Genomic DNA, 285,863 nt, shown 5'->3' on the forward strand with positions numbered 1-285,863 from the left:
GCTGAAGTCGGACGCTCAACCGACTGCGCCACCCAGGCGCCCCCATATTTACTTCTTTTTATGCTTCTATAAAAGAATAGATAGAAAACTGCCCCTCCACATCCCAAATGAGGTAAGAGCCATGATTGGATGTCACTATAAGCTCCCAACTCTGCCCTGAAAACATAAACACACACACACACACACACACACACACACACACACACACACACACAGGATCAGAACACCCACAGCTCCCCACCCTCCCAGACCCGACACTTCGCAGTCTCTGATGGTTCTCCAAGGAAGTAGATGTGCCTCTTCCACCTTGTCAGTCAATGAGTGGCCTGGCTCTGGGTCCAGGAGTGTCCAGACAACTGAATGACCCACCTTCAGACTCAGGACGACAAACACTACTAGTAATTCTGAAGCAGCAGCAGTTGGCATTGCACTTCATGGGGAATAAGTGGCGAGTAGCTGTTATAGATACAAGTGTCCCTCCAAAATTCACAGGTTGAAACCCTAACCCTCAATATTACTATAATTATTTAGGGAGAGCCTTTCAGGGGGGAATTCAGGTTAAGTGAGGCCATAAGGGCAAGCCCCTAACTGCATAGGATTGGTGCCCTTACAAGAAGAGGAAGAGACACCTGAGTGCTCTCTCTCACCAGTCATGTGCAGAGGAAAGGCCATGTGAAGACACAGCAAGAAGGTGGCCGTGTGCAAGCCAGGAAGAGAGACCTCACCAGAAACCAACCCTGACCGCACCTGGATCATGGATTTCCAGCCTCCAGAACTGTGAGAAAATACATTTCTGTTGTTTAAGCCACCCAGTGAGTGGTATTTTGTTATGGCTGCCTTAGCAAACTAACCTAGTGGGTGAGACTGGAACTGGGTCCTGTCTCCTGGTATCCTGCAACACCCATTTCACTATGAGTAAAAATAATAACAATAACACATTTAAAATAACAACAATAATAATAAATATATCACCTCATGCAGGGATCATAGGCAGCCTTGTTTTTTTTTAATGTTTCTTTATTTTGAGAGACAGAGAGAGAGAGAGAGAGAGAGAGCAAGCAGGGGAAGGGCAGAGAGAGAATCCCAAGTAGGCTCCACACGGTCAGTGCAGTACCTGATGCGGGACTTGAACTCATGAACTGTGACATCATGACCTGAGCTGAAACCAAGAGTTGGACGTTGAACCCACTGAGCCACCCAGGTGCCCCTTAAGAGCCTTAATTTTGACAACCCTAACACGACTGCCAAGTTTCCATGCTCTGATATGTGCTTCAGCCTTCCTCAGGCCTCCACCAACTTCCTCCTCACACGGGCAAACAAGGCTCTCTCTCTCATACAGTTCCTAACACCTTTTACTTTGTCTCCATAGCAGTTGGTTGTCAGTCATGACGATGTAGCCCAAGTGCCCAGTGCCATGCCTGGAACAAAGGATGTCCTCAGTACCTATTAGTCAAACATGTGAAGACACTGGATGCTGCTTCCCAAATGCGGCCAGTCCTCATGATTCAAATACAGAAACTACACATAAGACAAGGAAGTCTTCCATGAAGAATCCAGACACTTAGTGCAATGCAGTGATGTGCAGGTAAACTAGCTAAGTCCTTCAAAGACAGGGGCAGTGTGTATGTGTGTCTTTCCTTGGTCCTCCCCTCGCCCAGAGCATTTATTATATGTTCTGTGCCAGTAAGTGCTACCCAAACACTAGTGACTAGAACCATGAGTAGTTGCCTTGGTCAGATTCTCAAGCGTGGGTCCCTCGGTGCTGAGGATTCCACAGATGTACCCATAAAGGTCCTACAAATTTCATTGGGATTGTCTTCACCAGCATACAAAAGTCATTTCCATGCTTCCACTATGATCTTCTTGCTGCCTTCTACTATAGCATCTGGAGAGGCAGGCACTGTATTTCCCAATCTCTCTGGTAGTTAGAGGCCATGTGACCAAGTTTGGACTATGGAAATGGTGAACTGCTAGAAGGCTCTTAGACAAACTAACTTTCTTAATCAGAGATAGGTGAGTCTGGAGCTGCCTCTTCCTTCTCGTTTTTGATGTGAATGACCACACAATGCCTGGAGCCACAGTAGCAGTTTTATGACTCTTAGGCCATACACATCAAGCTTAAAAAAAAGCTAACACTCCTGGATGGTTGATAAAGATAGAAGAACCTGGATCCTCGATGCCATTTTGGCATTGCAGACCAATCTGAAGTCTGTCTACCTCAGGACTTCTTAGTAAGTAAACAACAAATATCTAAAGTTTAAGCCACTCTTGGGGCACCTGGGTGGCTCAGTCCATTAAGGATCCAACTCGTGACTTTGGCTCAGGTCATGATCTCACAGTTCATGAGTTCGAGCCCTGAGCTGGGCTCTGTGCTGACAGTGGGGAGTCTGCTTGGGATTCTGTCTCCCTCTCTCTCTGTCCCTCCCCCAACTTGCTCCCTATCTCTCTCTCAAAATAAATTATTTAAAAAAAAACCCTTAAACTTTAAGCCACTCTTGGATGGGTTTTCAACTACCTGCAGCTGAAGCATTTCTGACAGATACAACTTCTTAAATTTGTGCTTTAACTTCAATGATTATCTAAAAATTAATGTAAGCATATCCTGAATCATCTGGAAGCCCCCCTGCCTTACATAACTGAATACTATCTTGATATTTCAGTAGTCATGTTGACATAAGTCAACAACTGTTTTTATGGCAAAGAGTACTGCAAGTATCCTTCACTATCTAAATATTTGCTATCTGAACTCAGGAACTAAATAAAATCCATATTTAAAAAAATAGGGCTAATACGCCTTGCTCTCTAAACTCTCAGGATTTGTTACCAAAACTGGGGAACAAAATTGCTTTGGATAATTTGGCATGCCTTGCCATGTGAAATCTCACCATATTGATTTTGCAACTGAATAGATTTAAATAGCAAGGAATACCTGCATTTTGTCTTCAAGGAAAAAAGAATCGTGACTACTTTAATACATAAATGATAGATTCATCAAAGCAAAGAACAAATTATGTTAGATCACTGTGCCCAAATGAACACAGGCTTTATAGGAACTGGAACAGAATACGGAGGGGACGACGGAGTTACTTAGTACAGCACACAGAAAAACAGGCACAGGGAATTCAGAAGAAGCTGCAAAGCAATGGTGCGCTGGAAGCAGCGTGTTCTGGCTCACAAGAGTGAAGGGTCAGATTTTCAGGCATTGTGAGAGCCTGTTGTTAAAACGCAGCGAGTTTGATGGGAGCCATGGTAAGAGTATTTACACCATGGAAATCAGCAAACACTATGACACAGGCTTTCTTTTTTCTGGAAAGGCAATTTACCAGCACATCACTCTCAGTAACAGCCAACACCATATTTGCCTCTGAGAGGCCATTTACTTTCAGCAAACATCATCATCTGGTCCACAACATTAATGTGGAATTTTATTAGTTTTATCTCATTTTGTATTTAATTGGTAAATTAGGTTTGATTTTATGATTCATATAAGAGATATAAGCATAAGGAGTTTTATATCTGTATATATTGAGGTATTATTATATTAACAATATATCTGTATATATTTAGGTATTATATCTATATATATTGAGGTATTCTTATATTGATAATAATTTTAAGTCAAAACTGGTGTTAACAAGAAATATTTTATTTACTCAAGTTGGAGAAACATTGATCAAAGTCCATCAAAGTTAATAACCCCAGCCTGGCACATCAGGTTTTCTAGGATCTGATTCCAGCCTGACTTTCCCCACCCAGTGAACTATCTGCTACAGCCAAAGTGGTCTGTCCCTGTGGCTTCAACACATTCCTCGGGGATTTAAACGAGATAACAGAAATGGAAGCACAGTGTAGACACTCTACCCCGCCACCCCCAACACTAAGTTCATTCATCCTTGGAGGCCTGACCCAGAATCTTCCTCCCCGATGGAGATTCTCCTCATGACACCAGCGGGAGGCGGTCCTTCTCTTCTTTGCACACCGCCCCCCGCCCCACCCTGGGGTGTTGGATTTTATCAACTGATGCCACTCACCTCCTTGACTAGAGGGGAAGCACTTGCAGGCAGGAAAGTTCTAAGTGTCCTTACAGATCCTTCTGTCAACTTGTCTCCACCTCCCAATTCACTCATTTGTTCATACCGCTTTCCCTTCTGTACCACGAGGAAGGACTTTGCCTGTTTCCTCCCAAGTCAGCTCCTCCACCAGCAGTCTTGCACACAATCATTGCCATCCAACTGCCTCCCCCATCAACCCCCTTCTCCTCTGTTTTGTGTCTTTAATTTCTTTCTCATCTCTGAACTTTCTCCTTTGACCCTGAGTACCCTCCATCCTGAAAATAAAATAAAATCCACGGATATTCATCAATGGTGCTTTCAGCTGCACTTAACAGAAAACTCAACTAACATGGTTTAAACAATCATAAAATGTATTATTTCATGTTAAGGAGAAACCTGGGTGTAGGGCAGTCTCCAGACACCATTCAGATCAAGGTCCAGCTCTCTGTCCTCAGACTGGCTTCTCTCCTGGTGGTTATCTAGTGGCCAGTAGCAGCCATGGGCACACTTGATCAGTCTGATTGGACCACCAGGTCAAGTGCCCATCCCTGGAGAATAAATAACAGTTGCCAGAGGAATGCTCTGCACCGATGGACTTAACGCTCATGTTCTTGAGTCCATCAATGGCAAAGAGAAACGGGATTACCATGACTGACTGAGATTAATCGGTATCCATCCATGTGACTCTGAGTCAAAAGGGTTTCATCAGGGTAGGGTGGAGGTGTTAACAAAATTGGGATTCTGTTAGGAAGCAAGAAGTGGGGGACAGAGCTTGGAAGATAACCAGCAGGTTCACTTGACCACCTTCCCCTCTCCCATCTACCATTTTCTCTCCTTTTCTTAGCCCCTAATCTCCTCTAAGTGGACACTACATTTATTTGCTGCCTTCGTTCAATGTGCTGCAATTCGGTTTCCCACCCTGTCACTCTAAACAAACCGTCTTGCTAAAGTCACTGGAGTCCTCCTTTGGCTTCTCTTCAGGCTTTGACACCTCCACGAACTCCCTTCTTTAACCTCATCCACCCATCACCCGATTCATAACCCTCAGGTAATCAATCCATCCTCTCCCAAACACGCTCCTCATCACTCAGCAATGTGTATTCCACAAACATTTTTTGAGCACCTACCATATGCCAATTCAGTATATCCAACACATAACACTTTGCAAATTATCCCTGAATGCATGGTTTAGTCTCATCATTTCTCACCTCCACCACTGCAATAACTTCCCAACTGGTCCCTGTGCCACCAGTCTCTACCCATCAGCAATCTGTCTTTCTCGCTCACAAATGTGATCTTACCAAATGCAAGTCTAATCATTACATTCCCCTGCCTCCATCTCTCCTGCAGGAGAAAGCCCGAAATCCCCAACATGGCATGCAGGGCCATGGCAACCAGACCCCACTGACCTCTCCTAGTCTGGAGCCCATTCCTCTCCCTCTTCTATTTTAAGCTCTGGGCATAATGAACTACTATTTCACAAACACATCATGAGCTTTCTTACTTTGGAGTTTTGCTCATATTCTTTTTTTTTTTTTAACTAAAATGCCCTTTCCTGTTTTTTCTGCTAAAAAAAAAAGCCCTAGTCATTTTTCAGAACGTAGGCTCCATGTCACCTACTCAGTGGAGTCTTCTCTGGGGCCAAATCAAGCACACCCTCTGTGGTCCCAGAGCACTTTGTGCATAGTAGTAATGAGCCATTCTCAGAGTGTATTACAGTTAGGTTTATGCTCACAAATTCTTGCAGGGGGAGGACTGCATTTAAATCATCCTTCTGTACCAAGCACAAACACCTGGCAATGCATGCTCAATATATCTTTGAAGAATTAAATTGAACTCATTATTTTATCCTCCTCATTTAACAGATGGGGAAACTGAGGGCTAGAGAGAAAGTCACTGACAATGGTCATTCTATGTATTTAATCAGCGTTCTTTCGCTGCATGCAGGAAGAAAAAAGGATTTGTTTATTTATTTATTTATTTATTTATTTATTTATTTATTTATCTATTTATTTATTTTTAGCTCACCAAATTGAAAACTCTCTCTTCAAGCACATGTTTTGTCAAGGATCCAAAAAGTATCATCAAGAGTTGATTTTTTAACTCTGCTTCCCTCTCTGTTGGCTTCATTCTCTGGTCCTATGTCAGAACAAAATGGCTGCCAACAGCCACATGTTGCTACATGTTGCTGCTATAAGCCAAGGAATGCCAGGAGCCACCAGAAGCTGGAAGCAGCAAGGAAAGAGTCTCTCCTAGAGGCTTCAGAGAACTGGATCCTGCTGACACCTTGATTTCAGACTTCTGGCCTCCAAAACTATGAGAGTAAATTCTGTTGTTTTAAGCCACCAAGTGTGTAATTTGTTCCAGCAGCCCCCGGGGACTAATGCAACAAGGGATCCATGTGGTGCTGGAATGCCTCTCTATCTGACTGTCAAGGTCAATACCCTGGTTGTGATATTGTACTGTCATTTTTCAAGATGTTACTGTTGGGGGACACTTGGGGAAAGGTGCATGGCATCCCTCTATATCATTTCCTACAACTGTATATGAGTTCACAGTTATCTCAAAGTAAAGTTTAATTATGAAAATGTCCCTCTGAATGATGTGGTAAACAGATTGGAGGGTGGCTAGAGAGGAGGCTGGGAGATTTGTTGGGTGCTGTTGAAGCTGTTCAGCAGAGAGGTGATGGCATATAGACCAAGTGGTGGCCAGGGAGATGGAGAGAAGGGGATGGGTGGGGGAGAAAATTGGGAGGTAAACACGACAGCAGTCGGGGATTTATTGTGGATAGGAGTTGAGGAGTAGTGGTGTCCACGATGACTCTGGTTTGTTTGACTAAGAGAATGGACACGGCTTTACCAGGGGCCTCTTGGGAAAAGAGCAGATCTGGAGAAAAAAGAATGGAGAGCATAGCATGCTTGGGACAGAACAACTCAAGGACAAGGTTGCCAGCTCTTTCTCATAAGTGACAACTCATCACTTCCTAACCCCGCCTCTGTCTGCATTTCGCACCCTTACTCCCCAAGAGAGATTTGGACCGGATCAGTTTGTTGCAGTCCAACACAAAGCATCCCTACTGGGCAGTCATGTACCAAGCTCCTCATGGGCCTTCCCTGTAATCACTGTACACTGAGCATCTCCCTCGGGCACTGCTTCCTGCTCACAAGGCACAAGACAGGGCCACTTTGTTCAGACAGATTGGGACCGTGGTACAGCAAGAACTTAGGGTTTGGGGTGTCTCCAGGACAGCCACTGGAGCTAAGCAGAGATGGCTAAGAATGAGAGAGTCTCTGCTTTCAGAGATTCAAGTCATTGATCAGGCAAAGAATGAGAAGCAGAACCCTCCACAGCCACTCCAGCATTGTTTCCAGATGAGAAGGAAAGAAAGTCCTGCAGAAGAACAAAGGTGGAGGACTACATCTAATTTCAAGGCTCACCATAAACTACAGTAATCAAAACAGTGTGATATTGGCATCAATATGGACAAACAGATCAATGAAACAGAACAGAGAATCCATAAATAGATCCACACCCATGAATACCTGATGTTTGAAAAGGGTATAAATACAATCAGTGGTGAGAACATAGTCTTTCCCACAAATGGCACTAGAACAATTGAATATTCATATGGACAACAATTGAACTTCAATCCATACCTCACATCATATACAAAAATTAACTCAAAATAGATCATAGACCTAAACATAAAACCTAAATCTATAAAACTTCTAAAGGAAAATGTAGATGAAATAGGTTTAGGATCTTGGCTTTGCAAAGATTTTTTAGAAAGATGCCAAAAGCATGATCCATCAAAACAACAGTAAGTTGGACTCTGTCAAAATTAAAAGTGCCAGTTTTTGAAAGATGCTATTTTTAAAATTTTTAAATGTTTATTAATTTTTGAAAGAGAGAGAGAGAGAGAGAGAGAGAGAGAGAGAGACAGAGCACAGGCAGGGGAGGGGCAGAGAGAGGGGGAGACACAGAATCTGAAGCAGGTTCCAGGTTCTAAGCTGTCAGCACAGAGCCTGATGCAGGGCTCAAACCCACAAGCTGTGAGATTATGACCTGAAGTCGGATAATTAGCCAACTGAGCCATGCAGGCGCCCCTGAAAGACGCTGTTAAGAGGGGAAAAAAAGCAAGCCACAGACTGGGAGGAATTATTTGTAATCGTATATCCAATAAAGGGCATGTATGCAGGATAAAGACCTTTCAAAACAATGAGAAAATGAGCAAAAGATTTGAACAGACACTTCAGCAAAGAAGATATACAGATGGCAAGTAAGCACATGAAAAGCTGTTCAATTATCTTTAGTTGGAAACTAAACTATCATTACTCATTAATGGTAATTAATGAAGCCTAAGCTCTCATTAGTCATTAGGAAAATGTAAGTTAAAACCACACACCTATTAGAATATCTAAATTTAAAGGAACAGCTGTATCAAATGTTGGGGAAAATGTGGAGCAAATGGCATTTTCAACTAGTTCGGGAAACAGTTTGGCAGTTAGTAAAATAAAAAAACAAACAAAAAACCAAAAAGCCATATACCTAGTATATAATCCAGCCATTCTCCTCCTAGATATTTATACAAGAGAAATGAAAACATATGTTCTTACAAAGGCTTATACATGAATGTTCCTAGAAGCTTTATTTATAGTACCCCCAAACTGGAAACAAACCAAATGTCAACAAGTGCATGAATAAATGAATTGGTATATCAACACGATGGAATACTACTTGGTAATGAAAAGGAATGGACTTTTCATGCACAGTACAATAAATTATAAAATAATTATGTTGAGTAAAGGAATCAGACAGATTTGTAGAAAATGCAAACTAATCTATAGTGACAAAAGGGGATCAGCGGTTGCCTGGATATAGCGTGAGGCAGAGAAGGGCAGACAGTGGGTAGTTAGAAAGGGCATAAGGAAACTTTGGTGGAGGGGACAATTGATACGTTAATTATCTTGATTGTGGCGGTGGTTTCATTGTTGTATAAATATGTCAGAACATCTAATTGTACACTTTAAGTATGCACCATTTAGTATGTCAATTCTACCTTAATAAAATTTTTTAAAAGAAGAATCTAGGAAATATAACAAAACAGCACTTTTCTCCCCTGTGTGCTTGCTGTCACTCCCCTCATCCATCATAGAGCTTATTTGTTACTGAAAAGTGGGGGCCATGTTTTCTTCCCCCACAAGCCAGGCATTTATAATTAAAGAGCAGTCTTGTGGGGGTTAAGCCTGGGTGCAGGAGAAAGAAGACAGGCAAACGATTCTTTATCAAAGTCAAGGCAATTCCTTAGCAAAGTCCCTGGAACCAAACAGATCTGGGTATAAACTATGACTCCATGACTTACCAGTTTTTTAATTCCTAAGCTCTCTAAATCTCTGTTTCTCTACCTGCAAAATGGGATCAAAATGCCACACAAAGGATGCCGGGAAGATTAAGTGAGATTCTATTTACAAAGAGACCTACATCAGGCCTGACACAGAGTAAATGCTTCCTCCATCCAGAGCGGCAGCATCTAGAACGGGGACAGACCCAGAGTTCGAAACTGAAAAATTTGGGTTCTAGTTCTAACTCTGCTGCCAACCCCTTACATGACCTTGCTGCTGGTTTCTGAAGCCTTCCACAGTGGACGAAACATAACAGATCTCGACTCTGGTAAGTTCTCGAAACTATAGCCCTTGGGCCAAATCCAGCCCACGACTGTTTTTATGTAGCCTACAAGCTAAAGATGCTTTTAATATTTTAAGTGATTGAAAAGAATTTTTAGACAATAATATTTTGTAACACGTGAAAATATACAAAATTTAAAATTTCACTGTCCATGAATAAAGTTTATTGAAATGTCACCACTCCCGTTTCACATGTCTGTCACTACTTCAAGATACAAAGTCAGAATAGTAGTTGCAGCTGAGACCATATGGCCCGCAAAGCCTAACTCTTCGCTATGGATCCCTTTAACAGAATAAGTTTGCAAACTCCTGAGTCAGAGCTTCAGAAACAGCATGTTTGTCTTGCTACTGGCTCACCTCCCCAAAGAAAAGCATTCAATGTGTTGAGACTTAATGTTATGCCCTTAATTTTTATAGGGTTCATAAGAAACATCCATTTGAATGGAACTTCTGGTCTTTTGCAATAAATACTTCCTTGAATTTTACGCCAAGAAAGAAGTTTGTCTTCAATTGACCTTACATATGTCATTGTATTACCCTAGTGTAGCTGGTGCATTTTAAGTGGCAGACAGAATAACCAGATTATTTTAAATTATATTAGCAGACAATTCCTTATTTTAATGATTATGCATTTATGTATGTGTTTATCCTCTATTTGTGGTAAGTGATGGTGGTCTTCAAGCTATGAAAATATCAAGTTTTCTTTTCTTTTTTTTTTTTAATTTTTTTTCAACATTTATTTATTTTTGGGACAGAGAGAGACAGAGCATGAACGGGGGAGGGGCAGAGAGAGAGGGAGACACAGAATCGGAAACAGGCTCCAGGCTCTGAGCCATCAGCCCAGAGCCTGACGCGGGGCTTGAACTCACGGACCGCGAGATCGTGACCTGGCTGAAGTCGGACGCTCAACCGACTGCGCCACCCAGGCGCCCCTCAAGTTTTCTTTTCAATTTAATTAAGTGAAATAATTGTATTGATTTAAAAAAAAAAAAGCAAGTGCGTAAAAATTTGGGTAGATCCACAGGAAAGGCAAAAAACACGCAACGGCTGTTGAAGAATGATGGAAGTTTGGGAATACCATATTGGACAACAGGAACATGTTTTCCTTTTTACCAAGGTTTCCAGGAAGCTCAGGATTAAAGATAGTGCTCATTTGCAGAAATAACCAGAGTTGTGTAATCTATCTCATTCTACTTCTTTCCATCTGACTTTATTAGAGCATTGACCACAACATACAGCTTTTGTTGGCTCAGCATGTCTGTCTTCCAAGCAGAATGGGAGCTTGGTATCCTACCACGTCCATACACTCAATTCTAGAACATATTAAACAGAAAGAGGTGTAAGGTTAATAAAGGAACAAAGAGATGAAAGAATGCATGAATGGTAATGTTTATTTCCCTATTCTTTTCAACAACTAACTGGGAAGGATTCCAGACAGCAGGATTCCAGAAAGGGTGAAATATTCAGCCAGCCCTGGGGAGAGGAGCATTGTGGTGTTCCGGCTGCTTGTTTTCCTCTGAACTCTCATGAGTGGGTCCTCCAAATGTCTGAAAGGGGGGGGGGGATGTGGGTGTGGCTGGTGGCTAACGAGTGCCTTCCTGTGCCTTCTACTGTGCCTTCCCGCAGGACCTCAATCTACACAACAATTCTGTGCAAGTACCCAATGTTATTATCCCCATTTGGTGTCACAATCCAGCCTAGAAACTTGGATTTCATGGCTCAATAAGATACCCCCCAAATCAGGCAGGGACCCATATGGATGTTACAAACATCCATTTTCTTAAGTAAGGTCAGTAGAAAAAACTTACCATCTACCCTTACCCTTATTTCATAAAAGAATGCACATCTTAACGATTAAATGAAGGGAGAGAGGAAATGACCTCAAAGAAAGAACAATTCGTTATATTAAAAAGAAAAGTTAGCTTTAAAAGAAACCATCACATTGTCCTTAATGTCCTCATTTCCCCAGCGATCAAAGAAAATGTTGACATGAGACAGGGTAGGATGAGTTTAGTGAGCGCCCGTGGAGACTACAGTAAGATGAACTCAGGCGTGCGAGGCAGAGCCTCAGGGTGGGGCAGAGGCTGGTGTGCCCACTTTGGGGGGGGTGCCCTCGGTACACACCTCAGCAGGCACTCAGGACACAGCCTGGGCACAACCCTAAACAAAACATTGGAGTGGAAGATGCTTGTGTCCACGCAAGGCATCTGCCCCAGCATCCCACAGAAATAGGAGCTCAAACCTGGAATACACCTGTGAGTCCATCCCGTCCAAGCCCTGACATTGCAGAGAGGGAAATTCAGTCTCAGAGAGGTTAAAGTGCCTCACAGAACCACCAGGCTGTCAGGCACAGAGCCAGAATTCCCAGTCTCCGTCATTTCCCACCATGCCACTGGTACCAGCCAGAGCACAGAAACTCTGCAGAAAGGATGCTAACTATGAGGGCATCTACTTCTAGGGGTAGGCTATGGTTGTTTGCCATCTCCAAGGTACAGGAAGGACACACTTCCTGGGAAAGGATGCCCCTCTCCTCCCCCGTCTTCCACACATGTACCAACAATCACTGGATCTTGAAAATGCTGAGGACCCACATGGTGAGAAGAACACCCACCACACACACACCAAGAAGCCCCCAGGTGAGTTGACCCAGCACTGGGAGTAGTCTGTGGGGTCGGGGCCCTAGGCTGGGAGAGACTGTGCATTCCCCAAGCTCTGCCTCTGAGAAGAGCACTCACTGGGCTTGCTGGCCAGAGCGTGGGGACAGTGAGCCGACCTGTTCCATTTCCTGACTCCCATTCCTGTCAAATCCATTGACATCTGATGCCCACTGCTTTCCTAAATCTACTCCCACAAAGGTCATTAATTACCTCCGAATGGCCAAATGCAAAGATGTCCCTTTCAGTCCTCAACCCATGGGACCTCTGCTCAACACGGCACTATGTTCACACACGTTCTTACGTATCATAAGCTAATGACATCCCCGTCCACCCAAGAGCACGAGCCAACGGTTCAGTTATTCTTGGCTCCTTGTTCGGCCCCACCTTCCTGTCCAAGCTCTTGTCCAGTCTGTCCTTTATTCCACCTCTTAACATTCTAGCCCCCACCCCCTGGAAGCTCTACAAGCCCTAACTCAGACATTCTCCTCACTCCCCCGGATATGGTATTGGCTTTGCTCTCCTCACTTCTGCCCGTCCCAGTTCTTCTCCACTCAGCTGATGGGTAACTGTCTAAAACAGGAGCCGGCAGGCTATGCTCAGACTACGGTAGGTCAAGTCCACTCACCACCTGTTTTTGTATTTTTATTTTTTTAAGTTTATTTATTTTTGGGCGGGGGGTAGGGGCAGAGAGAAAGGGAGAGAGAATCCCAAGTAGGCTCCATGCTGTCAGCACAGAGCCTGATACAGGGCTCAATCTCACAAACCATGAGACCATGACCTGAGCTGAAATCAAGAGTTGGACACTTGGGGGCCTGGGTGGCTCCATTGGCTAAGCGTCTGACTTCGGCTCAGGTCGTGATCTCGTGGTCTGTGAGTTCAAGCCCCGCGTCGGGCTCTGTGCTGACAGCTCAGAGCCTGGAGCCTGTTTCAGATTCTGTGTCTCCCTCTCTCTGACCCTCCCCCGTTCATGCTCTGTCTCTCTGTCTCAAAAATAAAGGTTAAAAAAATTAAAAAAAAAAAAAAAGAGTTGGACACTTAACCAACTGAGCCACCCAGTTGCCCCTAGTTTTTAAATGGTTATCAGTACCTACATAGTGTCCTCAATTTTCCTCTTAGCCCACAAAGCCTGAAATATTTACTCTCCCTTTCCAGAAGAAGTTTGCCGACCTCTGTTATAAGCCCAGAACTGGTCCCTGCTCTGCTTCTCCTCACCTGTCCCAAACTTCAGTACAGATCAGAGTGTCCTGAGGCACTGGCTGAAATGCAGATTTCCAGGCCCCAATTCCTAAAGATTCTGGTTCAGTGGGACTGGCATGGAGCCTGGAATCTGCATTCTAACAAACTGGCTGCACACACCCCAGGTGGTTCTCATGTAGGTTCTAATTATAGAAACAAGATCACACTCGTGAACTTCTACTCCACCTATAGAGACAACCCAAAGTTCCTAAGGCACTCCGGGCATCTTCGAGCCATCTCTCACAGTTCTGTCTGCCTGGAAAGCTTGGCAAACATCTTTCTCTTTCAGGGCTCCACACAAAGGCCACATCTTCCCAGACCCTCACCCCTGCCCCCTACAGTCACTGTCACCTGCACCTCTGCCTTGCTCCATAAAGCACCTGACCCTCTGCAACCCAGATGATGTGCTTATGTGTCTGTCACAGTTACCACGTGTGAGCCCTTCATGTGAGACATCACTTCACCGGGCCCCCAGCCCTTGAAGAGGAGGCACTTGATCAATATTCAAGGAATCAATGAATGAGTAAATGGACTTGGTCCAAATTGCCACAGGACGCAGTGCAAAGTCAGGACTGGAGTCTGAACAACACCCCCCCCCTCCCCACTTGGGTGACCTTCATGCCCGTCCATCAGCTGCTAGAGCAGACGGTTCAGAGCATGGGCTGGCCTGGGTGTGAATCCAGCTCCCTACCTTGCTAGCTCTGTGACCTTGGGCAACTTGTGCAAGCTCACTGAGCCTCATTACATCATCCCTAAAAGGAGAAAGATGATACTAATAGCACTTACCTCATAGAGTTGCTCTGAGGTTTCAGTGAAATAATCCACAGAAAGCTCTTCAGCGTGTGCAAAGCATTCAGTGGCCATTCATCATGGTTGTTATTTCATCATCTTCCTTTGTCCATGCCAGGCATTTGCCCAAGGGGAGCCCAACAGGAAGCCTTGGCTTTCTCTAGGGAGGGAACAGCAGGGACCATTCAGGCGGGTCCCAGGGTCAGCCAACCCCATCCCTCTTGTTACTGAAATCATCATTCAGGGGAAGCCTGGTCAAAGTGACCCAGAACCCTAGGAATATGCAGACCCCAGAGCTCCTAAAGCTCATGAACCTCAGCCCCCAGGCCATCTCGAGAAATGCACCCTACAAATACCCTATTCCCTGGAGGGTTAAGGCAGAGTCATTTCCGGAGACACAAGACACTCAGCAGGCCAGAGGAAGCGGCAAGGGCAGGGATACGCAGACGATGCTGGCAGCGTGCCCGCCCGGGGCAGCAGTCCGCAACATCAAGTTTGTTGAGCTCCATCAGTGAGCACACACGGGGACAGATGACGCCAACCCCAGGGAGAGGGCTTGATGGCAATGCCACAGGAGCCCCAGCTACCCACAGCGCGGGCCCGCCATGCACAGAGAGCAACGTGGCGCATCCTGTGTGGCGAATCCAGGAGAGGGACTTCCCACGGCAGGGTGGTCTCTGGGATGCAGAGACCAGATTACAGGCCCACCTGCAGCCACGGCCACTGCCACAGGGCCCACACGGCTGCAGAATCAGAAAGACTTGTGTCACGTTTGGCCTAGTACACTCTTGATCAACCATTCTTCAGTTGCACAAACCAGAAATCTACGAGTTGACCTTGACGCTTCTCTCTCCCTTAACCTCTCAGCCTCCATCACAGAAGGCTGTCATTTTTTAAAAATGTTTATTTATTTTGAGAGAGAGAGAAAGAAAGAGCACACGTGTGCACATGAAGGGGGAGGGGCAGAGAGAGAGGGAGAGGGAGAATCCCAAGCAGGCTCCAGCCTATCAGCACAGAGCCTGAAGACGAGTGGGGCTCAATCCCATGAACTGGGAGGTCATGACCTAAGCCAAAATCGAGAGTCAAATGCTTGACTGACTGAGCCACCCAGGAGCCCCATAATGCTGTCATTTTTACCTCCTAAGGATCTCTGCCATCAACTACCTCCATTCCCAACTCACTTACTCTGTTCAACTTATTTTTCTTTTTCCTTTGCACATAATGCTTCCCAACATCTCAGCTCCCTCACTTATTATGTTTACTATTCATCTCCCCCCTCACTAAAACATCAGCTCTATGAGGATAGGGTTCTTTGCCTATTTGGTTCACTGAAAAGCACTTGGCATATAGTAGGTGTTCAAAAAATATTTATGGACCGATCCTCCATGACCATCTCCTATCTGAACCACTACTCTAACCTCCGGTGTGGCCCACGGCCGCCCTCTCTGGTCCATTTCCAAGCCACTCCCCACTGTAGCATCTTGTCCAAATGCAGAGCCATTGCATGCTGCTCTGTGCTGCTCACACCCTCACTCAAAGACTCAGACACATCTATGGTTTCCCATGGCTCTCAGGATAAAGCCCAGCCCCCACACCATGGGCCCCTGGGTGGCCTGTTCCTGGCCTCTGCACTCCCCAACCTCCCTGCTCCAGCCCCACTGGCCCCCCTTCATCTCTACCTGTTTACCACAGGGCCGGAGTCCCAGAAGATTCCGTGCTTGGAAAAATCCTCCCTCCCTTCTTCACCCCTGTTCATTCTTCAGCTTCCAACTCTGGGTGGTCTTCTCTACACAGTATGCAACCCTGCACTAGGTTAGACCCTCCATCATCAGGATCTCATACCCCATCAGGGACATCCCCTCCATGACAGCACTTGTCATGGTCACATTTCAATACGTCTCCATGCACTGTTTGGTAACATCCTTATTCTTGACTATACTGTAAGCTCCAGGAGGGCAGGACTGCCTTCATTGCTCACCATTCTACCGCCGGTGCCTAGCAGTGAGCCAGGCACCTAGTAGGCACTCAATAAACATCTGCCAAATGAATGAATGAAGTAAGGAAACCAAGGCCCAAAGAATAGACGTGACTTGCTCGCACTGAAACAGCCTGAAGATGACTATACCAGGCTGGGAACACAGATGTCACGACTCTGTCCAGAAGTCATTCCATGTCTCTTCGGCAGTGACAAGGGGCCCCCAGCCAGTAGGGAACACAGCTGGCCAGCACAACCAGACAGGGGAATGGAGCTCAGGCCTGCCTGAAGCCCTTTCTGGAACAACAGCTCCAGGCAGCCAAGACAGAAGGTCAACGTTTTGGAGAACAGTCCACAGCAAATTCTCCTCTTGGAGATTACAATTCACATTTGCATATTGCAAACTCTGAAAAATCTACAGATCCAAAAGCAAAGGTTTACAATAAGCAGAGGGTTTTCTTTGTGCAAAGCAAACATTTCTGCACACAACCAGTCAACAGGTCCTGGAAGCAGGTCCCCGAGAAGGTCAGCTCCAGGCACAACCAAGTGAACCTTCATTGTTTCAAAGAAAATTTATCCAAGCCCTACCGGTTTCAGGCTCCAGGAAAACAAACAAGACCCCTAACCTCCAGGAGCTTACATTCTAGGAGGGAAAATGCCGAACACAAAACCAATGAAATGATGAAAGAAACCGACTGGCCACGGACAGAAATCACAGCAAGTGATGAAGAAACAGGACAGGCCGCGGCTGACTGTCAGGCAGAGCCCCGAGGAGGGGACCACACAGCTGACAGCTTGGGCCACTGGGCCAGTTTGACAGGAAGGCCAGGCCCAGACACTCCAAGCTCCTTAGGAATCCCATCCTCCTGCTGCAAATTGGCTTGAGACAAATTCTAGTGCCCTGAGACGTACTTCCATATGCCTCCCCACCACCACCCAAGCGAGAAACCACAGGTCTCTCCAGGTTAGGACTTTGGGAGAGTGACGTGGGGGCTCTGTGTTGTCACATTTCAAACTCATCACTCCTGAGTGAAAAACCACAGACAGAAAGGAATGTGCCTCTTCCTAGGCATAATCTTGAAAACCAAGCAAGATTAACGTATGATATCCCACCGAATGCACTAAAACGCTTCTGGCGAGCAAAGGAATTGCTTAAATGGAAAATAATTGTTGAGGAGCCATTATTACTAATTCAAGATGTGTCAAATGACATTGAGGTGTTCTACTTAATGTACTGTCATTACTACCATCTTTTAGAGAATATAAAAATAAGCGTTCGCTTGATGTCCTGAATGCCCATACCTATTTTCCTCATAATATCTTATGACCATCCACCCGGAATTCTCCAACCTTGGGAGTTGTCAAGAACATAGCCTTCACCGCGGAGGAGGGGAATGCCAGCAACATCCGGGTCCTAGATGGGCCCGAGGCTATTGGAATGTTAGGTACCTTTCCCAGTGGCTTGGCAGAGACAGCTGTACAAACAGACGTGCTCGCCTAGCATGCAATCCTTCTGTTTTGCAGGAGGTAGCAAGGAGGGAAATTGGCTCCCGGGTCTGGGATCCCAGCCCCACAGCCTGCCCTGGTTGACCCTCACAGCGGAGCGCCCAAGTGGTTTCCCCCTGACATTGAAAGGACTCCTGGGTGCTGCAGGGAACTAGCAGCGGAAAAATAAGGCTTGCCTGACCCCTTGTGGTGTGTGGCTCGCAAAGTCCACTGTTGGCTGTCCAGAGAGGACGGGCAGAGACTGGGTTCAGTCTGAATGTGTGCCTGCAGTGGATTGAATATGGACCCCAGAAAGGTATTTACGAGAAAGGTTCTCCCAACGTGACCCTATTTGGATAAATGGTCTTTTCAGATGAATTAGATGATGGTTTTAAAAAATGAAATCATTTTGGATTCCTCGAGTGCCCTTAGGACACATAGACACACAGAGAAGGGCATGCGGAGATGGAGGCAGAAATCGGAATTCTATGGCTCTAAGCCAGTGAATGCCAAGGATTGCATCCTGCAGCCAGAAGCTAGGAGAGAGGCATGGGATGGATTGTGCCCCCGAGCCTCCAGAAAGAACCAGCCTTGCTGAGAACACGTTGATTTTGGACTTCTAGCTTCCAGAACTGTGAGAGATTAAATTTCTGTTGTTTGTGGCCACCCAATTTGGGGTGATTTGTCAAGGCGTTCCTGGGAAACACATCCAGCGCCCTGTAAATTCAAGATGGGGTTAAGGGACAGGAAGACTCAAAGCCAGTGTTTTTCAAATGCTGGTCTGTGGAGGCAGTGCATCAGGACCCCTTAGGGCACTTGTTAAAACAGAGTCCTGATTCTGGATCAGATTCCAGGGATAGGGGCTCTGAAATCTGTACGTTGAACAAGGCTGTCCTCAATCAGTTCTCCCACACAACCAGTTCTGGGAGCTGCTGCCCCGAATAACTCAGGGATAAGCTTTGTGGTCATTATTAAGTGCTCGTCACTGAATTATTATTCAGTGCTCGTCACTGAATATTTATAGCTCCTCACCTTGCAAGCACAGGATACGATTGCACTTTGGGCCCCCACGCCCCATGCTCGGGTGGCATCTGGTGACTAGCTTGGACCAAATGAATTGTGAGTCAAAGTGTGGCATGTCGCTTCCGGTGCAAGGCCTTCCGGAGCTCTTTCGCTGCAATGTTTGGGGTGTAGTGGCCCCAGCAGCCCAGACTCCTGAGTGACAGAGCAGAGCCCCCCACCCACCTGCGACGGCCCTGTACCTCTGGGGTTTTACAGCCATTCAAATGTCAGGTTGTCTACCGCAGCATAACTTAGCCTATCCTAACTGATTTAAATACAGGATGTTTTATTTTACCTTCAAGTCGAGTTCCCTAAGGCATAACTTGGATACAGATACATTTTTTTTTTTTGAGCTTTCCAAACAATTTGCTTAACATGCCTCAGGCTCATCATCGGGGACACTTCTATTATGGGGGACAATGAACCGAACTCAGTATTAACTCCCAAACAAATTCCACAACTTGTTTTTCTTGCTATTTTCTTAACTCATTAAAACTCTTCTGTTTCTAGCCAGTGTCAGACCTTACTAGGTCTTGTCAAAATACTATTAAAATAGCCAAAATAGGGGCGCCTGGGTGGCTCAGTCGGTTAAGCGTCCAACTTTGGCTCAGGTCATGATCTCACCGTCCGTGAGTTCGAGCCCCGCATCGGGCTCTGTGCTGACAGCTCAGAGCCTGGAGCCTGCTTCGGGTTCTATGTCTCCCTCTCTCTGACCCTCCCCTGTTCATGCTCTGTCTCTCCCGGTCTCAAAAATAAATAAAAACGTTAAAAAATTTTTTTTAAAAATAAAAATAAAAAAAATTTAAAAAAATAGCCAAAATAGTATTAAAGGTCAGTAGTCTACGAGGAGTTCCACTCTGTAGTCCCAACAAACTCTCGGGTGATGCCAGTTCATCCGTGGACCGTGCTCTGATAGCAAGTCTTCAGGTAACGCTTTCACACAAAATTAATTACTGAATTAACAGTTACATTAATTTCATAACATCCATAATTATAATAGTGAATCGCTGTAACGCTATCACACGTGTCCAGTTTTAGCCTCATCGTGGCCCCATCAGTGAGAGAGACCAGGCAGATATTTTTTTTTTTCAACGTTTATTTATTTTGGGGACAGAGAGAGACAGAGCATGAACGGGGGAGGGGCAGAGAGAGAGGGAGACACAGAATCGGAAACAGGCTCCAGGCTCTGAGCCATCAGCCCAGAGCCCGACGCAGGGCTCAAACTCCCGGACCGCGAGATCATGACCTGGCTGAAGTCGGACGCTTAACCGACTGTGCCACCCAGGCACCCCGTAGATATTCTTACACAGAGGGAGATAAAGAGACTTCCTCAGGATCATCTAGCTAGGAAATGCCAAATGCCAGACTCGGGCACAAGCCATGTTTCTTCTCTAGCAATGCCTGAGTAACAGTCCCCAAGATTTCATCAGTGTCTGAGAGCCGAACAAGATTCTAAACGCGGCATGTGTGTATGTGACTGGGAACCTCTTCAGATTCAAGTTCTTTGGTCACTTCAAGCTTGCTTCTCAGTTCTCTTCCGCGGGGAGAGCACTGCCCTCTGGCGGACTTCCAGAGCATTAACTTTAGGACACAGTCTGGGTCACATTCTTCCAACTTGGGCTACGTGGCTCCAGCTCTTTGAATCAACCCAAGTGCTAGACGCTGAGTAAGAGATCCAGACACGGCACAAGTCATGGTCCTTAACCTTGTAGGGGCTCTTGAGGCAGGTGCAGCAACATAGCATTTTTCATGAAACGATCTGTTCTTAGCACAAAGCTTGTGATCAGAAGACACGCATACATTTTAACCTTTATTGGCTGTGTGGCCTCGAGCAAGGCATTTGACCTCTCTGATCCTCAGTTTCCTCACCTATAAAAAGAGGGTAAGAATAGGCTTGCCTAGCTGGGTCACTGGAATGAAGATGAGAGATGTGTCTTAAAAACCAGCAGGACTTGGGGCGCCTGGGGGGGGCTCAATCAGTTAAGTGTCTGACTTCAGCTCATGTCATGATCTCATGATTCATAAGTTCGAGTTCCATGTTGGGCTCTGTGCTGACAGTTCAGAGCCAGGAGCCTGCTTCAGACTGTCTCCCTCTCTCTCTGTCCCTCTGCTGCTTGTTCTCTCTCTCTCTCTCTCTCTCTCAAAAATAAATAAAACATTAAAAAAAAAAAAGCGGGACTTGAGAAAAGAAGATGTTGTAGGGAATGGAGGAAAAGGTCATGACTCCACGGCGACACAAACACGTCGAGCCTGGTTCACAGGGGAGATCAGTGGATGGCCAGTTTGTGTGGGGAGAGGAGATGACATTTGCCTGCATATCTGGAAAGACACCAGGACTCTGTGTGGCAATATCCAAGACCGTGGGAAAGAGATGTGGGGTGAAGGTGCAGATTGGAAAAGGCAGGGGAATGCAGGGGCAGGTGCACAGGTCTGGAGCCCGGCGCCTGGCCTTAACTCTCAACTCCCACTACTCCCTAGCCGGGACCTCAGCAAGTTTTCTAGCCTCTCAGTGTCTCAGACCGTGCCCGGAGACACTGAAAGTAGCAGTGGTTGGTGTGAAAATAAAATGCATCAGTGCAGGCACATGGGTTGTAACACCTATTGAGCGATTTCTGTTCACTGGAATATTACCTCCATCAGGGCAGGAGGGTTTTGATTGTTTGTTTCTCTGTCTCCTGGTATAGAGTATAGAGTATTCAAGAAATAGTCATTGAGCAAACGAGTGAATGAATGGAGGAGGTCACAGGACTGATGAACTGAGAAGCTTTTGTGGGAAGAGGCTAAAAGGGAAGCCAGGAGACTGAGGCTCGGATGTTGCCAGGGTTTGGGGCCGAGGGTCGCCCTCCGACCATGCTCTTTGTAGAAGCATGAGATGGAGGTTCTTCCCATGGAAAGGAAATGTCAACTGGGGCTACATCTGGAGGGGAGACACTTTTGGGTTTTGCAGTTAGAAGATGCTACTGGCAACTAGTGGGGAGAAGTCAGGGATGCTGCTCGAAATCCTACTATGCACGGGACAGTCCCCATGATGAAGAATCATCTTTTCCCAAATGGCAACAGTCCGAGGCTGAGATACCCTAGACGAGACTCAGCTGCCCAAAGGATCCTAATCCCCACTGTGTTTCTCACTAGCTCTGTGGCCTCAGCGGTCAAATCCTTGCTCTGAGTTTGCCTCTTTATGCGTAAGATGGGAATATTAATACCGATGAGGATTGTGGGGAGGCACCGAACAGCGTGTTCGCAGCATCTGCAACGTGGTGGACTCGTGTTAAGTCCTCTCATTACTCCCAGTTATTACTCTGATGCGAAGGGATGCATCATACAGATGAAGCCTCATCTCCTGCGCAAATGCCTGAGTCTGAATCCTGCTTACGGAGCTTGATACGCATCATCTGAAGAGGTCAAATTCACTCCCTCTCAGCTGCCACCGTCCCACACACAAATGCCATCAGACTAATATTGGTCTGGGTCCTCCCTTTATCCTGGCTGAGGATGTGGAAGGTGGTGCAAAGCCTGGAATGACTCTGGACTGGCCACCAGAGCAAACACGGGCTGAGGTTCCTCTGCTTAGAGTCAGCTCACAATGCCTCATAACCTTGACCCAAGCAAAAGTGAGCTGGCCTGAGTCCCCCCCCCTTTGAAGCCGTCCCGGCCGCTGGAGCATGCCTTGAATATCACAGAAGTTATAAAACTCCACTAAAAGCTTATGAAAGACCTGCCTCCACAGCAAAGAAAAAAAAAGACATCCGGGTAAATTCTGGTGAGGGTGACGTTTACTTACACATTAGTGTTAATGAGTGTGCAGCTGGATGCCCCGGTGTGCACGTTACGTACGCTGAGCTCCCGGCTTGCTGGACACACACACATAACCCTCCCTAACACTGGGGGGCCAGACCCTGGCTGGTCTTTCTCTGGCCTCTCCAGCTGCGGCTACAGATGACTCTGGCCTGACTGATGGCACCTTTATTTCGTGAGGACAGAGACTCAAACATCAGTTCTTTCCTCTGCCCTGAATGTCTCCTGGAGAACGGACAGGGGGCTGGTGGCAGGGGTGGGGGGAGGGAGGGCAGGAAATGGAAAAAGAGAGAGGGGGCAAGAAATAAGGAATAGGGAAGAAATAGATTCCTGAGCCCCTCAAGGGGTAATAATGGCTAACAGTTTCTGAGCACTGACTTTCGATCAGACGCTGTGCTACCTTCGTGTTCAGTATTCAATTCTTCAACACAACTGTGAGCTCAGTTTAAGGACGTCCATTTTACAGAGGTCAAGTAAAGTGTGCTCCAAGAATGATGTTGCCTCAGCTCGGCTCATTCTTAGTCGAATCAATAATCATGACCCTGGGGTAGAATGCAAAGTGGTCTAAAAGGAAGACCTTCACAGCAGCACTTGTGTGAGTGTGGGGGGGGGGGTGGGAGTGGGGGGCAAGGAGGGCATTCTTTCCCCATTCAGATAGCCAGTTAGTCACTATGCCTAGGGGAGAGGGGAACACCACTGGTATTTAGTTGGGGAAGACGGAAGAGATGGAAACACCTTAGGTTGTAAAGAATAATACTCTGGTTGGGAAACACTGCATCCTCTGACCCTCAGCCCCCCCCCCCCCCCACCTATGTAGTGTGGACCACACCACCGGCATTATCAGGTTATAATGAATGACATGTCGTCTGGAAGGCATCAGCTCCCATGGTGCAGCAGACCTTGTCAGAGCCCCAGCTGTACCCTTGGGCTGTGTACCATTTCTGAGCAGGCTGAACCTGCTCAGGACGAACCTCCAGTGTCCTTGGGTGGTAACCAGCTTCCTTCCCTTCTCTGTGTCACTGCCCCCCTCCTTCTTATGCTGCCTGGGATCCCCTTCCAACTAAACCATTTGCTTCCAGACCTTGTCTCGGGGTTGCTTCTTGGGAGACCCCATTTGAGACACACACTAAACAGTTAAGCGTTGATCCTCTTTCCTCCGTGCCCTTGTTGGTTTATATGTTTTTTCAACCTAAAGCTCCTATCATGAAAGCCTGTGTGTCTTCACACAGGGGTCCTGCAACTTTTACTAACTGTGAACGGTGAATTCGTTAGTTCCTCTCTCTGGCGCATTAGCAACATTATTAAAATTGGGTGGGGAGGGCAGTCCATTAAGCCTCATAAACTGAAAATAACTTCTTCCTGGACAATGTGCACACTACCATTTCCCCTTTAGGACTGGGAACCCCCACCACCCACCCCCCGAGCCAAGGAGGAGAGGGGGCCTTGTGGGGCAACCGTGAGAGATGCGTCAGGCCCCAGGCAGCTGAGGGGCTGTGTTGGGGAGAGGTCCAGTGCGCGCATATGAACTGCAGAGCTGTACTGGCCAAATCGCGCCTCGTGAGCACAGCAGTGCTAGAGGCTGGCCGAGGCGAAGCTTCAGGGAGGCGAGCAGCCCTGCCCTCGAGAAAAGAGCCAAAGCTCTGGCTAAAGGGACAGCCAAACAACGATGCCATCCGGAGCCCAGCAGATCTCCGTGAGCTCCAAGCAGGCGGCCTCATTATGGAAGGGCTGGTTTTTGTTTTTTTTAATTTTTTTTTTTCAACGTTTATTTATTTTTGGGTCAGAGAGAGACAGAGCATGAACGGGGGAGGGGCAGAGAGAGAGGGAGACACAGAGTCGGAAACAGGCTCCAGGCTCTGAGCCATCAGCCCAGAGCCCGACGCGGGGCTCGAACTCACAGACCGCGAGATCGTGACCTGGCTGAAGTCGGACACTTAACCGACTGCGCCACCCAGGCGTGGAAGGGCTGGTTTTGAAGCTGGTCCCCTGCCCCTTGAATCAGCTTGAATTCACTTTCATTCCCTCCTCAGGACGATTCTATTCCTTCCAAGTTTATGTCCCTTTCAGGGAAGCGAAGTCATGCCCAAACGGCTTGGGAAATGTCCTGAAGACATACACGTTGGCCACCTCATCTGCTTTTCTCAAATGCTGATGGCAAGGCCACTGTCACGCCAAAGCCCTCCCTGGGGACCTCTCAGCCCTGGTTGCCTGTGATGTGTGATGCACCACCCAGGGCGACGGCTGAGGGACAGACCTGGTTGTCCCACATCGATGTGTCTTGCTACGTAACCATCAGGAGCTTTGGTCTCGCCCAGCACTCGCCCACTAGGCCTCCCTGAGCAAGGCCTTCACCCATTTGTCCCAGATTCCACAACTACAAAGGTGATGTGTAAAAACAAGCGTTTAAGAGTTTTGAGAATTACGTGAGATGGTGCACATCAGGAGCCCACGAGAGTTTCCGATGTGGAATACCCAATTCGTAAACTTTAGCTAGGAGTAAGAAATAGTGATAGCAGCAGCAGAATGGGCAGAGGGGTGGAGGGCTCAGGGTGGACTTGTTTCTCGTGTCCTCACTAGCAGTGGCACAAAACACTGCCCATAGACCACGCCTGATAAATACTGGCATGGAAGAATGAGCAAACCATGCCAGGCTGAAGACACTGTTTAAAGTGGCAATTTAAGGGGCGCCTGGGTGGCTCAGTCGGTTAAGCGGCCGACTTCGGCTCAGGTCACGATCTCGCGGTCCGTGAGTTCGAGCCCCGCGTCGGGCTCTGTGCTGACAGCTCAGAGCCTGGAGCCCGTTTCAGATTCTGTGTCTCCCTCTCTCTCTGACCCTCCCCAGTTCATGCTCTGTCTCTCTCTGTCTCAAAAATAAGTAAACATTAAAAAAAATAAATAAATAAAATAAAATAAAGTGGCAATTTACTGCGCGTTTACCAGATCCCGGTTCCTGTGCCAACCATGTCACATAGATCTCCTGATTTTGTGTTTAGATCATTCCCTACTGTTGAGGTTTCTTCCACAGGGAGTGAGGTCTACCCGCTGAAACACCCCTGGGTCTCTCTCTCTCTCTCTCTCTCTCCTTTAGGGAGTGACTCATCTGATTGGTGAGTTGGGAGGAAGAACTGAGTATGTGCAGCAGAACCTCTGCCTACCAGCCTCTTTGGGGGAACTAACCCTTGGGCTCCCCGTCCCCGTGAGTGTTCCTGGGGTGCAGGTTCAGGGCTGCTGGGGGACAGGTAGGTCTGTCAGTTCTGGGGCTCAGTATCAGGAAATCCTGTCAATATGAGTCACATGTTATGACCTTTATCAATAATAATGGTGATGTGGGGCCTCCATATGAGGACTCCTATTTATTTCAGGAATTGGTTCAGGCCCTGGTGGGAAAGGGCAGTATTATTTTTTTTTTACTCTCTACTTAACATTAACATAATCTCTGCACCAACCCCATGATGTAGATGTCAGTAGCATCCTTTTTTTTTTTTTTTTTAAGCATAGAGACATTAAGGGACTTGCCCAAGGTCACACAGGTGAGCTAGGATTCAGACTTGGGTGTTTTTGACTCCAAAGAACGGTTCTTACCTATGCTCTACGCCTCATGGAAAGTTTCTGTCCCCACCATGCACTAGAGAGCATTTCAGTTTTAGGAGAAGACACCTTCAGGATCACCTGCTCAGGGACACCGGCCTGGGCCTGCCTCACATACCTCCCAGGGAAAAACCCTGGCAATCATCATCTTGGGGCCCCTTCCACCAGCCGGGCCTTCCCTGGAGCCTTCGTCTCTCAGAAGAGCCCCTCTACCTGCACGTTTTCTTCTCTCTACTCTTCACCACTTGGCAAAAATATCCCAAGCCCTGAGTTTGGGATATCCCAAACTCCAGCATATCCCTCCGTGAGCACGTTCAAGTTTCTCCCTGTTGGCTCTTCTTATAATTTCTTTTATTTATTCCTGGAGGCTCTCAGAACAACCCCACTAGTTTCTCAAATGACTTGTTGGTGCTGTCGTGTGGCACCGTGGTCAGGGACAGAGCACACCCTCCCTCACGTCTTTCCTATGCGATCTCGCCATCAGGGCATTGGCAACACTCTTTGTGTGCTCCCGTTCTGCTGGCTGTTTACAGAGGCAAAGAACGTAGAGTCTGGAAGGGACTCTGCCTCCTCCTCATTTTCCTCTCCCTTCTCTTCTTCCTCCTTCACTTCTTTCTCAAATAACAACCTAGCTTTCTGCATCTGAAATATATTGACTTGTTGTAAACTCCAAGGATATGGAGCTGAAGGGGCCTCTACTTTTTTAATGTTATAGGTGAAGAATGAAGGCACAGAGAGGTTAAGGGATCTGCCTGAGGTCCCACAGCAAATGAGTTGCTGAGCAGACTAACTTGCAATCTCTTGACTCTCAGTCCAGTGCTCAATCCTAGAATGCTGTGTGGTGAAACTGGTTCACTGGGTTTATAGTCTTGACTTAAGGAGTGCATAATTGAGTGAGGCAATCACATTCCATTCCTCACGCTACAGAAGTCAAGTTCTGTTGGATCTGTTCCGTCAGGGGGAGACCCTATCTCCTCCCGTCCTGCCCCTTGCTCACTGTTCTCACTGTTGTGCAAAGTCAGTTCCTGTCCCAGGGCCTTGACATTGGCTGTCCCCTCAGACCAAACTTCCTTCTCGGGTCTTTCAGTAGCTCCCTCATTGTTCAGATCTCTGCCCAGATGTCCCCATCTTCCTGGTATTGTCTCTTCTTTCCTGTCACTTTCTATGGCTCCCACCGTGCTTTATGTTTTAGAGCACCAAATACCTCTCTGAAACATCATTCGTACTTGTTCTCTTATTTTTGTCTGCCTCTGGGTAGAAATGTGAACCCCATGAAGGCAGGGACTTTGCCCTGCTCTCCCCTGTGCCCTGCTGTCCCCAGTGCCTAGCGCTCAGTAGATGATCAGTAAATGATGAATTTGTCTACTCTGAATATGCTATTGATCAGTAGTTGTTAGGACTGAAGTAGTTTATAGCACCGAGCATAGGGCAGCAGGCTCTCCAGATGGCCACCTTGAGACCCACAAGGAATTAAACACCCGGGGTCCAGCCATGGCGAGCTGTCCTCATAAGTGTAACTGGATTCAAAAACTCTTTGGAGCACAGCACATCTGACTCATGTAGGAGAAAGAGCCTCCACAGGACAATGGGGACACATTGCCTCAAATACTGGGTTGACAGACAAAAACACAGGAACCTGGACGGACCTTCGAGCAGCCCAGGCAGGATCAAGGCATTCTCTCCAGCACCCTGTTCTTACCAGATAACAGACTGTCTCCATGATGAGATGCCTCCTGCCCAGGGCTCCACTTCCTCGCTGGAGCCCCACACTCCATCAGACAACCTTAGGAATGCATGTTGTTGGTGGTCACTCCATCTCCCACCTGCAAAGATAAGGAAGTGGATATTAAGATAAGAACGCAGGCTGGCTGAGCCAGAAGTCAGCAATGAATGATCTGCTTTCTGATCATGGAATTTGGGATATCAGTGGTGAGTGGGAGTCAGGGGGGTGTATTTTCAGGTCCAGTGGTCCCCCTTCTGTGGCCTCTAGCATCAAAAATCACCGGGAGCCCAGAAACCCTTCTCCTGCCCCATGAACCCCTCAGTCAAGGGAGGACAGAGTCACCACACCAAGACAGCCTCGTGTTCATCTCTCCTACACTGGTGCTGAGATGTTCAGATGGCAACCTGGTTCCATTTCCTGCCTTCAGCCCAAGCCAGGAACAGCTCTATCTGTGAAGACAGGAGAAGCCAGCCATGTACTGGGGTTGCACTGCCTTTATTCTATAGGGAAACATGAGAACGCTAAAATCCCCTTAAGGCTGCCCAGTGCTGCCCATCCCTAAAGATGGCTTCGGTATGCATGCTTCATTATACATTACTTATTGTTTTATTATTATTATTATTTGAATAAATGTCCAGAATTAATAATATTATGTGCTAAGCACTGTTCTAAATATATTCCTTGTATAAATGAATTCTCATAATAGGACCTTATGAGATAAGTACTGTTATTACATCCATTTTCAGATGTGGAAAACTGAGGCACGAAGTAGTAACTTTGAACAAGATTATGAAGCTAGTGGATGGTAGAAAAGGGATTTTAACCAGGCTATTTGTACTGTATGTTGTTGAAGCTATGAATTTTCCTCTTAGTGTAGCTTTAGCTATAGCCTTGAGTTTGCTGTTTGTATGGTTTTCATTGTAATGACTGTGTAAATATTCTAAAGCTTCAGTATTTATTTCACTATTGAAGCAAGAGTTGTTTAGAAGAGTGTTGAAATTTTCAAGTGGTTTGAAGTGTGTTCTTTTTGTTCATTTGCTTGTTTGTTTTTATGAGTTAGAACTCTCTGATTATAAGGAAAATATCTCCATCTGACTTAAGTAAAAGAGGAGATAAGGATATAAGAGCTTTGTGAACTTCAAGGGCAAGAGTGAAGGGGAGACTCTTACACAGTCACATATCAGTGACTGGGAAGTCATCAGAAGCTTCCCTCAGGATCTAATCTCTGTTCCCTCCTATGTATATATATCATTCTCTCTCTCTCTCTCTCTCTCTCTCTCTCTCTCTCTCTCTCTCTTCCCCAACATATTTCTTCTATCTTCATTTCATATGGCAGATGGTGATCACTGATGGTTCTCAATTTTGTGTACTGAACATCCATCCATCTGAGAGAAGATATTCCTCTCTCTGTGTCTTGATTCCAAATTCCCAGGGAAGGAATTCTGGCCCATCTGGCTCAAGTGTCCAATCATCAATCAATCAGTCAAAGCCAGGGAGGTGGCGTCAAATTGTACTATATGGCTTCTGGAATCCCAAAGCAGGGAGACATAGTTATGCATAGTTATGTGACTCAACTGGGCACACAAAAAATAATGCTGCTTATTGTTTTATTATGTTATTTATCTGTCAGTTTACTACATTATGAACACAAAGTGTACTCTGTTTTGTTTTTGCCTTTAGGAACTTATAGAGAGTTCCTCAATTAGGTGTTTTTTTTTTTTCTCATTTGCTTTCATACAAAGAAAGATGTGGTAAAGTCTCCTGCCTCTACAGTTTCTGTCCATTTTTTACTATATTTTCATGCTATCTTGTTTGGCACATAAAATTTCAAGTATATTGCATTCAGTTTAAAAATTATATTCTTGTTCTCTGGGATGTTTGGTAAAATCATAGAGTCTCGAGGCTGGAGGAGATCTTAAAGTCATTTAGTTCAACCCCTTCAGAAACTTGACTGCCTTCTCCAACATTCCCCAAGTGGTCATTCAGCCATGTTTGTACTCTTCCAGTGATGGTGAACATATGTCTTTCCTCCTATCTGGGAAGCCTGCTCCATTATTGGACTGCTATGACAACCAGAAAGTTCATTCTCAATGAACTGGATGGGCTCTGCCTTCCTGTCATTTCTTCATCTTGGTTCTCACATTGAGCACCTTCTCTCCTTCACATTTTTCAGATCAGTTCCTAGAAACTGATCTGAAACACAAAACCAGAGCCCCTCTTTCTGGACCCCTTTTCTAGTGGCTTCTGATGTAACAAATGTATCACAAACTCTGAAATGCCAGTTGGGAAAGAGCTACTTTAATCCAAAAGTCTTCTTGTTTCTGCCCCTCAATTTATGAGGGATTCTTTTATTTTTTTAAAAAGTTTACCTATTTATTTTGAGAGAGAGTGTGAGTGTGTGAGAGGGGCAGAGAGAGAGAGAGAGAGAGAGAGAGAGAGAGAGAGGGAGAGGGAGAATCCCAAGCAGGGGCTTGGTGCAGAGCTCAAACCCATGAACCATGAAATCATGACCTGAGCCAAAATCAAGATCTGACACTTAACTGACTGAGCTACCCAGGTTCTCTTAGAACGGATTCTTTTAAAAGTTAAGGCTGTGTTTTCTTTGCCTCCATTTCCCCTAATTTCATCACAGGTCCTAGGAACAAGTTTACAAATAGCAATTCTTCATGGGGCAGGGTAAGAGACAGAGAAGCAAGAAAGACAAAGCAAGAGAGAAAAAGAGAGAAGAGTGCAGTGTTTATGTCCTGGAGGATGCCTTCAGAGCCCTGGTGGGCAGGCAGTGTTTTGGAAAACAGAGCCACTTTGAGAGATTGATGACCATGGGTGGAAAATTGCTTACAGCTTGTCAGTGAATAAAGCTTTTGGAGTGAGAAGTAGATGTCACAGGGAGCCCTGCCACTGTCCAGGTTGCTCATCTGAGCATCGCCATTGGAGGTGGGCATTCATTTTGTTTGTGTGTGTATGTCTCCTCCAACTAGGATGTAAGCTCCATGTAACCAGGGATTCCCCCCCTCCATATTATTCACTGCTGCACCCTCAGCGCCTAGAACAGCACTTGGCACATAGGAGGCACTCAATAAATACCTGTTGAATAAATGAATGAATCTACACAGCTCAGCTTTCTTAAATATTGTGCTCCCTCCTCCCCACCAAGTCATCTGTTCTTTCCTTCCCTTAGATGCAACCCATTCCTCCTGGATTCACCACCCATTCCTCCTGGATTCTTCTCTTGGCCACACCATCAGGCTTTGTCAGTGGCTTTACAGAGGGAGAGCACTATTTACAGAGAAATAATGGAAACAGAATTGGAGAATATTGAGCTTCCTTGGTTCCACCCTTTAAAAAAATGTAACTTTCTGATCCCTAAAATTCCCACGTCACTAACATCTTTGGCTAAAACCATTTGTATTAGTTTCCTATGGCTGATGTAACAAATCATCACAAACTTGGTGGCTTAAAAGAACAGAAATTAATTTTTCTCACAGTTCTGGAGACCAGAAGTCCAAAATCAAGGCATTGGTGGGCTCATGCTCTCTCCAGGGACTCTATGAGAGAATCCAGATTCTGACGGCTGCCAGCATCGCTTAGCTGGTGGGCACATCATGCCAGCACTTAAAGGACAGCATCTTGAAATTTCTCTTTGCTGTCTTCACATAGCCTTTTCCTCTGTATAGTCAGTTTTCCCTCTTTTCCTCTTGTAAGGATACACTTGAGTGAGTGCCTTTAGGGCCGACTAGATAATTCAGGATAATCTCCCCATTTCAAGATCTTTAACTTAATCATGTCTGCAAAGACTGTTTTCTTTTATGAGGCAACACCTACAGGCTCTAGGGATTAGGACTTGACATCTTTGGGGGCCATTATTCAGCCTCCTAGGACACCGAAGGCCACTACTTAAATATGCGTTCAATTGACAAACATTCTTTCGGTATCTACCCTATGCCGGACTCTGGGGCGGACACTAGCAAACAAGGCTGATGTGAGTGCTCCTCAAACCCACACTCTGGTGAAAGATACAGCACAATAAGCAAGCCCATAGGCCCTGAGTGCTAATCAGCTAGTCAGTCACCTAGCAAGGTCTTGCCTCTGTAGATTCCAGGACAAGTATGTTTTGACAGGTCAAGAGGACCGATGTGTTAGGGAATTTTGAAGGAAGGGGAGGAGGGGATGCCTCAATCATAATTACCATCTACTTAGGACTTACTATGCCTTAGGCCCTAAGCCAAAATATGTAACACATTTCTAATCCAGTCCTTATAGTAAGCCCAGGATATAGGTCTGATTATCCCCAGTTTACAGATTGGGAAACTGGGGCTTGGAGTTGAAATGGTTTGTCTAGGGTCTCACAACCAGTAAATGACCAAGCTGAAGTTTGAACACAGGTCTGTCACACTTCAGGGTTGTTAAGCAGTCATGATTCTACCTAAGTCATCTGACGAGACAGGGCACCAGTTAGGTTGTGGGTACTGAGACAGGAGGGGCGGCAGTATTGGGTGGTGGAAAGAGCTGCATTCTGGTCCTAATTGCTCAGTCATCAGTTTGCGTGTCCTTGAGTAAGTCACTTTACCACTCCAGCCTCAGCTTCCCCATGTGTCACATGAAGGAATGGGGCTAGATGAACTCAAAGGCCCCATTTAACTCACATTCTCTGCATCCAGCATGGAGGGCCAATATAAAAACTCCGGTATCCTCACTCTTTGGCCTTGGACAGGAGCTCACATCAAGCACCCAGGATCCCCCAAAGCTGAACACAGTAGAAGACAGTGGGCCATAGAGCCACTAGAGTAGAATTACATCATGATTTAGCCATCACACAAAACCAATGGCCCAGGGAACTCCAGTGGGGGATTTGGAACTGACTCTGCAGGCCATTCACTTGAGCCCAGCCTAGGTTCTGAGCACACAGAAACCCTATGGCTTCTCTACCCACCTCTCAGGGGAGGAGGGCGGGGGTTGGTGAGCATCCTCAAGGGGAGAATTCCATAAGATATTCCAGAACCCAAGGGAGACCCAGAATCTTAGCTCTAGAATCTCCACTGATTGCAGGGTGTGGACTAGTGGTCTGACCCTTACAGAGGGTCATTGATCTCTTCGACAATTTGATTAAAACTTAGAATGCTCTCCCCAGAAATATTCTCACAAGTATGTATACAAGTATGTATTCTGTAAAGCCCATTCATGGTCACCAGGTGGAGAATCCTTGGTGTAGAGGATGAACCCTCTGATTGGACTTGTTCCAGGAATAAATGGAGGGCTGAGGAAAGGGTCAAGGCCACTCAGAAGTGACTTTATTTTCAGAGCATCTCATGTGATTCAAAAGCTAATATCTTTGTTAGGAAGGAAGGACTCTGAGAGAAAGAGAGCAGAGTGACATTTATAGCAAATCTGTAGGGCGCCTGGGTGGCTCAGTTGGTTAAGCATCCGACTTCAGCTCAGGTCATGATCTTGCGGTTCCTGAGTTCAAGCCCCACACTGGGCTCTGTGCTGACAGCTCTGAGCCTGGAGCTTGCTTCAGATTCTGTGTCTCCCTCTCTCTCTACCCCTGTCCCTCTCCCGCTCACGTTCTGTCTCTCTCTTTCTCTCTCAAAAATAAATAAACATTAAAAACAATTTTTTTAAATCCACTGCTAAAAAAAACATATCTCATACAATTCTGAACCGGCTGCTTTATTTTCTTTACATCTGTCTTGGGATTTGGAAAATCCAACTGTATTTCTATTTCCTTGGTGATCTGGAATTTCATCCAGAAAAACAGATCCTAGGAATGATACTAGTCGGCAAGTAGCTAGGACAGTCCCTCTCTCCTATGATGGTTTTTCCTTGCCTTTCAGCAATCCTGGGTTGTCCCTTCCTCCATCCTATAACACACTTTCTGACCCACATAAACTGAGGTAAACTATCTATCTGGAATCAGAGCCAGCCAGAGTTTTGAAAGTCTCTGGGCAAGGTACCCTACCCAGCACTGCAGTGCTAAGTTTGGGTATCACAGGATGCATCTCGGAGAAATCTGAAATTTTTTTCCCGATCTTTTGGGGGTCACTAATGCTTCTAAGAATCTGATAAAGCTACACACCCCTCATTAAAAAATGTGCTCTGAAACAGACCTTTACAACCACAAGGTTCACAACCTCCCTAAAGCTTACCCATGAAGGCTCTAGAGCTGTTCCATCCAAGATGGTATATAACCACAAACCACATGTGGACCCCTTGAAATGCAGCCAGTCACAACTGAGATATGCTGTAAGTATAAAATACACACTGATCTTCAAAGATTTAGTATGAGAAAGAGAATGTAAACTATCTCATTAAGAATCATTCTGTGATTACAAGTTGAAATGACAATATTTGGCTATATTGAATTAAATAAAGTACAATATTAAAATTAATTTCACTTATTTCATAAACCTTAGGAAACCCTGGATTTGCAAATTACAAGTGTGTGCTTTAGATCCAACTTCCCACTGGCTACTTCCTGATGCAGTCAAGGTGGCAGTGCTAGGGAGCACTCCCCACGATATACCTCTCTGCCTTCTCTTCCCTGGCAACCACTCGGGGCTGAAAAGAGGATTGGGACCAGGGAGACACCTGCCTAAGGAGACACCTGCCTAAGCACCCTAGTCAGGTGCTAGGAAGATGTGACAGCCCCTTAGCAGAGACAGAGCACAGAGCCTTCAGATGTGGTCAGGGAGCCCTCAGCATGAGAATGCCCCAGGGTGAGTTTCTGCACTTCCCGCTGGTCCACCAGCCTCACGCAGAGATCTCCAGGCCCAAGGTCTGGGGTCTGCAGCTCCTAAGGACCTGGCCTCAGCTGGCCACACAAAGAGGGATGCTCCCATGTGCCCAAGGAAACATGAAGACCACATGGTGGTTTCCACCATTGTTCCCCCAGATATATTCTAGTTCCAGGCAACAACAGCTAAAAGGACCCAGAAATGACATCGAGTCTAACCCCTCATCTTAAAGATGGAGGAACTGAGATTCAGATGGGTCAAGTGACTTGCCAGGCCACACAACTGCTTAGTAATATCACCAGGGTCTGGCACAAAGCCTGGGGCTCAGTAAACACATGCAGCATTAATGAGAAAACAGTTGACCCAAGGAAGGAATGCAGATCTCTCCTGGCAAAGACCAGTGCCCCTCTTGCTATGCTCACGGACATCCTATCCTCACTCCTCTTTCAGAAAGTGGGGATTTTTACTCTATTGATGACTACAGGGAAGGATGTTAGAGAAAAACAAGGAGCAGCACAGGATCTGAAAGGAGAGATTTGACTTGAGAACCATCATTAACTGTCACCATCCCTCCTTCCCCCATGGGGATTTTAGGATCTCCACAAACCCCAGGTCCTCTCACTTCTGGAGACCCCATCACACTGCTTATCTAACCCTACAGCCTACATTAAATAGAATTTATCCCTATTTGAGAGTTGATTTGAAATTAGCTGCTAACATGTTTGGATTTACAGATACAGTAAAACCTTGGTTTGCGAGCATAATTCATTCTGGAAACATACTTGTAATCCAAAGAATTTGTCTGTCAAAGCAAATTTCAAGAACCATTGACTCGGTTGTGATCACGTGACATTCGGCATCCTGTACTACTCATATTACAAGACATCGCTCCTTTATCAAGTTGCAATTTACTAGAAATGTTTGTTCGTCTTGCAGAACACTCACAGAACAAGGTACTCGCAATCCGAGGTTTTGCTGTATTTAATTAAAACATTAACTTTAATATTTGTCTTTTTCGTCATTGTTAAGCCTCAGGCATTGTCACAGGACTTTGCAAACTCGGAACCCAAAGACAGGGCAGATACTCAGCTGGTGCGCTCCAGTACGGCTGAGTACTGTTTGCTTCTCCTGCCCACTCCATTGGACAATGCCCATGCCCTCCAGATGTGAAGCCATTGAACATTACCCCTGCCCGTGGGATACGATGGCCCTGTCTTCCGTAGGCTTGCTTTGTCATGGATGAGCAACAACCTTAATTAACACTCTCCATTTCTTCTCTTGCAGAAGGAAGGAACAAGTTATAGGGGGTAAAAATCAGAGGTCCACTCGGGCCCCATCCTCACAGGGGATGGCTCACATGGCAGGAGCAGGGTCCCACAGCCACTGACCACACAGATGTTGACACTGCTCACTACAAATGATACCCAGGGGACGCACACACAGCACTGGAGAGCACGTTCACACTCGTGCTTCCTAACAGGGGAATGGAGAACGTGAGGGTGCATCTGCTGTCACCTGCCTCTCCAGAAACCTGAGTCCTGGGGTAAACATCTGGGCCCCTCATCAGGTGCAGGGAAGACCACATAATCCCTCCCCTATGAGGTGCACACATCTGGCTCGTGGGATGCAAGGGGCTGTGGAAGAGAGGTGTGCCCTGAGACCCCATGGAGGCCCCACCCCCATCAGAACGTCACGCTGCTGGGCGTGTCCAGCTGGTACCGTAAAGTCCTCCAGGGGCTTGGGGAGGAGCATGGGCTGTGGAGTCAGACGCTCCGGAGTTCGAGCCTTGGCTCGGTCACTTGCTAACTGTGGGAAAGGCTACCAGATCTCTCTTCCTTCTCTTTAACTCTAAAACGGGGGGACACCTTGTACCCTTAAAGGGTTGTTGTGAGGATGAAGGGGGGTGTTGCTTATAAAGCACCAATCCCATGAAGCCAATCAAATCACCTGCTTTCCTTTTCCAGGTCACATGCTCCTTTGAATACTCCCAGTCCAGCCCAGGGGGGAAGTTACACAGCCAAGGGGTTCAGACCCTGGAGTCAGGGGGCCTGGATCTGAATCCGTGCCCTGCCACTTACTACCTGTGTGACTTTAGGCCACTAACTTCAACACTCTAGGCCTCCTCATGGGTAAAAAGAAATAAAAATATCACATACATCTAAGCGTTGTTGGGAAGATTAAATGAATTAATAGACTAAAGTGTTTGAAACAGCACCAGGACCATAGGAAACCCTCACTACCTCCCAACTGTTGTTGCTATTATAGCAGGTTCTCAGTAAAAGCTAACCAAATTCAAGTTTATCTACAAGACGTCCTGGGGAAGAGATGAAACCTCCTTTCTACTTTCCCAAGTACCCATGCTTCCCTACTAGAAAACCCACGTGGGTGCCACAGCCCTGCCTGGCTTGTGCTGAGCTGGACACTTTGGAGGTGCTTTTCTCATTTTTATTTCTTTTCTTTTCTCCAGTGTCCCTGAAAGGAACGTGAAAGGTGGTGTGGCAGAGGAGAAACTGACATCAAAACAAGAAGCAAAGGGCGCCTAGGTGGCTCAGTCGCTTGAGTGTCCAACTTTGGCTCAGGTCATGATCTCGTGGTTGGTGAGTTCGAGCCCCACATCGGGCTCTGTGCTGACAGCTCAGAGCCTGGAACCTGCTTCAGATTGTGTCTCCCTCTCTCTCTCTGCCCCACCCCGTTCACACTCTGTCTCTCTCTCTCCCCAAAATAAATAAAAAATTAAAAAAATTTTGTTTTTAATTAAAAAAAAACAACAACAAGAAGCAATCCTCTTTACCTTTCATACGTCTTGTCCACTCAGCTTTCATCCACATCGTACTCAGGAAGAAGCACCCACACAGGATAAAGGGAGAGGCCTGGAGGGCCCTGGAGGAGTGTGACCACATCAGGGCATCTCGGTCTAGAAGAGGTTCACTGTTCAAAGGGTGGGCCGTGGGCCAGCAAGCAGCATGAGCACCAGAGAGAGCTCATCAGAAATGCAGAATCCCAGCCCCACCCCCACGAAGATGTAGTGAATCAGAACCTGCACTTTAACCAGTTGCCCAGGTGATTCATTTACATTGTAAAGTTTTGAGAAGCATCTTCACCTGAACCCCTAAGAGCAAGTATAATGCCCCTCTCGATCTGTTAGGAGGATTACTGGAGCATGTGTATGGAATTGCTTTTGTGGAGGAGCCAAGAGGGCTCCAGTCTATTCCCTTTTTACTGGGAGGGTAGGAGAGTACATCCCAACGCGAGCCCGCTCACACTGAAATGATGGTGGCCGCCCCAAAGCTGTCCTGCTTGGACAAGGTCCCTGTCGCTTTTCCCCAGCGCTCCTCTGTGACTACCTAAGACCCGAAAGCCTCGGTGTGAAGGGAGTCCTAGCCGCCTGCATGATTTCTAGGAGACCTGCCAGACTAACATTTATTAAGCCATAAAGAGGGCCACCCTGGAATAGTGCAAAGAACATGGCTTCAGAGACGAACAGGGCTTTAAATCCTGGCTCTTCCCCCTCTTAGCTGTGATTTTGAACAAGTCAGCTCAGCTTTTCTGAGCCTCAATTTCTGCATCTGCACAATGGAGATACTCACACAGACTTTTTCAGACCTCTGTGAGATGAGGTATGTAAAGTATCTAATGCAGCACCTGGCTCACAGGTGCTCAGTAGATGATGCTAATGGCATTAGTTACTGTTATAACCAGTAAGAATTATTACAATGTCCATGATAGATGTCTGGTTTCCCAGTGAGCATGAGGAGCCTGAGCTAGGCAAAAATTTTGGACCTACAATAGCTCAAGGGAAATAACTGGCCATTGACTCATTATTCAAGCACTTATTAATCTCCAACTGTATGCAAGGGAACTTTGTGTAGCAGAAAGAGCAGAGACTCTGCTGTCAGAAGAGCCAGGTTTGGGGTGCCTGGGTGGCTCAGTCAATTAATCGTCTGACTCTTGATTTCAGCTCAGGTCATGACTTCACAGTTTGTGAGATCGAGCCCTACATTGGGATCCACAATGACAGTATGGAGCCTGCTTCGGATTCTCTCTCTCCCTCTCTCCCTCCCCTGCACATGCATGTGCTCTCTCTCTCTCTCTCTCTTTCAAAATAAATAAATAAACTTAAAAAAAAAAAAGAGCTAGCTTTGAATCTCCAAGGCTCTTCCTTGATCTAGGATTCCAGAGTGTGTTGGCTTTCAGTGGAGTGAGGGAGACAAAAGTACCCTAGAGCAGGATCAAGTCTGAGTGTCACCAAATCAGGGAGGATTGTTTCTTTGCCGAGGGAAAAGGATATGACTGGGGACAAAAGGGATGAAACTAGAGAGTGCAGCATGGAATCCCTCCCCGCCCCGCCCCCATCACAGGGAGTCAGGGACAATCTCGCCTTCAAACCAGACTAACGTTTGATTTTCTATTCCTTGAGGAAGTTACGATACTCCTTTAGAGCCACAATCCTCAAACCCCCATGTGCATCAGTGTCACCCAGAGAGCTTGTTAACTCTGCAGATTACTGAGCTCCAGCACCTAGAACCAAATTCAGTAGGTCTTAGAATGCACATATTGAACAGATGTTTCTGGTACGGGGAAGAGGCATTCTGCCTTAGGAACAGAAACCCACTTCTGACTCCAAACTCTGTTCTTTCTCTATCACACTAAGGTCTCCTGGAAGGATGGATGGACACATGGAGGTGGGTAGATGATGGGATAAATGGATGGGTGGATGGTCAGACAAAATGAATGACGGCTTCCCTCACCTGTGTCCCTAAGGCTGTGAACAGGTAATAGAAGCTGGGGCCCTGTTCTAGTTTGCCTCTGCTGTCTCCTTACCACCGTTCCTGGGAAGGAGTTGAGCTCTGGAGTGCTGGCCCGATGATTCTGGGACACTGATCAATGCCCGCTTAGGAGGGTGGAAAGGGTATGAGCCCTGGAATTAGAATATATGTGTTCAAGTCTAAGCTCTGGTACTCCCCGGTTATATAATCACATGGAATTCACACCTTTGTTGAGCCTTGAGTTTCTCATTTGTAGAAAGAGGACACAAACACCCAACCCACAAGATTGCTGACGACTAAAGTGTAATGAGTGCTAGCTCATTTCCCCAGATAAGAACACAATCGCCAGCCAGCCCGCATTGCCTTTTCTCTCCTGATCTGAAATCCTTAAGGACGATCGAGTAACGTCTCACATTTGCACACACCTCGCTTTCAGGGACATAGGTCCCGTCTGAGTCTCACAACAGTGTGTTGCCTCTGGTGACGCAGGTGTGGGTTACGATTCCCAGTTGACAGGTTGCTGAGGGGGTGAGAAAGCAGCAAAGTAAAGCCACTTATCCCAGATCACCCTGACAGTGGAGGAGCTACAGATCTCAAGGGCATCTTTGATTCTAAGTCTGGGTGGGGGGGGCCTCTTAACTGCTCCCCATTGCCCCTTCCTGAAGAGGGCGATCTCACATTAAACCCTAAAATCGTCTTTGCCGTAGCTTGGGAGGGGGGAGGATCACAGCTAAAATTAAACTGGTCCCTTAAATGTCACGAGATTGCAATTGGAAGCGTTGGAATGTTCAACTCCTACGCATCCACATCTTGCTGTTTAAGACTGGTCTCGCTGAAGGCACTCCTGGAAACTCTTGGAATCGTTTCTTCAAGTCTGTTTCGTGGACTCTTTACCCCTCTGGCCTTCAGAAGGCATTTGCGTCCTGGTTTCTGATAGAGGAGGCTCTGTGAGCGGACAGAGTCTATTTATTCTAACTTGCTCTGTCGCCTCTAATGTACTGTCACACAAGTGACTTGCTGTGCGATGCTAGAAAGGAAACAATAAAATGCACGATTAAGAGTGTGGCTAATGCCTCCCAGGGAATCGGGTTCTCTGGAGGTCACATTTCCCCGTGAATTCATTGCCTGTGGAAGGCTTTCCCATGGCCTTCACGGGAGGCTCTCTTGTTGGTCTCTGTGGAGATCTGTGTTGCCCTTTTCCACATGTAGTTGAGGATTAGGTGGGAAGCGGGAAGTGGAGAATAGACAAGGCAGGCAGGGCCAACTTCCCCCACTGACCCTCCCAGGTGAGAAGGGACCCGCCTTCTGTGGGAGTTGTCTCTCTTCACCCCTGAGTCCAACCCTTGCTTGAAAGAGCCTGTCCAGCTCTGGCTTTTATGACTCAACTGACCTAGAACAAACAGATCCCACTGTGCTATTATTTCTCTGATTTTTTTAAGTAAGTCTAAGTCTTCCCAGTTCTCTCCTTTTGGAAGAGACTAAAGGCTTACGGTCTTCCTTGGATTCTTTTAACAAAGACAGTTGATAAGAAAGACACCTCCCTCCAGCCACATGGCACAGTTACTGGGGCAATACTACCTCCATATTTTCAGTAGATGGAAGTTGCAGGGATCTAAGAAAAAGCTACAAGAAGGGAACCAATATGAATGACATATAATCATGTGCTGGGCCTTTATGTGGCCACCTCCAACCTCACACGGCCAGGCGTAGTAGATCTCTGGTCTGGCTGACTCTAAGGCAATATTCTTCCTTGGATGATCCTACATGTGGCATTCTCTCAGGAGACCCATGAGGTAAGAGAGAGTCTAAAAGCATCATTGACAACAAGAGTATGTGACACAGCCCTGCTGGGGACTGTAGCAGGGAAATTAGATCTCACTCAAGAAGCTGCATCCAAGTACCTGCCCAGTGGTCCTTGACCCCACTCTTGGGGGAAACCATACACAGAAGGCCACAATAAGGGCACACTAGGAAGAAGAAGGCACTGGGTAAATTGTGAAGTAGAAAACTTGGGTTTTAGTTCTTTTGTTCTCTCAAGCCTGGGAGTCTCATGCTCCCTCCTGCCCAGCTTGCACCCTGTTAACATGCCTGTCCTTTTCTTCAAGATACCAGGATAGGTGTCACCTGATAGGACCAGGTGTCACATGGTCCATCTGATAAATTCATCTGAGTTCCTGGAGGTCAGCAAGGGAGCCAGGGAAGCAGCAGTATCTGCAGCCTTCTGACGCCAGAATCAGCACCTGGCATGCAACCCTCTGGTGGAACCCTAGGTGGAAGCGACTTCCACCTAGAAACTTCACGCCAACAGGGATGACGACCAGCCTGTAGGGAGAAGGGGCCATTTGACATCCTTCGAATCACATCCTGGTAGGATGGGGAACGACACCTCAGGCTCCTGTGACTCCAACCTGCTGGCCTATGTCCTAACAGAACCCCCTTACCATCTCTCGCTCTCCGACACAGGCTCCTTGGAGCTTTAACAGAGGTCTGATGTCTGTATGTTCTCCATGCATTTCAGGGCAAGATGCCGGGAAAACTGCCTCCAAGACTTTGCCTCTTCTCTGCAGCCTCCCCTTCTGTCTTATCCCCAGCCGTTGCTACTACCACCATATCCAGCCCTGGGGGTCGGGGGATGAAAATTCAGCCCCCCTCCTGCCCTCCCAGCCAAGGAAGATCTCCAGGAGCTAGCTGGCACCTATCCTTCAATGCCACATTATAAAGGGGATCCATTCCAGGGTGAGGGGGGCGGTTGCTGATGAGTGGAGCTTGTGGGACAGAAGAGGCTGGGGTCTCAGGGTAAAAAGAGTTCCAGCAGAGCAGCTGCTCAGCCTCGAGCTAGAGAAGTGACTGGAAGGAGAGCCAGGGTTTCAGAAGAGGGGCATAATCTGCATGGACATCGCAGGTATCCCTTGCTTTAAGAGAGAGAGAGAGCAATTAGGGGCTGTCTTATGCATAACGCAAGGAACGTGTACTTGATTTAAAAAATAGTAAGAGTGACCACAGGGTTCTCTGCCTAGTGACCATGCCCACCCTTGCCGGACCCCCACCCACTGAAAGCATACTCGAGTTTGGGGTCACCTCTGCGGGTATCAGTGCACCCATACTGCACTGTCCCAGGAATCCGAGGACACCAAGAAGGCTTCAGAGCGGTCCAGGCTGGGTGGATCTCAAGACACGGGCTCTGCTAAACAAACCCGAAGGCTCTTTCCGGAAGTGACAGCCAAAGTGCCACGATGCAAATGGTGACAAATCAGAGCAGCTAGCGTAGGACTGGGCAGAGCACATTGTCCTTCTCTTTGTGTGTTTAATTTGGGGGCATCTCAGGCAGCCCAGGATGGGTTGGAGCTGCCAGTGGGGTAGGGGAGACCCACCGCGCGCTCCCAGCAGAAGGCAGAATGGCCAGTGAAAGGAGCTGGAGGAGAGGCAGCTGGAGGAGAGGGGAGGACAAAAACCAGGGGCTCCGTGGGACACGCCGCTCCAGAGCTGAAACTTACAGATTCGCCAAAGCTGACTTTAAGCCGACCTTCAGCAGCGCTTCTTAGCAATGTACACCGGGCAATCGCTGGTAAATCTTTATTAATTTTAATTGGCGGCACCCATTTATAAGAACCATTAAAAAGGATAAATTGAGCCCATCCGGCGTAATGTCTTTTGTTAATTAGTTTGTCAGCACTGTTTTAATATCCCCTAATGACTTCATATTTCAGACCTGACATCAAAGGAGACGCTGTGAGAAAGGAAATGGTCTTATCACAGTGTACGGTAACGTTTTTCTTTTTTGAACAAAAAGTGTCCTTCCAAACGCTGACCAAGGTTAGATGTCATTTAATTCTCAAAGGTGGGCGCCCGAGGACTTCTGAGACCCCCTTTTCTGTACCCAAGTCCTGTCACCCCCATCATTTCTCAACTTGCCTTTCTTCCAACCATCTTGGGCATCCCCCAAACACTCATTCATTTCTTCCCTCCTTCCTTCCTTCATTTATTCCACAAACACTGAGCTCCTCAGAATCAGGGAAGTGGGTTGGGATGAAGTCAAGCAAGATACAGACACTTTCTAGAAAAAAAGACCTAAAAGCTTCTCATTCGTTGGCCCACAGAAGGGCTTTGCTCACAAATTCAAGGCCATCGGTCTTGTCTGGGCAGGACACAAAATACGGAAGGGAAGAGAAGGAAAGACAAACAGTTAAGATGGGTCTTGACTACTGATCCCAACCAGTTATGTCCTAAAATCAAGGGAAGAGCGAAACTGGCACCGAGGTGGTCTCCCATGGAAAGAGCACAGGTTTTGGAGAGAGACCGACAGACAGAGAAGCACATTTGGATCTCAGCACTCTGCTTAACCAACCTCTGCCTCATGGGGCTCAGAGGAGAGGGGACAAGATGAAGCACTGGGATTCTGGAAGCTTTTAGAACTATTTACGTAAGCACTTCTAAAATCTCAACAAAAGAAGGAAATTAAGCTTTCCACTGTGTGATGAAAGGTTTTGCGCCCTCCCCCTGCCCTGGCCTGTGTGTCCGGGGAGGGGAGGGGCACTGTGAGGGGTGAGGGAGGAAAGTCAGCAGTGGGAGGTTAGCTCTCTGCCTATTGTCCACCATAGCTTACCTTTGCCTCATGCAGTGAACTCACAGGTAATATCACTGGGGTTGAACTGAATTACTCTCACAAGAGCACAATTAGAAATTGTAGCTTAAACCACAAGCCGACATGAAAAATGACAGCTGAAACTTCTCCCAATCCTGGTACAAGCTCTTTGTCAACCATATGATGAGGTAAAAATAATGTTGATCTAATCATATCTGACAAGCAATTGGCCAAAAAAAAAAAAAGTATGAAAAATTATCAAGAAGACTATATGAAATGTGGATTTACATCCACTATTATTCACAGTAAACTGCTCTAGGCATATTCTGTGCCTAGAGATATTAACTAATGAGCATGGGACTAATTTATGCTTTATGGATAAATAAACGAACATAACGGAGATGCATGCGTGTTCCAAAACCTTCTTACTGCTCGGCTTTGCGGCCATAAAAGTCTGGAGACCACCCAAGTGTGGGACTCTTGGCAAGTAATTAGCCCCCCGGATCCTCAGTTTTCTCATCTGTAAAATGGCAGTAATTCTTGGTAGGCTTGTTCTAATGACTGGAAATGAAGCGTTTAAAGCCTCCATCACAGAGCCTGACGCTGGATGTAGGCACATCGCAGGAGAAGCTGTTACCCTCCTCGTCAACATCCTCAACCTCACACCAGTGAGCAATACTTTCTACACGGTCTACAGCAGCAACTGAATCACTGGAGACTTTGAAAAAGCAAAGAAAACCCAAGTCCCGTTGAAAGAGGCAATAAGAGTTTCTTACAGGGCTTGATTCTCTGGAGGCACTGTCTCAGAACTTTCTGCTCTCCTACATTTTATGGATGCCCAGAGAGGGCTCCGGCAACCCCAACAGACAGATCATGCATATGAATGAAAGGAGCTTCGCGTGGGCCACTGTCTAAAGGGCTGAATGCTGTGGGGGCGCCTGGGTGGCTCAGTCAGTTAAGCACCCAACTCCGGCTCAGGTCACGATCTCGCGGTTCGTGGGTTCGAGCCCCGTGTTGGGCTCTGTGCTGACAGCTCGAAGCCTGGAGCCTGCTTCAGATTCTGTGTCTCCCTCTCTCTCTGTCCCTCCCTTGCTCATGTCCTGTCTCTCTCTGTCTCTCAAAAAAATAAGTAAACACTAAAAAAATTAAAAATAATAAAACAAACCAATAAATAAATAACTGGTCCTCTGGGATGACTGACATACACGTGTGCTGCTCCCCACCCAATACATACACACACTCAGGTAGCACACAATATACCACTTACTACTGAATAACAGAGCTTCTGCTATAAATGATAGCTGTTCTTGGGGTAAACAGGGCTTGGAAAGTGGGACAAGGATATGTGACCTAACGTGGGGAACCCTGAAGATGCAGAGAAGTGGGAACCATTGAGATTCGGCCCTGGTGACAACACCCAGTTTCTAGGGACACCAGGTGACTACGCCTGCAGCCCCATGACCATGTCTGATGGTGAGGCCAGGCAAACAGGGTGTTGGGTGTTTAACAGAAGTGGTGACAGCTGTGTCATCATCAGGCTCATCTGGGGTGCCATCTCTGCACTCCTGGGTGCCTCATGTCTGTATCTGCCCAAACCGATTCCCCAGCCTTCTCCGAGAGGTGGGGGCTTCTCAATATTCTTTCCAAAGAGCTACTTCACGTAGCTTGGAACTAAAATCTCAGGTGACAATACATTCCTTCCCTAAATCGGGCCAACAAAACTGTGATGTAAATCTGAGGCTGAGTGAGTGAATTTGAGGGAACCAAAAACCCTTAAAGTAACTGTCATCACCACCAATTAACGGTTGTTTTCCATGAGCCGTGCGTTGTTGTAAGCAATGCATTGCACCAGAAAGAATTATTTTTTTAAAAGTGTAACTTGGTTTTTCAGAAGAAAAGAAAAAGGTACAAGAGTGAAGGCTTAGGGAGACAAAAGCCAGGAGACCAAAGCAAAAACTGATATGTAATTTATGAACTGAGTACATAAAGGCACAGAAAAACAGTCTTCAAAGATACTGCAAAAAAAACAAAAAAGAATAAAGGGAAATGTTTCTCCTTTATTAGATGGGAACAGAGAGGAATGAGTAGCAGATGATAGAAAAAATACTAAATAACATTTTGAGCTGGTTTGATCTTGATCAATATAAAAAAAATGATAAGGTGCAGAAAAGTCTAGTTAACACATGGAGAAAGGAAGGACAAAGCTGCAGACAGCTTGAATCCAGGTTAGAAGCAAAGAAAATTCATTTGAATGAGTTGAGGTCCTGGAGATATGGATCTTAGGAAACTGAGAGGAGTCGCCACCGGCAGCTGCACACTCAGCAAACACGTGTGAGACAGTATTGTGTTCACGGTGCTGGTGATTTCAGATATCCCGCTTTCTCTGCACAACTGTGCTTTCCAGGAGGAATTCTTATCCTTATTCTGTAAGTAAAGAGGCTGGGTCCAAAAGTCATGTAATAGGAGTGGCAGAGTTGGGGCTGAAACGTCCAGCCTGAGTGCCTCCTTCCCATGGCTACCTTCCTAGATGGGGAGATGGAGAGATGGGGAAAGAGAGCAAGGTCCCAGGACCAAATTCAGGGTAGCAGGTGCTGGATGGTAACTAGTGTGCTAATTGCTGGCAGAGACAGAGAAGCCAAAAAGTACACTGGGCCACAGATCAGAACTAGGTCCTGCCCCAACTCTGCAGCCTACTAGCTGTGTGACCTTGGGAAAGTTAGTTTCCTGCTCTGGACCTCAGTTTCCTAGTAAAATGAGAGTGGTCCAGATGACTTTTGCTATTGCTTCAAATTCTAAGCCTATGATCCTGGGTATGATTTGAAAATTCACAGAGGGACTCTGAGAAAACTCATGAAATCTGAGAAAGACTATAGTTTTCCATTCACAGAGCAAATATATATTTATCTGGATTTCTGTTTTCTGCTTTGCCCAACATCCCTTTCATCATCTTTCTGAGGATAGCACCTTATACCCATCTCCTGGTTTTTCCTTTGATGCATTATCCTTCCTACATTCTTCTTCTTTTTTTTTTTAATGTTTATTTTGGAGAGAGAAGAGAGAGAGGGAACAGGGGAGGGGAAGAGAGAAAAGGAGACACAGAATCCGAAGCAGGCTCCAGGCTCTGAGCTTGTCAGCACAGAGCACAACGCACGGCTCAAACTCACGAACCTTGAGATTATGACCTGAGCAGAAGTCAAATGCTTAACCCACTGAGCCACCCAGGTGCCCCTATCCTTCCCTGATTCTATGGGATTCTGGTGAGGCTGCCAATCACAGTACAGAGCCCCACCCCCGGCCTCCACAACTGGCCCAAAGGTTGGGCACCCTAGCCCAAGAAGACCAATCAGAATCTTTCTCTGAATGTAATGTGGACTTAGGGAGAAAAGAAAAGTACTCACTCCTGGGGATGTAAGACTGATATAAACCTAGATATATCCTCTCCCCACCCTCATCCTGACCACCACCACCCTGCCATAAAGATATTGCCTCACTTTTCATCTCATAGACAAAGCTTATCTAGGGTAGAAAAGAGAGGCAGAGGCAGGGGATGCAGGGAAGAAGGCAGGACAGGCACTGTGGAACCATATTTCTTGAGCACCTCTGATGTCAGCTCCATTCACAGCTTCCCAGCATGTGAACCTGCAAAATCCACATATTGGGGGGGGGGGGGGGTATCAGTTTCCTGTGGCTGTTATGAGAAAGTACCAAAAACTTGATGGCTTAAAATAACAGAAATGTATTCTCTGGCATTTCTGGAGGCCAGAACTCTGGTGTCAGTATCCCGGGGCCAGGATAAAGGTGTCCACAGGGCAATGCTCCTCACTGAGGTTCATGGGAGACCCGTTCCTGGTTCTTCTAGTTTCTGGTGGCTGCCAGCATCCATGGGCTGGTGGTCACATCACTCTAGTCTGCCTCTGTGCTCTCATTGCCCCCTCTTCTGTCCACATTGAATCTCCCATCCCCCTCTTCGTAAGACACATGTGATGACATTTAGGACCCGCCTGGATACTCCAGGATAATCACCCCATCACACAAGAGCCTTAATGTAATCACACCTCCAAAGGCCCTTTTCCCAAATATATTCACAGGTTCCAGGGATTAGGGCCCTAGATCTTTGGATGGTCATGAGTCAATCCATCATGAGGTATAAACTACCTTGAGTTCCACTTCTATTATTTGCTACAGAATGAGTTGTAACACATTTATTGCTCAAAATTAGGGAAACACCAGATATAAAGAAGAAAACAAAATCCAACCGCACTCCACAATTCAACTAATGAATGTCTAATGTGGGACAGGGCCTCAACTTCCGCCTACTCCCTGGCCTCACAGTATGATGAAAGAAAGGAAAAACAAGTAAACAAGGAAATACAAATGACTCTCAATAATAATGTCTTCAGGCTTTCCATTCTTTTTCTCTGCATATTTTTCACCATTGACATATGTCCTGTTTTGTTCCACTTTCCTCACTGGATTTTATATAATTAGCATTTCTCATGTCATTAGACGTTCTGCAAAAGCAAGATTTTTATTTATTTTTAATTTTTTTTAATTTTTATTTTTTAAGTTTGTTTATTTATTTATTTATTTATTTATTTATTTATTTATTTAGAGAGAGGGAGAGTGCTCCAGGGAGGGGCAGAGAGAAAGGGAGAGAGAATCCTGAGCAGGTGCCACACTGGCAGCACAGAGTCTGATGTGGGGCTCAATCTCACAAACAGAGAGATCATGACCTGAGCTGAAAACAATAGTCAGACGCTTAACTGACTGAACCACTCAGGCATCCCAAAAGTGAGATTTTTATATTGCGAATATTCCTCTATATGGATGTGTTATGATATATTTAGTCATTCTCTGATATTGTTTTCTTTTTTTTTTAATGTTTATTTATTTCGAGAGGGAGGGGCAAAGAGAGACAGAGAGAATCCCAAGAAAGCTCTATGCTCAGCACAGAGCTTGACGTGGGGCTCGATCCCACAACTGTTGAGATCATGACCTGAGCCAAAATCAAGAGTTGGGCGCTTAACCGACCGAGCCACCCAGGCACCTCTCTGATAGTGTTTTCAATCTTTTTACCATCATAAACAATATGATGAACATCTTCACTTGACTGGCAAATCACTTCCTTAGGAAAGACTCCGAGGCATGAAGGGAGTTACTAGATCGGAAACCTTTTTAAAAAGGCTCTGGATGAATGTTACCAGGCGTCTTTCCAGAAAGAACACCAGTTCACATTCCTACAAAATCATCTCAGAGTGCCTCTCCCACTGCACACCTCATGTTTTATTTAAAACTTTTGAACATTTGATGAACAAAATCGTATCTTTCTTTTCCAATATGCATTTTTCCGATGATGAGGGCTGATTTTTTTATCTTAACAACCATCTTTATTTCTTCTATTTATTATTTTTTCATGTCCTTTGCTGTTTTTCTCATTAGATTTTAGTGTTTTTCTCATGGATTGGGAACCACACTGTCATGTTTGTGGCAAATGGTTTCCTGGTTTTGCTATTTGCCTTTTTATCCTGTTTAGGACACTGATTCCACACTTCCAGCATCCAGAAGTATGACAGGCTACCAAGTTCGTGGCAATTTGTTACAACAGTCATTGGACACAAATACTTCCCTATGGGACTCCCGAACGGGAACTCTTTAGCTTTGCCTCTGGATTTGCTTTAGAGCCTGAAGCAGCGATCTTATTGGGAGGAGAGGACTGGCCCTCCAGCGGTCCCGAATCAGCTTCACAAAACACAAAACAAATGTGATAATGCTCTTTTTGTAAAAAAAGTGAAAAAAGTTCTCTAACCTGGACTTCACCTCCATTTTATGATTTTTTTTTGTATATACATAAGGTTAATTCTCTAGATTTTCACGGTCTGAAAACCAGTGTTTAAGAAAACCAATTCCCAAATACAAATCCAACCATGATGAGATACCACCTCACCCCTGTCAGAATGGCTAAAATTAACAACACAAGAAACAACAGGTGTTGGTGAAGATGTAGAGAAAGGGGAACCCTCTTGTACCGTTGGTGGGAATGAAAACTGGTGCAGCCACTCTGGAAAACAGTATGGTGGTTCCTCACAAAGTTAAAAATAGAACTACCCTACAACCCAGCAATTGCATTACACGGTATTTACGCAAAGGATACAAAAATACAGATTCAGGGGCGCCTGGGTGGCGCAGTCGGTTAAGCGTCCGACTTCAACCAGGTCACGATCTCGCGGTCCGGGAGTTCGAGCCCTGCGTCAGGCTCTCGGCTGATGGCTCAGAGCCTGGAGCCTGTTTCCGATTCTGTGTCTCCCTCTCTCTCTGCCCCTCCCCCGTCATGCTCTGTCTCTCTCTGTCCTAAAAATAAACATTGAAAAAAAATACAGATTCAAAGGGGTACATGCACCCCGATGTTTATAGCAGTATTATCAACAATAGCCAAACTATGGAGAGAGCCCATATGTCCACTGACTAAAAAATGGATAAAGAATATGTGGTCTATATATACAATGGAATATTACTCAGCCATCAAAAAGAATGAAATCTTGCCATTTGCAACAACATGGATGGAGCTACAGCATATTATGCTAAGCAAAATAAGTCAACCAGAGAAAGACAAATACCATATGATTTCGCCCACATGTGGAATTTAAGAAACAAAACAGATGAACATATGGGAGGGGGAAACAAAAGAGAGAGAGGGAATCAAACCGTAAGAGACTCTTAGAGGTCAAACTGGGCGTTGATAGAGGGAAGTAGGTGAGGGATGGGCTAGATGGATGATGGGCATTAAGGAGAGCCCTTGTGACGAGCGCTGGGTGTCGTATGTAAGTGATGAATCACTGAATTCTACTCCTGAAACCAATATTGCACTGTTTGTGAACTAACTTGAATTTAAATAAAAATGTGAAGAAAAAAAAGAAAACCAATTCCCAGAAATATACGTAAATTCTCTAAATTGACACATGTCCAACAAACTTACCCCGTGTGGAAGGAAGGACTTGCAAGGCCCAGCTGGGAGCATGCAGAGATGTATGAGAATATGTCACCACTCCCCAGCCCCACCCCTGGAAGAGCCTGCAGGTTTTATTGTCACTACTGTTGTTCGTTGGGTTTTTTCTATGTTTTGGTAAATCATTTTATATGCCACGTGCCTGAGTATACAAAGATGGTCTCTAACTTCCATCCTAAAGTGCTGGGGCCAGCTAACGGTCTGGCTTCTGATTTAGCAGGCTGAGGACCAGAGTTCGACTGCTCAGGGGAAAGAGAAATATTTTAGAGACCATAAAGTCAGAAAGAAAAAAGACAGAGGAAACGGTTACCTGGTACCTGAAGGGAAAGTGAGGAAGGAATGGAGATGTTTAAAGGAGATTTTATGAGTTTTATCTCGAGGAAGGTGATGCAAACCTTCTTTCTAATCTCTTGATGAAAACTTGGGGGGGAATATACACGCCCCCACAGGTGCACTGGAATTGAGCCATCAGGTGAGATGAAATGGTGAGAACAGCCTCAAGCTGGATGCCGGGTGAGTACCAAGGTGAAGGGTAAAGGGCCAGCCAAGTCCGGATTACAGAGGCATGGGGCACTCACTGGCAGAGGGACGGTCGCTCCCTGTGATGTGGCCGAGGCGAAGGCAGCAGCACTCTGGTTCAGTGGCCCACAGTGGGCTGGCGGCCCAATGACACTCTGTCCCTCTTGTGGCTACACTGACCACAGTGAGCTCTTGCCTTCACTACTTCTCACCTAGAACATTCCAACAGCTTCTTGCTCGTCCTTCCCCCAGCCACCAGTGTGATCTAACTCACAAATCTGCAGCATTTCCCCTTGATTATAACCTTTGATGGCTCCCCCTCACCATCACCACTTTCTTGTGTGTGCGAGGGCTGGAGACACGGCCCCATGCAAGTCCCCATCCTTATCACTTCTTCCCTGCACGCAGAGCCACTCCTTCACCACACCGCTCTCTCTCTAGCTTCATGTAGAGAACAGCATGGGAACAGCATGTCATTTACCCTTGTAGCAGGCACCCAACAGTGGCCAGCCCGCTCATAGTAGGTGCTCAGGAAATGGACAGAAATGTGTCAGATGTCTAGAACTTATCAATGACTTTGAACAATTTTCTTCCGCTTCAGGCTCAGCTGGGAAATAGTTTTCAGGGGACGTCAGTGTTGGGGGCAGGTCAGAGAGAGTCACCCGGGCACAGCTGTCGCCTTGTTCCACACCCACACTGCCCCACTTTACCCCCCCCCAGACACCATTCTGAGTTGGGCAGAACCAGGTGGCTGGGGTCAACTAGTAGGGTAGCTCCCCAGGATACCTCTACGGGATTCCCGCATTTCCCAGCCATGCCTGAGCAATGCGGACCTCCCAAGAAGACTCCAAGAGTGAAGGCAGGGGCCTTGGCAAACACTGGTTCAATCCCCTGGGTTTCAGATGAGGGAGCAGAGTCCCATCCAAGTGGATTTGTGTACGTTCTAATAAAAGAAGGAAATTAGCTCTTTGGCCACCATATATTTGAAGTGTATTTCCTCAGCTTGTCCCTGGTCTTTGAATTATGTTTACAGTATTTTTTTCCCATGGTGATTTTTAAAAAAAAAATTCCCATGTAGTCATGTAGTATCAATCTCTTCCTTTATGGTTTTGGAAATGTATGCCCTACTGAGAATGGCTTCCCACTTCTCAATTTCTTCTAGAACTTATACAATTGTTTTGAGTGTGAAGAGTGTCTTAGGGATCCAACCTCTCTTTCCCCAGATTAGACCCAAACAGGAGAAATAACCCCTCCAAAGTCACAGAGTAAGTCTGGCGTCAGCTGGGATTAGAGGGTCTCATCTAGATAGAGCTCATGCTGTCACTACCTCCAACTTGTATAAAGATCTCTACTTTAACCAGCCTCCTTAGAAGGCCGCGAAAGAAAAACTCGTTTCCCCTACTTGTTTTCATTGCATTCTGTCCTGAATTATAGTCATTTGTGAGACTGGCTTTCCTCATATTCATTTTGTGACTACATTCTGTTCATCTTTGTGGCTCCCATCCACCCACAATACCTTGCCCAATCTTCTGCACACAGTAAATATTTGGGAATTAAACTGAGTAATATGTTCCAACTGGCTGTGCGAAGTGAAGACCCTTGGATTTCCTAAATGCAGAAATAAAGGGATTCGGTGGCCTAACTGACCTGAAGGCCTTTCTGCCCCCAAGACCTCATGACCATGGGAGTACTTGCCAAAGAGAGTATGCAAGTGTGACCTCTGTCTTGCCCTTTCATGTGCCTTGCTTGGGAGCCTTCAAGCCAGAGGGCTCTGGAGCAGTTGCTGGGTTCACGGCGTCAACGGGGTTGATCGATGGAGAAACACACAGAAGGGATTAGACAGGAGGGGAGATTGCAGCTCCTGTGACTGATCTCGTGTCGTCTCGCCACCCTACCTCTCTGACGTGAGTATTTCTTAGATCACAAGGACCAGAATGGCAGAAACTAAAGAATAAATGAAAGCTGATTAGAGAAGAGGACACTCTCCACTTCTTGAGGCTTCAGAAACAAGAACTTCCCAGTGTCCTCTGGGGTTACCATATCCCACCTATCAAGGCCAATACCCAATACTTTAGGATACTTGGGGAATGCAGTGTCCTGACCAATCGACAACCTTATGCACAGGGTCGCCACTATTAGTAAAGGTGCCTGGTTCCCTTATCCACTCAACAGCTACAGAATGCCTTCTGCCTGCCTGACTCCGTATGATATTCTAGGTGCCAAGAAAAAAACGAGTAAAATGGGAGAGAATTGCTGTTCTCGTGGAATTTACTTTCTGTCTGAGGAAGTCAGATAACAGAAAATTGACCCAGAATGCACAAAAAATCAGATATTGATAAAAGCTACTGAGAAAATACAAGCGATGTGTGCCAGGGAGTATGTCATAGTCAGGAAAGGAGGGGACATTTCCCCTGAGACCCGAGTGATGAGGAGGACGTACCTACCCCATGAAGACAGGGAGGAAGAGCATTTCAGGCAGGGGCACAGCTGGGGCAAAGATTCTGAGGCAGGACCAAGTGAACAGATAGGAGGCCAGCTGGAACGTAGGGAGAGGGAAGGAGAGGAGACAACATGTAAAGTATTAGAAAACAGTGCACTCACGACGGCTGAACTTGTCGAGAGTAATTGTGAAAGATGTTTGTGACCTATGCCCAGAGGGGCTTCTATATCATAGGTGAGAGGATCTCCAGCCACCCTCTGGTCCAGTGTGTCTCAAACTGAGGCACTCCCTCTGGCAGAGAAGAACAAAAGCATATCCCCAGAGTTTCTAGAAGTATCTACGAAATTGTTTTTTGAAGACTTGTGCTTCATTTTTAAAACAAAAGCAAATTTTGCATTCTATTCCCCAAGATAAACATATTTGCTTTTATATTAAGAATGATGTTCCAGGGGCACCTGGGTGGCCCAGTTGGTTAAGCATCTGATTCTTGATTTTGGTTCAGGTCATGATCTCAGGGTCCGTGAGATCCAGTCCTGAGTTGGACTCCCTGCTGACAGCACAGAGTCTGCTTGGGATTCTCTCTCTCTCTCTCTCTCTCTCTCTCTCTCTCTCTCTGCCTCTCCCCCACTCATGCTCTCTCTCTCTCTCTCTCTCTCTCTCTCAAAATAAGTAAATAAGCATTAAAAAAAGAATGATGTTCCAAATAATCAGAGGTTGGCCACATATGTGCTGTGGGCCTTGCCAATCCCTGGCATACCACCAGGCACCTCCAGTTACTTGCCAAATAAGGGGACAAAAGCCCAGAAAGATAGGATGGGGTGATTTTCCCAAGTCCATCCAAGTTGTTGTAGAAATACAATGTGCTAACAGTTGATACTTTCTGAGCATTAGGATTCTAAAGGACAGCTGTTTCCTGTGCATTTGGGTATATTTTGAGGGCATGTTTTGTACCTGCCTGACAGGCCTCTCCCTTCCTCAGACAGCCCTGCTGATTTCATCCTAATCACTGCACTGTTCTTTCAGGCTGTGGGAGATGAAGGGCCTGCCAACCCCATGAAGGGGGCGCCGGGGGACCGAGGACACGGTGCAGAGTCACCCCCCTGCCCCCAGGACCAGCTTTCCCCACAGACCAAGTGAAGCATCTGCAAAACTCTTCTGGGTCCCCTGCCCACAAGGTGAGAGAAGCCATCTCTCCAGCAAAGAGAACTACTTCCCATGGCTTTAAAATCCCTGCATCTGTACGCGAGCTCATTGGGCCAAGATTTAGAATGTGATTTATAAGGAAGTTGGGATGAAGGGGAGAAACTTACGTCCTAATGTCAGTTAGAGAAACAAGTGGCAAAATTTAACTTGCAGGGTGAGCTCAACTATATTAGTGGAGGGGGTGGAGGGAGAGAATGCATAAAGAAAGACTAGAAACAATGAGACTAAAAGGTTAATAGTAGTCCTAGGAAAGTGGAGCTGTGGGTTATATGGGGATGGAGAGGTTGAGGGTAACGTGGGGATCGGGGGTTGTTGGTAATGTGGGGATGAGAGATAGTGGGGAATGTAGGGATGTGGGGTGGTGGACTATTTTTGTTTTTTACATTTTCTAAATTTCCTGTGTGTGTGTGATCCAATGAGAGGCATGAAAGGGAAGGTGTCTTTTTCTCAAATTCCCAATTCAGGAAAACACCAGTATGAACATAGAATGTTTTTGAACTCCAAAGATGAGTATTTTATTTTATTTTATTTAACATTTATTCATTTTTAAGAGACAGACATAGAGCGCGAGCTGGGGAGGGGTGGAGAGAGAGGGAGACACAGAATCCGAAGCAGGCTCCAGGCTCTGAGCTGTCAGCACAGAGCCCCATGCGGGGCTCAACCCCAAGGACCACAAGATCATGACCTGAGCTGAAGTCAGATGCTTAACTGACTGAGCCACCCACGCACCCCATCGAAGATGAGTATTTAAGGTGTTTATAGAGAAAGCCGTGTGGAACTTACTAGGTCATTGTAGCTGCCAATTACTTAATAGTGATAAAAACAGATAAGAATAATTTATAATCAGCAAGTTGATTGTTTTCAAAATAGTGATTCTAAATTTTTTAAACTGCTTTCCAATGGACTAATAGTTCCCTGTTTATATTCCTTATCATTTTGGGGACACCTTTGTTTGTTTGTTTGTTTGTTTGTTTGTTTGTTTGAGAGAGAGAGAGAGTTCAAGCCAGGGAGGGTCAGAGAGAGAGAGAGCAAGAGAGAAAATACAAGCAGCCTCTTTGCTCTCAGTGCGGAGGCCAATGTGGGGCCCGAACTCAACAAACCATGAGATCGTGACCTGAGCCGAAACCAAGACTTGGATGCTTAACTGACTGAGCCACCCAGGGGCCCCACGCTCCTTTGACAGTTTGAAAGTCAGCTTGACCCTTACCTACGTTATCACAAATTCATTGAATCCATGTACTAGGATTCATTCCATCCTGCCTGCAACAGAGGGGAGACTGCCTGAAGGAAAGGGCCAGGAGGCGCTCATCCCAGCTGTTCCCCATCCCTGGAACCCTAGGTGGGTCAGTCCCTCTGTTCTCCCTCAGGACTCAGTTTTATGTCATATGGGGAGCATGCTCACACATACTGACAGTCTCTCCAAGTCATTCATCGACATTCACTTCTCTTTCTTGAGCACCCACAAGTGCACAGGCATGGCTGTAGGCACTGGGGACAGCACTGAATGAAACAAAACCCTGGTTTTCTTGGCATTTCATCTTCTTACCATGCCTATGAAGCTCTGAGCTTCTCTACCACCTGTTACAGAAAGGGCTCCTTTCTGTACTTATTCATACACTGCCTTGTAGCATGCAAGTTTAACCAACCTGCTAACTCAATTCTAAACATGAGGGAGCAGAGGCCAGGATTTCTTCTACTGTATTCCCAAAGCTCTTAACATAACCCTGGGCATCCTCATGTTTCAATTAGGAAAAGCACAGTATCTGCACATAGTAAAGACTTGATAAATGTTTGTTGGATGGGTACAGATCATACAATATGTTGGATATTTACAGACCTTTTCTCCAATAGTCCTCGTAAAAGCCCTAAGAGATAGCAATTTGTTGATGGAGCTTAGGTGTTTAAGTGACTTGCTTAAGACACTTAGTAAGGGTGATCTGGGGTGAAGGCTCTATATTCATGAAGTAAAATATAATGTGAAACAAGACTGTTTCTCAGCTATAGCACATGCATATTGGGGACAATAAGTTCTTTAGAGAAGGGAGGGATTTGTGCCGGCAGAGTAGGCAGGGAAGAAATTATAGCAGAAGCAGGGCTTCAGCTGGACTTTGGAGGATGGAGGAGGGGAAAAGGATAACAAAAATGACAACACATGAATCCATGAAGCTCAGTCCCCAAGCAGAGACTGGGATTGGGATCAGCAGACTCAGGGCACCTTAGCCAACCAATGAGTCTGATGCATGTTTCTCTAACAGCTGGAAAGCAATGGGAAAATAATTGTTCAATATGTGCAAAAGATCACTAGCCTAACTAAGCATGTGGATTAGCTTGAAATGAAGCCTGATGACCTCCCTGCTGTGAACTCCAGACAGCAGGGCAGAGCCCTTGGTGCAGGAGGGCCTGCCCCTGAGCAAAGCACCGGGGGATAGGGGAACAGGTGCTCCCATGGGTCTTCAGTGAGGTAAGGGGGACCCTTCGTGTACTGCTTCTGCAAAACCTTGACCCCTTCCCTATGCACTCTAACCTACTGGCCTCCCCAAAAATAGGTTATTTCACACCCACAGGACGTACCACAGACCTCCCAGGATGATACAGGGAAAGCGTCCTGGACTTTGATCCTGGTGACCAGGGTTCTAGACCCAGCTCTGCCACTAATGGATCTGTGACTTTGAACATGACACCACATGTGGTCTCTGCATGGTACTATAGAATGGTATAGTGCCTTCCTCAAGTAAGGCAGCATCCTCATATGAGTTGAGGTCAATTTAGTGCATCATGACCAGGACTTATTGGAAAGGCATGAAATGGAATAGCATGGAAATTGCATCACATGTGTGATGAAACTTATATTTTCGTCGTTTATGCATAATGAGTGATCATGTTGAAATGAATTCTCATTGTGCACCATACTCAGAAGAGTTTGAAAACCCCTGCCATAGTGTCCAAGGGTCAGAGGTGCAGAGTCAGACAGTCTGAGTTTGAACCCAGCTCAGGCACTCGTGAGCTGTGTAACTTTGGACAAACTGTTTCACCTCTTTGAGCCTTGGTTTTAATATTTATAAAATCAAGACAATAATATTTCTAACTCATAAGGTTGTTGAAAGAATTAAATCCTTCAGTCAACAAATTAATATAAGGTCCTTAGGACAGTGGTTGGCATTCAGTAAGGGAACATTAGCTGCTACTGTCTCTGTGTTTGTCATTGAGGCATCTGGACCAGAAAACAACTAAGATCCCTCGGCTCTAACCATAGGCCCTGCTTTTTGAGATGAGAAAGGCCCAAAGAGGTCCTGACACTGACCCAAAATCACTTGGCTATCACTCAGTCCCAAGAGCCTCATTTCACTTTGCTGAAGCCTCAGCCCTCGTCCAGGCAGGCCCAATGGGTAAAGTCATGTGGCACAACATTGAGATGGCTTAGGGTTCCTTTGCCCAGGCCCTGAGGTTTCCAGAGCTGCCCTTTACTCATTGAATTGAATAGCATTTAATTTTCCTTTTTTTTTTTTTTTTTTGAGAGAGAGAGAGAGAGAGAGAGAGAGAGAGAGAGAGAATGGGTAAGGGGCAGAAGGAAGGAGAAAGAGAATCCCAAGCAGGCTTCCACACCCAGCACTGAGCCCGATGTGGGCCTTGATCTCACAACCATGAGATCACGACCTGAGCCAAAATCAAGAGTTGAACACTTAACTCACTGAGCCACCCAGGTACCCCTAATTTTACCCTTTTATATTTGCAAATTTAATAAGCATGTAGGGATACCTATTCTAATTTACCTATCTTTTTTTTTCTAATTTATTTATTTTTAAATAAAGTATAATGAGGCAACCTTTTTTCCCCCAGGTATTTACTTCCTGCTATCCTTTTTTTCCCCAACATGCAACCCCTCCCAATCTTTCAGTAAGCAATGCTTACTGTGTAATCAATAAGGATTGAGTTTTATATTAGGTACTAGAAGAGGAATGTTTATCAATGTAATTACAGATACATTTCCTGTTCTAAGAAGCTTACAATCTAACAGAGTTAAACCCAACTGTTGTCTTTAAAAAAACTGAATATGGGGCACCTGGGTGGCTCAGTTAGTTAAGTGTCCAACTTCGGCTCAGGTCATGATCTCACGGTTCGTGGGCTCGAGCCCCACACTGGGCTCTGTGCTGACAGCTCAGTGCCTGGAGCCTGCTTCAGATTCTGTCTCCCTCTCTCTGCCCCTCCCCCACTCATGCTCTGTCTCTCTCTTTTTCAAAAAACAAATAAGCCCTTTAAAAAATTGTTTTAATTGAATATATCTGCATTGTGGGTAAAGTGAGCGAATCTTGAACTCCTAGAAAACAGTATCCCACAATGCTGGGAAATCTATGATCAGGATAGCTAGATGCCTTCTCATTATCATGTTAGTTCACCTGGCAGTGACACGTTCTGGATCTGTGGTAAGTCCAAGTCTAAACTCTAGAGAATATATGGCAAGGTCTGACTTGGATGGGGTAGGGACCCTCCTCAGAGGATTGTTCCCTACACCCCTCTCCCCACAGATCCTGCTCAACACATATTATCAGCAGGATTTTTCATGAACCCCAGAACCACAACTCAAGGCCATGAACACCCTAACCCAAGCAACCTAGAAACAGGAGTACCCGGGGACTCTGAGCTAATGCCGTGCCTTTTCTCTCCAGTGGTCATCCAGTCAGATCAGCTTGTCATCAGATGACTCCTATTAACTAGACTGTGTCCCCTCAAAATTCATATGTTGAAGCCCTAATCCCTAATACTTTACACTATGATTATATTTGGAAATAAGGCCCTTAAGAGGTAATTAATATTAAATGAGTTCCTATGGGTGGGACCCAAGCTAATATGACTGTTGTCCTTATAAGAAGAAGAGACACCAGGGATGCACACACACAGAGGAAAAGCTGTGTGAAGATAGCCAGAAAGCAGCCATCTGCAAGCCAAAGAGAGAGGCCTCAGAGAAATGAAACCTACTGACACCTTGATCTGGACTTCCAGTACCCAGAACTGCAAGAAAATAAATTTTTGTTGTTTAAGCTACTCAGTCTGTGGTATTTAGTTAGGTAGCCTAAGCAGACTAATACAATGACCCAACAAAAGCCCAGGGTTTGGGAACCCCAAAGAATGGGCACCCTTAAAATAAAACTTTGAGGTTTCCCCTCTCCAAGTTGTATCCATCCAAGATAGAGAGGTCACTGGTCAGCTTCCTTCCTTCCATCATTCCCTCCCCAACACCTGTAGAACATTTGCTTTGGGCCAGCACTGTCTCTGTAGCTATGCACAATGTCTACAAATCCTCAGGCTGTCCCTTTCACACCCCCGGGGTTCTGTGCCCAGGGAGGCATCACCAACCTCAGCCAGCCTTTTGTTCTCCATACCACCCCATCCAACAGTAGAAGCTGGGGAAGGACCTCTACCTGGAACTAGGCCAGAAGGCACTGGATTAGAGCATTATACCCTCTTCCCCCATCATCCTTAGCCAAAGGATGACCAAATTAAAACAGCTCGGGGCTGTCATTTCCACAGGCTTGTTAATTCAAGGAAATGGCTCTGAAACGGTCATGACAAGAACCAGCTTTACTATAATGTCAACTCCCACAACATGTGCCAGGCGAATGTCACTTCAAACAGGGTCCAAGCCAGCCTATTGCCAACAGAAACTCTTAACAATTATTTTGCCTTTAGTTCTTCCTTCTGTGAAGATTATCTCTCTGTCAATGAAGACATCGCTATCAATGACACAGGCCTCTGAGCCATTTGTGAAACTGAGGAATCCAGAGATAATATCGTCTTGGTCAAAATCAACAAGACCACCTTCCAACCATCCTTGTTCTGGGAAAACAGGCTGTTTTGCCCTACAGCCAGCAATGCCTTCATGGCATGTGGCGTGCTGTATGTAACCAAGATGGTGTCCACAAAACTGAAGAAATATTCTACGTGTATGACACCAAAACCCAAAAGGAACCCACCTGCACAACAGCCCAACTGCCCGAAAATTCTACATATACAATGATGGCTACTAAATCTACCACAATGTTTATTGTTATCATGATATGTGGGGAAGACAACCAAAGTCAGGCCATGCCACAGGATAAGATTCCTTGGAACTATTAATAGGAAAAGTAAACACACTTGTATTTGTTTGTTTGCTCTGTGTGTGTTTCTTGTGTCTTTGTTACACAGGAGGCTTTCCTCAGATGTTCGGAAACCTTGACTATCTGTTCGTATCTAGGAGTAAGACATCAGAAGTCAATTGGTACCCGGGGGCACCTGGATGGTTCACTCATTTGAGCACCAACTTCGGCTCAGGTCATGATCTCGTGGTTGGTGGGTTCCAGCTGTGCATTGCACTCTGTGCTGACAGCTCTGAGCCTGGAGTCTGCTTCGGACTCTGTGTCTCCCTCTTTCTCTCTGCTCCTCCCCTGCTCACGCTCTGTCTCTCTGTCTCTCTGTCTCTGTCTCTGTCTCTCTCTCTCAAAAATAAATAAGCATTAAAAAATTATTTAAAAAAATAAAATTAAATTAGGGGCATCTGGGTGGCTCAGTCTGTTGAGCATCCAACTTTGGCTCAGGTCATGATCTCACAATTTGTGAGTTCAAGCCCCACGTCAGGCTCAGTGCTGACAGCTCAGATCCTGGAGCCTGCTTCCGATTCTGTGTCTCCCACTCTCTCTCTCTACCCCTCCCCTGTTCATGCTCTGTCTCTCTCACTCTCAAAAATAAATAAACATCAAGAAAATTTTTTTAATAATAAAATTAAATTAAATTTTCAAAAAAGTTGATTGGTACCTGCAATCTAGAAATTCCACTTTTGGGTATATACTCGGCAGGCATGCATACAAATGCACACCAAAAGATACAGGGAAGAATATCATAGCAAATCTATTTGCAGTAACCCCAAACTCAAAACTACCTAGAAGTCCATCAATAGTTGAAAGGATGGATAAGTTGTGGTATATACCCATGCGATAAAACACCTCAATGAGAATAGGCAATCTACAATGCCATGCAACAAAATGGTTGAATCTAACAAACATTATACTAGAGCGAAGAAACCAGAACCAAAAGCACACATGCTATGTGACTCCATTAATTTAAGGACAAAATAGGCAAAATTATTCATCTATGGTATCACTCAGAGGGAAAGATAAGTGATTACCTTTGGATGGGAATGGTGAACCTCCATCTATAGAAAGCAGAAAAGCAAAGACAAATAGAAATGCACTACAGGGAGAGTTTAACACGCCATTCTCAGTACAAGACAGATCAAACGGAAAGAATATAAGCCAAGACAGAAATCTAAAAACCTCATCAACAAGGCAGGCCTTTAAGATAATTTAATCCTGATTTAGGTACGTACATGTGCACACAAACACACACCCTTGGGATTCTGACTAGAAGAGCATTAAATGTATACATTAACTTCAGAAGGATTTATATTTTTATAAGTTGTCTCATCCATGAATACGAAATGTCTATTTGTTAGTATAGAGAAAGGCTATTGATTTTTGTCTATTTATCTTGCATATAGCCACCTTTCAGAATTCCATTAATTTTAATAGCTATTAATTTTAATTACTTGTTATCAGGCTGGGTTTGCAAGCCAGCCTGAGAAAAAAGATAATTTTCCCTTCTTCAGTAATATTCATACAGACTATCTCATTTCTTTTCTTACTTCATTAGTGAGAACCTCCAAAATATGTTTGACGTTAGCAATAACAACAGACAGCCCTGTCTTATTGATATTAAATGGACAACTCTCTCAGGCATTGCTCAGAATCAAGAGGGTCCTGTGTCCCTTGGTCCCCATGCTCAGAAGTTACCACGGTCCTGACTATCATCGCCCTTCACTGCAAAAGCCTACGAATCCTGGACCTGTGGTCCCTGGGAAAGCCTGGCAACCCCAGTTCTCTCTCCACTCCTTTGTCTTCTCTCTCCTGAGCTCAGGCCGCCATCCCCTGGCTCTGGAGTTATTACAGCCGCCTCCCAGCGGGCTTTCTTTTGTCTCCTCCTGTTCCCTCCTGTCCCCTCCTGTGCTCTCATGCAATGTGGCCAGCACACTGCAGCCAGAGTGAGCTTTCAAAATGCAAATCTGATCACAACCCTCTTCCTTTTTCCATTCTGTGAGGATAAAGGTGGGACACAGCCATACGAGTTGGTCCCTGCCTGGCTCCCCAGCTCCCTCTCATCCACTCTTCCGCACTGTGAGGGAGAACCCACTGCCTTTCAGTTCTCTGGATGTACCTTGCCCCTTCTCGCCTCAGCATTTTTACACCTGCCTTTATGACTGCCCCGAACACCCCACACACATGCACATCTGTGTGTGTGCACTGTGTGTGTGCACACCCCCTACACACATGCACGTACATGCACCCTCACACACTCTCTCTCTGTCTCTCCCTAACTCCGAAGTATCACCAGAGTCATTGACTCCCCAAGTATATACTATATAACTATTTGTTCAGTGTTTCATCTCTAGACAGTACATCCCACCAGGGTAGGGACTATGCATTTCTGCCACCCTTAACCCCAGCACCCGGCACAGGGCCTGGCCCAATAATTATTTTAAATTAATAATTAGTAGGCCAGCAACTATCAGCCTTTTAGAGTTCACAACCCACCAACTTCTGTTTTATCCCTGTAAGAAGTAGGTGGACATGAAGGTGCCTTTTATTCTTATTTTTAAAAATGTTTTTAGCTGGCCGCATAGTATTACAGGTTGGTTTCTTTCTAGTTTCAAGGCTGGGCACCACTTGGTCACATATCATGCAGTTTCCTATCCTCTTTGCCAGCCAGGAATGGGATGTGTGTTGAGATTATTGTTGTTCCCTGATTCACCACAGCAGGCAAGGGGGGGGGGGCATGAAGGAGATAGAACTCTCAGGAACCCACAGAATGCCCGTGTTGCTTCTCCAGTCTGCACACACTTGGCCCAGCACCCAGCCTCTTCTTCCATTGAAACCCAGCCCTCAGTGCTGCTACCTAACTCTGACCCGCCCTTGCCCGGAGCCTCCGCTCAGGGTTTTGTTCTTTTTTGTGTCTCCTCTCATGAGTAAACACTCAAGGGTCAACTGGCTGGGGGGAGGCAAAAAAAAAAAAACAAAAAACACTCCTTTTAATGATAGGCTCTAAGAAAGAACTCTAGCTGGTGTCCCTCCCTGGACCCTGAAGAGACAGGATCTTATGGATACCTATCAATTTACCCTTCCTGTTAGCCTGTCCAAAGTGCATGTTGAGGACATGGCAAAGCCTGCAGGCAGAATTTCAGAGCAATTAACTACAAATCCAAGAGGCTTCCACTCTCAGGTGTCAGCCAAACCACAAGCGGATTCCCTTCACTTGTTATAATCTAGCTAAGACAGTTAATTATTGTAACTGTGGCACAACTAAACCCCCTGTAATTAAGGAAGATGCGGATAAGGAGAAAAGGCCTCTGGTTCTAGAAGCTCAGCCCCAAAGTTGAGCAAAAGAGCTATGTATATATTCACCACTAGATGGCAGGCTTCCTGCTTTATTCCCTAATCAGCTCAATTTTAAATTGACAGATTCCAAACCAGCAGCACTTCAACAATCCAATCCTCCAAAGTACCCAAACACACTCAGACTCATAGAATGATAGGGGTGGACAAAAATTTGGTTACATTGGGGTTTTTTTTTCAGCTAAACTTCCCATTTCCAGAAGAAAAGTGAGAGCCCAAGAGGTCACTAGATAGACCCCCGAGTTTACAATTCTTCCAGGCCAGCTTGCTTTTCTATTATTCTACCCTGCCTCTTGATAAAAGCCATCCAAAAATCATCCTAAGAAGAGATACAATGCAGGTGTGGTCAGTTTCTTTAGAGCAGTGTTATGTGCACTTTTCTGTGTATATGTCATACTGACAGAGAGCAAACAAGCCTTCCACAGAGTGGGATATTTTACTAGTTTGGGTCTTACAAATATTTGTGAACTTCACTAGTCCTTGACTAGTGAGGAACTTGAAGTCTGGGATCCCTTATGTAGCTCTGTGTTCCCACAAGCCTTATACAACACCTGTCAACAGGACAGGTGGCATCAGAGGTGGTTGGAGTAAATTAGAGTGGAGTCCCTGAAACCAGCTGGGTGACTTTATCTAAGGGACTAGCTTCTCAGGATCTTGACTTCAAAAAAGAGGATGTTAAATTTATGCTCATCGAAATCTCTAAGTGAAAAAATATGAGAAATGCTTAGTAGAGTGCCAAGAAGTTTGCAGGCAAATGGTTCTCAAAGTGTGGTCCAAGGACCCCTAAGGGTTCCCCTTCCCTTTTCTAAGCACATGTCTGTATGAGGGCAGGTTTTCTTTAGAAACTTCAGTCAAAGAATGAATCACAGGAGCACCTGGGTGGTTCAGTCAGTTAAGCATCTGACTCTTGATCTCAGCTCAGGTCTTGATCTTAGAGTCATGAGTTCAAGCCACATATTGAGCTCCATGCTGGGTGTGGAGCCTACTTAAAAAAAAAAAAAAAATATATATATATATATATATATATACACACACACACACACACACATATATATATATAAAGATTGAATACATATATATACATATATATGTACATATACATATGTTATATATATATATAAAAGATTGAATACACAAGTGAATGTGAGAATCTATAAAGTAAACATTAAAGGGACTTGTAAAAATGCCATTCTCATATATTTCTTTGTTTTGGAAAATATAGTTACTGTTTGTAAAAATAGTAATTCACATTAACATGTGCTGGGTTTTTATAGTTATTTTAAAATACATTAAAATTAAGTATTTTAAATTTCTCAGTTATAATTTCTAATATAGTAAGGCAAACATCTCATAGAAAGAAAAGCTCTTTCAGGCTCTCAAAAGAAATGTACGGGGTCCTGACCCAAAAAGTTTGAGAACACCTTTATTAGTTCTCTGTTATTTATCTTTCATTCTTCAAAAACAGAAAGCTCAATATCTAATGATGTTAATTTCAGGATTACCTACAATAATAAAAAAAGAAAAAAAGGGCCTAAATGTCTAATATCAGGGGAAAGGTTTAATAATAATAAATATGCTCCACTAACCCAGTGGAATTAAATATTATAGTATGGTATAATAATAAAATGATTACATGACATAACATTAAGAGTGAAAAGACATAATTCAGGATTGCCACTGATTATAAAAATGTGAGATTGGAATCTAATACATAAAAATGAAAACACTAAACACTTGTTACATTATGTTTGGATATGAGATTATAGATGCTTCTGTTTAATTAAACTAGTGACTATTACCATTTCACTATAGATTATTTCTTTTTTTTAATTCTTTTAAACATTTATTTCTTTATTTTGAGAAATAAAATACACACACACACACACACACACACACATGCACACACACACAAGCAGGGGAGGGGCTGAGAGAGAGGGAGAGAGAGACTCAAAAGCAGACTCTGTGCTTGATCTTGATGTCAAGAACTTCGAGACTATGACCTGAGCTGAAATCAAGAGTCTGACATTTAACCTTGACTGAACCACCCAGGCGCCCCCAAAACAGCATTTTTAAGTTAGCATTTTTAAGACCTGGCTCCCCCAGGTCTCTTACACTAGCAGCAAAGAGGCCATTGTCTTTTTCCATTTAACAAGACAAAAAGCTTCCCAATTTTGAAAGCCAAGTTCCTCCAGCAGACTCCAACAGATGTCATTGTCTGAACAATCCCTGACAAATGGCAAATCTGTACAAACACACAGCCGCCCCAGGCCGCAGGGACACCTAAGAGAGCAGGCACTGAATGGAAAGTGGTCAGTGTTTCCAGGCTGTCAGCAGTAGAACAAAACTGAATCTCCCCCTCACCGGGAGCTTCTCCTGCACCCCCTCCTCTCCTGCACTGCCACCCACCCCCGCCTACACACACACGCACAATGTGGATTTATGTTTTGCTTCCCAGAGTATTAATAAACTCCCTCTTAAGCGAACTGCTCCTGAAGTTTTGAAGTGAAACATTGCCAGGAGGAGCATGCATGCTTCGAGGAATCCTGCCTTTTACTCCATTAACTGGGTCCTGTTCACATCTTTCCCAAGACCATGTAGGATAATTCTCCTTTTCAACTCCAAATACGCATATGGCACTATTTCAGACTCCCAGACAGGCAGCCCAGTGTGAAAAAAATGCACCGGAGGAGACGACTTTATTCAAGCTATTGCAATAGGGAGGACATTCATGAACACAGAGGAACATCTCAGAGGAAAGGAAGGAGGGCCTGGGGCTTTACAGAGGCAAGAGAGTGGGGAGGAGAGTAGATGACAAGTCCTATAGGGGTGGGGGCAAGAGGGGGTGGGGAATGCTGAATCTATGAAGGCAGGAAGGTCCTCTGCAATTTGTTTCTCATCATAGCTCTCTGGGAGCCCAGGGCTCACATAAACTTCAGCATGGTCAACAGGTTACCAAAAGTCTGGCCTCTCTTGTAGCCTAGAGAGGAGGGAAAAAAACAGCGAGACTGCAGTCCCAGATGCCTCCTGGTGGTGAGGGGACCACAGGTGGAGAACAGCGAGTGGACATATCTTCAGAAATTTTGCTCCTTAAATTCAGAAATCTTCTCCCATCCTACGCCTCTCTCCTTCTTTCTTGGCAGGTGGATGTGGATATTGTTGAATGAAAACAGTTCAATCACTGTTAATTCCTCTAAACACACACACACACACACACACACACACACACACACACACACACAAAGGGGGTTCCGTTCCCACCTCCTGGAAGAAAGCTGGTCATCGCCGGAAGATTCCAGCCAAATATTTGGGGTTCCTGAACGATGTCTTTTGAAGAGAAAAAAAAAAGTTGAGATGGTTGAATCACTCCAGTCACCATCTGAAATTCTAATTTTCCTTGAGAGCAACAAAAGCCTTCTCCTTAACATCTTCTGTGGTAAAGGCAGGCCCTCCCCAGCTTCTCTGCCCCAACACCCCTCATTTCAACGAGTCCAGCCAGATGTGTTCATGTTTTCCATTCACACAGCACAGGGCTTAAGGATGGAAGAAAAGATGAGTTGTTCCCCCATTAGTGGATCTTTCCGCCCCTGCTGAGACAGTTTGTGCAGGGTCTGTGCTATTGGCTGCAGATAAAACAATGGGGGTGGGAGCTGCTTTGGAAATAGGGGGAGGGATGGAGATTTTTCCATCTGGAATCACACGGCTCTTGGTGGCAGGGCCAGATGGAGCCACAGTCTGTCTGTGGAGACAAAGCTTCTCTTTAAACTGGTCGTGCAAACAAGAATATGAGGCTTTTGACAACACAATGGCCGAGAGATAGAAAGCTGAGCGTGGTTATGCAATGCCAAGGGCAGATTGCTCCAACTTTGGTGGATTAAGCCCTGAATATCATTCAGCAAGGAGCTTCCTTGAACTGATGAACACGAGATTGTAAAGCTTTGCATTCAAACAGACGTTTAGAAAAACAACTCTCTGTCAGCCAGTCTCTTTTCTCTGAACTTAAGTCATCTTTCAGCTGGGAGCGAACATGCATCCTTAATGCACCGGAACGGTGCTGGGACTTAAATTACCATAAAGAATTTTATGAATGCTGAGTGTCCCTGTCCACACTATTAATGAACATCCCCCTAAGCTGCACTTAAGCCAAAGTCCAAGGTATAATTAGGGATATAGAACAATGATACAATGTAGATTGCAAGTTTGCTTGAAGCTCCCAACATCCGATTAGAGGCACAGTAGCAGATTTCCCAGAGCATGGGAGAGGGAGATGAAAACCATCTGTCACAGCCTGCCTCCTGGGCCCTTCCTTCCAGGAAAGCTCTTTGTGTCACTGAATAATGCCAAAAGGAAGGCCTTCTTGGCCCTCAAACCCATCTTCCAAGCAGAGATCCCTTATCACACTGTGTGCCCTAGAGAAAGTCACTTCCCCCTCCGAACCTTCATTTTCTCTCCCATAACATGCAGCAACTGGGCATGTTTCGGGGTTTTCAAACTTTTTTAGAGCTACGGAACATTTGTCCCCAAAAGAAAACTTTAGGATGGAACTCTGTAAATATCCTATGTCACTTGGAGGACTCATCAGCATGCCACAGATCAGGCTGGTGGAGGGAAATAGGTCAGCATTTTGTGCCTTAAACCCCCAAGCAGACTCTCGGTTCCAACATATTGGATCACTTCCTGCAAACCTTGAGCGCTTTATAAATGTTGTATGGGGAAAAGACGCGTGCTTCAGCGGGAAACTAGGCATCATTTGGAACACACTCTTCCAAGTTATCTCACTAAGATGCGAGGGGACCCTTTCACTGCCTTTGGACTATTTTACAACTCTGTAAAGTGTAGACAACTGATAGCAATGCAAATAATTCTTCTTTACAGATGTACAAATGAATTCTGGCCTGTAGAGGTTTCATTGACTTCCCTCCCTAACCCCCAAGAGAAAACCAGTGTCTTTCTATGTCAACATTCTTTTACTCCATGTAAATTTGTGCTTCTCTGACTTCTCATTTGAAATGGTTGTAACATCTTACCTGCACTCTATAATAATGAGCTAAGTAAGGGGCGCCTGGACGGCTCAATCAGTTGAGCATCAGACTGTTGATTTTGACTCAGGTCATGATCTCGCTGTCATGGGATCAAGCCCCGAGTCGGACTCCGTGCTGAGCATGGAGTCTGCTTAAGATTCTCTCCCTCTCTCTGCCCCTCCCCCCTCATGCTCTCTCTCTTTCTCTTTCTCTAAAAAAGAACTTAAAAAAATAATGAGCTCAATAAAGTCTTTAACGTGTGTTCATTTATATCTATATGTGGGTCATGGTTTTAGCTTTCTGTGAAAACCATCTTATTTTGAAATTTTATTAATAAAAAATTAACATTTGGTTAGTTGTGTTTTTTTTTTTTTTAGTTCACCACTGATCTCCAATAGCATTTATACTCTCCACGCAATTTTTATGGAAATGCCCTTAGAAAAGTGACAAGTGGGGCTCCTGGGTGGCTCAGTCGGTTGGGTGTCCGACTTCCGCTCAGGTCACAATCTCACAGCTCATGGGTTCAAGCCCCACGTTGGGCTCTGTGCTAATAGCTTGGAGCCTTCAGTCTGCTTTGGATTCTGTGTTTCCCTCTCTCTACCCTTCCTCTGTTCATGCTCTGTCTCTCTCTGTCTCAAAAATAAATAAACATTAAAACAAAAAAAAAAGAAAAGTGGTAAGTGATCATTGGGAATAAGAAATAAAAGGAAAAGCCATATAACAATAGTAGCTGGGATCCTGCAGGCCAGACAGCACAAACACAAACAGAAGGGGCAGTTCGGCCAATTGGAGAGGGAAGAAGGAGACTGAGAAGGTCACCTGTCACCTAACGGGAGCTGGGAGCCCAAATAGCAGGAAGCACCCAACTCGACAGAAATGAGTATTCTGACCCCTCTATCCTCCCCTCTCCCCACTGGCCAGGGCCAACTGGGAGCAAGAAGGTAAGGGGGAAGAGATACAGACATGCACGTTGGCCTCTGGGGTTCACGGCAGGATGGAGGGGACACCCCTGTCATGCAGACAGCTAACAAAGGCAGTTTGGGATGAGAACCAAACCACCCACAGCTTGTCTATACCAACATGACCTTACTGTCCCAGTGTCTTCATCAACATAACTTTACTATTATTCCAGAAGATTCTTGCCCAGGAAGATAAAAGTTGCAAGTGACTTTCCTATTCCTGAAAGACAGATCATCTCTGGCACAGGAAGCATCAAAAGAAAATTTATACCCCAAGGCTCCTTGAAGCCCTCAGCTGGAAATCTACACTTCACTGTATTCACCAAATCCAACTCGTTATTACATCACGATCCTTACCAGTTCTAGTCAAACATGCTACATCCGTCTTGAAAGAGCCACCTTAAACCAGGCTTCAAAGTCTCAATAAAGACCCCAACTCTGTCCTCCCCTGGGAGAGACCCTGAGGAGCAGAGTTCTCCTCCACCACGGTGAGCAATAGCTCAGCTCAGCCTTCCCTGATCATCACACTGCCTGGGGGTGTGGGGGAGATGGCATTCAACAGAAGGGAAAAATATTTGGAGGCAACTGTGTATGTGAGCCTGAATTATTCAGGAAGGTTTCTTCTCTGCTCAAGTTCCGTGGGATGATGGCATAAATATCCTTTTTCTTTGTCCTCTGTGGATATAAAATCTAGAGTTTGGGGGCTGGCAGGAGTTCAGGAGATGATCTGATCCCTTCCTTCCTTTATGGATGTGGTCCCTGGGATGCACAGGGGCAGTCAGCCAGGGCAGAGTCTGAATCCAAGTCTGGAAGCTCTAGGCTAGGCACCCTGCATGCACACCTTCTCTCGCTCACTCGTTGGGTTTGAACAGTCACTTACAGCATGCTGTGCTCTGTGCCTTGGGACAAGTGCTCAGAGGTGGGGTCACAGTTTCAGATATCTGCCCCCTTTGCTGTCTGCCCCTGTTAAGCAGATCCTGAGCTCCACATTCTTTTCCTCAAGAAAGCAGTGAAAGGGCAGAAAGTTGAGACCAGTCTGAGAACGCCCAGCTTCCAATATCTGATGTCTCAACACTTGGGAAGAACACAGAAGCCTGTAGGTGACAACCAAAACATCTAGCAGAGGCTTTGTCTGGACTGGTGTTGGAGGGGAGAGAATGAGAACAAAATAGGACATGGGTCCCAAGAGCGGCAAAGCCCCAGGGATGCAGACCCCCAAGAGGGAGTGCCTGTGTGGACAGAGCCCTAGAGGGGCTCCAAGGTCTCTGTGCCACAGAGTAGCAGAGAGCCTCCACACCTCCCCAGGGCCACACGGACAAGACTGAGGGACAGCTCAGGAGTGAGTTGGGGGACCAATAACCTAGACCAAAACCCCTGGCACAATTAAGACCCTGAAACTTAAAAAAAGAAAAGAAAGAAGGAGGGGGGAAGAGAAGAGAAGAGAAGAGAAGAGAAGAGAAGAGAAGAGAAGAGAAGAGAAGAGAAAAAGAAAAGAAAAAGAAAAGAATAAAGAAGAGAAGAGAAGAGAAAAGAAAAGAAAAAAAGAAAAAACAACCATGGGAAGTTGGTGCTGTAGGTAGAGGGGCAGACACTCAGAGCTGATGAGGCTCCAGGATTTCTCCCCAGAACTGGGTCAAGAGGACAGTGTCTCCTCCGTCTCAGTCCAGACTAATCAAGCTCCTGACCAGCACTGAGGGCGGCCACGGCATAGGTGGCTTCCTTCACAGGGGCTGTGAGGAGCCCTTCCACAAAGAGCAGCCCTGAGCAAACGATGCAGGAATGACAGATGCCTTTGTTGCTTTTAAAATAAGCCCCTATGGGGCGCCTGGGTGGCTCAGTCGGTTGGGCGTCCGACTTCAGCTCAGGTCACGATCTCGCGGTCCGTGAGTTCGAGCCCCGCGTCGGGCTCTGGGCTGATAGCTCAGAGCCTGGAGCCTGCTTCCGATTCTGTGTCTCCCTCTCTCTCTGCCCCTCCCCCGTTCATGCTCTGTCTCTCTCTGTCTCAAAAATAAATAAACGTTAAAAAAAAAATAAAAAAAAAAAATAAGCTCTGATCTTCCCAGCAAATAGATGGGTTAAAGGGGGGGGGGGTCTTTTGGAGGGAGTGGGGCAGAGAGTACAAGCAGCCTCACTTCCTCTCTCCCTGGGGAAGCAGATGTGACCTTGGGCTGACCCCACAGGTGCTCCCTGTCCCTTGCTGGCTGCTGGCCAGATCTCCAATTCCAGTCTTTTCCACTGCCCAGACTTTCAAAGCGGGGAAGGAAAGAAGGGATATAAGAGAATGGAGAGTGGAGGCTGGGGTTCTGGGGGAGAAAGGAAAGCCCAAGGAGAGGAAACACAATGAGTAACTAATTATGAACTTGTGGCACCTGAGGCCTCAGTGCTTGAGGTCAGCTCTTGCCCAGCTGGGCCTACCACAGGGGCTCAGGAGGGCCGTGTGCTCCATCTCCTCAAATTTAGGTTTTCAGGGCATCTGGGTGGCTCAGCTGATTAAGCCTCTGATTCTTGATTGCGGCCCAGGGCATTATTTCATGGTTCATGGGTTCGAGCCCCGCGTCAGACTCAGTGCTGACAGCACGGAGCCTGCTTGGGATTCTCTCTCTCCCTCTCTCCCTGTCCCTCCCTGGCTCACACTCTCTCTCAAAATAAATAAATAAACTTGGGAAAAAAAAAAAAAAAGGTTTTCAAAGAGCTCCAAATGAAATACTGAAAGGCACAGACCTGTGTCTTAAGAAGACGATGTTCAACCTTGAGCTTGAAGCCTGTCCCCATCCTCGATGACTCCAGCCAAAATGCACTGAAACCTGTACTGTTCACAAAATCACAAATGACTGTGGCCAGTTTTACTGCAAGGTTTCCTTAGGGTTTAACAGGCTAATCTGTTAAAGGCAAATATTTAAAATAAATCACAAAGTCTATAATACTGTTCGGGTTCTGCTCTTTGTTTTTTAATTTACAGGGAACCTTTAAAAAGTGGAGGGGACCCAAGTCTCCCTCAAATCCCTGAGGGGCCCTGACACCACTTCCTGCAGCCCCAGGTCTCATGCCCTGGAGGACACCCACACGGACAAGGAAGGCCCCACCAAATGTTCAGGAAGGCAGTCGTCGCACCATAACTGCTCAAGAAAAAAATTATTCTGATACTTGTTAAAACAGTAAGGAAGATTTTATTTAAGGCTATTGCCATAGCTATCAAAACTGTTACAACAGGGGAGGGAGATGGGGCTCGACTCCAAAAGCAGAACAGGTGGGGATTTGCAGTCAAGGAGCAGGTTGGAGGGTGGGCATTTCTAGGAGGCAACAGCAAGGCAAGGGAATTCCTATTCGGCCCACTGCACAGGACTCTTGCTGAAGGCAGCCAGGGTTATGGAACTGAGGGATTCTCTCTACTGGAATATCAGAGGCCCAGTTCTTGCTACTGTAACTGGGCTATGCAGGCCCAGCAAGGATGGGGCCGAGGTCAAGGCCTGGTTCAGAGGAGGGCTCAGAGGAGCCTGACTCAAATGTGGTCACAAGACAGCCTCTGTCCCTCACAGCCACTTTGTCGCAGAGGGTCCCCGAGCAACTGTGACACCACAAGAACTCATTTCCCTTCATGAGAGACTACAAGGAAGGGAGAAAGGAGACAATATGGATCCCAACTCAGGCAATATTTTCAGTCCTGGCACTGTACCCCCATTTGTTGGTGGCACACCCAACAGGCCGGCCCTGACTCCGTCCTCCCATGAGCCTACCTTTCACCAGAGGGGACAAAACGCCCAAGACTCACCTTCCCAGCCTCCGTTGCAGCTGGAAGCAGGCTCGTGACCCAGTTCTAGCCACCAAAAGAGAAGGACAATTCTCCCGAGTGGCTTTTAGGAAACGCTTTCCTGGCTGGATGAGGGGAGGGAAGATACCAGCCTGCTACTCAGGCTGTCATCCCCACCCCCACTCCCCGCCAGGAGGTGGAAACCTGAGGGCAGGAAGCATGCTGACAGTGGAAAGAGAGGAGCCTGGTCTTTGGTGACATCACTGAGCTGCTCCACCACCCTCCCGAACGGTGCAAGCCCAGACTTCTTTTTTTTTTTTTTTAAATTTTTTTTTTCAACATTTATTTATTTTTGGGACAGAGAGAGACAGAGCATGAACGGGGGAGGGGCAGAGAGAGAGGGAGACACAGAATCAGAAACAGGCTCCAGGCTCCGAGCCATCAGCCCAGAGCCTGACGTGGGGCTCAAACTCACGGGCCGCGAGATCGTGACCTGGCTGAAGTCGGACGCTTAACCGACTGCGCCACCCAGGCGCCCCAGCCCAGACTTCTTAATGAGGTGAGACAATTAAGCAGCTTTTTGATACAAGCTACTCTTTCGCAGGTGCTCTACGACTTGCAGCCCAAAGCATTCTTTTTATTTTTTTTTAAGTTTATTTATTTATTTTGAGAGAGAGAGAAAGAGAGAGTGAGTACGAGCGTGGGAGGGGAGGGGCAGAGAGAGAGGGAGAGAGAGAATCCCAAACAGGCTCCGTACTGTCAGCACAGAGCCTGACGCAGGGCTTGGACTCACAGACTGTGAGATCATGACCTAAACTGAAATCAAGAGTCAGACCCTTAACGGACTGAGCCACCCAGGCACCCTCCAAAGGCGCCCTTCTGATACCCCAGCTGTGCTGGAATTTGTAGAGGATACAGAGACATCTAAACCTTGGTCTTGTCCTTCTATTCTCAAAGTTTATAGTCAGGGTGGGAAAACTAGCCATATATACATGTGTTCAATGTCCTTCCAAATTAAACAATTTAGCATATAGACAAGTTTTAAACTGAAAGTAACAGCAATTCCACTCCTGGGTATTTTTCCTCAGGAAATCCAAAGATACCTACTGAATTATATCATATGACAAAGAAAATGTAGTCATAGCCTAAATGTTCAACAATGGGGGTTGAAGTTACAGCCAATATATACATACTGTGAAGTCAATCAACATGATGCTGCTGACCTACATTTAATGAAGAGGTTCTCTAGGCGACAATCAGAATAAAACAGATTATTATCTTGGTATTGCATAAATTCCCTCTTATGCATAAAAGCATCTCTGAGTATAGGTTACATGTGAAGCTAGCTGTCAGCAGTGATTGGATTGGATTGGATATGGTTGGATTATTATTAATTTTTATTTTTATACTTTTCTGTAACTTTTGTATTTGATTCAATGGACACATATTTCTTTTATAACGGTTCCACTAAGAATGTTTAGCAATGCAACTGATTAGTAAGCGTATATATCTAATAGAACACAGGGGAGAGCTTTTAAAAATCTACCATTTGCAGAACAGTATGGTATGAGGAGGTAGGATGAAGAATACCAAAAATACATCCACAGTCCCACACGCACGCAGCTCATGGCTTCAAAGACCAAGTGCCTACTTGGGGAAATAAGACATACACAAATGAAATGGCCCCATCCAGCTATAGAATGATTGTGATATTCCCATCCTCCCCAGTGATATGATGTATATTTTTTTATTATTTTTAATGTTTATTTATTTATATTTGAGAGAGAGAGAGAGAGAGAGGAACATGAGCGGGGGAGGGGCAGAGAGAGAGGGAGACAGAGAATCCCAAGCAGGCTCTGCACTATCAGCACAGAGCCTGAGTGGGGCTCAAACTCATGAACCGTGAGATCATGACCGAGCTGATATCAAGAATTGGATGCTTAACTGACTGAGCCACCCATATATATATAATATGTTGTAATACATAATGTATATATAATGTATATACAATGTATATTATATAAATACATTATATATAATGTATATAATATATATTATATGTTTATATATATAAATATTGTATATATATTATATATTTGTATAGATATATAAATATTATATATATGTATATGTGTGTGTGTATATATACATATATATATATATAAAATGTTTATTCATTTATTTTGAGAGTCAGAGAGCATGATCAGAGGAGGGGCAGAGAGAGGAGTGGGAGAATCCCAAGCAGGTTCCGCCCTGTCAGCACGGAGCCTGACACAGGGCTCCATCTCACAAACTGTGAGATCATGACCTGGGCCAAAATCAAGAGTCAGTACTTCTTAACCGACTAAGCCACCCAGGCTCCCTGATAGGATACATATTGAAGCAAAACTGAATTTTAAGTATTTCCCTTTTATGAAAGAAACTCTACACAAAATTTTTTGTATTAGATCTGGTATAAACAGAGAAAGTAATTCAGGCATTATTGTGTGTGTTTTTTTTTATTATGTTTATTCACTTTTGAGAGACAGAGACAGAGTATGAGGGGGGGAAGGGCAGAGAGAAAGGGAGATGCGGAATCTGAAGCAGGCTCCAGTCTCTGAGATGTCAGCACAGAGCCTGTGCAAGGCTCGAACTCATGACCTGTGAGATCATGACCTGAGCCGACATCGGATGCTTAACGGACTGAGCCACCCAGGTGCCTCTATAATTCAGGCCTTGTAAATAGCTTCTAAAAAATGCTTTCAGGCCTTTTAAGTTTTGCCTAGGAATTGTTTGCAAAGTCTGATTTAACACTTGGCCTGTAATATAGAACCTAATTCACACCAAAGCCCTTTGTATTTCTGCAGCATAAATACATCAGAGGGTCTCTCAATTTCTAGAATACTTCCAAATCATAAATACTGTTATCAGCTGAAACTCTCTGATTCTCTGATCAGCTCATCACTTACTTGGTGTGAGTCTGATGGTCCCAGCAGCACAGCTTAATTCCCGAATTTAACTCTCTTTGTCTGTTTCCCAGAATATTCTCGCAAAATAGGTAGCGTTCCAGCATCCCTTCGACTGGAACAGCATTAAGAAAAACTAAGGTTACATTTAACATTTGAGTACAGAAGAAGATGGTGAAGTCTGGCAGAAGATGTCACCCTAAAATATGCCACTTTGGCATAAGGACTATTTTGAGCTAAAGACACCGTAAGAACAACAGATGCAGAAAGGTCAATGTGACCTCCCCTTTTTTCCTGAAGGCAGAAGTTAATGCTTCCATGTGAAGGATGCCCTCCCTACCCCAGGCGGAAAGAAACTTTAACATCACCAGAGACAGAGGGTGGAAGCAGAGGGAAATCTGTACAAACAGACCTTGTTAAAATAACTCTTAGCCTCCTTTAGTCTCCCTATATATTTTACTTACTTTTCCACAATTGCTACTCTTTGCTCAATCTAGTCTATAAGCAGTTGGTCCGACCTGCCCTTGGGGCTTCATCTTCCTACGGAAGCTCCCATACACACATGCAGAACTCTGTATGCTTGTCTCCTGTTGATCTGTCTTACATCCATTTAGCTCTCAGAAGCAGCCAGAAACCCTGAGAGGGTAAAGTTATGCCTCCCCTTCTGTGCCCTATGCTTATTTACTAAAACTGTTGGTTGGATGAACTGAGCCACCCAAGATCCGGATAAGATTTATTCATCTCACATTCCTATGGTCGCCCCTGACTCTGAACTGCTTCTGCTGAATTATTCGCCTTTAGGAATCATTCTGTCATCCTGCTCATGTGGCCAGTGCTCCACACACCAAACCAGGCATTGGCCTCAAACCATTTCCCCAATGTGCAGAGGGGCAGGTGTGTGCTTGTATGTGTGTGTGCACATGTGTGGGTGCATGTGTGTGTTAAAGGCTCTACTAAAAATCGGTGTATGGCCCTCTCACCTCTTTCCTCCCACCCCCAAAGGTGGGAACTGGGTTCTCTGTTTCGTTGCTTAGGTACCTGTTGGGCAGTGCCTTGACATCTCAACTTTTTTATTCATTCAGTCAGCAAATATTTGTTGAAGACCTACTACGTGCCAGGACCTGTGCTAGGTGGTAGGGAGGAAAAACAGTCATGGTCCCTAACTTAGGAGCTCACAAGGTTTGTCAAAGGCAAACCTTATTCAGGGGCACCTAGGTGGCTCAGTTGGTTGAATGTCTGATTCTTGATTTCAGCTCAGGTCATGATCCCTGGGTTGTGGGATCAAGCCCTGTGTCAGGCTCCATGCTTGGAGCCTGCTTAAGATTCTCTCTCTCTACCCCACTCCCCCACTCACACATACTGTCTGTCTAAAAAAAAAAAAACATTGGAAAGACAAACCTTATTCGAAGAATGACACCATCAAATATAGTTCCTCTAAGTGCTTTTTCCTAACTTCTTATTTTGAAATATTTTAGACTCACATAAATTCCACAGAATTCCTGTATACTCTTTGCCCAACTTCCTTCAATGGTAACATCCTACATAATTATGGTACAATGATCAAAACTAGGAAATTTACATGGATACTATACTATTAACTAAGCTATGGCCCTTACTAAATTTCTCTAAGTGCTTTTTATTACATTAATTCTTCAGTCAGTTGAGCCTCAGACTTCAGCTCAGGTCATGATCTCAAGGTTCGTGGGTTCAAGCCCTGCATCGGGCTCTGTGCTGACAGCTCAGAGTGGAGCCTGCTTTGGATTCTGTGTCTCCCTCTTTCTCTGCCCTTCCGCAGTTCACACTCTGTCTCTCTCTCCCTCAAAAATAAATAGGGTGCCTTGGTGGCTTAGTTGGTTAAGCTACTTACTTTGGTTTGGGTCATGATTTCACGGTTCATGAGTACGAGCCCCACATCAGGCTCTGAGCCTGCTTCAGATTCTGTGTCTCCCCCTCTCACTCTGCTCCTCCCTCCTACTTTGTCTTTGTCTCTCTCTCTCTCTCTCTCTCTCTCTCTCTCTCTCTCTCTCTCTCCCTCTCTCTCAAAAATAAACTTTAAAAAATCTAAAATTTTATTATATTAATTCTTCAATAACAATCATAGGAAGTAAATACTATCATCATTCATTGTATAGATGCAGAAACTGAGATTCGGTACAGTTATAGTTGGCTGAAGATCCCAGTTTGCAAGAGGCAGAGTGAAGGATGCAAACCTAGCAGCACGGCTCTAAGGGATCTATTCCTGGTCCCTGAACTGTACCACCTATTAATGTGAGCCCAGCTAGCCAAAGCAGGAGTTCTTGTCCAAACCTGAAGAAACTTACTATCCTAGCACTACAAGAAAATGGCTAAGGAGGTAGTAGAACTTGTAAGGCTTGGATGTCATTTTTAGAGCCAAAACATTTGCTTCCAACATCAAAGTTTGCTTCCACAGCAAAGGCTTCCCAAAGGAAATTACTGTTGCAAGGACTGCGGATGAAACAATGTTCTTTGGGATAACAAAGGCTGACTTTCAAACATTTCCCTCTGGTGGAAAATAACTTCAGTGGATACATTTTGACTCTCCAAAGGAAGCTTCTTTGTTAAGAAACTGTAAGAAATGCAGGTGCAGTTAAGGCACAGCCAAAACAAAGACTTCAGAAAACATGGACTTCCTCTCAAAATCAATCTCTTTCCAATAGTCTCACTCCCACATAACTCAAACCCAAATGAAATATGCCTTCATGAGTCCATCTACAGTGGAATCATTTGAGATTAGGTTGGGTGTGCTCTCCTCGGTAAGTGTCCTTCCTCTGATTACAAGCAGATAGCCTGCCCCTTTGGAACAGCTTACTTTCTGGATTTTGCAAAGCAGAAGGCAAAAGAGCTTCTAGTCAATGGCTTCTTCGCTATTTGGGGGTGAGGGTGGGGGGCAAGAACTAAGGAAATGTAGGGAAGAGCCGTGTTCTACCTACATCAGGAGGGGAACATGAGTAGCCAAGGGCAGAAGAGAATCCCCCCAGACTGCAATGGGGAGAATGACATCCCTTTCTGGCAAGATCTGAAGGGAGAGATGGCTATCTGGTACACCTAGGGGTGCTGAACCCCAGGCACCAAGGCTTATCAAGTGTCCCTCACCCCAGACGTGACATAGGGCAGAGGCCTAAAGGGAACATGTAACTGAGACACAGGGGTCTCAGAGTGGCCAGTGGGATGGAGACTGGCAGAGTATTTCAGATGAGGTTTTAGTGTTAAGGTTTTAAGGTCTTTGTATAACCTGGAGAAGGCGGGGTGTTGTGGGGAAGACACAATAACCACTGACATTTGGGGCACCTGGGTGGCTCAGTCAGCTAAGCATCAGACTCTAAATTTTGGCTCAGGTCATGATCTCATGGTTATGAGATTGAGCCCCACGTCGGGGAGCCTACTTGAGATTCTCTTCCTCTCTCTCTGCCCCTCCCCCCAAAAAATAGTAATTAATTAATTAATTAATTAATTAATTAAAACAACCACTGAAATCTAACTTCCCTGAGTAGGGGAAGGGTAAACATTAGCCAGGGAGACATAAAGGACCTTCAGGGAGAGAGGATGCAGCTACAAGCGGCTGTGGAGTTTGGGAAAAAAGAAAATAAGGTAAACATGTTTCAGACCTGCCTGGGCTAGACGCCATGCGTGGAGTTTCACAAACTTTCTGATAAGGTCCCAATAAAAAGCCAGGGGCAAAAATCCTCAGCGGTGACCCAGTCGGGACCCCTCTCTCTTGAGAGCTTTATACTTTCCCTCAATAAACTCTATCGCTTTGCTCAATCTCTGTTGTCCATGAAATTCATTCTTTGGCTCCATGAGACAAGGACCAGCGTCTCCCCTCCTCTCCTGTAACACCACCAATTCAACAGGTGGGATGAACCCAGGTTGACTCTAAGAATACAAAGAAATGTAACATTCTGGAACATCTGAGTTTGTGGACTACCATTCACACCAACCAGATCCATCCATCCATTTGCTCATCTGCCAAATAGTTACAGAGTTTCCACTGTGTGCCATACACAGAGACGGGGACATGGTGGTTCCCAGACTTCCAGGGCTCCTGCACTCGGAGATGTCCACCCCAAACCAAGGAGAGGCCGCTACAGTGTCGCTGATGGTAAGAGATGGCACCAGGACGTGGTACAGGCATCATAAATGACCCATACAGCACTTGTATTCTTTCACTGTTAAGTTATGCATAATGGATCAAGTTTCAAAATTATGCACCTAGGGATTTATTCCAATGAAATTACCATGGGCGGATGCCATGACTTTGCTAGACTAACGTTCGTCTTACTGTTATAATAGCAAACCCCTAAAAACAGAAAAAATAGGTTAAATATATAACGATACATCTACTCTTTGGAACATATAAAAATTATACAGCTCTGAGCAAATATGATCATGTTTTTGTAATAATGACATAAATGTATATGTGTAAACATGTGTTGCATGTATAGGACGGGAGCACCAGGAGGACATAGGACAGTATTATCAAAAGTAGATATTTCTGGGGCGCCTGGGTGGCTCAGTTGGTTGAGCATCTGACTTCAGCTCAGGTCATGATCTCGAGCCCCACGTCGGGTTCTGTGCTGACAGCTCAGATCCTGGAGCCTGCTTGGGATTCTGTGTGTCTCTTTCTGCCCCTCCCCGCTCATGCTCTGTTTCTGTCTCAAAAATAAATATAAACATTAAAAAAAAAAAAAAAGTAGGTATTTCTTCCAGGGTTGCATATGACCTTTATAGGCCTTAGGCACTGTTGCCTTCATAGACTTCTTCCCCCATAAAAAAAGTTAAAAATTATATTTCATAATAGCATTAGTATTAAGATGAGTATGGTCCAGGCTGGATTTATTGTTGTATGTTCATTATTATTATATTCATGTTTTCTTCTCACTTTAAGAGAAATAAAACTGAAAATATTCATAGGCCCCAGGTTCTGTGCCCCCAGGGGCTATCGGATGCATTGACCCTCATTTCTGAGTAATGGGATTATCTGACTTTTGTTTCCTATTTGCCTACCTGCATTTTCTGAATTTTCAATACCTAAGATTTATCCTCTTATTATAACAAAAAAAATTTGAACAAGACATTGGTAAACATAAATAAATGGCCCATTGTGTGCAATGCTAGCATACAAAACTCAGAGCAAATGCAGCTTCTGGGGTCAACACCCTCTGGGACTTGAAAGGATCGCCCTGGATGCAGCTTGGACCCATGGTGCTGATGTAGCCCATCGAATGACTTCCCGCTAGAACCGACCCCCGGGACAAAACCTCTGGTGTTCAGAACGAAGCAGCTCCCTGGCTTGCCCAAGAGAATGGGCCCGCACCTTATCCTTTACACACAAAGATGATGCCACCAACCCACATTGGCTCTATGTCTCCGGGGGCGGAGATGGTTTGTCATGTTCCAGCCACACTCTCTGGCCCGGTCTGACAAGCATTTAGACAAGAGGGCAGTCTCAGTAACTGTGCAAAGGCACTAGCCGGCCCTTCTACAGTCTCATTCACGGCACCAATGCATCATAAACTTGCCAAACTATGACATTTGCCAAAACTTAATAGGTTTGATTTTATAAAGTGAGCCTTTCAAGCATGGATTTTTAATTTATACATTCGTTTATTTATTCATGTGTTCAATGAATATTGATTAACCATCCACTCTGTGCCAGGCACAATTCTCAGAGCAGGCGACACAGCGGTGAGCCAGACAGACGCAGTCCCTGTTCTCATGTTGCTGGAAAGAGAGATACTGAACAAGGTACAGAGATGCTTGAAAAGAGAGAAGCAATGGCTGTGTTGAGAATGTGGAGCAAGGGGACTGCACCCAGTCTAAGGAGTTGAGGATCCAGCCTTCCGAAGGAATGGAAGTTTAAACTCAGACATAGAAGGTAAGTAGGAGTGCGCCAAGCAGGGAAACGGGAGGGGCAGGAGGAGGAACAATGTACCAGACGAATGCCCAGAATGTAAGACTAGCATCTGTGAGTCCTAAGGAGTTGAAGACATCCAAAAGGGTTGATGAGTATGGCAGAAGATTGGGTTAGCGCGGCAGACGGGCCAGATGTGAAGGACCATTTTATTTAGGTCCAGTTTGGGAGCTGGAACTACATACTTACTCCAATGGGAAGCCACCTCAGAGCCTTAAGCAAAGGAGTGCTTTGGTGTCGTGAGTGGCCCTTGCGTCCCTGGTGATGGCTGTCTTATCACATGAACCCTAGGATCAGACTTACTCCAGCCTAAACAACTGAAAGAAATAGAGATGTGCACTGGACCTCTGTGCTTCCCACACTCTCCATCCCAGGCATTAGAACCATACAAACAAGGAAAACTTAAAATAAAATGGGGCTGTGGGAGGAATCCCTCACTGCCCTACATACTAGAGCTTTGTAATTCTTGACTCTTCCAGCATACATCTTCCAACTTTTTCTTCTTTTAGATGATCTTAACTCCTCTTAGCTGTTTGAATTTCCATATGCATTTTAGAATCAGCTTGTCCATTTCCACAAAATAAAACCTGCTAGTATTCTTATTGGGGTTACACTGAATCTAAAGATTGATTTGGAGAGAAATGACATCTTTGAAGTGCTGAGTCTTCCTATCTATGAACATGGTCTAGCCCTCCAAGTACTCAGCTTTTCTTTAATTTCTTGCAATAATGTTATGCTGTTTGCAGTGAAGAAGTCTTGCACGTCTTTTGTTAAATCTGTTCCTGGATATGCAATGTTTTTAGGGGATTATAGTGGGGAAATACTAAAAATATTAATTAAAGGAAATAATGTCTGAGAAAAATACTTTGCAAAATGTAAAACTTTAAAAAAATTTTTTTTTTTTTTTTCAACGTTTATTTATTTTTGGGACAGAGAGAGACAGAGCATGAACGGGGGAGGGGCAGAGAGAGAGGGAGACACAGAGTCGGAAACAGGCTCCAGGCTCCGAGCCATCAGCCCAGAGCCCGACGCGGGGCTCGAACTCACGGGCCGCGAGATCGTGACCTGGCTGAAGTCGGACGCTTAACCGACTGCGCCACCCAGGCGCCCCCAAAATGTAAAACTTTATACAAACTTGAGACCTTCTTTCTCACCAACATTACTGAACACATCGTTGTGGAAAGCCAGCCTATGTCCCCCTGTAAGGCATTTTTCCCAGTATCTATTGATTAACCGAGATGCTGAGGCTATACAACCCAAACAGCCAAAAAAAGTGACATCAGAGGCCAAGAGGAGAGTTACTGGCCTAGAATAAAGTCAGAAAAAAAAAAAAAAAAAAAAAAAACCAAGCAACGAGTTCTCAATCTGAATTTTAATTTTACTCAACAGCCACCAGATGGCCTGGGGGGGGGGGGCAGTTTTTCAAAAAGCACATCATTCATTTCAAAACTCAGCAACTGGACACACTCCGTACAAGATGTCACTCAATCTATGAGCTCCTGATACTGTTGCTGAAAATTAGTCTAGACCAGTGATCAGTGGGAGCTAACGTCCTACTTCCATCTTCAGAGAAATTCTCATCTGCAGAACAGACTAAGGCCAAGCCTGGCCTCTTCCTGGGAACAGTCCCTGGCAATGCCAATGTCCTCACTTTCGGTGCCTCTAGTGACACTCACACCCCCTTCTCTGAGCCCAGCCTCCACCTGCCAAGCCCTGCCTGTCACTGACACAGCTCTGCTTCTCACCACTTTCCACTAATCTGGAGGAGGAAACAGCCAGGAATCAAGTTTTGGGGACATTAAGACTGTCTCTAAAACACACAAAAAAGAGAAAGACTTTGCTGTTATTTACCCCCACACCATTCCATCGCAGGCTGTTGGATCCCCCCTCCCTTGATCAATGTAGCAATAATTAACATTCATTGAATCAACAAATATTTATTGAGCACCTACCATGTGCCGGGCAGTACTTTCAGCACCAGAGATACACCAATGAACAGCACAACAGAAGGCCCTGCCTTCTTGCAACTTACATTATTTGGGTGGGGGGGGGTGCAAGAGGGGTGTCTGTACCCCTAGGGATGGGGAAAAACAACAGGGAACAGGACCATCAGCTGCAAATCAAAAGGATTTTAAAAGCCTGAAGTCTTAGTTTGGGTTCCCCCAAAAGCAGGCCCTAAGATAAGGATTTGAGAGTGGGTTGCTTATTGAGGAAGTGATCCCGGGAAGCATAGGTGAGTAAACGGGGAAGTGACAGCGAAGAAGGAAAGCCATAAATAGTTTGTTAATGAGACAGTTACCACTGTGGGCAACTGAGGCTCAGCCCTGGAGGACCCTCGTAGAGACTGTATAGAACATGCCTCAAAAGTATCCCACTGAGGGGCAAGGAAGCTCAGGGGTTTGCCCACTCACTCCATCCTCATGAGTCGAGGGTACTGCCCAGGGTCTTAACTCCCTGGCACCTCCTGCAGAGACAGAAGGAGGCCATGTAGAGTCATAGAACTGCCCACAGGTGACCTCTGAAATGAGGGACGGGGATGCAGGTATAGCACTGGGAGCGTATGCTGCCCCCAACCATCCTGTGCCCTATTATAAGCCTAGAACCTAGTGGGGTTTCAGGTACATAGTAGGCACTCAACAAATATTAGTTGAGTAATTGGATGTTTTATTATCTGGATATGTCTTTAAAGCTATTCCAACGTCAGCAGGAGAGAGGGCCCCGGATGTGAACCTGGAACTAATGGGCTCAAAGCACATGAAGCCGTGTGACCTTGGGTGCATCCCTTCCTCTTCCTGATCAGTCTCCACAGTCATAAAACAGAGACTGACACCTGCCTTGCCTGCCTGGTCAGATTGCGATGAGAAGCCAACCAGAGAAACGCCATCAAAGAGCTTGGGAGAATCAGACTAGGTTAGAACTATTTTTCTTGTGCAAAGAGCCTGGACTGTGGAATGAGATCTGCAAAAGGAGATTTTGGTCAAGTAAGTTCTCTGAGTCTGTTTCTTCACTTATAAAAGAGGCACAGTGATAACCAGACCACAACATGTCTCAGAGTGCTGTTCTGAGGCTCAAAAGGCAGGATAAGGGCTGCGGCGGGCTCCATTCCCTTCTGCATGTACACGAAAATGACAATGAAGGGATGTGGATTGTTAAGGGGGAGGAGGGTCATAAACCCATGATGACAAAGCAACAGGAAAGGAAATGATATCAACCAAATTTCTAGAATCAGGAAAGTAGATGGCCCATTAGCAAATGGCTTAGCTAGCAGGGAAAATCGAGTACTAAAACAATGCTGGGGAAAGCTAAGAAGGAATGTAGCTTGCCCCAAAATGAGGCATCAGCCACCTCTGGAAGGGAGGGTGGAGATGAACAACGACAGGAAGACTGGCTGAAAGGCTATATGAGAAGGCAGGGCGCAAAGCCCCTGCCCAACCCTGGCAGAAACTCTGGGGGTGGGTGTAGCCATTTGGGCTGCGAGCTCCCGGCGCTCAGACACATGCTCAAGTTTGAGAAGTACTGCTGTGGCACATCCATCAAATGCTATCAAGATGCTGTGTTGTTCCTGACTGTTGAAGCCTTGGAACCTGACCACTTCATGTGGTCTCTCCCACAGCCTGTCTGTGACAGATGAGAACAGGCCAGGCCACCCCTCTCTCTCATCTCCAGGGATGCCTCAACTGTCCCATCATTTACTTCCTGTCTCTCCCTGCAGCACAAAGGGATGGAACAAGAGTCCCTTGTGAACCAGAAAGAACATGAATGTCGAGATATCCTTAAAGGGTTTCATCTAGAGTCTGTTTGCACCTGCTGGGCTGACTCTGTGGCAGCTAAAACGCCCAAGCTGCAGAACTAATGGTCCCAGAGGGACCATGACCCCCAAGAGAAGGGAGGACAGAGATAAAATCTCAGAACCCAGCCCCAAATATGGTGTTTACTTTTTCTCTGCCTCCTGCAATAATAGAGTGTTATTTCACTGCAGGCAGATGCAACATAATGAGCCCATTGTGTGCTGATCTGAAGCACATATGTCACCCATTCGTCTTGCAGCCTGACTGGGCGCTCTGCCCTGTTCACAAGAAACCTTCCTGTTAGCCAAGCACCGTGTAAGCCTGATAACTGCCCTTCACCAGGGGAGGATCCACCAGAACCACCAGAAGCACTGCCTTCCCTTCCTCCACACCGTGGGACAACAAGGGCATTCTAGCTACTCCTCACTCCCATGGCCTTCACAAGCCCTAACCAGCCCCCCAAAGCACCACCAAGCCCACTGTGGCCAGCTGCTGCCCATTGTTCCCCTGGGAACTCATCCCAAGGGTACATACAGCCCAGTGGGCAGCCCAATGGGGCAAGGGCACTCTTGGGAGGCAGTAGCACCCAGGGGTTAAGAGAAAAGACTCAGCAAGGCCTGGGTTCAAATCCTGCCTCTGCCACTTGGCACAGGTATGAACTTGGGCATGTTGGTTCCCCTCTTCTGGCTGCCATTTTCCCCCATACAATGGGGGTGCTAAGAACACCCTTCCTCTAGGGGCGCTGTGAGGACAAAATCAGTTCACAATTATAAAGCCCTTAACACAGAGCCACAGGCCAAATGAGTGCTGGATGAGTGTTTGTACTTGGTGGAGGTGGTGGTGGTGGTTGATGAGGAAACAGATTCCCTAAAAGCTCCCTGGAAAGCAACTAAGGGCCGGAAGATGAAAAGCAGGCATTAACTACAGGCTGAACAGAGGCCAGGAAGGCCCTGGTCACAGAGAAAGCTTGCAATCCGTGAGGGGCCCCATCACACACTGCGGTCCCAGGGCAACTTCATGTGGCTGCTTGCTTTGTATGCTGACACAAGCAAGCCACAGGGCCAGTGGGAAGACCAAAGTGGAAAATCTAAATGGAAACTCTTTGTCAAGTGGAAAAACACTAAACAAACGAATGCTTTCCTCCTTCCTTCGGTTGCCAACATCCTTGTCCTATCTACAAGATTCTCATAGGCCCACGTGGAAGACCACTTCTTTCCCAAAACCTGTGATTCTACACCAGGCGTCACAACGGGGGACTTGTAACACAGATCTGGTGGGTAGAGGCTCCAGATGCTGTTAAACATCCTACCGAGCACAGGGGAGGCCCCACAACGAGGAATTATGCAGCCCCAAATACCAATAGTGCATAAAGCCAAACATTGTTGCCCCGATTAAAACAAACCTCTCCCTTCCTATGCTCTTGAAAAACCTTGTTTGAGCTTGTGTTGGGGCATTGGCCTGACTCTGCCAGGTACTCTAGTTATATCTGGTGGCCTCCTGCTACAGCAGAGAGGACATGGGCTCTGCCTCCTGGCTCAGCCACCCCCGGCTAAAGCCCAGAAACAGTCACTCAGCTTCTTCGAGACCATTTCCTCATTCAAAAAATGGAAATTAGAATCCATATTTGCAAGCGTATGGGAAGGATTACATAGAATTCTGTGTAGAACCCCTGACACATGGTAAGTTCTCAACAAGTTACAGGGATGTGTCTGTCTCACTAGATACAACCCAGAAGGCCAAGTTATGTCCTGCAGATATGCCCGCTTCACCTGCAGCATCTTAGGCTCTGCCACACACACAGTAGGCGCTCAGAAATAGTGGAACGAAAGTGAAGTCTTCCCTGGAAGCTAAGGATTAAGAAATAAACCCGGCCCATCTCATGGACCAACTTTCCCAAACTTTACACGATTTTGATTGAGTCTTCAGGATACACAAACATCTCAGCCTCTTGTTTCTCCCTGTCACCAAGTCTCAGGCCCTTGGTGAGCAGGCAGGCTGAAACTGGCCTTTTGATTCTTTCTGGGACCAGAGTCTTGGCCACTGCATGGGAATGGCTACTGCAGCCCCGCTCTTCCTAACTGACCAACTCCATAACTTGCTACTAGCCAAACACCTGCTATAGTGCATGGAGTAGAAAGTCAAAGGAAAGGCCAGTTTCCTAACAGGAGGGGTGTAAGTCTGGAGGAGTATGATTTGCCTGGAAAATGAGAGAAGTCATCCTCCAGTCCTTCAGATCCACACCCAGTCCCCACCCAGCTACTGACACACGCCGGCCTCGCCCGTTCGGCCATACCCTGAGGCAAACGTGAAAATACCGTCTCTACCTCCTGCCACTGCAAAGTTTTCAGACGCTCCTCTACGACCCCATTTCCCCTGATACAGAAGACATCAGGAAAGGTATACGGGGCCAGGAGGGAGACCTGACTGCAAATGCAATCCCTACCTCTAACTGACTGTAATTCAAAGTCCTGCTGGCTCACTAAGCTTCAGTTTCCCATCTGTGAAATGAAACCCAGAAAGCTCTTTAAGGGGCTTTCTGACTGTGATATTCTGTGCTCTTTCTACGGCCAGTATGTCTCCCACAGAGACCCACTGAATGCCATGCAGACATGTCCTGAGCCATCGCAAGTGCAGCCCTTACTGTTCTCCCAGGCCAGGCTCTCCTGTAACTACAGGAGGTAGCCCGCAGAGAATGGCAGGGGAGACACAGCTCCCCCACTGTTGGAAGTCCTTTGCAATGGACACAATGAATCCTGTCCCTTCACAGCCCCCTGAGGCCAGGCCAGGCTGCCCAGGAAGTATCAGGCAGGGACTCAGATGCAAAGATAACGTGGTAACACAGACACTTTGCCAGCTCACAGGGATCCAGGCCAAAAATAGATAATGCTTATGCCAAGCATGTATCACGACTGCTAGGTGTCTAAGAGCTGACTGTCCCAGGTACAACACTGTTCTTAGCTGCTTCCTCCACATCCCTTAGTAAAAGGGAACTAGATACAACATTAAGTGAAAGAGAACTCCGCTCCAAATCCCCTCGTCTGTTTTATCCCTGAATCCCCCTTCCCTCCAGACGCCCAGTACTCTCACTGTTCAGGTCCTATCAGCTCCGGGGTGTCCTCTGACACACAGAGCACCTCATGTCACCTCCACTCACCTCCACAGAGCTTTCTTCACTGTGTAGATGGAGCACAATGCTACCGCCTGCCAGCTTCCCTGCACTCTGGGCTACCGGGTAGGTGCTGGGCGGCGAAGGGGAAAGAATTTGAGATCTGGACTTGGAGTCCCAGCTGTACTGACTTGGACAAATTATAATCCTTAACCTCCTTGCATCTCAGCGTGCTCGTCAATAAACTGGTGTCAGCAAAACTCACTCCGTAAGGGTGTCCTGGGGATTAAATGAAACGGCATATGAAGTGCCTGACCTACACTAGGTGCTCAAAACGGGCATTCTTTTTACAGGGAATTCACCAATTGCTGAATAACGCAGTTCTAGGCACGAAACAAGCACAGTTTGAGAAAGAGGTGATTTAAAACCAGAAGTTCTCTTGGCACTTTCCTTGAAGTGAACTGGCTTCTCTTTGGATTAAGGAAGAGCTAGCTGACTTGCTCTTCTCTAAGAATTTTGCATTTGATCGGATGGACGCCGCGTCCATGGAGAGGTCTGCTGTTGTCACGAGAACCCCGAGGGCAGACACACCCAGATTCGGTTTTGGGGTTGTCTGTAGCAAATCACTTCCCTAGCCAGACCAGACTGTACTGATTTGCAGGTCCAGCTATACCTGAGAACCACCTGGGGAGCTTTTCCATCTTATGGTCAGCCAGCCCCTTCCCAGACCCCTGTCACCAGAGTCTCTGCTGGGTGGAGCCTGGATATCAGTACTTCTAAGAGCTCTCTGGATGATTCTAATGTGAGACCCCCTAGACCAGGAGATCTCCAAGGTCCCTCTCTGGCATCCTGGTGCCAACAACAATGTATGATTCAGAGGAGACGCTTAGTACACGGTTGATGAATAAGTTAGTGAAAATTCTGATTCACCTTTTTTTCGCTATGTCCCTGTTTACAATGTATGAGGTAAAAGAAAAAAAAAAAGAAACAGTTGAACTGCAAATAAGAATTCTAGAACAGTGCTCTCCAATAGAGAGTTCTGCAATGCTGGAAATGTTCTATAATCTGTGCTGTTCAGCACAGTAGCCACAAGTCCCATATGGCTATCGAGCACTTGAAATGTGGCTAGTGTGATGGAGAAACTGAATTTTTTATGTTATGTAATGTTAAGTAAATAGCCATGTGTGACCTCTAGCCACCATATTGGGCAGTGCAGACATGCATACATACAGTCTACCTTTCAGAAACATACCTATAGTGTGCCCCTCTATGCCCTCCTTCTGCTAACAGTGCCCTATTTTCATTTAGGGCATTCCTCTGCCCCCACTGCCTGAGGTCTTTTGGGAGCGGCTAATGAAGTTGCTCTGGCCTTTTCCAGCCAAAGGGTGGGCCCAGAACCCAAGCTCAGTCAACCAGACTCTCCTCTCCAGGAATTTGACTCTAGCTTCAGTGTCGCAAGAAAATGAATTGGAGCAGATTGATACCAACGTTGATTCCCCAAGACACTGCATATTCGTTTCCAGAACATTAACCCCAAGTGTGACAGTAACAAGCGAGATATGATGTGACCTAGGTGTCATTATCATCATCATCCCTGTCATCATCCAAGTACATCATCAGTAGCTAGCAGCCCTGACATGCCAGCCCCTAAACTAGGTAGGTAAGTTGCCCAGCCTCCCTGTGCATCATTTCTTCCTGTGTAAAATGGAAATTAACTCATTCTTAATTTCTTCCAGAAATTGTCTTTGTGAAGACAGCAAAAGAGATATTAGTCAGAAGAGCTTTGAGCCAAATGAGGAGTGACCCAAGTGTCATTAGAGATGTTGTTCCCTGGGTATAGGTATGCGGGATTGTGGGAGGGGACCCAAGATCTGCACCCCAGTTCACAAACTCTGTGACCCTAGTGCTTTCGGCTAAAATGAGATTGAGTAAGACACATCCCTTTCTGGTTTCACCATTTTCTAATCTATCTGTATGCCCTTCCACCCTGCCTGACACCTGTCCCCTCCCCCTTCTACGAATATATCCCAGAAACCTCTCTAGGCTAGACCATGCTGGCCTTGTGCTCAACTCATTTCCTCCTTCCCCAGCAACCCACTTAACTGACCAAGTTGCCCTGAGTATGCACTCCCATAGCTTCCTGGTCTAAGACTCTGGCAAAGCACTTTATTAGAATCATGTTTAACCATCTCCTCCAGTAGTAGACCATAAGCCTTACCAGGGCAAAGACCACGTTCCTCTTGTTCACCACTGTATCCCCAGTGCCTAGTACAGAGCCAGGCTCATAGAAGGTGCTCAATAACTATTCACTGTTGGCATGTTTGAATAAATACCCCAAATCCACTGTATTATTTGTCATTTCAGGAAATGTCATTTCACAGAATTAATTATCTAATGCTGCATAACAAAGTACCCCAAAACTTACTGGCTTAAAACAATAATGATCGCTTCTTATCTCTCAGTTTCTGTGGGAGAGAAATTCAGACAGGGCACGGCAAGGTTGGCTTGTCTCTGCTCCACGTCTGGGACTTTGGCTAGAAGACTCAGAGGCTGGCAGCTGGGATGATGTCAGTTCATCACCTATCTGAGTGATGCTGGTGGTGAACTGAGAGCCCTAACTGGAGACGTCAGCCAGAACGCGTCACGTCATCTCTCCGCAGGGCTTGGGCTTCCTCACAGCATGGTGGCTGGTTTCAAGCGTGCCTGTCCTGAGAGAGCAAGAAAGAGACAAGAGAAATGTCTCCTTTCTATGACTTAGGCTTAAGAGCTATATAGCATCACCCCCACCATGTTGTGTTCATTAGAAGCCGGTTGCCAAGTCCAGCCAGCAGTCAGGGGAGAGGAATTAAGACAACATCTTTTGGGTTTTTTTTAATGTTTATTCATTTTTTGAGAGAGAGAGAGAGCGGGGGTGGTGCATACAGGGAGGGGGCCAAGGATCCGAAGTGCTCTCCTCGCTGACAGCAGCGAGCCTGATGCAGGGCTTGAATCCACGAACCCTGTGATCATGACCTAAGCCGAAGTTGGACGCTCAACGGACTGAACCACCCAGGTGCCCCTAGACAACATCTGTTGAAAGGAGAAGCAGTAAAGAACTTGGCAAACATTTTTAAACTACCACAACTTAGCTAGCAGGAGCAGCAAAGTGCAGGGCGAACAGTAAGTGTCTGAAGAAGTAAAGCGTCAGTTGCAATTGTTAGCTGCGTGGGTTTGAGGAAGTCACTCTCTGAGACTCAATCTCCCCATCTAGAGGATGAGTAGGTTACAGTTGTTGGTCCCTGGTGGTTTCACATGCTTGGGGTCTTCCAGCCTCTGTAAGCTAAGAGGAACTCCCGTTTGCGAGCTTTCTCCAAGTCCTGTGACCCTTCCCATCACTCATCACCCTTGGTTGTTGACCCTGGAGGCAGCAAGAGGGAGCTACCGGAGGGGACCTAGGAAATTCAGACACCGGGGACTTTAGAGAAAACAGACGGGGAACCACTGACCACCTCCGCGTTCCCCAAGGCCTTCTCTGTCCCAGCCCAGGTGTGGAAACTTCAGCTTGGCGGAAAGGGGCACGGTGAGAAATGCAGCAGACTCGGAGACCTAAGCAATCTGAATCCGCGGGCAAGCGGGCCAGGGCCCAGGAAGCTGCTTTGCCATTCATACTAACTCCTGGTGGGAGACAGGAGAGAAGTCTTAAAGCGCACATGGCTGTCTTTCAGTGAATTCTTTCCTTCTGCTCCCCCTTTGCGCCTTTTCCTTTCCGCGCTGCTGCTCTGTTGGGGGGCGCCGGGGGGGGGGGGTAGAAGCGTGTCTTGGGTCTCCACCGTCCTGGGCCCGCACACAGCAATGGGCTGTGGTGTCCCCTTCCTCTGGGCCGGCAGGACCCTACCGACTGTCAACTCACTCCATGCATGGGTCGCCGTCCCAAGACCCCGGGCGCAGCAACCCCCCTGCAGGGGGGCGCAGGGGCGCCCATCGCCAGGTCCGGGAAGGTCGACGAGGGGGCGAACCCCGCGCACCCCGCTCCCACTGATGCAGGTCTTGGGGTGCAACAGGGTGGCTTTTAACCCTTTCGCTTCCAGAAGTCGTGACACTAACCCCCAGATGTTAAGGAACCCGCACGCCAGGGCTCTGCGCTCACCCGGTGTGACGAGCTCGGCTGCCAGATGGGGAAACTGAGGCCCACGGAGGGAAGCGACCTGTAGGATGTCCCGCAGGAAATGAGACCCGGTCCTCCAGGCAAGAACTCTCACTTCTACCCCCTGAGGGCCCCTGCGAGGTGCTTCCTTTCGGAAATTCCCGACCGCGGGCCTCCCGAGGCCGGAATCTCCACGCAGTTTGAGCTCCGTGAGGCACGTTGTGAGCTTCCTCCGCAGCTCGTCTCCGGCTTCGCCGCGCCCTGAGAGAGAGGTGAGAGCGGCGCGGACGACACCCTGCATCCTAGAGATAACTTGGGACGCAGGGCTGGCGGCGGAAGGCGGAGGGCCCGCCGGGAACGCGCTGGCCCTTTAAGGGGGGGACGGAGCGCATGCGCGGCGCGGGCCGGAGTCGAGCCGGGTGGGCGGCGGGCGGGCAGGGGACGCGCGCGGCTGGCGGCAGCTGGGCCCTGGGGCGGCGGAGGCGGCGGCCTGAGCCTCGCGGAGCAGCTCAGCGTGGACCTCCCGCTCGGCGGGACTAGCGCAGCCCGCGCTTGCCGAGGCTTTGTCACTCGCCTCCAGCTCCCTCCGCGGGCTGTGGCCGCGCGAGCCTCCGAGCTCTCCCTCCGCGTTCGGCGGTCCTTCCTCCTCCCACTCAGCCCGGGCAGCCGGAGCGCGAGAGGACCGCCGCGGAGCATCCTTCGCCCGGCCCGGCCGCGCCACCGCCCATGCCGCAGCCACCCGGAGGCTGCGACCGCGCGGCCGGAGCCCGCCGCTCGGTGACCTCAGCCTGGCCCCTGCGCGCCGCCCGAGTCGGCCCCGCTGAGCCCTCGGCCCCGGAGCGGGACCCGCGCCCCGTGATGGCTCGGCTGGCGCTGCGCGGCGCCGGGTGCCCGCTGTCCGCCCGCTGAGACGCGCCCGGCTCGGGACCGGCTGGGCCTTGGCGCCCCCCGCCGCGCCCTTCCCCCTTCTGGGAGTTGAGCTGCTGCTTCCCGGGGGCGAGGGGACGGGGGCCGAGACAAAGCCCACTTTGTGCGGGGAGTTGGCCGCGGGCGTGGAATGAGCGCGTCGGCGTGTGCCCTCTCCCCGCGCCCAGCCAGCTGTGAGTCTTGGCTCCCAGGCTCGTCGCGTCAGAGAAATCGCGCCCCCTCGTCACCCTCTTGTCCGGGGGTCCCGGCTCCGAGCTGATGCGGCGCGAAGTCCTCTCGGTACCCCCCGGAGCGCGCGCTGCTGTGAGCGTGCGAGATTTTGGAGACGAAATTGTTCTCCAAAACTACGACTTGGGGCACCCGGTTGGCCTGGACCCGGTGCCTTGACCCTCTGTGGCCGCAGGTGTGAGCTGTCTGGCCTCAGTTTCCCTCCGACTTTACTCTGCAAGCCCAGACTGCTGCCCGTCATTGTTCTCGCTGTCAAATGGGGGAGCTTTGTGATGGCTGCCAAGTTGGGGTGTGTTCTCTTTATCCCGTTTTACAAAAAGAACAAAGCCTTTAAGGCTGACCCCGGACCGCCACCTCTCTACCCCCTACTTCACGTTGAGGCACTGATTTTTTTTTTTCTTATTGAGTAGTATTTTATTGTACAGGAGCCACGCCCTGGTTTCTTAAAGGCGCCTTGCCCTCTGTTTGGCCATGTGTTATCTCTGCAGCTGGTGTGTGGGAGGCCTCCTGTGAGCCACCTATTTTTTCCTGCCTCCTGATACATACTCCTACCCCCATCAAGGATTCGGGGATGCCAGGGGGGAAGAAGGTGGTCGGGGGTGGCAGCAGCGGTGCTGCCCCCACTGCCGCTGCAGCCCCCTCTGGGGTCAGACGCCTGGAGACCAGTGAAGGGGCCTCAGCCCAGAGAGATGATGAGCCAGAGGAGGAAGGGGAAGAGGACCTGCGAGACGGAGGCATCCCCTTCTTTGTCAACCGGGGTGGGCTGCCTGTGGACGAAGCCACCTGGGAAAGGATGTGGAAGCACGTGGCCAAGATCCACCCCGATGGAGAGAAGGTGGCCCAGCGGATCCGAGGGGCCACAGACCTGCCCAAGGTAAGCATTGTGTACGTGTGTTGGGGGGAGTGGTATATCAGGTTTTAGCGATCTTGGGGCTGAGAGAGCCAAATCACACTTTTCCTTGGTGGGGTAGGGGACCACTGGCATAGTAGCACTTTAAAAATACAAATAGGTTGTGCCTGTCCAGAAGAACTTTCTCTCAACTGCCTTTGAGGTTCTGTGAGATCCACATGCCCTGTTTCCAGGAGGCTTTCTTCCATCCCTTTTTTTTTTTTTTTTTTTTTTTTTTTTTTTTACTTTTAAAAAGTAGTTATTTATTGAGAGAGCATGAGCAAGGGGGGCCGGGCATAGAGAGAGGGAGAGAGAGAATCCCAAGCAGCCTCCATGCTGTCAGTGCAGAGATGACACAGGGCTCGATCTCACAAACTGTGAGATCGTGACCTGAGCCAAAATCCAGAGTCAGACACTTAACCGACTGAGCCACCCAGGCACCTCTTCCATCCCTTTTTAAATACCCATGTTTTGTGGGCAGGGCAGCAGAGTAACAAGTACACTAATGTGGCTTTACATCTTATTTGCTAAGCCGGTGAACTGTGGGCAGGCACGTAATAAATGACTAGGAGGACACAGGGCTTCAGATGTTGAGAAAATATTTTCATGCCCTATCCCACTGAGTTCTCCAACAGCCTTGTGAAACAAGTGTGGTTTGGGGCCCCATTTTACAGACGGAAAAACTGAAAACTCAGGATCCCACAGCTAGTAAGTGGCAGAGCCAGGACTCAGCCTCAGGTTATGAAGTTCCATGCCCTCTGCTCTGCTGGACGCTAGATTCAGGGCAGTTAGAAAAAGGTCTGTGGAAACGAGTGAAGTGAGATAACCTTTCGGTGGAGGGCTGGCTCCATGATGGCTGCCCTTCAGTTGCATCACCCATGAAGACTGAGGCTGTGTCTCATTCATCTTTGTCTTTCCAGGGCTTTCTGTGTGGCTGGCACAACACAGGCACTTGCGTGTGTTTGCCGAATGAAAGAGTGCTTGAGACTTTCAGGCGCGCGATTTTTGGTTTTATAATATTACGGTTAAGACTAAAGAAACACTCTCAGGTGCAGAGACCTGAAATGTCCAAAGAAAAGCCCTTTGGGCAAAGGTCAGAGCCCAGCGCTTAGTCGTGCCGGCTCAGTTGGAAAGTAAGGGGGCTCGGGAGAGTGGCAGTTAATGTGGAGTAGACATGGAGATGGCCTGTTTTGTTTCATTTCTACCAAATTATCGGCAGAGCCACCAGAAATTGTCTTCTTGGAAAAGAGAATTCAGAGGTTGAAGGCTGAACAACAGCCCAGTATTTCCAAGGGAATAAGATGGCTATGTAATTGTCCTATGTATAAACTTGAAATTTATTGAGCTAGTCCCCCATGATTGGACATGGTGTCTAATATTTTATTCTTAAGATGAACACTGCGGTGAAAATTCTAAAACATAAATTTGGGGGTCCATCCTTGGTTATTTCCTTGGGATAAATTCCTGGAAAGGAAGCACCGTGCCAAAGAATATGGATGTTGGTTTTGATCGCCCACCTGTCTGTGTGAACTCAAGCAGGCCCTCAGCCCATTGGAGCCAGTTTTCTCATCTGTACAATGGAGGGGATTGTGGTCAAAGTTAAATGAGAGACTATGCGTTAAAGCATTTCACCAACGGTAAAGTCTCAAACCAGTAGTTGTTACTGGGTGTCCATTCCCTCTTTTTTCAAATCTTTCCTCAGGAAGCCAGGAGGCTAGACTTCACTCGGCGTCTGTAGCCCTAGGGCCAGAGCCACACGCCTCTCCCACAGCAGCAAGCTGGTGATTAGCAGACAGCTCTCCCGCCACCTTGCTTATATTTAAATCAGGCTGTGCAAGAGTGTGAAGGGTTCCCTGCAAAACTGTTACCACTCCTGAAGACTAAAATAAGTCAACGGATTCATGAGCCACCGGTCTGTAATGTCCTCTTGTCATCTTTAGCCATCACATATAGGAAAGACACCCATGAAGGAATGAAGCCAGTATCTGGGTGGGGGGGGTTTGGAGATGCCAAGACTGACAGGAGTGTGGTGGGAGTGGAAGGAGTCTTGAGAGCAGACTGGAAAAATTCTAAACTGGCCCTCAAACCACGGGACTGATGTCACAGGCAGAGGACCTACATGTCTGTACGAGGTTCCTTTTGGACCTCAGCCCAGAGTAGAAAAGTGGAGTCTGGGAGGCACCGGTGGCTGGATCCCAGAGTGTCAGCGGCAGAGAGGACGACCACTAGGTTGGCCCCTCCCCGTGTGGCCATGCCCTTGGCATTCTCCGCAAAGGTCACATCATGGTGGGCCCAAGAGCTGTTTTGTTGGGAGAGCGTCATGTTTTAAAAGATCACTCGAGCCAAAATGTATAATTGGGAGATTTCACATAAAGATCCAGATTTTGGGCATCTTTTCAGAAAATGAGAAGATCTGGGAACAGAATCTATGATCCCACATAGCAGCTGGCAGCTGGAGCTGAGGAGGGGTCCCCCCTCCTCCAGTTGGCCACAGTCCCCACCACCGCCTCGCCGCCTGCCTCCCCCTGTGTGCTGCTTGCCCCTGCCCCTGCCCCTGCCCCTGCGGGCAGTTCAGTCTGGGAGCCCTGCAGTGTCATGTGATAAAAAGAGCTTGGCAGAAAAATCCAACACATTCAAATCCTAGTTCTCGCATAGCTGTTTTTGTGAGGAAGGCATGTGACCTCCTTGTGCCTCAGTTTCCTCGGCTGTAAAATGGGGATAATAGCAATACCGATGTCTGAGGGACTTGGGGAGGAGTTGATGAAGCCAGGCACGTGAAACAGGTGAGCATGTCATGTGTACCCAGCCAATGGAGCAAGGACTGAGGGTGCAGCGGTCACCCCACAGGTGCTTTAGGGGAACATCCTTTAAGAGGATGATACAGTTTGTTGAAGGACAGCCATTTCTAAAAGGATCTCAGGTCCAGGAATAGTTTGTGTTCTTTCATAAGAATCTCTCCTTGATGTTCCAAGCTGTCACCACCTTTAAAAGCTCAGTGGCCACTCATCCCAGACCCAGCTGCTGAAGGTCTCCTGACTGTGGCTCTGGCCACGGAGCTGCTGCAGAATGGGAATTTGGACACCTCCTCCAAAAAGGTAACCCTGCCGGCGGCCTCGGCCTGTGCTGACCAATCGCTTTGGCACACACTGTAACGACACCGAGCAGGAATTGAGCCTTTGCTGCGCGCCAGCCCCTGTTCTAAGGCCTCAGCACATAGCATCTCATTTATGCTATGAAATTCTTTCTCTTATGCTGCCCATTTCACAAACGAGGCGTCTGAGGCACAGAGGGATGTTAAGGAACTAGATGCCAGACAGCGGATGGCAGAGCTGGGATTTGGATAGTGATGGTCTGGTTCCAGAGCTGGCTCTATCGACCTCCAGGCTGTCCTGCCTCTTGCCCCCACATCCATCTGCGGGCTGTTGCACCTCCCCCAAGCATTCTCATTGCGCAGGGCTGACACGGCCTCCATCAGAAAGACTGTCTTATAGAATCCAGGACTTTAGGGATAATCCTTGGCCTTGGTAGTGGGGAAGGAGTTGTCCCCGGAGAGATCTGGGTAGTAGATCTCACTCACTGCCACGTAGCCCACTTAACCCCACCCCTTGACCCCTCCTGGCTCCCGGTTTGTAGGTGGGGGCCGGGGGTGGGGGGGCAAATCCGGGCTCCCAGTCCTAAAGCGGACCTGGCCGTTTTGGATGTACAGAATCCTGCTTATTTGTTTTGAGCGAATGAGTGTGTGCGAGAACATTCAGAAGGATGGGGTCTTGCACTGATGCACACAAGTTAACGTGAGTCATGCAGCTGGCCAGACGGCTCCTTCCAGCTATGCCTCAGTGGTGGCAGCCTTTGAGGCCCTGCTTGTGAATCCCACGTCTTTTTCTTTGCCTCTCTTGGAGTCATTTCCTTGTCCCAGAGTGACAAGTCCCTAGGTTCTCTGTCAGGATGGCCGGTGATACCCTGACCCAGGGCCGGCTCTGGTGAACGTAGCTCCCTCCTTGTTTGGAGTGTCCCAAGGGAGGGCGTATTTTCCGTCTCTATCCAGAGCTCCTGCAAGTCCCCAGAAGGCCTCACTTGAGAAGGGGATGACCTGTTTGCCTCTCAGGGACCTTCCACCTGAGGAGGTCAGGCGCCATGCTGTTCACAGCACAGTGTGAAGGCATTTTTCCAGTTCCTCTTCCACCTCCCCACTAACCCATATGCTGACACGGGGGGAGGCTGGGCTAGGCCCTCAGAGAGTTCTGGAGCTCATCTGGCAGAGTGGTCAGGAAGAGGGAGAGCCCCCCCACCGCCGCCCCGTCCTGGGGCTTTTATCCCCCTGGCGACTGTAAGCGGTGGCATCGGTTTGGGCAGCAGTGTAATGTGAAAAGGGGAAATAGCTTCCTCCAGAGAGAGGGGTCAGCTGCTCGGGACTGCCCAGACAGGAAGAAGGGGACCGGCAAGGAAGGGACAGGAAGTTCATGCAGAACTGTGCTCCGGACACGCCCAGCCGGGCCTTCCCTCCTGCATCTTTACCCTTTAGAGCCAGTAGGGGTCTGTCATAGCTTGTCCTGTGTCCCAGTCATCAGCGGCACCCCAGACGTGAGTGTGCGGTGGTCACTGGTGTGTCGCCTCCCTCCACATGAGGGCCCCAGACATTGTAGCCCCGTCGTTTTAAAGGCTGTGCCCTGTGGGCTCAGCTTCTCACTGCAGGGAGAACCTCCCCCACCCCAGCCCTGCCCCAAGTTCACACAGGGCGCCTGCTTTGCCCTTTCCCTCGCACATAACCCCTATCCATGCAGACTGACACCCTCAGCGGCCCCAGCCTGCCGGGTGGGCTCCATGTGAACTGAGGGGGTGGCTGGGCGGAGGCCTCAGGGGGAGCGAGAGAGACCTCTCTGTGAGGAGCCTGAGGCCACCTCCCAGCAGGATATCCTGGTGGCCAAGGGGGAGCCCCCACAGGTGGGCCTTATTCCTGGAAGTCTGCTGCTTCCGCCTGGAGGAGTTCTGTAGCCCCAGAGGGCCCCCAGCTGGTGCCTGTCTGGGCCACCTCAGCCTCACTGGCTTGATGTGGCCAAACTGCAGGCTCCCCGGGCCTGAGAAGGGGGCCTGTGGCCTGGGGCACACAACTGTGCAGTGCCTCTTTCCTGGAGACTGCCTGGCTGCGGGTCTGCAGCTCCTGACCTGAGTCCTGGCAGCCGGGCAGCCCACGGGTTCTGGCCATCAGGAGGTGCCTGCCTGGCACCCCCCCCCCCCATCTCCCCACTTCCTGGGCCGGGCACTGGAAAGTCTCTTCTGGTGAGGAGGCGAGCCCAGTTACCTGGTTGCTCATGTTGCTTGCAGACGTGGAGCTGACAGGAAACAGGATGTGGAAGGGGGAACATGGCCAAAGCAGCCAGGCCATGGCAAGCAGATCCATGGCAAGACCTGTCCCAAAACGTCCCTCCCGCCGGGCAGCGCTGACCTCCTCAGCAGCCCAGTTTGCAGCTGGAGGGCCTGTGCCTTCCCATGTGCTGTAATCCTGGGGCGCACTCACCCACCCCTCCCACGGGAGGGGCACCCCAGCCCAGGCAGGGCAGGGAGGAAAGGGGACACCAGGTAAATTAGTTTTGATCCAGCACTTGAACCAGAGCAAATCCCGAATGCAAATGAACTTAACCCCAATATTGACATTCTTGTTAAGCCTTGAAGTTGCTGAATTCAAATTGTTAACAACTTGAAGTTGTTACAATTCAAAACAGCTGGTGAGGCAATCTATGTTTTTCTAAAATTATTACAGAAGCATAAAATTCAAACCTCGACAGAAGCTCCAAATGAGGAATGCCGTCAAGTGCCAGGAAGGAGAGAAATGGCCATGGTGGGGGCCTGACCGGAGTCTCTGGCAGGAGTTGCCAAGGACAGAGGCTCGGGATAGGAAGGAAGGGGGAGGCCATCTTTGGGTGGTGGCTTCTCTGGGGGCTAATCCTGGGTGTCGGGTGGCTGGAAGCTCCGGGGTGAGCCTCCCTGTAATGACCAGCACTCTTTCTTGGTCCCTAGATTCCCATACCGAGTGTGCCTACGTTCCAGCCCTCCACGCCCGTCCCTGAGCGCCTGGAAGCTGTGCAGCGCTACATCAGGGAGCTGCAGTATCCTCCCTGGTTCAGGGTCATGGCCACCATCTGGCTGGCATGCTGGTCCAAACACCCAAGTGGGGCTTTTTTCAGACAGGGCTGGAGAGGCATCAGCAGAGCAGCCGGATCCCATGGCTCCCAAGAGTGCCACTCACAGGTGACCTCTGTGTCCATCTCGTGGTGCCAGCGCAGCCTGACTGCTGGAGGGTTTTATCTGATGAATGCCAGACCCACTTGGGCCTCCCTACCCACCCCCCACCCCCACTCCACCTCCTCTGCATGACAGGGCAATGTCTTCTGAGCGACCTGCTGGTGGGATGGCCGTGTCTCGGGCCGCCAGCACAGACCCTCCTCTGCTGTCCATCCAGACCCAGTAGGAGAAAGGAGCAGCTCCCGCGGGGCTGTTTAAAAGCTGTTTCATGAGCAATAAGTGGGGGGCAGATGGAGGAGAACAAGGATTTGACACTCCAGGAGGTAACTTCCACATCTTGGAACATTCTCCTAGTCCTTTGCCTTTCTCTCCCCTGGTAGGAGGCTGGCTGCCTAGCATGGAAAGACCTGGCCCCTCTGAGCCTGGTTCCCTGGGGTCCCTGCTCTGGGCCTTTCCATCCCCCTGTGGCTGCTCAGAGCTGTGTGTCCTGAGTCCTCTCCCTAGGCCCTTCAAGCTGCACATGTGACAGGGATGGAAGGACCAGGCATGGGTCCTGAGCAGGAGAAAAGACAAGCTCGTTAATGGAAATTGGGTCCGGTCCTTCCATTTCCCAGTGGGGAAGCTGTGGCCCAAAGAGGGGATGCCTTTGGCTCAGGAGCACCGCCCAGCACTTTGGTTGCGTTGGTCCCCTGCTCCAGCCCGGTCTCTGTTCACGCTGCTTCTCGGCTGGTTTGAAAATGGGAGTGTGCTGCAGAGGGCTGTCCACTGCTCAGTCTCCCCTCAGGTGCTCTCCTCTGCTCTCAGATGTTCCAGTCTTCAGCATCCTCCAAGGTACCTTGTGGAAGCACTTTGTGGGGTTCTTACCCAGCCTGCACCCCAGGAGTGCTGGGCCCTGGAACTTGGGGATGGGTGGGGACAGAAGGGCACAGCTCTTCCAGAACAAGCTAGGAAGCCCTTAACTGGCACCTGCAGGTACAATCACACAGGGACACAGTTCTTTGAAATTAAGAAGAGCAGACCTCTGACAGGGTAAGTTTGGGGAACACCCTGTCCCTCTGCATCCAGGCTAATAGTGCCCCCAGGTAGGCTGGAGCACCTGGGGAGAGCCTCTGGGCAGAAGCTTATGAGGCAGGGAGGGACACTTCCCAAGGGAGCCAGCCAGTAGGGGCAAGTACCACTGTGGGGCTCTAAGGTTGTCGTACAGGGGGACCCTCTGGCCGAGATGAATATCCAGGGCCTCCTTGATGGAAACCCCAACATCTGTGCTGAGCTATGTGGGGTGATGGGCAGCCCCCCCAGTTTTCCTTGGTGATGACAGAGGGTGGTCCCAGGTAGATGTCCGTACGTGAGCCTTTTTTTTTTTTTTTTTTTTCTTTAATAAGAATTGAGCCTGGCAGGAGCGAGCCAGCCCTCCCGTTCTCTCCTTTCTCTGCAACTGCCTGCATCCTCCCCGTTGCAGGGCACCTGTATATTGCCCCACTTGCCTTGCTGGACTCCATCCTAATCATTTAGTACAAGGCCCAGGGTCTGAGAAGCAGGGACCCCTGGGAGAGAAGCTTGCATCTCTCTGTTGCCCTTCCTTCACCCCATGCAGACCTCTAGCTGGTTTCACCCCAGAGAAGCCCTAAGGGCAGAGCAGAGTGAAGAGCGATCGCCATAGCTGGGTCTGGGGGCTCAGTCGAAAGCTGCGTGCAGGCTTAAAATCCTGTGTTTCAGAGATTAACTTGAATTTTACATCTTCACATATAGTCTGTCCATGTTTGCTTTCTTACGAAAACTACTTAAAATGGTTTGTTTGCTAAACTGTTTCGTTACCCCCTCTCCAAACCCCTGGGTAGAATCCAGCCTCCCTAACACAGAAGCTTTGCTCTTGTCCCGTGGTTGCCGTGTGCTGGGAGCCCAGCTCCAGCCTCGGTGGGATGGTGGGATGTAGGAATCCAACCCCCTCCTGAGCAAAGCCAGTGGCCGGGCTGCATTCCCAGGCCTGAGAGCAGCATTTGGCGAGGAGGAAGGAAACAGCCTCAGGGATAGGCTGTCTTGAAGTGGCCTGAATTGCAAGTTCAGGAGCAGACCAGGGAGTCACTGGGCAGTTAACTGCCTGAGATCCTGTGTCTCTGCCCTGGGCAGCTGGCCAGCTGTGGGGGAGCAGTTGTAATCAATTACAAGCTCTTTGGAGAAGCCATTGTTGAGTCAGGGGTGTTCACTGTGCTCCGGAAGGGACAAGAGCAATGCCAACGTTCCCAGCATCCTTGGTATGCTTTCCCACCGGCCCCTGCAACACCGTCTTCATAGAAGGCTCCCAGCCTGGTGGGTGTCAACGATCTGTCTACCAAGGCACAACCCCCATTCATGCTCCCCTCTCCCAGAAGTCTTTGGAGCCGGAGTCTGGGGTGGGAGAAGGAAGTGAAAGGAGGGGAGGGGAGGAGAGAAGGAAGGGGACTCCTTCTTTATTTTCAGGGGCTGCCTCTTTTCTCCCCTTTTAGGCTCAGGACAGACTTGGAGGGGTGGGCAGGTGCTGGGCCCGAGCTGGAAGGGAGGGAGCTGTCGGTCCTGTCGCACTTCTAGACTTGCTTCCTCCTTCTGACCACCCCCTACCAGACTGGAGAATCTGTCCTCAGTGTTCTGCCTCCCTCCCCGCAGGCTGATGGACCTGGCCAAGGAGATGACCAAAGAGGCTCTGCCAATCAAATGCCTGGAAGCCGTGATCCTGGGAATGTATCCTTCCTTGGCCCTTGGAGACTAGGGGCAGGTGGGCTTAGCCCTTCTGAGCCTCAGCTTCCTTTTCTGGAAGAGGAGGGCTGGATGAGCTTCAGAGCCCTCCCAGCAGTCATGAACTTGGTCCCAAAGTGAAGGAGCTCGAGGGGGAGCTCAGTCCCCAACCACTCAGTTGCTAACTTTCCAGGCCCACCGGGCAGCTCTTTTCTGAGTCCTCTGGACACCATTACTGTGTTCTCTGAACCCCAAATCAAGGCACACTGTCTCACAAAGGCTCTTGTGCCATTTCTGAGAACCAGACAGTCTGGGAGAAGCCGTTTGAATGCCCAAATGTTGGCATTTGCAGGACATGTTGATTTGTAGAGATGTTAGATGGGGTCTTTGAAATAGAACTGGCTTTAAAAAAAAAAGTTTCTTGGTCACCCCCATCCAAAGGGCAGAACTGAGGCCTATAGCTGGGTCATCGGGTATCTAGGTGGGACAGACAAACCCCTGATCAGAGCAGGAGGGAGACTGGTGTTCGTGGCCAGTTCTGTGTTCTAGGAGTCCATGCCTCAGCTCTAGCCTTTTGTTTTGTTTTTTTACAGAAAAATTTAAGCTTGTACAAACAGAACAATATAGTGAATCCCATGTGCCCAATCACTCAGTCTTACCAGTTCAAGGCTTATGTTGATTCGCCTCTGCCCACCCCTCCCATCTCCCCCTATGGACACCTACCCGCTCTTAAACATTCTGTCTGCCTCCCCACCGTCCCCGGGCCCTGATGTAGGTGCCTGGCTTAGTGCTACAGAAAGGGCAGCAGGGGAGCTGCCTAACAGAACAAGGGGTCCACTCCCTGGGACAGATCGAGGAGGAGAACACGGTGGTCAGGCCAGGAACACAGCTCCCCTGAGGAGGATTGTCATCTGAGGGAGGCACTCCCCCCACCCCTCATGGACATACCTACCTTAAATTGTACAAAGGAACTACAGGCCCGCCTCCTCAGTCCCCTCCCGCAGAGGCCCCAGGAGCTCACTCCTGACAAGCTTTGCCCTGTCTGAAGGGTTCTTTGTCGGGATGTGCCTGAGAACTGATTCAGGCCACTGCCAGTGCCTCCGTCATGCTCCCACATCCTCTTCTTCAGGGGCCACGCACACCAAAGTGGAGACAGAGACAGAGAGAGACGGCTTCCTCCCCACAGTGCTCACGGAAAGCCGGTCCAGGCAGGATTATGTGGTCCCAGAGGCCTCTCAGAGGTTACCTCGTGGCTCTTGGACAGGAAGATGACAAGAGCAGCTCCCATCTGGACTGGAGCCCCTCAGCATCCCCACAGAACTGCCACTGTCTCCTCGTTTGTTGTGCACACGGTGGACGCTATACTGAGTTTGTTCCCGTGTCTCTTCCTCGCTGCTCCCTGAGCCTGTTGTGCCTTGTTCATCTATGTGTCCTCAGACACTTGCAAGGAGTTGGGCTCAGGAAGCACGGTAGTGACTGACAGCATAGACTTTAGGGTCAGGCTGACCTGGACGTGAACCCTAGCTCCGCAGCTTCCCGCCATGTGACCCCAAGCTCATTCCTTAACGTCTCTGAGCCTTGGAGCCCCCTCTGCAAAAGGGCACGACGGTAGTGTCTGTCTCACAAAGTTGTTAGGACAACTGAACAAGTCACTGCGAATAGGACCCTTGGCACAGTGTCTGTTCGGGGTATCTGCTCCAAGCTTTTATCCGTTCATCTTCTCGTGTGTTCAAGAAGAGTTTATTGAGTAACTGTTAGGTGCCTGGCTCCGTGCTGGTCCCCAGACAGGCATCAGGGAACATGGTCACACAAGGTCTCAGCTCTCAGAAGTTTGCATTCCGGCAGGGGAGACAAACGCAAGCAAGCAAACAAAGAAGCAAAATCATTACCGAGGGGGGGGGGGGGCGGAGAAAAGAAACAGGAGAGCTGACTTGGATTAGAAGGGGAGGTCAGCCATGACAGCTAAGCCTGAGGTGTGACAGGAGCAGGCCAAGGCACACGGGGAACAGCCCTGCGGTGGAAGGGAGGAGCTGGTGCAGAAGGTGCTCAGTGGGAAATCCAGGTGGATGGAGCGACTGCATGGGCAGGGTAGGCGGGGTACGAGGTCGGAGTGGGCAGCTGGTCCCGGCGGTGCCGGCCTCCTAGGCCAGGCCGACGGGAGTTTTGGTGGGTAGGCATGTGTGTCCTTTGGCAGGGCGTGGGGGCAGCGAGGGAAAGAGAAGTGTCTGCGTCTGGAGGGATGTATGTGTGACAGAGAAAACGGGAGAGTGTGTCTGAGAGCGAATGTAGGGGCGGGCGAGGGGAAATGTGTGTGACTGGTGGAAGGAGGGTGCGGGTGGGGGGCCCCTCTCGTTCCTCCTTCGGCCACGGGGACCCTGGAGAGCCCTGCAGTCTGGAGTTAGCTATTCATACTTTGTGAGCCCCGCTTGACATCATGACAGCGGCCACTAATCGCTGGGGGCCTTGCCCAGCCGGTGACTTTATTGGGCACCTACTGCATGCTCGGCTCCAGGCGGGGTGCAGAGGGCGGGGGTGGGCTGTGGATTCGGGCCAGACACGGGGTGTCCCCCAGGAGCCAGGGTGGAGGGGCCCCGCGGGGTACTCCGACCCCGCGCCTCTCGCCGCTGTTTCCTTAGCCGGGCTGGCGGGCGCAGTTACCTCACCAACAGCATGCCCACCCTGGAGCGCTTCCCCATCAGCTTCAAGACCTACTTCTCAGGGAACTACTTCCGCCACATCGTGCTGGGGGTGAACTTCGGCGGCCGCTATGGGGCGCTGGGCATGAGCCGGCGCGAGGACCTGATGTACAAGCCCCCGGCCTTCCGCACGCTCAGTGAGCTCGTGCTGGACTACGAAGCTGCCTACGGCCGCTGCTGGCACGTGCTCAAGAAGGTGAAGCTGGGCCAGTGCGTGTCCCACGACCCGCACAGCGTGGAGCAGATCGAGTGGAAGCACTCCGTGCTGGACGTGGACAGGCTGGGCCGCGAGGACTTCCGCAAGGAGCTGGAGCGCCACGCCCGCGACATGCGGCTCAAGGTCAGTGCCGGCGCCCACCCTCTGACCGGCTGTGGGAGTGGAAGGGCCGCCGCCGCTTCTCCAGGGAATGCCACCAATCCCCTCACCTCGGCCCCCACCCCAGCAGAGGTGGCGTGAGGCTCCAGGGCGTGATAGGGGTGAACCGGCTACCGTTGCTCCTTGTTGACACTGGGCCAGGGAAGGCCCTGGAAGGAGGCAGCGGGTGAGCTGGCTGTGGGCAGAGGGCAAGTCCAGAACCTGGGGAGAAGGGCAGGGGTAAGACCCTCCGTGGAGCCGTTGGTTGGGAAGCCATGGGCTGTCGGGAGGGAAAGTAGGGCCAGGTGCAAGCAGCCTCCATCAGTCTTGTGTCCTGACTCTTGAGTACCCAATCCCCACGTTCAATAAAGGACTGGGAGGAAGTCAGAAAAAGGAAGAAGTCATGCCATGGGAAGATGATGAGGATGCTTGTTCCTTCTCCCTCTTTCCTACCTGCAATGAACGGGGGGGGGGGGGGGGGGGTAGTACCCCAGCAGGTGGGCCAAGCTGCTGAGAAGCTTGCCCCCACCCAACCTTACAGTGAACAGATGGTGGTCTCTTTTTGGGTCCCCCTGGACCAGGGTACCTCCCCTGGAGCCTGCCTGGGCTCTCCTGGGTTCAGCCCCTCCCCATTGCTTGTTCACTATTGAACCCAGGAGGCCGGCTGGTGGCAGGTGGGAGCTCTGTTTTCAGGGCACGAAACCGAAGTGCATGTTGCCCAGTAGCTTCCTTACAGGTGGTGAGGAGGTGGGACAGGAGCTCAGTCTAGAAATAGGGAATGCAGGCATGTCACAGGTGCCCCGGCAGGGCGTGTCAGAGCTCAGCTGGCCCCGCCTTGCCAGGCCTCAGGCCTGACCTTGTGCGGTGACCACACCTTTCCCCAGGGTAGAAGCCAGCTGCGGTGACCTTGCTTGGCTCTCGGGGGCTGGCCCTCCCCTGCATATCACCAGTTGCCCAGCACCCTGGCTTCTGCTGCTGGAGTAGTCCTGGGCTTCAAAGCGGGCTGGACCTAGAGTTGGAGCCAAGAGTTCCCTATTCTTTAGCACTGTGATTCCCAATCTATTTGGCGCTCAGGACTCCCCAAGTTATTTGTCCCCCTCTAGCACCCCCACGCTGTGTTTTGAGAATTCCGGTCAAGCTGACCATGCTGTGTAAAAGGGGATTCTGTCGCTTTTCTCATTTTTTCCTTTAGTGTACATAGCCGCCAGTCTGAGCTTTTGCTCGTCTTGAGATAGCCAATGTTCCCCTTGGGGCTGGTAGATCCCACCCAGAGCTCGGACATAGGCTGCTTCCCCAGCTGTCACGTTTGTCTGGCATGGGTAAATGGCCCTTTGCCTGAGGGCTTCTTACAACAGCACAAAGCTCGGTGACTTGCCAGTAAGTGCAGGCTGTCCTGCAGAGGAAGCTCTGCCCGGCAGCTTTAGTTCCTGGGAAACAGGTTCGGGATGACCCTGCAGACAGGGCAGTCTCAGGGCTTTTGGCTTGGACAAGGCAGGAGGGGCTCTAGGGAAGCCTTAAGTGAGAGACTTTGTTTCTTCCTCCACACCAAGATTGGCAAAGGGACTGGCCCTCCCTCCCCCACCAAGGACCGGAAGAAGGACGTTTCCTCCCCACAGAGGGGCCAGTCCAGCCCCCACCGCAGGAACAGCCGCAGCGAAAGGCGGTGAGGGATGGGGTTGTGCCTGGGGGGGTGGGGGGATGCTGGTGAGGGACCTGGGGGAGCCTGAAGAAGGCTTTTCCCTCTCATCTTCTAAATCCCCACGTTTTCTCACCCTTTTCCCGCCCTTCCTTTTTTGGCCTCTGCCAGAGGCAGGCGATGTAGGTTTGGTGGGTTTAGGCGTTTGTGTTGCTACCTCCTGGTAGAAGTGCTGTCCCGTTTCCCCGGAGAAAATGCCACTCACTAGCCCACTGGCTACTCCATGCTCTTGCCAGAGCAAGAGGACCCACACAGAGGGTCTAAGATAGCTCGTGTGGGAGGGGTGGGCCCCTGTCAGACAGGGAACTCTCCCAGTGGTTGGGAGAGGTTAACACCAGATTGCGGCTAGCAGGCCACGTTGACGGGTGACTTTGCCCCTGCGAGAAACATCCCATTAAAATACCAGGCCGCCTCTGGTGTGTCCCCTGCATGTGGGTCTGGCTCTTGATTTAGTGTCATTGTCATTCAGGAGCCACAGCTCGGGGATGATTAAGGGGCACAAGCAGGCCTCTGATATGCAGTGTCATCTGCTTGGACCTAGGCAGCTTTTGTAGAGAACAGATTCCCCACGCAGAGAGGCACACAGTTCAGTTGTTACAGCCAACCGCGGACTAGGGGACCTCCAGCAAAGAGCAAGAGCCTGCAAGAGAGTGGAGGGACCACACTCAGGACAGCACAGGCAGGACAGGGTTCCAGAAACACACTTCCACGTGGACTTTACTGCTGCATTTGGGGCACCTTGAAGAAGGGAGGGGGAGTGACCAGGAGCAGCCACTGCTTGTTCCCTCCTCCCCCACCTCCCTGCCAAGCCCCTCACCCTTTCTCCATTCTCTTTTCCCTGCAGGCCATCGGGTGAGAAGAAGCCTTCTGAGCCCAAAGCCATGCCGGACCTCAACGGGTACCAGATTCGGGTGTGAGGCACGTGGCAGTGCCCAGCCTCACCACTTCTGGCTGGGATCCATCTGCCAGAACCAGCCTCATTCGTGGGGAGGGAGGGGCTGGTGACCGGGCAGGGTGGGAGGCAGCAGGAAGAGCCTGTCCCAGCTCAGCCACCCAAGCTGCTGCCCCTCCCGCTGGGCCAAGCCCCCCGAACTTTGGGCCAAGAAGCAGTTAGTATTTTCTTTGGAGTTTTTAACCCAGTAACTGAAGTTTAAGGGATTTGGGGAAAACAAAACTAATGGATCTGCCGGTGGCTGGAAGGCCAGTGCTTAGGACATCTAAGTGCCACAAGGCTGAGCAAGGAGGGGGTTGCTGGCTCTGCTGGTGTCCCTCTGGGATTGGAGTCCATCCTACCTGTGGGAAATTTCCCAGCCCCCTAAGCCTGTGGCAGGATGGGGGTGGGGAAGGGGGAGGGACGGAGGTGTTCCTCCAGTTCTGTCTGCCCTGGCAGAATCTTGAGCCAGGGAACGGGAAGCAGGGTAGAAATCATCCTGGGAAAGGTCTGTGTGGCCAATATCAGGAGCTTGGCACAAGGCCACATCTGCCCCAAGAGCAGAGTCCATGGCCCAGGACAGCCCTGTGCGCTTGTGGCCCATGGACAGTGCTGTGTGGGCTGCAGGAGAGCCCAGGAGAGACCACTGGGGGAGGAAATCCCAGGCCCAGCTCCTACCTAGTCTCCTTACTTAGCCCAGCTCTGCCTGTTGCTGAAGCCCAGGGGGCTCCCTGCAGAGGGGCTGAGTCTTGCCAAAGGCCCAGAGTTGCCCTGGGCTCAGCATGACTGTAGGGACTGAGCAGACCCAGTGGGTCCAGGAAGCATGGCTGGGGACAGAGTAAGACACTTGGGCCCGGGGCTATCCCCTGGCAGTCCTGTCCCCAAGGGTGGGGGTGAGAGGCACTGCTACTCCCCCCTTTCTATTACCTCAGTCCTTGCTGTGAAAACAAAGACCAGATCAGGATGCTTGTGCCTCGTGCCTGTCTCCCCTCATTTAGCAACCTGTCTAGGTTTGAGGGTACCAGTGATGATCAGATTTGTTGCATGTGGCTTGTCAGGGAAGAATCTGAATAGCTGGAGACTACACAGTCTTCCTGGCAAGTGTGAGATACCTGGCAGGCAAGTGAGAGGTGGAAGGAAGTTGGCAGGGTTGGGGGAAGGTTCTGGAGGCTCAAACAACAAGGACGTGGTAGGGCAAGCGTGCGGCTGACACCACAGAGGAGTAAAGACTGAGAAATGAGGAGCGTAAGTGAGAAAAGGATGTGGGGGAGAGTTTAGAATCGGGCTGCTTGGGGAATAGTGAGTTCTCTGTTGCTGGAAGTATCCAAGCAAAGTCTGGATGGCTACTTGTCAGAAAGCTATAGAGAGGGTTCAGGTTATGGAAGGGGTAGCAGGATGAGAGGACCATCAAGGTTTCATTGCACTGAAATGGCTGGGGTTCAGCCAGGGGCTAGGCCCTGGAAAAGGGAGGACCAGAACCTCAGATGCCCACGGGGCCAGACGGGGGATTAAAAGGGCAGCAGGGCTGGGTGGGCACTGTGGCAAATGAGAGAGGGCATATCCCTTTCAAGCAGCAACTATTGCTCAGCTATTCTCAGAATGTGGGCCCTGCATTAGCAGATTGTCTGATTTTTTTTCCAGAAGCCAGAACTCTGAATTTTTTATGTGAAATATCCTGATTTTTAAATGTTGGCAATCAGTTCAGAAAATGTAAAAACCCAACATGAAAGAGAATGCCAGTTTGTAATCTCTGAGGTAGAGTTTGCGCTGGGGAGAAGTCCAGTGAGATGCTTTCAGAACAGTTTGAGGCTTCCCAGAGCAAGCTGGGCCAGGGCAGCGTCCTCGCCGCTGAAGCTTCTCCCGGGGAGGGCAACTGGCCCAGGTTTGTCCTCTTCACGCTCCTTGCCGACCAGAGACCCACCAGGGTCACCAGTGGGGGTGGAGTAGAGATGGCACAGTTCCCAGCCTGCCAGGGAGATGGATGGGGCCTGAGAAGCAGAGAAAGAGGGAGGGAGGGAGACAGGATGCCTTTGCTGATGCGAGTGCTGTCGGGGAAGCCCCAGGGGCTGGCGGCTCTCCACACCAGCAGCTTTTGGCCCAGAGCCAGGCCCAGCAGGAGGGCCAGCTGGGCAGTCCCTTGGGTTATTCAGGGGTCACTGGGCCCTGGGGAGGGACCTAACCTGCCCCTGGACTGTAGTCCCCAGCCAGACCAATTCAAGGGCCGTCATGACCCCTGACTCACCATCCCATCCCATCCCTGTTTTTAGGGAGTGGGGTGGTGGTCCCAATGTTTCCACATCGGAGGCAGGGATGGCTCACTCTGGGAGGCGTGCAGCCGAAAATGAATGAGGCCTTTTCTAGGTCTATGTGTGGGTGCCTCCTGCAAGCCACTTAGCAACAGGGGAGGGACTCAGGACCTGTGGACCCCAGGGCTCGAGAGGAGAGGGGAGAGGGGATTAGGGTCAGGGAGATTGGGGGGGGGGGGGGAGTTGCTCAATCCACAGGCTCCTTCCCCAGAGCCCTCTGGGGAGACAGAGTGAAATGAGGCCCACCCCTGTTGCTGCCCGCAAGAGGGAGCTGATCACCCTGAGCTGATAACCCCCAGGAGCCCCCTTCCTCGCTGAGACCTTGGGCCTGTGGAGGCCACCACAGGATACAGCGGTGCTTTTTAATTTATTTTTAACATTTTCTCATATGTAGCAACCCCTCCTCCCCTCCTGAGCATGTTTACACAGGCTCTGCTCCCTGGGGCTGGCCTGACTGCAGTTTCTGGGGAGGCAGAGGCAGGGACTTTGGGGCCTTAGTCACCATCCTTGGTTTCACCTCATCTACTTCCTGTGAGGAACAGGGGTCTGGCTCCTGACTCAGGACTGCCTTCCATCACCCAGTGGGGGCTCCTCTGCCCCTAGGGGTGGGAGCTGCTGGCTGAGGAGGGCCCAAGGTGAGGTCAGAGAAAGCTGCTTAATGAAGGTGGGTCGGGGTGGCGATGACCGCTCCCCAAAGCCCAGCTCCTTGTGCTCAGTGCCAGCTCAGAACACTGGGAAACAGTGTTTAGAGCACCTTCCTGCCCACCTTAACTGCCAGTCCTCTCCCTCCCTCAACATGGCCTCAACACAGTCATGTTCCCCTCACCCATCATGCCAGACCCCATCCTTCCTGGGTATGGCCAAGTGGGGAGGGTAGCAGCCCCCCAGCCCAGGTACCATGAAGCCTAGGGCCAGGGTTCCAAGGAGCAGAAGGGGCCCAGAGGTTGGCTGTGTCTGATTTCTGACCCTGTCTGCCAGCACACGCCCCATTCCTTCCATCTTGGACTTGACCTCCTGGCTCCGAGCTAGGGTCCAGTTCTGGTCAGCAGCGTGCCCAGAGGCCCATGTATCTGTGTGCACCCTGGGTCCCCTGCCTGAGTAGCTTTTTGGCTTTGATGTAACATCCCCAGGCCCACCCTCTAGCCTCGAAGTACGGGAAGGCGCAAAGCTGGGCTGGCACACTGACTGCATTCTTTGTGCCAGAGCACCCTGTGCTGCAGTCTCTACTTGTTCCTGCTGAGAAACCAGCTGAAGGGTGGGAGGGCCTCTGGAGTGTGGGGCTGGAGGGGTCCTGCCCCAGGCCGCACAGGGCTGCTGTGGTGCTAGCTGCACGCTCAACGGTGTTGACCTCCGTGCCACATCCTGGTGTTCCTGGGTCCCAAGTTCCCCTTTCTCTGGTGTGCTTGGCCTCAGGGGCCTGGTGATGGGAGATTCCCCTCCCTTAAGCTTTGTGTTGGGCTGCCTATGGGACCAGACTTTGTCCTTCCTGCTCTTCCCGTGTCAGTATTGTTCTCTCCCCTCTCACTTTTACACCTCTCTCATTGCTGTGCTCAATTTTTTCCTGAAATGAATAAAGGCTCCCAGCTCCGGTTACACGGGCTGGGCAGAAACCACATGGAAGCCTTGTCTCCTTTCCCCTGGGAGCCAGGCCTGGAGCCTGGCCACCCACCAGTGTCAGCCTCGGTGGTTCCAGAAAAAAACCTGACCAGAGGTGTGGGGAGCCCGAAACTAGCCAACAGGAACCCTTAAGGCCCCTGAAGTCAGGGTGACTCCTGAGGTCCCAGACTGTCACCCTCAGCCTGCTGAAGCCGCTCCACTCTTGTTGATCCTACCCTGGGAGATCTTTCCCACTGGCTGTAAATGAACCCTTCTCCCTCACACAGCCTGCTTGAGCCCCGCAGGCCAGCACCTGCGCCTCCTATCCCAGTCCCTAACAGGTCCCCAGCAGTCCCCCGGAAACAGAGGAGAAGGATGAGTATTCCCCTAGGAGGGAAGGTTATTTCAGGAAACCACAGCAACAGGGATCTGAAGTCCCTTCTCAGCACCATCGCCCACAATTTCACTGCAGAATCAATGGTAGCTAAAGCCACAGCCTTGGAAAACACCTCTGATTCCACTCATCGTCCCTGCTCCCTCCAGCTCTGGGCCCTTTCCGAACAGTTGCAACCAGACTTGCACGGAAATAGCTTTAGACTCCACAGCCTTACTTTTCACCTGTACCCTTCCTCTCCCTACCTTCTCATTTGGCTGAGAGTAAAGCCTGGACTTGAAAGAAGAGGTAGGGCATTTACCCCTCCTCATCCCAGCCAATCCCCATCAAGTCTTAGCTAGCAGTGTAGTTTAGCACAACACGGCTCCCTCACTTTCAGTGGCATGGTGGTGAGGCATGGCACCTGGGAAGAGAAGAAGCAGTCTGCTCAATCCATGAACATCTTAGACTGTAGACCATCCAACAGAGGCTATTTTGTTACTTACGGGTTCATTTAAGTCCAATTTAAAGGATACCAAATAAAGACCTTTCAACAGAGGTAACCAGAATCTGTGAATAACATGGATTGTACACCTTTACCCAAAGGCAACATTATAACGTACACACTCATGTCCACTTAAGATACCAAGTAAAGGACCTGTGGATAGACTTCAGCGACACGGGCTAATACACAGAGAGCCTGTGGATTGCTCATGTACAAATGAGGGCTGGGTCAGTGCTGGAGCCAGTCTGTCATGAGTCCAACAGGCTCACTGTGGACACTGCTTAGAATTGACATAGAGGTAAATGTCATCGTGGACTTCCAGGAGGATCAGGGCCCAGCTTACGGGGGCTGGGGGGTTACCTCATTTCCTGCTGCCCTGTTTCTTTCAGGCTCTCAGCAGGTCCCAGCCTCATTTAGGCCCATGACTAATTTGTGTTGGACTTTTGGATGCAGGTGGCACTTCTTGGAGCCCTGAACACGAAGAGGTTGAAAGCCCTGTCATCCCCATCTACCAGGATCTGACCTCTTGACTGCTACTGTGGAGGGCAACGGTGACAAGAGGTGATCATACCAAGGCCCAAGCCAACTGGCCCAAATAGTCTTCAGTGTTTGCCAAGTGGGTTAGAGGACCCACTGCTGAGGCTTGGCAGGTGGTGGAGATGGGCCACCTCAGGTCGGCTGAAGGAACAGCTCTCTGGGGATGTGCACTTCCTCTAAGTCCCAACAAGAAAGGGCTTGGTCATGGGAAAGACAACCTCCCAGAATTTAAATTTAAGTGTAGAGACGCCACTCTTCTCTCCACAGCTGTGTGAGGCCTCGGGGGCAGAGGAACTGAGGAGGGATGGGGCAGGAGGCAGAATCCCCTTAGAAACACATTTAGTTCCCATTCTCCTAAGTGGGGCTACATCTACACCCTACCAGGCTCTCTCGTCTGGCTGATCCCTGCCTGGAACAATTTTGTTTTCATGCATTTGCTCAGGAGGGAAGAAACAGAGGGGAAAGGCATACCAGGATGAGTCTGGAAGTGTTGGGGCCGCAGGTCTACTCTCCTTGGGTGGAAACTAGAGGAGGTGGGCCCTTCCAACTCCTAGGAAAAGGGAGGCCACACTACACATTACATAACCAATCAAAAGTAACCCTTCAATTAGTTGCTACACCAGGGCAAGAACTGGAGAGAAAAGGTTTAAAAGACAAAAACCAGCAGCAGCAGCAGCAGGCTGGTCGATCATTTCTCCTTCACCCCCATGTGTCTGCCGTATAAGATAACCTGTCTCTCCTACCCCAGGAAAGGCTGTGGTTCTGAGGAGTCTGGGGAGTCAAGAAATTTGGGAATTCAGTTTCCTCAGATGTAAATAAGGTAACGTAGGAACAGCTGCACCTGCCACTGCGTGGTACTATCGTCTGTGGACAGTGGGTGTGGAAGCACTGCTTAAACTTACTAAATGTCTGTGCAAATGTTATGCGACTCAGGAAACCCTCCAGGCTGGAAAGGGTCTCTGGGCATGCACCTCAAAGCCTGGAACTGTGAAAGAACTCCTCGCCTCTGGGCAAACCACGCAGCCAGATCGGGGAGAACTACCCACCCTCAGCTCCTGCCAGTGACACTCTGCAAGTCTTAGTCCCTTGCTTGCCAAAGCCCAACACCACTATTCCAGAGCCGACAATTCCTCACAAGCTTCCAAGGATTATTACTTTAATTCCCATTTCACCAAGATTTTGAAACACAAGGGCTTAACTTACCCACAGTCACCAAATGATCAGGCCAATGTGACAAGTAGTGTTCCTTATCCCTGGCTGTTTTCTTTCGACTGGATCCCAACCCGGGTGGTTCAACAGAAGCACCAGGTAACTTTAAATAATTCGGATGCTCAGGCTGATTCAGAGGTGTGGGGTCTGGAATTCCATTGAGGTAAGGCAGGAAGCCACACCTGGTTTCAGGGTTTCACGTGGCCATGTGGGCTTCATGGACCTGCTGCACAAGGGAGCTGGAGGAAAACGAAAGTACCAGCAGAGTGAGGCCCGGGAAGGAAACCTTGCCAGCAACAGATGGCCCACAGTCCAGCTCTGGTTCCACAGTGCAAAAGAGATGACCAGAAACAGACACTCAGCAAGTAGCAACTGCCACACACGTCGTGCCTCACACAGCGGCCGTGGCTTTGACCAGGAAAATACTTCTCACCCCACGTTCGGCACAGACCCTCCTGAAATGCATGTGGACCAGGGGTATGGTAGTAGCAGATGGAATGGGAATGAAAGAAGCTGAAAGAGCTGTTCTCTAGCTTGGTGAGGAGGGAGAAGAGAGCTAGACCCCAACAAAAGGCAGGCACGAGGTTTCTTCAAGCCCTGCTCTCCCAGGCCTCAAAGCAGCGGGAGTACGTGTCAGTTACCACAGGACAATTACACCTTTCTCCGGTTGAGATTCAGGACCTGAGAGCCCAGCCCAGGATGTCTCTTCCTCTTGGCCACCTCACTCTCCAGACCTTCTCCCCCATCCTCCCCTGCCCTTCAGGATCCTAACAAATGACCAACAGCAGGGGGGAAATGGTAAACCTTTATTTGGAAAAGAGAGCTTAAATGACCACTTAAAACCCCCACTTCAATTCCAAAACAGAAACAAATAAGAAAACAAGGAAAAGAAAATATATAAAACTCCTGCCCTCTGCCATCTTGAGCCGTTTAAACCGCATTTCCTGGCAGAAGAGAACAGTGATAGGCCATAGTCCTGACAACCAATAGGGCACTGACTTAAGACCATCTCAGGAGGCACCCGGGGAGAGACAGAGTGAACGATGGGTGGGGTGTGGACAAGTGGGCCTGGGGCTCAGACAGGCACATGCCCAGTACCCAGGAAACAATGTTCAGAAATATACACGCACAGATAAATTCCCCAGTACCTAGGCACAGAAAGCTTATAACCATGAACACAGCAGCAGAATTCAAGCTGGGTCTTTGGCTTTCAAAAAAAAAAAAAAAAAAAGGGAGAGAACCTCTGGCTAACTGTCCCTAACTCTAGCCGCTCAGGTACCCCCTTCAGTCCCATTCTGAAGGCCAAGCAGGGCAACAGCAAGGCCAGTCTGCAAGGACCAGCAGCTACTCTGGGAGGACCAGCTGGCCCGGTAACACCTAGGCTGTACCCCAGCTATGAAAGATTAAGGCATGCAGGTGACACAGGGGGGGCAGGGCAAGGCCATGAATGGGCCAGGGTAGCCCTGTGCTAGAGGGGCAACACTGGCAATGAGCAGCTGAGGTCTTGCCAGCAGGAACAAACCCTAAAACACTGCCACCTTGACTTCTTGGACAGGCTTTGCCCAAGGCCACCTTCTGCAGAGAGGGTTTGGCCTGAGCTGAATACCTGGCTCTTCTAGAACAAAATGGAAAGGAATGGGGGAGGGAAGGAGGTAAAAAGAGGTGGGAGGAAAGGAACAGAAAACTGCTTCTGAGGTATGCAGAGGAAGAGAACAAGTCCCTGAGGTCTTGGGTCCCAGCTGAGGCAGCTGCACAGCCTGCCTGCTCTTTCCCCTACCAGGACTCCCACCCTTGCCCCAGTTCCGCAGGGGGCAGAGTCCAGCAAGACAAGAGTTTCTTGAAGGTTCTTTCTCATCCTTTTAAACCTCAAACTACTATTCCAGCCCACTGACTCCATACAGGGGTTCAAACTTTTGCCTTTCTCACAGCAGCCTGGGGAAAGGGACAAGCCCTAGAGAAAGCATGCCAGGCCTTTGGGGAACTCTGGGTTGGAGGCAGCTGGGGCAGGCGGCACATCCCTGAATCCGCTGCTCCAGGCTGTGTGGCCCATTCTTTCCCAGAGCCCAGATGATGAGGATGCCCTGGTTGGCATGATGCGAATGCCTAATGAGACACACAAGATAAAAGGGGAGAAGGGCCCATGCTCCTGCTGCTGCCTGGCAACACACAGCAGCCAGGTCATGCTCTCGACCTGCCCCTAGGCTGACGGCCCCCGTGTGGAAAGTGGGCTGATCAGAGGCAGGCATGCTGTACAGAGCAGTCCCACCCCGAGAGGACACACATGCACACTACGCACATCTCACATGTGTACGGGCCTGGCAAGAGGGCTGGGCCCAGAGGTCAGGAAGGCAGGAAGAACACTGGGTTTGAAGATACCATCAAGAAACGGCCTGAAAGCAAATAACCAATGAGATCAATAGCTCCCGCAACCCTGGTAATTAAAAATCAAGGGGGAGCACTGGATACATGGAAGGAAGGGGGATCTCCCCTTCGGCCTCTCCCAGGGCCACTGAGTATGTGGCACAGGATTAGGAAGAGGTTGGGGTGGGCAGGGACCACAGGCAGAGAACGTGGACAGGCCTGGAGAAAATCTAACCATAGGAAAAAGGTAACAGGGTAGGGGAAGGGAGGGGAGGGGACGGAAGTTTCTTGGATCTAAGTTTCCAAAAGCATGGGGTATTTCCACAGTCTCTGATCCAGTGAACTCTTCCGGAAGAGAAGCTCTCTTCCCCTGGGAGCCCCGTCATGGGGCGATGACTTGCATCCCAAAGCTGGCCAGCAGGCAGAGGTGGTCTGAAGAGCAGAAGGGGTTGGGTAAGCCGTTGGCAGCCCAGAGAATCTCTTCAGAGAGGAGGGAGAGACGGCCCAGAAGTTTGAGAGTCCCATCTTGACACAGCCTGCGATCTGGGGCACAAAGCAGAAGCCAGTGGAGAAAGCAGCCACAGGTCACTGCATGGGGGTGGCTGGGGCCTGTGGGAGCTACACAGGGAGGCTGCATCCCCTTGATGCCTCACCCTCCCTCACTTCCCCTGCTGCCTGTGGCTGAGGCCTCACTTTCTCAGATACTCTGTGATACATCAATGAATTAAACAAGGTGGGTTCAGGGAAACTGCAGCAAATGGAGAACGTATGCCCAGGCTCAGCATTTACCAAATCTTCAGATTTTCCAAGAAAAGTTGGAAATCCAGATTTTCTACATAAAATCTGATTTTTCAACATAGGCAACCAATTTCAACATTTAAAAGACTTGCTTTAAATAAGATAGGCATGGGGTTGACAGACTGCTACACTGTCTGCTGGTTATCAGGGGAAGAAACAAGAAATAGGATCTCTAACTTAACCAAGCCCCTCACTAAATGGCTGCCTTGTTCAAAATCCACTTACTTCCTGGTGCTCTATTTTTACCTCTTAAATAGAGGTGGGGCTGGTCTGCCCACCTCTCTCTAATGCTGCAAAAAGAAAATGCAGGCAAATGGTCTAAGGGAATTATGATGAGGACGACCAGTGCCAGGTTAGGTATGAAATCTGCTACTTTGCGAGTCAGGTCCCAGTAGCCCAAGCCATGTGACCAAACGCCTGACCTACTATCAGCTGTTCCCAGGGACTTTTGAGGGTGGCTTCTATGAACCCAGGACCCACCAGGCTTACCAGTTCTGTTCCTATTCTCACAGGACTCAGCTGAGAAGAAGATGTAATCCACTGTTGTTCCAAGACCCAAGGGCATTGTGGTGACCTCTGGGCGGCCATGCTGGGGCAGGAAATGAGTATATACCGAGGTCAGGTGAAGACAGTGCTGGATGGTACCTACAGTCCTACAGGGATGAAGGAGAAGATGTCGCTCAACAAACATTGAACGTTTCTCAAAGTCACTTTCTCTGTGGGTTTTATAAAGTTTTTTAAGGGACGATCCCAAATAACTCCATCTCAGCAAATTACTTCCCATGCTAATAAGAGGCAGATGGTCTTAGCTAAAATTAGCCTAGAAACAGACACATTTATACTCAGGCCCCCTGACTTTCCTCACCCCACCCCCCAACTCTCCTCTTATTACCTGGTAAAGTATGTATACCTAATGTGCCCCTGTCCGGGGAAGGGGGGTGGTGGGGGGCAGGGGGAGAGCAGCAAATTTTTCTGTGAAGCCTTACTCCCTCAGGAAAAGTGCATGGGCTCTTTGTCTGCAAGAACTTAAGTGAGTCACCTCTGGCCTCTGCACACCAGCGCCTCCAAAGCTTAGCACATCTTAGGAAAAGAGAGAGCTCAGAAAAAGTGTCCCCCTCAATCAGCCTCAGGAGAGCCAATGAGAATCTCATACACTCAGGGGCTAATAAGCAAGCTGAGGGGAATTGGAAGGAAGATCACCTGGGCAAGACAGGCTCAGGCTCCAATGTGTCTTCCTCAAGGACAGACTCAGCCCAGCCGGCAGGTCGCTCTGTAGAAGACCAGAGAAAAAAGGTTTTATTCTTCACATACAGTTAAGAAGGGTCAGAACCTTGCACCCTGAAATCTTTCTCAGATCCTTGACCGGACTCCAAAAGGGAAAAGGAGAAATAGAAGGTGATGGGAGAAAGTAACAATGGACCAAAGTCAAGAACCACAGGAAGGCAGACAGAGGCCTTGAACACAGACATTTCTTCCTTGGCTCAGCACCTCTTCAAATAATTTATTTAAATTTATTCTTTAGAATAGGTAATAGAGTAACATGGTATAAAAATCAAAATGTAGAGAAAAATATCAGTGAAAAGTTTCCCTCCCACTCTGGGACTCCTGCCAATTTCCCTCTCGAGAAGCAACCAACGTTACCAAATTCCTGGTACATTCCTTCAGAGATTTTCTATCACACACCATCTGTTATGTGTATACACACGTATGTGCTCGTACACATATGTGCACATACCATATAACATGTATGTATAAACTCTTAAATACACATAAATCTGTACACACACACACAAAGAAAAAAGATACATATCCAACATCAGTTAAGAAAGAGGGGATATTATTACAGAGCCTACTGACATTAATAGGTGTTATAGACTGAATGTTTGTATCTCCCCAAAGTATGTTGCAGTCCTAATCCCCAATGAGATGGTATTTGGAAGTGGGCCTTTTGGAAGTAATTAGGTCATGAGGGTGGAGCCCTCATGCATGGAACTAATGCTCCTATAAAAGGAATCCCAGAGAGTTCCCTCACCTGCTTTCCACCATGTAAGGACACAAGAAGTCAGCACTCAGCAACCCAGAAGAGGGCCCTCACCAGAACTAGACCATGCTGGCACCCTGATCTTGTACTTGGAGCCTTCAGAATTGTGAGAAATAAATTTCTATTGTTTATAAACCATCCAGGCTGTGGTATTTTGTTATAATAGCCCAAACTGATTAAGACAAAAGGATACAAGGATCAATAAAACTGACAAACCCTTAGCTAGAATGACCAAGAAAAAAAAGACTCATTACTAAAACCAGGAATGAAAGAAGGGCCTCTGCTACCAATCTTATAGAAATCTTTAAATCATGAGAATACTGTAAACAACTGCTTATAACCAACAAATGAGAAAACTCAGATGAAATGGACAAATTTCTAAAAAGACACAAACTATGTAAACTGATTCAAGAAAAAATAGAAAATCTGAATAGCCTGTAAGGAAAGAAATTGAATTAGTAATTTTAAAACTTCCCACGAAGAAAAGTCTAGGACTAGATGGCTTCGCTAATGAATTCTGCCAAACATTTAAAGAAGTAATATAAATCCTTCACAAACACTTGCAAAAAACAAGATGGGATACTTCCCAACTGATGCTATAAGGTGTTACTCAGTTAATCAAAATTAGACAAAGACATCACAAAGAAAACTACAGAATATCCCCTGTGAATGTACATGCAAAATTCCTCAATGACTGTGATACTGTGATTTATAAGAAATATTTATTCGGCCTCATCCACAGTTCCTGGCTCATGGCTCCCCAAACCCTTAGAATATCCTGAGATGAGCGTGATGAAGGTGTCTTTTGTTATATTATGAAGTGACTTTTGGAAAGCACTGGAAGATGGGAGCTGGTTACCAGAAAAACCAACCTGTTATTAGAGGGTTGGAACTCTCTGTCCCAATTCCCTGAAGGGAGCAGGGCTGGAGTTTGAATCACCAATGGCCAATGATCTAATCAATCCTGCCTACATAATAAAGTTTGTCAGAGAGCTTCCAGGCTGGTGAATACCATGGAGATTTGGAGAAAATGGCATGCCTAGAGAGGGCATGGAAGCTTCCCAAATACCTTGCCCTATGCATCTCTTCCATCTGGCTGGCTGTTCCTGACTTTTATCCTTTTATAATAAACCGGTAATCTAGTGAGTAAAATGTTTCTGAGTTCTGTGAGCCATTACAGCAAATTAATTAAAGCCGAGGAAGGAGAGGGTCATGGAAACCTCTGATTTATAACTGTCAGTTGGTCAGCAAGTACAGGTAACATCCTGGACGTATGACTGGCATCTAAAGTCCATGGAGGGGGTTGTTGGAACCTATAGTTTGTCAGAAGCACAGGCTGGGCTTGTGACTGGTGTCTGAAGTTGGGGAAGGGGGCAGTCTTCCAGGACTGAGCCTTTATTTAACCTGTGGAATCTGATGCTCTCTGGGCAGATGGTGTCAGAATAGAATTGAATTGTTGATGTGGGAGGAAACTCCCATCTTCCCAACGTTGGAAATTAAGTTTCAGAGCACCAAAAGAACATTGTATTAACAAACCAAATCCAGCAAAATATAAAAATGATTACATACTATGACCAGTTACAATTTATCTTAGGAATGTAAAGTTGGTTTAACATCTGAAAATCAATTAATGTAATACATCATATTAATAGAATACTGAAGGACAAAAACCACATTTCCATCTGAGCACACACAGAAAAAAACATTTGGCAAAATTCAACACCCTTTATGGAAAAAAAAAAAACAAACCACACATAAAAAACTAGGCACAGAAGAGAACATCTCCAACTAGATAAAGGGAACCCACAAAAACTCCAGGGCTCACATCACACTTAATCGTGAAAGATTGAAAGCTCTACCTCTACGGTCAGGAACAGGACAAGGATGTCCACTTTCACCACTCAACATTAACGAGGCCTAGCCAGGGCAATCATGGGAAAGAAGAAATAAAAGGCATCCAGATTAAAATGGAAGCAGTAATGCTGTTTCTGTGTGCACGATGACTTAATCTTATATACAGGAAATACTCAGAAATCCACTAAAAAACTATTCGAATAAATGAGTTCTCAAGACTGCAACATACAAGCTCAATATACAAAAATTGCATTTCTATACATTAGCAGTAAAAATCCAAAAATGAAATGAAGAAAACATTTCTATTTATTTACGATATCAAAATGAATATGATAGTACTAAATTTCACAAAAGTGTTAAGACTTACACACTGGAAACTACAAAACATGGGAAGAAATGAAAGATCTAAATAAATGGAAAGACATTCATATTCACTGGTCATCAGACATTATTTAAATGCCATACTTCCCAAACTAACCTACAGATTTGTAGAAATCTATCAAAATCCCAGCTAGCTTCTGTGCAAAAATTGACATACCTACCCTAAAATTCATATAGAAATGAAAAGGACCCAGAATAGACAAAACAATCTGGAAGATGACAAAGTTATAGGACGTACACTTCCCTATTTCGAACTTATACAAAGCCAAAATCATCAAGACAGTGTGGTACTGGCATAAGGATAGACATAGATGAATGGAATAGAATAGTGTCCAGACACCCATATGGCCATGTTCAATTAATTTTTCACAAGGGGAAGAAGAGTGGAAAATGACAGCTCACAGATATAGGGGTTCCTTCCACGAGTGATGAAAATGTTCTACAATTAGACTGTCAAGATGGTCACACAATTCTGAATAAAGCCACTGAGTTATACACCTTAAATGGGTAGATTTTATGGTATATGAATTTCAATACAACAAAGCTGTAAAAAGGGTATTAAATAAATCTTACTCTAAGTTTATTTTTGAGAGAGTGCGTGCACGCACAAGCAAGGGAGGGGCCGAGAGATAGGGAGACAGAGAATCCCAAGCAGGCTCTGCACTGACAAACAGCGAGATCATGACCTGAGCTGAAATCAAGAGTCAGACACTTAACCAACTGAGCCACCCAGACACCCCTATTTTCTAATTCTGTTGGCTGGAATCTCTGAACACAGTTGAATAATGACAGTGACCATCCTTGTCTTACTCCTGACTCTGACAGGGATGCTACTACAGTTGTCTTCTTTTAAGCAAGACGCTGATTTTTGGAGCTGAGATAAATGCTGTGGTTTGGTTTTGGTATCGTTTTTAATTTTCAGGCCTGCAGTGGCTCCATTCCCTCCTCCCGCTCCTGACCTCTGTGGTGCAGGCTGCCACCACACACTCCGACTGACCAAGATTATTTTAATGGTGTAAGAGATTACAGGCATACCTCAAAGATATTATAGGCATACCTCAAAGATATGGCGGGTTCAGTTCCAGACCACCACAATAGAGTGCAAATAAAAGTTATGTTTATAGTGTACTGTATTTTAAATGTGCAACAGCATTATGTCTAAAAAAACCAATGTACATACCTTAATTAAAAAATATTCTATTGCTAAAAACTGCTAATGATCACATGAGCTTTCAGCAAGTCATAATCTTCTTGCTGGTGGAGGGTCTTGCCTCAATGTCAATGGCTGATGACTGATCAGGGTGGTGGCTACAAACGATTTCTCTGTAGCATGCGATGCTGTTTGATAGAACTTGTTCCCACAGAACTTCTTTCAACACTGGAGTCAACACTCTCACACCCTCCTGCTGCTTTATCAACTAAGTTCAAGAAATATTCTAAATCTTGTGATGTCAACAATCTTCACAGCATCTTCACCAGGAGTAGATTCCATCTCAAGAAACCACTTTCTTTGCTCATCCATAAGAAGCAACTCCTTCATAAGTTAAAGTTTGATCATGAGATTGCAGCAATTCAGTCCTATCTTCAAGCTCCACTTCTTTAATTTTTCTTAATGTTTATTTACTTACTTTTGAGAGAGAGCAAGAGTGAGCAAGAGAGAGCACGAGCACAAGATGGGGAGGGACACAGAGAAAGGAGACACAGAACCCAAAGCAGGCTCCACGCTCTGAGCTGTTAGCACAGAGCCAGATGCGGGGTTTGAACTCACAAACCGTGAGATCATGACCTGAGCTGAAGTCAAACACTTAACCAACTGAGCCACCCAGGCGCCCCTTCAGGGTCCACTTCTTTCTAATTCTAGTTTTCCTGCTGTTTCCACCCCATCTGTAGTGACTTCCTCCACTGAAGTCTCAAACCCCTCAAAGTCATCCCTGAGGGCTGGAATCAACTTCCAAGCTCTGTTAATTAATGTTAGTATTCTGACCTCTTCTAATGAATCACAAATGTTCTTAGTGTAAAGGAATCCTTTCTAAAAGGTTTCAGTTTACTTGGCCCAGATTCATCAGAGGAATCACTAGCTATGGCAGCTACAGTTTTACAAAGTATATTTCTTCAATAATAAAACTTGAAAGCTGAAATCATTCCTTGATCTATAAGCTTCACAATGGATCCTGTGTTGGCAGGCACGAAAACAACATTAATCTTGCTGTGCAGTTCCATCAGAGTCTTGGGTGACCACGTGCATTGTCAGTGAGCAGTAATATTTTGAAAAGAATCATTTTTTCTGAGCAGTAGCTCTCAACAGTGGGCTTAAAATTTTTAGTGCATCACATTGTAAACAGATGTGCTGTCATCCAGGCTTTGTTGTGCCACTTAAAGAGCACAGGCAGAGTTGATTTAGCATAATTCTTAAGGGTTCTAGGATTTTTGGACTGGTAAACGAGCACTGGCTTTAACTTAAAGTCACCAGCTGTGTTAGCCCCTAACAAGGCAGTCTGTTCTTTGAAGCTTTGAAGCCAGGCAGTGATTTCTCCTCTCTAGCTATGAAAGTTCCAGATGGCATCTTCTTCCAATAGAAGGCTGTTTTGTCTACACTGAAAATCTGTTAAGTGTAGCCACCCTCATTAACTATCTTAGCTGGATCTTCTCGAGAACTGCAGGCTTCATCTTGCACTTTCATGTGATGGAGACAGCTTCTTTCCTTAAACCTCAAGAACCAATCTCTGCTAGTTTCAAACTCTGCTTTTGTTATTTTCCTCACCACTCAACCTTCACAGAATTGGAGAAAGTTAGGGCCTTCCTCTGGACTAGGCTTTGGCTTAAGAAAATGTGGTCAGGTTGATTTTCTATCCAGACCATTAATACTTTTTTTCATCTATATCAGTAGAAAGGCTGTTGTGCTTTCTTATCATTCACATGTTCCCTGGAGTAGCACTTTTTCATTTCCTTCAAGGACTTTTCCCTAGCATTCACAACTTGGCTAACTATTTGAGGCAAGATGCCTAGCTTTTGCCTGTCTCAGCTTTTAACATGTCTTCCTCACTAAGTTTAATCATTTCTAGCTTTTGATTTAGTAAGAGACATATGATTCTTCCTTTCACTTGAGCATTTAAAGGCCATTGTAGGGTTACTAATTGGCCTAACTTCACTATTGTTGTGTCTCAGGGAACAGGGAGGCCTAAGGAGAGGGAGAAGGACAGGGAAATGGCTGGTCAGCAGAGCAGTCAGAACACACAAAACATTTATCAATTAAGTTTGGCATCTTATATGGGAGTGGTTCTTGACCCTCCAAAACAACACCAATAATAACATCAAAGATCATTGATCACAGATTACCATAACAAATATAGTAATAATGAAAAAGCTTGAAATATTGCAGAAACTATCAGAATGTGACACAGACACAAAGTGAGCAAATGGGTGTTGGAAAAATGGTGCTGATAGACTTGCTCATTGCAAGTTTGTCACAAACCTTCAAATTATAAAAAGAACACAATGTCTGCAAAAGAGCAATAGTGAAGCTCTTTAAAGTGAAGCACAATAAAACAAAGTACGCCTGTATCTAGTTTTTCCTTAATTTTAGGGCGGGGGGGTGGTCTTTTAAAGAGAATTTAGAATAGGGGTGCCTGGGTGGCTCAGTCGGTTGAGTCCAACTTAGGCTCAGGTCATGACCTTGCAGTTCATGAGTTCGAGTCCCGTGTTGGGCTGCTGTCAGCACAGAGCCCACTTTAGATCCTTTGTCCCCCTCTCTCTCTGCCCCTCCCCTGCTCTCTCTCTCTCAAAAATAAACATAAAAAATATTTTAAAAATAATTAAAAAATAATCTAGAATAGATGTTGAATTTTAACAGTCTCTTTGACATCTATAGGATGACACACATTTCATGTTTTAATAGATTTCATATATATTAGTATGTTATATTAATAGATTTCTCAATATCAAATAATCTTTATATTTCTGATAAACTCCATCTGGTCACAGTATACTGCTCTTTCACTGCTAGATTGTCTCGTGATCTATTTAAAATTTTTTGCATCAGTTTTCCTAAGTGGAGAATATTAGCGTCTATGGTTGTGTGTAACGGTCAGGTGTCTGTGTCAAATACTTGTTGCATAAAAATAATTGGCCCCTTTCTTCCTCTGTGCACTGTAATAATTTAAATAATAACGATTTTACAAATTCTTTGAAGATTTGATAATATTCTATCAATCTGAGCCTAGTGTTTTCATGGGACTGCGTCTCTGAGAATTTTATGTATTTCTTCCCTAGATTCTCTTTCTTCTCTGTAATCAGTTTTACTAAATTACATTTTCTCAAATTAATATATGCCTGTAAGTTTTAATTTCTTTTGCACTTAGCTGGGCCAAGAACCCCCTTGTAATCCTATTAATTTTTCTGCATCTGGATACCTTCACTTGCTCCTTTCCCTGCCCTTTGAAAATAGGTTAGCTAATGGACTCACCTAATTGACAGCTGATTTTTGCCCAAACAACTAACTCCTAGATTTTATTCCACTATTTTTGTTATCTAAATTGCTCCCATTTATCTTCTGCTCTCTTTATTTGTTCTTTTTTCTCACTTCTTGAGTTGAATGTAATTTACATACTTTTTTCTTCTCTATTAATATAGTTCTGTGATTCTAAATATTCTACAGAATTCTACAAACTTTCCATTGAACGCTGTTTTAGCCATACTCCACAAATACGGCACTTTTGTTATTATTATTTTCTAGATATTCTGCAATTTTTCTTAAATTTCACCTTTGATTCAAAAGTTGCTTGAAAATTTCCAAATCTCCAGATGATAATGTTTTGTTTTTAATTTCTATCTTTACTGAATGTGTGATCAGAGAAAGGCTGTACAACTTCTACTGTTTGAGATTTACTGAGGTTTTAATGATGGTCTTTTTTTCTTTAAACGTTTATTCATTTTTGAAAGACAGAGAGACAGAGCGTGAGTGGGGGAGGGGCAGAGAGAAGGAGAGACACAGAATCTAAAGCAGGCTCCAGGCTCTGAGCCGTCAGCACAGAGCCCTGAACATGGGGCTCAAACTCACGGGCCGTGAGATCATGATCTGAGCCAAAGTTGGACGCTTAACTGACTGAGCCACCCAGGTGCCCCAATGGTGGTCTAATTCTTAAGAATTTTCCATGAATACTTAAAAAGATGTCTTTGCTCTACTTTCAATATTCAGAGTTTGATATGTACCAATCAGATATACCATAATACATGTACTGAAGACTTCCATATTCTTAAAAATTTTTTTTAATGTTTATTTATTTTTGAAGGAGAGAGAAACAGAGCATGAGCAGGCGAGGGGCAGAGAGAGAGGGAAACACAGAATCTGAAGTGGGCTCCAGGCTCTGAGTTGTTAGTACAGAGCCTGATGCGGGGCTTGAACTCATGAGCCATGAGATCATGACCTGAGCCAAAGCCGGACACTTAACTGAGTCAGCCACCCAGGAGCCCCAAGACTTCCATATTCTTACCTTTTATCTAATTGTCCTGTTGTAGGCTGAGATTATTTAAAACCTTTTACCATTAGTTATTTTCTGACTATCGTTCCTTGTTAAACTCTGCAGTTTCACTTTGTGATTGTCAATGTAATGTTATTCAGAGCATAAATATTTCTAACGCTAAAATCTTCATTTTGAGTCACATCTTTTACCATTACAACATACCAGAAAAATCTCAGTGACCAGCAGGATACTAAAAATGGTTTCTCTCAACACCAGGCTCTGTCCATGCAGCACTGGGTACAAACAGCAGCGTTCTGGCAGTCACACAAGACTAGAGGCCTCTCCAAACCCCACTAGGCCATTTGACCACATGGGCCACAGCTGCCTCTACCTGAGCTGCAGTGGCTTCCTGACCCAGTCAGCAAAGTAGCAGCCAAACAAGTAAGTTCTTCTGCAAGTACTTGGGAAAAAGATAAATTGTGTCCAGGCATGTGGAGAAGCTAGTGAAGAAGCTGGATTCAGAACTTCCCTGGTTAGAAAACTGATCAGACAGCCTTTGGTCTGTGGCCATCTGGTCAGTTTGTAAATAGTGGTTACAAAAATAATCTGTTAGCAATTATTTTTTCCTATAATGCACTTTATTGGGTACATGCTTTGTTCTTATCTATAAAAAGACCCGAAGGTCCAGAGTTCAATGGAAATGGGCAAGTGCTCACAAGAAAAAAAAACACAGTAACCCCTTTTCAGTGTCTTTAAGGCCATACTGGAAAGAAGAAATCATTAATAACTGAAAATGTTTACAAGCATAGGACTTGAACTTTAGATTCCCTTTTTATGAATTATTCCCCCAAAAAGGGAGTTGGGGAGAGAACCACATGTTTTTATTACACAGCTTGGGCAACGTACAATGCTCCAGGGCAATGCAACGTCAGCCTACAGGAAGGTACCATAATTACCTAGCATTGCAGCTTCTTTTGCAACTCACGTGCTGCCCCTTGAAATCAGCATCACAGTCAAGTCAGCAAGTTTTGATGTGCACTAGCGGGTTGCATGACTCTAGTATTAGACTAGAAATATTATTTGTTAGCACATCTAATACATCTTCTAAAAAAAAGATCACATATTATCATCTCCTTATTGCACTTAAGTCTTTCTAGTCACGGTCTAAAAAAGGTGGTAGATTTTTAGATTTGGAGTCTTTAAAAGACATTCATCAGATAAACATTTTTCCAAAGAAGACATACAAATGGCCAACAAAAACATGAAGTAAAAAATACTTGCTTTAAGTATAGTATTATTTTGTTTTGTTTTAAATTTTGTTTGTTTATTTATTTAAGTAATCTCTACACCTGATATGGGGCTCGAACTCACAGCTCCGAGATCAGGAGTCACATGCTCCATGAACTGAGCCAGGGGAGACCTGTTTCATTTTTATTTTTAATGTTTATTTATTTTTGAGAGAGAGACAGAGTATGAGTGGGGGAGGGAAGACGGAGAGGGAGACACAGAATCTGAAGCAGACTCCAGGCTCCGAGCTGTCAGCGCACAACCTGATGCAGAGCTCGAACTCACAAACCGCAAGATCATGACCTGAGCCGAAGTCGGATGCTTAACCGACTGAGCCACCCAGGACCCCCATTTTGTTTTTAATCATCTACTCGTAACCTGAAATGTGGTATCCTACTACTGTTTAACTTTAGGTTTTTGTAATTCTAAAACACTGGCACGTGGCACGTGCTAGCTGCTTACTGCACGAGGGCCGTCAGTATTGTTTTCACTAACGCTACAGTTAGAGAATTGATTTAGCTTTGCAATTAAAAAAAAAACTGAGCCACTGAAATGTTCATTACTCTGTGCAAAATGCCAATTCAAATTAAATTCCTACAAGAAAAAATAAATTCATTGCTTTATCACCAGTCCTTCTATAGTTTTTCCAGTCATCGCTTGGCTGTCTTAGGTTATTGTAGCCGTTTGGTCAAGAAACACTTTTGGTTGAGTATGAAATTCTTGAGCCACACCTTCTTTCCTTGAAGCCTTGTTCTCCTGTCTTCTAGAGTTGAATGATAATGTTAAGAAATCTGAAGCCAACCTGGTTATTTTTACCTTTAAGAGTAGCCCAATCTTTTTGGTTCAATTGCCCAAAGGATTCTTTTATCTCTGGCTTCCAATAACTTCACAAGGATGTCTTATTGTTGATTCTCCTATTTCGTTTTTTACTGAAAATTGGTACATCCTCTCAATTTGAAGATTCAAATCTTTTAATTTGGGGAAGATCTTCCTTGAATCATACCTTTATACATTTCTTATATGCCATTATACAGACTTTCTTGTGAACTTCAATTATGTGTATGCTGAGAATTTCCTTATCCTTCACTACTGTCATTTCTCTCCAGTCTCTTTTATCTTTTTACTTCTTTTTATTTTGCTTTTTCTTTCATGGCCTCTGTCTCTTGTTTTCAGCAGTATCTCTTCCTATTCCTTCTTATGCTACACCCAATTTTGTCTTCATTTTATGTGATTTTAAAATTTTTTATTCTACTTCTTTCCTGAGTTCTGCAGCTTCTGTTTCATCTTCCGATGCCTTGCCATTTGCATGAACTTATTCTATAAAGGCAATTGTTGGGGCGCCTGGGTGGCGCAGTCGGTTAAGCGTCCGACTTCAGCCAGGTCACGATCTCGCGGTCCGTGAGTTCGAGCCCCGCGTCAGGCTCTGGGCTGATGGCTCAGAGCCTGGAGCCTGTTTCCGATTCTGTGTCTCCCTCTCTCTCTGCCCCTCCCCCGTTCATGCTCTATCTCTCTCTGTCCCAAAAATAAATAAACGTTGAAAAAAAAATTAAAAAAAAATAATAATAAAGGCAATTGTTTTTGTACTCTTATTTTATAAAGGCAATTGTTTCACTTTTTTATTCATGGGACAATGTTCATAATTTTTCACATGCTTCATGGCAACAATTTTTATCTCTGACGTAAGCATTCTTTATCTACCTTTTATTTTTCCGGTTCCTTCTGCTTTTCTTTCTTGCAGTATTCTAGCACAGATCTCATGCTGGCTCCTTTTAGGCAGCCCAGCTTTGAATAAGTCGAGGTTTTTCTATACCAGCTATCTGTATAGTTTCTCTAAGGGAAGAACTGTGTAGGCACTCCAAGGAAAAGGAATATTCCTGATGACACAGGGCCATATATGAATATATGAGTCCTTTTAATCTTGATTTCTCCCTCCAAAAGCGATATGCAGCTCTGTAAGTATCTCATCTCCCCCCTGCCACTCAAACTGCTTAATGCAAATAGGGCTTGATTCCTTGATCAGGCTTTTCTCCAGTGCCTCTTAAGACCAAAACGGGTTCAGAAAATCTCCTGTCACAACCTGTGCAACTTATTCTTGCTGATGAAACAAGGGATTTTAGTTTTGTGGCTTAAGGTACACTCCTCACCTTGGAGAAATGCACTGTGCTGATTCCTTGTGAGATGCATACAGTCCCCAGATAAGTCCCTCCACACTCCCTCCAGCACCCCTGCACGATCTCCAGTGCTTTCTGCAGCTATTCCACCTGTGCTGTGATCCATGGTTTCAAATACCTTCAAAACTTCTTTCTCAACGATAGAGTTTATATTGCTTTTTTTCCATTCTCCTTGTTGCTTTGGAATGGTTTCAGACACGAGAAGAGGAGAATGTCAAGTATACTCTGCCATATTTGATCTGGAAGTTCTCAGTAGGAGTAACTTTTTATTACAAGCAGGACTACTGTCACCTTATGATTCTGAAAGCCCTGTCATGTGTACCTTCCCTCCTCTATGCCGAACACATGCTAGTTATTAGCAACTTAAGCCTAAAAAGGTTACATGGCTCATTTAAGGTCTCAAAGATGACTGGAACTCAAGTCTCTTGATTCTTGGCCTATGTTCTCACTGCACTGCATATGGCCAAAGAACTCCATGAACCTTCCTTCTAAGCATGTTTATCACCACAAGCTTACCTCTAACAATTACACTTACAAAAAGACTAAGGAACCACATAACTGACAAATATCAGGGGTGAAGAGGAAAGAAGACCAAGAAAACAAGCTTAGTTCCTACATCACCTGGCTTAGTATCTGTCACTCCTTCCATAAGAACCAGTCCCACTGGTCGCTGACAGGCGACATCACAGAAACGGAATCGCAGCAGGAAGTCTCGGCTATACTGTAGTCTCTCTGTAAACCAGGAAAAGCCATACAGTGAGAGAAAGGAAGACAAGCCACATGCTGAAACCTCCTTAATACCAAGAAGCTTCCAGTGTAGGGACACAGGGGAAGGCTGGCTCTGAAGACAAGCTGAATCTCCAACAGATAGGATTTAAAGTTGTCCATTTCACTGGGAGATCATGAGGACAGTGAGAAAAACAAAGGAATTTGCTAACAGAATTGAAGGAATTACATTTTCTCTTGTCACTGAAATACTAGCTTTCTTCCAAAATGGGCACAGAGGCACAGCCAATCAAGAATGGGGTCTGTGGGGGTACCTGGATGGCTCTGTTGGTTAAGCCTGCAACTCTTGATCTCAGCTCAGGTCATGATCTCAGGGTTTGTGGGTCCAAGCCCTGTGTCAGGCTCTGCACTGACAGTGCAGAACCTGCTTGGGATGCTGTCTCTCCCTCTCTCTGCCCCTCCCCTGCTTGCTCTCTCTCGGTCTCTCTCAAAATAAATAAATTTTTAAAATGTGGTACATGCTCACCTGATCTCTTGGGGTGACAGAAAGTGATATACTGACAGCAATCAGTAATACCCAGGGAGCTGGGCCATAGTGGGGCTTGTAGCTTCCTCTGGTAAAGCTGATGGGAGAAGTCTTCCTGTCCAGATACCTATAAGGAAAGAGCAGGTGGGAATGAGGACACCAAGATGGAAAAAGAAAATAGCCCATGATTTGGGACATGCAGACAAACACATGCACACACACAATCACGCACTATATACATAATATAAGCAAAACATGTAAGTCTCTGGGTAAGGTTAAAAATAAGGAGCTAATTAAAACCTTATTTATTTATTTATTTATTTATTTATTTATTTATTTAGAGATCACGCCTGTGCGCAGGCAGGGGAGGGGCAGAGAAAGAGAGAAAAAGAGAGAGAGAGAGAATCCCAAGCAGGCTCTGTGCTACTGGCACAGAGCCCAGTGCGGGGCTTGATCCCACAAACTGTGAGATGATGACCTGAGCTGAAATCAAGAGTCGGATGCTTAACTGACTGAGTCACCCAGGTGCCCCGTTTTATTTATTTGTTTGTTTGTTTTGAGGGAGAGAGAGTAAAACCCTTTTTGTTTTTTTAACTAGAAACACTGAATTGTCCATGAGGCAGAAATAAGGGGTAAGAGAATGAGGTATGTGCGTGAAAGAGAATAGAACGTGTATGAACATATAGTCTCCTAAATTTCACCTCAGAAAAATCTACCTGAGTCTCCACGGAGAATATCAACTTTCAGGGGCTTTAATCTGCAGTGGGAAAAGGTTTATCCTTATCTTTGGATCTTCTGGATCAAGGTCTAGCATCTTAAGCCTATCATGAGGAAACCACAGGGTCAAACCAAATGGGAAATGCACCAAAGCACTTTACCGTATCTATGTCACCATCCTCGGTCAAAGCCAATGAGCAGCCTGGGAACGGACAGAATGCAGTAGGGAAACACATTCGGCAACATCAGTCATCTGCATATCTCCAACATGTGTAGCAAAATTCCCTTTATTTCATTTGACAACAACAAATATTTGAATGCCAAATATGTGCAAGACACTAGCTAAGTGGGGAGGCAAGAGCAGTGATAGAAACAATCTCTCTGGCCTTGAAGGACATAAATTTTCAATATGCCACCTCAAGTAAAACAGACCTGGAATCTAATGGCCACTTTCTAGCTGTGTGACTTTGGGCAAGTCAGTTAACTCCCTTGGGTTCAATATCCTCTACTATAAAATGGGACAGTAATACCACATACAATTAATGATCTTGATAATAATAACTGATTGTTAACCGCTTCCTTTGAAGCAGGAACTGGAAAATACTTTACTGTGCATTATTGTATTTGATCCATCAAACAACAACAAAAAACCCCTCTGAAGTAGCTCCCATTGTTTCCCTAGCATATGGATGAGGTGCATGGGGCTTAAGGAAGTTAAGTAACTTGCACAGGGTAGCAGAGCAGGGTCTGGAACTCAGGACTGACTGGCTTCAAAACGAGTGCTCTTAATCACTGTGCCTAATGGTGACAGTCACATGGTAGGCACTTAAATTATTTTTCCCATTCTCTTGAGCTCCTTGACCATGGCAGCTTTCCAGCAGGATAAGGCCTTTCTCTGCATACATGAGAACCAGGATATTGCTAGCACTTGAGTAACCTCATTAAAATAAAAGTCCAAAGTGCTTAATAACAATTCAGCCATTTTTGTGCCCTGCCAAAAGTTAAGCAATAAGATGGACAGCAAGGACAAGACAGAGGACCAGAGAGATTAAGGGACATATAAAGAAATCAATACAAGCTGAAGGTCTATCAGCAAGGCTAAATACACATGATAAAACTGTAAGATATCTATGCTACCAACATTCAGCATTTAAAAGGAATAAGATAGATCTATATATACGTTGCTGAGTGAAAAAAACCAAACTACAAAACGAAACATAGAGTACACACATACACACAATAGATCAAATATCAGCAGTTAGAAGCAATCACAGCGTAGCACTGGTGGGGCAAGAGCTCTAGGGCTTGCAGATCCTGGTTACAGATCCTGGCTCCACCACTACCTACCTGCATAATCTAGAGCCAGCAACTGCCTAACTTCTCTACGCCTTAGTTTCCTCACTTAAAAAATGTTAAGCGATGACAGAAATTGTGAAAGTTGAGTGAGTTAATACATGTAAAGTGCTTAAAATAGCACCTGGAATCCAGTTAGTACCTAATAAGTGTAAACTATAATTACAATATCACAGGAACATAGATATCACCGTAAATACATACAGAATGTTCTGGAAGACAACCACCAAACTTCAAACAATTACTACTTCACTCTAAGGGGAAAGGTAAGGAACGTAGGTAATAAAGGTGGGTTTGGTCTTATTTTATGTTTGAATTCTTGCAAGGATGTACTTGTGTATTATATCTAAACTACAAATCAATGATAAAAATTGAAGGGATTTCAAGATGCCAAAGGCACCCAGGAATTTCTAACTTCCAGGTTTCAGAACAAAAACTATTCAACAGAACAAGAAAAAGCAGGAGGGAGCCCGAACGGGTGTAACTGAGGTCCCTGCCACAGAAGCAGCACTAGTTGCCAACACCTGAATCTCTCCCTTGGCCATATTCCCACCCCCGAAGTGGTTTCCCCCATTTCACCTTCCAGGCTGGCATCCCATGGTACTGGAGCTCCCCATCCCTGATGAAGTTGTAGAGAGGTGAATCAGGAACAGAATTCAGGTCCCCACACAAGATGATGGGGCAATGGCTGCCATCTGACAACCTGGCCACTTTGTCCACTTCTGCCAAGAGAATGGCCATCTGGGCCAGCTTGACATCACCCCGGCGTGGGTTGTATAAGACATGGGTATTTGCCACACAGAGAGGGGCCACCGAGACTTGCCCCAGGCCTTCTGGGACTAGTGGCTGCAACAGCAACACTAAGCCCACGTTGTCCCGATTGAGGAGCTCCAAGCCAGGCCGAAAGTACTCCACAGGGCTGGCACAGAGCAGACGGAATCTCGTGGGCTTGTAACAGACAGCACAGCCATCTGTCTTACATCCGGTCCTCCTCTTGTAGAAACAGGTAAAACCTGCAAGGAACACCCGGCCAAGGAGATGGGTCAGAGTCCTTGAAGCCTGAATCCCTCCAAGCAGTGGCAGTAGCCGAGGCGTGTATGCCTAAGGCACTGCTCCCGCTGCTCCACAAGGGGAGTTCCTGTCCTTGCCAACTCCTTGGTTCTGCAGAGGTTCCCTTACAGTGGTAAGCAGATGAGTGAGTGGCTAAAGGGGAAGTAGGACAGAAGGGTATGAAGAGACAGAACTCGACAGGAAAAGCATGGATTCTAGAGTCAAACAAATTGGAGTCCTAGCTGCACAACCTACTAGCTTTGTAGCATGGTGACCTTGAGCAAGTCACACAAATTTACAGAACCTCAGTTTCCTCACTGTAAAACAGGGATAACAATACTCAACCTCACAGGGTTGGTTACTTCAAGGATTAAAGGCAATTCATGTCAATTAATTAATTCAAGGCAATTAATGCCAGAATTGCTTTAAAACTACAGAACTCTTTCTTTCTCACCCATACAAAGGAGGAGCTAGTGCACGGGTGAGAATGAGGATTTACTGAAGCAAAAGAAAAAGATGGTGCCTTCAGGAGAGAACAGACAGGGCCATAGGAAGCAAGACTGGTGAACACGCCAGCATTACCCATCATTCGCAGAGAAGGCTCCAGCTGCTCCCAGTAATGATCCTCCTGGACTTCCTGGAGACACAGGATCTGAAAAAGTGACAAGGAAACCAATCACTCCAGAGTACCAAGAGTGCTGGAGAGTGACTCCCACCCCAGGAGCAGGGACTGAGGGCAGGTGGAAAGCTGCTGTTGGTCTCAGGCAGGGTCACACTGAAGCTTCCCGCAGGGCCAACTCTTCCCATACAGCCACCCCCAGCAAGGAAAAGCCTAGACTTAAGCTGAGTAGACCCGAAGCATGTGCTGGGTTTTCCTGTTCCTTGAATCCCTCAAGTCTCCCTCCCTGCATAAAGGTGTTGGAAAGTGTGTACCCACGGAGTCTTCTGAACACCTGCCAAAAACTCATTTATTCCAGGCAAGAAGGCTCCAGCCCTAGGCAGAACTCTGACCCTATACACATATAAACTGTAAACTCATTTTTTTTAATTTTTTTTTCAACGTTTATTTATTTTTGGGAAAGAGAGAGACAGAGCATGAATGGGGGAGGGGCAGAGAGAGAGGGAGACACAGAATCGGCAACAGGGTCCAGGCTCTGAGCCATCAGCCCAGAGCCTGACGCGGGGCTTGAACTCACGGACCGCGAGATCGTGACCTGGCTGAAGTCAGATGCTTAACCGACTGCGCCACCCAGGCGCCCCTGTAAACTCATTTTTTAAGAGCATTTGGGAAATAGCCCCAGGTCCAGAGCAAATACAAGATGGCACCTTCCCCCCTTCATCACTCACATCAGGGTCCCAGTGCTGGAATTCCTGCATGAGATTCGCAAAGCGATAGTTCCAATTGAGGATGTCTGGGTGGCAATGCAGGTAGAGCTCTGAGCTCTGCTGCATCAGGTCCTGGGCCAGGATGTTATAGGACATTAGAGTGAACTGGAACTGAGGGCCATCCCCTGCCTCCAGGCCCTGAGCATCTGGCTGAGTAGAGAAATCCTCCCATTCTCGCCACAAGATTTCTGCAAAGGGGTTGGGGAGAAGAAGTCCACAGAAGTACATGTTATCCATAGGCCCCACCATCTCCACTCCTGACTCAGAGATACTGTGTCTGAAGTTCCTTTTTGTCATCTTTCCTGTCACCCATCCCTCTCTCTGGCTATTTAAGCAGTACTCTATGGACATTTCCAGACTAGAGAGCAAGCTCCATAAAGCCAGAGACAATCTTGGCCTGTTCAGCGTTGATCCCCAGTACCTAGCATAGTACCTGGCACCTAGTACATGTTCAATAAATGAAGGCTGACAATTTCTCACTTCTGATAAATCCATGGGTCTCTGTGGAGGATCCCTCGGATCAATGTGTTTAATAGTCACCTGAGGTTAAAGACATTTCGAGAGTAATCTTAGCCTTGGGTGTTTTCTAACCTTTATACTTGAAAAAGCCTGTGGAGCTGTAAACCACATGTTCCCCATCTCCCCTAGAGCATGGAGATGCAAGTGGGCTCAACCCACTTGAGCCACAGAACTCATTCTTCAAATTTTAATGGAAGCCAAATATGTAGGTAAAACTAGAAGATAAAATTCTGGTTGAGGCAGAGTACAGGCCCTGAGATCTCTCCACCACTACTCCTAGAAACAGCGTCATGGAGAATCAGAATCAGATGCAGTGCTTTCGCTTCTGCATCTAGCCATGTGACTTCAGGCATGTCCTGCTACCTCTCTGCATCATGGTTATTTCATCTGAAAGACCATGGGGCTGAATGAGATGATCTCTAAGGCCCCTCTAGATTTGACACTGTAAGATCAGAATGCAGAGACAGAGCTCCCTACCAGAGAGTCTTTTCTTTAGCAATGGCTCTGCCCAGAGTGGAGACAAGCTGCTACCCTGGCTCACTCAGCCAGTTGTCAGACTCACCATGATATGGGATTTCCATCGGGGGAGGCTGCAACTGCCCCAGGCCCTCAAAAGGCCAGATGAGAGCCTCTTCCTGGGGCATAGGCTCAGGTGCTATGCTCCAGGCCACCACTGCAGGGTCCTCTTCCCACTGCTCTGCAGCCAGGGCACCCATTGGGAGGGCAGCACAGTCTGCATACTGGGGGCCGGCCTGCATGGGGACAGCCGTCCACACTGGGCCCTCGACCTCTGGCAGTGGCTCCTCTCCTAGCACCTCAGGGAAAGGCTCCTCCAGGTTTTCTGCTGCCCGTAGATCACTCAGCTGCCTGCTGGACCACTTGTCCTCTGACATAGCATCCTGTTCTCCAGGATTATCCATCAGAAGCGCCAGGCTGCTCTGGGCTAGTCCCTTATCTACAAGGGGACCCTCACTCAAAGTTGAGAGCGCCTGGCTCGACCCTTCTTCTCGCCACTGCTGTAGCAGGCCCTCACACTCCTCCTGGTCGGGCCCCCGAGGGGCCATGGCAAAGCTGCCCTCTACCTGGGTGGACGAGCTCTTCGCCAGGAGGGCATTTTTTCGACATGTGAAGAAAGCATCTAAGAAGCAAGGCAAAATACCATGTTATAAGATGACAACATCACCCAACCCATACTCTTCTCCCAACTAGAATGTAAGTCCCGTACAAGCAAGAATCATATCCACCTTGCTCATAGTTGTACCATCACTGAGCCTGCCCATTTAAAAAAATTTTTTTTTCAACATTTATTTATTTTTGGGACAGAGAGAGACAGAGCATGAACGGGGGAGGGGCAGAGAGAGAGGGAGACACAGAATCGGAAACAGGCTCCAGGCTCTGAGCCATCAGCCCAGAGCCTGACGCGGGGCTCGAACTCACGGACCGCGAGATCGTGACTTGGCTGAAGTCGGACGCTTAACCGACTGCGCCACCCAGGCACCCCAAGCCTGCCCATTTTAATACCTGGAACACCTCATCATTAGCATGAAGTGCTTACTACGTGCTGGGTGCTATTCTAAGTGCTTCGTACATATTAACTAATGTATATGGTAGGGATCTAAAAGTATTCACTGTATGAATGAAAGAACAGCTATCCCACATAATCTAGGACAAAGATGGTCACATGGAACCACATCCCTTTTATCTGGAGGTTAAGACTCCTATTAAACATCAGAACCAGAACTCTCTGGTTCTAAGGGCCATATTACATTGGAACCAGCACTCGACCCTGAATCAGAACCGTGGGTTACGATCTAGCAATGAAATTAACAAACCATGTGACCTTGGACAATGCCTCTGGTGAGATGAACTCATTCTTGCCTATAAAGTGGAGACAGGGGAAGTTTGAACTAGATAATCTCCAAGAGCCTTTCCAGTTTTATAAATCCTCTAACCTACAAATACATTCCAAAAGAAAAAGTCCTAAAGTAGACAAAAAGACTGTCTCAAAATCTATACAATTTACTTCTTAGCAAAGGCCCTTGCTCTTTGTCTCAAAGCTATGTATTCTATTCATCAATCTTCACAAACTTCATTATCAGCTTTCCCATTCCATAACACACCAGAGGCTGTAAATCAGAAGACGCCAACAACTGACAGCAAGAGACAGCTGTCATCTCTCTGCTACGGCAGCCACAAATGACAGCCAACAGGCAAGAAAGCAGGTGGGAAAACTCTAAAATTAGAGCCCCCAAACTCCACGCACAGTATTTTGGTGCGAGCAAACACCCACACTCACTAAATCACTTATTTACAACACAGGACAAGTGACATGCACGACACTCACCCTCAATCACCAGAGATTCATTTTATCAGCTCTATTTTTTAAAAGGCAAGAAAAACTTCAAAATGGTTCAAATGTTGAAAGATACTATCTTATTTATAGTCTATGTTGATTTATGGCCCTCTAAACCAGTGGTTTTCAACCAGAGGGTAATTTTGCCCTCAGGGGACATTTGATATTATCTGGAAACACAGTGGCTGTCACAACTGTGGGGATGCTACTGGCATCTAGAGGTCAGAGGAGAAGGATACTGCTGAACATCCTAGAGTGCAAAGGACAGCCCAGGCCCAAATGTCCATAATGCTGAGATTGGGAAACCCTGTTTTAAATCCACGGGCTGTGTTGCTGGCTTTAACCTCAGGGATTTGCTAATCCCCTGCCCCTGGAAACATCCTCTGCATACCAGATGGAAGAGTTTCTCTTGTTTACAAGTGTGAAAGTATTCGTTTTCAAATTTAGCAGATTTTTGGTGGTGGTGGCGCGGCTGTCCGTTGGTTTTTCAACAGAATCGTTTTATAAGGGAGGGAGGGAGGAAGGGAATGGGAAGCATAGAAAGAAAACCTTCTGTAGGAACCAATACACAAAGTTGAAAGAAGTGGCACTGCCTCTATGGGGGAGGGAGGGAGGGAGTGGCCCCTCCTGTGATCTCTCTAAACTCTGACTACTGGTCTATAAACCTGTGGACAAGTATATGTCACTAAGGCTGTCACGGGACATCGGAAGGGCTCCAGAAATGGCAGCACCATGGGTAAAGGAATCTGCTTTAATTCTCTGAAAACAATTACTTCCGCGGACCTTCTCATTCCTCAGAAGTACGGACGCACAAATATTGCTTAGTTGAGTGTCTACTATATTCTGGACAGTGTGCTAGCGCTAGAGCTACAGGGAGCGGGACAGACATGGCCCTGCCCTCCTGCGGCTTGCGTTCTAGCGACAGACACACACAAATAAATACCTGAGTGGCTATTTTACATACACACGTTGCGTAAAGTTCCGGAAACGACAAGCACAGAATGCAGCTGAACCGCGTATGTCTAAGAAAGCAGTTCTTGGTCTGTCCCGCCCTCCAAATTGCCGGAGAACATTCTGGGAGTTCTGTGGGATCTGTCACAGGGACGGACGGTCTCCTAAGAGCCTCGGGAATTTCAAAGACCAGGAACGGGAGCGCGGGCAGATCACGGAAAAGTGACGGAATAACTCTCTTCTCTCTGGGCGCTGGCTCCACCGCACGGACTCTCTAAACCCAAACCCACGGGAGACCGCTTCAAAGCTGGGGGTTAAATGGTCTCCGGGTTGCGAGCACCGGGTTTTCAACCAGACACTCGGCTGGAGAGCGGAGAGGCGGCTGTGAAAGGTGAGTGTGGAGTAACCCAGGGGAAGGCAGGTGCGTGCGGGTCTTGGGCTCACACCCCCCGCCCCCAGGGAGTTCGGGCGTTTGCCTCGCCCCGAGTCGCTAACCCCTCCCAGGGCCGTGGCTCGGCGGGCCCCTGCCCCTTCGCCGGCCTCTTCCCACGTTAACCGTGGCGCGACGCCACCAGGCCACAGGCGTGAGGGGGGCCGCCCGCGAGGCTCGTCGGCCAGGCCCGGGCCTCGTGGGGTCCAGGAGCGGCACCGGGGGTCGCCTCCCCACACCTCGGCCGGGGGGGAAAGTGGTCGTGACGCCCGACGCGCCGCACGCCGGCCCCAGGCCCCGCGGGGCCCTGCCGACGTGGGCCCGGGCCTGGCGCCCGCCTGCCAGGACGCGGGGCCGGTACCTGAGAGGGCACGGAAGAGGCGCGCGGCCGGCAGCAGCAGGTAACACAGGCACGACGCGATCATGGCCGGCCGCCGCGCTCGCGCTCGCGCTCGCGCCCGCCTCCCCTCCTCACGGCCGCCCGCCGGGTCTCTCTCAGCTCGGCCCCGCCCCCGGCCCCGCCCCCGGGGCGGCTCACGTGGTACCGCTGCGATTCAACAACAACTTTATTGGGAGCGCAGAGCCACGTGTGGGACCGCGAGGTCGGCGAGTCTGTCTCCGTGGCAACGGGCCCGGCCTACCTCCCAGAAGCCATCCAGGAGCCCAGTTTGAAAATTAAGCACCTCATTGGAGGCTCCCATAGTATCCATTCTAAGGCCACAGTTTCACAGCTACTTTCGCCACGGAGCTAGGGGGCCCACCTCGGGTACACTATAACCTCTCTGCCCCTCAGTTTTCTCATCTGTAAAATGAAGGGCAGAATTTTCTCACACAGCCCTGACTTCTATAATCTCTTCTCATCCCAGAAAAGAGAGCCAGTTCTTCCCCATTTGTTTACTTTTCCTGACTCTACTGTCTTACTCAGCTCAGATTCTAGGTCACAAATTAAGTCTACACCTTTGTCTCCTCTCCCATCCTATTCAAAATGGGCCCTTTTTTTACCCAATCTGGGAAAAAAAAAAAGGGGAGGGGGTATCCCATTGGTAAAGGGTTCAAGAAAGGTGGGGAAAAAAGTTCCACAAGGCAGGGACCAAGTCTGGTTTGTTGGTTAGTTTTCACTGAGGTATATCTCTCTAGTGCCTCCAACGATGCCAGGCGCATAGTAGGGACCAAATCTTTGTTGACCAAACAAAGCGTATGTCACTAAATGAAGGCCAGGTCTTCCGTCCATTGTGCGCTTACCCAAAGACCTCTGAGTTTCTCTCCCCCATCCCTCACCCTCAGTCTGCCTCAGCCGCACTCTGAAGGAAGGACTGTGTAATACTCCCAGGTTCGGTACCTAGTGTCTGAGCTGTGTGATTTCCGATTTGTGACTGGAGCCTCGGTTGCTCGGAGAAGCCCTCTGGAGAGTCACCAGATCCAGGACCAGCTGGGTACATCATAACACTGAAAGGCCAAAAGGAAGAAGAAGGAGAGAGTCAGTCTGGCTTCAAGTAACAGCACTCACGCCTTTGCCTGAGAAGCAGCAGGAGCCCCAGGGGCCATCTGAAGGTTGAGAAGCCTCTTAAAAACTAGTGCACAAATATTAGCTCTATCTAAAGAGCCTCCCAAGCCAGGCCCACTCCTTTTATGTGGCTTAAATAAACCTTCCTTGTACCTTCCTTCTGTTTTGTCCCAGTGGTTACCGAGAAGTCCAAGTTATAAATCAGATCCCAAATCAAGGTACTTACCTAGGGACTGTGTTTCATTTTGTGAAATGAGAGTTCCCTTATCCACTTGGAAATGTTTTAAAAGTACAAACTCCTAGACCCTACTCCCAGCGTTCTGATTTCACAAGTCTGGAATGGGGCCATGGACACTGACCAGGTTATTCTGGTATACAGTTTGGGAACCTCTGCTAAAGGACCTAATCCTCAACTGTGCTGTTCAATGCATGTGTGAGCAAAATGTGTCAGGCCAGCTCATGCCATATTCTTTCAGAGGCTTTTCCCGAGGCCAAGTAAGCAAGACTGATCTCTTTTTGTTTCCTAATCCACTTTCAGCTATGTTGGAAAGGGTAGGGGGTTGCGAGCATCACATGTTTTGGAGTGAGGCCACCTGAGTTCAGACCATGGCTTTGCCAGTTCCTACCTGTGGAACCTCTCGGGTTACTGAACCTCTTGAAACCTCAGTTTCCCCGCTGTGCCCAACCCAGGGTAAGCTCTTAGTGTTTACCATTATATGCATGTTTTTAGCGGAAGCGCAAACCAGCTCTGGCTACTACTAATGTAGGGTCACCTTCTACAATCTCTGGCAGAAATAAGGGCCTTCCAAACTGTAATGTGGTACTACAATTTGCAGCTTCATCATGTCAGAAATATTCCAAGAAGAGAGACCGGATGAGTCCCTCGATTCATCCCAACTGTGATAACAGTGGAGGCAATGATAAACCACTGGGTGGTTTCAAGGACGCAGAACCTAACGAATAGGGCAAGTGGAAGGTTTTGCAATACTTTGAGGGATATAAAATGTTCTTTTACAGGGAAATTTTCTGTATGCAAGAAAGTTAAGTTCTTGCGGGTTCAAATTTCACTTATGCCAGCAGGTATGTGTGGAAGTTCAAGATGGCTGCCCTTATTAATTTATTGGTCGAACGTGTACATTACACAGGCTGTCATGAAGCTTCCTTTCAGGATTGCAGAGGCTACTGAGCAAGGCCTAGAGCAAAGGTGCCCAAGAGAAATATAACGTGAGCCGCATATGTAATTGGAAAATTTTAGCCTCATATAAAAAGCACAACAAAACAAACAAAAAAACAACAAAAAAAAAAACGGTGAAATTAATTTTTAATAGTATGTTTTATTTAACCCCATTTATCCAAAAAATCGGCATTTCAACATCATCAATATTTTAAAATAAGGCAGCTTATGTTCTTTTTTTTCTTCTTTTTTTGTACTAAGTCTTTGAAATCCAGTATATGTGATAGCACATCTCAGTTTAGATTAGCCACAATTCAAGTGCTCCGTGGCTACAAGGGGCTTGTAGATATCGTATTTGAACCTGCGCAGGTCTAGAGGGCTCAACAGCCTCTCAGATGGGATACGCTGAAAAGAACTGCCTCCATTCAAATCTTAGGATAACCTGACACCCGTACATTTCTCCTACCTTGGCTTCTGTTAGCCTAGTGTTTCCTCCTGGATCTTGGGATTTATGGCTAGATATTCCCAGAATGTGCCAGATTGGTCTGAATTGATACATTCACTCATTCACTCGTTCACACATTCATGTATCCATTAGATGTTTATCAAGCACTCATCAGTGTTACCCCAGCCTCATCCTGTCTTTTCTTGACCTCCAGCACCCTCCTCCTCTTTCATTGCAGACTCTAGCCTTAGACTCCATTTTTCCTACCTCAAATCCTCCTATGCCCAATGTGGAAGAGCCATCCCAAGCCCTAGAAGCTCACTGTCACCACCTCCTCGGTGGCCTCATTCCCACTGTACATCAGATACCCTTGGAGTATCGTTAATGGGTACTGTGCTGCCTCCAAAATCATAAATTCACACACCCACTCCGACAGATCACCTCATGGCCCACTTTTGCTTCTACTTCAGCAGTTCTCTAACTCCATCAAACCCTCGGGTTCTCTATTCTGTCCTCACACTTTCCCTCAATCACCATTTCTTTCTCTATCCAACATGGAATCCCCATGAGCCATCTTTTTTTTTTTTTAGTGTTTATTTATTTTTGAGAGAGAGAGAGGCACGAGTGCGAACAGGGGAAGGGCAGGGAGAGAGAGAGAGAGGGAAACACAGAATCCGAAGCAAGCCCCAAGATCCAAGCTGTCAGCCCAGAGCCCAACACAGAGCTTGAACTCACAAACTGTGAGATCATGACCTGAGCCGAACTGACACTTAACTGACTGAGCCACCCAGGTGCACCCCCCCCCCCCACCATGAGCCATCTTTTAAATCACTGTCTTCCCAGTATCATCTGTCTTGCCCATTGTTCTTTGATTACTCCTAGGTCAAGTAAAACCATTCTCCTTCTTGGCTCTTACATCTGGGCTGCTGAGCACTGGTGAATAAAATTACCAGCCCCTTGGACTGGAGCTCCTAGTGCGCTGGCCTCCAACCTCACTTCAGCCCTCAACCCTCCCCCGCAATCCTGTGCTCTTAACTAGGTTTCTCTCCCTTTCCACGATGACCATTCTTCTCAAACTTGTTGTCCTATGATGTCCCTTCTTGTTCTCTGGAGATCGTCTCCCTGCCAACTTTAGAGAAAAACTAGAGCCACCAAGTGAAAATTCTCTACTGCTTGTTGCCACACCAACTCACTGACAGGCAACTCTAACTGCCTTCCTTCCCTCCCGACACGATGGCTGGCCATTCCATCTTTCATAGTATCCTCTCCTCCTGCTTCTTCAGAGATTATGCTCCTTCTGCTCACCACTCTCCTTTTTTTCCTGGACTCCTTCCCATCAGCATTTAACCATGCTTCGGATCTCCTATACAGAACTCTCCTCCAGCCCAAGTCCTCCTCCAGCCATCCCTCCATCTCCCCATGTCTCCTTCATAGCCAGGCTTCTTGAGTTGTCCACTCCTGATATCCATACTTCCTCATCTCTCATTCATCTCATCTTCATCCCACTGCAGTGGGGCTTCTGTCCTCATCACTCCACTGAAACTCCCCACCAGATTTCCCAGTGCCTTCCTTGTGGCCACATTTAATGGGCACCCTCCAGGCTTTATTATTTCTTGAATGTTCTGTAATCTTGCCTAACTCCCCGCCTCTTGTAAGATTCTCTCCTGTTGGTTTCTTTGACATTTTTGTTTTCCTTCTGACACTGTGGACATTTGTCCTAGTGTCTTTTATTTCTGTTCCCCTGAACACCCCCCTTTCAATGATGGCGTTCCCAGGATTTCACCCTTGGTCTCTTTCCTCTTCTTACTTTAAAATCCCTCCTTGAGAAATGTTCACCCTTCCAATGGCTTCAGATACCATTCACATACCAACAACTCACATATCTACATTTTTAATCCTTTCCCTGGGCCACAGAGTCATAAATCCTTTTGCCTAACGGCCTCTCCAATAGATGGCCCGGAGGCACCTTAGAGATTCAACACACCCCAAATTGCATTCAGCACCTTTCCCCACCATTCTCCAAAAATGACTGCCCCTCTGTCCCCTCAGCTCTTCTGTCCTCTTGGCTCTGAATGGCACAGTCATCTACCAAGTTACCCTGGCCTCAGGCTTTTTATTTTCCCTTTTACTCTCATATCCGAGCTGTTCCGAGTCCGAGTGTTTTGGCCTTCTTTATATTTATTCAGTAAGTCCACTTCATCCCTGCAGCCACTTTTTTTTTTCTTTTTTTTTCTTTTTAATTTTTTTTAATGTTTATTTTTGAGACAGAGAGAGACAGAGCATGAATGGGGGAGGGTCAGAGAGAGAGGGAGACATGGAATCTGAAGCAGGCTCTAGGCTCTGAGCTGTCAGCACAGTGCCCGACGCGGGGCTCGAACTCACGGACCGTGAGATCATGACCTGAGCCGAAGTCGGACGCTACCAACTGAGCCACCCAGGTGCCCCTTTTTTTTCTTTTTAAGAGGGGGAGAGAGTGAGCATGAGTGGGGTAGGGGCAGAGAGAGAGGGAGAGAACGAGAATCCCAAGCAGGCTCCACCGTGTCAGCACAGAGCCCAACGCGGGGCTCGATCTCACGAACCGTGAGATCATGACCTGAGCTGAAATCAAGAGTCAGACGCTTAACCAACTGAGCCACCCAGGTGCCCCCTGCAGCCACTTCTACCTGGCTTTGATCCTCCTCCTTTCCCCAGTCTGCTTTCCACGCTGCAGCCAGAGCAATATTTCTACTCTGGGAATCATGTCAGGTCACACTGATGCTTAAAACCTCTCTGTAAACCCCACTGTCCTCAAAATGCAGGCCAAACTCCTTAGCACAGCACCAAAGGCTCTCTGTTATTGGCCTCTGCTCACCTCCTATCTCTTCTGTCTGCTTTTCCCTTCCATCACCACTCCCCTCAATGAGGATCCCAACCCAGCTTCACTAAACCACCTGTGATGGCCTCAGCATGCTGCAGGGACTTTGTATATGCTTTCTTCCCAGCCTCAAATACTCCTCCTCCCCTGGGTCTGCCCCTGCCCCTGCCTTCATCTGCCTAATGGACCTTCAAGTTTCAGCCTAGCCATTTCTTCTTCAAGGAAGCTCTCCCAAATCTCCAGCACCACCTCCACACAAACATACCACTGCCCCCAGGCTGGACCACAGCCTCCTCCTCTTTGCTTTTCTCTCATCCTTGCTTATTCTGGACCCAACACGGTCACTGTCTTTTTACTCATCAGTGCCCCTCATGAGGTTCACCACTCTGTTCCCCTCGCCTAGCCCAGCACTAGGGCATTCAACACACTGAATGAATGAAGAGCTTCAGTTTCATAAGGAAACCAAGCATAATAAAATCCACACTTGCAAAAGTAGACACATAATGGGGCAGTTCTTGCTTTATCATTCTGCAAGTGACTTTCTTTCAAAGACCCCCTCATAGTTGCCATTTTTTTCTTTTTATTTATTTTTAATATGAAATGTATTGTCAAATTGGTTTCCATACAACACTCAGTGCTCATCCCAACAAGTGCCCTCCTCCATGCCCATCACCCACTTTCCCCTCCCTTCCACCCCCCATCAACCCTCAGTTTATTCTCAGTTTTTAAGAGTCTCTTATGGGTTGCCTCCCTCCCTCTCTAACTTTTTTTTTCCCCTTTCCCTCCCCCATGGTCTTCTGTTAAGTTTCTCAGGATCCACATAAGAGTAAAAACATATGGTATCTTTCTTTCTCTGTATGACTTATTTCACTTAGCATAACACTTTCCAGTTCCATCCATGTTGCTACAAAAGGCCATATTTCATTCTTTCTCATTGCCAAGTAGTATTCTATCGTGTATATAAACCACGACTTCTTTATCCATTCATCAGTTGATGGACATTTAGGCTCTTCCCATAATTTGGCTATTGTTGAAAGTGCTGCTATAAACATTGGGGTACAAGTGCCCCTATGTATCAGCACTCCTGTATCCCTTGGGTAAATTCCTAGCAGTGCTGTTGCTGGGTCATAAGGTAGATCTATTTTTAATTTTTTGAGGAAGCTCCACACTGTTTTCCAGAGTGGCTGCACCAGTTTGCATTCCCACCAGCAGTGCAAGAGGAAAAGACCCCCTCATATTTGAAATCTCACTTGATTTACAACTATCATTGTTTTTTTTTTTGTTGTTGTTTTAATGTTTATTTATTTTTGAGACAGAGAGAGACAGAGCATGAATGGGGGAGGGGCAGAGAGAGAGGGAGACACAGAATCGGAAGCAGGCTCCAGGCTCTGAGCCGTCAGCCCAGAGCCTGACGCGGGGCTCGAACTCACGAACCGTGAGATCGTGACCTGAGCCGAAGTCGGACGCTTAACCGACTGAGCCACCCAGGCGCCCCAACAACTATCATTGTTTTGAAAAGCCCTTGCATAAAATGGGATCTTATTACATCTAATAATAATGGCATCTGTTTCTTTCTTTGGTTGTGCTTCCTAATTTTTAAAATATGTTTGTTTATTTATTTTGAGAGGCAAAGAGAGGAGGGGGGAGAGAGAGAGAGAGAGAGAGAAAGAGAGAGAGAGGGAGAGAGAGAGAGAGGGAGAAAGAGAGAATCCTAAGCAGGCTCCATGCTGTCAGCACAGAGCCCACCATGGGGCTCGATCCCATGAACCGTGAGATCATGACCCGAGCCAAAACCAAGAGTCAGTTGCCCAACTGACTGAGCTACCCAGGTGGCCATGTGCTTCCTCATCTTGCCTTCTAACATGGTTTCTGCCAACTTTCTTGGATTCTTTTCCCTCCGTTCTTTCCTTGGAGAGCTGGAACCTTCATTATCTTATTCTAGTGGCTATCAAATACAATGGCAAACTTTTCCTTAAAGGACCAGATAGGAAATATTTTTGGCTTTGCAGGCCATGGGTCTCTGTAGCAACTGCTTGACTTTGCCATGTGACTGCATGAAGGCAGCAACAGATATACCTAAATGAGTGATAGTGACTGTATTTTTAGAAAACTTTATTTACAAAACAAGCAGTGGTCCAGAGTTGGTCCTCTATATATACTCTACTATAGTTTGACAATTCTTGAAATATATCACCCGCACCCAGACCCTTCTAAACCATGAACAGCAGCTGTCCTGAATGGAGAACAACCTTGTCATGTTAAATTAACAGCAAGGGGGTCAGTGCAAAGAGGCAGCATGGGCTTTGCAGCCAGACTTCATCTATATCCCAGTTCTGCCACTTTTTAGCTGTGTGATCTTGGGCTACTTACTTAGCCTCTCTGTGCTCAGTTTCCTCCTCTGTAAAATGGTAATTAAAAATAGTATCTCAGGGTACGTGGGTGGCCCAGTTGGTTGAGCATCTGATTCCTGATTTGGGCTCAGGTCTGAGCCATGGGGTCAAGCCCGCATCAGGCTCTGTGCCAAGCCTTGGGGTTCTCTCTCTCCCTCTCTCTCTGCCCCTCCCCCCTCAAAATAAATAAATAAAAGTTTAAAAAATAGTATCTCATATGCCCCTCTCCCACTGGCACTCTGCCTCTCTCTCTCTCTCTCAAAAAATAAACATTAAAAAAATTTTAAACATAGTATCTCATAATAGCATAATAATAGAAAATTTAAATGTAAACTCTACAGAACAGTGTGGTCACTTACAAGTGCCATATAAATGGTAGCTTATAGGATAGTAAAGGGTCCCTCTGCCGTGTTCCCCACTAGTGGAAGTGTTGTAGCAATAAAATTGGCTATAAAGGAAGAAATTTTCATTCTCTTAGTAACTGGCCATACCTCACCCAGGGTGACATTCTCTTTGACTCATTCCAAGTCAAAATCACAGCTCCCCTCCTCCCCAGGGACTCTCTTTTGTCCCTGCTCTGTGGATTAACTGTAGAGTTAGTTTACCTGCCGCCCCCTAAATGCCTTATCCCTACCTCCGAGCGCCTCAGGGGCTCATCTCACAAATTAGTAGTTTAAAAGTACAACATTTTGATTAGATGGAATGTAACATGCTGGTTATACAGTCTGAAATGCTAGCCCCACAAATAACACCAAAGGATACATATAGTCAACAGACTTTTGCCAGTGGTAGAAAGGCAATTAAATGGAGAAAAAACAACAAATGGTGATGGTTATACAACATTGTTAATGTACTTAATGCCACTGAATTGTGTCCTTTAAAAGGGTTAAAATGATACATTTTATGTTACCATAAATTTTAGTGGATCCCAGGCCTAAATGTAAACACTAAAACTGTAAAGCTTCTATGATGCAACACAGGAGGAAATCTACACGAACTTGGGGTAGGCAGAAAGTTTAGCTATGACACCAAAAACATGATCCATAAAAGAAAAAAAATTGATAATTTTGATAAATTTTGAAAATGTTTTGATTATGGATTCTGAAAAATTATCAAAATTATTTGACTTTATCAAAATTGAAGTGTGTTCTCTGTGAAAGACACTGTTAAGGATAAGAAGCGAAACCACATTTCTGACAAAGGACTTCAGAATATATCAAGGACTCTCAAAACTCCATCGGAAAATAAACCACCCAACTTAAAGTGGGCAAAAGATCTGAACAAGCGATAAAGAAGATATATGAATGGCAAAAAAACCCAAAAACATAATCAAGTGTTAGCGAGAATGTCGAGCAACTGATGCTACCATATCTTCCTACTGAGAATTCAAATCGGTACATCCCCTTTGGACTTCGGGTAACAACATGGTGGTTTCAAGGTTAAACATACACCTGCTATATACACGTGACAATGCCACTCCTGGGTATTTAATACTCAAGAGGAATGAAATCTTAAGTTCACACAAAAACCTGTATGTGATGGTTTATAGCTGCTTTGTTCATAATCACCAAGAAAGGGAAAAGATGAAGAGCTAGCAGGTGAATGGATAAGTGTGGGACATCCTACAGTGGAATATTACTCCGCAATAAAAAGGAACAACAAGGTACAGCTTCATGCAACAATAAGGATAAATCTTAAATGAAAGAAGACACCCCCAAAACTACACATTGTACGAGTTCATTTATATGACTCCGGAAAAGGTAAAACCATAATGTTGGAAACGGAACAATGATTGCTGGGGGTTAGGTTGGGGGAAGGGCTTAATCATAAAGGGGCAGCATGAGGGAAAGTTAGGGGTGATGGAACTGTTTCGAGTGGAAGCATGGTAGTAAACACATGATTCTCTGCATTTGTTGAAACCTACAGAACCGTGCTGCACGAAGTGGATGTTGCTGTATGTAAATCAAGTAAAATCAACCAAGATAAGCGGGGAAAGATGAAACGCAGGCTGTGACAAGTGCACCTATGTCACAAATGCATCAAATAACCACAAAGAAGGGGCTAGGAAGAGAGAGTAGACCTAGATAATTCGGGGGGCAGGGCAAGTGTCTTAACTGGATACATAAGGATGAACACACACTCACAAAAAAACAAAAACCCCTACATAATAAATACTGTATTCTAGTTGGTAAATTTGTTTCCCCTGTTATGGTTTACCAATCCTGAAACTATTTTATATGTATACTAGAGATGAGCAAATAAGTAAATATATGGTAGAAAACGAGAACCAGGTTTCTTGACGAGAAAGAAATGACAAATACGCACTGGGGAAAGACATGAATGTCTCCTGTGGTGCTGGCTTACAAGCAGAGGTATTGGTGTATCCGTGGCTTCTGTTTCACATACGTATAGATAGATGGGTATGGAAATAAATACAGATGTGTGTTACACGCAGGTCAGTACCCATACATACATGCTAGCACCCATTTCCTCGCTCTACCCACTGAAAAGGACTAGAAGCAGTAAGAACTTAACGCTGATGGGGCGCCTGGGTGGCGCAGTCGGTTAGGCGTCCGACTTCAGCCAGGTCACGATGTCGCGGTCCGTGAGTTCGAGCCCCGCGTCAGGCTCTGGGCTGATGGCTCGGAGCCTGGAGCCTGTTTCCGATTCTGTGTCTCCCTCTCTCTCTGCCCCTCTCCCATTCATGCTCTGTCTCTCTCTTTCCCAAAAATAAATAAAAAACGTTGAAAAAAAAAAAAGAACTTAACGCTGATGAGCATGCCAGCACCCACATCTAGGTTTTCACTCTCCTGGGAAAAGTGCTTGATGCCTGTGGTATGAAAACAAATAAAAATGAAAGGCAGAGAGCATGTCAAAAGGGCACCGGGGCCAGCCTGAATGAGCTCCCATAGCCAAGGTTGGAATGTGAACAGCAAAATAATGATAGTATTGTATTGTAACCCGAATAATAAAATAAGCATCCATGATCCCTATTAATATAAACAACCAAATAAATAAATGAGGGAAAGGGACCACTCTTTCTTACAAAATTCCAATTAACAAAGAAGGATGGTAGGAACAGAAAATCACCATTAGAACACGACAATAGTACTTGTTGAGGCAAGATCTCAATAAAATCCATGGGTGCTGGGGTGCCCGGGTGGCTCAGTTGGTTAAGCATCCAACTCTTGATTTCGGCTCGGGTCATGATCTCACAGTTTCATGAGATGGGAGCCCCATGTCAGGCTCCACACTGTCTGCATGGAGCCTGCTTGGGATTCTCTCCCTCCTCTCTCTCTCTCTCTCTCTCTCTCTGCCCCTCCCCACCTCAAAATAAATAAGTAAACATTTTTTTAAATGTTTAAAATTTTTTTAATTTTATGATATTAAAATTATTGAACAAAAATTTTAAGCAGAAATAAGGTATTTGCATAAAATATCTTCTCCAAAATATGTATTAATTACAAAGGGGAAAAGAACTTTACAGTAGATAAACCCAGCAGATATCACCCTGACCAAGAGATCGATGTGATACATATTGATATCATGTGTCCCTGATACACACTGAGAAGGGCACATCAACTTTGGCACCCTTCCCAGTAATCATGAGAAAACATCAGACAAGCGCAAATTGAGGGACATTACACAAAATATCTGACCAGTACTTTCTGTAAGGGGTCAAGGTCATGAGAGACAAAGACTAAAGAAATGTCATACTTTGGGAGAGACGTGATAACACAGTGTGGGATCCTGGATTGGATCCTGGAACAAAGAATGGACATTGGTGAAAAAACTGATAAAATATAAAAATGGTCTGTAATGTAGTCAATAGCATTGTAGCACTGTTAATTCCTCAGTTTTGGTAATGTTTCTGTGCAAGATGTTAACACAAGGGAAAGCTGGATGAAGAGTATACGGGAACTCTACTATTTTTGTAACTCTGCTATAATCCAAAATATTTCAAAATTAGAACTTGAATTAAAACAGGATATAATAATAATAAACTTTCAAAATAACACACGAAAGGAAGCTGAAGGCATTACATTTCATGATTTCTAAAAAGATATAAAATGTTTAAATTGTGGTTCCTGAACATTTTTATTTCTCCAGAATGAACTGTTCCCCAAATAAGTAAATAATTGCTGCCCATCATTATAAAGAGAAGCCCTGATTAAATCATGCTCCTGTTCAGAAAGCTTCAGTGGCTTTCTATTGACTTTTCACTGCATTTGAATCTATTTATGAAATAGCTCGTGTTCCTTTTGCGCCTCTTTTTCCCACTACTCTTTGCACCCTATACTCCTCCAAACCCACCTTGGGCTCTGTTTCCTTCCTTTATTCTGCCTTCCTAGAAATGCCTTTTGCCAGGACTCTACTTGTCCAGAGCCCACAAATGCTCCGCAGCATGAAGAAACCTCACTTTCCCTTGAACTCCCAGCAAATCTCCCTCATGATCCTTATCAATTTCCAGTACTGCCTGGTGCCTCTGCCTGGTGGCTAGAGTGCTTTCCTCCAAATTTTCTAATTTGCCCTTGGGGCCTGAGACCACATGGTGCTGTTTAGGCAGAGCGCCTAGAGTTTAGACCAGGATCTACATACTTTCCCGTCCCCATTTTTCTCCTTTAAGGACATTTTCTATCCTCTTCGCCAGCACGGCGTAGACCAGATGCCCAAAGAGTCTCCGGGACTCATGCTTACCAAATCATCGTGGGAGTTGACCAGTCCCCCTGGTCTATTTGGTGTTTCTTTCAAGGAACTACATGAGATGGGACCCCTAGACTGGTGTGGCCATGCTGATTTGGGGTGACTCCAGTTCTTTATGTGAACAGGAGCTCTGCCAAAAATATTTGCTCACAACCCTCATACCCTAGGAGTAGCTGTGTCAACTTCTATCTTGTATCATACATGCCTTGAAGGGTCCAAGCCATAATCATGTCTGCATTCCCTCCCCACAGTGGTGCCTAGCATAGTGCCTTTTACATAATAGATGCTCTATAAATAGTTTTCAGAACAAATGCCTGAAGGAATGAGTAACGTGTCAGATGTACATGTTTCTTTTGGTCCAAGCCTCTATGTTCTCCCTACACAAATTCCCAGATGTTCCTCATTCTTCTGTGTGGCAAAGAGGGATTTCCGTGTCCCCAAGCCCTCCAGTCACTGACCTGACCGTTGATGTGCTGGAAGCTTATCAAGAAGGAACAAACACGCCTCCAGATTCTCTTGATAGTAAACTGCAAGTGAACTTCAACTCCAAGACATGTGAAAACAGCCAAGCGTGGGAATGATGGTTGAGTGGTTTCAAGTTAGGCAGCCCAGTAGTTTGGATTGAACAGTACTTCGGCTGCAACAAATTGTAGTGATAGAGCATATGTTTGTCGTGCTTTGCTTTTGATCTTCTGCTCCAACGTTGAGGATACTCTCCCAAGGGGGAAAGAAAAAAGGAATGAGAACAGGGTAGAAGAAAACTGACTTCACCCATCACTGAAATATTTCGTACCTGAAGCACAACCACCTTGAGAGAAGAACATGGTGGTGCGTCTTCACAGTCACCTGATTAAGGGGCTTGGATTTGTTCCTGACTCAGACGGAAACGCCACCACCAAGAAGCCCCCCCACAACACCTGCCCACTCACAGCCGAGCCCGAGCTCGGCCCCAGTGGACATATGAGGAAAGAGGACTGCCAGAGCCACCAAGAGGGCGGGAGGCTGGCTGTTGCCAGGTCCACCCGTGTGGATCACAATGGCTGCATGAGGTCATGGAATGTTGAAGAGGTGACATTAAAGTGGCTCTTAAGTCACAAAGTCGCAGGAGGGTGGGCATCCTTTTGACAGGGCTCCCGGGAATAGAACCATACCACTCTCCCTGATGATCTCAGCAAGTAGCTGCTTCTCCCAGACAGAGTTGGGGTCAAATCCACGCATGTCCTCTTCCCACCAAAGCCCACTCTCTCCAGGCTTGCTGGGGAGGAAGAATAACTACAGCCCCCCTGGGATTTGTCTGTGTGAGGGCAGGGTGCACGAAGTTTGAGGCAGAAGTGAATGGATGGGTGTGCTTCTTAGGGAAGCAGCAGAAAGGTGACAAGAAGTGGACAGTGGCCCCCGAGAGGGCCCTGGCGCCATGGACAATGATGAACCTCTTGAGCCTGAGACAAAAGGTGAACAGGCATCCCATCTCTCACCACTCGGGCCCTTCTGGGCTGTCTCAGTATAACACCCAGTGATCACAGGGACCCTGAAGCCCCCTTCCCTCCTCACCCGGGATCCTCTAGAATTGGGATGATGTGTTACGTCAACTTGGCCTCAGGGCCTCCCAAACAGGGAATGAGACAGTTGGAGGCAATGCTATGCTGGAATTGGCTCGTACTAGCTCTGGCCAACTTTAATTTCCGCTTTGTGAGCTGTTTGATGTCATGTTGGTGGTTTGAAATCAGCCATGCTGGGAATATTTACCCCACCTGAATTGGCTAACTTTACAAATCAAAGGTTTTGTTTTTTTTTTTTTTCCGGAGAGCCAGTTAAACACGTAATAGCATTCTACTGGTTGGATGGAATTCTAAAATTGTGTGACTAATGAGAATATTGAGACTCAGAAAGTCATAACTTTTTGATGGCTGCATTTGATGGCTAAGCTGCTGTATATCTTCTAACTGCTGGGCCACTATTACTTCCACCCCTTATCACACAGACCTTGTCTTACAGTCTTGGAAATAATTCCTGGAGCTTGGTGTACGGAGAAGGACTAAGAAAACATCTGCATGAACTTATTAGGAAGCCCGCCATCTGAGAACTTGGGTGGTTGAAACTGGGGACCCCTGCCACAAATGCTCAGTCCACCCAAAGAGTAGATTGGCTACGTTTTGATGGGTTACCTGCTGGTAGAGCATGGCTCCCCCAAACACTGCATCCTGTGGATGTGGGAGGAGTAGCTCTAGACTCCCATGTGTGGCTTTCAGGAACTCATCCTAGTCCCAGATCAGTGGTCCAGCCGCAGAAAGCTCAGGTCCAGCAAAGTATCAGGACTGCTATAAGAGAAGCTTAGGACACGTGTATTTAATCATAGCAATTAGTTTCAACCCCAGCAAGATTTTGCAAGCTCTTCCTTCTTTTTTGTTTTAAGGTTTATTTATTTTTGAGAGAGAGTGCAAGCCAGGGAGGGGCAGAGAGAGGGCAACAGAGGATCCCAAGCAGGCTCTGCGCTGACAGTAGTGAACCAGATGCGGGACTCAAACTCACGAACCGTGAGATCATGACTTGAGCCGAAGTCAGACGCTTAACCGACTGAGCCACCCGGGCACCCCCCGAGCTCTTCCTTCTTCATGATCCTAAAATAAATGTTGGATTGGAAGGAAGAGAAGCTGGGTCAAATTCTTAGGAATCAAGTTATCCTTCTTTCTCCTTGGGACTGCTTGTGTTCCCTTGCATTTTACAGATGTCCCAAGTCACCCGCTCTGCCCTGCCCCTCGCCTTCTGCAACATCGTTTGTGCCTGCCAATGAGGCAGCCTAGGCATCGGCACACATCCTCTCCCTGAAAGAGTAAAGCAGGCCCTGAACCCCACCCAAGCCGACAAGAAGGAAAATAGTGGCAAAGAGCCAATCTCTGAGATGGGCCCAAAGCAGGGAATGAGCAGGGAGTCTGCAGAGGACATGAGGGGGTGTTTAGCACAAGACTCTACAGACAATCAGGCGCTGGCCCTGCGTCCGAGAGGGAGGGCTTGTAGAATGGAGTCCCTGACGGGACTGAATGCACACTGCAGGTCCTTGGCTGGTGGGGGGAGGTCCTCCAGGACCTAGCTGGCAAAGGAAGGGGGTGGGGGTGGGGGAAGAAGCCACAGGTAGACTTCACCTGAGAGGCCCTCAGGTTTCATTTCCAGAATCAAAGAGATGAGTTTTTCTTCTAGATGAACCTGAAACCGAGCCAGCAGCACGGAACAGTGACGAGACCTTCTACTGTGAGGCTGAGGCCTCTGTGGCTGTAGAAAAAGAGAAGCCAGGCGGGGAGAGCTCAGAAACAGACCTGGAGATCGAAGGTGACCGTGGGCACTTAGTGGACAGGGTGGGGGTGCGCCTCCTTCCTCAGAAGCTGGAGACCTCAGCTCTCCCGGGTCGGCCGTGGCTCTGCCCAGTGGGCCACCCCACAGAAGGAACGTGGCAGCAACCTCTGGGGCAGTCCTATGCCACGTCCTCTTCAAGGCTGGCCTGGTGGCAGCAGCTGCCCCGTGCTCGTGGCCTACCTGCTGAGCACAGTGGTCACATCAGCTTGTTGAAAGCGGAACCAGTACTTACACAGGGATTTCTGGTTTTCTAAATGTTTCCACGTGTGGCATCTTATGTCCTCTTTGCAATAATCCCAGGAGGTTGTCATCATTACCCGCCTTTTAAAGAGGAGACCGAAGCTTAAGGAGATTGTGTGAGTTGCCCAAAGCCATAGAGAGCTGCCAATGTTTGCTGATCCCCTGTTCACGCTGCTCTGCTGATCTGCCTTCGTGCTCGGTGTTGTGGGGGCCGCTGGACCGTCTGTGGCCCCTCTTGCAACCCGGTGACTTTTCTCTTTACTCACATTAGAGTTCTTGGTTCCCCTACTTGAGAGTTTGCTCTGGACAAAGCCAAGTGTGCCCTGTGGGGGTGGGGAGGAAGAGGGCCGGCTGAGCTGCAGCAAAGACTCTGTTATTGCAAACAATGCCTCCACCCTCTTCACCCTCTCCATTTCCCTAGGGAGGGAAGTGCCAAGAACACCTGTGAAGCAAGGTGAGCACATGGCTCGCCCCACCTGAAAGGCCAGCCCGGAACTTCCAGGCTGAGGCTAGCCCACTGCCTTCGTCTCCTGTGTTCTGGCGGCTGGGTCAGTCCGTTCATAAACCTCCCTACCGTGGCCAGCGTACAACTTCCCCTCCCCATATGCGTCCTCCCTGCCCCCGCCCTCATCTCGTTGCTTTTTCTGACTTCTTTTCCACGTCCAGGCTGCCGCTAGTGTGCTGATGTTGGTTTCAACCCGGACCTTTACCTGGTTGGGGGGGGGGGGGGGTGGCAGATAGAAACTGGATGTTTTGTCCCAGACTCCTGCTTCTGTCGCGTCTTCCCCCCACCCCCCCAGCTCCCCACAAGAGATAACACAGTTGCCAGCTGTCTCTAAAATATAACCATAGCGACTACAGCTAGAAAGGGTCAGCAGAGTGAAACAGAGCAGAATTAGTGTCGAGGACAAAGGTGGGGGTTACCTACCGCCTGCCTTGGCAAAGAAGAATCTCTACTGGCAGCTAGGCTGTGCTGGGGCAGAAACTCAGGGCCCAGCTGCTCCAGCAGCTAGTGCCCCCTGGTGCTGAGGAGCTGGGAATGGGGCCGGAGGGCTTCTCTGAGCTGACCTGAGACGTGAGCCCCCCGTGGAACAGCAAGCTGGCAGTGAGGCTACAGAAGAGGGAGAGAAGGCAGAAGTTGGGCACCTGCCACGTGCAGTTTTGCTTATGCGACAGCAGTCCTCACTCGGAGGCGATTTTGCACCCCAGGTGACATTTGGCAACCCCGGGGTGGGGGGGGAGGGGATGCTACTGGCATCTCACTGGCAGAAGCCAGGAATCCTGCTAAATATCCTTCACCGCTCAAGACAGCCCCTTGTGACAGAGAATGACCCAACTCAAAATGTCAGCAGCGCCGAGCTTGAGAGAGCCTACCCTACAACCATCCCAAAGAGAAGGCCAGTTAGAAGCTGTGCCTGCAGAGTGAGCCTCCTCGTAAAGTTGTCTGTTCACCAACAAAGCTCACGTTGTCTGCCTCGTAAAATGTCCGAGGTGGGTTGGCTAAAGGCCCTGGCATCCAAAGGGATCACAGATGCACGCTTAGACCCCAGCTAGCCACGGGAGGCCCAGCTGTTGAAGGGACCCACTTAATGAGGACACAGCTGTGAGGGCATATGGAATCCAGGGAGGGCCATTGACCATGAGCCAGGCCCATCTAAAGTCCAAGGAACAAAGGCCCCAAGAGCTTGGAACGGAGAGATAAAGTCCCCAATTCTGGTAGCTGGTGTTAGCACCGATGAGCTGTGTGTGATTTGCGGCTAGATTTGTCATTGGTAAAGTAGACACAATAGTCCTTTTTGTCAGGAAAAATGACATACAAGTCTTTGAAAGAGGACTATCAATTCAAATACAAGTTTGTTTGTTTCCACGTGATTTGGGGAGGTCTCTCCATCTTGCAGTGATTTGCCACCTTGAGAAACCCACTCAGTCCCACTTGGGGTTTTGAAAGTTGGAACCTCTCTAAATCTTTAGTAAGGCTTTATTTGTGGCTCTCAGTTCAGTCGTGGTAGTGAAACTGAAACAAATAGAGGTTCCTTCAGCCATCACAAATCAGCTTTTGGTTTGGCCTTTCAGAGCCATCCCAAGGTGGACAAGAGAGCTGGCCTTTATGCATCCTTGATAATCAGTCCTGGATGTGGGCAACACGGGAAGGTGTGGGCATGCTGCTCCCTCTCCTGGGAAGGCTTGGGGCCTAAAACCAGGGGCCTTATCTCTTACTCAGAGGGAGATTTGGGGCTTTCTGGAGTTTGGGTCTCCCTCTCCCGCCTCTGGCCGTCTTCCGATTAGAGCTGCCCTCCACCACACACACCCACAGGGACATCCTCAGGCAGAGGGGACACCGGGCAGAAGCGCACTCGGCCCAGGGTTAGAGGAGAAATGAGGCAGAGGTGGAAGAAAAACCCCACTTCCTCCGTTTTTTTGTGTAGATACGGAGAAACTTTTCACCACCGGACAAAGGGAGCTGTACCTGGAGGCCTGCAAACTGGTGGGTGTAGTGCCCGTCTCCTACTTTATCCGGAACATGGAGGAGTCCTACATGAACCTCAACCACCATGGGCTGGGACCCAGTGGTACCAAGGCTATTGCCATAGCCCTGGTGGTGAGCATGCTAATGGGGGCCCTTGATGATGGGTAGAGGTGGGGGTTGACAGAGTAGTGGGCTCAAGACTCAGAGAGACCCCCCATGGGATCCTAAATTGCAAGCTTTATGCCCGCCCTGCCCTAGGCTCTGTTTGACTGCCAGTCGATTTACGTAATAGGCATGGATGCCCCACTGGCTCCTGGGAAGGGGGCTGCTAGGGACCTTGGCTTTGGAGGTCTATGCTCTTTCTGATTCAGGAAGCAAAGGCAGCAGCCACAGGTAAGTGGCTCGGCTTGTCACTAATGCTGGTGCATGATACAAAATGCCAGCCTTGATCTCAATTCCAAAGCTCACCTTTGCTATAAAGGTGTTCACTACTGAGCTGTTCTATTCAAAGTTTGCCTTTTGCAATGTTGCAATTCTTTTTTTTTTTTTTAAATAGTGCAGCCACTTTCTTTCTTTCTTTTTTTTTTTGTTTAATGTTTATTTATTTTTGAGACAGAGAGAGAGCATGAACGGGGGAGGGTCAGAGAGAGAGGGAGACGCAGAATCGGAAGCAGGCTCCAGGCTCTGAGCCATCAGCCCAGAGCCTGACGCGGGGCTCGAACTCACGGACCGCGAGATCATGACCTGAGCCGAAGTCGGACGCCTAACCGACTGAGCCACCCAGGCGCCCCATTTTGCAATGTTGCAATTCTTAAAAGATCACACTGTAGAATAACTCATGTTTTCCCATAGGAATAATGTCCTCTCTCTCTCTCTCTCTCTCTCTCTCTTTCTCTCTCAGCCTGGCATGAGCAACCAAGGACTTGACCTTGAATTCATCATAGCCTTATATAATTATAATTGATTGTATACAAACCAGCTTCCATCCCAGAAAAACAGATCATATAACAACTGTATGTCAGCACAACACTGTTTGTTCATTTAGGACGGTAAAGAGAAAGTTTGATTTAAAAAAAAAAAAAGCACTCATTCATTTTGGGAAATATCATAGCATTTGCATTTGGCACATGCCCATTAAGAGGCCACATGAAATGTGAGATTGTGCTGCTTTCTGGAGGAAGGAGGAAAGAGGGGAAGAGCACAGAAAGAACAAAGGCATCTTGAAATTTATTGAGTGTTGAAAGACTGATTAATGAGGTGTTAGGAATGCACCATTACGGCCTGAGTTTCACGAAAAAACCGGATAATGCAATTCTCTCGGGACTTGGGCTGCTTGCCTCTTAGTGACAACAGTTTCTGTTTGGGGAGAGTTTCTTTTTCCCTGATTCTCTGTGTCACTAATTTGACAATTAATCACTGTGACATGCTGGGGGACTGAACTGTTATTTATCTTTTGTACTGTTTAACTTTGCACATGTTGTGTTTCCCTGGCTCGGCTTAAAAGCACGCTGATGGTAGTGCTCATATCTCATGCTTCCCGTCCATCTCTCACCTGCCTGCCTCGACGCCCTCGTGCTTGGCGGGGTGCAGGGATGTCCTCTGCTCATCCTTGTTTCTCCAGAAACTGGCACAAAGAGTAACCAGCGGCCACTGGCCTGTGTGACGTGAATGTGGACAGGCCTGGTGCGGGCTCTGCCCGCTGCCCCACACACTGCACTGGTCCCCAGGGTGACTATGCAACTGGTCGTCCGGCCCCTGATGCTGGGCACTGACACCTGGCCCCCTGAGCCTTGACCCTTGCCTCTGCACACAATGGAATTTTGCCCACCTCGGAGAGCTGAGGCCAGAAGGCACTTGGTGAAGGCCCTGGGTGGACTGTTAGGCACTGTGTTATCTGAGCCGTCACATTTGCCCTTTGCGGGGGGGCTAGGACTCCTTCCCGGTGGCTGCCTCTCCCGCTGCTTGGTGCACTTTGAGAATGCCCAAATCCAAAGATGTGTCTATTCTTCATACCTTTCTGCACCGGAACTGAGGTGGGGAAGGGAAGAATAACAGTCCTGACTAGAGCTGACCCCGGGCCCTCATGCTGCACGTCGCTTCCTCTCCCCTTGCTGCCTGTGGGAGTGCTGACTAGCTCGGATATGGATACTTAAGACTGAAATCCAGGTCCTTCCAAACAGCCTTGGGACAACGTCCTGACTGAAAGAAAGTACCAGATAAGCCAGAGCCTAAACTAGAAGAAAGACCTGTGAAAGAAACAGGCACAGTAAATGCCTTATGTTTAAATAATTTATTAAAGGCATCAACTTCTCCTTAATGTCAGAGTAAGTCACAGCTTCTCTCCTCCCTGAGAAAGAGCTACAGTCTGTCTAGCTCATCCCTGTGCCCCACACTTTTTAGGGATTTCATTGTTTTTTTTACTTAAAAAAATTTTTTTTAATGTTTATCATCTTTGAGAGAAAGAGAGAGTACTAGCGGGGGAGGGGCAGAGAGAGAGAGAGACACAGAATCTGAAGCAGCCTCTAGGCTCCACACTGTCAGCCCAGAGCCCGATGTGGGGCTCAAACTCACGGACCCTGAGATCATGACCTGAGCCGAAGCTGGAGGCTTGACTAACTGACTGAGCCACCCGGGCGCCCCAGGATTTCATCGTTTTAATGTCCCCTTTCTAAATTCCCCTGCAGAGCCCCCTTTGGTGGAGGTGCCCAGAATAAGCATATTGTGCTGGCAAAACTCAGTGGGATGGATCATCCCTGTGCTTTCTCCAGAATTGCTAGCCTGCCTCTCCGTACCCTCTGAAAAGGCTGGGACGGTCAAGAGAGAGGACGGGTTCTGGGAAAGGGCAGGGAACTGACTACCTCTGTCTTTCTCCCCCTCCTCTTGTGGCGGCTGAAGTCCAACACGAGTGTTGTCACCCTGGAGCTGGCAGACAACTGTATCATGGAGGAGGGCACCTTGAGCCTGGTGCAGATGCTGCAAGAGAACTACTACCTGCAAGACTTGGTACTGTGCTCTGCTCTGCCGATGCCTACCACCTGGGCTCTCGGAACACACCCGACACGGGCCAGAGGCCCCTGCCCAAGCCCTGGCCAGCCTCCGGCTTTCTGCAGCCTGGAGGCCCTCTCCTCCAGATGTGACTCCTCAGAGGAGGGCCACACATCCGAGGCTGGCCGCGGGGAGGGTTGGGAGGGGAGCTGTGTTCCCTGTGGTCCCAGGAACCCTAAGAAACCAATTCTGTCTGCACCTTATAAGCCCTTATTTCTGCAGAGTCACTCTAAAGTGAACTTAAAATAAAGACACGAAATACTCTCATCAAACACAATGTGCCTGGAGATAGAGGATGGTGATAGTTGCAAACCAGGTGAATACACTTGAGACCACGGAGCTATACCCTTAAAAACGGCTAAGATGGTAAATGTTGTGTTATGTCTATTTTTACCACACACACACACACACACACAAAAGGGAAAAAGAGAGGGGAGAAACAATTATGATAATAATGGCTGGTTTATATGAACGTCCCTCCCACTCGCCTGAAAGAAATGTGTCCATTTGTATCCCTGTGTGTCCCCAGCAGATTCATTCATGCTTCACCAATCAATGAATGGAATTTATAACGATGAATTACTCGAAGCTAATTTTTCAATTGCTTTATGCCAAACTGTCTAAACAAAGCTCTCTTGGATTTCAAAAAAGAAATGTACAGTGTGCTTATCTAAAGTGCTAGAGCTGAACTGGAGAGGTGGAGTCACCAAAGCCAACTTCAGAAAAACTGAGGCCAGTGGGAGGGGCCCCCCAGCCAGGCATTAGGAGGGCTGAGTTCCCATGGTCCTCTGCTCCTTTGCTCTTCCCAATCCATCCTGCCCCTCCTCTCCTGCCCCTCTCCCCACCCAGCCCTACTCCCTGGTGCAGGCCTCAAGTAAGGCTCACACTGGCACCATTCGTTAGTAAGGGCCCTTGGGTGGGATTTTTACACACATGAATGTGTTCTTGCCTTTTAGAATATTTCCAACAATGATCTTGGCTTGAAGGGGGCCAGCACCATCTCAGAATTTCTTCAGAGAAATACCTCTTCGCTCTTGAACCTCCAGCTTTCAGGTGAGCCCACCGAAGAGGTGGGAGAGGACAAAGGGATGAAAAGAAGAGAAGGGGAAGGGCAGGGAGAATCCAGGGTCTAAGTGAGCCAGACCAGGCCCCTCCGAGTTCTGAGATCAGAAAACTGTGTCCACACCTGCTAAACCCTTCCAGTCATCCTTTCCCCCTCCCCATGGCCACACTGGCTTGCTGGCTTTCCCAAACAAGAAACTTCTGACTCACTCAGCAGCATGCCTGCCTCTGCTTGAAAGTCTCTACCCCAGATAACTGCATGGCTCACTCTGTTGCTTTATCCGTGCTCCTGCTCAAATGTCATCTCCTGAGGGGGCTTCCCTCCCCTCCCCTCCATCACCATCACTATCCTGTTGCCATTACTTGTTTTTTCTTAACAGCATTTATTGCCCCCTGGCCCCTTATTGTACACTCACTTTTTAATTAGTCTGTTATCTGTCTCTCTCACAGAAAAAAAAAAGTCACTTGAGAACCCAGGTTTGTGGTTTGAGTTTATACTGTCTTCAGGGTCCTGGAACCCCTAAGACATTAACCTAAGTCGTCCTATACTGGTAATACCCTGGGGCATACAACAGACACAAACAGAAAACCTCATTGGAGGAATGACCCTTGACCCAGGCTGCAGGCTGCTTGGGATTCCCACAGATAAAGCTCCCATGAAGATGGGCTCAGAGTCCAAAATTGCAAAACAAGGACACAAAACACCATGAGAGCAGTCAGATTCTAACAAGCAGCAGCATCAGACCGTCAAGGACTACAGAAAATAGAATTATCAGAAATAAACTGTACATTTGGTGACCATATAATTTATCTTCCAACTGCATAGAAGCACTATTAATTAACTAAAACTGCAAGCAAACAGATATCTTGACCCCAACGGTAAACTATGTTTAATATGATTAAGAACATAAAAATAAAAACACACAAGAACAAAACACTATTTTTTAAAAGACCTCCCCAAAATAGAATTTCTGGAAATGGCAAGTATATAATCCTTCAAACTAGAGACTCAATGGATACATTTAACAGCAAATTAGAATCGGGTGAATAAAATTAATGACGTTGAAAATCCTTTGCAGTACAGAAAGATAAAGATAGGGGGTGCCTGGGTGGCTCAGTCGGTTAAGTGACTTTGGCTCAGGTCATGATCTCTCAGCTCGTGAGTTCAAGCCCTGAGTCGGGCTCTGTGCTGACAGCTCAGAGCCTGGAGCCTGCTTCGGATTCTGTGTCTCCCTCTCTCTCTACCCCTAACCCACTCGCATTCTGTCTCTTGTCTCTCTCAAAAATAAATAAACGTTAAAAAAAATTTTTTATGTTTAAATAATTTATTTTATCTTATAAAAGATATTTTATGTTTAAATATTTTTATTTATTTATTTATTTATTTATTTATTTATTTTATGTTTAAATAATTTATTTTATCTTATAAAAGATAAAAAAATATATAAAAGGATGAGGAACTCCTGGCTGGCTCAGATGGTAGACCATGTGACTCTTGATCTTGGGGTGGTGACTTTGAGCCCCACATTGGATGCAGAGATTACTTAAAAATAAAATCTTTCAAAAATTATATTAAAAGATTTTATTTTTAAGTAATCTCTGCATCTATCTATCTATATCTATATATAGATATGTATATAGACATATCTCTCTCTATATATATATATATAGAGAGAGAGAGAGAGAGAGAGAGACCCAACAGAGCTCATTGGAGTTCCAGAAGAAGAGAATGGATGAGCAGTGATATCTAAGCAAACAATAGCTGACATGTCCTGAATTGCTGAATTCTCAGATGCAGGAATCCTAGTGAGTCCTTCATAAGGTAAATAAAAAGAAATCCACCCCTGAATATATCATAGAAAAAACATCTAAAATAAAAAGATCTTAAAAGTATCCAGAGAGAAAATGCAAAAATAGAGTTTGTGTAATTTTTAATATAAATGTTATGACATATCAGGTTCTCTTCTCCAATTTCCTCTTTTTCACTCTAAATATATCTTCTATTTCTATGACATAGCAAATAGATTTATCTCATTCTCTGGAACAGCTGGATAGTATTCCATGGGATGGATATAGCATAGTTTATCTAACCTCTCTCCATTTGTGTGTGTATGGAAGGGGCACATTTCCGGTTTTTCAATCTTTCAAATAATTTTTAAAGAACTTTCTTGTACTTGCAACTTTTGGACATATGTTCTAGTATTTCTAGATAGACACCCAAGAGCAAAATTACGGAATATAAAAAGATACACCTATTTTTCTGAAGTTGAAAAAGAATTTCCAAATCTCCCCTCCAGAAGACCATGCCAGGGGCGCCTAGCTGCCTCAGTCAGGAGAGTGTGTGACTCTTGATCTCAGGGTTGTGAGTTTGAGCCCCACGTTGGGTGTAGAGATAACTTTTAAAAACGGCCTAGGGGTGCCTGGGTGGCTCAGTCAGTTACGCATCTGACTCTTGATTTCGGCTCAGGTCATGATCTCGTGTTTCGTGGGATGGAGCCCTGCATGAGGCTGTGTGCTGATAGCAAGGAGCCTGCTTGGGAGACTCTCTCCCTTTCTCTCTCTCTCTCTGCCCCTCCCCTGCTCACCCTTTTTCTCAAAATAAATAAACATTTGAAAAAAAAAAAAAAGAAGATGGTACCAGGTTACAGTTCTACAATGAACTGTTTTCTGTTTCCCTGTACTATGTCCGTTTTGGCTATCAGCAAGTTATCTGTGAATCAGAATGATTAAATGTGTGGATGTTGAGGTCAGCGCTTGGGTCCAAATTTCAAGCACTGGGTTTACCTCTGTTTCTTCAAGTCTTTTTTTTTCTTCCTCAATAAAGTCCTTTGCTTTTATTCCATTAGAAATCCTGCACATTTCATATCAGCCCCAGGTGTTTTATCATTTTATTCCTGTGTGAACAGAATGTTTTTTCTATCATATATTCTAAGTGGTTATTACTGATATGTCTGGCAGCTCTTAATTTCTGTACATTGATCCTATGTCCAGTGACTTTATTGAATTATCTTATTAGTTCTAACATTCTGTCAGTTAATTTTCTTGGATTATTTAGGCAGGCGATCATGTCTGTAAATTATGGGAGTTTTGTCTCTTCTTTCCAATAGCTGCAGCTCCTAATGATTTTTCTAGTCGGCATTGGCTAACACCTCTAATATAACATTAAATAATACAGAAAGCTCTGTAAAAATACAAATTACCCAGCCCTATCCCAGACTGCTGAATCAGAATCTTGAAAGGGAGGGGTTTGGGAATCTGTATTTTATCAGCCTTCCCAAATGACTCTGTTACTGCCAGCTCCGTACTATTTGTAACCACTGATGTAAACACAACAATTTGAATAGCTAATAACCTAATTTTACACATTGACTAGCTTATTGTCTCGTTTTATTGCACGGGTACAAACGCAACCAAGAAGCATTTGTGTCTAGGTGGACTCATTCATTCATTCAGGAAGCATTTACTGAGCACCTATCATGTGCCAGGCACGATTTAGGTGCTAGAGATACAAAGACTATTAAGGGTTTAAAGAAGAAATTTGGGGATAAGTCTCTATATCATTTATTTCCCAGAAATCGCATATATTTTCCAGAAATCTTTTAAACTATTCAGCAGGGCTGGGGTGAGAGTAAGATAAGGAAGGCACACACCTCGATCACAGAACTCAAGGGGCTCAAAAAAGTCAGTAACTAAGTAAATGATATCCTGTTGCAGTATTTGTCAAAGTCAAAAATAATGCGAAAAATGCCTGTGGTGAACAAAATATCCACACTTTAAATATAAAATAGGATCCAACAGGGACAGGTTATTGGTGAGGTGAGTGAGGCCTAACCATTCAAGTACAGGGTCAGATCCTGCCTTTATTTAAAAATTTTGAGGGGCGCCTGGGTGGCTCAGTCAGTTAAGCATCTGACTCTTGATTTCACCTCAGGTCATGATCTCACGGTTAGTGGCTTTGAGCCCCCACGTTGGCGGGCTCTGTGCTGGTAGCTCAGAGCCTGCGTGGGATTCTTTCTCTCCCTTTCTCTCTGCCCCTCCCCTGGTCACACACACACTCTCTCTCAAGATAAATAAGTGAACGTTAAAAAAAATACAATTTTGTTCATCATAGATGTCTTGCATTAGTTTTGACTTTTACAAATATTAAGACGTTACTCCCTGTGATTACGGGGCTTAGATTTTGCACACAAAGGGAGTGCCTCACTTGTGCCTCTCTGGTCATGGCCCTGCCGCTGCGTATTTTTCATAATGTTACAGAATTTAGGCGCTAAGCTAGGGGTTGATGCTACCAGTGGGGGCACAGGGCATGCTGTACTGACTTCTGGAACTCCCCGAGCTATCATGGCAGAGAAAGGAAGGGATGTTAAAGGGGATGGCAAATAGTTGCCCTCTTTTCTCTTGTTTTCTTCTGTGTCCATATATTTGCTTTAAGCACTTGCCACCTTTCCTGTGGCTGATGGTTGCAAAGGGGAGAGACTGGCAGGGCTAGAATGCAGGAGGGTGAGGGAGCCCTAGTCTGGACAGCATTGCAAACACCCACCTTCACTACAGGAAATAACTTCAAGGACGAATCCGCAGAGCTGTTCTGCCAAGCCTTCTCGGTAAGTAACAAGGGGGCGGGGGCAACCCAGCCCTGTGGGGGATGGCCCTGGGAGATGTGGGGGATCTGGAGGGTGTATAGAGAAGTGAGGTCACTTGAATGTTTAGGGAGCTGGTGAGTGGCTGAACTCTGCCGATCCTGACCAAAACGCAGCAGAGGGAGGGCTGTTTGGATGGGATTAGACCCTCCTAGCAGTCACCGACGGTTAAACAAAAAAATGCACAAGAAGTCATCTTCAGTCTAAAAACTCTAGTCCGCCCGATTTTTGGTGTGTGGGAGCCCTCCATCACAACGCCCTGAGATAAGAGAGGTATTTGCGGTCACATAAAAGACAAAAATCACCTCTCTCTGCACCGTTTCTCTCTCCAGGCCAATTACCGAATTAAGACACTGGATCTCAGCCACAACGAGTTCTCTGATAAGGGAGGAGAACACCTGGGGCAGATGCTGGGTGAGTCCCCCACGGGGGGAAGGGGCCAGCCTAGGAGAGGGCACTCGGCAGACAGTCACCTGTCAGAGCTGCATCTCCTGGTTTTTATTGTTATTGAACGTTCTGGTTATAAAAAGTGATGTAAACCACACCCCAAATACATTTAAAGTGGAGCGAGCACCTAGATGCGGGAAGTAAAACTTTAAAATGATTAGAAAAACAGGGGTGCCTGGGTGGCTCAGTTGTGGCTCAGGTTATGATCTCACAGTTGATGAGTGTGAGCCCCGCGTCAGGCTCACTGCTGTCGGCATGTCAGTGCAGAGCCCACATCAGATCCTCTGTCCCCCTCTCGTTCTGCCCCTTTGCCACTCATGCTCTCTCTCAAATAACTAAACAAATAAAACATTTTTTAAAAACTATAAAATGGGGGCGCCTGGGTGGCGCAGTCGGTTAAGCGTCCGACTTCAGCCAGGTCACGATCTCGCGGTCCGTGAGTTCGAGCCCCGCGTCGGGCTCTGGGCTGATGGCTCAGAGCCTGGAGCCTGTTTCCGATTCTGTGTCTCCCTCTCTCTCTGCCCTTCCCCCGTTCATGCTCTGTCTCTCTCTGTCCCAAAAATAAATAAACGTTGAAAAAAAAAATTTAAAAACTATAAAATGACTAGAAAAACATAACTTGCTGACCTCAAGGAAGCAAAGGATTATTAAATATGCACAGTGGGCACAAACTGTAACAAAAAATGATTCATTTACTTGACAACAATAAGTTTAAAACTTATTTATGATAAAAGATTGGGCAATGTTAAAAGATAAGCAACAGAAAATAGATACTTGCAGTATTTGTATAATATAAAAAATTTGTCTTTAGAATATTGATAAAAGATCCTACAGATCCATGACAATGATAAATACTCCCAATAAAACAATGGTCAAGGCCTATGGACAGTGAAAACAGAAAGCCAAATTCCTAAGCTCTTTAGTAATTAGAGGAATGCAAAACAAACAAAAGATTCCCCTTGTCATCTACCGAAGCTGCAGAAATTTCAAGTGAGAGAACATCCAGTGAAGTAAACACAAGGGAGAAATAAGAACTCTCTGAAGCTGCTAGGTAAAGGCACTTTGGAGATTAGTTTGACAGTATTTAGTGAAATTAGAAATGTATTCTTTGATATAGCAATTCACCTGTGCATGTCTCGAAGCTCTCACACGTACGCAGAGAGAGATGTCCGAGGAGGTTCACTGCAGATTTGTTATAAAATTTCAAGAAAGAAAGAAAGAAAGAAAGAAAGAAAGAAAGAAAGAAAGAAAAGAAAGAACCTAAGTGTTCATTCCTGGGGAAGTTAGTAGGGGGGGGGTGGTCATTATGAGCAAAGGAGATGCTACTTTAGGTGGAGGAGTGAGAAAAAGCCCTACAGGGAAGGTGGCTTTTTGCTGAAACCTGAATATCAAAGAAGAGTCAGCCATGCTAAGTTCCAGAAGCACAGCATTCCAGGCGGAAAGAACAGACTGGGGGGGGGGGGGGGGGGGAACCCTGTGGCTGCAGCAGAGCAGGGGAAGGGAATGGAAGGAGGAGGTCACCAAGGTGGCCTGCAGCCGCTAAGGTCGGGCTTTGTGGGCCATGAGGTGCATGAAATCTGGATTTTATTCTCCATGTGCTGAGAAGTCATTGAAGGATGTTAATGCAGGGGAGTGACATGGCTTGATTTGCAGTTCCTCTAAGGAACTGTTTTGTGAAGTTTTACGCAGTTTTATGAAGAACACAACTGAAGACAACCAGACTCTTAAATACAGAGAACAAACTGGTGGCTGCCAGGAGCAGCAGGGGGGCGGGGGGGGGGGCGAGGAAGGGGGGGCATGGGTGAAATAGGCAAAGCAGATTAAGAGGTACAAACTTCCAGTTCTTGGAGATGAAAAGTGTAACATAGAGAATATTGTCAACAGTACTGTAATAGCATTGTTTGGCGACAGATGGTGATACACTTACGGTGGTAAATGCTATGTATAGAATTGTTGAATCAATACATTGTACACCTGAAACTAACATAACATTGTATGTTAATGACGCTTAAAAAAAAGAACGGAAGAAGGGAGGCCAGTTAGGAGGCTAATGCCGTAGTCCAGGCAAGACAGGACAATAGCTGGAGCTGAGGGAGGAGGTAGTAATAGAGAGGAGTGAATGGATCCAGACTTACTTTGGAAGTAAAGCCAAACCCACTTGCTGATGTGCAGAACGAAGGAAAGGGAGAAAGATAGATGCCTGGTTATTTTGTTTCAGGAACTGGTTGGAGGAAAAACTCAGGGAGTAACAGGTATGGAGGGACATGAGTCAGGAGCCAAAATTCCCATTTTGGCCATGCGATGTTTGTGTTGCCTGTTTGACATCTACATGGAGACACCTGATTTGTTATATGGGTTTAGAGCTTGGTGAGCAGGTCAGGACTGGAGATACGCATCTGGGAGTTATAGGCATTCCAATGCATTTAAAACCACAGGGCGAGATGAGATCCTGGCAAGGAGTGTGGATAGAGTTGAGAAGGCAGCCGTCCCATCGCTGCCTGGGTCACTCTGACACTTTTAGGTGTACCAGAGGTGGGGAGGAGGAACCTGAGCAGGAGTGGTCAGTCAAGGAGGGGGAAGGTGAAGTATCCAGGAGCCAAGTAAGGGATTCTTTCAAGAACGGGGACATCTTCGGCGGGGTCAAGTGTTGCTTAGTGGTTAAATAAGATGAGGTCAGAAAAGCGACCACAGGACTCGTCAACATGGAGATAATTGGTGACCTTGACAAGTGCCTTGAGTGTGGAGACCCGCCCCCAGGGGGTGGAGTTGAAAATGGGACGCAAAAAAGTGAAAGGCAACGTGGGCACCTGCAGAAGCCCCACTGAGACGAGGCTGCGCCAGAAAGATGGGTGATTTGAGGGCAGGAAGGTTCCCAAGGATGGAAGATGCTGATAGGAAGGGAAGGAAGATACGCGTCTGGGGAAGGATGGGGAGATGGTGGCAGGAGCAGAATCCGTGAAAAGGCTGGCAGCCACGGAGACTGGAACCGACAGGCAGGGCGCAGCGCTAATAGAGCGAGGAGAAGGAGCGAGCATGCGGGGGCGGGGAGTCTGTCCTGTCAGAAGGGGGGAGCTCTTCCATCTCTCTGCTGCCACCCCCTCAGTGATGTGTGAACAGCACCTTCCTGGAGAGAGGGCTCAGGCCGGCAGGTTTGAGGGAAGGAGCAAGTCTGCAAGCATTATGGGGCAATTTGAGTCTATCTGAAAACTGATTCTTAAATATTCTAAAACTAAATTTTAGGGGTGCCCGGCTGGCTCAGTTGGAACCTGCAGTTCTTGATCTCGGGGTTGTAAATTCAATCCCCATGTTGTGTCTAGAGATTACTTAAAAATAAAATCTTAAAAAAAAAAATCTAAATTTTAAAACAACTTTTTCTAATGTTTATTTGTTTTGAAAGAGAGAGAGAGAGAGAGAGAGAGAGAGCGCGCACGTTTGAGCATGCCCCAGGAAGCTGGGAAGGAGCAGACAGGGTCTGAAGCAGGCTCCCCGCTGGCAGCATAGAGCCTGATGGGCTCCAGTTCACAAACGGCAAGATCGTCAAGAGCTGAAGTTGGTTCCTGAGTTCAAGCCCCGCATTGGGCTCTGTGCTGACAGTCCAGAGCCTGGAGCTTGCTTCGGATTCTGTGTCTCCCTCTCTCTCTTCCCCTCCCCGGTTTGCACACACACACACTCTCTCTCTCTCAAAAACAAAAAAACATTAAAAAGGGAGAGAGAGAATGAGGGAGAGGATGAAGGCAGGAGAAAGTTTGTTCTCAAAATAAGATATGGTGTTCACTTTATGCAAAGTAGCTCCTGGTTGTTGACACAAGAGACCCACAACCAGCACACAGGGCACTGACCATCGAGAAGAAAACAGAGTAAGGCATCGTCCTGGGTCTGAGGGTTGAAGGCCATGCCTCCCACCCAGTAAAACGTCAGGAGTGCTTCAGCGTCTTTCCAACAGTGTCCTCAGCATATCCGCCCTCCCCAATAAAAATAACGATGATGATGTGTTTCCACATGATGTTTTCCCCAACCCTCCACAGCACATAAGGAAAAATATTTTTAAGTTAAAAAGTTCTATGCAAGTTAAAACGTCTGTGCAAGTCAGCTTCTAGACAAGCCTGATGCTGCAGCACTTACAAGTGATAGTGTCCCGAAAGCTTTCTGGAGCCACCTCTGCTCCTGAAGTTCTCCAGGAAAAACACATCACGTGGGGTCATATGCCCTGCCCACCACAGCCTCCCTCCCTAAATACAACCCCTGTTCTCCATGCTCTCTCTTCCTAGTTTAATGGTTGCACAACATTCTACCAAATGGATGTTTATTCTGTACTTTACCCTTCCCCTGTGAGTCATGAATGTTACTTTTATAAGTGATGCCATGATAAACACCTGATAAATCACTCTTCTCATATCCTGCACTGTCTCCTTAGGAAGAGCCTCAGGGTGATATTGCTGTGTGAGGGGGCTCACACAGTCTGATAGCAAAATGTCTGTGACCACCTCACATTTGCCAAATTGTGGCAATTTGCTTGCCCCCTGCGATACGGGAGTATGATTATTTGACTACATTACTGCAAACACTGGGAATCATCTTACAATTTGGGGTTTAAATGAATAATGGAAAAATTATTGCCCCAGCGTTTTACTTTGAGTGAGTATTGAGTAGTCCTTATTCCCCAATGTCATGGCTATCTGTCAGCTCTGAGAGTGGGTTCTCTGGGATTTGGGGCATGCTGAGATGATTCCCTCCCTCCTCTAGCCCTCAATATAGGACTCCAGTCACTGGATCTGAGCTGGAATCAGTTCCACACACGGGGAGCTGTGGCCTTGTGCAATGGTCTCCGGGTAAGTCTCTCTCTGGCAGTGGTGTGTTGAAACCAGTGAGGATGGTCACGGTTTTGCATCCCACCATCTTGAACCTCTTCCTCATGACCCCCCTGATGAGTACACACTGAGCTCTCATCAAGTGCTTTCACGTTGTTAGCATCCCTCCCCAATTCCTGGATGTGCCTTCTTCTTTAGGATAAATCCTACTTCAGCAGATTCACCTTGCTGGGGTCTTGGTGTCATCTTTGGGGATACTTCAAGAGGGCAGTTTAATTAAGGGGTAAAGAATGACCAGACTCTGACTCCCCCCACTGGGAGGGATCTGACTGAGCTCTCCCTCCTGGGGACCACTGAGCACCCAGTCTGGATGGCAGCAGGGGAGAGAAACCAGGGCCTCTTGGCTGGGTGAGTCACATGCAACCTTGATGCTGGTGCTGTTCTTTTTCCTCCCCGGAGGCTAATGTAACCCTGCAGAAACTGGATCTCTCTATGAACGGCTTTGGGAACGAGGGGGCTACGGCCCTGGGAGAGGTCCTCAGGCTCAACAACTCCCTGGTCTACATAGACGTCAGCAGCAATGACATCAGCAACGAAGGAGTCATCAAAATCAGCAAAGGACTGGAGTTCAATGAGAGCCTCAAAGTTCTGAAGGTAAAGTCTTTACTTAAGCTGGGGATGGGCCACTTTGTGTGTGTGTCCATGTGCATGTGTGCACGCCCATGCTTCTGTGTGCGTCCGTGTTTCCATGGCACCCACGTGTCCACGCTTGTGTGCCTGCATCCGTGTATGTATCTGTGTGCACACCCATGCATCTGTGTGTGTGCATCCACGTGTTTATGTGTGTTCATCTGTGTGTGTGCATCCATGTGTGTGTCTGTGCATCCTTGTGCCCATGTGTGTGTATCAGTGCGTGTCCCCGTGTCCTTGTGCATCCACGCATCCGTGTGTGTGTATGTGTGTATCTGTGGGGGGAGGGTGGGGAGAGCAGGGTGATGGAGTTGCATATTGCTGGAGAGAATCATTGGGAAAATTCACCTTATGTTTCACATGTGCGTAGGTTCTTGACTGTCTCTCTCCTGTAAACCTAATGTCACCCTCTGCTGTCACCAGGTGCATGATGTCAACTCCTAACCAGTCTTCCTTCCTCCCATCTGGGTCTCCTCCAGACTCTGCTTCACTCTGAAGCCAGAGTGTGTGTTTTGAGCATAAGTCTGACTTCCACCCCCCCCCCATCTAGTCCCCTCCAGCTTAGACTCCCCACTCCGTGGCCTCCTGTGGTGCAAATCCAGTTCTCTCACCCCGGTGTGCTTCTCCAGCCTCAGTTTACCCCATGCTCTCCCTTGTTGTCCAGCTACGGCCTCGGGGGTTTCTTTCAAGATTCTTCCTTACACTCTCACTTCAGTGACTAGTTGACTGGTCACCTCCACCGGTGTGAGAGCTTCCTGAGAGCGAACACTGTGTTTGGTCCTGCCCATTACTATTCCCCCGGGCCTAGCTTAGTGCTGGGCCTATAGGAGATGCCTGATGAATGTCAGCTAAGTGAATGAGTGGATCCACCTTTCATTTTAAGTTGATTGGCTTATAGACGCTAATGTATAACATGGCAGCTCCTGGGTCGTTGGAAAACAGAAGAAAGATGAGGACTTCCACTACCGGTTCCCCTTTCTGGGGCTCCTGCCGTGAGCCAGGGGCAGACAGGTGGTTTGCTGCTGGCTCACAGCCCGACCCTCCGACGTGCGCTCCACTAGCTCCCCTGTCAGATGAGAAAGCTGAGGCTCTGTGACTTGCTCGGGTGATGTGGCTCGAGAGGCAAGGAAGTCAGCCTTGCCAGGCTTCCCCGCTGCAGTTCAAATTCCTCAAGATGTGGGGGCGGTGCGGGAGGGCCACAGGTGTGGGGGTGCTGGTGGAGAAGGACAGGAGTTAGAAATCAGCGATAGGGCGCCTGGGTAGCTCAGTCGGTTAAGCATCTGACTTCGGCTCATGGTGGTTTACAAGTTTGAGCCCCACGTCAGGCTCTGTGCTGACAGCTCGGAGCCTGGAGCCTGCTTCAGATTCTCTCTCTCTCTCTCTCTCTCTCTGTCTGCCTTTCCCCCACTTATGCTCGCTCTCTCTCTCTCTCAAAAATAAATAAAAACATTTAAAAATTAAAAAAAAAAAAGAAAGAAAGAAAGAAATCAGCAACAATGAGCTGCCATCCGAGAGGACAAGCACCTTAGAGCTGCGAAAAGGAAGTCAGATTGCCAGCACTGGAGGGAGCATGGTGACTGTCTAGTGACCGTGAGAGCTGGGAACGAGGCCTGACCAGAGCAGGAGGAGGAGTAACTCAGAGAAGAGAGACTGACGCAGCCTGCCAGTGGCTCAGCCTCCGTGGAACCGTGAAGCCAAGGAAAGTGCAGAGAACCTGCATCTTCCAAGATTGAAAGGTTGCCTCAACAAAATGGCAATAGGGATTTTCTCTAATTGGTGGCGGTACTGGTGACTTTAACCTTTTTTTCTACCTCTTTTTGGATTTTTTCTATAATGACCATGCATCATTGTTTAAATGTTTAAACACGTTGTCCGGTGTTTAAATATACTTAAAATTTGTAAATGTTTTAAAATGAAAGAAAAAAAAATTATTGATTTATTTTTATTTTTTAAATAGGCTCCATGCCCAATGTGGGGCTCGAACTCATAACCCCAAGATCAAGAGTCACACGCTCTACTGACTGAGCCAGGCTCGCACCCCAAGAAAAAGGTTTTAAACACATCAAGTGCCACCCTCCTTTCCCTACTCTTGGAAAAATAATGATGTTCCCAGGGAAGGGAGTCAAGCAAAGGATTCTAGAAGCTAAGCCCTACGAAGTCTGTGTTTTCACTCTGGAATCCATCAGAGCCTGGGAGACACCTGACACATAGTAGATACTCAAAGTTTTGGCTGCCTCATCAAGAAGCCACCCGGTGGAAAGCCTTCAACAGTATTAACTAACATTCGTTTGCTGCTTACTATGTACCAAGCACTCTCTTGAATACTTTGCTTGAATTGATTTATTGGATCCTCAGAGTAGCCCTAAGTGATAGGTGCCCAGTGGCCAGGGAAATAACTCAAGGCCAGAAAGCTAGTAAGCAGAGCCACTGGGGTCTATGTTCCTTGCTGTGAACCACCACACCAAGTTTCATTGGCTCCCAGCCCCGTTGGAATAATGCCCTGAGTGCTTAGCTAAGTCCACATGGTCCCTGTGATCTGGCCCAGCCCCGTTCTGTGGCCTCGTTCTTTCTGCTCCTGCTCATGAAATGTTTGCTATTGCCCAAACACCTCTGCACCTTTGCACTTGCCTCCCCTTTGCCTTCTTTGGTGCATCTCATTCCCTCCTCTGGTCCTAGCCCTGCTTCTTCAGACCAGAATAATCCCTATTAGACCCGCAAGGCTTAGCTCCAGTGTCCCCTCCACTGTACCAGATGCCCCTTTCCTTGCTCCTGCAGTACCAGTGTGTACCTCTCTGTCACTGCCCTCACCACACGTCTGATGCCATGTGCTTGTTTGCCTGTGTCCCCCTGTAGAGTGTAAGCTACGTGAGGGCAGAGACCTTGTCACATCTGCCTGTGCATCCCTTAGCACTCAACCCAGCAACCGGCACATGGCAGGCCTCTAATAAATGTTTGCTGGATGGATGGATGGATGGATGGATGGATGGATGAGCAGTGAGATGGGTAGGTGGATGGATGACTGGACAAACAGACAGGGAGACAGATGCCTACAGAGGAGTCTGGGGGGAAGATAGAGATTACGATTTGATGGGAAGAAATGGAAGCCACACTCTGAGCCAGGCTCTCCTATAGCCAGCTCATCCTCCTTCTGTCTCGCCCCTCCTCCCACAGCTTTTCCTGAACCCTGTGAGTATGGATGGGGCTACGTTACTTATCCTGTCCATCAAGAGGAACCCCAAATCCAAGATGGAGGAGATTGACATTTCTGTAAGTGATTAGATCGTGGTTGCTTGCACCAGGGAGCATGCCAGGTACCACGGCCACGCTATGTTGGCAGGTGCCAACAGCTCTGTCCCCTCATGGGCCTCACACAAATACTCCATGAAAAGGTCACTCCTTCTGGAGTACGACTTGGCCTTCTCTTGGGGTCCTTTTAATAGGAGTAGCCGTTCGGTCAATAACATTGTGGTGTGAAATCATTTACCAGATCCTGATGGGTCTAAGAGCAGAAACACCAGAATCAAAGGTGAGAGGCCCGCAGAACAGAATTTGTTCACTGCCACCTTTGCTGATGGACAGCCCTGGGCCCCAGAATGGTCCAGAATCATAGAACTTTTAACTTTTTTGGTATTGATGGATTGATTGATTTAGAGAGCATGCATGAGCATGTGCAAGTGGGGGAGGGGCAGAGAGAGAGGGAGAGAGAGAATCCCAGGCAGGCTTTGCACTGACAGCACAGAGCCCAATGCGGGACTCAAACTCATGAACCGTAAGATTGTGACTTGAGCCGGAGTTGGATGCTTAACTGACTGAGCCACCTAGACGCCCCCAGAATCACAGAACTTTTAGAATCTGAGTCCTAAAACATGTAATAACTTGTATTCTTATTTCGTGACTTGGCTGACTGAGTAGAATTTGAGGGTAAGGCCCCCTGGTGGAGGAGGAAGGCCTGAGGAGGTGACTTCACTGGACCAGGTATTCTTGCCTGAATCCTCAGAGAGGTGGTAGCTGGTAAAAACAATACCCTAGACCCGCCCGCCACTTTATACGGTTTCCCTCCAAAGGGATTTTATAGGCTTCGGCTCATTTGATCCTTCTCAGGGAGGCAGGTAGAGTGCACCCATGTCCTAGAGTTGTTCAAAGCACGCAAATGTATTGTCTCACCGTCCTGTAAACCAAAGCCCAAGATCAAGGTCGTGGTAGAACTGGTTCCTTCAGAGGACCACGAGGAAGAATGCGTGCTGTGCTCCTGCCAGCTCCTGGTGGTTTGGTGGCAATCTGTGGTGTTCCTCGGCTTGGTGGGAGCATCGTCTTGATTTCTGTCTTTAGCTTCAAATGGCGCTCTCCCCGCGTGCACGTCTGTCTCTGTATTCAAATGCCCCTTTTTATAAGGACACAGTCATATTGGATTAGGGCCCACCTTAATGACCTCATCTTAACTTGATCATCTGAAAAGACCCTATTTCCTAATAAGGTCACATTCACAGGTTCCCAAGGGTTAGGACTTCAACATCTTTTTTTTTTTTAATCTTTAATTATTTTTGAGAGAGAGAGAGACAGAGCATGAGCAGGGGAGGGACAGAGAGAGAGGGAGACCCAGAATCCGAAGCAGGCTCCAGGCTCTGAGCTGTCAGCCCAGAGCCCGATGCGGGGCTCAAACTCACAGACCACAAGATCATGACCTGAGCCGAAGTCGGACGCTTAACCGACTGAGCCACCCAGGCGCCCCAGGACTTCAGCATCTTTTTGATGGGAACACAATTCAACCCATAACGAGAACTTTCCCTCATTTTCCCATTTTACATACAGGGAAACTGAAACAGAGAGGTTGGATCACTTGCCCAGGAATACACAGCAAGTGAAAAGCACAACAAAGAGTAAAGCCGAGGCTTCTGCCTCCTACTCTAGTGCAGTGTTAAAAGTCTTGTTGTGTTATTTTAAAGCCACACAAATAATGACGTTTTGCCAAGATTTTAATGCCTTACAATTATATCAGTGATGATACTTTGAATATTTAAACCCAAACACCTTGGAACTCAAATAATAAGTAAAATTTGGACTTAGGTTTGCCACAGATTATAAAACATTAGAAAAACATACCTGCTTTTCTTTTCAGTCTATCCCCTGGTCCAGTCGGTTTCTCCTTAGGGGGCTTCTCTCTACACTCATCCTACAGCTCTGACCTTGTACCCCTGAGGCTGCCTTAGCTCCCACCCCACCCTGCCTCTGGGTCTCAGTTATGTGTCCAGATTTTGTTGGCATTTGCTCTCCCTCCTTCCCCCCGCCCCCAGGGCAGGTTGGAAGGCGTGGAGTCAGGCACTCTCTTGGTGTCTGAGGGAACGTTAGAAATGGTGCTGTTTCAGCCCCGGATGGCACAGAAACCCACAAGCTGGGATCACACTGGCATTTTGTCACAGGTTCCCAAGGGTTAGGACTTCAACATCTACCTACCAGGACAGACAGGTCTGAATTAGACTTTTCCTTCTCTTTTATCATCTCTCCTGATGTAACTCTAAACAGCGTTGGAATTCCTTCACTGCTTCTAGAACTTTCTCTAGAATATCTACAAATCAGGTTGAGGGAAGCCGTCAGCCCTTTAGCATGAGTTTCATTATTTGAAGTGGCAGAAGATGGTCAGAACCACATCTGAGGAGTGAAGCAGGCTGACTGAACCAGTGAAGGCCCAGTTTGGTCAAACACTGCTTCATAGACCATGTCTTCTCCTGTGGCCTATAACCCAGCTCTGAGGGCACTTCCAAAAGGGGAGTTCCCCATGGGTTTTGAGCCAGGACAGGGTGGTTGGAATGAGGGATGCTCGTCCAGGGCACCTGCTCCCAACACCAACACTGGTGTAGAAATGGACATTTTAGGACATTTGCCTCAGGACCAGTCTCCTAACCCCTTAGCTGTGTCTCATCTGTCCCATGCAGACACCGATGCTCGCCATCTAAGAGCAGAGCCGAGCTGACCGTGTGTGACACAGGCTGCTGGCACTCGACTAGGACATCTGATCACACTCATGTGCAAACTTTACAAGTCAAATCACAAGCCCTAGGAAAGATGAACTCTCCCAGTCTAGAAGCAGCACTGCAGAACAAGCTGGAGAAGACCAAACAAAAACAAACAAACGAAAAACAAAAAACGAAAAAAAAAAACCTCTCTGCCTTTGGCTTGGATGGGGCGCCTGGTCTGCAGGGGGGTGGGGGATGGGCGTGGGGGTGGAGATGTTACAACAGCGGGCGATGCCTTCCTCACGATGGGTCCCCTCTCTCCCCTCCTCAGAATGTGCTGGTGTCTGAGCAGTTCGTAAAAATATTGGATGGGGTGTGTGCCATCCACCCCCAGCTGGACGTGACGTACAAGGCAGTGCAAGGCTTCTCTGCCAAGAAAGAGCTGCTCTTGTGGACAAACCCCATGAAACTGATCCAGGTGAGCCCTTGCTTTCCTCTGAGACCCCAAGGACCAGCGTCTCCCCTCCCCCGAAGTGTCTGCACAGTCCTCTCTGACAAGGAATGTCTCAGACATGGAATACTCCCTGTGGATGTTGGGTCCCCTCAGCAGGAAGAGGGGATCTGGGATCTGGGTGAAGAGGGAGGGGCTTGGAACAGGATGGTTTCCACCAGCCAGGCTCCTCCACCTGTTAATGTGCGGCTGAAGGCAAGTCGCTGTGCTCTCTGTGCCCCGTCTCTTCACCTGGAAAATGGGCATAATGATAGGACTCACCCCGGGAGGGCTGCTGTGAAGATTCAATTCTACAACACACAAGAAGTGCTTAGAGCAATGCCTGGCCAATAATAAGCGCCCAACAAATGCCAGCTCTTTCCAATAGCCAGTAAGGATGCCAAGACACCCCTGTGGTGAAGACAGTGGTTTGGTGGCTCCAGCTAAAGTGGGACCCTCAGATCCTTTATATCTAGTGGTGACCTGCCCCTGGCTCTAGTCTTAGATCACAGGAGGCAGAGAAAACCATGGAAATGAAAACCCAGACAATTTTAGAGCTGCCAGGGAGCTCCTCTGGTCTGACCACCTCACAGAGTAGCGCCCAGCCCAGGCTGGTGTTCCCATGCCTGGCTCTCACTGGAGGCAGAGTTGACAGGGAAGCTGGATACAGACCGCTTGCTACCTGGGGTGATACCCATGCAGATGCAGATTCTAGAGGACATGTGCCGCTGGGGCTACCTCCTGCCCCTTGGTTGGTCTGCTCTGTGCCTCAGTTTCCAGGACTAAACAGAAGAGCTCTGCATGGCAATTATTGTGTGGAAAGTTCTAGAAGGCAAGGGGGGTATCGAGTACCTTCACAAGTCAGATGACATCAGATGGAACCGAGGGGACACCTGTTTTGCAAGGGGAGGAAGATGATGCAGGGAATAGGAATGGAGATCTCGGATGGAAAGCAGGGGCCCCACCCCTGCTTAAAACAGCATAGAAATCTCTAGGGATCTCATAAGACTCTCAGATTAGAAACCGAGCCAGATATGCGATGTAAAACACAGTCCTTCCCCTCTGGGGAGAGGGAACAGGCAACAATCTGGTTGCAAAGATGGGACAGATGCAGTAACTTCTCATAGAAAGCATCATACGATAAATAATAAATGAGTGACCAAGGCAACAAATACCATCTGAATCCAGATTAGAGGCCACTGTGGGATTAGGCAAACAGAAAGGGACATGTCCTGGGGAAGGGTCTTGAAGAGCAAGAAAGAATTCAGGTCAGTGACAGTGACAGGGAGGGAGTTCTGGGGAGAGGGGGTTCCCACTAGCAGAGGAGCAGAGCAGGGTGCACACAGTGTGCTTGGGAGATGGGAACAGAACCATGTGGCTCCAGCAGGAGAACCGTGTGGTTCCAGGCTCCTGCAAAGCCTGGAAGTCAAGGCTACCCAGAGAGGCTGGGGCTAAATGTGGCGGTCCTCAGATTCTAGGCTCAGGGCTGGGGTTGGATTCCACAGGGAGCGGGAGCCAGCTACAGTTGCTGAGCAGTGGGTAAGGTGAATCCGGTAGGACCAAAGAGTAACCTTTCAGGCAATGGGGAGGGAAATAAACTGAAGGGGGTAAATATGAGAGTGGGAATGCTAATGAAGGCACTATGGTAGTATTCTCCATGTGCTAACTAGTATTCTAGAATGGTGCCTTGCCTGAGGATAGCAGTGGAAGTGGAGGGACAGATGTAGGAGATCCCCTAATGGAGAAGCTCCAGGATTTGGTAAATGGCTGGGCACATGGTGCATGTGGGCAAGTATGCATATGTGTATGTGTGTGTGTGTGTGTGTGTGTGTGTGTGTGTGTGTGCTGGGAGAAGGGAGGCCTGTGATGATAGGAGAGAGCCAATGACAACTCCAAAACGTCAAGCCCAAGGGACTAAAATAAAGGTGGTGACGCTGCCACCACAGGGAGGTCTTCTGTAGCCCCACCCTCTCCACCTACCCATCCCCCCTGGTTCCCGGAAATTCAGCCCCACAAGATTTCCCCCTGTTTCTCTGCACTAGCTCTCACTCAGCTCCAGGCCTGTGCACGTGCAGGTTCCTCTGCCTGGAACCCCCTTCTTCCTGTCCTCAGTGTCGTACTCATTCCTACTCTTTCTCTAGGTCTCTATTCAAGTTCACCTCCTTGGGCCTGCCAGGTCTGGGAGCCTGGGCCACCTTTTGGCGGAAGGTGGCAGTGGAGGGTGGGGATGGGGTGGGGTGTTGTTAATAGATGTTACAAAGTCAAGTATTTGCTTCCGGTGTCTCCGGTTTCTCTCAGAGCTATGCAGACCAGCACCAAATCACGGTCATAGACTTCTTCAAGAGCTTGAACCCTAATGGAAAAATGATGATGTCTGTGGGTGACTTCCGGAAAGCTATGATACAGGTGTGCTGAACCCTAGTGGCAACAGCCAGTGTGGGGTGTGTGTGTGTGTGTGTGTGTGTGTGTGTGTGTGTTTAGGCCTGGGAAGGGGTAGGCAGAGAGCTCCATTGACTTTGCATGTTCCATCCACTTCTTCAGCAGGACAAGGTCCCTATGAACCTGTACCAAGTCAGGGAGCTGATAAAGAAGCTGGCTGAGAAGACAGGCATGGTGAACTTCAGGTCAGTCTAGGCCCAGCGCCCATCTTATCCTGCTTCTGCCCCAGGCAGGCCCCCAGTTCTCTATAAGGCGTCCCGGTGGTGTCTACATTTGATCAGGTACAGCCTCCCCTGAAGCAACTGGCCGCGCCCTCCCTGGCTTCCGAGGCTGGCCCCACTGTCTGCCCTCCTCCTCAACTTCCAATTCACCCTCCCAGCAGAGCTGCAGCCTCAACCGTGTGCTGTTGGCTGTGGGACCAGATTCTGGGGACACAGTGTCAAAGCCAAGTAGGAGGGGACGTAACAGAGCACGTGGGTAGGCCCTGGCGTGGTGAGAGGTCTGTGGCAGGTGCCTGGGTAGCTCAAAGAAGAGGATTACTCGGGCAAGAAGCAAGTGCGGAAGCGTGAGCCTCACGTGGCTGGGAAACTGCAGCCACTCAGCTCTGCTGTGGCCTAGGGGATGATGCCGTTGTGACTTGGGCTCAATTCCTTAAAGAGACAGGAAAGGGCCTGTGTAACAGTAAGAACTGTAAGAACACCTGTGAGCCCCTACCTCGGGCCAAGCACTCTGTGGGGTCCCAAACCTGCCCAGGTGCCTGACGCTGTCATCGCCCATATGTGGCCCAGGTGCCCGGCACTGTCATGACCCATATGTGGCCCAGGTGCCCGGTTCTGTCATCACCTGTACACAGTGAAGGATGAAGGCTCCCAACTGACCCAGCAACCTCTTGTCTTAGACGCCAGTCCTTAGGGAGCTCTATCAGAGGGACCCCCCTCTGGTCCTGCCCCCCGAGCCTCCCCACCCTGTACCTCTGTCCTGTGCCCTCTTCAATACTTGCCACGGGGAGAAGCCAGGGCAAAGATAGGAAAGGCAGCCGGACCCATCTGCACACCTTGCTTCTAGGGAGGGGGCAGCTCTTCACAGGGCTCTTAGTCTCCAAGTCTTTACAATGGGGTGTAACCACAGCACCCAAGCGGCTTTGTAAGGATAGAGTAGGGACAATGTGCGTAAGAGGCTGGCACACGTCACCCAGCAAGGGGGCTCGTTCTGAAGATGTCTCAGGCTTGCACGTCCCCCACACCGCATCTCTGTCCTGAAACTCCCCACCTGCCCCCCCTAAAGTGGTGCTTGTTGTCCTTGGGAAGCTGGTGGGAAGTGCCCAGGCAGAGGCCAAGAGACCAGGTTCCAGGTCCAGCAAACCCTTCAGCTTTGCAGATGAGGTCAAGTGGCCATCAAGAGGCAATACTGGGGTCTGGGTCCCCGTGTCTTGGGAACTGAGGGGGCGGTCTCTCGTGAGCACCTCAAATTGTCCCTCAGCTCTATTCCCATTGAAGAGCAGAGCGGTCATTTTTATTGTTGCGTGAATTTTTTATTTTCATTTTTGTTACAAATAATATCTACTTGCAAAAATTCTAAATCCACAGAAGTATAGCAAGAAGAAAGTGAAGGTTCTTTTTTTGTCTCTTCTCCACGGTACATGCTGCCTCCCATGAACAGTCCCAGCGCACATTTCCATGCCTTTCCCATACTTGCCATCGAGTGTGCATGTGTGCGTGCACACGTGAGTGTGTGTGGTGTCGTGGTTTAAAACGTGGGCTCTGAGGCCAGACTGCCTGAGTTCCAAGCCCAGCTCCACTCCTGTGCAAGTTACCCAATCTCCGTAAGCTTCAATTTCCCCATCTGTACCGTGGAGCTAATAATAGTACCCATGGCATCGGAGCTTTTGAGGAGTAAATGGATTAATGCCTATAAAGCATTTAGAACATTACCTGGCATGTGCTAGGCTCTGAGTACACATATGTTTTATTATACATTATTGTACCCTCACACTGACAAACACACGGTTTCTTGTTTATCCTAAATAGAATCATGCTATCACGTTCCTCTGAATTTGCTCTGCCTTCCAGTATGTCTTGGCAATCTTTCCGTGTTTGTGCATTTAGATCCATCTCAGTCTTTTTTAACTGCCGCATGCTATTTCATAGCACAGAAGTCTCCTTATTTATCTCATTGTTAGGGACATTTAAATTATTTCCATTGTTTTGCTACTACAAATAATACTATAACCAGCATCCTTTTGTAGATGGTGTTTGCCCACACATGTTTCTCTAACAAGGTGGAGCGGATCCAGGGCAATCTCTGGGCCAAAGGGTGTGCACATTCTAAATTTCAGTCTACTGCTAAACCCTTCCTTGCCAATGGCAAAAACCGATTCTTCTGCCCCCTCCCCGGGCTGACACCAAAACTTACCCATGTTCAACCCTCCTGCTGCGATGGGTTTACAAATGATCCTGCTTGGATTTGAGTCTGCCTAAACACTCCCTTCAATCAGACGGCATTGGCACTCAGCATTATCCCCTTACCTTTCAAACCAGTTTCCTAAAAACAGAGAAGCGGTAAGCAACAAGTCTGGTCTGAAAAGAAGTCGCCGCGACGGAGAGGTCCTGGCAAGTCGATTGGTGGCATTCAGGAGGCGAAGATCTGTTCTGAAACCTCCGTAGACAAACACCAAGGCCAGACTGCGAGCGAGCCAATAAAGTCTGCCTGGGTCCCCATGTCTCTGGGCTGCAGGTGGCGTGCCCCCGCCCCCCCGCAACTGGAGCAGCGCCTTTGGTTTTGGCGACCAGCAGGGGGCGCATCCTTGATGGCCTTAGTAGGAGCCTGAAGACAAATTGGGAATGCAATGGCGTTGCTAGGCAGCAGGAAAAGAGCAGTGGGGGGGGGGGGGGGTGTTGGAGATCAGTGCACAAAGGCAGTCATCCTAGTAAATGTAAACTGTATCCAGGAGAGAGATTTTGGAGACGCGGGAGGCAGTGGAGAGGGAGCAGATGCTCAGGAACAAGGACGTGGGGCGGGGGGGGGGGGGGGGGGGGTGCTTTAGAAGCAAATGCTGAGGGGTCATGTGGAGAGAGCCCAGGATGGGAGACAGAGAGACCTGGCATGTAGTCATAGCCCGGCGCCACCTCGCCACCTGAGCGTGGAGCCTTACACTTCCATCGGAAAAAAGTAGGACAGCCGAAATTAAGGCTTCCCAATCTGTTCTGGGAATCTACTGTTCTACATTTCTTTTTTAAATTCCTTGGAAGCTAAGGAGACACGAATTGCTGAGCACAAGAGCAGGGATAGTCAAGAACAGCATGCGCTGAGCAGGTGCGGGGATGGGTAACTGGCGGGTTCTGATTAGCCCCGCCAGTCGTCTCTGTGGATGCACAAGGGCAGGGACTGAATCACGCATCTCTGTACCACCGCACAGTGCCTGACACATAGGAGATGCTCAATAAAGACCTATGAGGTGAACAAACACATTCACCTGGCAATTTTGGGGGGCAAGTGGTGGAAAAGTGGGAAAGTTTGGGGGTGACCAGGAACCGACCCTTTAGAGCCCTGATGTGTGACGCATGCTGAAACGGCATCTCGGAATCCAGTCACTGCCTTTGGCTTTCCCTTTGCTTCACCAGGGCTGGAGCGGAGGCTGAGGCCTCTCTGCCCATGTGGCAGAATCATTATTTGAAATAATTTATACCCCCTCCCCGCAGTGCATTTTCCCCTTTCCCTTCCTTATTCAAGGTCTTAGCCTGAAGTTGAATTTCCATTAATTGGGTGACAGAGGGGCTCAGAGTCAAAATTAGGATAATAAGAGAAAATAAAGAAATGCACTAAGGGGTTCGTGGGCTGAAACTCACATCTCTCATACTTGTCAGGGTATGTAGATGTCTTTGACCCCACAAATAAATCGAATCCCCTTAAAATCAGGAGCCGTGTCATTTAGGTTTATTGTAATCTATAAATTTCCCCCCACCAAGTCTCTTGTCCAATAGCTGCTGGTGTCTGGGTGGACCCCTGAGGATTATGAAGCCAGGGAGTATCAAAAATTGTGGACTATGTTATGGATCAATAAAAACAGCAAAGTTTTCTCCAGATGCTTTTAATGTATCTCTTGCATAAAAATGAAAGGCAGCAATTTTCTGATCAAATGTTATGTTTTGTTTGGGTAGCTTTGAGAAAATTATGGAGATATAGGGAAGCTAAAATCCACCCCCTCGCCCCCAATCCTCCAGGCCAACCCTCAACATTACCAATCCCAAGAAAGTGAAGGACGACAGAGTCAAAACCTGCCTGCAACAGTCTGGGAACCTTCCCAAAGTTGGAGTAATTCTGACTAGTGGCCACTAGGTGTCAGGTCAGCTTCAAATTCCTGGTGAACACACCGCTTCCAGATCCTTACAGAACGCTTTGCAGCCTTTGTACTTTTTGTGATCTCCCAAACTTCTGCCCACCACCCCCCAAAAGCCCGACACATGAAATCTGAGCCCGGGAGTGTCCAGCAGCCTGACACTTGGGCAAACCTCTCCAACGCTCAATGTCCTCGTTGTGAATTGCGGTTTCTAACAGGGAACTTTGCACCCGTGCTGTGAGGCAGAAAATCAGGGGTGGGCGGGTAAAAACTCCGTAAATATTCAGTCCCCTCCCCCAGTCAGTCCACCCTGGAGCCCCGCAAAACCGCAAGAGGAGACAGTGTTTCATTTGGATAGGACTGCACGAGGAATTCATCCTCTATCAGCTTGCCCAGTCTGGAGGCTGGTGGGCGGGAGCTGCAAGCCCAAGGTGGAGGTAGAGGAATCTTGCAAAGTAGGAGAGGCCAGCGGGTCAAAATGACCCAGAGGCATTGGACTACGTGCCCAGCACTGAAGGTCAGGCTGCAAGCGAGGGAATCAGCACCTGGCTGTGCCCCTCCTAACCTGCCCTAACTCGGTGAGCGTCATGTGGTAGCTTTTTGTTCCTCACAGAAACCCGGTGCAGGAAGAGTTTATTATCCTATTTTACAGTTGGGGAAACGGATGCATGGAGAAGTTAAGCATGTCACTCAAGCTTTCTTGCTAGTAAGTGGGGAGGCGGAGATTCAGGCCCTAACAATATAGCTCTGGCTCCCTGGGGTCTTAACCACTGTGCTTCCCTGCCCCCTGCGGCTTCTGTGCAGCAGCTCCACATCCAGACCGGGAGTTTAAATGCACTTACTCTGTCTACACTGTGTCTACAACAGAGTGAGGAACAACTAGATTGATAAGCAAGCACGAGCTGCAGGCCAGGAGGGAGGCAAAGGCGGAAGATACTGTTCTAGTGTGGCTGATTGCTGAAGGTCAGGTTGACAGGTCGTCCCTGCTCCCAGTATTGATCAGAAATTGTGCCAGGGGAGGTAGGATGGGAGGACAGAAGGAAGCACATGGAAAGCTCTGTGCACCCGCGTCATAAAGCAGTTAAGCATACGGGGTTCTGGCACCGGACATTTTGAGGTTTGAATTGCGCCTGGCTTTTCCACTTAGCAGCTTTGTGACTTTGAGCCACTCAACCTTTCTGAATCTCAGTTTCCTCACCCGTCAATAGAAATGATAATGGCTCCCCTCCCCCACAATTTAATGAGATTGTGCCGAAGAAACCCAAGGCCTAGCATACAATAAGTGCTTCCTAGAAGGATGACCTCATCACAGTGGCTTTCCTTTCCGAGAGGTGGGGGGAGGGGAGGCCTAGGTCCTGCAGGGCACAAGAGGGGCCACACCAAGCAGCCATCTTTGAAATATCTAAGTACTGGGCCTTTGAAACATCATGGGAAGCATTCTCATCTCAGGGTTTGGTTTAAGGCTTGCATCAAATCAAAAGAATTCGTCCAGAATCTTAGGAATTAGAGGGAGGAGGGCGGACCAGGGACTAGCAGCGCCATGTGGACAACGCAGGGGACACGGTAAAGAGCTGGCATTTTTCTTGGCTGCTGAGGTCCGAACCCCTCTTCCTGGGCTGGGAATGCCTCACCTCGGGGGAGGGGTGGCTGTGACTTGCAGCCGGGACCTAGGATCACACCTCCACCAGACGCTCAGAATGAGAATCCAGAGCTAGCATCCCCAAAAACCAAAGGCCACAGTGAATTCTCTCTAACAGCTGCAACACGGCAGCTGGATGTGTGGCCTCAGAGCGGTGGCGAGACTGATGCGGGAAACACAGGCAAATGAAAACTTAAATTCCCTTACGACCTACAGCCCATCAACAAGTCCTTGACACAGGCAGAGTGACATTCGCCAGGAACTCTGCTGCCTCAATGCGATACTTTGCTAAAGGCAAAAGGCAATCTTAGCCTACTTCCCAGAATCCTCTAAGTCTACTTTAACATATAAAAATTCCTTTAGAAACTTCCTTTATCTCTACTCCCCCCCCCAAATATATGTTAACCATCATCCTCCAAGCATATAGCCCATTGACAGACATCTGAAGGGCCTCATGACTGTTTACTAAACAGTAATAACTGACCTTTTCCTAACAGCAGCTAGCCCCCTCAGAGTCCTGGAAACCTTGCTTCCCAAATACGTTGGAGAATTACTCTATCCCTAACCCCCTCCCAACCTGAAGGAATATATTCAGTCACCCGTCACAACCCAGCACAGTTCTTTCTGCCCACGGGTCCTGTCCCCGTGCTTTAATAAAGCCACCTTTTCGCACCAAAGATGTCTCAAGAATTATTTCCTGGCCGTCAGCTCCAAACCCCGACATTTCCACATCAGTACTGGTGGGATGGGCCAGGATACAGAACCCGCGGCTGGGCGGGGTGAGCTGCAGGGTTGCTGTGTGGCCACAGTGGCAGCTGCAGTGTCCTCGAGGGACCAGGCTGCTTTGCCAAGCGGGGGCTCTGGATTGGTTTTGTTTTGATTTGTTTTGTTTTAAGCAAAAGAAAACAATGATTGGCAAGGCAAGCCTGCGACCTAAATCCTGGCTGCGGACCAGTGGCCTTGAACTGCAGGAAGGGAACAGTTCTCCTTCAGGAAGCAGACATCCTGGAGGGGGAGGGGGACCAGGAGGCTGGGAGGCCCACCTTGAGGCCCAGTGGTGCCTTTAAAGAGGGTCCATGGTGTGACCCTGGGAAGACTGCTTTTGCTGTCTGGCCACCACCTTAGGGAGTCTGTGGATCAGCTGGAGGAGGGCTGACCAGCTGGCTGCCATGGTGGCCAGGATGAGTAAGACAAAACTCCTGTGTATATGTGTGTGTGTGTGTGTGTGTACACGCATTGTAGTATAAATCAACATACCACGTTTTTCTCCCAGACTGCTACCAAGCCTTAAAAACCCTTGGGGGCCACCTGCATGGCTCAGTCCGTTAAGCGTCTGGCTCTTTTTTTTTTTTTTGTAATGTTTATTTATTTTTGAGAGAGAGAGAGACAGAGACAGAACGCGAGCAGAGGAGGGGCAGAAAGAGAGGGAGACACAGAATCCGAAGCAGGCTCCAGGCTCTGAGCTGTCAGCACAGAGCTTGACATGGGGCTCGAACTCACAAATAGCGAAATCATGACCTGGGTCGAAGTTGGACACTTAACTGAGCCAACCGGGCGCCAAGCGTCAGGCTCTTGATTTCAGCTCAGATCATGATTTCAGGATTGTGGATAGAGCCCTCATGGGGCTGAGTGCTGATAGCGTGGAGTCTGCTTGGGATGCTCTCTCTGTCTCTCAAAATAAATAAACATTTATCAAAAAGAAAAGAGTCTCATTTTTAAAAGTAACTAAAAAAATAAAAACCCTTGGAACTTCCTGAGTGGCCAGACTGTCTTTGTTATGCTAATGAGGGCTGAGTGGGCCCTTAGATTGCTCAGGGATGCTGGTAGCTGGGAAAGACCAACCTGGGAGTAGAGATGGTTAGAGATTGAGTTCAAGCACGCAGCCAGTGTGCAATCCTGCCTCCCTAGAGTTAACTCCAGTGGAAAGTCTGGACAGCGCCGCTCAGGGGAGCTTCCCGGGAGGTGAACACCTGGATGTCCTGGGGTGGGAGGGCGTGGAAGCTCTCTGCACCCCCTTTCAGGGCTTGCCCTGCACACACCTCCATTTGCCTGACCCTGAGCCAGATCCTTTCTAATAAAACTATACTCATGATCATAGCACTTTCCGTGAGTTCTGTGGATTGTTCCAGTGAGTTATCAAACCCGAGGGAGTCCTGGGAACCCCCCTCACCCCGTTGTAGCTGGCAGATCAGAAGTGCAGATATCCCAGGGGACCCCATTGCAGCTGGCATCTGAAGTAGTCTGTAGGGGACTGAGCCCTTCACCTGTGGACTCCAAAGCTCACTCTAGAGATGCTTCCCAAGGTATGATGGAAAAAGAGCACGTGTGTACAAATGTATGCTCACATTTGAATTATGGAGACATGGTGCGTGTACCCAAATACGTCCAGGAACGGGGGGCGTCGGGTGGCTCAGTCGGTTAAGCGTCTGACTTCAGCTCAGGTCATGATTTCACAGGTCATGATCTTGCGGTTTGTGAGTTCGAGCCCCTTGTCCGGCTCTGTGCTGACAGCTCAGAGCTTGGAGCCTGCTTTGGATTCTGTGTCTTGCACGCTCTCTGCCCCTCCCCCGCTCATGCTCGCTCGCGTGCTCTCTCTCTCTCTCTCTCTCAAAAATAAACATTTAAAAAAATGTTTTAAATATGTCCATGACCAACAAGAGGGGGTCGGTGCCCAACAAGAGGGCTTACCTGTGTACTAACCCCCAGAAAGGATGAAAGCAAGAAAGGATCCTTTCTCTCAGGCATCCTAAAGGCCAAACCGGGTCACTCTCGGCTTGTACCTCTCCTGGCTGAACCTCCGATTTCCCAGCAGAGGGCGCTCCAACCTCACAAATCCTCCACCTCCGAAAGCTTCCGCTCTCTAAGGTGGGGTCGGGTGGGGGGTCTGGGGAGAGTAGAGAAAAAGAAAGCAGGACCCCAAACTGGCTCCAGGAAATCAAATTCAGACGAAAAGGGCAGCGGTGCAACCGGCTTCGGCGATACTGGTCATACCGGAGGAGCATGGGCCGGAACTCTCCACCTGCCTGGAGAGCAAGTTTCTCCACCCAGGGGTCGTCCGGTTTCTGTGGTGGCTGCGCTCTGCAATCTGGGGGACCTCTTTAAGAAATAAAAAATTACAAATACAATATGAGGTATAGTAAGTGGATGTTTATTTAGAATGGGGGAGAAATCCACACATTTTCTAAAAGCTGACAGTGGCCTGAACATCAGCCCAGGCCTTGGTAGAGGGTCTCACTGAGTGAGGGTCTCCTCAGCTCCAGACTTTTCAGCTTCTTTAGGGGTGGAGGTGATTCCGCCTCTGCCTGCATCACCGCCAGCAGCGACCAGACGCTTGGGAATGGGGAGTCCCGCTTGCCTCCTGAGCCCATCCTGCCATGAAAACCGGCTAGAAAGACTCAGCTCCAACCCCTCTCTCCCCACCACAGTCCTTGGAGCAACCAGTTGAAGCCGCACCATGACCAGGACGCTGTCCCTTCCTCTCTGCCACACCCTGGAGCCTGTCCCCTCTGCCTTTTGAGGAACCAGGGAGATCTCTCTTCTTCCTTGAGTCCTGGCTTCACAGTGGTTTCCCAATCCACTTGCCATTATTTCAAGACTGTAAAACTCACAGCCCCTAAAATGCCTTTCCTAAGGGCCCTGTGAGGCAGGAAATAACCTTTTCTTAAAAATTAGTGGGGAATGCAAGTCTGGGGGATGGGGTGGGGGAGATTACGTACATTTATTTATACTAAAGTGTCAACGACTTCAAGTAAATTCAACAAACATTTATTAGGGGCTTAACTGGGTCCACGGCTGCTGTGGGTATGTTGGGATACATCAGTTAGTAAAAACAAAAGCCATCCCTTACATGGAGTTGATGACATTCCAGCAAGAAGAGACTGACCACAAACAATAAATACAATCGATAAGTGAGTCATACAGTGAGTTAGAAGATAATAAGAGCTATGAGGGTGGGGGGATGAGCCAGGGAAGGAGGTTCAGGAGGTGCATTGTTGGGGGTGTAAAAAGAGGTATTTGAACAGCGACTTGAAGGACGTCTGGAGGAGGAGCTTTCCAGGGAGAGCAAAGGCCCCAAGACAGGAGCAGCCGTTCAGGACCAGTGAGAGAGCCTGTGCAGCTGGAGCTGAGTGAGGGGAGGAGACTGCTCGGTGTGAGGGGTGAGGTGAGAGGGAAGGGCCAGCCCAGGTGGGGGCCCTGAAGGCCAGGATAGAACACGGGGTCTGGGTGAAGGGCGCCCTTGCAGGGTTCGGGCAGCAGAGGGCATACTCAGACATCCTTTGGAAGGGTGTTTGGGCCGCTGCTACGTGAAGACAGACTTTAGGGAGGCGCCTGGAGTGTGTCCAACTTCAGCTCAGGTCATGATCTTGCATTTTGTGGGTTCTAGCCCCGCGTCTGGCTCTGAGCTGTCAGCACAGCAGGGAGCCTGCTTCAGATTCTGTCTCCCTCTGTCTCTGTCCCTCCCCGGCTTGTGCTCAGTCTCTCTCTCTCTCTCTCTCTCAAAAACAAATAAACATAAAAAAAAAAAAAAAAAAAAGACTGACTTTAGAGACTCAAGGGAAGAATCAGGAGAGTCACTTGCGAGGCTATTACAATAACCCAGAGGTGAAGGGGGACGTGTGGAGGCGATGGGGGTGGCAGAACCTTGGGTATATTTAAAGGTGGTGCCAACAAGATTCCCCCAGCAGATGAGATGTGGACTGTGCAGAAAGAGAGCGGCCAAAGGTGACCCAAGGTTTGGGGCCCCGAGCACCTGGAAGAATGAAGTCTTCATCGCTGAAACAGAAAAGTCTCTGAAGGAGCAGATTCGGGTGTTGGAGGTGGGGAGAAGGAAAAGCAATTAATTCAGGGGGTTATTAGATGGTGCAGGGAGGAGTCACACGGGTCCAAGAATGGGCTCCGGGGGAAGCATCGGGACTGGGGTGTATGCTTGGGGGGAACTGGGTGCGGTAGAGATGGCATTTAGTGCCAGGAGACCAGCGGAGGCCCCTGAGGGGCTGAGCAGAGAGACGGGGGCTGGGGGGGCGGGGGGGAGACCCCAGGGTGCAGGGAAAGCGGCCAAGCCACAAAGACTCACTCCAGAACCTCTCCTAGGAACAGTGTCGGTGGGTGGGCAGGACAGGGAGAGCTCAGACAGGCTGAGGGCAAAAGCGACAGGGGAAGAAAGGGACAGGAGGGGGCCCTAAATATCAAATCTCCCATCGGGGCCCCGCAGGAGTCCTTAGTGCGGTCACACCAGCAGCCAAAGACTCTTGGGCTGGGAGGGGACCACAGGCGGTAAACCTCACGGTCTCCACGGCTGGGGTAGCTGCCTCCTACCCCTCCCCCACCCGCCTCCCGAGGAACAAGTAAGAGGAAATAAACGAGAGCACATTATGAACTGTAGAGCTGTATACAAATGTGAGGGTTTATCAATATGCATTTGCTGGAATGTGAGGAGGAGGAGAGGCGGGGAGAGGAGGAGGGAGGGGGGAGGAGGGGACCCTTCACTCAGCTACAGAAGCCCTCCTCTTCAGAGCTCAGTTCAGTCAGGGCCAACCTTCCCTAGCTTCTCAACATGGCTTAAGGAAGACTAGATCGATGGTTCTCGACCGGTGGGGGGGGGGGTGTGATCCCGCCCCCTCCCCCCGAAAGAACATCTGGAGACGTTTTTTGGCCGTCATAGCTTGGGGAAGGGTGCATCGAGGAGGTAGAGGCCAAGGGTGCTGCCGAATCTGTGATGCACACAGGAACCCCGCTGTAGACGGAGTGTTTGTGCTCCCCCAAATCCATGTGTTTAACCCCCAAGGTGGCAGCATTAGGAGATGAGCCTCTGGGGTGTGATTAGATCACGACGGTAGAGCCCTCATGAATGGGAATAATGCCTTTATAAGAGAAACTCCCAGAGCGTTCCCTTGCCCCTCCACCATGTGAAGACACAGAGATGGCCATCTGTAAACCAGGGACCAGCTCCTCAGACCGCAAACGTGGTGGCACCTCATTATTCCAGCCTGCAGAACTGTGGAAAGAGAAACTTCTGTTGCTTATACGCCACCCAGTCCACACTGTTCCTCTGTAGCAGTCTCAACAAACTGACACTAAATGGAGCAGGGGGCAGGTGCTCCTCCCTGTCTTCTAGTGAGAACCGACAATGCCTGGCCCTCGCTTTCCCAGCCTCCCTTGCAACGAGCTGTGCCCATGTGACCCAATGGGGTTCTGAGATGCGAAAGGCAGGCCACTAGGGGCTTCTGGGAAAATCTTTCCTCTTTGATAAAAGGAACAGGCACTGAGAGAGCCTGCCTTCCACTCTGCTCCTGGGCATTGCTGTGTGAGGACGTGATGCTTCACGTTGTGGCATCCGTCGTGTGAACTGGAGGGGGCATCACCAAAAAGGCTGAGGGCAGCAGGGCAGAAAGATGGGACTCGCCCAACTTCAATGACATCACTAAGTTGCTAGGCAACCCTGCCTCACACTCGCCTGTGAAATGAACCAATAAGTGTCTTTCTGTCTTAGGCTTCTTTGAGTTGAGTCCTGTTACTTGTACGAAAGCATCCTAGGAGACACAGATCACCCTCCCCGTGCTTCCTGTGCACAGCATCACTGTGTGACCACTGTCTGGTGACACACGGCCCTCTCCTGCTGGACTGCGAGCCCCTGGAAGCCGGGACTGTGTTCCCGTCTGCGATCTCCACGTGTAGTTAGCAACATGCCTGGCACAGAGTAGGGGCTCAGCGATATCTGATGAATACATTGAAAGAATGGAAGACGGAGTGAAGAGATCCCTGCTCTCAGCCCAGCTGTTGGGTTTCCCGTGAGCCGCTCTGGGGGACACAGCATCCCAGCCACCTGGCAGTGCCCGTGTGTAAACACGTCTGGGGTGAACGCCCACAGATGCCTGAGATGACAGAAGTATTGGCCCAGAGGTTGTGGCTCCAGCACAACTCCGAAAGCAGAAATTCCAAGTGCATGGGGAAAGCCGAGGACTGAATCGTTCCATGGAGCCAGATTGGAAACATGCTGTAAACGCAGATGTTTCTTCTAGAACAGGCCTCCTTACAGACACCCACCCTGCTACCCACCCACACAGAGATAGACTCTTCCACCTGCCAAGACCCCAGCCTCCCAGGGCTAGGGAGGCAAGAAGTCAGCCAGGAACCAGCTGGCCCATGGGGTCTCCCACGAAGAAGGGGTCTTCCCAAGAGCTCAGTGGTAGGGACCCTGACCGGGGGTGGCGAGGGCGACAAAGCGTCATTCCTCCTCACCCCAAGCTCCTTCCATGATGCCAAGGTCAGTCCTGCCCCCTTTCCAGCCTCGACTGGGTGCAGAGCCCCGTTTGGGTTTGCTACAAGGACCCACGTCAGCTTGGCAGGGAGCCCTCAGTGAGAGCGAGGTAGTGTTGTCCAATGGTTAGGGGCACATGCTTTGTGTCAGGCTGGCCTATGCCGCAGTCCTCACTCAGCCGCCCCCTTCCTCCCTCCTTCTCTTCCTCTCTTCCTTCCTCCCCTTACCATCTATGAGGTCCTGCTACGTGCTGGGTGCTGCGTGTGGCAGGAGGGTGACAGCCTTAAGCATCACAGTCGGCCAGATGTGAATTCACACAGCAGCTCCACTGGGTGACACGGAGCTGAAACCACAATCAGGGAGGCTCACAGAAACAAACAGCCACCCGAATATCGCCATGGTAGGAGTGCTCCGGGACAGCATGGCAGCCGTGGGGACTGGCACCAGTCATTCAGTTAATCAGACTCTCGTTGCTGGGACAATAGGACCCACCTCCTGTGGCTTCTCTGAGAATAAATGAGACACCACCCACGGGCCACTAAGCCCGTCACCAGGCCCTAAGTGCCTCCTGATGGGAGAATGGTGGCCACAATCAGCCTCCACTTCAGGAGGCTGATTGCAGGCCTAGAAACCTGGGGACGAGGCTGCAGAAAGGAGGGTCTTGCAGAGGCTTGCGCCCACGGAGCCTGCCAGGGCAGAGCAGAGCTCGTTTCTCTTCCCTTCAGGCCCACCTTCCCTCTGGCCGGGCATTGTCACGCAGCCAATGGGTGGGTTCCAGTCCCCGGGCAGGGCCTGCCTGCTTTCCCTGACCTTGGCCGAACTTCAGCTCCTGGAGTCAAAACAGTATTCCGGAGTCAGTACACTCCTGGACCCAGGTCCCACCGCTCCCCTGGCTCGGGACGCCACGGCCCCAAGGGCAGTCACCCTGCCAGCTGGTAGCTGAGCCGGCTACTGTGCAGAGGTGACAAAGAATGAAGCAATTTGGCCACGTGGAGGCCTGGTTTGGAGCTGGCAAAGCAGCCCTGCAGGCCTCTGCTCCCTCCCCTCGGGAAGGACGGCTGACTGACGGGGACCTGACCTCCCACCCAGAGCTCTGGGGCTGGCGCACATGGGCAGCTAAGGGGAGCCCCTGAGCCCCGCTATCACTGCCGGCCCTCCCTCGTCGTCTCAGGTGGGTGGGACTGCATGGGATCCTGAGGCTCCGGTCTCCTTGCTGCCTCAGTTTTCCCAGGTGGAAGGTCAGCGTGGGAACAGCCAACCCACCATCCTCTCTGCAACAACACAGTGAAGATCCAGAAACTAGAGAGGGCCTCCTCTCTTAGCCAGATGGAGTATGTGTTTTCAGAAGAGTGGAGAGATCGAGAACGGCTCTGACTTCAACAGGTTGCCCGTAAGTCCGAGAAGAAAGAAGGGCAGGGGCCAGGAGAGGACAAGCCCCTCCTCCTTAGGCCCTGGTTGTCTCTTGCACAAATGAGGTAGTGGGGAGCACTGGTGACCCCCCTCAGCTGGAACTCGCCATTGCAGGAGGCTTCAGTTCCGAGGCGGGCAGGCGGAGGGAAGTGGGGCAAAGAGGCAGGAGGTGGTGAGGCCTCAGAACCAGGAGAAAGTCTCCTCTAGGTCCTTAGCCAGCAGGACCAGCCCAGGCCTGCTCTGGCCTCTGGTCTCCAGCCAGGAAGTAATTCAGAAATTCCTCCAGAATGCTGCCAGGGCCTGCTTGCCTTGCCCCCGCCACCCCCTCCACCCCCCCCCCAACCCCCCGCCTGAGCCTGCCTGCTTGGACCAGGCAGACTGCTAGTTTCCATCCCCCAGAAGCCTGCCAGGGACTCCTGCGGCCTCCCTACCTCACTCACAGCTGGTCTGGGGTCAGACGGTGCCGGGAAAGAGCTGGCCGGAGGGGAGTGGCCCTGCATCCTGGGCCAGGGCTGGGGAGAATCCAAGCTCCCAGAAGAGGGTGGAGAGGGGGCCCAACCCTGTGTGTGTTGTGCAGGGGGAAAGAGGGAGGCTCAGCCTCCAGGATCTGCCAGGGGCCCAGCCTGGAGCCTGGCCTGGCTGTCAGAAGCTGGGCCCAGTGCCGTCTGCCCTCCCTGGCAGGGACTGGCCAAGTTAGGCGGAGGCCAGGAGCCTGGGCAGGGCCTGCCTCAACATCCCCACCTTCTGTCCCTGAGGCCACCGAGACTCCCTCCTTGGCATCTCCCGGGATCCCAGGCGGCTAATCCCCTCCCACGAAGATGTCCCAGGAGGCCTGGAGAGGGCGGGCCTCCCTCACATCAGGTTTTTGTCCTTCACACTTGTGGGAAGTTCGGGTTTGGCCCACCTGGAGTAAAACCCCAAGGAAAGGGCAAGGGAGGGATTCGGTGTAATCGGCGGTGAAGATTTGCTTTTGTCAGGGGGCAAGAACCTAGGCAGAAAGGTAGATGAACTTAATCTGTTCAAACCTGGGTCCCAGCCGGGCTTCCCAGCAGCAGGCCCGGTTCTCAAGGCTCACAACCACCTCCTGCCCCCTTCCTTCTCCCGGCTCAGGCTGGCTCTGTGGCTCCCGGGCTGCTTCCCTCCCATTTTCGCAGATAGGGAAGCAGAAGCACTGAAATGCCGGGTGACATCAGCAGCTCGTGGTAGGACAGAGCGAGGCCTCTGCTGCCAGCTTCCTGGAGGCCCTCCCTGGACAGCTCAGCAATGGCCCAAAGCCGAGCGGAGCTCTGGACTCAGATCTCAGCTTTGCCGCTCGCTGGCCTCAGGAGCTCGGGCCAAACACTTGACCCCCAGCTGCAGCTGGCTTCCCTATAAGCGGGAGCGCACGGCCCCTTCCTGGGGTCACTGTGAACACAACCTCAATAAGGCTCATGAGGGGTCTGGCGCCAGGCCTGGCTGCAAGGGAAGCCCTTGGTCAACTGATACTAGCCCTTTCCATGGTGGTAACTCTGCCCCCGACCCAAGCTGCGTCCCCCACATCGCCCAGTGTCAATTCCAGGCCTGGTTTTCAGACCCAGGGTGTTATCAAACTAGAAGGGGATCTGGACATGCCCTTGCCAGAGCTTCCCAGGCCCGGCTGCAGCTCTGGTCACCAACACAGTGAGTTGTGTTTCCCTCCCTTGCCTTGCCTCAGTAGTGAGGCCGGCTACCACGGATGCTGATCAAATGTCAACTGTCCCTGGAGGCCCGGTACGAGCTCCTTCCATTGTTGAAAGAATGCTAAGCACCTTGATTCGTGTCCTGATCTCTCAAATCTGCAAGAGCTGCGGGACACAAATCTTCACTCCTCACCTCCTTTAATAAGAGGAGGGCGCCTCTGGACAGGCCTCCACATCCGCAGGGCTTTTGAGGGTCTGAAAACAAAGCACGGTCCTCTGCTCACCCCAGACGACAACTCTGCCAGCTGTTCTTGCCTGACCAGAAGATCCTTGGCCTTCTACGGCCCCGGCCTGGTCCTCTGACCTCCACCACCTCCACCCACCTGCTTAGAAACCTCAACTAGCTCCCTGACTCAGTTTCCCCTAAGCTGATCTTCCCCCTAAACGTGCACATCTCCTGATTTGGCCTCTGCTCCTGCCTGAGGCCTGATCCCTGGTTCCAGACCTCCAGCCATGAGCTCTGCACATCAGATGCCCCCCCCCTCCCCTGCACACACACACACACACACACACACACACCTGCTGACCACTCCCACCTCTCACCAGATCTTCCTGACCTTCACCCCTATTCACTAATCCAGGACCCAAGGCCTCTGCAAAGTGCCCCCTAATCCTTATCAGGAACTTCTGGAAAATTCAGGGCATCTTGAGTGCATTCACAGACCAAGCCAATTCATCACCAGGTGGCACCTGGGGGTTAACTGTGTGGGCACCAGTGACACTTGCCCCATCCCTATTCTTAAGGACACTGCCCTACCTGGAGTTACAATCATGCTCCTGTCCATGTACGCAATTCCAGGGAGGGAATGTCTCTGTTCTTGCCATGTCTCACTCTGGAAAAGCCCCCAAAGCCGGGCTGCTTGTGCTCCCACTGACACAAACCATTTTTAATAAGAATTCTTCCCGCTGTAATTTTCCACATTCCCTTCCATTTCCACCTCTAGTTTCTACATGGCTCAAGTGTGACAGGAGTCCTCGTATTACCCCCACCCCCGGATGCCTCTAGGTCCTAGCACTTGGGACATGACCCTCTCCCTGGAGATGAATCATAACTCACGGACCCCTCCAGTGCCCTGCAAACAGATTTCTAGAAGGCCTTCCTGCACAGACAGGTCTTCAGCGGAAGCTGGGACCCTGCTACACACCCGTCAGCTCAGCCTGGCTCCAAGGCTGTGCCCTCTCCTCACCAAACTCCGCCACCTGCCCGAGACTCACTCCTCTCCGTCCGTGCCCCCCCCTACAAGAGATCCTGTCCTTGATCCTTCCGCATCTGAGACATTTCATAATCCTCCCCTGTCTCAACACAACCCGTGCGGAAGCCCGCCTGACAGATCCCACTTTACCCTCCTCTGGCCATGTTTTTGTCTCTCCCACGTCTTGTTTCCTGGATGGCATCCCTTCCGGCGCAGGGTGAAAGGCGAGCGCGGAGCACTGGATGTAAGGCTGGCGGACCTCTCTTTCTTTCCACGAATTCAATGGGAGGCCTGCCGAGGGGCGTCTTTCGTGTCCATCCATTCCCCACACCTTCCCGTCTCGGGGGAAAACGCTGCTGCTGCCAAGCCCACGCGTTGTGTGTTTACTCCCCAAGATGACAGACGTAAAGATATTTCAGAAAGGAAAAGTACTGCTCTCTTCTTAACCATGGTAATGGCATTTCCTCGTCGCCCCTGACCAGAAACAACCCAGTGAATGTCATGATTACACACGTCCTGTGCAAAACTCCATGGTGAGTGGCACCTCAAGAAACACAAAGATATCCAAGATAAAGTCCCTGTTGGGGGCGCCTGGGTGGCTCAGCCCGTTAAGCATCTGACTTCGGCTCAGGTCTCGATCTCACGGTTCATGAGTTCAAGCCTCACGTCGGGCTCTACACTGACAGCGTGGAGCCTTCTTTGGATCCTCTGTCCCCCTCTCTCTCTGTTCCTCCCTGGCTTGCTCTCTCTCTCACAACATAAGTAAACAAACAAATAAAAATAAACATTCAAAGAAAAAAGTCCCCATCCTTAAAGTGTCTCTTAGTGTATTCTAGGACACAGACTCTTATGAAAACTATGAAGTGGCCCCAGAAAAATGCAGCCTCCCCCAATGTTGCAATTTCAGGGGCTCTGCTGACCCTCTGTAGACCATCCTTGGACCTCCCACGGGTACATGCCCACAGGATTAGGAACCCATCCTCCGGGCAGCTTACAATCCATGGAAGAACACCAGATGGGAATTTCAAAGGAATGTGGGCATGAGGCCAGCCCTGTGAGAAGCAGAGCACTGTGGGGTAGTAGTGGAGGACGGCATGACTGTCCATGGACAGGACTAGGAGGAGCCGGAACGGGCTGGCCGAGCTAGACTCAGCACTGGGGCGGGGAGGCCACAGTTCGAATGCAGTGCTGCTGAGCATTTGGGGTCCACCCTGAGCTGAGAGGAAAGCAGGAGATAACAGGCCCAGAAGACTCTGCAGGGCTAGAGAATTCCAGGTTGTAGTTGCAAAAAAAGACATCTCTGGGGGCACCTGGGTGGCTCAGTCAGTTAAGCCTCTGACTCTTGATTTCGGCTCAGGTCATGATCTCCGTGAGTTAGAGCCCCGAGGCAGGCTCCGTGTTAACAGCATGGAGCCCTGCTTGGGATTCTCTCTCTCCCTCCTCGCCCCCTCTCTCTGCCCCTGCCCCCTCTTAAAAAAAAAAAAAGAAAGAAAGAAAGAAAATCTCTATCTAGATGTTCTAGTGGAGAAGCTTGGAAAGCTTATTAGAGTGCAACTAGCTTTCTCCCAAGTTCTCAAACTTCAGTGTGCATCAGAATCAGAGGGGCGGGAAGCCTATGAAAAGTGGAGGAATAAGCCCTTCCCCTTTGGTCCGAGGGCCCGGAGATCTGCATTTTACAGCACCCAAGTGGTGCAGCTAATCCACAGACCAACCGTATTCCCTCGGAGAGGGCGGAAAAGCTCCCACATCCACAAGGATTCATCTGTCACGGCTCTCTTTCCCTCGAGGTGCAAATCACAGATCAGCAACCCCAACATGGCCCACACATAATTTGCCACCCCTTCCCATGGGAAAGCCCCTTGCCTCCTGGCCCGTGGGACTTGGGGCTTTGATGAAAAAGTGGGGGCAGGACCACCTGGCGGGCCTTGCTCTCGGGGACTGGGGGCACTAGGAGTGACATTGCCGCCAGCGCCCCAGGACGGCCAGCTCAGCAGGGTGGGGGGAGGGGCTGCCTCCTCCCCTCCAACCCCTTCCCCTCCAGCTGCCACACACCAGCCCTTCCCCTCTGGTCCCACCCTCACCTCAGCCTGTGCTTTGGGAGCACACAGTCTGTGTCCTCACTGGGACCTCTGGAGCTGGGACCGGCAGGGCTGAGCCTAGGACCGGGATTGGAGGAGCAGGGGGGTGACAATGAGGAAGGGTTGCTGCTCAGAGTGAAGCGGCCCTGCCTGGCTGTGCCTGGGGAAGCCCGCCAGGCAGACAGAGGATCTGAGGCCCATGCTGCTGTGAACTGCGCAGGGCAGAAGGGGGAAGGGTCACAGAAAGGGGCTCAGACACTGCCAGACCAGGGATCACCTCGATTTAAAGCCTGAAGACATGGAAGGCAGCAGGTCCTGTCACTTTTGGAGATGAGGCTTGGTGGCAAGGAAACTGGGGATTTGCCACTCTCCCTCGCCCCCCCCCGCCACCCTCCCTCCTCCCTCTCTACACCCCCTCCCCAGACACTTGCTTGGGAGAGAGAGGGAGGAATCACAGGGTTCTATCAAAGCCTTTAGGACTCATCTGGTCCAGTGCCCTCGTTTTATAGGTAAAGAAACTGAGGCCCAGAGAGGAGAAAGACTGTGTGTCCAAGGTCACATGGCTTACTGGAGACAGAGCTTGAACCCAGAACCCCTAACTTCCCTCAAAATGGCCTTTCCTCAACCCTGAGACCTAAATAGGTCCCACGAGGGGGGATATTCAAATATTTTAATGACCCCAGCAGCACAGCCTCAGCACTCAGAATGGGCACTGTCCTTGGCAGTGGGTCAGGGTCCTGGAGGCCCCAGAGATGTCCCTGTAGTTGTGGGATCTGGGAGATGTCCCAGAGTTCCCAGGGAGAGTGACTGGGACAGTGGTGGGGGGTTTGGCGGGGAGGCTTGGGCAGCTATGTACCAACTGGAATGTAAGTATTTCAGTCTCAGCAATGCTGTACCCATTAAATGCCAGCCAGGGAGCCAAGGGTAAGAGAACCCCCCTCCCCCTTTAGAACAGGTCTCTTGGGAGGGGACTTCCCTCCCTCAGTGAACTGAGCCCCTGGCTTGCCAGAACAATCAGTACCCCATTTGCATGGGGTGGGGGAGGGAATGAGAGAAAATCAAATGACGGGGACCAAACTCTAGCTTCTGGACACCTGGCCCAGGTCACCCAACAATGGACGATACAAACCCCAGTCTTTTCCCTGTGGCCAGCAGCTTTGTGTGCTAAACCTGGAAACGGCTGATAAAGTGGGTGTTTTCAGCTCTTGGCAGCCGCAACATCGCCATTTGGCTGCTGAAGGGGTACGGAGCGAGACTGTTGAGGGCTCCTCTGCGTCCTCGACACCACAGGGTACCCAGAGCCTGGGGTGACCCAGCTCAGCATCGGGAGCCCCTTCAAACTCTGTGATTCAGCAGGGTACAGACACCTCGGGAGGGGTAAGTCTACAGTCCTACAGAAAATGAGGGCACAGACGGAGTGGGCAGGGAACTCTCACCCCTAGAGAGCGAGCGAGGGAAGAGGAAGGGCACAGGCTTTGGCATCAGACCAACAGCACGTAAATCCTGACTCAGCCCCTCGCTGGTTCCTGCGAACTTGACTCATTGAGTTGTCTGTAATGGGACCAATCATACTGACCTCACAGGTCACGGTGAGGAGCAAACGCTGTGCATAGTCCTCAAGTGACATGGTGGGTTCACACATGGCATTTGTCAATCGTGCTTCATGACTTTTATATTCTACGCAACATCCGTCGTTTGTACGTGTGGAACTGACATGGAGTCTAACAAGGTTCTTTTTTTTTAAATTTTTTTTTTAATGTTTTTATTTAGTTTTTAGACAGAGAGAGACAGAGCATGAGCAGGGGAGGGGCAGAGAGAGAGGGAGACACAGAATCCAAAGCAGGCTCCAGGCTCTGAGCTGTCAGCACAGAGCCCGACACGGGGCTCGAACTCACAAACAGAAAGATCGTGACCTGAGCCAAAGTCGGACGCTTAACTGACTGAGCCACCCAGGCGCCCTGTGAGGTGCGCGTTATTGAGGGACGTATTACTGCAGCTCCCCCGCGGACTTGTCACTCTCTCCTTCTCCGGTGACCAGAAAGGATCCCCTGCACCTTCAGAAAAGAATCACAGGAGACATCTTAGCTTCTCACCTTGTAAGAAGGTCCCTTTGCTTTTGGAGCAACATGGGGACACCAGGGGGGTTGTCCCCCTGCTCTTTATCCAAACATAAGTGGGGCCTCCAGTGTCTGCCCTGCTGAGGGTTCAGTGCAGCCGGGAAGAGGTGAGAAGGGCCAGGCATAGCGCCCAGATGTTCGTTGTATCGTTGTGTTACTGCCCACACCCAGCCCAGATGTTCATTGTCTCACTGCAGCTGCTTTCTTTCCCTCTGACCTGAAGACCTTCTCTCTCCGGTGGGGGGGGGGGGGGGGGGGGGGGGGGGGGGGGGGGGGGGGGGGGGGGGGGGGGGGGGGGGGGGGGGGGGGGGGGGGGGGGGGGGGGGGGGGGGGGGGGGGGGGGGGGGGGGGGGGGGGGGGGGGGGGGGGGGGGGGGGGGGGGTTGCTGGGAAAAGGGGCAAAGGAAGGGGTCTTGCCTGATCACATCCCCCAATCATTTTATTTTTAACCTTTTAAAAAATGCATAAGCCCCAAGTTTATTCATCGTCTTGCAGCTGGCTGGCTGAGGAGTGTCCTGGGGTAAAATCACCCTAAAGCTGGCGCTTGCCCAGCACCTTATAGCCCCGCGAGAGGGCTGAGTGTAAAACCTCCTGTGGAAGCCAGGCGGAGAGGTCAGTACCCGCCAGTGTCCCCTGAGCCCGCAGAGTCAAAGTGTGCACTGCGGCGGGGGAGCTGGGGGCTGCCCGCTTCCTCTCCCAAGGAGACGGAGAAGGTGACCGTCACTCTCAGCTCTGCCCCTGCTCAGCTTTCTGTAGCCTGCGCTGGCCCAGCTCCTTTCAGACCAACACCTAGATCCCACTCTGGGTTCTTCTTCCTCCCCACTCATCGGAGGCCTCCATGCCCTGGTGCAGAATGGGGGCTCAGCGTCAGACAGACTTGGCCTTCCTGCCTCTCCCAGCCACCACCTGTGTGACCTCGGCAGGTTGCTTAAAAGTGGAGCCACAGTTTGCTTGTCTGTAAAATGGGAGCAGCACTCACCCTCCCAGGGTTGTGAGACAGACAAGATAGTGCACGTAAGGTGTTGAGCCCAGTGCCTGGCTCAGGGTCAGACAAGGGTAGCTATTTTTATTCTTATTATCATTGCCCCATCACGGCAGGGAAACAGGTTAATAAGAGTCATTAAAGGAGGCCTGCTGGGCAGCTGTCCAGATTCTAAACCAGGAGGAGGCTCACATTCTGGGTGCTAAAACATCACGCGTCCTAACACGACTGAGCAGGCTGCCTTCTCCAGCACCTCTCCAGGAAGGAGAGACCTCAGGAGACCACAGGACCCACTGGGACAAGCTGCCTAGGGCCAGGGAGAGACTTTCACCAAGGAATATGCTCCATCCCGAGCCACCTTCCAAAGAGGATAGTCTGGTCACCGGCAGGGCATTCACTGAGGAAGAGGGGTCGACAACCTGGGGGCAGGACCAAAGCGCCAAGGAGAGTCCAGGAGAAACTGAAGCCTCTGCCAGCTTCCTTCTCCTACCCCTGCGCCCCAGGCAGGACTCAGCCTCTCCTCCGAACAAATGTTGAACAAGTACTTAAATAACACAATGTGTAGGCATCCTGAAGAATGAACATGCCAGGACACCACTCATCCCAGCTTGGCCTGCCTGATTCTCCAGGGGCTTCTCCCAGCAGGAGCATCAGACACCAGGATGTGGGCGAAGCCCGGAAGGGGCGGGGGCGTGGGGGCGGTTGGGAAGGAGCGCTCTCAAAGCCCCACTCTTTGGCCATCTTCTCTGAAGCTTTCACCACCTCGCTCGCTGAGGCTCTCTCTCTTTGGAGCAGGGCTGCTCGAAACGTGGTCTGGCACGCCGTGCACGCTGCTTGCTCAGATCCAGGATGAGAGAAGTCCGAGAACTGTCCCCAAGCATTTAGATACTGTCACAGCAATTCGACAGAACGGTTTTATGTCAGTTGAATCTAATAAAAAAAAATTGGGGGGGGGGGCGCCTGCTGGCTCAGTCGGTAGAGCATGTGACTCTCACTCTCAGGGTTGTGAGTTCAAGCCCCACGTTGGGCATGGAGCCTACTTCAAAAAAAATTGGCTTGTATTTTATGTCCCTTGTTCATTTCATTTTCTTCCAGCAATTCTTTTGTGTTATGTTTTACAAAAGAAACGGCTCGTCATTGATTACACATTAGGAAAACAATTGGCCCGTGACCACAGAAAGTTGGAGAAGTTCTGCTCCAGATGTTTTTTCCTTCTTCGTCTTAGAAACCCTCACGTCAACGCGGTACGTTAAAATGTGCCACTTGGGGAGCGGGTGCCCAAATGGGGCAAAACGCCCCAGTCCCAGGACCCAGCAACGTACCTGAGCCCGGTCACCTCCCCTCCCCACCTGATCTGCCCAGCTCAGAATTTCCCCCTGGACAAGTGCTCCCTGGGGTCCGTTCACAGCCCTCTGTCCTCCCCTGGAGCCCACAGGACTTGCTGTCTCCACCACTCATTTGGCGATTTCGTTAATTAAAAAAAGTTTTTGAGTACAAAGCTTTATGCTATGGAATGAAACATGGGCCCCCTCCAGCTGGCCTCCGTGTGTTGCCTCTTGTGGCTACTTTTCAGCCTCTGTTGCCCACGCATGGCTGCCTGTGTGTGGAATCTTGCACTCCCAGCTCCCGGGCTCCAGGGGTGCCAAGCCTACCTCCCACCCTTAACGCTTGGCCTTGCTGGGCACCTGGCGCTGCAGGAGGCAGGTGCACAAATATATGGATAGACTCACAGGGGAACTGCCGAGAGGGCTGGCCACGTGGGGAAAGGGAGGAGCCGAGAAACTCCTTTCTCTTTCTTCCGTGTTTATTTGCAAGCACCAGGGCATTTTCCTTTTTGCTTTGAAGCATGCTGATTTTTTTTTCTTTAAGTTATACATGCAGAGGGTAAAAAATTCAAAACCTGTAGATAGGAGACAATAGGAAGGTTATGGGCAGCCCGCCAGCCCCAGGACCCCATTCCAGAGACCACTGCTCGCACCCCGCCTTTTCCAGGGTGTCCCGTGCATCTGCGGGCACTTTAGTGTAGATCTACCGCGCGCCCATGAGAAGGCACCGCACAGCCCTCCTGCACTTAACAATTGGCCCATGACCACAGAGAGCTGGAGAAACTCTGCCCCAGATGTTTTTCCATCTCGGTCTTAGAAACCCTCACGTCAGCTTAGTACGTTAAAATGTGCCACTTAGGGAGTTGTTCTGTTTTAACAACAGATCCTGCAGCCAGCTACCCATTCTGGTGTGCTTTCCTCAGTCTTTTCTCACAGACCTAGAGCTAGAAGGTTCCTCAGAAACCTGCTCTTCCAGGGATGCCCACGTGGGGCCTCGGGAGCAGAGCAGATGTGTTGGAGTCACCTGACCCAGGTCTGGGCCCGCACCCCTGACCAGGGGTGAGTGGAGGCTTCTTGGGAATTGGGGTGTCTTTAAGACTTCTCAGCCTGGGAATTTCGGGGGAACCTCACGTCCTCACGCCAGATTTAGGACTGGCAGATTGCCTACAAGTGAGGAAAGCGAGGCTCAGAGAAGGCAAAGGATTGCCCAGGTTACACAGGAAGTTGGTGGCAGGGAGACTCCCAGCCTGGGGTGTTGTATTCGCCCCTGCGTCAGGCCTGAGGGCCTGGGTGAGTTCCCAAGGACTGCCTATCCCATGACTGCAAACCGCGTGGCTCAAGACAACAGAAATTTATTCTTTCGCAGCTCAAGAAGCCAAAAGTCCAAAACCAAGATGCTGGCAGGGCCATACTCCTCCCGAAGGCCTCAGGAGGGCATCTTTCCTTGCCTCTTCCAGCTTCTGGTGGTTCCTAGCGTTCCTTGCCTTGTAGGCACATCGCTCCAATCTCCACCTTTGCTGTCACGTGGTTCTTTCCTGTGTGTCTCTGTGTGTCTTCCCTTCGTATAAGGACACTCACCATTGGATTTAGGGCCCATCCCAAATCTGGGACAGATTATACCTTATATAAATTATACCTTAACTTAAAACATCTGCGAAGACCCTATTTCATATACTGGGGTTCCAGGTGGACGAGAATGTGATGGGGACATTATTCAGTCCACTACAAAGCCTTCTTTTGTAAGCAGTTCCTTGGGCAAACTAGAGGCCTGTTTTGAGCTCCCAACTCAGCCGCAGCCTTCCGGCAGCCTAAATCTTGGGTGCCAGTGGGCCCAGAGAGGCACCTTCAGGCCGGGAGCTGTGCACCCAAGTTGCTCGGCATAGTGACCCAGATCCCTGCGCCAGGCTGGCCCCCCCACCCCCAAGCACTGTGGGGGTGAGATGCTCACAGCTGACCCCTTCTTCTGAGAATTGCCCCCGGCCTACTGGAGCTGCACAGCCTGAAATGCTGGTTGTTTCCTGACTGAGGCAATGACTGACCAATACTGGGACACAAAAGGCCAGTCTCCTTGCCTCACGATGTGACCGATTTCGTGGCGCTGCTCCTACTCTGGAGCTCCCCCAAAAAACAGCTGAGGCCATACCTCAGCCGAACACACCAAGATGCCAAGATCTTCCCTGCCCCCTCCTGCTCCCCTCACTCCCCTGGCAGTCACCTGAGAGCCCTCCCTCAAAAACTCACGTGTGCAAGAATCCCCACCTCACTGCTCCTAGGCAACCTGCCCTAACCTGACAGTGGGGCAATGAGGCTGTGTGCGACCGGGAGGGGAACAGAGAGGGTGGCTCTCCTTCCAGAGTCAGCAAGCCACGCAGCCTTCCTCACCCAGCTCTCCCTCTGCATTCACCAGGTAGGCACACCCTGGGTACCAGGCGCCAACCGGGAAGAGAGGGTAGAATGGGCACAGCAGAGGAAGAAGGGGTAAAATAAACGGGTTTCACCATGGAGCTTGTCATAAGGAAGTCAGATGCACAGACATGCGCTGACTTGAGAGCAATTACGGGATAGTGCGTGAGCATGCCCGAACCAACCAGTATCTCCTGGTTATCTCAGGGACAAGTCACAAAGGGTTTCTGAGCAGGAATCCATTGCTACGTACTCTCGCCACCCTCCCCCTTTGGCTTTATGTTGTTAGTTCAAATCCCGGGAGGGGAAGGATCAGTGGTGCCAAGCGTCGGTAGGGCTCACGATCGACCAGCACCCAAGCTACTCTTGTTAGTTAATTTGTTGGGACGCTAGTTAGTTAGCTGGTTAGTTCGAGGAAGAGGGAAATGTGGGTCAGTCCAGGCAGAGAGAACAACATGGACAGGGGCCCAAAGACATATGCATGGCCCGGTTAGGGCAGTGCCACGAGTTCCGCGTGAGGGAGCGTGAGAAGTGTCGCTGGAACAAAGCCCTGGAGTGAGGCCGAGAGACCAGGTGGGATAGAGGGGGCCTTGAGTGCGAAGCAAAGGAGTTAGGATTTCTCCTTGAGAGTTGTGAGTAGGCACGGGCAGGGTTTTAGAAGGAAAACTACTTGATCGTGGGCTAAGCGGGTGCAGGGGATTAAGAAGTACAGCACAGCACAGGGAATATAGTCAATAATATTGTCAGATACTTATTGTGATGAGCATCTTGTAATGTACATGTGTTGCATCACTACACATTGTACACCTGAAACTAACTTAATATCATATGTCACCTCCTCACCTATACTTCAAGTTGAAAAAATGTTAAGTACTTGCTCAGATTTTCATTTTAGATAGATTACTTTGGTTTGGAGGGTAATTCCATTGTTAGAAGTAAGTCAGTAAGTCCAGCCTATACTCAAGGGGAGAGGAGTCAGCCTCCGCCTTTCGGAAGGAAGAGCGTCAAAGATTCATGGACATGTTTTGAAGAGACCATACGACGTGTTTAGGAGACTATAGGAGTACTCCAGGAGAGAGATGTCACGGCCTGAGCCAAGGCAGGGACAGTGGAAACAGAGAGGAGAAGTGTCTTGAGAGTTATTCTTATGGGGTGGCTCACAGGTGCAGGGAACTGTGATGAGTCAGGAGCCAGTTGGCAGGAGCCGCCTCGGCCACAGGACCCTTCACATGCAGAGGTGGCCTGAACTGCCTCCACCTGCAAAAAGGAAGAGGCTGGCAGGCAACCAGCGGTCTCCGGGAGTGTTTGAATGTAGTAGACCTCTGTAGCAGCTCGGGGAATGGAACCAGCACTAACCAGGCTGAAAGCTTCCCAGAGCCCAGCCATAGAACCTTTTGGACTTATCCCTCCAGAGAACAGTTAGGGTGAGAGCCCTGCCCCTCACAAAACACGGAAGCCAGGGGTGGACAATGATGACAGCAGAGCAACACGTGCTAAGTCAGGGTGTCAAGGTCTATAGCTTCACCAACCTGAATGTGACAAGCACTCCCGGGGTCACTCACTCATTCAATAAACATTTGCATCGGCCCTCGCAACTGTGACACCGGAACAGTCACAACGAACAATGCTTTCAAGGTGCTGAGGAAAAAACTGTGTCCAGCCCACAATTCTATATCCAGCCCAACTGCTATCAGTCAGTGTGAGGTGAGAACACAAAGGTTTCAGACATGCAAGGCCTCAAAATATTTACTTCTAAGGCACACTTTTTCAGGAAGAAAGGAGGGATTTGTGCCACCAAAAAGAGAAAGGAATAAAGGATCCCCAGGATGATGGAGGGAAGGAGCATTCTAGGATGATGGCAGAGTTAGCTAGTTCAGCTTGAAGCAGGACAGGGCTCCCAGAGAGAGGAAAAAAAAAAAAACAACAAACCCAAACAGCTAACCAAGCAGACAAAAAAGAAAGAAAGAGGCAAATCTAGTAACTCCGAGTTGCATAAGAGAGGAAATATAATCATGGTGCACTACAGGGCTCAGCTGTGAACTAGTTTTACACGCACATAATAATGTAAACACTAAATAGTGGTTTCAGCAAAAATGTCAGAGAACAGGTGCGTTAGGCTGAGGAGTAGGGTGTGTGGTTAGAGACCTAAATCCTAAGATTCCACTATAGAAAGTCAACTGATAATATCTAAAATATTATAAATATCTAAATATACAAAAATATCTAATACATATTAAATGTTATATATATTATATATAACATCTTTAGGGGAGCCTAGGTAGCTCAGTCTGTTGAGCATCTGACTCTTGGTTTTGGCTCAGGTCATGATCTCACAATCATGAAATAGAGCTCCACATCGGGCTCTGCACTGAGTGTGAAGCCTGCTTAGGATTCTCTCTCTCTCTCCCTCTCTCTTTCTCTCTTTCTGTCTCTCTCTCTACCCCTCTTCCCCACTCACACTCTCTATCTCTAAAATAAAGTGTAAAAAAAGACATCAAAAAATAAATAAAATAAAAAATATATAGTACATTTAGAAATCTGGAGGTACATAGCATAACAAATTACTGAAAAAGTGAAATGTAGGGGCACCTGGCTGGCTCGGGCAGCAGAATGTGCAACTCTTGATCTTGGAGTTTTGAGTTCAAATCCCACACTGGGCATAAAAATTACTGAAAAAAAAGTTTTTTAAGTTAAAAAAAATAAAAATTAAAAAATAATAATAAAGATAGTTGCCTCTGGAGGTTTCATTATAAGTCCCCTAGTGTATTTGATTTTTAAAAACCTATTACTCTGATTAAAGCAATAAAATACATGCATACATACATACATACATACATACCAGAATGGCCTGCTGATGAGGGAGTCAAGGCAGCACCTCTTTCCTTTTCCGTGAAGGAGCTGGAGAGGCAGTGGTCTCCAGAACCCCAAGAGCGAGGTTTAAGTGGGCAGCAGGGTTAGAAGTCTTCTTGGCTGAGTCACATCAAATCCACGTGTCGAAAAGCCTAGCGTCTTCATTTGGGGAAGTTCTACCAGTGCCTTGCAATGGCAGGTGAAGAACTAAAGGCAGAAAAAGCCGGTAGAAGTTCCTGCAAACAGCATCCAGGTCCCAGCTGAGCCGGATATTGAAGTCATAAACTTTTACCTGGTGAGCCAGGCTGCGTTTATGCTTCCTAATGAGTCTTTAACTGGTCCTCCTTTTCTCCCTTAGAGAAAGACTTGGACAGTTTTGACTACGTGCATGGACACCAAGGTCAGGGACTAGCCTTCAGCCAGACCGTGAAAGGGGGGCTGCATGCCTACACTAGGGAGATATCTGTTGCTTTACCCTGACCAGCACGGATGGACCTTCTTCCGGGTGGGACCCCATCCTTCCCTCCCTTCAGTGGAGGTAGGGCAGACATCTCACCAGACTCCGTCGAGGAGCACATGACTCTGACATAATCAATGGCAGCACTGTGTGTCCTTGACTTCCATGATTGGCCAAGAGAGGGCATGTGACCTCGCTGAGCCAACGACAGCCCTTGTCAGCATTTTTGCTGAATGACTGGAGAAAAAAGACTGTTTCACTGCTGGGGTTGCTGTGACGCAAGTGTGACATTGCCATCTGGCCACTGCCAGGTGAGAAACTGCCTCAGAACGAAGCCCACTCAGGGAAAAGCGGCACTGAGAGAGGAAAGGAAAAAAGTTCCTGATGACAGCATCTGGGCACCCTGATCCAGCCATGCCTGAAAACCACAACCCCTAAGACTTTTTAATTGGGTCAGTAATCCTTTGGGGGACTTTATGCCACTTGTAACTGCGGAGATTTTGAGTGCTAGACCCCCTGGGAGATAACGTGACAGAAGAGGGAGACCCCCAAGGGAAAATACAAAATCAGAATAACCAGGTTATCTAAGCCAGCCACCATCCCCCAACCACTGTGATTCTCCCTCCAGGGCTACCCCTGTACCGGGAATTGTTTTATCAGGGGAGGCTTATTCCCTTACATGTGCATATATACAATCCTGCAGACTCATTATTAGGAGGGTCATGTGTTGACAGACCCTGTCACATGCTCAGATATGTAGACGTCAGCGATTTGCCTGTTATCTGATCCAAACATTGTTTCCGCATCTGGCCCCACTTAGGGTCATCCAGTTTCTGCTCAGACTCTCCCCTGGGTGCGGACTGCCCCTGACTCACTGTCAACTTTTCCATTGAGCCAAGAACCAAGAGCAGAGCTGGAAGGTTCTTCCTCCATCTGCCCAAGCCAGTTTCTGTTTCCCGAAACCTTCTGCAGTCACTAGCAACAGAGGAAAAGTCCAAGCCCACTTCGAAAGACAGTCCTTCAGGTGTTCAAGGAGAGCTGGCATCTCCCTTTTTACTAGTAGGGATTGAGTTCAGCTGCAGGAAACAGAAACCAGACTAAGGCGGCTTAACCAAATGCAGAGGGAGAGAGCTCTTTGCATTACAGTAGGGCTGGGTGGGTGGCCCAGAGCTGGGGCGACAGCTCCATGACCACCTCAGTGTCCCCATTCCTTTCTACCTATCTGCTCCACCGTCAGTAATAGGTACCTTTTATCCTTGGGGTTGCCTCATGGTTGCAACGTGGCTCCTGCACCTCCAGACTCCAGTCTACACTCCAAGCAGGAAGAAAAAGAAAAGCAACAAGGAAACAAAACCTTCCCAGAAAGACCCAGCAGACTTCTGTTCGTGTCCCACAGGCCAGAATTGTGTCACATGGGCTCCACAAGTCGCACCGGGGCAGAGGACGTCTTCTGTTTATTTGCTTCCAACTGGACGTCACTGCCTCAAATAAAAATAAAATGATGCCAAGCGCTATTGGTAAAGAAAAAAGGGAGAATGGTCACAGGGCAGGCAACCAGCAGTTGCTCCAAAAGCTTTCTCTAGACCAAATTCTTTTTTTTTTTCAACGTTTATTTATTTTTGGGACAGAGAGAGACAGAGCATGAACGGTGGAGGGGCAGAGAGAGGGAGACACAGAATCTGAAACAGGCTCCAGGCTCTGAGCCATCAGCCCAGAGCCCGACGCGGGGCTTGAACTCATGGACTGCGAGATCGTGACCTGGCTGAAGTCAGACGCTTAACCGACTGCGCCACCCAGGCGCCCCTCTAGACCAAATTCTTGTATGGAGAGGCTCAGGTCTCGACTTGGGAGGGGTGGTCAGACAGGCCCCCAACTCCAAGTCCAGCCCCACTACTTCCTTAGTGGGATCACTTTAGGAGATGTTCTTGAGCTCTTTGAGCTCCTCTTTGCTCATTTGTTTAAAGAGGATAAGTGTGCTTTTCTCAAGGGTTTCTGGAGTGATTAAAGCACCTCCATGCAAAGTACCTTAACATTTAGACACTCACCAAATGTTAATTACTCTCTTACTTCCTGTGATTGCTCATCACATGACATGTTTCTAGTCCTTTCCTCCTGAACACGCTTCTAAGATCTGCTCTAATGTCTCTTTTAATGTTTTCAGTTTTTAAAGTAATCTCTACACCCAACATGGGCCTCGAACTTATGACCTAGAGATTAAGAGTCTCACGCTCTACCGACTGAGCCAGCCAGCCGCTCCCCCTACCCCGAAGCTACCTTTTATTTTTTATTTCTTAAATGTTTATTTATTTTTGAGAGAGAGAGAGAGAGACAGAGACAGAGTGTGAGTAGGGGAGGGGCAGAAAGAGAGGGAGATACAGAATCTGAAACAGGCTCCAAGCTGTCAACAGAGAGCCTGACTCAGGGCTTGAACTCAACAAACCGTGAGATCATGACCTGAACCAAAGTCAGATGCTTAACTGACTGAGCCACCCAGGTAACTGGGGCTACCTTTTAAAAGAGACATTAGATAAATAAACATAAAAAAAATTTTTTTTAAAAGAAGGGGGCGCCTGGGTGGCTTAGTCGGTTGAGCATCCAACTTTGGCTCAGGTCATAATCTCACAGTCTGTGAGTTCGAGCCCCGCCTCGGGCTCTGTGCTGACAGCTCAGAGCCTGGAGCCTGCTTCAGATTCTGTGTCTCCCTCTCTCTCTGCTCCTCCCCTGTCTCTCTGTCTCTCTCTCTCTGTCAAAAATAAGTAAACATTAAAAAAAATTTTAAAGAGGCATTAGAGGGGCACGTGGCTAGTTCAGTCGGTAGAGCATGAGACTCTTGATCTCCAGGTCATGAGTTCAAGCTCTACACTGGGTGTAGAGGTTACTTAAAAAAATAAGATAAATAGGGGCGCCTGGCTGGCTCAGTTGGGAGAGCTTGCAATTCTTAATCTTGGGGTTGTGAGTTTGAGCCCTACCATGGGCGTAAGAGATTACTTACAAATAATCTTTTTTTTTTTAATAAATAATAAGGTAAATAAATTGTAGCCCCAGGATGGAACACAAAGTCCATTGTGTCTTGCTCTGGGCACCGTATTTCTCGTACCGCCTAGCCAACAGCCACTACTGTGACAGGCATGGGGAGCTCGGCACTCACTTCTTCCCTTGGGCTCTTGGACCATCAAGAAGAAACCAGAAGGAGCTAAGTACAGACCTGCCCACAAGGTTGGCTTTACTAACACAGAGCTGGCGGGGCCTCCAACTCCCCGCCCCCTGAAATCTTGACCCTGCACAACCCTAATGGACTCTCCAATCACAGCTGGAGAACCTGGAACGCTGGGAGCAGGCACCCATTCCAGGAATGTCACAATCTCCAATCAGATTGGTGCCTCTGCCTCCAGCAGGGAGGAGAAAGGCGGTGAAGGAGGCTGTGGTAGGCCGAATGGTGCCCCCACCAACACTCCCAAGATGTCTGCATCCTAATTCTCGGAACCTGGGAATGTTCCCTTCCACAGAAAAGGCATTCTGCTGGTGAGATTAAGAGTCTTGAGATGAGAAATCCTGGATGATCCAGGTGGGCCCCATAATTGCAAGGGTCCTTATAAGAGGGAGACAGGAAGGTCAAAAGCAGGATGGAGGTGGGATCATGGAGGCAGAAGCAGGAGTCATATGCTTTGAAGTTGGAAGAAGAGGACCATGAGACAAGGAACTCAGGCGGCCTCTAGAAGCTGAAAAGGCAAGGAAACTCCCCGAGCCAAATGGATTCTCCCCCTTGCTTTGAACTTCGTAAGACTCATTTCGGACTTCTGGCCTCCAAACCGTAAGAAAATAAGTTGTGTTGTGTTAAGCCACTAAGCTGGGGGTAATTTGTGACAGCAGCAAGAGGACCCTCATCCAGGGGCTGAAAAGGGAGGGGACTGTGGGGAAAGGAGAAGACATCCTACCAAGGATGTTGTTTTGAAGTCACCCAGTCACCCAGGCCTCCTGGGGCTTTCGACAAGCTCAGGCGTGTCCTTCTTCACTCCATCCTTCAAGGCTCAGCTCAAACATTGCTCTTCCTGAGCTAACCTGACTTGGCAGAGTTAGCTGTCTCTTTGTCCTGGCATGCACGGGGCACTCCGTCTCTACCACTATTGTGGACATCCCAACTCGGTATTGTCGTTCCTGGTCTGTGCATCTGTCTGACTCCCTCGGCAGAGGGGGAGCTCCTTGGGAATTGCAGCTACAGCCATTTCTCCTACGAGCGTGTTAGATTGAACAGAACGAGGCCAGGCCCTCCCCATCCCCGACACGCAATACTGGGTATCTCTGCTTTCATTTCAACCCGGCCCAGACCCCAAACAGGAGCTCTCCCTGCATCTCTGGCAAGCTGTCTTTCAGTGTCCTACCTTGGCCATTGATGTGCATGTCACCATGGATATCTAGTATATTATTTGTACACCCACAATCAAAGTCCTTCCCCAGGGATCAGGGATCAAGACCACATTCCAGCCCAAGCTGGTTGCTTCTGAGTGGAGGACACATAGACTCAGCTACTGTTGTTTTTATTGGATATTTTCTACCCCAAGTTCTGTACTTCCAGAAAGCAGGGCTGTGAATGGGGAGAGAGGGGCAGGAAGCTGAGGGTAGAGAGGGGAGAAAGGACTCTCCGTGTCCCCCACAATACCCTGTCTCTGGGTTGAGTGCATCCCTGAAGCCCAGTGGCAGGCCTGCCCTGGAATTCTTGAGATACCTTTTGGGTCTTTCCAATAGATTTCCTGTTTAGCTTAGCCCAGCCAGAGTTCATTTCCATTCCTTGCAACCAAAGTCCTAAAAAATCTGGAATTAGCAAGCCTGAGCCAAGAACAGAGTGTTGGCATGTTATACATATGGTACGTTCCCAAACCAAATACAGTAAAATGTCACTTACCCAGAGGTCACAAGTGTGACCCTCTTGCCTATCCAGGACACTGTGGAAAACCCAAAAGAAAGAAAGAGGGCCCATTGTTCTCTGCCTGGCTGCAGGATGAGGGCCAGGAGGAGCCAGGTTGTAGAGCAGAGTGAAACATGGGGGATGGCCATGGATTGGAACATTGGGGAGCAGAAGCCAAAGAGAAGCAAGCCAAGGTCCAACCAGGTGGGAGGAAGCCAACCTTCCAGAGAGAGAAAGCCAGGTCTGTTCTGTGTGTTACGGACCCTCCTTTCGAAGGCCCAGGACCCCTGTCCCTGGCACCTCCCTGCCTTTGCTAGAGCCACTGAGTCCTATGTTCAGTTCCAAAGGCCCAGTCCAGCCCAAGTCAGGTTCACAAAGTTCATGCACTTGACTCATGAGAAGTCCATGGGGTTGAATACCACACCTCTTTATTCTCATTTCAGAACCGGTCCTAGCAAGCTTGGTTAACCAGTTCCCCAACCCACAGTGGACTAAAAATCCCACAGTAGAAATGGGGGAGATGCTGGCAGAGGAAGCACAATGATCCGACTGGAACTGATAAGCTAGTGTCTCCACCTTAGCACTAATGATGTTCGGGGCCAGTTACTTCTTTGTCACCGGGAGCTGTCCTGTGCAGTGCAGGACATTGCCGACATCCCTCCACCTACTAGAGGCCAGAAAGACCCCCTCCATCTGTGCCAACCAAAAAAGGTCTCTGACATTGCCACATGTCTCTCTCCGAGACAAGGCCACCCAGGTGGAGGACCACAGTAGTACAGGAGACAGAGAAACAGGTAAAATATTCACATGAACTGAAAAAGTGCAACAGCTGAGGCCAGTGAGTCAAGGGGCAGAGACCAAGAACTGTCTGTGACCCTTAAGGGTGCATTGTTTGTTTGTTTAAGTTTATTTATTTATTTTGAGCGAGAGAGAATCCCAAGCAGGCTCTGCACTGTCAGTGTGGAGCCCAAGGTGGGGCTCAAACCCATGAACCTGAGATTAGGACCTGAGCGGAAATCAAGAGTCAAGAGTTGGTCGCTGAACCAACGGAGCCACCCAGGCGCCCCAAGGGTGCGGAGTTCATGGCGGTGAGCGGTTACCCCGGCCACAGCGAGCCACTGGCCCAGATCTTCCCTGTCGGAAACTCCCCCAAGAAGCGGCAGAGTGGTGCTGCCCAACCCGTTTAAGAAGGTCTTGTCTCAGGAAAAAGTGGGGGTGGCTGTGCCCCCAGTGGGGGACAGCGCTTCCCCGGGGAAGGTGGAACACAAGGAATTTTTTTACCTCCCTAAGTATTGGTTGCCTTAAACTCCTTTGTAAAAGTTTCTACACTGATTCCCTCTTCTGCACTGAAACCCCCAAGGTTTGGGGCTTGTTGGAGGGATGAAGGTTCCCACCTTTTCTGATGAGATCCTCTCAACACTTCCAGGATCGTCTGCAATCCCGTTTCCTCCTTGAGGTCAACTTGCCTCCCTGCCCAGGGCCTCTCTCTCATACCCCTTCCTCACCTCTCCCAGCGCTTTGACCTCCCGTGCTTACTTTCCATGTGGGTCGAGAGGAGGTAAGGACCTCTTACCCCAGTCAGAGCACCGTACGTGGTCGGGCAAACGGGGCGCCACGGTGGGCGTGCCGTCTCATTTCCTGTGTGCAGTGCATGCGTCTTCTAAGTACTGCAGTCTGGCATCTGGGGTCTCAAGTCCCTATTCTTCCCACTTTTACCTCCGAACGTCATGACCAAGCCCAAGCTAAGTTACATAAACTGCTGTCTGGCACCTGCATTGGGTGGTTGTGTGTGTGTGCACATGGGTGTGAGAATATGGGAGGGATGTGAAGAAGCGTGTGTGTGTGTGTGTGTGTGCGCGCGTGTGCACGTGCGTGCACAGGGCCTGTGCCTAAGTTTTCTATTTGGGGTTATTTAGGGCCTGCATTCTGGTTGTTGGAAGCAAGTATCTCTGCTGAGAGGCTGTTTTTGTAGTCAGGGGTGTGGGCCTGGGCATTTCCTTTTGCAGTAGAAATGGGCACTGTGATTAGTCATACCAGTGGCTAGGTCCTGGGGATGCCTGGCTGTGGAGAAACGTGGCCCCCCAAGCTGGTTCAAGGCAGGCCCGGTCAGACCTTCACACAGGGTTAGAATGGCCTGGGGCAGGTGTGTGACATTCCTGGACCATGGCTGCTGTCCAAGAGTGTCACATCTCTGGACATCAAGGTGGGAGCACACAGCCTGGCAGGTGCCCAGGGACCTGAGCAGACCTGCCCCTCACCTTGGAAGAGGTGGGTAGTGAGTCATTCTTGCTAGCCCAGGAAATTTACATCATGGGAATTTCCAAAGGCTCTGCCCTAAGAGATCTGCTTGGAAATCCAGACTCAGCCATGGAAGACGTTGGCCTGGTTGGTAGTCCAATCCCCACTGGGTGCTAGTTTCCAGTCCAGAGTCCATGATGAGCTCGTTCCTTCAGCCAAGAGCAGGCAGACGGTCTCCTCCCCTGAGAATGATAGTCACGAGAAGGCCATCTTTCAGGGTGGCCAAGGCATACATGGAGCTCCTGAACAAGCAGAAGAAAACGCAGCAGAGAAAGGGATGAAGATTTCACATCGAGGAAGCACTCCTGGGGACGCATCCCAGGCACTGTGCCAAGCACTTCATCACACAACAACTTGGGGGGTCTTCAAAGCAACGCCCAAGGGCACTGGGGCGTTTGACGACTCAGTGGACGTGCGAGCAAACCGGGGCTCAGCAAGAGGAGATGACTTTCCTGATATCACACAGATACTAAGTGGCAGTGCCAGGATTCAAACAAGGTCAAAAACGAGGTACAAAATGTCCAGCAATCAATAAACTAGTTAAATAAATAATGGTTTATTTATAGAATACTGGGCCCTCATTGACATTTCTTGGTAGTAGAATATTTCATGACTTGAAAAATGTTCACGATATATAGTTGGGTGGGGTAAAAAAAATCAGGTTACAAAATAGCATGTGTTAAAAAATAAAATACAATGCAGAAGCATGATTTCCAAGAAAAAATTAAAATATTAGCAAGGGCTTTCTTCGGATAACAGGAGTAGGTGTGATTTCTGTTCTGCGACTTTGCCCATTTTTTCTTATAACAATCACTTTGTAACAAGGACAAATCTGATGGAAAGAGCCCAGGCTGGGGGGGAGGCGGGGCGGGGAGGGGAGGAAGGGGCTCTAGTCAAGACCAGAACTGAGCTGTAGAATCCCTAGGCTGAGCCTGCCAGAGGGTGTGGTGGGAAGCAATACCCTTCCTTGGAAAACATCAGACTTTCTCTAGATCAGGCAGCTGGCAGGCGAGGCTGGGTGCCTGCCCCGACTGTGAGTATCCCGGCTCTGAGCTCTACCCTTCTGGGCCCATACTGGCAGTGCTGGGGGCTCCACGCAGCTGGGCACTGGCGAGGGTGGGAGAGGGCAGAGTTGGACTGGATCTATCCTGGATGTGGGTACAAGGGTGGGGAGAGCTGGTAAAAATTGCTTAAATGTGTGCATTTATGCCAAGCTTTCAGTTGGTGGGCGTGCCCGCACTCAAAAATAGCAGAAGTAGGGGTGCCTGCGTGGCTCAGTCAGTTAATCGTCCGACTCTTGATTTGGGCTCAGGTCATGATCTCACAGTTCGTGAGTTCAAGCCCTGCATCAGGCTCTGTCTGCACTCACAGTGCAGAGCCTGCTTGGGATTCTCTCTCTCTCTCTCTCTCTCTCTCTCTCTCTTTCTGTGTCCTCCCCCCCCCCCCCCACTAATGCTCTCTCTCTCTCTCAAGATAAATAAATAAACTTAAAAAAAAATTTTAAATAGCAAGAGAGGCACTATGATTCAGTTATCTAGAACTGTGTCTCTCAGCCCCCGTGAGCCCCAACAACGCTCCTTTTAAAAGTTATTTTAAAATATTGTGAAATAATTTAAAAATCTGAAAGTCAACTTGTTAACCAACCTATAGACATAATATTTTTTAATCAATCTAACACCTGAACTGTATTATAAAGAAAAAAACATAGTTTTTAATAGGGGCACCTGAGTGGCTCAGTTGGTTAAGCGTCTGACTCTTGGTCATGGCTCAGGTCATGATCTCGTGGTTTGTGGGTTCGAGCCCCATGTCAGGCCCTGTGCTAGCAACGTGGAACCTGCTTGGGATTCTGTCTTTCCCTGTTTCTGCCTCTCTGCCGTGCCCTGTCTCTCTCAAAATAAATACATAAACTTAAAAAATAGTTTATAATAAAGCAACACATATTTCCATATGCAAATACTCAGGCATGACTATAGTAAAAGACCTCTCCCCACCAAAGGCACACACAAATTTTAACGACCACTGATTAGAATAATTGCTGACATACAGTGAGTGCTTTCTCTGAGTGAAGCATCTTTCTAAATTCTGTGTGTGTGTGTGTGTGTGTGTGTGGTGTGGGTGTGGGTGCGGGTGTATAAAGCCATCTAAAGATATCTTCATAACACTATGAGGTGGGTACTATTATTAGCCCTATTTTATACAGATGAGAAACAGAGGCTCAGAGAGGTTGAGTTAGTTGCCCAGGATTACACAGCCAGTGAGCAGGGGAGCTGGGAGTTAAACCAGCACACATTGGCTTTGCTTGGGGTGGAGGCTCAGCCTGAGGAGACAGGAGCAAAGCTGGGTAGCACTGCCCCAGACACTCCAACATGCAGGGCTTTTCATCCTCAGCACGATTCCTGTGACGGGCTGGATAATTCTTTGTTGTGGGGACTGTCCTGTGCAGTGTAAGAGGGTCAGCGTCCCTGGCTTCTATCCATTAGATGTCAATAGCAGCCCCCTGACAGGGGTGACAACCAAAACATCTCCCCACCTTGTCAAATGTCCCCTGGGGGGCAAAATTGAAGTTGAGGGCCACTAGCCTACAGAAGACACAACCCAAGCCAGGTCCGGAGCTATGGGGTAGAACTTCAGGGGCTAGAGAAAAGCGGGCCAGTGTTCTGTGGGGAGGGGTGTGGATGACGTGACAGCAGCAGGCAGGGGGTCACATGGAAGACATGTGCAAGTGGTTTGGGGTGGCCATGTGACCATGAATAAAGAGAGAGCTTTGATCATGTGGCCAGAAGGAGGAAGAAGCTGCCTTCCTTCCTGGTTCCCGCACCCCCCCCCCCCGCCACCTCCACACACACACACACACACACACACACACACACTGGACTTCATGTCCTGCCCTGGGTGAGGACCTCTCTTAAGATGACAGCTGAAAATGTTTCTGCTTGAGGGTCCCGTGTTGACCAGAATTCACCAGGCTTTCCCAAGGTGCCTCCATCCCCTAGGTTAGCCTGACTTTTAGACCCTCAGATGACTCACCCCCACACACTGAGACCCACCTCTCTGTTTTGTACTCTCCCCGTATTCCTAGCCAGCCTGCCAGGCCTATCTTCTCGTGTCCTGATGCCCAGTGACCGTCTCCTTGGGGTGGGGGGCTCCTGCCTTCTAACCCTGAGAAGGCTGAAGAGTCGGGGAGACAAAGGCCTTGGGCTGATGGATAAGGAGCTAAGGAGCCTCCCACTATACTGTCCTCATCCCCTGGCTCTCCTCTAAGTCTCTGGAAGAAGAGGGGATTCTCAGACAACCCTTTTGGCCACTGCACTTGGCTCTTGACTAGAATAATTAGAGATGGAACCAGGAACGATGTCATGCCTCTGCAGAACACAGGATGACTTTGAGCAAGGCATTTACCTTGGCCTCAGCTCTCTCCTTTGTCAAGTGAGCCAGGGTGGACTTGAGAAGTTTAACACTCCTGCACTGACATTCTGATTTGAAGAGGAAAGCCCCCTGGGCAGGTCCCTCTGAGAAGAGTAGCTGTGGCTTTGCATACTCAACTCATTTCCCCGCCCCCTTCCTCCGGGTGGTTCTGATGCAGCTGTCAATCATGGCGCCCTCCCCCACCTTCCAGGGATGTGAGGGTCAGAGAGTGTCCCAAGCCACCAAGTCAGAGGACCCTATGTGGATGGGTTCATTAATGGACATGCTCCCAAGCAAGTCAGTTAAGAGTCCTTCCTGGGATATGAAAGACAGAAAAGATGTTTCTAGAGACCTATTAGGTTGGAAAAATGTGAATCTAAGGTTATTGGCTGTCACATTCCTGACATAGGAAGAAAGCCCCTCTTCCGAATAAATCCAGTACACAGAATGAGACAAAGCTGAGAGCCAAGAGAGAGATAAGTCCCTGATGACACTGTTTGAACCCCTGGCTCGAACTGTGCCTGAAGGCTGATGCCCAAATGTGTTAATAATTTCCTTTTTTCCTAGTTTGTTTGGAATGCTGTAACTTACAACTGAAGTAGTCTTAACTGATACAACACTTCAGCGGTAGGGCTGTGAGGGGAGGTACTGAGCACATGGAGGGGTAGAATCTACCAGTTTATACCTCCAGCCCAGGGCATACCCCATACCCCTGGCATATCTCTCCTGCCACCTTCTTTGACAGTCTTTTAGCTTCAGCCTCGGAGGAGAGCTCTCCTAACCTAATCCATGGCCAACACCACCATGCACATTTTTCAAGCTCAAATTTGACCTTTGACCGCAGCCTTGAAAAAGAACGTCCTTGGCCCAGGATATAGCACCCCAGGCAATAGGCAAGTGGAATCTATAATACACAGCTTACAGCAAGGTTGGAGGGATGGGGAGCAGGGGTTCTCCGGGGTGTGGTACACATCAGCAGGGGTTCTACATTCATACTCAACCCCATCGTAGGGGTCTGCATCCCCTGGCACTGAATTACAGGAGCCTGGGGCTTAGAACAGCCTGCCAGCCCAGGGTGATGCCTGGCAGGTTGGAATTAAGCTTTCTACTGCCTCAACCTGCTGACTGGGGAAACCAGCTCCAACCACGGGGTCTGCGAGACACTGGATGGTATTCCTGCAGCATCTGGGTTCCTGATGGTGCGGATCCTGCTTGGGATTCTCTCCCTCTCTCTCTCCCTCTGCCCCTCCCTCCCCCGCCAAATAAATGAATAAACTTTCAAAAACATTTTAAAAGCACCTTTAAAAAAAAGAAAAAATGAATAAATAAAAGGAAACTGAATTCCAGCCCCAAAGTCCAAAGCCAGTAGCTGTTCAACACTGAGAAACCGAGAAAAGAGATCGGGAAAATACTGTGCACCATCACCCGCGAGAATCTGCAGGAAGGAAGCCATGGCCTTTCAGCTCAGCATCTAGATGCCTGGCAACGCTGTGCTCTGGAGCGGACCTGGGTCCCCCACTTCGCACAGTCCACAGGAAACGACCTGTCACTGCGTGCCCTCCAAGCCTGTTTTCCGCTCAGTTGGGTGACGTTGCCTGAGTCGGATCATGAAAAGTGAGAAGTGGGTGACAATGCTGCTCAGAACCCTTCCTGGTCATCGTCTGGTTCTAAAAACACAGAGGCTCGGGGGACCCCCCATGTGGGTGGTGCCATCAGGGGAATTGTGCAGAACCGGTTCACCTAGCGTGTCCCCGTCGGCATGTTGTAAGCCCAGGTCAGGGCCTGGCAAGGATTGTGACTCAGCCCTGAGGAGAGCAGCAGAATCTGCTTTGCACCTCCAAATGTCCCCAGGCACTGGAGCTGAGGACCCATCCTGGGCCCAGTCCCTCCTAGCCCGTTCTCGTCCAATCAAACCCCACCCAACCCTGGTGACCAAGCACCATGGTTTCACCATTTGGCCAGACCCCCAAAAGTCCTTGTGTGATGGGGCATTGAATCCTGCCAAGGCTCATCTCCTGGGGTCCGGTGGTCCCCAGCGCCCCAGACTTTGGGCCGGGGGTGGTAATGGGGGTTAGCCCCCTGGGGCATTGGCCTGGGACAACAGCCTAGCAGCTTGGTCCCCTCACATGCCCAGTGCGATGCTGGAACCAGGGGTTTGGCCTGCAAGGGGGGCTCTGGCGTCTTCTTGTGACCACACCTAAGGCCCACCAGGTGTCGCTGTGTAGCCAGCAGGCTGCAGGCTGAGGCTTTTTCTCCAGCACGGACCCTGGGGGACTGGGAAGCCAAGGCAGTAGGCCTGTCCCCCTAGCAGTGGCTCTGTCCCCCTAGCCTCAGGGCCAGCAGAAGCACCCCTGGAAGGCATGTGTCCTGGTCTACAAGCCTGGGGACAGCAAAGGTCTCCACCCATGGCCTGAAATGAGGTGAGGATGAGAAAAAAGAATAATTCTTGACCTATCTGCTGAGTCTTGCTTTCTCATCCCAGCATGCCACAGGGTGGGCCCCGAGGCCCCCTCCACCCTTACCATGCTCCTCTGCGGGAGCTCAGCTCAGCTTCCTGGGGCCCTGCCTCAGGCTACACCCTCCCACCCCCCAGCCCCATCCACAGAAGGGGTCAGTGAGCTGTGCAAACCCACCATGCCCGGTGACCGAGGAGGTATTTCATCAGCTCCAGCCCCGGCCCCTCCCTCATCAACAAAGTTGGTTCAAGGTCAGGCAGGACTAGGAGGTTCAGACTGGTCATTTCCAGCCTAACCTGAGCCCAGAAGGCATGTCACCCGGAAACCAGCAGGTACTGAACACTGGCTTCCTTCCCATCCTTGTCAGGCCCAGGGAGGGAACTTACCTGTTCTAGCCCTAAACCCTGCAGCTCCGTGCACAGCAGACCCCAGACGTGGCTGTGGAGAGACTTTCCTCAGGCCCGCCCTACCTGAGGACAGGTGAGGGCTCACCCTGCAGCTCCCCAGAGGTCCAGCGCGGGTCCCGGCACTCCTGGTGTGCAGCTGGGCCTCAGGGGAAGGACAGTCCAAATGAAGTGGTGCTGGGAGGCCAGTCCCTCCAGCTCCAAGTCCTTCTCTCTCCAGCAGCTGCTCAGATGCCTGCATCTGGCTCCTCCCCGGAGAGGAAAATCAAAAGGGGTGAAGGGGCTGAGAAAAGGCAGTAGTTCAGGGAGAACCTGCAAAGCTCCACGTAGAAGATGGAAAAGGAGAGTCAGGCACAGACAGAGACACAAGAGAAGCAGGGGGTGCGGGCATACCTTTCCCAGGATCAGCAGTTGTGGGTGGGACCGCTGAGCGAGGAGCAGGCTTAGACAGGAGCTTGTGGGTTTGGTCTGGGCGGCCGCTACCCACGGTACCACAGGGATGGGGGTGCACCTCACCCCCTAAGTCCCGTTAGTGTAAGTCATCCAGTGTCTTTGCTTTACTCGTCAATGCACGTGTACAAACTGATCACCGGCTAGAAGCGTCTCTGCACTGGGCAATATAGGGGAGACACCAGAAAACACCCTGTTCCCATGGGCGTTAATTACAGTCCAGGCCAAAGGCAAGGATACAAGACTTATGAACAAGAACACACATGCACGTGCATCCCACACAACAATGGCTGTGAAAGCCCGCTGATAACTGCACAAATGTGTGAGAACCCCAACTGTTAAATGTTTGCTCATAGCTGCCCCTGATCATTCCTACCGTGAAAAATGCAACATGCCAGACTCCCGGCAGCCCTGCTCAATTTCCATAGAGCGTCTACAACGTTGTTCAAGATTTTGCACTTGTGTGTGTATGCTGTGTGTATGATGTGTGTACATATGTATGTGTGCATGTGTGACCAGGCACACCAGTAGCATCTGTGACTTTGTGCTTACAAGCCCTGGAAGAAAGAAATTTCTAAGAACTGTGTCAGAGAAGCAGAGGAATGGAGAGGTTTCATAAGCCCCTTTCTCCTTGTACAGATGGGGAGAAGAAAAGGTCCAAGGGGTCAAATGTGATGCCTTGGGTCACTCAGAAGTGAACAAGTTAATAAAACTGGCCTTGAGGCTTGTCTTGAATGACACGTGAGCTCACCAGAGGGCAGAGGCAGACCAGGGTTGGAACAGGCATATCAGAACACTTGTCTCTGCTGACTGTGGCAATAGTGGGGAAGGTGGTGACAGCTGATGTCACTCACCGAGTCCAACCCGGAGCGTGACAATCAGTGGAGACAATGGAGGAAAGTGGTTAAGGGCTGGGCTCTGGAGACAAACTTCTATGGCTGGAATCCTGACCCCATGACTTCCCAGATGCTTCTTAACATCGCTGCACCTCGGTTTCCCCATCTGGAAAATAGGGACAGTGACACTGCCTCCCTCATGGGGCTGTTGTGACGGTAGATGGATGGATAAATGCAACACACTTGGAAAGGTGCTTCGCGTGGAGGAAAAGCTGAATCGAGGTGCATCACGATGACCATTCTCCACTTGCGTGCTGGCCAGCAGGATTACAGCAAGCCCACTTCTGCTCAGAAACAGCGCTGGAACCCAGAGTTCACCACCCTGTGCTTCCTTTTTTCACTGATGTACCTTGTAGTTCCCAAACCTGACTGGCAGGCAACACGTGCAGAAGCTCTAACCACCTCCTGGTGAAAACAAGGACAGCAGGCAGGCTGTTGGTGACGCTTTGTCCTGTGGCTGGAGCTGGGGGGCATGGGTGGAGCGGAGGGGCTGGCCAGCAGACTGCTGTGCCCCAAGTAGGGAGGCTGGCGTCCTCAGAACACGATGCTGCACATTCTCTGCCTTGGGGTTGTTGAGTTTTGCTGAACTTTTGTGGCAGTATACAAAATGGGCATTCTAGAGAGTTCCTGCGGTCAGAGCTTATATTAGGCTGTTGACATCCACACAAAGAGTTGTCTCTTTGTGCAGCTCGTTTTTATTTTTGTCATTTGCTCTAGTCTCCTAATTTCCGCCCCCGCCCCACATCCTTGCGTGTCAAAACCAGCAGGAACCATGGAGCCGGCCTTGTCTTCATTTTAGGACTGAGGGCCCTCAGCACAGATGGATATTTTTCTTGTAGCTGGTGTGAGCCTTGCCGAACCCGCTGAAGCCAGGCTGGCCACAGCGTATCCTTTGAGGCCAGGTACCGGGCCTTCCTTAGCAACCGCCACTGGAACACAGCAGAGAGTGCTCATGGGACCAGCCCCTGGGGTGGGTGCATTTAAAGCAGCCACACTTGAGCCTGAGCCCGGCGGAGCTGGCGAGAGGAGTATGGGCTCCGCGCTGGCATGGGGCCATCTGCCCCTCTGCCTCTTCAAGAACCCGTGACAAACAACCGCGCCGGGTGCCCAAGCTCTTGCCAAGCCCCGTCGCAGTAAAACCCGGGCAGACTCAGCAAGGAGTCCGATTTCAGCCCAGCGGGTGGGGAAACCAAGGCAGCAAGAGCCCAGTGTGTCCAAGGTCACACATGGTGCTGGCATCTAGAGGCCAGGCCTCCAGGGCTGCATGCTGAGCACCGAGCAGTCAGGCCCACCCCAGCCAAGACTCTGGACCTGGGACATAGGGGGAGCTGACATTTCCTGAATCACATCAGCACAGAGCCCAGAGAAAGGCCCAGCACTTTGCATCCCTGAGTCCTCACGGCAGTCCCCTCTCGCCAGGGGAACGGAGGCCTCCACGGAGGCACTGAGGCTCCCTAGAAGCCCCCCAGGGGTGTCACGTCCAGGCCAGGAATCCAGCTCTAGAGGACTCCAGCTTCCAGCTGAGTGCCTGGATCACCAGACATCAAAAACCTGGCAGGCCCAGGGAGAAGGCAAGATTAGATCATTACAGCAGAATGAAGGAAACCGAGAAACCGAGGGAGGGGAGGAGGGACAGAGGCCAAGAATGTTTCAAGGCAACCTGAAAGTTCCTTCAGATTAAAGCAGGCCCAGACACTGGCAGCTTCCCACTGCCTGAGTTACTCAGCCTTTGGAGACCAGGAGCGTCTCCGCCCCTCTTCGGGGTCAGTGCTGGTCCACACACGTGTGCATGCACTAGAACCTGAGGGTCACGAGGGCGACGGGAGCTGTGAGCATGTGTCGGTGTCCCATGTGATGCGCGCATTTGGACACACAAACATGCGTGTGCAGGTATCCAGGCTAGCCGTGCGGGCCCACAGGAGTATACGTATGTGTTTGTGTGCAGTCTACAAACATGTTTTCACCAAGCTCAAGGAGAAGCAATCAGTCATCTCCCAGGAATCTTAGCAACAGCCATCCCCAGGAAAGGCTTCTGCCAGCTGGGGCAGTCATGAGTCAGCAGAGGCTGCCGTGGGAGGAGGAGAGCTCTCGCCCCTGAGCCGGCCGCTCCCTCTCCCGGCCTGGCCGCCTCGCCTGGGTCACTGCTTTGGCACCGATGTCCGAGAACACATTCCTGGAACTGGCCAGCACAGGCGGCTAAAGGGTTTTTCCCTCCTCCTCCCTCTCCCCGTCCTGTCCCTCCCCACACCCGCCCTTTTTTTTTTTTTTTTTCCCTTCTTGCTGCAAAACCAAAACACCGCATTCACGAGTTCAGGAGCTACAGCCAAATGGCAGGAGCTGGCAGTGGAGGGGATGGGACAGGGGGGCTGCCTAGGCCTGAGCGGGTCAAGGTATAGGACATGTTCTGCCCAGTGGCAGAGAGGGCCCCGCTGGGGACTGCTGAGCTCTGCTTAATTCCTCCGGGACAGAAGTGTCATCGCCTGGGGCCTCAGAGTTCAAGGTGGTGGCTCCCAGAGAAATGGACGGCGTCTTGCCTTTGCCCTGATAGCAGAGCCTGAGGTCGCCAACACAGAGAACCAGGGCAGGGACATGAGCAGAGGAACAGAGAGGCACGATTATTAATCCTGGATCTATTACCTGAGTGCTCATTTTATCTTCACAGCACCCCTCAGGGTGATAGAATTATCTCCTTTTACAGATGGAGAGATGGAGGGGTAGACAGGTAAAGGGATCTGGCCCAAGGTCACACAGCTATTAGCGATGGAGCTAGATGGAATTAAACCAGGTTAGAGCTGCCTCGGGGACTTTGACCGCTAGACCACACAGCTTTTCTTCCCGAGCTGCACCTATGAGGTGTGTGCCAGGATCACTGCACCTAGAAAAATTACATACAATAAAAACCAAAAGGGCCAGTGCTGTCCCCTCTCCCTCTCCTCTCCTGCAAGCAAACAGATCTGGGTGAAGCGCAATGTGCCATCTCAGCAGCAGCAGAGTCAGGGGCAGTAACAGCCTGGCCCAGCCTGAATCCCTGGCCTCTTTACTGGAGGCAGGAAATGAATAAAAGCTAAATGAGTTTGAAAATGCCAGGAGGCAGTGTTTATCCCCTTCCCCCTCCCCCTCCCCCTGGCAAGGACCGTGTATAGTTACAGTTTAATCTTGGAAATGCCAGACAGCTGTTCCCCGTTGCTAAGAGACTGGCCCACATTATGCAGATGTCAGGGACCTCAAATGTCTGCCGGAAATTACAGATCATGTTGGAGGAGCAGAGGGGCCTTCTCTCGGCTGGGGAAGCGCAGCGGGAGACCTGGGGGGGGGGGGTGATGGCAGAAATAAGGGGCCCACCCCTTCCCGGGTCCCCCCTCCGTGGCTCTGGATCCTTCACTGTGCTTGCTCTGCCGCCCCGGCTCCCTCCTTCCCGGAGCTCCCACCCCACATCCGGGCCTTCTTCCTTTGACGCCGGTGCCGAAGCCCAGCTCCACCCTCCCGCTCTGGTTTTCCTTCTGGGGCATCTTTCTTCCGTCCAGCATCCCTCTGTCTTACAGTCTTTTCTGCCTCTCGGATGCAACCGAGCTGGCAGGGCCTGAGCTGGGAGGGGCCAGCCCCACCCCAGGAGGATGGGATCCCACTCCAGGAGCACCCCCACCCCACCCCCTCCAGTCACCTGAGGCCCAAAATGGAAACACACATGCATACACACGCCCTCCCCAATAGCCCTCCCACTGCCGCCAACACCTAGCGAGGGCCCCTATGAGGCTGCTGCATCCCTGGCCCCTGGGGAAGGTGACCGCCATGGGTAGGGGGGCAGGAGAGGAGGAAGGGAAGCCCTTTTTCCAAACCCACAGTCTAACACGCGAACCCTGATTGAAGGTGACAGGGGAATCCGCCGGAGCCGGGAGACCAGGGGCAGGCAAGAAACAGGCACAGCTCCTCACTGAGGCTGGCCAGTGTGAAGAGGCTGCCAGGTGGTGCCAAGGGAACAACGGCACCCACGCCACCTGCAGGATGAGCCCTGGGTATTGGGGGGGGGGGAATGAGGCCAGAGTGGGGGGGTGGGCACAGAGTGCCTACTACTTTCCTGAGAACCCACAGGGTACCTCGGGACCAGAAACTTTATGTCACTGCCCACGCATCCAGATGGTATCCACTGTCCCTGCTGCCAAAAAGGTGTGACCTTAGCTTCTCCAGCCACATAAAATAATGCCAGGTGAACTTTAGGTGCCAGGGAAGGTGGCTGTGAAGATAAGAATGGGGTGTGTGTGTGTCTGTGTGTTCACCCATATATAAAAGCACTTAAAAAATTTTTTTTTAATGTTTATTTATTTTTGAGAGAGAGAGAGAGACAGAGCATGAGTGGCAGGAGGGCAGAGAGAGAGGGAGACACAGAATCCAAAGCAGGCTCCAGGCTCCGAGCTGGCAGCACAGAGCCTGACGCGGGGCTTGAACTCCTGAACCATGAGATCATGACCTGAGCCGAAGTCAGACGCTTAACCGACTGAGCCACCCAGGCGACCCTGAAAGCACTTTAGAAAGAGGTTCACAGGAGCCCCCATGAAAGCAAGGACTTCTGAGCACCCGCCTGACCTTCCCTGGAGATGCCCGTGAGGCTGGTGAGAGGGGAACACTGTTTACACAGCTCTCTTTCCAGATACCCAGGTCTTCCTCCCTGCAAATGGACATCACCCGCAAGGAACGCGTCGCTGGCTCTGCGTCCTGGCTCCTCTGGTCAGATTCTCATCCGGCACATTCTTACAGCAGCAGTGATGCCAGATGGGGAAACTGAGGCACAGGCTTCTGACACCTGCCCAAACCATCACAGATAATAGCTTCTCCGTGGGCCCCCAGAGCTACCAATGCCACCCCCTGCAGCCCCAGCAGAACCATGACCTCTGTCCCCAGAAGTTAGATGCCAGGCATGTGAGCCGGGCCTCCTTAGCTCTCATGCCCCTCCTGGAAAATGGAAACAATAGTAGTACAGACCTCTCGGGGGTCGCTGTGAGGGTTGAGTGGGATAAAGTATAACCTGCTTAGTTGCTGCTAAGCTCTCGATATATTTTCGTTCTTTTATGAAGGTGGAGCCATTCCTGTGCCTGGCCTCCTTAGAAAGGTGCCAGGCTTCAGCAGTGAAAGGAGGGGAATTTCCTTGGGCAACATGCACACCTGCTCCCACCCTACCCCATCCTCCCAGCACAGCAGCTGGTTTCCACCTCTTTGGAAGGTTCCAGAAAGGTTGCCCAGGACAATCTGTCTGGGAGAACTCTAAGGGTGGGCATCAGCCACCAAGACCGGGGAGGTGGGGGCTTCACGGGGCCTCAGAGAAGATGCTGCAACAGAGAAGGGGTGGGCGGTGGAGGACGTGCCCCCTTCCCCATGGAAACTGCTGAGCCAGGAAGGATTTGGCGGGCAGGAGCCTCGGAGACTGAGTCATGGCTGGCTCCCAGTTCATTCAGCCACTGCGGCCCTCTGAGGCCTTCACTTGGCGGGAGGGAGGGCGGCAGCTGCTCAGTTCGGCTCAGTCTTTGTTCCTCTTTCTCTCTCCCTCAGCCTCTTCCCTCCTTTCATTTCCTCTCCCCTGCTCCTCTCCCTCATTCACTTTCTTGGCCTCCTCCTTTCTCTCATTCTCCCACCAACCTCAGTTCCCTCCCCCTTTCATCCTGCCCTTGAAGCGTATTTCTTGCTTTCTCATCCTTTCTTCTCCCTCAGAGCTCAGAATCACATTTGGCAGTCTCCCCTCCCACCTCCCTCCCCTCCTCGGTGTCCTTCCCTCCCCCCTCCATTCCCTGGCTCCTGTCTCTCTTTCCTCCTCCCCTTCTCCTCTACCTCCCCCCACTTCTCTGTCTCCTCTTCACCTGAAGGAGACACTTCAAGTCCCCAGACTGACAAAGCCAGGTCAAGGTCATCTATCAAGCCCTCACCAGCCCCGGTCTGGGACACTGGAGTCCAGAGACCAAGGTCAGAGCTGAGCAGAAAATCAGAATGAGTGGGGGAGAATTTGTTTTGGAGTCCAGACAACCCCTACCAGGACTGGAGCTGGCTCCCTACCTGGAAATTCCCATGCCAGGCCACCTGCTTCCAGCCCCCCATGGCTGTGGCTAGCTCCCAGGGTAGCAGGGAACCATCTGAGTCCTGACCCTCCTTGGTTCTGTTTACCTCCTTACTCTCTGCCCTGGTGTAGGGAGGCCAGGCGAGAAAGGCAAGAAAGAAATCAGAAGCAATAATAAACTGCTTTCAATCAGAAGGAAAGCGGCTGGGGGAGGATTGTACCATGTATGAGGTGCACGTTGTGGTAAGAAACAAAGAACAAGGCACCAGACAGGGTGAACTTGAATCGTGACCCTGCTTCTTATTAGCCAATGACCTTCAGCAGGACACTCACTGCACCTCAGAGTCCACCTCTGGAGAATGGGGGTAATAAAAGGGCACTTCCCTGCCCGGGCTGTTGAGAGAATGCAGTGAAAAAGTGCATAGGAAGTGCCTGGCAGGGTGGCTGCTCCCTAAGCCCTAGTTCCTCCCTCTTTAGAGAAAGGAAGGCTTCCTGGAGGGTATGGAGCTTGTTCTGGGTGTTGAGGGATAGATAATGATAGCAATAATATTTCTGTTTTTGTTGATACTGGGCACGAAGCACTTTGAATGTATTGTCTCTTTCAACCCCCCAGCAACCCTATGGGGCAGTTAGTTATTTTCTTATCCCTGTTTCATGGAAGAAGCCGTTGAGGCTCAGCAAGGCTAGGCAATTTGCCCAAGTCACACAGCGGAGTGGAGAAGCAAAATTCGTATCTCCTCTGCTATCAGTTGGGGGGGGGGCGGGGTGGGGGGGGAACAGCAAGAATGACAGCAGACAAGACCATGCACAGTGCCTAGGTCAGGCAAGGGCAGGGGGACAGCAAGGGTCTGGCTGTGGCTGCGGGAAATTCTAATTGAGCCCGATGCACACCCACCTCTCAAACCCCAGGTCAGACTTGGAGCTTTCCTGTTTCCTATGTCAGCCTGCCTTGAATGCTTGGCTGTTGAGGCTTGGTGGGGAGAAGAGAGATGGGGTCCAGGTTCCCCTCTCTGGAGCACCATGTCCCTGAGGCACCCCCCCACCTCCTTCCCAAACACACCCTATATTCCAGATAATCCCTGCGGTAACGTCCCGACCCCCGTATGGCAAAAATGATCTCTCTTGGTTTTTCACCCCCTCTGTTGTATAACAGGGATAATCGCTCCTTCTCTGGGGAATCAGGACACGGCCTGTAGGGCTACTGCTGGAGATCACGCACAGGCGTGGGGCTAGAGGGCACTATGACGATGATGGGAGGCAGGTCTCTTGCAGGCAAGAAGGGCAGTGAGGCCTGTGAAACAGATGGTTTCTCGAGGGAAGAGGTGAACTAGGGGGACATGAGCCAAACAGGTGTAGTTGCCCCACCTAGGTGTCCCAGCCCCCACCCTTCCCCCAGCCATCTCGGATTTCACCCGGCACCGCTTTCGACTAGAACTCCGAAGTTTCCATGGCAACTCACCCACGTGGTCTCTGCCTTAGAGGCTCAAGTGGGGAGCGGTGAAGGGCAGCTGACAGGAGGCATGAGGCGCTCCTAGAAGGTGAGGGCAGAGTCCCACCCTCCTGCCATCCACTCTGCCCTCCAGGCCCCTGGCCGAGGCCTCATAAAGCTCCCAAGGAAAGAGGGGGTAGAGCCCCGGGACAAAAAGGCAGCAAGGTCACTTCCCCACAATATGCGCTTGGCCATGAGCCCTAGGGCAGCATCCTGTCCTGCCTCTGGACTCTTCAAGGAGAAGCGGAGGGAGAGCCTTAGCAAGAACATGCCCTTGGTTGTATCTCATCTTCCCTTCCTTTGAAACGGGGTTGCCATTCCGTTCCGGAGCCAGGGCCTGAATTCTGGCCTGGCCGCTGGTTGAATTCTTGACCCGCGTTAACTTGGGAGAGGGGCTCGGCCTCTCCGAGACTGCGTCCTGTTTACAGTGAGGACGGACACATCCGTGTCTTGGTTTAGCCAGAGGGGAGCAAATCAGGTCACGTTTGGGAAAATGCTTTGTGAGAGAAAAAAACATAAAAGAGTTAAAGAGGAAGATGCGTCTGGTGAAATGAGAGGGTATTCAGAACCCCCCTTTCGCCCCCCCATCTGGCCAGGGGCCCAGGGATACTGCACGGAGCCCTCGTATTTATTAAAACCCTGAGCTGTTAAGCCCTCACCTTCCTGTGCTGACTGTGTCTTGATTGATCTCCCCGGAGCCCAGCCCCAACCACGAGCATCTCCTTCTGGCCAAATAGCTCATCTAGAACCAAGTGCCCTGCGAACATGACTTGTGGTCCCACCTCCAAGGCGCTGATGTCAGGTGGCGGGGCTTTCCCTGGAGGAGACAGAAGACGGCAGAGCTTTCTCTGGGCGGTTCCCATTCTTTCCTCCCCTCTCCCGTCCTTACCCTGGGAAGCTCCCTCGGGATCTCTGGCTGGCAATTTCTCTCCAGCCCTGCTGACGGGGGCTCGTCTGAGCTTGGTCCCCTGAGGCACAGCCAAAACCCTGTGAAGCCAAGCTTAGCAGAGGGGTGGGGCACAGGGAGGGGAAGAAAGAGGCCGAGGAGGCCTGCAGCACACACAGCTCGAGCTAAAGGGGCTTGCACCTGGCCCTCGCCTCCCTCTTCCTTCCCAGTCTCCATGCACTGGCTGGTGAAGAACCCACAGGCTTGGCTCAGCCACCCCAGAGAAAAGGCGTGTCCCTCCCCCTCTCCCAAGAGCCCCCGGGTGTCCCTGAGCTGCTTCCTCCTGCCCTGGGACCTTGAGTGAGCTGCCCACCTCCCTCCCAAAGCCTCCCTCCCTCATCCATCAAGTGGGGTGATTCTGGAAGCCCCCTTGGCTCTAAAACACTGACTCGGCAATTCTCTGCAGCAGGCAGAAGCGCCTGGCCGTGTAGCCTCCTCCCCCACAGCCCAGCCCCCTCCTTCCCTTTGTCACTTCACTCGGCAGTGCCCCCAATCCCAGAGAGGGTGGCTTTCATTATTTTTTCTTTATTTTTATCAAAGGGTATTTTTTGTCAAAAATTGTGTCTCCCCTGAGACAGCACAGCCTTTGAGCAGGCTCTCCTTGTTTCCATGGCAACAGCAGCTGGCTCACATGTGTGGTTGCTATGGAAACCGGGCTGGTTCTCCTCCCCTCCCTCCCATCCTCTCTCACTTTCCCTTCCTTTCTCATCACCTCACTACCCCCTCCTTCTCCTTCACACCGCTTGCCATGCAAAAAAAGGGCAATGAGTGGCCCCAGCACGGTGGGAGCAGACTGGGTCCCGGCCCCCCCCACCCCCCCGCGAGGTAGTAGCCATGCGGGCTGACCTCTGGGACTGGCCAGGGGGCACGTCTGCAGGGGCCCTTCCTTCATACACTGAACGCTGAGATGCGGCTTTTCCGGGACAGGGCGTGGGGCTCAGGCAGACTTCAGCGCTCTAGACAAGGACCCAAAGGAATCCTGCCTCTGGCAAGAATGGGGGCTGTCTTCTGGCCTGGCCAGCACAAAGCCCACCCCAGACATGGGTCCAGCACCTTCCCTTTGCGTGTGAGGGCTGTTTCTGCCACAGCGAATATATGCAAAAGAAAAGTAAGGATTCTTGGGCAGGAGATCAATGGCCAGAGATGGAGACAGAGGGGAGAGGAGAGATCTAATGGAGAGTTAGATCTTGTTTGTCAGTAGTTGTTCCAAGGATTATGTATCATTTTTCCCATGGACATGTAAGCATGAGCCAGGGTGAGCCCTCGCCTCCCCATCTTCTGTCTGTCCCTCGAATGGAGGGATGATGGGAACATTAGCACGACCCCTGAGGCCCCTGCACGCCCACAATCCAAGTCGCTCGGATGTCCGGATTTCTGAGCTGCCTGGGCCCACCACCCACCCCCTGTGTGTTGGCTGTAGGTGGGAGGAAGGAAACAGAGACGTGTGCCCTTGGGAGCCCTGCCTGTCTTGTCACTGATGAATCTTCAGTGTCTGAGGAGAGAGAGAAAAAAATAGTACACACCAAAATGTTCGTGGTGATAGTTTTTAGGTGGTGATTCTTATTATAGACTTTTGCTTCTTTTCTTCAGCAAACATGTATTAAATGTATAAAAAGAATAAACAACAGGTGTATTGGTTTGATCTGAGAGGATAAAGGGAAGGGGATTTGAAAGAGGTCAGACTGTGAAACGAACCACAGGCAACTGTCCCCTAAAAGCCAGAGCAGGCTATCTGCTCTGTCTCTCGTGTCACATGCTGGGCCCAGAGGGGCGAGGCTGACTCTCAACTTGGCATGAGAAAGGCACCAGGGATCTTAAGTCAGAGCAGGACAGAAAGGCTGTCAGGCCAGGTAAGGGCAGCTGCGAGTGAGACTCTTGTCATCCGCGTATACTGAGGTGACAGTGATGTCAGGAGGCCAGTCCCGGAGGCAGTGGGTGCTGGCATCCCGTGGCCCACTCCCACCTTGTCTCTCAGGCCTCCGACTAGAAATCTGGCTCAGTCATGTCGGGGAATTGTGAGAGCCCCAGATGCTGATTTGCCCCAAGGGGCAAGTTTCAGCTCCCCGTCTCCTGAGGGACGGGGTGGGCAGAAGGCATTCTCAAGGTCAAAGAAAACGGCATGCAGATCCTTGTCCTCAGCCAAGGGCACACTTCCCTGTTTCCTTCCCCCCACCTACATCCAACACACAGGGGGCAGACACGCAGGCACCTGGGCAATCCGGAAATCTGAGCGTCTTGGATTGTGGGGGTGCAGGGGCCTGAAGGGTCGTGCTAACGTTCCCACCGTCCCTCCGTTTGAGGGACAGACAGAGGACAGAGCGGCGAGGGCACGCCCTGGCTCATCCCCAGCCAGCTAATCCTGCCAGCTGTAAAGGCAGAAAGAGGGCAGAAGGAGAACAAAGAGAGGCCGAGGAGGAAGGGAAGGGAGGAGAAAGCGGGAGTCGCTCTCCGCCTGGCCACAGCCACCACCCACACGGCCTTGCCTTGCTCCTCCGTGCCCCTCTGTGAACACACAGGGAAGCACTGGAGGTCAAAGAGGAGGGGGAGGCCAAAGCCGGGGAGGTGGGCATGAAGTGGGGGAGGGACAGGAGGAGGGTGACGGGGTGATGCAGTCAGTGCCTGGTAATAACAAGAAAGCCGAAGACTTAGTTGCATTTTTGAGGCCACGAGACCTTCGCAGAAAGAAAAGCACCACATCACAAGGTTCTGATTTGCCCAACACTACCCAGTCTGGGCCAGAGCACTGAAGCGGTGCTGTCTTTCTGCTGCCTCCACACCAAAGCAAAGCAAGGGTGCCTCCAGGGTGCTGACCCTGGTGGAGGAGATCCAGGGGTCAGGAAGCATGGCCACGAGAACTGGGTTGCATGCACTGTAAAGCCTCAGAGGAATCATCTCTACAACACCCCCGAGGAGAGGTTCCTCCACTCTCTGCTTGAATGCCTCCCGTGACAGGGATCTCATCCCCTTACAGATATCTCATCTCCCCAATCCTGGGTTTCAATTCCCTCTTGCTAATATTTGTGCTATCATTTCCCTTAAAAAAAAAAATGTGTTTCCCATTCCATCATCTTTATAGAGAAGATCCGTGACAAATAACATCTGGGTATATCTGTCATCCACGAATGCTAAATTAGCCCTCACCCCATGGGTGATTCTAAAAGGCTGATTCTAAAGAACTCCCTATTTTCCCTCCCCCCATCATCACTTTCCAAAAAAAGTGTTTTGCCGGTGGCCCTTTCTGCAAGCCCGAGCCCCAGGTGGGGTGCAGCGGGCTGAGTTCTGTTCTTGCCGTCCCTGTGGCGCCTTTATTCTCGCCCTTGGTTCTGTGCCCTTCCTCCAGCTTTGAATGTGTCCTTCTCCAGTCTGAGCTCATCTGCCGGCTCTGCCGAGATGCACTTCATCTCGTGGGCTCCTCCCCTTCTCCTTCTCATCAAGACCTTTCATGATTACACAGAGAATTTCGTCTTCGAGGGCGTCCCAAACCAGCTCGACATTCTTTTCAGGCTCCTCAATAGGATTGCACCTGCCTTGTTCCTCCGGGTTTTAAAGGTTTTCCTGACCCCGAGTTAGATACACCACCCACTTCCTCTCCGAGCCTCTGTTTCTTTGAAGTGGGGAGAGCGTATTAGTATCCTAAGGCTGCCGTAACAAATCACCACAAGCTGGGGGGCCTAACACATCAGACATTTCTTCTCTCACCGTTCTGGAGGTGAGATGTCCAAAATCAAGGTGTCAGCAGGGCCATGCTCCTCCCGAAGGCTCGAGGGGAGAATCCTTCCCTGTCCCCTTCCGGCTTCTGATGTTTGCCCGCATCCCCGGCCCCTCCTTGGTGTGTAGACCAATTACTCCAATTTCTGCCTCCACGGGCACATGGTTTCCCCCCTGCTTGTCTCTCTGCGCCTGTGTCCATATTCCCGTCTTCTTATAAGGATATTGTCTTTGGACTTAGGGCCCACCCTGCTCCAGTATGACCTCATCTTAACTTGATTACATTCTCGAAGACCCTATTTCCAAATAAGGTCACATTCACAGGTTCCTGGTGCATATGAATTTGGGGAGGATGCCATCCCTCCCACTATACTCCCTCACCCTCTCTCCTTTATTCCCTGCTCCCACCCCTAAGAAGCTTTCCTGGCTCAGTCAGTGAGCCAGGCTCTTCACCAGTGACGTCCTGCCAGTCTGTCACATCTTCATCATCTGGACAGTTACAGCCTTTCCGTACTGCTCAGCCTTGGGCCAGACGGAGCGTGGCTTCCCAGCATGGATATGGGAGCTTGAGAATGTCACTTCACCCCCTCTGGGCCCCAGTTGCCTGGTCTGCAAAGTGGGGATAATAGTATACAGGCTAAAGAGGATTGTGGTGGTGATTGAGCGAGTTACTCTTTGTAAAGAGAGAGGCGTGCAGGGCACACACGCGGCCACAGAAGCATGAGGTGGCGTTTCTAGACTTCATCCTTTCTTTTAAGCAAGGACTGCTAGAACGGCTTCCTAACCAGCTGCTCTCCGGCTCAGCCTCCAGCACCTAGTCTGTCCTCAAAACACAGATCTTACCCTGTCACCTAAACGCGCCCCACTACCCTCAAGTTAAGGTACAAAAACTCTCAGCAGAGAACACAGGACCTGTAGCAAGGCTGCTCTTACCTACCAGCGCGCGCGCGCACACAGACACACACACACACACACCTCGCTCAAGCCACGCCGTGACCTGACTGCAGCTCTCCGGAATCAGCAGGCTCTCTCCTGCCTCTGGGCCCTTCCATGACGGCTCCCCTCCCTGATGTCTGCTGCTTCTCCTTCGAGATGGAGTCAGCTCTGTTCACCACGTCCAGGATGCTGACTCCCACCCCCACCACCTTCTAGCCCCGGTCAAGGTTCTGTCTTCAGGAACCCTGCTCTGTCTCTGCCCCATCTCTTGAGCTTCTCGGGGACCAGGACTGTGTCCTTTCTCTGCCTCTCCAGAACAGTGCCTGCAGCGCACAGATGAAGCATGTGGGAATAAGTGATACCGTATTTCCAGACCCCGCCAAGGAGACTCCTCTGATCTGCATTCCTCTATTTTCCATTTGACTTAACACCCGCTTGTCTTTATCGGGTCCCTGGGACCTCCATCCCCTGCCAGCCCCAGAGCTGCCTCCTCTCTGACTTCCAGCTGTCCTGCAGCCTTACCTGGCATTCTGGGCTTCTTTGAACAGCCTCCCTTGTCCCCCAATCTCAGCTGAACTTGTTTCCTTTCTTCCCCTGCTTGGGCCGCACAGGGCTGTCCTCTCCCTGGACTGCTATTTGCTCCTGTAATTGGATTATCTGCGTGCACGTGCTGCTTGGGGACGTGTTTACGGGAAACTGTTCCGTGGCACAGCGGTGGCGTGGAGTTGGGTGCTGCTGAAGAGGACCTGGGAGCCCCTGGGGGAGCTGGGAGGCAACAGAGAGCCTAAATGGGGGCAGGCTTGCGCTCAACCCCCACCACCGCGGGGCAACACCCCAGGGCCCCCCTCGGTGCTTGCCAGGGCACTCAAGCCCCTTGGGGCTTTTTACTGGCAGAGAAAAAAATGGAAGCCTTTCTCCTGGGGTGTTGCCCGTGGGAAAGACATCTCAGGGCTGCTCCAGGGCCTGTCTGCAGGCAGAGAGAAGAAAGGCCTAGAGTGCCCTGGGCTTCTGAGGCCGGAGGAACAAGGGCGACGGATGTCCCCTCCTGGCAGGGACGCTGCGCTGGGTAACAGAACTACCCAGAGCCCCAGGCCCTGGCTGGGAGGACTGTCCTCATGGGCAGGGGAGGAAGGAGCAGGCCTGCCTGTACTCACAGCGCCCAGCAGCAAGGCGCGACCCCAATCTCTTGACCCATTTTCCAGTTGCCAGAGGGCCAAGAGTCTCAAAGTAGGGTCTTCCCTCCATCCCCCAACTCCAAAGCCTCGGGGCTTCTCTTCTGGGTAAACGGCACCCCCGGCCACCCGGCACCCAGTTTTCCAAGTCAGAAGGCAGGCAGTCTCCTTTGATGCCTCTCTTCCCCACTGCCACTGAGCTGGTCACGGAGTGGTGGGTGTGGCCTAGGGACCTCGGCTCCCACCATCAGCTGCAGCTTAGGCCCTCTGCCACACCAGCCTCTGCTCAGGACTGTTCTGACAGTCCCTTCGCTCGCCCATGCCGTCCCTCCTTCCAAATCACAGAGCAACCACCAAGTCTGGAGACAGAAGTGAGTATAGACTGACCACGTGGCTTGTGGCTCTCACATAACTATCCACGACACAATAATATTACCCGCGTTTCCAGGTTCTCTGGCCAACTCTGCAGTCTCCACCTACTAGCCTGAGTAAATGTGCTCACTCAAATTTGATTTTGTCTCTATCCTGTAAAAGTCGTCCATAGATAACCATGGGAGTTGGGGGGAAAAAATGTCCAGAGGGGCGCCTGGGTGGCTTAGGTCATGATCTCACGGGTCATGATTCCACTCAGGTCATGATCTCAGGTTCGTGAGATCGAGCTCCGCATGGGGCTGCACACTGACAACACGGAGCCTGCTTGGGGTTCTCTCTCCTTGCCCCTCTTCCCCTCTCTCTCTTTCAAAATAAAAAAATAAGCATTTTTTTTTTTAAGTCCAGAGGTGTAGCTTTGAGGCATCCTGGGCAAGACGGCTGTGCGTCTAAGGAGGTGGGTACCTTTCTACCTACACTTACTGTACATCTCTTCTGATGGGACTTCCTCTCTTCTTTTTTGACTCTTAAGAACACCCCTCCTTAAGAATTCCCCAAATTCCCAAGCTGCTGAAAGTGTGTCCCCCTCTCCCAATAGGGCATCTCTGGAAGCTCCCTCAGTTTTCCTGAGAAAGTTCAGCCCCAAGCCTTCCTTCCACGCTGCTCACCAGCGCCCGCTCCTCTGGGAGGTAGTGACCGTTTGCTGCGGCCCTAACCAACTGGAAGGCTGGCCTGGGGCAGCTCCCAGCACTCGGCCTGGTCCACGAGCCCAGGGTAGCTGTGGATGCCATGGGGAGGCCCACGATAGGACCTGGGCCCAACGGAGGGCAGAAAGTACTCAGTCTGGAGCCCCAAGGGCAGCCCCAGCCCAGCCTTCCCGCCCCGGCCCCTCCCTTCGCGCCCCAGCCCCAGCCTCCCCTCCATTTTGTATTCCAGGCCCATTCACTGCTTTAATGAAACTAACCATTTTCTAGCTGCCCTGTGCTCCTCCCTGCATTATTCATGGGCCTCACTCTTTGCTACCGACAGGCACAGGCTGATCTCATGCTCCATTCAGAGAGTGAAAAAGTAAAGACCCTGGTGAAATCGTGCCCCTCCCTGCCCCTCCCACTCTTCCTATTCTCCTCTGCCCTCTTCTTAAGTCAAGAAGGTCAAGAAGAGGGTCGTGATGGCCACGTATGCCTCTCAGGGTCACTGGGATCCTTCAGTCATTTGCTTCTCATCATGAGATGCTGCCGGCTCCATGGGCCTGGCTCTGGACAGGCGTCCCAGACACCTGAGACATGACCTTGGGGAAGCCCTTTTCTACAGAGTGGCCTCAATTTCTCCCAATGTGCTCACAGCTCTCACGTCTGTCTTTCAAGTGAAGGAAGTCCCTGGGACCACTGCACCTAAGGAGACCACAAGAACGTGTCTTCTTGGTCATTGTCCAGCCCCCAGGGCCTTGTTCTCTTCCACTCCCCCCACCTCCAGGGCTGGTCGCAGGGCAGGGCTGTGTTCCACACTCCCTGGTTCTCTTGTCCAGTCTTCCCTGTGCCCTCCCCAGGCCCAGCCCAGCCGCCCAGCCCAGCTAAACACCGGGGGCACCAGGCGGGTGGGGCAGGTCCTTCTCCTGGAGCAAGGAGGCAGGAATGGTACCAACTGCCTCTGAGGCTCCCCAGCTGCCTGCCCCCCTGGACCCTCACAGCCTCCCCGGAGGACAAACAGATAAAGAAACAGGCTCAGGGTGACTGGGCAGCTCAGTCAGTTAAGCATCCAACTCTTGAACTCCTCTCAGGTCATGATCTCACGGTTCATGAGTTTGAGGCCCACTTCAGACTCCAAGCTGACAGTGAGGAGCCTGCTTGGGATTCTCTCTCCCTCTCTCTGCCCCTCCCCCACTTGCATGCACGCTCTCTCTCACTCTCTCTCAAAATAAATAAATAAACTTTAAAAAAAATTAAAGTTGAAAGAAAGAAAGAAAGAAAGAAAGAAAGAAAGAAAGAGGCTCAGAGCAGTTCATGTGAACCAGAGTCACACAGCCAGCAAGGAGCAGGGCCCAGATTCTCTGGCTCGAAAAGCACGGGTTTGAGGCAACTCCGAGCAAGGGGCAGGGGAGTCTCTTTGCAAGCATGCTCGCTGGCACCCCCCCCCCCCCCATTTCCTCCTTTGCCACTTTTCCAAGAGCTGGTTCAGGAGGGCCTGGGCACACCAGGCCCAGCTGGCTGGGGATGTGCAGACCGGCCTGCCCCAGAAGGACCCAACTGCTAATCAGAAGCACTCGTATCCAGGAGACCAGCCTCCCTGGCTTCAGATAAGCAAAAACAGCTGGGAGTTGCCGAGGCTGGGAAGCTGTCAGTGGGGAGGGAGTCGGGGAGCCAGCCAGCCAGTAGGCTGTTATTTTGAGCCTCTTATTCTCACCTTCCCAGACTTCGGCTTGAGCTAGGGCCTTTCCCCCAAGCTTGTCCTGGCCACTGCCTCTGGGGAAGGGCCTCCTGGGGCCTCTGCCGAGCCCTGAGTCCAGCACGATTTGGGGGAATCCCCTCTCTGTGAGTAAGGAAGGGAAACTGGTCACAGGCTGCCGAGGTGCGGGGGCTCTGGGGTCATTTAACAAACAGAAGTAGCGGAGGTCTACCTTTTGAGACCTGCAGGCCCACGTGGGGCCAACTGTGAGGACAGGGCCAGCGGACAACCCCCACCCCCACCCCCACCCCGTGACGGCAATAGTAATCGGCCACGGGGAGTGGTCCTGCAGGCGATGTGAGGTCATGGACTGTCAGGCCAGCTGGGTCTGGAGCGGTCCCAGCTCTGCCCATTAGAAGCTTAGCTATGCCTCTCTGAGCCTCAGTTTCCTCATCTGTGAAATGGTGATGGTGATGCCTACCCCGTAGACGGGGAGGTGGGATATTATCGAGAGAAGGCACGTGAAATGACTGGCAGAACGTCCAGCTCAGTTGGTGCTGGTATGGCTCTCTTCCCTTCCTCCTGTTTGGGCCTGCCCCTGCCCAGCTTGGACGTCTCTCCCACGCAGATCTGTCCTCTCCCGGGCTATTTCTGTCTCTGGTTCTAAAGGTCAGCGTCTTTCCCGGGATATGGCAGCTGCTGTCTCTTCCCCACCTCTAAGTGGCATTAGTCCCATGCCTGGGAGGAGATGGGGGTGGCCTCAGGTGACGGTGACAGGCTCCCTGCTCCCTCGCCTTCACCCAGGACTGTTCTGGGCAGGCCCACCCCCACGTTGGCACGTGGTTTTCCAAGGCTGCCACTAGGCCCAGAGCATGGACAGTTACTGACTGACTCACTGACAGCAGCCGGTGGCCAGAATGCTCTCACGGCTCCTTAGCACTGGGGCTGCTATGAGCTCACCGCTGATCCCCTAGGCATCTCTCGAGCTCACCGCTGACCCCCTAGGTCTCTCTCGCAGAGTTCTGGCTCCAAGCCCTCCCAGGCCCTCCACAGGGGCTGACAGGTTTTTCCTATAGGAAAAGGAGGGAGGGATAAAACCTTCCTACAGAAGGCTCAAAGGAAAGGACCAGAAGAGGCAGCTTGCCCACCCCGGTAGGAAATCATCATGGTAACTTCAGGATTGTACTCTCCTCCGTTCTTCACTCCTCCCTGCCTCCAGCTGCCTCTGCCCCCCTCTCCTCTGCTAACCCGTTCTTCTGGGGTCTGTGGTTGGGGCCCAGAAGGAAGACTATACTCTAGAAGCCCCCACCCTCAGGCAGCCAGGAGGCTGCCTTGCACCAAAAGTGTCCCTTGCCCCCAGCGCTGGTGGGGGACCAGACCAGCACCCTGTGTTTCAGGGAGGAGGGAGAGGAATTGGTGAGTGACACACGCCTGTAACCAGAGCTTCAGGGGCACCTGGCAGCACCTGGCTGAGGCCAGAAGACCATCTGCCTATTGATCTCAGGATTGGGAGTTCAAGCCGCACGTTGGGTGTAGAGAGTACTAACAAACTTAAAAAACGCAAAAATACTAATTCAAAGGGATACACGAACCTGTATAGTTATTAAAAGAAAAAAAGAGCTTCAGCAGCCAGACAGTGACAAGGGTGGAGAGCTGTGGGGAGGGGCGTGGCTTTCTCCAGTGGCTGCTCAAAAGATTCTAGGACACTCATAGCCCATCAACAGCCCACAAGCACCCCTAGAGGATGTGACTGACCCGTCCTGTCCTCACAGCCCTGGCTCATGGTTACCCAGTGTCAGTAGATTCACCGTTTCATTAGTCCTAACAACAGTTCCCTCCTAGGGAACATGCTGCTCCTGTACATTTTCAGGTAGAAGTTCCTCCAAGGCACCCACAGTGTGTCCTGACCCAGGGGCAGGGGTCTGAGGGCCAACCCTTCCTGCCCACCCCACCCGGGGGGTGACCTGTCCAGAGGGCCCAGGACAGGGAGAGGACGGAGCTGCCCATGACCTGGGCTGGGGGTCTGACAAGCGCAGTGAGGTCTTAGCAGAGGCGGTGGAGAGGGAGGAGGGCTAACTTGGTGGCCCCAAACCTAGGACAGGCTGAAAGGAGGAAAAGGCAGCCTGGACCTGGGGGTGGGGGTGGGGGTGGGGGAGGAGCAGCTCCCACTGCTCCCCAGGAGCAGCCGCAGCCAATTTCTACTCTTCCTGGCACCCCTAGTCTCCTCCCCTCACCCACCCACTCCGGCTGCAGAGCCTCCTGGAGAGGAGCAGGGACATAAAAGCAAGATAAACAGCACTGAAGGGGGCTCCGGCAGAGCATTCCAGAGCTAAAAATAACAGGGTCAGCTGGCTGGAGGAGCTAGTGGCCCCCAGCCCGCCCCCCCCAACCCTCCTCCACCCCTCCCCCTCCCCCACCCAGCCGGGTGGCCCCCAGCTCTCAGCCCAGCCCCCAATCTGGAATGCTAATCTGCTCTCTCCATGCCCTTGGTCCCCTTCCCCAACCCTGTCCCCGGGTGTGGTACCACAGCTCTGGACATGGAGAGCCCACCCCAGCCAGCCATGCCCCATGGCAGCCACGGGGGAGCTCAGGAGCTGACCCTCCCTCCTGCCTTCTCTATTGTTATTTTGGACTGAATACAAGTTTGCAGCCCTATCAGCAAAGGCAGGGCTCCTTCAGACTGCATGGATCTTGCTCTCCCTACAAGCACACCTCTCCCCACCTTGGTGAGCAGTGCTACTCCTATAGATGATAAGGGAGGGGAGAACATGGAGGAAAAAGAAAATGCCAGAGAAAACTCACCATCAAGCACTACTAAGTGCCAGGACGGGGCTAGACTTGTCCTGTCCCCATTCTCACAGAGAGCAGGGATTATCATATCCCCAATTTCCTGATAGGTAACAAAGAACCAGTCATCAGAAGTAGACCAGAGATAGTGATGGTGGCCCGTGGCCTGGGGCTGCCTCCACCGGGGCCGGTCCTTTCTCTCCAGAGCTGCAGACCCGTCAACTCTCTCCCCTCCCGAAGCTCAGGGGGACCCACTGCAGTAGCAAAACAGTCCTGTCTGAAGGGTTAGCTCACCACCCCCCCCCACCCCCCCCCCCCGCCCACAGCGGGGATCAGGCAGTGGGGCTGCCTTCCCCCGGAGACTTCAGGGTAGTCCTCTCCCTCTGCCCACTTGCTGCTCTTCTGGGGGGCACCCCCGGGAACAGGAGCAGGGCGGGGGGCTGGGGTTGCCCAGATGGCTTGGTCAAGGACAACCTCCTCCTCACCCCGACGGCGCTCTTAGGGTCTCCCGGTAGGAATCTAGCTGGTAAGTGGAGGCTTTTGAGGGGACCACGCCAGGCTCCAGAGGATTCCCTTTCCTGAAAAGCCGGGAGACCTCAGACAGGCCTGCACAGCATCAGCCTGGCCCCACGGCCCCACCCATGCTGGGGTTTGCCCTCCTGCCGGCCATGGGCGGGGAGGAAACAGGTTCAGCCTGAGCAAACAGAGCAGGCTTAGCTGTGACTGAGTTGCTGCCTTTAGCAGGCCAGCAGAGGGTTTTTTTGTTTTTGTTTTTGTTTTTTTGGCAGGTCCTGGGAGACAGTGGCTGATCTCCTGAGATGCAGGGATGCTAGAGGAAAAAGGTGTTCACAACTGTAAGGATTCAGTCTCCTTGGAGACTGGCTCCCCGGTTGGGGAAGCCCCAGTATCCTGCCAGCCTTGAATACATCTAGTGATGAGAGGCTCATCCCTGTGAGAAAGCTCTGATTGTTAGCAAGCTCTTCCTTGTCGTATTGAGCTAGAATCACCATCCCTATGCTTATCATCTGCCCTTTAAGTTACTCCCTTTCCGCAGGAAGGCCTTGCAAAAATAGAGTACTGTGTCTAGATGATTGGGTCCAGGCATGCTCTCAAGTGCTAGAACTGGGGGGAACAGCCACAGGAAGAATTAGATGACCCTAAACCACACCACACTGTTTGATAACAACACTCCCCAAGCTCTGCTGTCGCGACACAGTGTCTCAAAGACACGAGCCAGGTGCCATTCACACAGGGGCTCTTTATTTAATCAGCAGCAGCAAAACCTCCTACTGCCCAGCCCGTTTGGACTCTGGAGGAAAGGTTCTCATGTGTCCAGTAAACACAAGGTCTTTCTGTGACGGCGGCTGGGCGTTGCAATGTTCACCAGGTTTTTTGGATTGCTCAGACCAGAAACCTGGGCGTCGGGAGACTTGTCCCATTCCCTACCCTCAGCCCTTCATGAACAATCCTCTCAGCCCAACCCCAGCCAGGTCTCATTTCTACCCACTTTTCTCCACCCTCCATTGGAGGATGGGGCTTTCCACCCCACCCCCAATGCCTTCTCCACCTAGAAGCCAGAGCACAGGTCACGTCCTGTCATTCACATGTGTAAACCTACCAGCCGTTGTCAGCACACTTCAAATAACCAGATTGGTCACCACGGGCCATATGGCCCTCCGACACCAGGTTCTGCAACACCTCCTTGACCACTGGCTTCCCAGAAGCATGTCAAACTTTTTCCTGCCTTGGGGCCTTTGCATTTGCTGGTCCCTCCCCCTGCAACAACATTCCATTAGCTCTTCACGTGCCTGGTTCTTTCTCAACCTTCAGGGCTCAGCTAGAGTGTCATCTTCTCAGAAAGACTTCCCCTGACTGCCCTATCTAAATCAGATTCCCTTTTTCACCCTCTGCTATAATAAGCCTTTTTCCATTCCATCTACAACGCTTAACAATGTATTTACTCTTTCACTCTTTCATTTATACGATTGTCTGTCTACCACACTAACATGTAAGCTCCATGAGAATATGGACCCTGTGGGTCTGGCTCACTGCCCCACCTGCTGTGTCCCACACTGGTCCTGGCACCTGTAGGCACACAAAGAGTATTTGTTGAGTAATAAATAACACTGTTGCCCTTGTCCAGTCTCCAGGGGTATTTGGAATCCAGCTCTCCTTGGAAACAGCAAGATGGACAAGAAAACCACTCAATGGCTTCCTGAACCCCATCAGAGGAGGAATGCATAAGAAAAACTGGCAGGGATCACCTGGGTGGCTCAGTCGGTTGAGCGTCATGATCAGGTCATGATCCCAGGATTGTCCCCCTCACCCCCCGTCGGGCTCCTCTCTGAGAGTGGAACCTGCTTGAGAGTCTCTCTCTCTCTCCCTCTCTGTTCCTCCCCAGCTTATGCGTGCACACTCTCTTTCTCAAAATTAAAAATTAAAAAAAGAAAGAAATACTGGCCTGTTTTCATGGTTTATCTGTTCATTCATCCACTTATTAACTCTTTTAGCAAACTCTGAGTGCTTCCTGACAGCCAGAAACTGCTCTAGGAACAGAAACCTCAGTGAGCTATACCAAAGTCCCTTCTTCAAGGACCTTAGCTCCCATAACCAACATTTGATTTTTTTTTTAAGTTTATTTATTTATTTTGAGAGAGACAGAGACAGCATGAGTGGGGGAGGGGCAGAGACTGAGAGAGAGAGAGAGAGAGAGAGAGAGAGAATCCCAAGCAGGCTCCACACTGTCAGCACAGAGCCCTACACAGGGCTCGAACTCACGAAACTGAGAGTCAGATGCTTAACCAACTGAGCCACCCAGGCACCCCTCGACATTTGATTATAAGCAAGTAAACAGAACAATGACAGGTAAGGGTTCGGCAGAGCCTAAAACTGGGTCTTGGGAGGAGAGTGTGAGTTAGCTGGTCTGTTAGAGAAGAGGTCCGTGGACTGAGCACGGGGCAGACCTGGACACGCATGAGCTCCCTTGGTGCCAGCCGGTTATCCCCAAGTATTAAGACGTCCTGGGTAGGCAGGCAAGAGCAGGTGGAAGGGATCAGATAAAGCGTGCCCTTGGCCAGCTAGTTCCCCTTAAAAGTGACAGGTAGCTGTGTCCCTGTGAAGCTCCGGGTCCACTGAGCCTTCAGAAGCGCCCGCAGCCTCAGCCTCAAGGCGCCTGCGCATAAAGGAGAGCAGCAGACTCCTGCCCAGAGCGTGAGGGCGACACTGCTGGGCCCTCTGCTAAATATCCACCCGCTGGGTCTGCTTACTTAAAGCGAGAAGGTGCCTGCAAACCAACCATCCTCACAGGTAGATGTGTTTTAGGGCTCAGGAAACAGGGCTCCACCCTGTATTTAAACTCTTAAATACATAGAATAAACTGAGGGTTGATGGGGGAGGCAGGGGGAGAGGGGAAAATGGCTGATGGGCATCGAGGAGGGCTCTTGTTGGTATGAGTCCTGGGGGTTGCATGTAAGTGATGAATCACGAACCCCAAAACCAAGAGCACACTGTATACACCGTATGTTAGCCAAGTTGGCAATAAATTATATAGAAAAGAAACTTAAAAAAAAAAAGGTTTCACAGCAAAAACAAAAACAAACAAAAAAGCAACAACAAAAACCTCTGCCGTGAGTAAACCCGAATAGAACTGGCTCGTCTGGTGGCTCCGTTGGTAGAGCGCACACCTCTTGATCTCGGGGTCGTGAGTTCGAGCCCCACACTGGGTGTAGAGCTTATTAAAAAAAAAATCAATAATAAATGAAAACAAATAGAACTGCAATGAACTTGTGATACCTGATTTGGATGCTAAGATGACCAAAAATAACAAAAGCAATCACACACACTTAGGTGACAAAGTCCCACAAGATGTGTGCTCTCACCCGCACAGCTTTGTCTTTGCTCGGGCTTCCTGGGGTGGTGTGCATCCGGAGGCCTGGTGCGCACTTTGGGTCGAGTGCATCTCTCTCTTATTGGTTGCACACACTTTTTTATCTCTCCCTCTTTCACTTATTCATTCACCAAACTTGGGCATCCCCACCATGATCCAAGTCCTTAGTAGGCTCTACGGTGGGGAGCAGATAGACTGCGATGGTACAAGACAGCCCCCATCTCAGACAGTTCATGTCCCTGTCTCCTGCCATGGGGAGTGCAGCCCCACCTACCTGCTGCCCTGGGAGACAGATGTTCTAGATGCTTCCACGTCATCAGCTTTCTCGCACCCGAGCACCAGATGTAGTCACTTCTACCTTTAAGTAACTCTGATCTCCTCCCTACCTCCTGCTGGTGCCCTAGGTCGGGCCTTTGTCTTTCTCCTGGATTGCTGCAACACCTCCCCCCCCCCCCAGCCTCTGGGTCCTACCACCTCATGTACCTTCCAGACGCCCTCTATGGGCACAGCCATGTTTAACAAACACATCTGGTCCTGCCTTTTCCCACCAAAGGCCCACAGGCCGCCGAGAGTCTGTCTCATCCCCGTGTCCAGCTGTATGGCCCTGTGACACCTGTATGACCCCTCCCTCCACACTGGACTGGACGAGTCATGTGCTCCCAGAGGTTCTGGTGGCACCTCCCGGGACCCTGTCTCCCTTATAGAGTGCTGCACAGATCCTCTAACACTACCGGTGACACGCTGGGCCAAGGCGGCCCGTCAGATTTTTCCTCCTCACCGAGCTGGGCAACCATGTGGTGGCAGACGAGGCCCCGCAGAAGGAGCCAGCCAGCGCCCAGCGCAGGCAGCAGCTGGTGTCACCATGGAAACCGCGCACAGCGCCGCACGGGGCCGGCCTTTTCACTCTGCCTTTTTGGCAAGGCTTCCTCAGCCACCCTGAAACCCATTCATCGGGGTGAGCCAGGGCCTTGCCCCTGCCCCCCACCGCCCTTGGTCCTCTTTGGCCAGCTCTTCCTCCCCCAGCTCTTCCTCCCCTCTTCCTCCCCGGCTCCCTTTCCCAGCCACCCTCCCCTCTGCAGCCTTTGCCAAAGCGCTGGGAGGGGAAAGCTGGGCCAAGGAAGGACTCAGATTTTCAATTCTAAGCAGATTTCCCCTCCACAGGCAGCGAGCCCTTTCATGCATTTTTCCCCTATTATCATAAACGCAGGAACTTGCATCAGGGTGAATGAGCAGAAACTCCTGTCTTTGTCAGAGCCTTGGCAGAACGCCAGGCATAGAATGACCTAAAACATTCAGAATTAAATGGAGCTGGAGAGGGGGTGGAGATCCCTTGTCTTGTCGTGAGAAATGGAATGGTGGGGGGTGGGGGGTGGCCCTTGTCTCTGATTATAATAATAGTGCTCGCCATGTGCCCAGACACCGTGCTAAGCAAGCCCTTTGCACAGATTCTTGTTTAATCCTCACAAAATTCCTATGCCCTATTTATACCCCCCTTTGTACAGATGATGAAACAGAATCAGGAATGTCAAGGAACAGGCCAGAGGTCACACAGCAGATGAATGAAGGGGTGGGATTCGAACCCTTCAAACTCTGGAGCCTAAACCACAACTTCAAGGTCACCTTCCTTCGGCCGGTTCAGGGACAGCTCCGCAATCAGTTCCCATCCCCATCCCCATCCCAGACCCTCCAGACCCTCCTCCTACCCCATCCCTCCCCTCACTCTGCAGCTCCTTCCTTCCCATTTGTCAGTGTGATTTTGCAAATCAGACTGATTTAACTACTTCCTGCCCCAAAATTACATCTAGAGAGGACACCCCCAGGCAGAGGGAAGAGAGGCTCTTCAAGATCCAACCGCGGCATGTTTGCACCTCCTGGAGGGTAGAGACCTTGCCCTCTGTAACCCTTCATGTCACATGTTTGTCTCTGGCATACAGACTCTGACACAGAACAAGTGCTCAGTAAATGTCTAGTGCGTGCTGTGCTGAATGTTCCACGTCCCCCACTCCAGGTTCACAGTCCACCCTCTGCTACCCTTTCTGTGCCCTGGAGCCTGACCTCTACAGGACGTTGTCACGGAGCTCTTTTGCTGTCTGCCTTCTGGATGGATTCAGCCAATGGGAAGCTGCAGCAGGAGGTAAGACGCAGGAGACGGACATGGGGGTCTTTATCCCCCACTCACTTGGAACCATGGGTTGGCCTTGGCTCCTCTCTTCCACCAAAGGCCACCACGGCTCCTGTCCTGTCATCCTATCCTACAGCTCAGCCGGGCCACGCTCCCTCAGGCCCAGCCCCTACCCTGCTGTTAGCCCAGGGAGGCCTCGCCATCTCTTATTAATTCTCCTTACCATGTCTACAACTTAGAAGTGATGCTCTCAAGCAACTTGCCTGGATCGGCCTGGTCCCTTCCAGGACACAGACAAATGCAGGCCCCTGCTACCTGCCGCGCCCTCTTGTAGGCAACAAGATACACAAAACCCCGGGCCTCGTGGAGTTCACACCAGAAGACAACAGCCAGCAGACAAACAGAACAGATCCTAGGTCAGGAAGTGGCGAGTGTCGTGAATGGGGCAGCACACAGATGAAAGAGTGAGTGAACGTCATCACTTAGGTGTCACCACTAGACTTTAGAAATGGTCTGGTCTAGGGGCGCCTGGGTGGCTCAGTCGGTTGAGCGTCCGGCTTTGGCTCAGGTCATGATCTCATAGCCCATGTCAGGCTCTGTGCCGACAGTTCAGAGCCTGGAGCCTGCTTCAGATTCTGTGTCTCCCTCTCTCTCTGCCCCTTCCCCGCTCATGCTCTGTCTCTGTCTCTCAAAACTGAATAAACATTAACAAAAATTTTATAAAAAAAAAAAAAGAAATGGTCTGGTCTAAGCCTCCTACTCGACAAATGAAGGAAAGGAGACCCAGAGAGAGATGCTCAAGGTCTCACGGTGGTGAATTATTGGTAAAAGTTGGGTGGATTCCAGCTGTCCTTGACTCTTCCATAGCCGTGGCCAGAGGGGTCTAGCTCAGCCCGTGGACGTGGTAACAGGTGGACGCGAAGGCCTTTGAACTTCCTTCTGGTTCTTTCCTTTCTTTAAGGACAGTCTTCCAGAAGCAACAGCAGGAGCAGCAGTGGGTTTGCTGGAAGGCTGAGGCAGCAGGGCAGAAAAGAAGGTGTCACCTGGCAGGAACAATGGGAATGTCTCTGTTCCCCCTCGGGGGCACCTCGATGCCTCCCTGCACAGAGGGACTGTGGGCCCTGGAGCCCCCAGGATGCAGGGGTGGACAGGCCTGTGGAGCAGGGTACTGGGGCTGCAGCATGGGGGGAACTGGCGGAGGGCTTGTGCTGTGTTTGGGAGGGTATTGTCTTTTTGTTGCTGACCAAGCCTCAGCCCACGTGCAGGGCTTGGCTGGGAATCTGCAACTGCCCTGGTTGACTGGGTCATCCGTTTCCCACCCGGCTTACCATCTTGGCATGCCCCCAGTGCCCTACTGGGTGCAGGGAAACCACAGTAATCACGTATTGAATCCGCAATATGCCAACTGCGGTTCATGCATTATCTCAATACGTGGTCATCTTTGCAACTATCCTATGAGACCAGTTATCCTCCCCCATTTTGCAGACGGGGAAACCAGTTCATCAGAGTTCTGTGGCTTGCCTAGTACAGCAGGAGGATTCAGCTCAGACTTGTCTAACAGGAAAGCCTGGGTTCTTGCCCTATACCCTCACAGACTCCTGCCAGGGGGCTTCCGGGAATCTTCCAGCCCACCAGCCCACTCTCCCAACTGGCCCAGGGCAGGGGCTGTGGGTTGTACCCCTCTCCCCTTTCCACCACCTCCTCGGCATTGGCCTGTAGAGTCTTGGGCCAGTGCCCAGCGCGGCTTCTCTGCCATGTGGCCGTGCACCAGGCTCTTGGCCCCCAGGCCAGGCTGGGGTTGCCATGGCAATGCCCTACCCTTGGACTGCCTTGTGAGCCCAAAAGCCACTGGAATGTCTCAGAAATCCCACCCTTCAGGCCAGCATCCAAACTGCCTCTCCCAGACGGCCACTCTCATTATGAGCAACAGGAAAATCTTTTCAGGTCGTGTCCTGATTTTCAGTTTGGAAAACAGATGGCCACCATTGTGAGGTTCCCATCCGCCCTTTATTTTCCTTTTCCCTTCCATTCTGTCCTCTCTTTCTCTCAGCACCCAGTAGTGCGTGGTGGTTGCAAGCGAGGACAGAGCCTGAGCTCAGATTTCGGTTCCTCCACTTCCCAGCCATTTGACCTTGGACTCATCCTTGGGGCTTGATTTCGTTGTCTTTCATAAGGATCATTAATCTTACCCGTGTCCTTGACTTTTGTGCAGATCATCCTGCTTGCCTTCCTTGTCACTCTCGTACAGACCACTTCACCTATTTTGTTTTGTTTTGTTTTGTTTTGTTGCTTGTAGACTCTTTTCCCTCTACTAGAATGCAAGCTCCATGAAGACAAGGATTTTTTTTTTAAATCTGTTTCCATGGCTGTGTCCCCTGTGTCTAGAGCAGTGCCTGCACACGGAGGGTATTCAAAAATTATTTGTGGATTATAAGTGGATGGATGGAGCTAAACAGGCCAATGGCACAGGAGTTTTCAGACGCTGATTCTGAGGCACCCGGGACTGTACCAGGTGGCTGAAGCACCTGGCATGGGGCCTGGCCTGTGGTTAGTGCTTGAGGTTGGCCGATGCTATTGTCTTGTTCCTTTCACTTTCCTCCACCCACACCCGTACCTTGGGCCTCCCAGTGACGCCCTCGGGAAGCCCTGTTGGGAGGCCGCAGAGGGAAGCCTTGGCTGAGGCAGCATCCTGAGCCAGAGCCGGCCAGTCCAGCTACGGACACATCCCACAGGGACAGCCCCTGGCTGCCAGGCCTTTCTCTTCCCTCCTCTCACCCACGCACGCACGAGGGAGGTTGAGTCAGGACGGAATGCTGGGGAACAGTAGCCTCAGGCCACCCACGCTCTTGCTGCCCAGGCAGCCTGCTCTGCCCAGGACTGCTACAGGAAGGACCCCAGGCTATGCAAGCAGCACAGGGTAGGGGACCTGGGAGCAAAGAGCTGCCCTTCCTGCCTGGGGTCCCCGTGCAGACAGCTGGCAGGCTGCAGGCTCCCTGGGGCCACTTTCTCTTTCCATTTTCTCCACCAAAGCAGAAACAGCCAGGCCAGGGGCTGTTCCACCAGCTCATGGAGATGGGGGGGAGCGGGGCTGGGGTGTCAGATAAACCAACCCTGGGCATGGGGAGAAAGGGAGCTCAGCACCTTCCTGTGCCCCACATTCCTGTGAGTAAATCTCCACTAATGATACTCCCTTACATTCCTCCAGCAAGGATACTTTCCAAAGCATCGTCATGATTATTATCTCACTGGATCCTCATTCTGGGGGGGGGGGGGGGGGGGGAGAGATGGAAAAGATGGGAGTTAACAAACAAAAGAAAAAAGAAGTCCACCAGCTTAGAGGCGACCAAAGCCAGGACGCGAGCACTTTGTAGTGTTTCTGTCTTGCCAGACTTCCTCACTGTCCCCAGAGGTCCCGCTTTGAGCAGGAGAGTCCTGCTCAATCCCTGTCCACTAGGGGGAAACTGAGGCATGGGCCTGGCAGGACCTGGCGTGGAAACATGGCTGGCACCTTCAAGACACTCCTAAGGAACGGGATTGGATTCGCTGGCAGAGCCCGGTGTGTCAGGAGCTGGCATGGAGAGGAAATGACTTCCGGGAGGGGAGACAGAGCCTTCAACAACCTGGAAGAAAAGCTGGTGTGCACTCTCATTTTCTAGATAGTAAATAGCTGGCCTAAAGACACGGAGCTAGCAACTGTGAGAGCGGGAATTCTCAGCCAGGCCTGGATTACTCCAAAGCCTTCTCGTTGGTTTCAGGGCTGGTGGCTACCCCAACTGTGGCACCTATCCGCAGGCCCTGCACACAAGCACTCCCCCCCCCCCCCCCCGCAGGCTGTGTCCCTCCCTGCGCGAGTCTCCCCAAGGAGATGTGTGCTTTTGAAATCGTGTGTTCCGTTTCAGGCCTGCCCCTCATCTGTACTCCACGTAATAAATGTTCCTGAACACCACTACGTCCCAGACGCTATTCTGGGTACTAGGGACACAGCAGGGTCACACAAGGCAGAAAAAAATCTTTGCCGTGATGAAACTTTTGTGGAGGGAGGGGCGGGGACAGACAGAAAGGAAGTAAACAAATAAAAAAGATAAGCCCAGATAGCCGTAAATGCTGTAAGGGAACGAACACCGAGTAATTACACGGAGAATAACTGGCAGTAGGATGTCAGGGACAATCTCACCTAGGAGGTGAGAGTTTATCTCATTTCTGCTAAGATTAGGGCCAGTCATGCAGAAATGGGAGTGAGGACAGAGGAGGTGGGAACAAGCCCAAGGTAGGGCTCAGTGCCAGGGACAGTCCCGGGTCCCATGTTGTCCTAATGTCATTTGTAATAGTCCCTCCTTCCATGGTCAAGAGCGGCCCATTTGAAAGACATTACCAACGACGAGGGGTTGAATTTATTTTAAGTGCGGTGGGTAGCCACTGGAGGAAATCATGTGATTGATGTCTTGAAAAGGCCTTGCAGGCTGTTTCCTGAAGAATAAATTACAGAGGCAACGGGGCAGAAGAGCGAGGCCAGGGGGTGGCTGCGACCATCCAGGCCCGCCGTGATGTCCCCTTTCACTAGATTCCAGTGTGGACGTTAGGGTGCAAACAAGAGTGTTGACCAAGGCCCCCAAAAATTTCCCAGACTCAGGCCCTGAGCGAGACTTGGGCACTCCTGAGAAGACCCTCGGAGCTCAGGGCCCTCTCCTCACGGTTCTATTGTCTTGATTGTGGAGTCCAGAGAGTGGGAAGGGCCAGCCCCCTGCCTGTGCCCCACCTGCATCCAGCCTCTCCCAGGCCCGACCTGGCCAGCCCAGCACCAGCCAGCCCACCCCTCCTCCCTGCAGGAAGCCGGCTGGCAGCGCCTGCTGTGTGACCTTGGGCTGCAAAGTCCGGCTTTGCAAAGTCAAAGTGAGTCACTTCCTCCCTGGGGCCTCCCCCAGAGCGGGCAGCCCGTGGCCGCTCCCTGCCCCCTCGCCGCTGGCCCGGGACTGGCGCTGGCACGCACGCGCTGCTCCGTATGCTAAGTGCTCTCGCTGCGCCCGCCGCCCCGGACGCTCATTTGTCACCCGCTGCTGACTCAGCACTTCTGGGGAAGGCTTTTCCCTTCGCCTTAGAGGAGGAGGCCGGGAAACGAGGCGGCCTGGCTCTTCCCTCCCTCCGACTGTGTGTGTGTGTGTGGGTGTCTGTGTATAAGTCTGAGTGTCACTGGGTCTGTGTGTGTCTTTTGTGTGCAGCTGAGTCTCTTATGTGTGTTTTTATGTGTGTGCCTGTCCAGGGGGGGTCTTTGGGTGTCTGTCAGCCTCTTTCCTGTGTGTGTGCATGTGTGTATGTGTCTGGATGTTGTGTGTGTGTGTGTGTGTGTGTGTGATATGTGTGTCAGGATGAGTGTGTGTGTGCTTCCCCATCACCACAGGCCTTTCCCTCCTCTCTCCCTCAGTCCTGCATGCATCCTTCAGACCTCACCTTACTCTCAAAGTGACCCCCACTTTTCCTCCCTAGTCTCCCCCAGCTCCCGTCTGCACCCCCTCTGTCTCCTGCCTTCTAAACACAGGACCTCAGTGATTAAAAAGCACAAGGTCGGGAATCAGACAGATCTAGGTTTCAACCTCAGTTCTGCCCTTGCCAGCTGAGTGACCTTGACTGAGTTACTCACCTTTCTCAGCCTCAGTTTCTTCACTTATAAAATAGAAGTGCTCCTATCTCCCTACGGGAGAGAGAATCTCGTGATAGAGCGTGCTGCAAAGGGGGCCTGTTATTTCTTCTTAAAGCGATGGGCCCAGTGTCAGGCACACAGCCAGAGTCTAATGAGCAGCACTTAAGAACAAAAGCACTGAGCGCCGTCTCCTTGGCTGCTGGGGAAGGGAGGGGTGTGGGAGCCAGTGACCTGGATTGGGAGCTGGGCAGGAGCTGTCTGCACGACAGCTACTGCAAGGCAAGACAAGTGGTGACCTGATTTAGTGCTGCTTTGGGCAGCCAAGGAGGCAAGGGAGGAAGTCACGGGAGAGGGGCTCGGAACTGCTAGTCCTGGCCTTCCCCAGACCAAGTACTGCCTGATGCCCCCAGCTCCAGAGAGGGCCCGAGGAGAGCAGGACAACTCCTCCAGCCCCAACCCCAGAGCAGCCTCCTGCTTCGTCCCTGGGAGCCCCCGCACATCCATTTGCTTGGATCTTCTTAACAGACGTGTGAGGGGGGTTCTTAGCATCCCCATTTTGCAGCTGGGCAAACTGAAGCTTTGGGAGGTTGAGCTCCAAGGTCGCGGCACTAACACGTGGCAGAGAGAACCCCGGCGATCCAGCTCCTAGCCCAGGACTCCCTGGATGTCTGCACCACCCGGCCGCTTCCTGCACACACGTCTGCACCAGCGCACACCCTGGTGGGCCCTCCCTCTCTGCCCGCAGGCAGGGCTCCCACACAGATTGGCACCACGCCCTCCCAAGCGCCAGCTCCTGGAGCAAATTCTTCCCAGAGCCTGCCAAGCCCTGTTCCCCTTCGTTGAAAGTAGGGCTTTTTTCAGAAGGTTTAGTATTTATCGTCTCGAGGCCCGCAGTGTGGACTGTCACTCCATCCGCTTGCTATGTCTAGCAGGAGATGTAAACCGGCTTGGGAAAGGGACACAGGGGACCTTCCCCGACTGGCAGGGGAGATGGATCAGCCAGCCCCGCACGCACTCCAAAGGTGCTGCCTCCGCTTGGTTCTGGCTTCTGAAAGTGGGAGGTGGAGCCAACTAGAAAGCAGACCAGGGATCCAGGCAGGTGGGAGTAGTGAGAGTGGGAGCTCGGAGGGCAGGAGGCCCCCGTTCATGCTTCTGTTGCTAACTGGCTGTGTGGCCTTGGGCAAGTCACTACCCCTCTCTGGGCCTGAGAGTCCACATCTATAAAATGGACATTGCTCTCAGGTTCCTTCCAGCTCACACACAGTCCTAGGTGCTACTAGACCTGGATCAAGGCCAGGTCTGTGCTATCGGGAGCTACCAAAGACCTAGATGGCAGTGGAGACTCCAGTTCCATGCCCTGTCACAGCCCTGTCTCCAGCTCGCCCTGGGAACACCAGCAGAGGAGGGGCAGGTGGAGCCAGCGTGAGGGGTCTGAGTGCTGAAGATAGGACTTAGAAGAAGTCCAAAGTATAAGGGGCCACTAGACAGCTTCTTTCACTCCTGCTCCGGGGGATCTGGAGACAGAACATTGGGTTCTCTGCTCAACCCTGGCCTGGATCTGTAGGTGAAGCCAGGAGTCATTTCCACTTTTGGGGCCTGTGACTCGTGGAGAAAAAAGGGATGATAAGCATCTCTGGCCTTCCTGATTCACAGGGTTATCCGAGCATGAGGTGGGGCCCCTTGCAAAGCAGACATGCCCATTTCTGTCCAGACACAGTCCAGGCGGGCAGTGGGCGGCTGCAGTCTGTCCTTACATGGGGCTGAAGGGACCCAGCCACTCAGTGACTCACTCACCCAGCCAGCTGAAACCCAGGCCCCACCCTTCCCTTCCCCTGCTACCCACAAAAGCCCCTTAACATAGCACTCTTGTCACACTGAGACCAAGGTAGAGAAAGGCATTTCCAAAAGTTGGTGGATAGCAACCAGGAAATAAACAGAAGGCCATGTGATCCCTTCATTATCCAGCTCTGGAGCCACCTACCTCTGGGCTTCCTGGTGTGTGATTGTATTCACCCCTTATAGTTTAAGTTGCTTGAGTTAAGTATTTTATTCTTGGCAGTCATCTTGCAGCTGAAAGCAGCCTACCACATAGGAACCCGGTGGCCCTCCTGGGACGTTATCCTTATCTCAGATAGTCGGCCAGGAACAGGGGCTGGGGGCATCAGAGGAAGTCTGATTGGACCAGATCTGCTAACCCGATGATGGTGGTGACTTTCGGGACTATAGATCTGCTACAGGGTGTATTCGTAAGGAGAACATGGAGGGAAGGAACTCATCAGGAAAGCTGGGGCCAAATTCCAGCTGTCAGGAGTTGAAGACCAGCAGACTGAAGAACCGACTCCTCCTTCGATCGTGAGTTGGGACCTATTAGTGGATCATGAAATCAATTTGGTGGATTGCACCCCAAATTTTTTTTTAGAAAGAGATACAATGAAAAAATGTAAGCACGGGTTACATATATAAAAAGGAACGTCAGTTGCATAAAACTCTTGTTTCAGGATACATATAAAGGGGCGCCTGGGTGGCTCAGTCAGTTAAGCATCCAACTTTGGCTCGGGTCTGATCTCACCGTTCACGAGTTCGAGCCCCGCGTCAGGGCTCTGTGCTGACGGCTCAGAGCCTGGAGGCCGCTTCGGATTGTGTCTCCCTGTCTCTCTGACCCTCCCCCCCCCCCGCCCCGCACCCTGTGTCTCTCTCTAGAAAGTAAATAAAAAACATTTAAAAAAATTTTTAGGGGCGCCTGGGTGGCTCAGTCGGTTAAGTGTCCGACTTCAGCTCAGGTCACGATCTCTCAGTCCATGAGTTTGAGCCCTGCGTCGGGCTCTGGGCTGATGGCTCAGAGCCTGGAGCCTGCTTCCGATTCTGTGTCTCCCTCTCTCTCTGCCCCTCCCCCGTTCATGCTCTGTCTCTCTCTGTCTCAAAAATAAATAAACGTTAAAAAAAAAATTTTTTTTAAAGGATATGTATGTAAACACTCATCAGAGTAATGAATTGAGATGAGAAATGCACTTCTTACTTGTGGGTCAGGGTTTTTGTTGTTGTTTCCTAAGATTTTATTTTTAACTAATCTCCACACCCAATGTGAGGCTTGAACTCACAGCCTGGAGATTAAGAGCCACATGCTCCACCAGCTGAGCCAGCCAGGCACCCTGGGTTTCAAGGTTTGAAAACCACCGCTCTAAAAAACAAAGGAGGGAAGACCAAAATGTGCCCTCTGTGTGGGTGAGAAGCAGGGGTCTCTCGTCCTAACATTCAATTCCGTACCCCCAGGATGGTGTAGGGGGAATAATTGCCCTCCACTTTCCAGAGCACAGAATGAGGCATCCCTTTTGCACCTAAATGTGCTACCTTCTTTAATGGGAAGGCAGAGACGGTGACTTTTACCCCGATTCTCCATCCCTGGAATGTTTTTCTGTTTCCCAAGAACCTCCACAGGGCAAGTTGGTCGAGATTTTTGGACGTAGGGTCACTTGCTGAGCCTTCCAAGTGGCAAGTGCCACCTTGTCCCCAGTCCTGTCTGAAGAAGCTGCAGAGAGGCGGAGGGCAGCTTGGGAAGTCAGGAAAGACAGGTTTGGCCCCTGGGTGTCTTTCCTCAGATGCCTTCCCCTCCCAGTTCCACTATTTGGTAGAATCTTGAATGTAGTGGGGAAGGACAGAGAAAAAACTAGAAAGCTCGATTTCTGCCACCGGGAAGGAAGCCCCACGGTAGCCAGAGCTGGTGGTTAGCCCCCGTTTGTCATTTGCAAATCTTGTCTACCCACCTCCAGCGAAAACTCCCAGCCTCACCCCAGGGGGCAATGACTAATTATGAAACACATTTTCTGTCTTTTCAGTCTGCTCAGCTCCCCGCCCACGGTGCCCCCTCCCTTCCTAACCCTGTGCCAGCCTAGACTGACTCTAGACTGGGTTGAATGAACTCTTGGCCCGGCCCCTCCCCAGACTGGGCCTTCTGGGGCTCTCTCCTCCCCATTCAGCTTCACTTTCACTTTCCAGCTGCTCTCACTTCTCTGTCAGCTCCTCACCCTGGAGCTCGGAGCCCTGGCCCCCGTCCTCAAGGTGAGGGCCATTGCTGAAGTCCTGGGTGGCACCCGATTAGTCAGGTCTTGACTCAACCGTAGTCAACAAATATTTATGCAACATATTCTGTTTCAGGCTTCAAGTGTACAGGGAGAGCAATGTGAGCGAGGTTCCTGCATACAGAGTTCCAGAAGCCTGGGTGATGCAGAGGTGCGATCAAGCAATTAAAAACAGTGGACAAGCTAGAGCATGGTGCTAGAGAGGCACATGGAGAGGGGCAGCGGAGGCCACCCTGGGCAGCCAGGGAGGGCTCCCTGGAGGGAGAGAAGCCTGTACTGAAGCCTGAAGGGTGACCCGGAGTTGGCTGCCCGGCGAAGGAAGGGAAGGAAGAGCCTTCTCAGGCCTGTGAGTGGTGCCATCTTGGGGGAGGCTGGCTGGAGCCCACAGATGGGGGGCGGGGGTGGGAAGGGAGGGTAAGAGTGCAAGGAGCTGGGGTTGCAAAAGTAGAAGGAGCCAGATCTAAAAGGACCGTAGTGGTGCCTGGGTGACTCAGTCAGTTAAGCATCTGACTTCAGCTCAGGTCACGATCTCACAGTTCGTGGGTTCGAGCCCCACGTCAGGCTCTGTGCTGACAGCTCAGAGCCTGGAGCCTGTTTCAGATTCTGTATCTCCCCCTCTCTCTGCCCCTCCCCTGCTCGACCCCTCTCTCTCTCTCTCTCTCTCTCTCTCAAAAATAAACTTTAAAAGAACTAAAATATAAATAAATACAAGGACCATAAAAGCCTGCTAAGCCATTTGGACTCTGTCCTGAGGTGAGGGGTGCCACAGAATGGTCTTCAGCCAGAGCAACGTAAGGCACAGAATGGAGTTGGAAGGCAAGACTGGACACAGAGAGGTCAGTCCGTCGTGTCTCTGCATGAATGGTGGTTCTCTGTTCCCTGAAGGAGGAAGAGGTTGGAGGTGCAGGAGGTGAGGGCAGGGATGAAAAGGTCGTTCTGGGACAGGTTGAATTCCAGGTGTCTGTGGGACACTAGGCCGCTGTGCCCGGTGCTCTGGGCCCCCGAGCAGGGCCCTGAGGCAGAATTCTAGACCAGCGGCCCACCCTCAGAGCTAATGGGAGGTGAGGTGAGGTGCACAGCGAGAAGAGGAGAAGGCCTGGAGTAGAGAAGCCACCGGCAGAGAAGGACACCAGCCAAGGACCAGAGAAGAAGCAGCAGGAGAGGGAACCCGCTGCTTCAAGGAGCAGGATGTGGTCAACAGTCCGGCACGCTGCTCACAGGCCACGTGTGGCGAGGCCGGAAGAGCTTCCCAGAGACAGAGCAAAAGGAGGACCCTTGAGAGCCGTGGCCCCAGCAGTTTGGGTGGCGGTGGCCGAGGGAGAGTGACAGAGAGTAGTCTGGCTGTGAGGCTGGGGAGTAAAAGGCAAGGAGAGGAGCAGCCCGAGGCCGGGCCAGCTCACAGGGGCCTCTGGGCCCCAAAGAGCCTCTCCCCCTTTCAGTCAAGCATTATTTAAATGTCTTTACATTTCTTACGAGATCATTTCTTATGGCCAACGGACACGTGAAAAGCTGCTCAACATCACGGATCGTCAGGGACATGCAAATCAACACTACAATGAGATGCCCCCTTACACCCGTCAGAATGGCTAAAATCAACACCACAGGAAACACCGGGCGTTGGCAAGGATGCGGAGAAGGGGGAACCCTCGTGCACCGTGGCTGGGAATGCAAACTGGTGCAGCCACTCTGGACAACAGTGTGGAGGTTCCTCAAAAAGGTAGAAGTAGAACTACCCTATGACCCATCAGTCGCACTACTGGGTATCTGCCCAAAGAATACAAGAACGGTAATTCAAAGGGATACATGCGCCCCGGCGTTTATAGCAGCATATTTGCAATAGCCAAACTATGGAAGCAGCCCAAGTGTCCATCGGCTGATAAATGGATAAAGAAGATGTGGTATATAAATATAAATATAAATATAAATATAAATATAAATATAAATATAAATGTAGTGGAATATTACTCAGCCATAAAAATGAATGGAATCTTGCTTTGTGTAATGACGTAAACGGAGCTAGAGAGTATAATGCTAAGCAAAATAAGTCCGAGAAAGACAAATAGCATATGATTTCACTTATGTGGAATATGAGAAACTAATGAGCAAAGGAAAAAAAAAAGATAGAGACAAACTAAGAAACAGACTCTTAACTCTAGAGAACAAACTGATGGTTACCAGGGGGAGGTGGAAGGGGAATGGGGAGTAAACTTATGATGAAAAATAAAATAAAATAAAATAAAATAAAATAAAATAATAAAATAAAATAATTTTTTTTAAATATTTAAGGAAAAGAGAAGATTCTTTTCTTATTTTGTGTCCAAACCAGCGGCCTTGTAAATTCTGCTCCTGGAAGCAACATACAATGTGACCAGTGAGTGCCCCCCACTCCCATTCAAGAGCCAGTCCAGGAGATGTGCCCTGCCTCCCCTCTCTCCCTCAATCTCCTCTCCCCAGATTAAATGTTCCCACCTCTTTCCATTCTTCTTCCTCCCTTCACGGACCCACTTCTGCCTCAGCGGCTCTCCCCTGACCACCATCCAGGGCGTTGGCCGTTAGAGACACGTCCAGATCTGAACCCTGCCCACCTGCGCGTGTTCTGCCAGCATTCGGGATGGGACCATCACCTTCCTCTTTCTAGACGCCTCTCCCATGGCCACATTGCCCTCAATCATGGACCTAACTCTTAGACTGGAAGAGAAGCTGAGATTCTGTGGGACCTAGACGAGAGCTCAATATCCTAATCTTGTGGGTAAAGAATCTGAGGACAATCAAGGCCACAGAACTAGTGATTCCAGATGAACTGTCGGAGCCCCAGGCCCATGCGGTGGGCAAGGCCCGCTCGGCCCAGGTAAGCAGGCGGCTGGGGCTGTGCGGGCTGCAGCCGTGGTAATTTGTGGGAAAGCAACGGTCCAAGGGCTGCAGGTGGGAGCTTATACTGGTAGACACATTTTGGAGAGTGTCCAAAAGAATTCTATCCTACAAAAATATAGGGCTGTTTACAGATCAATGTTTGAGGATGTTGTACGAGAGGTAGCTAATGATCCCACACTAGATGTTTCTCTCCTTCTTCTTTTAGCAACAGAACCCCTGACTCTTGGTGGGGCATTCAACCACCCAGTGTAAAGTTTATATTTCCCAGGCTCTCTCACAGCCAGGTGTGGCCACGTGACCCAGCTCTGGCCAATGGGTGTGAGTAAAAGTGATGTGCAACTTCTGGGTTGGAGGTAAGGGGTCTTCTGTCCCGTTCCCCACTGCCACCTTCCAATGGCTGGAATCTGGACTCAGAGGACATGGTGTTGAGTCATCTTCAACCGCAAAGACAATGACATAAGACAAAAGGGATCTGTGGGGTGCCCGGGTGACTCAGTTAAGCATCTGACTCTTGATTTCAGCTCAGGTCATGATCTCACTTTGTGAGACCTCACTTTGCGCTGACGGTGCGGAACCTGCTTGGGATTCTCTCTCTCTCTCCCCCTCTCTCTCTGCCCCTCCCCTCCTTGCTCTCTCTCTCTCTCTCTCTCCCTCTCAACATGAAAAAAAGAAACTTAAAAAAAAACACACACACACAAAAGAGATCTGCATTCCTGACAACGCTGAGCTGCCATCAACCACGTACTGCCTACACACCTACTAAAATCCAAGAAACCAGTTCTTTCTTGTTTAAGCGCCTTGACCGTGGCTCTTTGTTAAAGCAGCTGAACTGTATCTTAACCGGCACAGATGTTCGTTTCAACATGGTTGATAGGTTGTATGTATGTGTGTATTGTTCTTAGTTCACTAATCCTCTCACGAAAAATCTGCACAATCACCACAGATAAAGTCACTGCAGAATCTCTGCTCCTTCTGCTGTCCCGTCTCCGGCTCGAGCTTTTTGTCAGCGCCAGCAGCAGCCATTAAGTCCCCCTTGACTTTCTTCATCCTGTTCCCGCTCTCCTCTCGCTCTTTCCCTGAGGTCTTTTTCTTTCTCACACAGGCCGTGTCTCGCAAGTCTATGTTTGGGTTCACTTTGCTTTGCGTCATCCAAGGAATCGTAAATCACGCCAAAGCCAGTTGTCTAGCCACCGCCAAAATGGGCTCTGAATCCAAATACGAAGATGACATCTGGTGTGGGCTTGTACGCTTTGGCTAGTTTTTCTCGACTTTCCGTCTCAGGTACCGTTGCCTTTCCGGGCTGAAGAACATCAAGGAGCATCTGTTTCTGCCACTGAGGTAGTTGGTTGGTCCTGAGCTTCCTGGTCCCGATGGTTATGGTGTCGTCCACGATGGTGGCTGAGCTTCAAGCAGCCAGGGAGGAAAAGCAACTTGTTCATTATTTTAAGATTTTATTTGTTAAGTAATCTCTACACCCAACGTGGGGCTCGAACTCACAACCCCAAATCGAGAGTCACATGCTCTACAGACTGAGCCAGCCAGGCACTCCAGGTCATTTTGTTTTTAATGGAAACGCCAAAATGTCCATCCAAGAGAGAGTGATAAAAGATGCCATGCTGACTGCACGACTAGGTACATGAAGTGATTACAAAAAGGATGAATGTATGTGTATATACACCACCTCGGAACGATGTCCCTGATGTAATGTTAAAAGGAAAAAGACAAGGGACAGGACAGTGTAGAAGATGCTGTAATTTGCCGGGCTTCCAGGGACAAGTCTTTTCCTCCCTCTCTTGGAGAGGCTACAGAGGACACAGTCACCCTCGCCTCAGACAGAGTTGTGGTCTGAGGACAGAGGCCCAGCATTGTGGCAGCCTTTTTGTGCCATGTGGGAAGACCCTAGAGTGGGTGAAGGGGGCAGGGGAGCAAACATTGAGTGGAGCCTGAAGAGAAAGGCCACACACACAAAAGACAGAAAAAAGAGAACCAGGTCTGCAAGGACAGCGAGTGGCTGCACCAATCCTTAACTGAAGCCAGCGTGTGATCTGGATGTGTGCAGTCACTAAACCTTCAAACTCCATTTTGCATATTGGTTTAAGTCCATTTTAGCTAGGTTTTCTTTCACTCCAAAACAAAGACTTTTTTTTTTTAATGTTTATTTATTTTTGAGAGAGAGAGAGAGAGAGAGAGAGAGATGGTGAGCAGGGGAGGGGCAGAGAGGAGAGGTGAACAGAGGATCCTAAGCAGGCTCTGTGCTAACAGCAGAGAGCCCGATGTGGGGCTCGAACTCACAAACTGTGAGATCATGACCTGAGTCGAAGTCGGCCGCCCAACTGACTGAGCCACCCGGGAGCCCCAAATGAACATTCCTTATAGTAAGGATATTTATTACAGTTTCATTTATAAGCAACATATTAGAAAATCTAAATTTCCTTTAAAAAAGGATTAAAGAAGTAATGGTACTTCTAGCTGTGAAATATGGTGCCGCCAACATTTAAAAAAAAAAACTATCTATGATAGGAAAAGACATACATACCCAAGATAGATCATTAAATGAAAAAAAGAAATGCAGATTATGTAAAGTACGCTATCATTTGTGTGAGGAAAAATAATGCATAAACTTTCATGTTTATAAAAATGCTCGAAATATCTCTCAAAGGATACTCAAGAAATTGATAACAATGGGGGCCTGTCCAGCTTGGAAACTGAGAAGGATGCTTATTTTTCACTGTATACCCTTTTTTACTTTTTAAATTTTATACCATGTGGATGTAATGCCTGTTCAAAACATAAAGTTGCTTTAAAAATTTTTCTTTAAAGAAAGAAAACTCCTAACTGATGGAGTAGGCACACAGGAATATTTATAACTGTCACACGCACCCGCATGCAGAAAGTCTGGAATGATACGCGGACTGCCAACAGCGGTTACCCCAAGGAGAGGAGTTGGAGCGCGCATGCGGGCAGCCAGGAACGATTTCCCAACTGAAAGGTCACTCCACGCTGACATTTACTGCAAGGCAACGTTCTAAACTTTACAAGTATCAAGTCATTTTACCCTTGCCCAAGATGCTGAGGAAGATCAGCTCCATCACCCTAAATCAACAGGTGGGGAAACAGAGGCCGGGAGAGGTTAGGCGGCCTGCTCAAAAACCTGCAGTTAGTGAGAGGCAGGGCTGGGATTGGAGGGGGGACGGTTAAAGGCCTCACCCGCCTGCGACATTAACCCCACCTTGCTGGCTCCTGGGCGGGGCTTCGGGAGCCACAGGAAAACCCCTTCCTGCCCTCTTGTCCCTGAAGCTCTTCCCACCCCACAGAAAGGGTGGTGGCCCCAGCCCGGGGTCTTCCTTCTTTCCTCTTGCATATTGCTGCCAGAAATCACTCCACGCCCCCCATCTTCATCACAGCTGGAAAACAGGCCCCTGGAGGCTAGCAGGGCCCCCACCAAACTGCACTGTGTTTAAACTCTGCTCACATGCCCCGTCTACCTTGGGAAATGTGATATAAAAGTGCTAATGAGGTTAGGAGGAAGAGGATGTTCTGGTGGGACGACTGTACAAAATCCAACCTGTTTAGGAATGCACGTACTTTCAGAACCAGCCATTCTGCTTTTAGGGCCGTATCCCACGGAAATACCTGAACAAGTTGCTGACGGCAGGCTGCGTGCCTATAAGAGTCACAGGCCATGGACTTCTATGCACCTGTCAAAAGGAGTAAAGTAGGTCTGACTTATGAACAGGCAGGGAGTGTACTGTTTAAAAGACAAGCTGTAGAGCATAACCCAAGTTTTAAAAAAACAAGAAAAGCAATGTATATAGAAACCTGTATATATAGAAAATGGTCTGAAAGGCTATATACCAAAATGATAATGGCGGGAAGCAGAATTAGAGAGGAAATGTGAGGAAAGGGAGAACTTTTCATTGTTTTTTAATCGGTATATTTCAACATTGTCCATATCTTTACAAGAATAGTTCCGTTGTGTGGGGCCCCTGGGTGGCTCAGACGGTTAAGCGTCTGACTCTTGATTTTGGCTCAGGTCGTGACCTCACGGTTCGTGGGTTGGTACCCCGTGTCAGGCTTTGCAATGACAGCGTGGAGTCTGCTTGGGATTCGCTCTCTCTTTCTCTCTCTCTCTCTGCCCCTCCCTCTCTCAAAATAAATAAATAAGCTTAAAAACTGATACGTATTTTTTAAAAAAAGAATATTTCAGTTGTGTAATTACATTTAAAAAAATGAGTACCAATACACAAACTTTTTGTGGCCCAAGCGGCAGCTTGCCCACCGTTCCTCCTCCCTTATCTGTCCCTCCTTTCCACACAAAGTCTTGTCTGCTCCTTCTCGCATTTGCTATCTTTGGACCTCAGACTCCTGAGCTGGCTGCAAGACCCCAGAGCCCCTCCAAACCACACTCACTAATCCCTCTCTAATCTCAGCTCCCCAGCAGCTCAAACCGGCTGCTGTCTCCTGTGGGAGGTGGGCAGGAGTCCCCTTGGTTGATGCCTATCATAAAAAGAGGAACACAGAAAAAAAAAAAAAAAGGAGGAGCAGCTGTGGCCTATGGATACTCAGAGCTCCAGGACATGGGGCCCAGATTCTCCCAGGGAAGCGTATTTCTTCCTCTCCTTCCTGACATACCCAATGCTATCAGAGCTTTTTCTAAGAATTTTCTAAGGGAGAGTGTTGGTCAAAACCATTCTGAGTCCCACACTCTCCCTTGGCAAGTAAGGACCCTACATGCAGGCTAAGCCTTTGCCACCTGCTTCTCTCCAAGCGGGGTCCCTTAACAGTTTCAGAGTCCGAACACTCACTTTGTTAACTCTCGGGAGAGGGACTGCATCAGACAAGCAGCCGTCTACACCCGTGGTTCTCAGGTGTGATGGTACACTGCAATCACCGGGGGAGATTTGCAAACTACTGACATCTGGATCCTACCCCTAGAAGTTCTTTTTTAATTTTAACTGGAAGGTGGCCTGAGCGCTGGGATTTTGTTACTCCCCAGGTGTCCCTAATGTGCAGCCATAGCTGAGAACCATTAGTTAATGTGATGTGTGTGTGTGTGTGTGTGTGTGTGTGTGCGCGCGCACCTGCTGTGTGCATATATAACCCATGTGTGGAAACCTATATACACACACAGAGTGCAAAACTGGATTTCCCAGTACACAAAGTAACATGTGCTGCTGAGGTCACCAGCAGAGCAGGACAGCCCCAAAGAAGTGTGATATTTAAAAAATGAAAAGGTCATCCTGGGGAAAATCAGAGTCTTTTTTGGGCATTTTTACTTATTTTCTGATGTGGTTTTCTCGCATTACATGGGGGGGGGGGGGAGGGGCCCACAATCCTTTCCAAGCTGAGCCCTGATCTGGCCCCACACATTCACAAAGAGGGCTGTTTGCCCAGAATTGTGTTCAGGTTTTCTGGTAGAAGCGTCCAGTCCCTCTGAGGGAGGGATAGGGCACATTGTCACCTGGTTCCCCCAGGGGAAAGCCCCAGAGTCCTGACACTGGGCTGAGGGTCAGAGGAGCCCAAGTGAGTGGTGTTCTCAGTCCTCCAGGGGCCCAGGGCTTGCCCGCCCCCCATCGGAGTGACGGGAGTGAAGGAAGTGTGCTCCTATACTTGCGAGTGGCCCCAGGTACCTGGGGCTCTGGCCTCAGGGTGAGGGGTGCACACGTATGAGATGTACACACAGGCCGGCCTAAAGCAGATGAGAGTTGGCCAACTTGCAGGTCATTTCCACATCTAAGCTTGATGAATCAGGTATACAAAGCGAATCCAGACGAAGTCCTTGTGAAAGTCCTATGAGGAATTGATTAGTTGATTTTGATCTGGGCAGTCAGGGAAGGCTTCCTGGAAGAGATAAAATTTGAACTGTGCCTTTAAAGATGAGCAGGATTGAAGAGAGAGAGGAGAGAAAGAAGCCAGGGCTGTCCCATTCCTTCTCTCTTCCACTTCTCCTCCTTGAGCTCAGAGAACCAGGCTGTGGCCCAGGAGCCTGCTGCAGCCCTGAGAAGACAGAGGGCTCTGGGGGTGGCTTGGAAAGAAGGCAAAAGATCCCTCCTTCTCACTGACCTCCTTATGCGATTATCAGCCCCACAACCGAGCTAGACCATGCACACCTAGACCAGTGGGGCTCAGTCCTCTCTCCTCTGACCCATCTTTGAGGCCCTCAGTCTTCTTTAGAAACCCCCATGCCCAGCCCTCGGCACCAGCTCCAGGTCAAATCTGGGACAAATGCCTTTAGCCCGTCCCTGTAGGCCTTGGAGCCAGAATCTGAACCTACAATTGCTTCAGAAAGACCTGGAGAGCTTTAAAATCTCCGTAGGCCAGGACCCCAGCCCACACGGGCAGAATCTGACCGTCCTGGGATGGGGCCTGTGCTTCATGAAGGGTCTTCCAGAGTTGCTGATGGGCAGCCAGGATTGAGAACTGTGGCCAATGCCAAAAAGTAGGGGAGAGACAGCTGCCCAGGGGAAAAGCTCAGAGGCCCTGAGACAGGTGGAGTCAAAGGCCCAGCCGGGAAGGGCTCTGTAGGAAACAAATGTGCAGCGGACAGCCCCTGAACTCTGCCTCTGTGCCCCAGGCTCTCAGGGCGGGACCAGGGACAACTGTTCACCACCAACCGAGGGAAAAGACACAAAGGCCCCCACAGAGGGCCTCCTGTTTTCTAGGGTCGGTGCCTCCATGACAGCAAAGACTATCTCTGTTCACCACTGTCTCCCCAGTGCCTGGCACATAGTAGATACTCAGTAAATACCTGCTGAGTGAAATGGCTGGATTAAATTCCAGCCCTTCTCCTGTGTCAGGACTGTCTCAGCTTTCCGTCTGTGGGTTTCTGGAACAGAACAGGGTCAAATAGTGAAGCTGAGGAGAACTTTGAGAAAGCGGGAAGGTGTCTGGCCTGGCTTCCCCCTCCATCCTCCCACTGACTCCACTTCCTCGGGGTTGTGGACTCAGGAAGTAAGTGGGGGGAGCCGTTGGCTGCCCACAGCTGCCCTTCCCAACCAGAAGGCTGGAGGGTGGAGGAGATGCGGGGAGAAGGGTGCAAGCAGAGAAGAAGAGTGTGCTGGGAGAAGGCATGGCCGCTGGCACCCCTGAAAGGTGTTATTTGATTGTCTAGAAAGAAAGGGGAGAGCCAAGGGAAGGCCCCTGCGTGGTCGGTGGGCTCCCCGGGATCTTGTTCCAGAGCCTCGGTGGAAAGGATCCAAAGCCCTGCCACTCCGCGTCCCACACCTGTGGGGGACCCACCCCAGGCGCATCCACTCAGGCCTGGAAACACTTCCCTACAGGGGCAGCCTGGTCCCAGCCTCAGGGGTCTGACACTCCCACACTCCCAGACCTCCAGACCTCAGCCTCCAGACGTGGCCCATCCATCCCTAACACACACGCCCTGACGACCACCACAAGAAAACATGTCCTGCCCAGAGGGGTCCTGCTGCCTCAGGGGTGGGGACAACTCAGGGCCACTGAGGGGCTCTGCCAGTGGCATGCCTCCAGACCTGCAGGGGGCACAGGCAGCTCTTGGCCCCAGAGCCTCTCCCGGGGAGGGGCAGGGTGCTGGTGGGGAGAGCTGGTCGCAGTGCTGCCCTGACATGTGGCCAGGGCCACCATCGTGCGGGCACAGACTGTTAGAGTTGCAAAGGCCCCAGATTTCACAGGCAGAGAAACTGAGACCTCAGGAGACTTGGCTGAAGCCCTGTAGTTGGTGGGTGCAGAGCTGGGACTCAGACCCAGCCGCCCACTTTCTAGAGGAGGGCTCCTGTACCGGTCCACCTCGGGGCCTTTGGCCGGCAGCCCTGGGCGGAACCAGTTACCTGGCTTGGCATATGCCTTGCTAAAACAGTTTTCTGGAATATCGTATAAATCAATCAACAGGCTTCTCTGCGCCCCCTCTACCCAGCTTGCTGCACATAGGACTTGGCCACATCTTCCCCTCCACTCCTCAGAGTCTCTCTGCATCAAAACCATTGGGCTGCTTGAGTAAAATGCAGATTCCTGTTCCCCTCCTGACTTGCCAAATCAGAATGTCTGAGGGGGGAGCCCAGGCATCTGCCTTTTTATCTAATACCCTTCCCCTACCCCTACAACTATCCTCAGCCCGCTCCCCCAAATTTGGCCAATATGCCTGTCAAAAATGCATGTCCGTGGGTGCATGGGTGGCTCAGTGGGTTAAGCGTCCGACTCTTGGTTTCGACCCAGGTCATGATCTCATGGTTTGTGGGTTCGAGCCCCGCATCTGGCTCAGTGCTGACAGGACGGAGCCTGCTTGGGATTCTCTCCCCCTCTCTCTCTGCCCCTCCCCAATCACATGCACCTACGCATGCTCTTTCTCTCTCTCTCAAGATAAATAAACTTCAAAAAATAAAGTAAAATAAAGTAAAATAAAATAAAATAAAATAAAATAAAATAAAATAAAATAAAATAAAATATGTCCAGACTCATCCTCCAGAGATTCTGCTTCGGTAAGGTGGAGGTTGGGCCTAGGAACCTGCGTTTGTTGCAAGCATTCTCCCGGACCACTGGGAAGTACTGCTTTACCAATTGGGGCAAGTTTTGTAATGAATCCTAGGAAGTGTCTACAGATGGGCCTGGGCGGTGGTAGCTGAAGACTGTGTAGGAATATCTTCCTGGGATGGGATCCCTAGATTTTACAAATTCCTCAAAGAGGTATCTGACCCCAAACAGGTTACAAACAAGGAGTCTTTGTCCTACAGGGATGTATGCAGAAGAGGGAGCCCCTAGGGGGTGTCCCTCTGGGTCAGCTATGACTGGAGGCCTGGGCTCAAATGTTCCCCTTAACCTGTGCCCACACCCCAGGCCCGCCTGAAGCCTGAGGTGAGGCCTGGCTTCCCACAGTCGTTTTGTCCACCCCAGACACCCCGCCTGTCTCCCGTCTTCCCATTCCTCCCTCCCCTGCCCTGCCCTGCCCCTTCCTCTCCATTCTAGCAGTCCCCTTAGTTAGGATGCAGCCTTGTGCCGGATGGGGATTTCAGAGGCAAAGCCATGACGGTGCTGTGATCACTTGTGAGCTTTGGTGTTGGGCACGCAGCCCTCCTCGCCCGTGAAGGCAGCTGTGTGTAATGTGTTTAAGTCTGTGGGAGTGGGAGGGAGGCTCGGCTCTGATATTGGAGACTCACGCCCAGTTAGGTTAACCCTTTCCTGCTAAGAGCCAGCCTCTGTCTCCCTGCACGCCTTACCACTCCAGCTGCCACACTCCCTGTGGGAGTGACCTCCAGAGAGTGGGGTGAGTGTGGAGAGGAAGTGAGGCATAAAGGAAAGCATCACTCTCCATCTAAGTAGTAGTTGCAATTTCTCTCCCTGGTGTCTCCACCCCAACAGGAGATGACCTCGTGATAATGACGATAATGACGTGACACTCTTTCTATGGCCCATGGGTGCCTGCTTTGGAAAGCTGGCTAGTCTTTAAGGGTTCAACTGTGTGTGTGCGTGTGTGTGTGTGTGTGTGTGTGTGCTTGCGTGTGTGGTATACAAATGCAGATGTGAACGTGCTTTGGGGGTGCTCACAGGGGCCGGCAGTGTCACCTCTGAGAATGCCGTACCGGTGGGCACAGGCCTGGAAGCAGACTCATCAAGTCTCAGGTGAGTGTGTATTTCAGCTTTTTGTAGCTATATTTGTTTGTCCTAAGCAGGGTGCACAGTGGGGCCAGCCCCTCTGGCCAGAGGTTTATTTGAAAGTCATCTCGAATGAGCACGATGGCCTCTCCATAGCCTTGGCACCCCAAGAGCAGACTGCCCTTGACCTTTCATCACACTTGGAACCCCAGCCTTGTCTGAACACTGGGAGGTGTTTCAAAGTCACCCGCAGCCCCTCTCATCTGTGAGGATCTGAATGCAGGCCTGGGTGTGAACTCAAGGCTGGTCTTGGGGCAGTGAGCAGAGGAGAGGGCAGGCCAGAGGTGGTTCTGACTGGAGGCTGCCCAGGGCTGCCACTGGAGCCCTCCAGCTAGCCAATGGCCAGGCTGGAGTCAACCCCTCCCTGCCCAGGGCTGCATTCTGCCCCACCACAGGCCCCCCTGCCCCCCCCGCCCCCCCAACTTCTGCCAGCTAGTACACCTTTTCCCCAGGGGTGAATGAATGGGACAGGTGAAAGGCATTACTTGTCCTTTTCCTGCCAACTCTTCCAACCCTTGGCTTACCAGAGGGATAGCCTCCAAATCACAGACCCCAGATATACCCCAGACAGCAAGCTTGGCCCATTTCTAGGCAGCCATGGGCATTGCCTTATTGCCGCACACCCTGCCGCACTCACAGCCCCACAGGTGTGAGCCCTGCCTGTTGGATCACCATCATATTCCAGTCCCCAGCACAGGGACTGCCCAGGCACCATCTTCAATGTTGGAGACTCCACAAGGAGAATGGCCCTTCTGAACCACCCCCAGCTCTTCCATTCTTCCCCAGCTTTTACTCAAGATTCAGACTCAGCAGGTTCCAGTACGGCCTGAACGCATCCACGCTGGGCCTGTGTGCCTTCACACTGCATTGCTGGTGTTCCAAGGCTTTCCTCCATGATGTTGGCATTCCAGAAAAGGACAGATAGCCAAGAATGGAATTTCAGGTAGTGGAGTGCAGTGGTTATGAACCTGAACTCAAGAAGTTCAAATTCCAGATCTGACTTGCCCAAAGTCAGACAACCTCCTGGTGCCTCCAAGTCCTCATCTGTAAAAGGGGGAAATAATAACATTCACCTCAGAGTTGTTGTGAGAATTGAGTACCTGTCACCTAATGTATATAAGCATAAGTATGCGTGGCTATTATAACTTGTGGTGTTTCTAGGGCCAGCTCTGTCAAATCGTCTGCAAACGTGCTTTCTTATCTTATGAAAGGCTAACCCAGCCAACTGGCCAAGACTCACTTTCAGAGAGCTGGTGGAGGGTGTGTCTGATCGGGGTTAGGAAATCAAGGCCTTTGAAATGTAAATGAGGATCGTGTTTTGACCCAGCCAGTTCCCAGGGAAACGAGAGTGGAAGCACCTTTCCCCTGGGAAGAGGGCCGGAAAGCCCTAAGGTTGTGGGGGAAGGGCAGGAGGGGAGGCTGCAGGTCATCAAACAGCTCTGTGGAGAACTGAAGAAATCCGTGATGTGCCAAGCCCAATCCTCCCATTGTACAGATGAAGAAGTCGGGGCCTTGCCCGATGGTGAGGATTTGCATCTTCTGAGACTCAGTTTCCCTATTTTCAAAGCAGTAGGTGTAACCTTTCTGTGCAGCTGCTGGACATGGGTAGGAGGCAGTGAAGGTGAGGTGGTGAAGACCCTTGAGGGAAGCGTGTTCCCTGCCATAGTAGGCACCATGGAGAGGCTCAGGGCTAGTCAGGCAGAGCTGGGGTGTGGGGCCAAGGCCAAGCAGGGCCAGGCTAGTTTGCTTACCGCTGACCCATACTTCTGCCTGACCCTTCCATAAGGGGGGAGAGCAGTTCAGGCCAACCTCATGGGAGTATGGCAAAGGATGAACCGAGGCCTGTGGCCATACGAAGGACACCTGGAGGCTGGTTTTGCATCACCAGCCCCTGTTCTGGGACGGCTCCTGGATCATATTTGTGCTGCCCTAATTTTTAAGAGTTTAGATACTCCTTTGGGGAACCAGACTCATTAGGGGAATAAAAATTCAATTCAATTCTCCACTAAAGCCATTTCCTCTGTTGAAATACTTGGCACAGGTGTTGGAATCTGACAAATCCAGGTTTGAATCCCCATCCCACCACTTAACTGGCGGGACGACATGGAACAATCTTGGTCCTGTGTGTTGGTTGGTTGTTTGTTTTTGAGAGAGAGAGAGGAGGGGGCCGGGGCTGGAAGAACAGAAAATGCCAAGTGGGCTCCATGCTGACAGCAGAGAGCCTGATGTGGGGCTGGAACCCACGAACCGTGAGATCATGACCTGAGCCAAAGTTGGACACGTAACCCAGCGAGCCACCCAGGCGCCCCAAACAAATCTTGGTTTTTGGAGCTTCGGTTTCCCCATCGATAAAGTTGGGAGAGTCATCTCTGCCTTGCAGACTTGTTGAGAAGATTAAATTAATTCAGTTATTTATTTCAACAAATCTTTACTGAGCCTCCGTAGTGTGCCAGGCATTGAGGATACAGCTAAGAATACAAGAGAGACAAACGGGGGCATGTGCTCATGGGGCCTTCAGACAGGTATTAAGCGATCATGACCCTCATATCTGTGTTACAAATTGTGTTATGTGTTATGGAGAAAAAGTACTCATGAGGAAGTAGTGTGAGCTCAGTTTTGAGGAATAACCAGGTGTGATCTATTTCATTGACTCTAAAGCACGGATTGTCACCACACTTTTAGTTTAGATAACACGGAGAAAGAAACTTTGTGCCAATTAACCATGACATAAAACATTCTTACTCCTAGAAATGTTAGTTTGTGCTTCCAGAAAGAGTTCTTTTTAGACTTTCCTTCAGCTCCAGAGGCGTTTCCTATCTCCTACTCGATTGAAAACAGAAGGGGAAGTCAGAGATGAGTGTGGGGTAAAATCCAAGAGAAGTGCACCTTGCCCTCAGCAAGTTTGCCGTTGTAAAATCCCTGAGATGGTAGCGGACAGGCTCCCAGGTGCTGGTTCCATGGAAAGGGGAGACAGGACAAGAAGGCTCTGCGGTGCCAGCAGAGAGAAGGGCAGGAAGGGTGGGGAACGGGTCCTGGCTGGGTGCCCACTGTTGGGCTCAGCTTTGGCTGCTAATAGAAGAGTGGCAGAAGGAAAAGAGCCAAATGCCCAACTGGGGGATTGTTAGACATTATAGTCTATAAAATGAATCCTGCTGGCAGAGATTTAAACATGCATCTTCCCCAGAAGCACAGAGCACCCCAGTTTCCAGATCTTGGTTTCTAAATACCATTCTCCACTAAAAACAAGCAAACAAGCAAACAAACAAACAAACAAACACAGGCCACTTTGGGGAACAAGCCAATTCCAGGGCTGGCTCAGGGAAGGTACAAGATGACCCTGGAACATCTTGTTGTGCTAGAAAATGACGATGTGCTAAAAAAAAAAAAAAAAAAAAAAAATTAATGAGGACATGCCAATAGGAATGGGAGCCAGTGTAAAAGGGTTTCTACTGGACGAATGTGGCATAACTTGAGCACTGAAATAAATAATATGAGTTATAGGTTATAAGCCAAAGAATAAAATAACAATCCATGAGTCCCTCTCATTTAAAGAAAGAAATGAATAAGTAAATGAATGGGGGAAGAAAAGAACCCTCTTCCTTAACAGAGAATGCCAAGAAGCAAATGTAGAAAATGATGGAATTAGAAAATCATCATTTGCCGATCACCACGATATTAACTGTTTCAGGCAAGAATCATGAATGGATGCTACCAGTGGTGGATGATAAGAAACAGGATGTTTACACAGAGTAAGACAGTACACAAAGCAGAAAATCCTTTTGCTATAGAGACATTAGTAGGACAGTGGGATCCGACACTAGGAGTGTAACCACACAAATTTCCCGATTTTGATCAATGTACTGTTGTTATTTGTTATATAAGAATGACCTTCTTTTTAAGAAGTACATGCTGAAGTATTTAGGGATAAAAGGGCATATCTGTCACTTATACTCTTTTTTTAAAAATTTTTTTTTCAACGTTTATTTATTTTTGGGACAGAAAGAGACAGAGCATGAACGGGGGAGGGGCAGAGAGAGAGGGAGACACAGAATCGGAAACAGGCTCCAGGCTCCGAGCCACCAGCCCAGAGCCCGACGCGGGGCTCGAACTCACGGACCGCGAGATCGTGACCTGGCTGAAGTCGGACGCTTAACCGACTGCGCCACCCAGGCGCCCCTCACTTATACTCTTAAAGAGTTCAGGGGAAAAAAAGAATATAAGAGTATATCTCACACACACACACACACACACACACACCCCTCACATGCACACACACACAGAAGAAAAAGATACTGATAAAATGGTGGCATGGTGGTAAACATAAGACATTTTCCAGCGTACAAAAGGCCAATCACCAGTTTCCGTGGTGTCAATACTCTGCCTCCATGGCCAACTTCCGCCTACCAGCATGAAGTCACTGAATAGGGAGCTGGGAACAGAGTGGCACAAAAGCTCTCGTAGCCAGCACACCTGCATGCCCGTAAACATGGTAAAAGGGTAATATTTGGGGAAACTGAGTGCAGGGAATATGGGAATATTTGTACTATTGTTCTGCAACTTTTAGGTTGCAAATTATTTCAGAGTAAAAAGCTGGCTTTTTTTTTTTTTTAAGTTTATGTATTTATGTTGAAAGACAGAAAGAGAGAGAGCAGGGGAGGGGCAGAGAGGCAGAGAGAGAATCCCAAGCAGGCTCCGTGCTATCAGTACAGAGCCTGATGCTCGGACTCAGGAATCCTGAGATCATGACCTGAGCCGAGATCAAGAGCCAGATACTTAACCGACTGAGCCATCCAGGAGCCCCAAGTTGGCTTTTGAAAATATGGATCTTACAACTGATAAGGTACAATAAATGAACTGTGGAAAAACCGTGAAGGAGTCCCCAAGGAGAGACACAGGAGTGTGTAAAAGCCCTGAGGCTGGAAAAGCACAATTCACTTGAAAACAAACAAACAAATAAACAAAAAACAAAGAAAGGGGGGTGTTGCAGAGGAGCTGAGAGGTAGGCAGGGGCCAGGACACATGGGGTTCACAGGCCATATTGAGGGTCTGGGTCCTAGTAAGGACAGGAGGGAGAAGTCACCCAAGCACTGAGCAGTGGGTGGGGGAATGTGGCCTTATTTGCTTTGATCACTCTGGCCCCTGGCTGACCCTCAATAAATGATGGCCATTAATACTGCTGGGCTCTCGGCTGTCACTTCCCCAGGGGCCTTTCTGCTCAATTGGAGTTGACAGCAGGCGGCCCCCATACCCGCAGGCTACCGGGCCCAGCCCCACCTTACCCCTTCTCACCCCACACCAGTCAGACCTGCTTTCTGAGCACACAGGCCCTTCCCCCTTCTCCATCAACTTCCTTCTGTCGGTCTTGGTTTCTAGGCTGGGAGTCCCAGAGCCCAAGGGGGCCTGGAGAGGTTTGAGTTCAAGGTGGAATGAATGGGCTGTTTGATGGGAATCTCCCAGGGCAACCTCCAGGCTTGGTACAGTTGGAGTGGCTGTGGGCTTCCTTTTTTCCAGATGAATCACTGCTCTGTGTGTCTGTGACTCTGTGTGCCCTCCCCCTGACGTGCCCTGGGGCCCTGCAGTAACAGGAGGGGACTGGATGTGTGCACGGAGCAGCTCCTCTCTTGTGACCTGCATTAACCGCGGCGTGCTCTCTGCCAGGTACCCCGCGAGGTGTTCCTGTGCGTTTCTCATCGACCCTGCCGGTGACCCTGCAGGGGGACACATTATGTCCATTTTGCAGGAGAGGAGACAGAGGCTAGAAAGGTTTACTGGACTGCTCAAGTTCGCGTAGCTGAGCCAAAGATTCAAGCTACGTCCTCCAATCCCTAAAGCCTGCACTTCTGCCCGCGGTTCCTGTGTTCCGTCTCTCAGCCTGGGCATCAGTGTTGTGGGCGTCCAGGCTGCGTGGACAGGCAAACTGGGGGTGACTGAGGGCTCTGCTGTGCCAGGAAGGGGTTAACTGGGATGCCCTCAGCAAGCTGAGGTTTGGCCAGGCTAGTTGCCATGGCAACGGCAAGGTTTTTGGGGAGTGGGAGGCCTGCATGGCCGGATCTTCTGAATCACTGGGTGTTTATTTGGTAGTGAACCCCTTGCAGAGTCCTCTGCAGAGTCCTCTGTGACTGCACGTGGCCACCAGGAGTGGCTTGCGGGGGACCGGGGTGAGGGCGCGAGTTCTCTGAGAGGGTGAAGCCCAGAGGCCTCGGCCAGGTTGCCCCTCACCAGCGCTGCCCCGGGAGCCTTTCCCACCAGGAAGACCCCAGGCTTCTGCCTTCAGCTCCCAGATCCCCAGGCTAGGTGGGCACCGGGCCTGAACACAGATCTGGGGCCAGAGGGGGTTAATCAATCATTCATTTATTCATTCTTTACCAAATATTGATTGCTTGCCCTAAATACACCAGTCACTGTACCAGGGGCTGTGACCTGGGGTCAGCTTCCAGAAGCCAGACGGGCTCTGCACTCACAGAGCTGCCTTTCCAGTGGGCTGGAAGACCCCCGCCACGCACTTCCTGGGTGTCACCGTGGGCGAGTCCCTTTCCCTCTCTGAGCTCACACTGCAGGGATGCTGGTGTGGACAAGGTGATATATTGAAGCATTTCCCCG

General features: G+C 49.4%; 3 protein-coding genes, 2 long non-coding RNA genes and 1 other non-coding gene across 19 annotated transcripts; 3 read left to right on the forward strand and 3 right to left on the reverse strand.

Moving 5' to 3' along the window:
- Positions 1-93,123: 93,123 nt before the first annotated feature.
- On the reverse strand, positions 93,124-94,503 carry LOC122469365. The gene is made up of 2 exons (XR_006293444.1): positions 94,392-94,503; positions 93,124-93,919 (listed from the first exon to the last, which is right to left on the reverse strand). It is a non-coding gene; the product is annotated as an uncharacterized LOC122469365 (long non-coding RNA).
- A 44-nt stretch (positions 94,504-94,547) lies between these two features.
- VASH1 (vasohibin 1) lies at positions 94,548-114,980 on the forward strand. Of its 4 annotated transcripts, XM_043556703.1 has the most exons (9): positions 94,548-94,660; positions 96,032-96,417; positions 99,405-99,527; positions 102,448-102,536; positions 103,642-103,701; positions 105,313-105,387; positions 108,036-108,417; positions 109,983-110,095; positions 110,973-114,980. In XM_043556703.1, the coding sequence occupies exons 2-9, from the start codon at positions 96,115-96,117 to the stop codon at positions 111,043-111,045; spliced, it is 1,218 nt and encodes a 405-aa protein (XP_043412638.1). In that variant the 5' UTR covers positions 94,548-94,660; positions 96,032-96,114; the 3' UTR covers positions 111,046-114,980. The 4 variants fall into 4 exon arrangements, with proteins under 4 accessions (XP_043412638.1, XP_043412641.1, XP_043412639.1 ...); XM_043556704.1 differs by lacking the exon at positions 94,548-94,660 and having other exon boundaries at positions 94,853-96,417; positions 103,645-103,701; XM_043556706.1 differs by lacking the exons at positions 94,548-94,660; positions 99,405-99,527 and having other exon boundaries at positions 94,800-96,417; positions 103,645-103,701.
- ANGEL1 (angel homolog 1) lies at positions 112,784-157,579 on the reverse strand. Of its 7 annotated transcripts, XR_006293442.1 has the most exons (12): positions 157,478-157,579; positions 145,288-145,402; positions 140,777-141,352; positions 139,657-139,883; positions 138,892-138,961; positions 137,839-138,272; positions 135,190-135,316; positions 134,559-134,669; positions 121,945-122,014; positions 121,234-121,397; positions 117,580-117,824; positions 112,784-113,047 (listed from the first exon to the last, which is right to left on the reverse strand). XR_006293442.1 is itself a non-coding variant. In XM_043556696.1 (11 exons), exons 2-11 carry the CDS (start codon positions 145,388-145,390, stop codon positions 117,718-117,720), a joined length of 1,989 nt encoding a protein of 662 aa, XP_043412631.1. In that variant the 5' UTR covers positions 145,391-145,402; positions 157,478-157,579; the 3' UTR covers positions 117,508-117,717. The 7 variants fall into 7 exon arrangements, 5 of the variants coding, with proteins under 5 accessions (XP_043412631.1, XP_043412628.1, XP_043412629.1 ...); XR_006293443.1 differs by lacking the exons at positions 145,288-145,402; positions 157,478-157,579 and adding an exon at positions 144,310-144,450; XM_043556696.1 differs by lacking the exon at positions 112,784-113,047 and having other exon boundaries at positions 117,508-117,824.
- LRRC74A (leucine rich repeat containing 74A) lies at positions 143,786-193,295 on the forward strand. Of its 5 annotated transcripts, none has more exons than XM_043556698.1 (14): positions 143,786-143,909; positions 160,215-160,343; positions 163,034-163,206; positions 165,970-166,077; positions 167,076-167,172; positions 171,733-171,782; positions 172,151-172,232; positions 177,009-177,094; positions 177,533-177,727; positions 180,935-181,030; positions 184,046-184,192; positions 186,503-186,610; positions 186,746-186,828; positions 190,624-193,295. In XM_043556698.1, exons 1-14 carry the CDS (start codon positions 143,837-143,839, stop codon positions 190,748-190,750), a joined length of 1,554 nt encoding a protein of 517 aa, XP_043412633.1. In that variant the 5' UTR covers positions 143,786-143,836; the 3' UTR covers positions 190,751-193,295. The 5 variants fall into 5 exon arrangements, with proteins under 5 accessions (XP_043412633.1, XP_043412634.1, XP_043412636.1 ...); XM_043556699.1 differs by having other exon boundaries at positions 186,749-186,828; XM_043556701.1 differs by having other exon boundaries at positions 189,181-190,723.
- A 14,842-nt stretch (positions 193,296-208,137) lies between these two features.
- LOC122469366 lies at positions 208,138-217,976 on the reverse strand. The gene is made up of 3 exons (XR_006293445.1): positions 215,941-217,976; positions 211,104-211,273; positions 208,138-208,329 (listed from the first exon to the last, which is right to left on the reverse strand). It is a non-coding gene; the product is annotated as an uncharacterized LOC122469366 (long non-coding RNA).
- On the forward strand, positions 210,330-210,403 carry TRNAE-CUC. The gene has a single exon. It is a non-coding gene; the product is annotated as a tRNA-Glu (tRNA).
- Positions 217,977-285,863: the final 67,887 nt, after the last annotated feature.

Source organism: Prionailurus bengalensis, chromosome B3, assembly GCF_016509475.1.
Source record: "Prionailurus bengalensis isolate Pbe53 chromosome B3, Fcat_Pben_1.1_paternal_pri, whole genome shotgun sequence".
Taxonomy (NCBI): domain Eukaryota; kingdom Metazoa; phylum Chordata; class Mammalia; order Carnivora; family Felidae; genus Prionailurus; species Prionailurus bengalensis.

Bases quoted from the DNA above. Each gene is read 5' to 3' on its own strand.
- VASH1 (XM_043556703.1), top strand. From the start codon at position 96,115: ATGCCAGGGGGGAAGAAGGTGGTCGGGGGTGGCAGCAGCGGTGCTGCC. The intron at 99,528-102,447 runs GTAACCCTGCCG...CTTGGTCCCTAG, and splicing joins TGGACACCTCCTCCAAAAAG to ATTCCCATACCGAGTGTGCC. The intron at 103,702-105,312 runs GTAAGTTTGGGG...CCCTCCCCGCAG, and splicing joins AAGAGCAGACCTCTGACAGG to GCTGATGGACCTGGCCAAGG.
- LRRC74A (XM_043556698.1), top strand. From the start codon at position 143,837: ATGGTCTCCGGGTTGCGAGCACCGGGTTTTCAACCAGACACTCGGCTG. The intron at 172,233-177,008 runs GTGAGTCCCCCA...TCCCTCCTCTAG, and splicing joins ACACCTGGGGCAGATGCTGG to CCCTCAATATAGGACTCCAG. The intron at 186,611-186,745 runs GTGTGCTGAACC...CCACTTCTTCAG, and splicing joins TCCGGAAAGCTATGATACAG to CAGGACAAGGTCCCTATGAA.
- ANGEL1 (XM_043556693.1), bottom strand. From the start codon at position 145,390: ATGATGTACCCAGCTGGTCCTGGATCTGGTGACTCTCCAGAGGGCTTC. The intron at 141,353-145,287 runs GTACCGAACCTG...CTTGCTTCTTAG, and splicing joins TCACACAGCTCAGACACTAG to ATGCTTTCTTCACATGTCGA. The intron at 139,884-140,776 runs GTGAGTCTGACA...ACCCCTTTGCAG, and splicing joins GATGGAAATCCCATATCATG to AAATCTTGTGGCGAGAATGG.